General features: G+C 39.7%; 1 protein-coding gene and 2 long non-coding RNA genes across 4 annotated transcripts; 2 read left to right on the top strand and 1 right to left on the bottom strand.

Annotated features, from left to right (window-relative positions):
* The first annotated feature begins 132,038 nt into the window (after window positions 1-132,038).
* LOC138742319 (uncharacterized) lies at window positions 132,039-170,428 on the top strand. Its single transcript, XR_011344053.1, has 3 exons — window positions 132,039-132,240; window positions 160,540-160,789; window positions 170,379-170,428. It is a non-coding gene; the product is annotated as an uncharacterized lncRNA (long non-coding RNA).
* On the bottom strand, window positions 138,441-287,752 carry uggt1 (UDP-glucose glycoprotein glucosyltransferase 1). Of its 2 annotated transcripts, XM_069896581.1 has the most exons (41): window positions 287,708-287,752; window positions 273,702-273,840; window positions 272,777-272,859; window positions 270,080-270,210; window positions 269,877-269,989; window positions 260,374-260,548; window positions 259,478-259,574; window positions 248,230-248,308; window positions 241,118-241,218; window positions 236,211-236,310; window positions 233,157-233,217; window positions 229,665-229,756; window positions 229,414-229,564; window positions 228,861-228,980; window positions 228,192-228,277; window positions 226,660-226,795; window positions 225,758-225,889; window positions 224,375-224,539; window positions 219,351-219,471; window positions 218,386-218,484; window positions 212,412-212,435; window positions 205,826-205,920; window positions 202,944-203,150; window positions 198,503-198,634; window positions 194,278-194,405; window positions 187,368-187,463; window positions 187,103-187,205; window positions 184,554-184,633; window positions 181,902-182,091; window positions 180,118-180,276; window positions 179,102-179,187; window positions 178,479-178,563; window positions 176,797-176,882; window positions 175,990-176,094; window positions 174,513-174,597; window positions 172,456-172,638; window positions 170,860-171,020; window positions 164,777-164,891; window positions 143,882-143,998; window positions 142,789-142,936; window positions 138,441-141,850 (listed from the first exon to the last, which is right to left on the bottom strand). In XM_069896581.1, exons 1-41 carry the CDS (start codon window positions 287,733-287,735, stop codon window positions 141,825-141,827), a joined length of 4,620 nt encoding a protein of 1,539 aa, XP_069752682.1. In that variant the 5' UTR covers window positions 287,736-287,752; the 3' UTR covers window positions 138,441-141,824. The 2 variants fall into 2 exon arrangements, with proteins under 2 accessions (XP_069752682.1, XP_069752683.1); XM_069896582.1 differs by lacking the exon at window positions 212,412-212,435.
* LOC138742318 (uncharacterized) lies at window positions 187,600-209,317 on the top strand. The gene is made up of 4 exons (XR_011344052.1): window positions 187,600-187,684; window positions 191,422-191,617; window positions 193,456-193,690; window positions 209,135-209,317. It is a non-coding gene; the product is annotated as an uncharacterized lncRNA (long non-coding RNA).
* Window positions 287,753-288,358: the final 606 nt, after the last annotated feature.

Genomic DNA, 288,358 nt, shown 5'->3' with positions numbered 1-288,358 from the left:
TTTATTCAAATAGCTGCTACAAGAAAAGCAAAACCAAAGGCATCCCACTGGCTAAATATTTTCTCCCATCTCCACCAAAGGCTTATCTGTTACTTCAGAGAATATTTACCTTTATTATTTTAAATGTGTATTTTTACCTTTTTTTGCCAGATGCTTGAGGCCGCTGGTTGCTTGAATTCCATATACTAGGGGTTTTATTATACTTCAAACAGAACACTGCCTTGTTCAGTTAAAATGCCTTGGGGTGAGAATTATAACAGTTAACATACTTGTGGATCTAGCTGTGACCTTTTCTGTTGTTAATACCTGAGGACAATTCAGTTTTGCAACACAATATATGGAGAATGGATTTGAGAGCTAAATTAAGCAACTATGTTTCTGAAACAAAAACCTAATCTATTATTTGGTCATGTTCAGTGTTGTAAAATCCTCTGAAAATCCAGGATCTCGGATGTCCCTCTTGGTTATTTTAGGATTAGTCACATTCCTCTTCCCCAACTCTTCAGTGTTGGTTATATTTAAGCCACACAGAAAATGTTGAGTGTGGAATGGGCTGCCAGCTAAACCTAAACTAAAACAGAAAAAAAATTGCTGGGATGCCTTAAACCAACAAAAAGTCAACAGTAATGGGACATTGGTGAATTGCTTTGTATGTAATTAAGTTCAGGAAGAGATTATAAATATTTTGCAAGTAACATACAAAATAGTAAACCAGTGCATTATTCATTAAAATATTCCATAAAAGTGTGCCAAATTTTATTAAAGTTAACTTCAGTTTTTAAAAGTTTACATCTAATCTTCAAGGTTCAAGCCTGATAAGATTTGGGTCATTCATTGAGCAGAACTGGGAGGATCAGAGTCCTTCCATCTTAGTAAAATACATCTTCTAGCCATTAAAGTGGCAAAAGCCATCACATGGCAATCTGACACCGATAATCAGCTATCACCACACCAAATAAAGTTGTAATGGGATGAGGTTGAAAAATAACCAAGAAAACAGGACCAAAACATATGAAATAAGGAAGCAATCCCATTATAACATCTGTCACATGCAGGGTTGATAGTAGGAAAAATCTTAGCTAATTTATCTTTGGATAAATGTGCTCTGTGTACTATCTTGAATTGAATAAATGAATGGACTTGGTCCATACATCCCTAGAAAGAATAGTTTGAAAGTTGCTCTCCCAATGTTATTCATAGTAAAGATTTTAACATTTAAGAAAAATTTGGATAGGTACATGGATGGGAGAGATGTGGAGGGCTATGATCCAGGTTCAGGTCAATGGGACAAGGCAGAATAATAGTTTGGCACAGACTAAATGGGCTGAAGGATCTGTTTCTGTGCTGTTAATGTTCAGTGGCACTATGGTTCTGGAAAACAATTTTATTTTGAATGATAATCATCAATATTGTGAATGAAAATAAGGGACTAACCAAATTGGGAGCCAAATTCCTTCCACTAAAATGAAATTGGTGTTTTCATTTGTCTCAATATTTACTGCACCATGCAAGATTATAAAGTTGGACTGAATGATTGGTCAGCTTGTACTATGGATATATTTTTGTTTAGAATTGGGCTGTCTCTTGCAGATTAGAGATGTAACTTACTGTCCCTGAATTTTAACACCAGTTCCAAAAGGGTAAAGTTAATACTTAATGCTACTCATTGGCAATTAAACTTCATAATACCAGCAACAAATTAACTAACTTACACTTTTGAAAAAGAATTAATTCAGTGTAACGAAAACAGAAACAAGTCATTGGCAATCTATTTTAATTATACAACCAAAGCCAGTTGAAACCTTTCCACATAGATAGATTTATTTTAATTTATGTGAAACTCTAGTCTGCTGTGACTTCCTTGCTAATGAGAAAGAATAGAATGATACACACATGGACAGATTTTCAAGTATAAAGGTGCAACTTCAGTACATGTGGTAAATTAGAAAGAAAAAGGTGTGAAATCTTACTGTAATAATTTCATTTATGTGATAATGTGATAATGCTGATAGGGTTGAACATGGCAGTGTGAAACAGACAGTAAATTTGCTGCTGTTTCAAAGGTTTGGGTTTCTTTGGCACAACTCTTGCAAATAAGAGGGGGTATGCCCATTTTTCTGCATAAGGTCACACCAAGCACTTGGGTTTAAAAGCCTGAAAAATATTGGCATTGTGAAAGGATGAATAAGGAGGTCTATTTCACAGATTTTGATTTTTAGGAAAGAATAAATCAGAATAAGGGAATAAGCAAAGAATTGGGCCAGTGAAGGCACACATCTGAAAGGGCAGCTTTAGGCAACCCCTGCAGAATTTCTTCTGAATAGAAATGCTCATAACTTTTGGCTTTGATTATTATGGATTTCTTAATGGTCTTGTAGTTTTTTTTTATTTATGTAAATTTTCCATGTGAAATTCCTTCCCTGAGTTTCCAATAGGCATTTTTTTTTAATTCAGGAAATATAACATTAACAAGACTGGAAAAGAGATATCCTGATGGGAATAGTCTCTGAGAAGCCAGACATCCAACAATAAACTTTAACTATAATGTGGCCACATGTTCAGCAAGTAAAGACAATACTGAAGTTTGCAAGATTATACACACCAGAAGGTCCTGGGAACCATCATCATTTTGATTGAAAGGTTGATAAAAATAAAAATCAACCTTTTCTTTTTCAAATATTTTTATTGAGTTTAACATACAAACTTACATACACAATTTGAAAAACATAAACTAATCACCTCATGAATATACATACATATAAAAACAAATTGAATAAGCTACATTGAACAATTCCTAGGTCTACATCAGAAACAAATAATTAATCTATAATAATCTTGCTAAACCCATATGTGCAAAGTTAAACCAAATAAAAAATAGTTTAAAGAATAAAAGAAAAAAAAACAAAAAAAACCCCTAAAAACTAAATCATGTCTACTCCCGCTCTAATCAAGGTAACCTTTGTAAAAGAAAAGGGAAATTATGGATCGGATAGCGACCTCCAGACTCGGACAGAGAATCTCTGGAACATTCAAAATTCTCAATTCTTCCAATCATAATATATTATGAATGGGCCCCATATCTTTACAAATTAAAACTTTCTATCTTTAACATTGCCTCTAATTTTCTCCAAGCTTAAATGGGACATTACCTCATATAACCACTGTGTATGGGTAGGGGAAGGGTAATCTTCCCATTTCAATAAAATTGCTCATCCGAATATCAGCGTGGTAAAAGCTAAAACTGTCTGCTGAGTTCCAGACAGAAGTATATCTGGCTCGCGTGAAAAAAACAGACAAGGCAATTAATGGACAAAGTTCTATAATAATCTTAAAAATTGTTCAGAAAGTTTGGAAAATATCTTTCCAAAATCTCTCTAAATTTAGCACTCCCAAAACATTGAAGCTTCAAAAATCTTACACCTCTCACATAATGGATCAATATCTGCATAAAAACAAGATAATTTAACTTTGGAAATGTATTCTATGTAGCACCTTAAATTGTAATAAGCGATGCCTTGAACAAAATGAAGAATCATTAATCAAGCTGAGAGTACCAATCTTCATCTGAAAATGTTATGTTCACATCTCATTCCTAATCGTTCTTAATCCTAGCCATTGAGGTTGATCTTAAATCCCAAAAAATCATTATAAATGTATGATATAAATCCACAGTGAAAAAAAAAAGCAAGTTAAAAAATACATCAAGAATATTAGCATTTTGAAATATGAAGTTGTATACCTTTGGAAAAGATCACAATTTAAAGAACAAATATGATAAATTTCTTGAAAATTTCATTTTCATATATGCAAAAGATTAGTGTTATAATTTTATGTAATTATAATATGTCAATTAGTAGAATTTGGTGTGAACTTGTCACTTCCTGGCCTCATGAATATATTTCATTTCATGTTATTTTATTAGATGTTGTTTGTGGGTTTTTATATTTTTTTTAGATTAAGTGTTATGCATTGCACAGTAGTGTTTTATTTGACTATATACTTCATATTTATAAGATATAAATATAGTTGTAAATGTTAGAATGATTAGGTCACAATTTGTTCAGAAGGTATTGTTTTAAAATTAAACTATTCTTTCTTTCTTTGTTTTTTTTTCTTTTCTTTGCTTTCTTCTTGAGGGTTTTTTTCCCATGTGGAAGGAAATGGGTGGGAGGGGGGAGAAAATAACTAAAGAAAATGCATGTATTGATTTTGATATTTAGAATTTTCTAGTTCTGTATGCAATTTTGTTACATGTGCTAATAAAATAAAATATGAAAAAAATTCGTATTTGAGATTCGAGGAAAATCAGAAAGCTTGGACTAAACAGAATGTTTCACTTGTGAATATCTAAAAAATGTCCATTAAAAAGAATAAATTTGGCTGATAATTGTTCAAAAGAGACAAAGTTATCTCAAATAAAAATAACTTTACAACTTTGGATACCTAATCTACTCCATTCCTTAAAACCTACATCCAGTAGCAGAGGCTGAAAAATGATGATCTGTAATGGGACTAGCCAGAGAAAAAAAATTAAGCCCAAAGAATTTTCTAAATTGAACCCATATTCTCAAACTATTTCTCTTTAACTGAAAATCAACTTTTCAACAATATCCAGCATCGTTCATTGGAAAATGCAAGAAGCAGGATCAAAATTGATTGATGATGCCTGTGCTGAGATAATATGCTGATGCCAATGTTTTAAACTCACAATTAAACGGAAATTGCTTGAGACACTTGATGCCTCATAACTGTGGAACTGCAGCTCAAGCGCATGTGAGCACATTTAGAAACGGAGTGAAAACTGGAACAGAATAATGCTGAACAGTATTATTTTTTAAATAGCCACAAAATCTCAATTTAAAGCTGTCGATTACAAGGTTTTACAGATTGTAGCAAAACTAAGTACTGGTTCAAACTAAATTCTTGTATCCAGTTGAAAGGTTCAAAAATGAAAATATTTTTAGACAGCTTTCAATTATCTATATAACAATTACAGTACGGAAACAAGCCATATTGGCCCTTCTAGTCTGAACCAATTTAAGTGAAGAAAAATTGTACAAATTGAAAGCCTTTAGCTCAAAATTGTTTTTGTTCTAGGCATTGCACAAAGTATATAATTTCATAGATTGTTTTTCTCTATTTTGAAAAGCTTCATCATTTTGCTACAGATATTCCAAAGTATCTTAATTCAAGGGCTCCCTGAGCTTCAAATAGTCTGACTTACAGAAATCTAACTTTATATAAAATCTTTCAAACATTTTAAAATAATTTTCAACCAAGTAATAACAAAAATAAGTGAAACACAAAAGTCTGCAGTCACTGTGATTGTAGAAAAAACAAAAATGCTGGAGGAACTCAGGACTTCATGCAGCGTTCAGAGAAGGTAAAGATATATAAGGCCTGAACCTTTAATATATGAGCAAAAAGCAGGCAGGCACCTGACTCATGACATTTTCGTTAGCCACTCCCCAAACCCGGTCTCTCTTCTTCCCCTCCTATGTCTTCCTTTCTTCCAACTCCCTTTCCCTTGTCTTGCTCTCTCTCCTCTTTCCCTATCTCTGTCTCCTTACTTCCATCTCTGCATTCACAAAGCTACCTCTCTCACCTGGTCAATTTTCATCTTATCTTTCTTTCCCTCCTATGCAAGGATCCCTTTGTTAGGCAGCTAATACTTCCTTGCAATTACTCTTATCAGGGAGTCTCTGACCTCATGTCTGTTGACCTATGCTCCTCCCCCCCCCTCCCCAACCCCCTCCCCCCACTCCTTCTTTCCTCTTCCCCCTACTTTATTTATTCAGGCACCTGACTGCTATTTGCTCATACCTTGAAGAACAACTCAAGCCCAAAACATTGGTTATACATCTTTGCCTCCTTTGGAGGCTGTGGGACCTGCTGAATTTCTCCAGCAATTTTGTGTATTAACTACAATCATGGCACCTGCAGACTTTCTCGTTTCACTTGGCTATCAAGTGCCACGTCTGAGACTGAATGGCCAAGAGAAACAAGAATGATCTTCCTCATGGTAACCAGTCTAACTCTCATCCACTTTGCTATTTTGTGTCAGTAGCACAAATTCTAACCGAATGTACTCAAACCTCAATGCATCCTGAGAACTTTTCTCTGTGGTGCTAGCTTTTATTCATAGTTCCTGGATCAGCACAATACAGAAAGAAACATCAAGCTATTCACACTCCATTCACCTTGAATTTTCACCCCACTAACAAAATTACAAATTTGATGACTGCGAAATGTAAAGCCATCATTTATTTCCAATGCAGCAACCCGATAACTCAGAGTTGTGAGTACATGAAATTAATTGCCATAAGATGTGGTGGAGATGGAAAAATTATTACAGAACACATCAGGAAAAACATGTAGGATAGGAAAGATTTTGAAGGATATGAGCCAAATGTAATTAAATTAGACAAGCTTGGGAAGACATCCTGATCACCGAAGGACTTGTGTCTATTGCAATTTCCAATTAAATCAAACGACCCTTTCGCAGACCTAATTAACAGATTTTTTTGGGAATCTACTTATTTTGACATCTTGGAAACAAGGAAGTGAAAAGTAGAAAAAGCAGCAGAAAGCTTCTCGGAAATTCCTTTGTTAGGTAGCTCATACTTCCTTGCAATTACTCTCATAGTAAATTAAGTTGGCAGGGTTTTGAACAACAGACTGGCAATAATTGCTGCAAGGAACTGTCATTGAGCTGTCATTTCAATACCAATATGTTGTTTCCAATGATACTGTGCAATTAGTAACAGATAATAATGTAGAGCAACAAGAGAGTGAAACAATCTAAACCCATCAGACACCTGCTTTGGTATCAGTGGGGCATCATTTTCTGACATTTCCTGAATCCATATCAGGCTTTGAAACGCTTAATTCTGTCACTCCAATTATTCTTAATGACTAAATTGCATATTCATTTGCACTAATATATCACCTCTCCAGTCAAACAGCTGTGACTGACACATTTCTGGATGATGCATCCAATTTTTTTTTTTTATTTAATAAGTTGACCCAGCAAGTTTGTTGAAAGCAGTTTCTGATTATAGATAGTCCTTCATACATGCAATAAACTTGAAAGGGTGTCCACAGTCAAATATGTTCAACTGTACATACTAACTGTAAGTTAGTATTCAACTAAGATGAACAAACAAATGGTGTTTAGGACACAGGACTAGAAAGCAGAGAGTATACAACCGTACAGCACAGGAACAGACTTTTCAACTGTGCTGACCATTAGGGTTTTTAGTCGGCAGGCATGTAACGGCCCAATCTACAAAATTTGCTGTTACATGGGCAGTCTAAAAATGAAAGTGCAGGAATTTTGAGTCAATTCCTGCACCACGATTTATCCTGCAGGACCCCAACTACTTTTTTGGGGAAGCCTGCAGTCTAAATCGCACCATAAAACTCACCTCATGAATTCAACGTTCAGCTAATGACTCAGGCCACGTTGCTCTACGTAAAAGCTCCAAGACGAACAAGCACAGGAACTTGAGGGGTGCAGTGTTAATAACTACAAGGCGAGTAATTATGTTAATTTATGTTAAATTTTCCAACATTGGTGTCTAAAAAAAAAACTCATGATGCCAAATTAAAGTAATCCCATCTCTCTGTTTGGTTAAGGTACAAGGAGCACTAGGAACTGTTCCATATTTCACCCACAATTTCCTTCTGAAAAGATTCAATTGTTTTGTATTCACAAGAAGGCCTGAAAAGTGAAAACAGAATGCTGGAGAAACTCAGGTTAAAGGTAAAAATACGTAATCGACGTTTCAGGCTTGAGCCCTTTATCAAGATATTATCAAGGCCCAAAAGGTACTAACTATCAATTTGTGATTGACAGCTGCCCAAAAAACCGTCGGCAACAGCAAGACAGGGAAGTATTTGATGAATAGGATCATTTCAGATAATTATAATAATTGTATTAACAATGAATCATTACAAAAGCATCCATGCAATAATCAAATGAAAGACAATCCAAACAATACAACTCAATGAAAAATTGCTTGTTTTATTGACCCACGGACAGCTCAGAAGAGAGCAAGACTGATGAAGCAGTTAACTAGGACAACATTGGACAACAGGGTGCATACCAATCTGTAATGTTGTATTTTTAGCTCAGGAGCACATAACAAGTGAAATCCCAACAGATCAGACTGCACCTCAGTCAAAATAGAGCAGATCCACCCAGTGGGGAATTGCATATTCACACTTCTGGCTCAATAGAAACTCAAAGGGTCTGCACAGACATTAGTTTGATAACTCACCTAAACTTCACGATAAGGTGCATCAAAACCCAAAGGGATAGGAAAACCTTGTATCTTGCAATTGAAATAAGTAACCCCCAAACAAAACAAAGAGTTCTTATTCCATCATCTAGACAATGTCACCACTCTCAAAGGATTGTCAAATTTTACTGTCCATGGCCAATGTCAGACCTAACAGAACATTGACTGGCAATTTTCAAATAAATTCTCCCGACTTCTTTGCAAAAAATTTGATGACTGAAGATGAGCAAAATGCATGATTCTGTGAGAGCCTGATGGTTGACAGCGTTGCTGGAATTGTGGAGCAATCTGATCTGGAATACGGCCATATGGTTGGAATACTGGTGTGAACATTATTTTCTGTTGTAATATACACTGAGGTAGAAGCACAAAAGTATGACATCAAACAACTGTATTTAAATGAGTGCATTATTAAGATTTTAAAGACAAAAAATAGACCAACACCCATCACGAAACCCTATCAACCCTTCGACAGCTTCGACAACCAAACGTCTTGGAGGTATGACCTTGGTGTTGTTATCACTGTATTTGATGCTTAAATTAGAGCATTGCCCACATTGAACATTATGCACATCCCTCAGTTAAGAGCAGGGATCCTCAGACCTCTTAGACCATTGACCTTTTCATGGAATACTTGATCCCTCATTGACCTCCAGTCATGGAATTCCAGCACTGAACAGGGATCACTACCAAAGAACACACATCTTTCTTCTACATTCAGTCCTCCCATTCGCTTTCGCTCTCAACTTGTTCAAAGGCCAAAGCCAAATACAACGTGGCAGCCACCAAGGCCCGCTCTCACGAGAGGTTGACAACCACTGTCGTAGGTGCTATTTTCCATTGATATACCTTTGTTTTCCAGCGCCAAAGTTCAATCGACCGACCCCCCCCCCCCACAAGCATATCAACCCCTTTTTGACCTCCAGCATTTATGACCCCCAGGGGACAATATTGACCACCTTGGATACTCCTGGTTTAGAGGGCTAATTTTCAATCTCAGTAGCACCCACCTCCAGCAGTGTTTGGGAATGAGAGTCACTTTTCCAATGTTGTCTGCCTCTGCATTAATCATGAATTTGTTAATACATGCAAATTAATTGAGAAGAATCCATGTGATATTTATATACAACAGTTCCTGCTGTCTGGAACATCCAAATGTCTTACATGCATTGCAGACTAAGTGTTCTGCCTCTCCAGTATTAATTATGTGGTTTTCAGTTACCTACTTGTTAATTATATGTTCTGTAGGCAACATGTTTTGTATCCTTTTGGACTTCAAAATATAAATCAAGTCAGTTGGTCCTTTGTTTATTTTCAATTTATTCACAGGACCATAAAACACAGAAATAGGTCACGTTGGTCAAGCTGATCCATGCTGACCACAACACCCATCAATTCCAATCCCATTTGCCCGCACTGGGCACATTTCCCTCCATCTCTTTTCCAGCTAAATACTTGGCCAAATGCCCATTGAATGTTGTAATTGAGACTGCCCCTTCTGCCTCACTGGCTCTCCACCAAGCCCTGGAACACCTGGGCAGCAAAGCAGCATATTTCAGGATACAATTCAGAATTCAACACCTTAAAACTGATCAGCAAATTCCAAGACCTGGGTCTCAATACCCCATTGTGTAACTGGATCTTGGATTTTCTCACTTCAAGATCACTACCTTCTCCACAATCTCCATCAGTACAAAAGCACCATAGTTCTGCATTTTTAGCTCCCTGATCTACTCCCTTCACACCTATGACTGTGTGGCGTAGTACAACAATAACACCATCTACAACTTGCTGACGATACCATAGTAGTGGGTTACATAAAAGAGGGCAATGAGTCAGCATACAGGAAGGAGATGAAAACTTGGCTGAATGGTACACCAACAACAACCTCATACTCAATGTCACCAAAACTGAGGATATGATTGTTGACTCCAGGAAGGGAAAACTAGATGTACATGATCCAGTGACCATTAGAGGATCAGAGGTGGAGAGGGTGAGCAAATTTAAGTTCTTGTGAGTCACCATCTCGGAGAACCTTTCCTGAACCCAACACACCAATGGCATTGTGAAGAAAACACGTTATTGGTTCAACTTTCTCAGGAGTTTGCAGAGGTTTGGCATGACATTGTAAACCCTGGGAATTTTTATTTTTAAAATATATGTGTGGTGGAAAGTGTGCTAGCCAGCTGCATCAGGGTCTGGTATGGGGACACCAATACCTCTGTGCAGAAAGCCCTGCCAAAGGGAATGGACATACCCCAGTACATCACAGGAAAAACTCTCCCCACCTTTGAGAAAAGGTATGTAGATCACTGCCATTGGAGAACAGCAGCAAGGATCCACACCACCCAGAACATGTTCTGTTCTCACTTTTGCCATCAGGAAGGAGGTATAGATGTGATAAGACACATACCACCAGGTTCAGGAACAGTTGCTACCCCCTCCACCATCAGATATTAAACAACCAATTCAATCAGAAATTCATTTAAGGACTCTTATTTTGCACAGTATTTATTATTGAACTTTTATTGCAGTTTATCTGCACTTTCTTCTGGTTTACATTTCCCTCTTTAGTATATGCATCTTTTCTCAAGTAGTTTTTTTTATTGCACTAGTGATAATTAGAAATTCTGTTTGGCCTGCAGGGAAAATAATCTCAAGTTTGTATGTGATATCATGTATATATTCTGACAATTAATCTAAACTTTGAGCTTTGAACTTCCACTGGCAGCTTGTTCCAGATATTAACTAGCTGCTCTGTGAAAGGCTTACTCTTCAGATAACTTTTAAATTTCTCCCTTCTCATCTTAAACCTATATCCTTTAGTTTTAGGCTCTCCTACTATTGGCAAAAGATTGTGCAGATCATCTATAATCATTCATTTTTTTTTAAATTTAGAGATACAGCACATTTCGGCCCAAGAGTTTGTTCCGCTCAATTTTACACCCCATCAACCTCCAAGCCCTGGTACATTTCAAACGGTGGAAGGAAACTGAAGCCCCCGGAGAAAACCCACACAGACATGGGGAGAATGTACAAGCTCCTTACAGACAGCACGGGATTCGAACCCCGGTCCCTAATCGCTCGTGGTGTAATGGTGTTGTGCTGACCACTATGCCTACCGTGCTGGCCCAATTTCGTCATCCTCTATAAGTTTACCTTTCAGCCTCCTATGTTCCAGTGAGAATAAACCCAGCTAATCCCATCGTGAGGAAGGTTTAAAGAGTGTCAAAGCAGGCATCAATGGGCTTAAAATTAATTTCTTCCCCACATCCATCAGGTTCCAGAATAATCTCCACAACGGTGCCACAAAGCCTTCCTTGCCTGTTGCTAATTGAACCTTTTTAACTGTAATCCTACACTCTGTAAGTTGTGCCCTTTACATAGCCCGTACTAATGTCAGTCTGTTCACAAAAGAACCCTTCTACTGCACCAGGTCTTCTTCTTTGGCTTGGCTTCGCGGACGAAGATTTATGGAGGGGGTAAAAGTCCATGTCAGCTGCAGGCTCGTTTGTGGCTGACAAGTCCGATGCGGGACAGGCAGACACGGTTGCAGCGGCTGCAGGGGAAAATTGGTTGGTTGGGGTTGGGTGTTGGGTTTTTCCTCCTTTGCCTTTTGTCAGTGAGGTGGGCTCTGCGGTCTTCTTCAAAGGAGGTTGCTGCCAGCCAAACTGTGAGGCGCCAAGATGCACGGTTTGAGGTGATATCAGCCCACTGGCGGTGGTCAATGTGGCAGGCACCAAGAGATTTCTTTAGGCAGTCCTTGTACCTTTTCTTTGGTGCACCTCTGTCACGGTGGCCAGTGGAGAGCTCGCCATATAACATGATCTTGGGAAGGCGATGGTCCTCCATTCTGGAGATGTGACCCACCCAGTGCAGCTGGATCTTCAGCAGCGTGGACTCGATGCTGTCGACCTCTGCCATCTCGAGTACTTCGACGTTAGGGATGAAAGCGCTCCAATGGATGTTGAGGATGGAGCGGAGACAACGCTGGTGGAAGCGTTCTAGGAGCCGTAGGTGGTGCCGGTAGAGGACCCATGATTCGGAGCCGAACAGGAGTGTGGGCACCAGATATTTTGCAGCAAACAAGCAAACTGTGACCCAAAGTATACAAACAGAAGTTTAAAGGTCATGAAGTTCAGCTACATGTACAATGTTAGTTTACTTGTCACTAGGCAGCTGTAAAGCTAAGTCTTCAGCTGGAAAGAAACATTTAAAAACAGGAAACAACAGCCAGCTAACTGAGACTCGACAGTGTGAGATATATCGAATTAGTATTCTTCATACTACTCCACCACAGGTGAAGCACATCAAATTGACAGAGCTAATGGCACACAAGAATTGGTAGGAGATATCAGGGTATCGCTCTCACATTCACCATTTATCTTCACAATGTTTGCAGTCTTTGTTTGGAATGCCTGGTAAAAGATCATTGAAGAAAATATAGAAATAATGGGTTCCAAAGTGTTACAATAAATCACTTATTAGTGCTTTGCAGTGTGATAATGTGCACCATTCCTGAAAACAATCCTCCAGAAAGATGAAAGAAATGTTATTTTTAATTACAAATTAGGCATCAACAACAAGAATGATGAAGCTGAGGGCATTTTTTTTTTAAGTTTACAGAGCTCAAAAGAACAAAGTTTGTGAGATTCTCTTCAATATTTTTTTGTGTTCCTATCTAAATTTGCAATTCAGTTGCCTTCGACAACCAACAGTCTGAAAAGATGAGACACTAGCAATTGAAAATGGAGCAAACAGCTGCAGGAACTCAATAGGTCAGGTGGCATCTTCGGAGAGAAATCATCAACATTTCAAATCAAGACCCTACATCTCCACTGAAAGAACAAAGGGGAGGTGGCCAATGCAAAAGAGGTGAGAGGGAGGGATGAGGCAATAGCTGGCAAGTCAATGGTGGATCTTTGCGAGGAGGGATTGATTGACAAATGGAATCAGGTGGTTAAGGGAAGGATGGAGATAGCAACAGAGCCTGGGAGGTGACAAGTGAAGACTAGAGATGGCTCCAGATTACAAAGTTCAATGGGAAAGGAAGGTGAAGAGTGGGATGAAATAAAGGAGGGGTGGTGTGTAGATGGGAACAGGTGAAGATGATGATGGTGGATCCAGTAGGAGGACAATTAGCAATTTGAGAATCAGCAGGGATAAACTAGAACAACTTTCACAGAACAAAGCCCAAGGTGAAACTCTTGGAAAACTCAAGATTCAATAGTAATAAAACAGTGTCATATGACATGAACTAGCTTTTGCCTGCTGTAAGGCAGACAGATTTGCCATCAGCAGAAATTGCCTGAAGTGCCTCTTACAGTCAGAGAAAAAAGCAAAAGAAAGCCTCCCCCCAACTAAGTCACGGAGTATCTGTAGATTCACCTGTGCCTCCACAGCTAAACAGTCCAGCCCAAACCAATGACAACCCAAGCTCCAGATCAGAACCTCCGACACGGTCAGGAATCCTTCAGCATCCCCTTGCATCCCAGTTCTGATGCCTGATACCCCTTCAGCCAGGTTCGAGCCAGTCTCCAGCAGTCCTCAGCCTCTGTGGGTTCCTTGCCTCGAGTTGCCAGCAGCTCGCTGCGTGCATGGGTCTTTCAACCACAGAGCCCCCTCGCTGGACCGTTGTCGTGTTCACCGTCCTGTGGGCAATCTCTCTCTCCGATGGGGAAAGTGTTTCCATTTTCTGGTGCCCTGTGCCAGTCCTCCACTCCCCTGGAGACTGCAACCCCTCATGGCTACTGCCGATCAACGCACCGCCATCTTGGACAGACCCTACAGTCGTGGGATTTTAAATAAAACTACAGTTGGCTCCTTTACAGTTGGCTGTTCAAAGCCAGTGCAGCTCCTTTAATAGGCTGTTCAAAGCCAGTGCAGAGCTGATGGCAGTTGATTGGGTGGTTGAACCCTGCTGGAGTACTAGCTCCGCTCCTCCCAAATATTATCATTATGATGCAGTAGTGAAACAAGGGATGGCATTGCCCTGTTAGGTGCATATAATGATCCAATAGCTCTGTTTGAATCTGAGTAAGACCATTCCTTCTCACCCATAAATCCTTCAGCCAATATCGCTAACAATAAATGATCTCTTCATTATTCCATTGTCATTAGTGGGGATTGAAGTGCATCAAATAAAAGTTGTATTTACTGAATGTCTAAATTAGCTTCACCGAAAGGCTGCGAAAAGTATTTCGGGCCTGTCCGGACGCTTCAAAAGAAACACAAATCCAAGACTTGATTTAATTCCTTCAGCTAATACGAAATTATTTGTATACTACATCGTCAATGATAGGTTCCACATTTGACATTTGAAAGGAATTTGCACTCTTTTACTGTGGCAAACTTCAAAGAATTGGATTTGTAGGAAAATATGATCAATAGCAAAATTTTCCAGATTGGATTTTGGTTTTCCAGGCTGCAGGAATTCTTATAGTTTGAGAGCGAATCATCCAGACAGAAAAAAAACCTTATTCCAAATTATTGTTAGAAATGAGTGACAATTCCAAAGTCATCTGGTAAAGGGGTAACTACATTGTTTTGTGTTTAAAAAAAAGACACAGTTCAGCACAAAATACATGTGCATATTCAACCCAACTTTCAATGTGAGAAGAACCAGATGACAGCCTGTGATGCAGTTCAAATGATACATTCTCTTTTCTAGATAGAAAACTGAAAACACAAATTCTACAGTGGAGGAGATGGCTCGTCTGCTCTGGGATATTGATGACATTAACGACCAAAAAAAATGGGAATTTGCTTCATCCGCCACCACTTTGCTGCTTAATGCCAGATTTAATTTTGTTTACTTCCTAATGTATTGGTTGTAGAGCTCGTCGAAAGAACCAAAGACTTGTTGATCCAAACCAAGGCTTTTATTAGCAAAAGACAGGAGCTCTTCACAGGTGGCCGACCATTCCGGAATGATCCGACCTGGCTAGGGACACAACCCTTTAAGGCCCAGACAATAGGTGTGGCTTAGCTCTCAGCCAATCGCTGTAAGCACAGTCTAGATACAGTAACTATATACACTATGTACATTGGTGATAGATCTGTACTATCACATTGGTTGAATAACATCCATGAACCATTTAAGCGAAACATATTTGCTCCTCCTTCCTCAATCAATTTTAATGGGCGATGTGTCTTCCTGTTCACTTGTGGACTCGTTTAGATGCAATGGCCTATAATAATGGGCTGGGCCAAAAAGCACTTCCTCCTTTGCTTGTCTAGGCACAATCTGTTTAGTTATTTGACATCAAGGCCCTGGTAATACTGAAGTCATAGGAACTAAAGGGAAAATGCTTCACCAGCTGAAGTCGCAAAAAAACTGAATTGCTGAATGCCCAAAAGTATTGTTGCTGGCCTGCTCTGTGGTAGTCCCAAGCCCGGTCCCCAGGTCTTTTCTTTCCCTTTAAGATTAGATACATTAATGGTGACTAATAATTATGCTGTTGTCTACTCCACTTACATCTCCTGGAATACTTGCAATGCCTCCTATGCAACAAGACCTATACAATAGGTGTCGGCTAATGAATGGCAAGTGAAATTTGTACTTCACAAGAGCTAAGAAATGACCTTTTCTCACAGGAGATAATCCAATTGCATGACTGTCACCAATGTCCTAACAATCATCTCTCACTGCTTTGTTTGGCAGAATCATCTGTCTCAAACAAGCACAATGGTCGCAACTGCAAATCAGAGGCTGGATCTTGTGTTGAGTGACTCACCTCTTAATTCTTCCCTTTCCAAGGCACAAACTGGCAGGGTAATGCGATGCTCACCACTCATGCAGATGGCATGGTTGGCGTAGCAGTTAGCACACGCATTTACAGTGCCAGCGATCAGGACCTGACTGGGAGGGTTTGAATCCCACGCTATCTGTAAGGAGTTTATATGTGCTCCCCGTGGCTTTTCCCCGGGGGCTCTAGTTTCCTCCCACTGTTCAAAACGTACTGGGGTGCAGGCTCAGGGGGTCTAAATTGGGCAGCCCGGACTCATGGGCTGAAATGGCCTGTTACCATGCTGCATGTCCAAATTTTAAAAAAACATCTGACCTTTACTGCAATGAAAAACAAGAGCTGCTGGCTCAATCACTACCTCCAAGCTCAATCACATGCTATCAAAAACATACCTCCTAATAGCATACAATACTATCCTGACTTGGCGATATATTGCCATTTCTTCATTTCCACTGGCTCAAACTCCAAGAATTCCTGACCTGACAATGCCCTGAGAGTGTATTGGATGGATTGCGATGCTTCAAGTTTGCAGCTGGCCACCACCTTCTTGATGACCATTAGGAATGGGCAATAAATTCTGGACTGAACTGTTCTTGGCCTATGGTGAAAGTAGGAGGCTGAATCAAGAATCGATGAGAGAATTGTATGCAGTTCCGGTCAGCCAACATTTTGAACAATGCAGATGGTGCAAAAAGGACCCAGGTATCTAATACCAAGTGTTCATCATGAGAAACTTGGGATCCTCTGTTGGAAAGTTATGACTAAGAAATGAGCTATTGGAAATACGAAAAATTGCAGAGAAAGTAGAAAAGGGAAATTTAGTATTATTTTAGATTGTTTGAGAGAAGATAAAAATAGATTTACATCAAGTAACAACTTGCAGGATAAATATTTGGGTGGGGCGGGGTTAGAGGTTGACCCTTTGAAGTCATTGAAGAAGCATTTGAATGTTACAATAGTTGGAAAATCTTGGTATTTCTACCATGGGCTGAAGAGGCTGTTTCTTCTGTAATTGTTCAGCAATTTTGTGATCATGAATCCACCCAAAGTCATTATTTTCCCTTCAGTTTCTTCATAAAAAGTATGTTTCTTCCCAATATTGTTTTCTTATTCTAAAATATCAATCTATATCTTTGAAAATATATTTGGTCTGCCTCTATAATTAGCAATGATTCTTTAATATCTATAATATAATCCTTGGGATAGCAACATCGCTTCAGTTCACCAAATTTATGTTTAATGCTGTTTCATGTTTCCGCTTCTATGCAGCTAGAGTGCCATGATTATGCTATCCCTCATGACAAATAGTATAATATATTGGCTTTAGAATGACAACAGAATAGCGTTAGCTGGGCAAAACTCAATATTACTCAATTGCTGCATTAGCGCCTTAGCAGAGTTCAATTTAACACAGTGCAACAAAAAACATTCAATTTCCAGGATTATACCACATGCTTATCATGGTTAATTTTTGTATTATGTATTTCAGAGACTATTGGTAAACTTCCTGTGTTAATCCCCGACTCGGATGATGTTAACTTAAAGAAATAAGCCCTCTTTTTTCCTGGTGCTTTTTCTTTAGTACAACTCCAAAGCTGACTTGGCCCCTCAGCAGTAGTGGTTCCACTTCTGAAGACGTTTTAAATGAGTCATCTGTAATCCTCTTAGCTGCTCCATCGGCAGATCCTGCTCTACTTAAGCTTCAAACAGCTTTGCATATGCTTATAATGCAACACTGAATTTCTCATGTATCTCAACTGAGATACAGCATTCAGCTGTTGAATTACACTTCAAATGCTGCATATCTGATTTCCATGCTTACTTGCAGCAATGACAGAATGTTGCAGGGACCCTTGATGGCCACAAGGGGAAATTATGGAACAGCTGAATCATGCCATCAACTATGCGGTTCTGATCGTTCCTCAAACTTCATTCCTCTGTCATAATATTGGTTAAATAGTGAGAGGACATTATTATGGCTTTATCCCCATTGTAATCAACGTCAATCGTGATTCGTTTCATTTAAGGTGGTTTTCACACTGTTGCCACTTAGATTTAAAATGATGGTGATTTATTACTCTAGATCAGCATAAAAACAAAGAGCCAAAATCCAATTGAGCCATAAGGATTCATTCAAACTTTAGGAACTGCAACAATTGCCATTTTAGCTCAATTCTGTTCAAATATTCCTTGACAAATACACTACACCATGATAGTCAAGGGAATTTGGAAATTCTACACATCCATCAGCATTAAAGAAAGAATATTCTGAATGTTTGAATGGTTTCAAAAATTTCTTGAAGTGTTTTTATTTTCCCAATTTTGTCAATTCTCTTTAAAAAAAAATCATTGCATAATTTTATGTTTTGATGATTGAAGGATATGAAGTTAGCTGCATTCAGATTTATTGTCAGACTATATACATGATGTCATGTACAACCCTGAGATTCTTTTCCTGACAGTGAGGCAGAAATCCCACTTATTGGTCATGCAAAAAAAAGTACTCAATGTACACATGTAAACAAACAAATGTAAACAAACTGACTGTGCAATACAGAGAGTGAAATAAAATCAATGAAATGTAAAAGTAAGAGTCCTTAAATGAGTCCCTGATTGAGTTCATTGTTGAGGAGTCTAATGGTGGAGGGGGAGCAGCTTTTCCTGAACTTGATGGTGTGAGTCTTATGGCATCTATACCTCTTTCTTGATGGCAGCAGTGAGAACAGAGTGCGTGTTGGGTGGTGTGGATCCTTGATGATTGCTGCTGCTCTCTGATGACAGCATTCCCTGTAGATGTTCTCGATAGTGGAAGCATTTATTTTTGATTCCTCATTCAATTAGTAGAATTAACCAGTTAATTTAACACCACCCATTTTAAATTGTTATTGTAGTTAAGAATTATTTCTACTAAATTGTGCTTACCTAGTTAACAATCTTAAGATGCAACATGATACCATATGTAAAGTCAACAGGAATTGATCCCAGGTAATCCAAATAATTTCAAACCATGTAACAAGCAGCTATTAGGCGATCCATTTGGCCAAAAGGCGGCTGAACAAACCACACAGGCGGTGGGTGCTGGTGACGCATGGAGGCTGAGAGAGACTGCCTTCAAGGGACACACACCAGGCAGCAGACTGCTGTAGAGTGGCTCAAAACTGGCACCAGGTATCAGAACCGGGATGTGAGAGGATGCCAAGGGCTCTGAAGGGTTACTAATTGAATCAGAGGTTCAGATCAGAACCTCAAGTTGCCGATGGTTTGGACTGGACTGACTATGGAGGCTGTGGGATCACATGGGCAAATCCATGGACACTCTGACTCTGGGGAGAAATCTTTTCCTTTTCTTTCTGACTGTAAGAAACATTTCAGGCAATTCCTGCCAATGACGAATCTGTCTGCCTTACATCAGATTAAAAGCAATTTTGTTAATATGACTCTGTTTTCATTATATGACAATCAATTGAATCTTGAATTTTTTTAAAAATCCAAGTGACTTTGATGAGTCAGATGCTGAAGATTTCTTTTTAAAATTTTGATATACAACACAGTAACAGGCCATTTCAGCTGGCAAGTCCACGTTGCCCAATTTAGACCAAATTAACCTACACCCTGGTACATTTTGAACAGTGGGAGGAAACCGGAGTCCCCAGGAAAACCAACGTAGACATGGAGAGAACATACAAACTCCTTACAGACGGTGCAGGATTGAAACCCCAGTCCCGATCACTGGTGCTGTAAAGGCATCGCGCCAACCACTGCAACAATTGTGCCTGTTGATTTGATTAGCGATCTGCAACAGTTCTTTGACCGAATAAAATAGTGAAAACCCAGTGGGTATAACAATAAATACAAAATCTGCAAATTGCTACAAGTTCTGTTAATGTTTAAGGTAATAAAAGAAACTTTGTAACCAGTTCACTTCATTAAATGCAAAGGAATAAAGAAGAAATCTTACTGTTCTCACTTATATACAAACGCCAATTCTTATATTGCAGAGGGAAGGCTTGTTCAAAGTTTCTGCTGGTTAGATGGAAATTCTTTATCAATGCAACAAAGAAAACACATTCGTTTGCATTAAGATCCATAGTTTTTGTTGGTGATTCTTCATCATGTCCAATGTTAAAGATGCTAAAGTAAAATAACGAGCTATATTGATGAAGCCATCATGGCTGGATAAATCGACCCAAAAGTGTTATACAGAATCTGTTACCAGTTTCACAAATACAAGAAAACCTAGGTCATTAAACTCTGCGAATAATCAAATTTTCAACCTTTTTCAATCTTCCTCATGCTTCCCGTCCTGTTGAAACTACTGAATATACTAAGGCAATAACTATCCAAAGATATCAGCTGTCATTTTTTTGCTGGTTTATCCTTAAAATTAGAATTCCAATTAAAATTGCTCATTCAAATGAAAACTTAATTAAAACCTAACAAACCATGTTAATCTTCAAGACTTCTCTACAATTCTGTTTGCTTGAAACACTTAAAACCAAAAACAGTTACAATGATCCACCATTGAGGAATCTGTAATTATTAATTAACACCGCATACAATATCCGTGGCATGATTAAGCATTCGGCTGCTCCTGCTTCATATCTGTGTGCAATTAACAATAAATAATACATCCAATATTGGTGGCATTTCCATATGCTCCTTCCAATCAATTTTTCTTCTACTCCCCAAAACAAACTTGCAATCAATTTGCTTTGGTACCAAACAAATCATGAAGGTGTTAAGCTTGAGAAATGCAAAAGTGATTCTTTAATTCTTCTATCCATATAATTAGCATTTAATACCCTTCACAAGAACTGGGAGAGAAAACAAGTTACTTTCTAAACAATGTCAAACCATTCCAGTTAGTAAGAAATGGTCCCCAACCTAAAATGTTAACTCTACTTCCCTTTCCACAGATGCTGTCTGCCTTGCTTGAGTGTTTCCAACATATTCTGTTGTCATAACAATCCAGATGGAGTTCAATCTGCACAATGGCACTTGTAAAATTTATCTTCATTCTGTAGTCTGAAATTTAAAAGATAAAAGGTTAGTCTTAGCAATAGAGAAGACAAAACTCCTGAATTGCATTAAAAGTTCATCCGGATTATTTATAATGTTCAAGAGATGGACAGGATTTTCTAGATTGGAAATGGTTAAAAGGAGATAGGATTAAGATATATGATTACCAGGGGTGTAGATAGGGTCGACTGCAGGAAATGTTTTGCCACATCAGAAGTGGATAAAACCTGAGGAAGTAGATTTGGGGAAACAGATTTAGAGGGCATCCAAGGAGAATCTTTTGCCATACAGAGTGGTGAACACTTGAACATGTGGCAGAAGCAGAATAGCTGACAGCATTTGCCTAGAAAAGCCCTAAATTGACTTGACAAAGGCAGCTATGGACCAAGGGGTGAAAGATGGAACGAATAAACATGGTGGACTGAATGGCCTATTTCCAAGCAGTTTGACTTGATCATTGTCTATAATCCAAATACACCTTAACCAAGGAAGTTGAATATCTTGAATTATATTCTGGAGTCTGAGGGCAATTTGATTAACGTCCTGGTTTCTGTAAGTGTGCACAGGCTCAGTGTACAATGGAAACCATCCTATTTGGTCTTTACGGTGATTCTGAAAGGAATACCAATTGGAATTGATGGTTGTGCTCCATGTTATGATTAAGAATCTACTTTTAAACTTTTTACACAAGGTAATATTAAATGATAACAAATCTAAATCAAATACATATCACATCAATTGAAAATTGGAAGCATAACAATAAATATTGCATTAACTTATTTAGTTCAGGACACCAAATTCTATAATTATAATAATTAAATAATTAAACGGTAACTCATATTATGTCCATAACCAATACTGAAATCCAAAATCATACCAAATACACAAAATTCCCTTACACAAGATACTTTAAACTTCTGATTTGATCATGTTGTTATATGATCATTATTCTCCAGTTAACTCCCCCCATTATTCTTAATAATGCAAAGGAAAAATTATCCCTACTAATCTACCCCCTCCCTCTAAACAAGGTTATCTCTATATATTGTAAATATGAGTTGAATAACGGCCCCCCCCCACCCCCGATACTAGACAGGGAATCCACACCACTTAAATCCTCAGATTATGATAATAATCCATGAATGGGCCCTACATCTTATAATATTAATGATGCAAAGTCTGAATTTGATATCTATTTTTTTTCCAAACTTAAATAAGACATGATATCATGTAACCATTGAATGCGAGTGGGTAAAACAAGGTCTTTCCACTTCATCAAAACTGCTGGTCTAGCTATCAATGAAGCAAAAGCTAAGATTCCCTTCTGGATTGGAGGACAGAGGTTAATCTTCTTCTAGAGAAAAAAAACAAATAAAGCAATTAAAGGGCATGGATCTAATTTAGTGTTAAGGAATCTTTCTATCAGAAACATTTAACATTCAGCACCCAAGGAAACTCCAAACAAATAACTATATGAATATTATTTATGAAAAGTTTTAAACTGTGCATTCATCTTTATGAGCATCTGCATTGTCTTAAGTTTCACTCACACAATTGATAAGTATCCTAATTATTTAAACCAGAAACATCTACCTTATTAATCTTAAATTCATGATAACACATGTTAGGAAGTTAGGAAGCAATCAGTTTATTTTCGTTCCCTGTAGGTATAATCTTTTCTCACTGTCATTCTGTATGGGGTTTGCTTTAACTCACAGGAAGCCAGTGTGTTGTGAGTACAGTATAGTAAATGCCATTACATGTGTGAAAATGTGTGCCAGGAAAACAGCAATGCTGATTATTTGCTCATAATCAACTTCTACGATGACATATCACGGTCTTCCCTTTCAATCCCATGTACTTTCTAAGCTAGGCACAAAGTTTCTGTCTCTTCTTTCTCAACTTCCATTGTTTAAATGCAGGCAAATACAGAGGATAAGTTTTCCATCATTAAGCATCACTGAAAATCTGTAGCTCTGTGGAGTAATTTTAGCTTTGGTGAGATTTTGACATTTGCTCACTTTATTCGTGCTAAATTTATCTTCCATTTATAAAATCTAGTGGGTTGGTCTAGCATAATCATAAAAAAAAAATGAGTGTTTGAAAATTTGTCTGAATGTAAAGATAAACACTTGAATCCTTTTGCAGGGCGGCCATTTATTGTATCCAAACCCTCAGCCAGCTTAAAGTTATGAATAAAATAAAGGAAAGCAAACAATTTCAGAACTCCTCAAAACCTGAAAGAAAAAATAATAATGCAGATAATGTTCACTGGCTCAAAGCAATACTATAATTTTTGGAAACGCACAAGTCTGAAATTTGGAGTAATTTGTGGCTGTTTCGAGCAATTTTTTTTGCAAATGAAATTTTTGAGTGACCATGAGGTGGCCTTAGATGGTTTATCAAATATCAGTTCAGTTTGGCACAGTGAATTACCAGAAGAGGGAACATTTAATGACTAACATACTATTTCTAAAGCATAAGCAAAATATTCCCCACAAAACAGTATTTGACCCTTACTTAAAAAAAAGACATATCAGAAGATTGTTTTGATCCATCTCTTTTCAAGTGGCTGATGTAGCTTAGAGATCCACTCTTATGACCTTCATTTCAGATACCAAGCTGGATATCAATAAGATTAAAAGAGGGTAGAGGAGATTCACAAGGAGGTTGCCAGGACTTGAATTTCAGGGAAAAGTTGAACCGATTGGGACTTTATTACCTGGAGTGCAGAAGAATGAGGGGAGAATTGATAGAGGTATACAAAATCATAATGAGTATTGATAGAGTAAATGCAAACAGGCTTCCCACCCACCCCGCTGAGGTTAGGTGAGATAAAAACGAGAGGATGTGGATCAAGGGTGAAAGGGGAACATTTTAAAGGGAACATTAGGGAGGAATTCTTCACACAGAGACTGGTGGGTGTGTGGAATGAGCTGCCAGCTGAATTGGTAAATGCTGGCTCGATTCTGACATTTAATAAAAATGTGGACAGGTACATGAATGGGACGGGTATTGAGAGTTTTGGTCCAAGTGCAGGTCAGTAGGATTAGGAAGAAAAAATAGCTTGGCACAGACTAGAGGGGCCTAAAGGCCTGTTTCTGTACAGTAGTATTCTATCTTTCTATGATAATTGTACCTGAGCAGGATATATGGCCTCGATGCCTGCTTCGAGTTTGCAGATGAGTTATTAGGAGTTAAATTTCTCTTCCTGATGGTCACACTGCACACTGGTAAGTATTTATTTTCCATTTACATTTCACAACTCAACATCCACCAAGGTCCCAGAGGTTATTCTTCTGAGATGCCTATAATTGAGGTAGAAGATCAATGATGCTCTGCATTAGAATTTCAACAAAATGCAGATTGTCAACATGTGTATTTCTTTCAGCTTTCAATATTTTCTTGCTGGAAGCTGAGTACTTAAATCCAGTGGAGCTGATGTGAATTCAAAGGATGGTAAGAGACCTTGCAGATATTCTAGGGCACAGGAAGATATTTATACTCCTCAATTTTCTGTATTTTGAAGAGAGTGACAGCATAGTTATGGATGAATAGAGGGCCAACTCAAGCAACAGAGATGTTGGAGTGAGCATTGGTGGGGGGGGGGATTCCAGCAACACATGGGCTACATTGTCAAATTAGGCATCAACCAATCATGTGCAACTGCATTGTAGTTAGCTACTGAGTCAATTCTGGTCATTATTGGTGGCTGTTGAATGCCAACTTTGGCATCCAGTCACCTCTTACTCTTGTCCTGCTGGTGACCTGCATAGACAGGTTGGAGTGTTGCTAATGTCCACTTTGCTCTCAGCTTCAGCTGGCTCGTCTCTGACTTTTTCACTTCCTTTTTGATCTCTCCATTGCCATCTCAAGAGGGACTAGTCACCAGCATCCATAGCAGGCCCAGAGACTCACACAGTTACTTATACACTTGTTCCTACGCTTCTTCCTGTAAGGACTCCATTCCATCCCCTCAATTCATTCATCTCTGTTGTATTTACCCTGATGAGACATTCTGAACAGGTGACTCTGAAGTGTCTCCCTTCCTTCTGGACATTCCAGCACTGGACACATATTCCATTCCCCTTTTATCACTGAAAAAATTTTCCCCTTTGCAACTTTTTAAATCCATTTTTCTATCAGCCCCCCCCCCCCCCCCCCACCCGTACCACTCCTTGTCTTTGGCAAATGTGCACACAAGCTTTGCTATACTCACTCCACACCCATGATTTGCAAATACTATTCAAACACCACAATCATAGGCTAGCACACCATAGTGATGCCTTATGGAACTACGCTCCTGCTCATGGATGAAGGCTTCTTACTGAACCAGGTATAGCATGACAAATAAATGTAAACTTAAGCACAGGTGCTGTAACACCCATCCTCACCTCTTTCATTCCCATCATGGAGGAACCCAGTCATTCCAGGTGAAACAGTAGGTACTTTCAAATAGCAGCACCCAGGTAGCCCTCCTGGGACCTAGGTGAGATTACTGGGTCATGTGTGTCTCCTGCACCTTTCAAATAGCAGCCTAACCTACCTGTTAAATTGCCAACCCAGCAATTTACAAAGGATCCCGCCCCTGTGGTGAGTGACGCATCATTCAGCCACAGGGAATCCCCTGTTCCCTGTGTTCTTTCTGTTCCTTTTCTGTTTAAAGTTCACCTTTCAAAAAGGCAGAGGAGGACACCCGGGTAAGTTTTACTGGGTTCCCTGACCACCTCGGAGGTAGGTCTGGGACCCAGGTTGATTTTGACCAGGCTTACCCAGTTTGGCCCTTTCAAATAGCCCTGTACCTGGGTCTTCAACCTAGTAAATTGCCCAGTTAACCCCATTTTACAAGGCAATTTGAAAGGGACTACAGATTCACTTGCACTTCTCCCTATCTCTGGCACAGCATCTGGGGTTCAGAGCTTGGTCTGTTTCACTCAAGAAACCAAACACAAACTGGGTGATGGCTTTGCTGAGCACCTGCAATCAGTCCGCAGGAGTGACTGAAACTTCTGTTGCCTTCCATTCCCAATCTGACCACTGTCAGAGGCCTCCTGCACTGCTGCCACAAGGATCAACAGACCATTTTTCATCTCAGCATGTTGCAGCCTTTCAGGATCAATATCCAATTCTTCAACTTCACATAATTTACACTGGACATTTCCATCAATCATTGTTTTGACTTGATTTTTCTTAACTTCCCTTTAGTTTGTATTGTCTTCCTGTCTGCACATGTCCCACAGCCTTTCCATTTACAATGTATTACACAAAGAAGCTCACTCTGATTATAACTACCCCTCAACTTCCACGAGGTCATCCTGTCTGACTAACAGAGATTTTCCACACCTCCTACTGCACCTCTTCTGCATCCTAAAACTTTCCTTTATCAATATTTGAAAATTCACGTCCAAAAATACAGAGTACACATGGATAAATGTTAAAATTCAAAAGGACACATTACCCTTAAATCATATCCATTACTCACTAAGGAACCCCACATTTTAATCAGATTATATTGTATTGATATTATATTATTTTATTATTAAAAAAGGGAAAAATCTAAACCCACTATAAAAAGAGCTGTTTGACCAAAAGAAAAGACAATGATAAATTACCTCATTAGGCAACATTTCTATCTTCATAATAAATCGAAGATTATAAAAGTAATCCAAAAAGGGTCCCCATAGTGTTTGAAAATTTACATTCAAATTGGAAATTCAGCATCTAATCTTCTCCAAGTTTAAGCATGACGTCAAGTAGCCATTGAGCATAATTAGGCAGGTAATATCCCTCCGTCTGAGCAACACCACCCGCCTGGCCTTAAGAGAAATAAAAGCTAATACATGTAGCTCAGATGACATTAACATTATGTCGCTCTCTCCAACAATACCAAATAAAGCAGTTAAGGGAACCGAATCCCTCAACTGCATCCTAAAACTGACTTTTTCTATTTCTCGTGGATCTGATGAAGAATCCTGAGGTGAAATGTTCATTGCTAGATGGTGCCAGATGGGCTGACCGTTTCAGTTGCTTTTATTTCGATTTCTCATGTCTGCAGCTTCATTTTGATTGTCATTAAAAAAATAGTAAATGTTGGAAATGCTCAACTTGTCAATATCTGTGGCAAGAGAAAATGGGTGAACTCCTTAGTCAAACCAAGAGTTAGTCTTTCATTATTTTGATTGATGCTGGCTGATTTAACAAGCATTTCCAACATTTTAGGCTATTGTTTCAGATTTTCAACCATTTCTTTAATTTCCATTTTCAGTGTGCATTGATTTTTCTTTAAAAATGTCAGCATGGTTTAACTGAGAGCAATGAATAGATACCCCTGGTATTCAAGACCCTTTCAATCCTAAAGACACATTTTATTATATATTTTAGGAAAATAATCTCTTGGATATTGACAATATTGAATATATCATGTTATAGAACATGTAACATTTAGGGAGCTCCAAAACTGTCCTTTGCAAATGTATTCTACATTTGTGGGGAAATGTTCCTGCAGATAAAGAGTTAAAAAATTTACAGCCTCAGGCTGAATCATTTTAGCAGAAGCTTGGCATCTGCTTAGTTGGAGCTCTGATTAAACCATCACATCACAGGTTGCATTCAGGAAAATCTACGTCTTGCAGTCTGAAATGTTATTGCAATAAATCAGTCTGTAAATGAGGAACAAAACTAATCTTTTAGTCCAAATTAGTCCACACTGGCAGTGCCAGTCTTACACAGAGGAACACTGGATGCATACTGATAAGTCTGCATTGGAACAATATCAGACTATTCCAGGAGCCCACAAGATAGATTTTAATGTACTGTCACTCATCATTAACACTGCAATTGTTAACACCTTCACTTGACACCATGTTACAAGCAAGGAAGAGATTTTCTTTATAAAATGGAACTTGGCAAGAGATTTCTATCCAGCAAATTTTGATGATCTGGGGTCAGTTGATTGATTACTTTGCATTGCAGTCACATCTTTCCATAAAATCTCAACATGGATAATCATAACAAAAACTCTGACATTATGTCAAAATGTTAAAGTCATTGAGCAAAACATTCCAGAAATATGGGCTTTGGCCCAACTCCTCCAGGTTGAGCATCCAAACCAATCCCCTTTGCTTGTGTTTGGCCCACATCCCTCCAAACATTTCCTATCCAAGTACACATCTAAATAGCTTTTAAATGTCACCCTCTAACTGTTCATCAAACAGCTCCTTCAATTTGCCCATCATTCCCTCAGGTCCTCTCCAAATATTTCCCCCCTCACTTGAAACTAACACCCCTTAGTCCTGGAGTCACCAACCTGGAAAAAAGGCTGTCACCTTTCCCCTTTTCCATGCCTTTCAATTTTATTTCCTTGAATTAGGTGATTCCACCTACCGCCCCCCCCCCCCCCCCTCCGCTGCTGTCTTCTCTGCCCCAGGGAATAAAATCCCTGCTTATCCAGCCTCTCCTAGTAGGAAATTCAAACCCTCTAGTCTAAGTAACATCATTGAAAATCTTTTCAGATTAATGATATCCTTCCTATATTAGAAAATAGAACTGCCTGTAATACTCTAGATGTGGCCTCACCAATGTTTTCTACTACTGTAACATGATGTCCCAGCTCTAATACTCAGTGTCCTGACCATGAAGGTAAGCATCCCAAACACCTTCTTTACCTGTGTCCCCACTTTCAGGGAACACTATAACAGTTCCCCAAAGTCTCTATTCAACAAAATTCTCCAGGACCCTGCCATTTACAAAGCAAGTCCTGCCCAGTTTCACTTACCAATATGCTATACTGCACACTTCTCCAATTTAAATAGCATCTCCCAGTCCTGCCCCCACATCCACAGATGATCTAGATCTTGTTATAATGCTAGATAGCCTTTTTCACTGTCTACTATACAAGCAGTTTTGGTGTCATCCACAAACTTGCATTGCCATCTAAATCGTTAATGCAGATGACAAAAAGCACCAATCCCTGCAGCACACCACTGCTCAAAGATTTACCATCTGAAAAACAGCTTTCCACTACCACCCTCCAATTATGAATCCAGTTGGCTAGCTCACCCTGGACCCCATGTGATCTAACCTTCTAAACCAGCTTAGCCTGTGGGACTTGGTCATGGTGGGTCAAAGGGCTTGTTTCTGTGCTGTGTGAATCTATCATAAGGCTCTTTTACACTGCCCTTGAAAAACAGTAATTAACTGCCTCACTTACTTTTGTGAATGAGATGAACATGATATGGAGGGGGGGGGGTCATTTTCATCTTAGTACTTACCGCCAAGGTAGGTAGCATCACCGGCTCAAGTGTAAAAGGTTTATCCATTTTCCCATGATGCCAATGGTGTAAAGCTGCAGGTCCTGCTTCTTTTTGCATTGGAATGCTGGATCCCTACGTAAAAGGCCGCACTGAAATGGCTTTTCTTGGTTGAGTGTGAACACTCTGGTCTGACCTGGCTTTAAACGAGTCGTTGACAAGCCAATTTATTGGGATCTGAGTAAAAATAGTCTAAATCTGAGAGGAACCAGTAAATAGTTTTGCTACTGTGAAGTTGCGATGCTTGTCCTTGATAATGGAGATTACAAGTTTGGGAGGAACTGCTGAAGAAGCCCAATAAGTGCGCCAGTTCATTTTGCACGAGGCATACACAAAAGACTTGGGTGGGCAGAGGTGGAGAGAATAAGTGATGAGGAAGGTTGATAGAGTGTTAAGCAACCTAATGTACAACCTTCTCACCCCTCCCCATCTTTCGTGTAAACTAGTAATTTGCATCAATTCAGCTGGTTTTTTTTCTGGTTCAGACATAGGGATAGATTTGATATCCAGGAGTGATCCCAAAGTTACAGTCTTCACTAAAAGCTCCATAGGAATTAGTAAAGAGTGGAGTTCCTGTGGTTTGTAACAACCACCTGACAATAAGTTACAGATCTGACCTAAACTCAAATTTTAAGATATTCCACCAGGGATTTTTTTTGCCTTGTTTGTAAATCAGTGCAAGCCTTAGCGAAACTTCTGTTAAATGGGCATGAAGTGATTTGTCCAAAGGACTTAATCATTATTACTTGCTTACAACAGGCACTAACAAGGTAAACTGCTGTTAAATCAGAACCGTACTTAATGTGCAGTATGTTTCATGAATAAACCAAAGACCAATCATAATGATAAAATTCATAAATAAAAAGATAGAGTTAAATATTGCAAAGTGCATAAAAAACACAGGAGTAATCTGCACCGAGTTAAGTTTAGAACTAAACTGGACTCCTGCTCACTAATTAATTTTGTTCTGTTCAGAGACTCCCAGTGGTCTGCTTGTCCTAGTTTTAAAAGAGTTCCCTCATAGCGCCCGACATCTATTTTGGTGATCGAGAAATCTGGAAATGTATAATGGACCCTGTTTTTGACGGAGTTGGATCTATGGTCAATTTTGAATGTGCAAAAGTGGTTTGAAACAATACAAAGCTTTTGACAAAGATGAAAAGACAGAGACATTGTAAAAGGAAAAATTTAATCAGAGTTTTAATAACACAAAAACAGGTTCTTTGGTTCAACTTAACCTTTCAAACCAATTTGTCTTCCTGAGTTAGTCCCATATCCATCTAAAACTGTTTCCACCCACGTGCCTGCTTAAATTGTTTCAAATGTTGCTGTTGTACCTCATTCTACACTTGCTCAAACAGCTGGTTTCAAATATCTCTCACCCGCTGCAGAATATGGTGTCACTCATATCCTTTTTAAATCTTTCCTCTCAACTCCCCTTCCTTGGGAGAGAACACGACAACCATTAACTTTATCCATGCCCATCATGATTTTATAAACTTCTGTAAGCTCACTCCTCAGTGTCCTATGGACAAAAGGGAAGAGAAATATGCCAGTCTATCCAGCCACTCATTTATAACTCAAACCTGCCAATCTCAATGGAACCTATTCTCTTGGGCACTTTGAAGGGGGCTGTTATATTATGAAAATGTGCAGTTTCCTTCCACTGTTTGAAATGTACCAGTGGTTGTGTAATGCAAAGACTTGTTGATCCAAACCAAGGCTTTTATTAACTAAAAGACTGGAGCATATCACAAGTAGGTCGACCAGTCGAGAATGACCTGGTCTGGATAGGAGCAATCCTTTAAGACCTGCCAGTAGGTGTGGCTACACTCTCAGCCAGTCACAGTCACCCTACTACCATCTCTACATATGTACATATACACATTGGTGATAGAATCTGTACTATCACAGGTTGTAGGTTAATTGGGTGGCACAGACTGGTGGGCTGAAATGACCTGGTACCATGCTGTATGTCTAAATTTAAAAAAAACAATTGGAATGCTCATCCAGTTACTTAAAGTTTCCTGGCTCCACCATCTCTCAAGTTGCATGTTCAAAATTCCAAAATGAGTGTGTGATCATGAAACATTTATTATTTTTTTTAAAAGCAGCCATATTTTCTGACATTTACCTCCTCATATTCATTTGCAAGTATTGCATTTTAGGGGGCGTGGCAAGATGGCATAGAGTCTGGACGTGTAATCTCGACCTCTCTGGCCAGACTTTTAAGAACCCGTTTTTAACTGTTTGTTTTCAGGTTTAAATTTTTTTAAACTTAGTTTAAAGTATCAAGGAATTGTTATGGCTATTAATGGTAAAAAGATTAAACCTCAAGTACAGAAGAAACTACATTTTTGGAGTGTTGAAGATTTAGAGCCTAAACAGTCTGCTACAACTTCAGATTTGCTTTCTTTCAAGCCTAAACCACAGAGATTGCCTGTGGGAGCTGAAAAAAATGACCATTACTTACCAGGAGAAGGACATCGGTGGAATTACCCATTCTCAGGAGGAAGGTGCGTGTGCCCCCGATGTGGATCCTGATTCTGGCAGCCTGCCGACTTTAACGGAAGGGGCACGCAAGAAGACGCCTCCATTGCTTGAAATGTCTCAGGAAGTACTCCAATCTGAATATCTTGATCTCTTCCGTGAGTTTTTGCAACAACAGGTTGCGGGGGGAGACCAGCATCGACCCCCTGAGGAAGTCGGGGTGCCGTCGCTGGGAGTCCAGACCCGCAGTAAAACTGTTAAACTGCCTGTTGTTGAGATGCAGCAGGGCTGAGCTTTTCTGAATTATAATGTAAACAGCTAAGCCTTATCATTCAACCTATGCTGAATGAAATGTCTCAAAGGCTCAGTTTGGAACTGGATACAGTTAAAATACATGTGGAAGCATCTTGTGACGATTTTAAACAATTTCAGGCTGCTTTTTCGAAATGTCAACAAAAAGTGGCTTCTAATACAGAAAAAGTGTTGGAAGTGGAAGAATCCGTTAATGAATTGCGAGAACGTGAGAGGGAGTTAGAGAGGAAAGTAGAATATTTGGAGAATCAAAGTAGAAGGAATAATGTGAAGATTGTTGGTTTGCCAGAAGGTATGGAAGAACAAGATCCTCTTCGTTTTTTTACCGAATGGATTCCACAAATATTGGGGAAAGAATTTTTCTCTGGAGGTCTGGTATTGGAAAGAGCTCATAGTGCTTTAAGAAGAAGACCTCTGCCTGGTCAACCACTGAGACCCGTGATAATTCGATGTTCGAATTATTTGGACAGAGAAACGATACTTCATTTAGCAGTGCAAAACGCGAGACAAAGACAAGCTCCGTTAATGATTCAGAATAGTAGAGTTTTTTTCTATCCTGATTTGAGTCAAGAGGTTATTCAGCATTGGCGTCGAGTTAATTGAGTTTTGCTGACTCGTTGCCAGATGCAAGAGGACAAAGACATAGCCCACCATTGTCTCCTAAAGAAAAATCTGGTTGTTCTGGAAATGGAAGAAACGGCAGAAATGGGAGAAATGGGAATGGAAAGAGTCCGTTTCCTTGAAATGGGATTGCCGAATCTGGAATTTCTTGGATGAATAGAAGAACTTCTTTTATTTTTATTTTCTTTTTATGTCATTATCATATCTTGTTGTTATTCTTTGTTTGGCTGGGGATGGAGAAATTTGCTCTATGTTCTACTAGTCATCAGCCACTGGTGGGTGATCCACACCCAACTTTTGTTTAAGGATTACTACCTTTTGGTAGTTTTTTGGGTTTTTTTTTCTTTTTATTTTTTTATTATTTTCATTTTATTTAGACTTTAATTTGTGGTTTCTTTTTCTCCTATTGGAGGGCTTATTTACGTTGATCTGAGTCTTTATATATTGATATTATTAGTTTTTAGTAATATTAGTGGATATGTCAAAGTTGAAGTTTGCTACTTTTAATGTTCGGGGTTTGAACAGTCCGATGAAGCGTAAGCATATTTTTATCAAGTTCAATCTTTGGTAAAACATGTGTTCGGTAGAGATATGATTTTACCTGAAATGATTAAATTTGAGACTTTTGGCATAATGAGATGAAATATTGTTTAATAATGGAAAAAATTACATATGTTTCACGGATAATTATAGTTTTTTTTATTAATAGATGATTGTTATATTCAGAATATTTACATTTTGATTTATATTGACTAGATTTTAATATGTATGCTTTACTTTTCTTTATTTTTTTTCTTTTTTCTTTATGGCTCTCCTTAGGAGAGTTGGCTGAAAGAGGGGGGGTGGTTTTCTTTCCGTTTTTTTTAATAATATATAAAATATAACATTCATGCTTTGTTTATTGTTAAATATGTTACTTATTATCTGTATTTTGAACGAATAAATAAAGTTTTTTCAAAAAAAAGTATTGCATTTTACTCTTTTGAGTTCTGGTAAATAAAGATGTAAGATTATATATATTGGACAGGATTAGATATCTTTGAACTCCTGGGGAGCTCCTGTCCATTCTATGACAAGGCCCAAATGGACACTCAACTTAAAGATCAAATACTTGTCCAGCCCCCTTAATTTGTCCCTATAGTTTGTTTTGACCATTTTCAGTCATGGTTATAAAACCAGAGAATCATCCATTCATCGACCACAGAAACAATCCTTCAGCCCACCACCTCCACAACAACATGTTTTTTAATCCCAGCATTTGGTCCAAAGCCTTCCATAGCTTGAAATTTCAAGATATTGAAGAGCAACACAGTTAGCGAAGTGTTAAGTGCAATGCCTTTACAGTGCCAGGAATCAGGACACATGTTTGAATCCCATGCTGTCTGCAAGGAGTTTGTACGTTCTACCCATGTCTGTGTGGCTTTTCCCTGGGGTCTCGTTTCCTCCCACTATTCAAAATGTACCAGGAGTTAATTGGGTGGCACAGACTGGTGGGCCGAAATGGCCTGTTACCATGCTGTTATGTCTAAATTTAAAATTAAAGAAAAAATTCAAATGCTCACCCAGTTACTTAAATATCGTGAGAGTTTCCTGGCTCCACCATCTCTCAAGTCACATGTTCAAAATTCCAATCATACTTTGGGCAAAAGTATCATTCTTCAGAACCCCTTTAAACCAACACCCAACACATCTAACAACCGTGAGTTTTTTGACATCACTGTGTGGGTGCAAAGGTTTCCCAGGATCAATCCTTACTGTACCCCTCAATGTTACAAACCTTAATTAAAATCTTCCCCCCTCCCCCCTCAGCTCTCCACTTCAAGGAAAATAATACCAGCCTGTATATTTAAAACTGAAATGCTCCATCTAAGGTCACATCTTTGTAAAGTCCCGCTCTGCATCCTATCCAATTAAAAGGATATTAGTTCTGGAATGTCATGGCCCAACTGCACACACTACTCTAGCGGATGCCTCATCAACATCTTACAAAGCTGAGTTCCAACAAACATGTTCTAAGATTCTAATTAAAGTGAGGTTTCCACACACTTCACCACATTTGAAGTTTTCTAGATTTGCATAAATGACGATCTCCCACAACATTTAAATCTTCAAAACCATTCAGGACACAGCAGCCTACATAATTGGTGACCTACATAATCTCCACGCAATTCAACATGAACAGGTGGATCTTAAACGGCATACCGTCGACAAAGCACACCACAGTAATTGAAGAGAGAGCTAGTACTTCCTGGTTTTGAAAAGTAACAGGTACATGGGAATACCATGCCAACAAGTCTCCCTCCAAGTCACACACCATCCCAACATAGAAGGAATGTTGATTCATTTCTTTGCATGGACTAGTCCTGGAACCAAAGGGACTGTTGCAATTCATGAAGAATCTTCATCACTTCCATTGAGGGCAAGGAATAGTAAATGCTTGGTTTTACCTGCCACATTCATAACTCAGAATAATAAAAGCTTATCATCCAAAGTCCCTTAACCCACCCACTCCTCCCATTGGTTCCCTCGTCTCTCCCTACTATTCCCATCTACCCACTATCCCTTCTTAATCTGGTTCCATTCATCCCCCTCTTTTGTCATCAGATTCTGTAATCTTGAGCCCTTTTTTTGTCTCTGCTCATCACCTCCCTCACAATCTCCACTCTTCAATTCCTCACCAGTCTCCATCCCCACCATCAATTCTTCCTCACCTGGATCCACCTATCACATTAGCTTCTACCACACCCCTCTACTGACTCTCAGTCCTGATACAAGTTTCACACAGATACACTTTCCCTCCAAAGGCGCTGCCTCACCCATTGAGTTCCTTTGGCAATTTGGGGTTTTCTTTTGCACTAGATTCTGACAGATACTGCTGTCAGAATAACTCGGCTCTGAAAGATCTGATGAGGGCCACCTGCATGCTGATTATCATCTTGAATTAAACAGGTTATTTTATTGATTAAATACGCACGTTCAATAAAATTAAATAATTATTTCACATAAGGCGTCTGAAAATATATTGAACCATCAGAACATTTTAATTTTTTTCCACATGTAAATTTCAATATGAATGAAGAAATTAAGCAAGATTAAAATTGGAGGAATATATCTTTCAGTGCTAAAGATTAACAATTTTTTTTAAAAGCCTTACCATTTGAATTAATTCAGAATCTTTCAGGTTTAGAAAATCTGCTTTAAAAAAAATGAATTAAGTGTATTTAAATCTTACACTTCAGCAAAGAATGAAGACAGCCTTATCATAATTCTACCAACCACATGCACTCAACAGGCCTCGAATGCTGAGCAAGACAACATAGAAGCACATTGAGCATAGGTGGTGGCTAACAGAGAGAGGCGCAGCTGCGGCATGGGGCGAAATTGGCAAATTGAATGTGGAGCAGATCGGGTGGAGCATAAAGAGACCTGAAAGGGATAAGATGGAGGTCAAGAGGAGTTGGTAGGGTGAACGAGAAGTAGCAGTGGGCTGAGCGAAGGGCAACAGACCAAGGATCTATTATTAAAAAATGCACAAAAGTAACCAGTGGCACAGTGAAGCAGGGAGAGCTGGATGATTAAATGAATACCACAGCATGTGAAGGGACACAGGGTGATGCAGCTGAGATCTGGAGAAATGAGTGCGGATCAGGAAGGATGGTGGCCTATCTGTGGAGGGAGAATCAGGAAGAGCAATGAACCAAACGAACACGCAACTAACAAAAAAAATAACAACATTAATAGGTTGTGGGGTGCCTGAGAGCGAACACAACAGGGTGGAAACATGGTTAAATTGGATGATTGTAGATAGTTACAAGGGACACAAATTAAAGTCCTACATTGGAGAAAAGCTCATTTTGATTATCTTAGTATTGTGTGTAGAGGAAATGTAGCCTCCCTGCCTGTTAGGAATGTGTATATTGGGGGTGATTACATGTCCTTCCCATCTGAAACTTATTCAGAAGTTGCATCACCTGTCAATCAAGGTCGGACTCTGTACACTAATTAGAGAGTTGGCTAATCTAAATACCTTTGTACTTGGCCTTGGGCCATTGGCCTTTGAAATTGACTTAACTTTGCTGGCACCAAGCCATTGGAACACTGTAAATTAGCTGGGCTGGACCCCCCCCAGCCCTCAGTACTATAAATGGTGCCACTTGTGCTCGGTCCTCCCTCTTTGCCATCTTTGAGGGACTACCCTGATTCATTCCAGGCCAAGTACCGTGGAATGACATTGGAAAAATTGTTGGTGAGATGTGCACTGTTAAAGGGTTGGGAGCATTTTAGTTAGTGTCCCTAGTACCATAGAGACATGCCTGCTCTGAGCAAATGGGTGCTGAGCATCGTAATGTTTTTTCTTGATTCCGCGTACCCAGTTCATTGTGTATGTGTATTTTATCCCCGCGGTGATTTTCCCATGCTCGTCTAAATTTTGTGCGTGAATGTGTTTTATTCCCATGACCATTTTCCCCTCACACTCATCTATAAATTGTGCGTGAATGTGTTATTCCCATTACCCCACACTCATCTTTTGTTAATAAAATCATTTACTACTGGACTGTGTTCAGAGTCCTTGCTTTTCAGACCTATTGAATGTTGTCTCACTTACAAAACTTAGGCAAGATTTTGAGAAAATTAATTGGAAGAGTTCAGGGTAGAGCTGGGCAAGGTTGGAAGAACCAGTAAATTCTGGTAGAGGTGGGATACTGAGGCTCTGATCAGGAATAACATGGCACCTGTTTGGAAGAGAGATCTGGCATCAAGTCGATTCTTTGAGGAATTGAAGGGACTAGAGCAGAAATGGAAAATGAGAAATCCCTGTTAGACAAGCTAAAGAATAATCCTAAAAAAAGTCAAAAAATTAAGAGCAAAAGAGTCAAGAGGGAAAGACGAGGCACCTATTGAAGTATCAACATAATGATTTCTGTGTAGATGCCCAGGAAAGGAATACTTCTCATCTGTGCTCACCATGGAGATGGACATGAAAGCAGGTGGTCCAGGGAAGGTAACCGTGATGAACGGGAGCACATTAACATGAAAAAGGAGGAGAGGTTGGAAACCTTGAAATGCCTAAAGGTGGATAACTCCCTGGGCCTGACCAGGTGATTTCTAGAATATTACAGGAAATGAGGGGAGATTGCTGTGGCCCTGGTGGAATATGTTACATATTTGTTAGTCACAGATGAAGTACCAGAAGATTGGAGAGTGGCTGATGTGCATTTATTGAAGAATGTTAGCAAGGATAAGCCAGGGGACTACTGGCCCATAAACTTTACATCAGTTGTGGGAAAGTTATTTGAAACAATTCTGAGAGAGAGTACTTACCTGCATTTGAGAAGACAAGGATTGATCACAACTTTGAGAGTTGTTTTTTTGAAGTGACGAAGAGGATTGGCAAACAGAGGGCAGTGGACATTGATTACATGAGTTTTACAAGGTTTTTGACAAGATCCCACCTGGTAGCCTGATCTGGAAATTTAGAACCCATAGATCTCAGGTGAGCCAGCTAATTGGACCCAAAATTGGTCAGAGGCAGAGGGTGGTGGTGGAGGGGTTTTCCTCTATGACCATCACCACATGGATTATTCTAGGTCCCGTTTTGTTTGTCACCTATATTCACAACTTAGATGAAAATGAAGTTAGCAAGATAGTCCCAAAATTGGTGGTATAGCAGAGAGTTTTCTAAGGTTACAGCAGAATTTCATTTAAGAGGGAAAGGAATTGAAGATGGAATTTAACTCTGACAAGTGCATGGCAATGCATTTGGGAAGTTAAATTAGGGCAGGGCATAAGCAAAGAATGATAGGGCCTTGGGAGTGTCTTTGAACAGTGACCCCTTGGCAATTAAAGCACATTGTTCCTGGACATAGGTGATCCAGGCAGACAAAGTTGTGACAGTATGCTTGCCTCATCAGCAAAGACATTGAGTGTTGGAGTAGAGGTGCCAGTGTACAAATCATTGGTGTCTGAGGAGGGATATTATGGAAGTCTTTAAATTATGAGGCCATCAATAAGAAAATAGCTATAAAACCATAGAACATTTACAGCAGAAAAAATAACCAGTCCCATTCAGCCCTTCTAGTCTGTGCTGAATCATTGTTTTGCCTAGTCCCACTAACCTGCACACAGTCCATAGCCCTCCATTCCTCTCCCATTCATGTACCTGTCCAATTTCTTTTCATTCATCACCAGCTAGCAGCTCATTCCACACTGTCACCACTCTCTCTGCAAAGATGTTCCCCCTCATATTCCCCCTAAACTTTTCCCCTTTCACTCTTAACCCATGTCCTGTGGTTTCTATCTCACAGACCATCACTGGAAAAAAAAATCTATCAGCATTTACTCTGTCTATCCCCCTCAGTTTTAAATACTTCTATCAAATCTCCCCTCTTCTATGCTCCAGGGAATAAAGTCCTAACCTTTCCCTGTAACTCAGTTTATCAAGTCCAAGCAACATCCTAATAAATTTTCTCTGCACTCTTTCGATCTTATTGATATCTTTCCTGTAGTTAGGTGACCATATCTCCACATTATACTCCAAATATGGACTCACCAATTTCTTATACAACTTTACCATAAGATTCCAGGTCCTATACTCAATACTTTGATTTATGAAGGCCAACACTAACTACCTGTTTGGGGAATTATGTATCTGTAATTCCCAGATCCCTCTGTTCTACCACACTCCACAATGCCCTCCATTTATCATGTATGTCCTTTCTTGGTTTATCCTTCAAAAATGCAACACCTCACCCTTGTCTGCATTAAATTCCATCTGCCATTTTTTAGCCCATTTTTCTAGCTGGTCCAGATCCCTCCGCAAGCTTTGAAAACCTTCTTTGCTGTCCACAACACCTTCAATCTTTGTGTCATCTGTAAACTAGCTGATCCAATTAACCACATTATCATCCATCTATCTCATTGATATCGATAACAAACAACAATGGTCCCAGCACCAATCCTAAGGCACACCATGAGTCACAGGCCTCCAGTCTGAGAGCAGTCATCCACCACTACCCTCTGGCTTCTCCCTCCAGCCATTGTCAAATCCACTTCACTAATTAGCCATGAATACCTAGCATCTGAACCTTCTGAACTAACTTCCCATGTGGAACTTTGACAAAGACCTTACTAAAGCCCATGAAGACAACATTCACAGTCTTCCCTTCGTCAACTTGCAGGTAACTTCCTGGGAAAACTCTACGAGATTGGTTAAATACATGTTGACCTTCCCTAATCAGTCCCTGGCTATCCAAATAATTCTACATCCGATCTCTCAGAACACCTTCCAATAATTTAACTACTACTGGCATCAAGCTCACTGGCCAATAATTCCCAGGGTTACTTTTGGAGCTTTTTTTAAAAAAATGAAGGAACAACATGAGCTACCCTCCCCTCCTCCAGCACCAAATGGATAAGGACATTTTAAATATTTTTGCCAGAGCCCATAAAATTTCTACACTAACCTCCCACAAGATCCAAGGAATATCTTGTCCGGCCCTGGAGATTTATTTACCCTTATTTGCTTTAAGACTGCAAGCACCTCTTCCTCTTTAATCTGCAAAGGTTCCATGACCTCACTGCATGTGTTCCTTACTTCTCATGACTCTGTGTCCATTTCCTGAGTGAATACTGATGACAAAAATTAAAATCTCCCCCATTTCTTTTTGCTCCATACAAAGGTGACCTTTCTGATCATCAAGGGGACCAATTTTGTCCCTGACTATGCTTTTGCTCTTAACATACCTCAAGAAACCCTCATAATTTTCCTTTACATTGTCTACCAAAGCAACCTCATGTCTTTTTTTAGCCTTCCTGATTTCTTTGAATCTTTTCTTACATTTTTTATGCTCAAGTAACCTCATTTGCTCCATGTTGCCTATACCTGCTATACACCTCTCTCGTCTTTCAACCCAGATCCCCAATATCCCCAATCCTTCGAAAATCAAAGTTCCCTATGCTTGCAAACCTTGCCTTTAATCCTGACAGGAACATACAAAGTTTGTACCCTCAAAATTTCACCTTTGAATGTCCTCCACTTACTTCACACATCCTTGCCTGAAAACAACATCCCATTCCATACATTCTAGATCCTTCCTCATTTCCTCAAAAATTGGCTTTTCACCTATTTAGAATCTCAACACAAGTCCCAGCCCTATCCTTCTCCATAATTAACTTGAAACTAATGGCATTATGATCACTGAACCCAAAATGTTCCCCTACACATACTTCTGTCACCTGTCCTGTTTCTTCCGTAATCGGTAATCCAATATTGCACTCTCTCTAGTTGGTACCTCGATTTATTGATTTAGGAAATGTTCCTGAACACATTTGACAAACTCCAAGCTACCCAGACCTTTTAAAGTAGGGGAGTCCCAGTCAATATGTGAAAAATTGATATCTCCTACTATAATAACCTTCTGTTTCCTGCAGCTGTCTGCTATCACTCTACAGATTTGCTCCTCAAGTTCTCGTTGACTATTGGGTGATCTATAATACAACTTCAAGAGTGATGTCATACCTTTCCTGTTCCTCAGCTTCATCCATATAGCCTCACTAGGCGAGCCTTCTGGTCAATCCTGCCTGAGCACAGCTATGTATTCTCCCTAACTAGCAATGCTGCCACCACAACATCCACACCCCACCTCCCACATTCTATTGCATCTAGCAAATTTTCCCTCAATGTAATTTGTCCCCATCAGGTTCTGATCCAAATTATCCCTTCAAAACAGGTCCCTCCTTTCCTGGAAGAGATGATCCAGAAACCTAAATCCCATCTTTCTGCACCATGCCTGCCATGCGTTACGTTGCATTATCCTCCCATTTCTAACCTCACTAGCATGTGGGGTGGGTAGCAATCCTGAAATCACAACCTTGGCAGTCCTTTCCTTCAATCTAGTGCCTAACTTCCTGAGCTCTCCTTAAAGGACCTCCTCACCCTTCCAACCCACGTCCTTGGATCATGACATTTGGCAGTTCATCAACCCTCCTGAGATTGCTGTGAACTCAATCTGAGATATCTAGCGCCCTTGCACCAGGGAGGCAACATACCATCTGGGATACTCAAATCTCTTCCACAGAACCTCTTATCCATCTCCATGACTATTGAATCCCCAACAATCTGCCCTGAGAAAAGCATGGCCCATTTTCAAAGAGGACTACCCCAGTCCAACATACATCCCACAATCAATAACATTTAAAGTGATTATCTTGTTATTGCAAAGCAGTACTGACAGTGGACAAAGTCATAAGTAAAAGGTAAGTTACAGCATTTCCTGAAGATACATGGGAAGTTGCCAGCAGAACACAAGGTTTTGATGGCACTGATTTGTGTCATGGAACAATGGTCTCTTTTGAATTGGATTGGAATGAATAGGTTAGAACATCAACTGAACTAAATCTATGCAGATTGTCAACATTGACAACATTGTCAACATCTCCTCACTCACTGCCAACACAGGACGCCCCAAAGTTGTGTTCTTATTCTCCTGGTCTATTGTCTTTACCATCATGACACATAGTCCAGTTCAGCTCAAACACAATCTAAATTCACTGACAACACTACCATTGTTAGCTGAATAAAAGAAAATGAGGAGATTGAGAATCTGGTTCTTTGACGTCAGAACAATTTTGCTCTCAATGTCAGTAAAGCCAAGGAACTTATTGTGGACTGGGAATGGAAAGCAAAAGTAGCATGCAATGTTGACAGGATGGCAGTGGAGGTGGTTAGTATCTTCAAGATCCCATTTATGGGAAGACCTCTCCTGAAGCCAGCATATTGAGGGAATCATGAAGAAGGCACACCAACACCTCTAATTTCTAAGAAGTTTGCAACAAAAAGTGGCAAACCAAGCCAAGTCCATCATGGATATCTATCTTTCATCCATTGAAAGCATCTAGAAGGCAGCCAACATCATCAAAGACCTCAATCACCCCGGTCATAACCTCTTCTTGTTGCTCCTTTCAGGCACAAGTTACAGACACTGTAGACCAGCACCTCCAGGTTCAAGAACAGTTTTTAATCCAACAGCTATCAGACCCTTGAACCTCCCAGTACTCCTCTAGCTCCAGCCATGAACTACCCAGCAACCACCTCGTAAAAGTCACTTTTTCTTGCACTCACTGCAACCGTGAATATTGATTTAATGTATACTTTAATATTCATTCCCTCTTTGTCATTTGTGGTCATTTACATTTTTATGATTGTATTTGGTGCATCTGTGTGGCTGCAGCAAGGATGAATTTTGGTGCATCTCCACATTGTACAGTAAAGCCCCCATTATCCAGCAGCTATGGGATGGGTAGATGCTGGATTAGTGAATTTGCCAGTTGCTTGAGATTGCAAGTTGCATGGATTGGCCAACTGACCCCTCAAGATTGCCAAATTTAAACTTTTGTATTTTTTACCCATTTACTTCCTACAATCTTTTTTTGCCCTTTGCTCAAGCTGCCTATTGCTTGAATTGCAGATAACATGGATTTTACTGTACTAGTTTGACAATGACATCACATTGAGCATTGTACTACTTTCCTTAAAAGCAAAGGGCTTTGGATTTTGTTATACAAGGCTCCTCTTTCCACTTCAATTTAAAAAAACCAAATGAAGAATTTTATATTTGATCCCAGCTAGATGCTATTGCCAGAAGGCTGGTGGCGTTACTTGAAAAAGATAGAAATTTGCAGAACATCCCAGGTACAGCTGGGCAAACAGTAATGAGTTTCTCTTTGAATTCCCAGAGCCGTGTCATCGCTGTGCCTGCTCAGATGTTTTATTTGCATCAATATGAATATCTGCATAAAAAGCAATTGCATATAAATGAAGTCAAAAATATTTCCATTTCCTCCAGTTACTTTCCAATCTTGAGGATATGCAAAAAAAAAGCTGTTTAGATTCACGATTTCACATCAGGAGAGAATTTGACTGACTAAGCTTGTGTCAATTCGATACCCCTACATTGCTCAGAACTGTACACCATTTATAAATCATTGAGGGAGTGTACCACTCCTCCACAGGCGAGTAGGAACCTTGCATGTGGATTGTTCAAAGGCAGTTGTAGTAAAAGATAAAACACTGCTTTTTGAGAAATAAAACATGTCTTTTCTTCCCCTTACATGTCAATCTGTTTTAGGAAGTGTTTTCAAGATAATGAGCCAAGTTTTGTCATTAAGCAGATTTTACAACATGCCCACTTTGGTTAGTTTTCTTCTCCGGCCTTAATGAAATGCAGCTTTTTTCAACCCTATGGGTTGGTGTGCTCTGCTGTGTGGTCCTTGAGGCATCAGTACCCTGTGTCCTCCAGACAATCATCTGTAAAGGTATCACAGATCATCTGATCCTTGTGAAAAGCCCATAGACTTCTACTTTGCACTCAATTTTAATTCCAGCCTTCTCATTTCCCATCAGCGCCACTGCTGGGCCTTGCAAACCAGGCGAGAGTGGCAGTTGCTGAACAGCGGAAAGTTGCTTACTCACCGCTCGTCATATTCTGCGTATTGATTACAAGTTCCCACAACTTGCGGGAATTCTTTGAATGTGAAAACAAGACTCCATTAATGTTTCCAGGTCCAATCTGTGATTCTATCCATGATTTTTTTTAATATATAAAGATAGTGTGCGTGGGCATGAGTGGGAGCACGCTTGTCTGTGCATTAGCAAAGATCAAATATAAGTGCAGACCACTGAAATTTTGGGCTGGAAGTTACCAATGACACAAGAGTTACAGCTTGTGGAGCAAGAAGAAAGGCAGCTGTCTAAAATTTCTCTCCTGTTCCCTGGGGCTCCAAGATGAACCTCGGCCTTGCCTGGTTGAGATCCAAGATTCTTTTTTTCTGATGTAGACTAAGTGCCAGTGAATGGGATGAGTATAGATTAATGGTTGCTAGTCCAACATGGACATGGTGGCAGAAGGGCCTGCTTTTGTGCTGTACAACTATGATGCTGGAAGAAAATGAAAACTGGCCACCAGTCAATCCACTTGCTGGAACTTAAAACTAATATCCGTGTGCACTAAATTGTTTTAAAACCTGAGAACTGAGGAATAGAAATGTGTCAATACCATGGAGAATGCTTCTTGATACCACAATACAGCTATATCTTTATAGGATGGTTATTTGCTGGTTGAAAACTCCATTACTGCAGTCTAATTACTTGCCAACATGTCAAATATCCCCATTGGCAAGAGATGGTCCAGAGAATAGAAAAAGAAACACTTCACACAAATGAAATTGCTTTTAAATTGCTCAGATCATACCCAAGCCGCTTGTTTCCCCCAACAGTCTGTTAAAATGGTGGGAAATTTCTGAAATTATTCTAGTTCTATTTTGAACACAACCCCCCACCCCCAGAAAAGTTTCAGATTGATGCACTTTGCTCAGAACTGGAGAAGACTGAATTCAAATTAAACCAACGAAAGCACGGGTGTTCAATGAGAATAAGTCAAATGCTGAATTGATTTGAGGCGCAAAGTGAGGAGAGTGGAAAGAGAAAGGCAATTAATCAAAGAGAACTGAACATAAATCCTATTCAAACAAAAAGGTGTTCAGCCTGAATTATTACTTCTTCCCACAGATGTTGACTGACCACTTGAGTGTTTCCAGCATTTACCTTGATATCCAGCATACACAGTTTCTTTATTTAGGATCATCGTCATGGAGTTGTACAACATGGAAACAAACCTCTCAGCCTGACATTCCCATGCTGACCAAGCTCATCACATTTACCTGCATTCAGCCCACATCCCTGAAACCTTTTCTATATATGTACCTGTCTAATTGCCTTCAAACAATATAATTTCCCCATCTCCTTTGGCACCTCGTTCCATGCACCCACCAAAAAGTTGCCTCTCACATCCCTTTTAAGTACTTCCCCTCTCAGATTAAATTTATGCCCTCTAGTTTAAGGCTCCCTTGTACCAGATAAGGGACTGCGACTATTTACTTTATCTTTGTTCCTCATGATTTTACCAAGGATAGAAAGATGGCAGTGCTGCTACTGTAGGGGTGACGCGGTTGCTGCTGTGGTAAGGGGCAGTCATGTACGGGTTTAAACTGTCTTTGGAACAGGGCCGGCAGCTTTTCTCTTTTTTAAAATTGGAGAAAGTAGAGGTTCATGCCCACTATAGTAGTGACAACATTTGGCAGTATAAACGACAAGGATTGCAGGATCCAGGAGAGCAGAGGATCAACACGGGACACCAGAGCAGGAGAACACTCCTCCCAACTCTTCGCTCCACCACCCACTGAGAAGGAGAAGCTGGGGAGAGGACCCTACAGGGTGAAGGTCAACAACTGTGGACCAGCACAGGGCTCAGTAGCCAAAGGACTCACTGCAGGCTGCAGGGTACTGGAGACTGGCTCGTGGGATCAGGACCAGGAATCACGAAGGGTGCTGTTGGTAAGAAGGGCTCCTGAAGGCCCTAAGAGGTTCCAAATAACACAGGAGTTCAGAACAAGGATGGTGGATGCCCGAAGATCTGGTTCACTGCTGACATTTACGCAGATGGAAATAGAGACTCAATGTCTCTGCACAGACTGTCTTTTGCTTCTCTTTCTCTTCTTAAAAGGGTCTGTGGGCTGGTGATGGATCTTTGTGGGACTTCATGAGGAAGCAGAAGTTAAAGGCAAAAATTTAAGTCAAACAAACTCCAGTCAGGAAAAAAGAGAGATGCAGAAGTACCAGTCCCACCAGGCTGAGAAACAACTTCTTCCCACAGGCAGTGAGACAGCTGAATGACTGCAAAAACAACTCTCCGTGACTAGAATATTTATTAATAATATTTATTTTAATATGTACAGAGTATATGTCGCTTTTCTGTATGCATGTTGTCTGTACAATTGTTTTGCACTGTTCTACACCATGGACAGAGAATGCTGTTTTGTCATGTTGTACTGGTACAAACAGATGCCAAATAAACTTGAACTTAAATGTTGTGTATTGATACATGTGAAAATAAAGGAGCCTTGAAAGCTCTCCCTCCCAGCCTCCTTTGCTCAAGCGAGAAAATTCTCATTCTATCCAGCCACCCCTTATACTTAAGCCTGCTCGTCACCATAACATTCTTGTGAATCCTTTCTGCATCCTTTCCATAACAAGGGCATCGTTCCTACATCTGGGTGACCAGAACTGTGCACAATACACCAAGTCTCACCAACGCATTATCAACGTGCTACCAAATTGCATTGCATTCATACCTGCAATATTTTCTCCTCTAGATAAAGTAAATGAAAGCCTTTGACTGGAAATTAAGTGTTTTAATCCCAGTATCAATAGCACCAAATTCCTGTTTACCAGCAGTCCCAAGGAGGAATTGCTTTCAAGGTCACCAAGTCTTATCACCAAGGTTAGAAAGAAGACAAGGATGATTAGAAGAATGCAATTGGCCTCCGTTTAGATAGGTCTTTAGGCAGATTTGGCAGAACAATAGGTAAATGGGAGGGAGAAATCAAAGAGAACAAAAGAAAGACAACAAGTAGCTTGCAAAACAAATATGAGATAAATGGAGGGAAAAGCTGGAGAAAGTTGGCATTCCATTAGCACCAATAGTAGAAACAAAGTGAAAGATATTTCACACACAGATTGATAAAGTGAATTTAAAAAATGGAACTTAATGCACATGTATCTCTCCTCAATCCTATTAGCAAACAAATTCTAGAGTATTCCTCTGTTTCAAGCTGAATGGGAATGCAACAAAGCTTGCGTGAATAGGATCTCAAAATGAATTAATATTACTTTCTCATCAAGCCTTTTGCCCCACCAGCCTCCCCTCGAGTGCAGATTAAAATGGTGAACTTGGCCACTTTAATTGCCAGTGCCACGCAGAATGCTTTCTGAAGCAAATTAATTTTGAACCATTGGGACTGCACAGAGATTTGGGAAAGTGGTTTCTGATGAATAGCATACTGCTAATGAAGACGCTGTTTACATCCGGTACCGCACGGATGGCAGTCTCTTCAATCTGAGGCGCCTGCAAGCTCACACCAAGACACAAGAGCAACTTGTCCGTGAACTACACTTTGCAGACGATGCCGCTTTAGTTGCCCATTCAGAGCCAGCTCTTCAGCGCTTGACAACCTGCTTTGCGGAAACTGCCAAAATGTTTGGCCTGGAAGTCAGCCTGAAGAAAACTGAGGTCCTCCATCAGCCAGCTCCCCACCATGACTACCAGCCCCCCCACATCTCCATCGGGCACACAAAACTCAAAACGGTCAACCAGTTTACCTATCTCGGCTGCACCATTTCATCAGATGCAAGGATCGACAATGAGATAGACAACAGACTCGCCAAGGCAAATAGCGCCTTTGGAAGACTACACAAAAGAGTCTGGAAAAACAACCAACTGAAAAACCTCACAAAGATAAGCGTATACAGAGCCGTTGTCATACCCACACTCCTGTTCGGCTCCAAATCATGGGTCCTCTACTGGCATCACCTACGTCTCCTAGAACGCTTCCACCAGTGTTGTCTCCGCTCCATCCTCAACATCCATTGGAGCGCTTTCATCCCCAACGTCGAAGTACTCGAGATGGCAGAGGTCGACAGCATCGAGTCCACGCTGCTGAAGATCCAGCTGCGCTGGATGGGTCACGTCTCCAGAATGGAGGACCATCGCCTTCCCAAGATCGTGTTATATGGCGAGCTCTCCACTGGCCACCGTGACAGAGGTGCACCAAAGAAAAGGTACAAGGACTGCCTAAAGAAATCTCTTGGTGCCTGCCACATTGACCACCGCCAGTGGGCTGATATCGCCTCAAACCGTGCATCTTGGCGCCTCACAGTTTGGCGGGCAGCAACCTCCTTTGAAGAAGACCGCAGAGCCCACCTCACTGACAAAAGGCAAAGGAGGAAAAACCCAACACCCAACCCCAACCCACCAATTTTCCCCTGCAGCCGCTGCAACCGTGTCTGCCTGTCCCGCATCGGACTTGTCAGCCACAAACAAGCCTGCAGCTGACGTGGACTTTTACCCCCTCCATAAATCTTCGTCTGCGAAGCCAAGCCAAAGAAGAAGGCGATCAGACAGAGACATCTGCACCACAGAAAAGACCTGTACCTTAAATTTACATGCAGCCCCTCTTGCTCAGTATATCACTGGAATATGGTTCATTTCTTTCCTACCTTCCAGTCTCGTTCAGCAGAATCTAAGGTTTCTATTTATTCTTCTCCCTTGCAAGCCACAGACTCAGTCTGATCATTTGGTTTGTTTCTAATTAAATATCTTGAAATAAGTTGTACATTTTTCTGCTCTGGTGCACTGTTATACTTTGCCTTTGAAGTTTTTGCCTTCCCCAAAAAAAGGTTTTACTCTCGTGTTGCAAATGGTAAGTTGTGCTCAGATACTACACAACCATACCAGTTTTTTCGATAGTAAATTATAATATTTTTCCAATTTCCCCAAAAGTATCATATAAAACACACTTAATGGGTTCCAACCATTTTAGAATAACTATCTTGACCAACATTTTTAAAAAAGCGGTGATCAAGTGAGTCAGAAGAGGGACAGACCATCTGCTCATCGCACAACCTCCATCAAGTTAATATCTTCAGATGAAAAGGAGAGGATGAATACTGGAAACAAGTCCCTGCTCAAATCTCATCACCTTCCCGTCTAACATTGCAGGGACCAGTTAATAGCCTGTTGGTGTGAAAGATGTACGATTCCACAGGTATCTCAGGCCTCGAGTTTCCCATCTCAGTTTAAGAGAAAAAACTTGGTCTAAAGCTTACTCGCCAATGGACACATGTTCAAGACATTGGCCAAACAATTCATGGTGTAATGAGGAAGCTTTTGTTTTTATGGTTGCTGCGATCAACAATGCACAGCCTGATGGGATGGTGGAAGCAGATTGATTGGAAATATAACAAAATTGCCTTAGATAGTGAACCTGAAGTCAATCTATTTATAGTGCTTGATGGAAAGGACAGGGAGAATGCACTGATTGGATACAGGTGGGCTGAATGACCTGTGTACTGTAATGTCCAAAGATTTTTTTAAGTGGCTGACTCCATAATTAACATGCAGCAAGGTGGCAAGTGCTTCAGAAATAATTCCCCCTCGCTGCACTGCTGCCTTGCAACACAAAATACCATCAGCCGGTTGGAAATCAGATGTCAGGGCATCAAACTTGGGGGCTGAACCACAGGGCTCACCACAGAGCCCAGGGGATGAATGCAAACAGCCCGAGCTGAGGGAACAGATGAATCTTGCATCAGGTCTCTCAGCTTTACACCAAGCAAGACTCAGGTCAGTTATCCAGTCCCAAACTTGACTGACAGGCTGGCAGTTTGCTTCTTCCCTTCCCACCATTCATCCCTTTTTCATTTCTGGAACCTGACAGTGCTTTTTTTCCATAAATTTAATGTTTGATTTTTTTTTAAACCTTTAAATACTTTTGAACAATTTCCAAAAGCCTTCAATCAACAGTAGCATTTGAAAACAGTTCAAAGGTTTTTGAGTTAAACGAAGTCTGCAGATGCTGGGGTGAAGTGCAATACAAAATGTGCTGAAGAAACTGAGCAGGTCACATGGCAGCCATAGGACGCGAAGGGCAAGCAATGCTTCAGGCCTGAGCCCTTCATCAGGTAATAATAGGTTTTGACAACAAAAGGCCATCGGTACATTCTGGCGGCAGGACCTCACGAGGCGGAGTTACCCTTCACGGACTCTGATCACGAAGCATCCAGTGTAACAGAACCCAGAGGGCAGCGCAGGGTAAACAAGAACAGGACAGCAGCATGTTGTGTCAGGTGAGTGAGAAGAATTAGTCATTTTAGCAGCAGTCAGATTTTGCTCTGTTTTGGTATGTTGCTCTTTGGCTTTGGTCGCAGAATGAGAAGCTTTGAGGGGATCTTTACAATGAACTCTTCTTTGAACCTGCAGGCCCATGTGTACAACATCTGCTTTTGGGCGTGTGATAGCAGGGATTGTACGTACTCATTGGCCAGTAAAGGCTCGGGCTGGCCACCCCCCAGTGACACTCTGCCCTGGGACCCAGGCCATAAAGGCAGGCCACCTCTCCCTTCCCTAGCTTGGATTCAGGCCAGCTCAAGTCTTATGTACAATAAAGCCTATCGTTCCCCCCTCAATCTTTGTCCCTGTGATTACTGGGGCAACTGGTAGTGCCCAACAGCATGATCAAATAACAGTACAGATATACCCCACTTTACGAAGGTGGAGCATTCCTATGAATCCTTTCATAAGCTGAAATGGCGTAAACCAAAGTCCCATTCGCTACTATTGAAGGATATTTTTGTAAAAATGAAAGCCCATTCAAATTGCTTTTGAATAGTGAACACAGGTTTCTTAGTAAAAGCAAATTTGCGCAAAACAGTATTCATAAAGCAAGGTATACTTGTACTGGAAAAATTCTGAAAGGGGACAAATATTTAAATTCAAAATGTTTACAACAAAATATTGCAAACCTGGAACTAAAACAGTTGAGTTGTTTTGTGTCAATGAGACATCTTGAGAGAGCTGCGGGAATGAGAAGATCAGGTAATCCAGGGCAGAGGGGTGGAATGCATCCAGGGAGGTTTCTGCTGGTCTGGCCACTTGGACTATGAAGTGCAAATCTCTAATTGCAGCTGCTCTGGCAGGCTCCAGCTCAGGCCCAGAACTAAGTGACAGACTGATTGGGACAAGTTTCCAGGAGCCAGGAATTAGGTCATGACTCCATGAAGGTGCAATGGTGAGCAAACATCCAAAAGGCACTGACAACCTGCCAACTTGTCAAGAGCTTCAAACTCCTGGGTGTCAACATCTCCGAGGATCAGTCCTGGAGCCTTTATGTTGATGCAATCACAAAGAAGGCTCACCAGCAGCTATACTTTGTGAGGTGTCTGAGGAGATTTGGTACATCACCGAAGACTCTCGTAAAACTTCTACAGATGTACCATGGAGAGCATTCTGGCTGGCTCCATCATTGCCTGGTATGGAGGCACCAACTCTCAGGACAAGAATAAACTTCAGAGGGTTGTTAACTCAGCCTGCAACATCACAGGCACCAGACTTCACTCCATCAAGGATACCTACACAAGGCAGCATCTTAAAATAAAAAACAGCCTCCATCTTCAAAGACTCCCACCATCCAGGCCATGCCCGCTTCACTCTGCTACCATCAGTAAAAGGTACAGGAGCCTAAAGGTGAGCACTCAACGACACAAGGATAGCTTCTTCCCCACTGCCATCAGATTCCTGATTAATCAATGAACCAAAGACACTGACTTACTTTTCATGCACTATTTTTATTTATTTTTTTATAATAATATTGCATGATGGTTATAATATGAATGCAAAACACTGAATTTCATGACTTGTTCATGACAATAAATTGATTCTGATCTCTTTGGGGATCTGGAACCAGGGCTGAGGTGGTGTGATCTGGATATGGAGTCTTGATCGCCACTAAGCAACAGGCCATGCAGTTACAGAGGTTATAGGAGTGTCAGAGGCAGCTCCATCTGAATAGTTAGCAAGATCCACAGCCACTTGATGTCTCTGACAGGACTTTTCTGGGCCTTGTATCTTGTGTACAAGACAATAAATCGAATCTTGATCATTTTGGGACCATGACATTATCTCTTGAGAACAGAGGATGTCACAAATCCCTTATCCTTTGCCCAAAGTCCCTCACCCCATTTCAATGGTGAAAGAGATCGAGAGCCATCAACATGCCAAGTACACCTTTTCCTTCTGTGGAAAGACCAAGACGAAGAGGAAAGCAGTTGGCCTTTGGTATTGTAGATGTTGGATGAAGACTGTGGCTGAAGGAGCTCTGACCTACAACACCACCTTGGCGGTGACTGAAGTCTGCCATTTGCCAATCTGGGAGCTAAAAGATCAGGAAACTGGACATCCAATTATTTTTATGCCAGCAAAGTTATTAAAGGAAGTGTAGAATGAAAAGAAAAAAACAATACCTACATCATCATTCCTCCAAAAATCTGCAGCACTTTTATTTTCAAGAAACTTCTTCATGCACTAAAACAAATTTATGACTTTCTCTCTGCCAATGTTATTACTCTGGAGGGATATTAATAAACTAGCTGTGATTTTTATTCAAAAAGTTACACGAACAAACAGCTCTGTTAAAATAAAATTGCAAAAGGATAAAACCAAGCTGATCTCAAGCATGATGTCAGCATTTTAATTTAATGATTTCATTTATTAAAACTGGTGACAAATAAAATCTATTTTTCTAAAATGCTCAACTTATTCTTGCTTATAAATTTTGCAAGTCGCTAAAATATTGTTGGTTTAGCCAGCACAGCTGCATAATTAAATCTTTTCAGAAATAATTGCTTTCGAGCTGTATAAACAAAAAGTGAATCGCAACTGCCGTTAGCATTTCTATGCGTGTCTGTGTTTGTATTTGCACGTAACTGGAATAGTATTTTGCAAAGTAATAACTTGAAGATCAGGTTTCCATTTGTTTATTCCATTTATAACAGTACAATCTAGATTGAATAAATCAAACCCACAAAGAGAGTTTGAGCTCTGCCAAAAAAATAATTTCTATCCTGTTTTTGATGATCTTTTTCAGTAAAAGGCCCCAAACCATACTATTGGCCATGCCACAGATCAAAATTAGCAAGGCTTGGGATGGTTTTTCAAATTGTAAATTACAAGTGCACAAGAATATTTCAATATTTCTTCCATTTCACAAGGCAATTTAATGTGTAATTGGCATAAATAAAACTAATAAATACAATTGTTTTTAATAAATTTCAAATTTTTTTTTTAATTTTGTTGATTAATGTTGACAAACAGAACCAGGTTATTGCTCTTAAAAACCTCTCTTGGATCTTGTTAAGTGTTGCAAAAAAAATCATAGCATTTCTAAGCTCTCTACTGATGGTGCTGCTTGACAGAGCATTGTGTGTCCATTATTAAGCAATCAAAAATGGAGGCAGAAAAATTTCCTTTTGTTCCAAGCTTTGTGGCCACACACGACCGACAGATTATCCTCAATGGGCTTCTGGGCTCTGAAAGGATTATTTGGTACAACTGGCTTCACTGAAGAAAGCCTACTTTCTCCCTAAAGGCCAAATCAGCAAAATTTCAACCCCAGCTGGGAACAATATCCCAATTGCACATCAAGCATAAAATCTACTTATGTCAATAATTGTTTGAATTTTAAAAAAACTTTGAGACCAAACCCAAGGTCAGCGCAAATATCCCCCTTTTTCTAGCTTCTATTATTGCAGAATGTATACTGGATAAGTTCAATAAACCTTGTACATATACTAGAGAAGATCAATAACCTTGTACTGCATTGAGCATGGTGATCATGGACTTCTTACTTTAGAAACTGGACCATTTTGTGTGTTATGGGGAAACTGCAGGCAGGTGGAGCTGAGTCATTGGCCAGATCAGCCACGATTAAAGGGCAGACGAGATTCGACAGGCTGAATGGCCGACTTCTGCTCCCGTTTCATGTTCTTATGTCCAGCAGTGTTTAAAGCCATCCCTTCTCCCTTTAAGGGAAGCAGCACTGAAGATGAAGAAGATGCTGCCAAGAATTCTGACTTGGGGAATATTTAAATATCAGAGGGACCAATTGCCACAGTTTTTGACATTGCATCAGTGGACTCTTCTCCAGAAGGAGAGAAGATGTGATAGGTTGTTTTTACTGAGCACCAGGGGAACTTCCTGATAAACACTGCAGAAGCTATTGCTGGAAATAGTGCCCTGAGTGCCCAGGTGAGGTGATGGAAGAAATTCCATGATCTCAGACAAGTTGTTAGATAGAAGCATCTGGGAAATCCCATATCCTACAAATTGACCTCCAGCCAACTCATGGCTCAATGCACCACACTTCAGTCACTGAAAAACAACTACAACTTCAGTCACTGAAAAACAACTACAATTTCTATTAATTAAGACATCATTACCCATAGGTTCAGCTCAACTTCACATAATCAGCACTGCTGCAAATCTCCTTTCTTGGCTGGTGAACAAGATTCAAGAATTCAAGATTCAATTTATTGTCATTGCAATAAAACCCATGTCATATTACATGAAATTGCTTTTGTCTGCTCCAAGGCAGACAGATTCACCACCAGCAGAAATTGTTTGAAGCACCTCCTACAGTCCGAGAAAGAAGTCCGCTCAGAGGCACCGAGTGTCCATAGATTTGCCTCCAGCGCTTCCGCAGCCACGCAGAATCCGGTGCAAACCATTTGCAACCTGAGCTCCAGATCTGAACCTCCAACACAGTCAGGAACCCTTCAGCGACTTTGGCACCTCCTCACATCCTGGTTCCAATACCTGGTATCGGTTCAGTCAGTTTCAAGCCAGTCTCCTGCAATCCGCAGCTCAGCGCAAGTCCCCAACAGCCCATAGCCTCCATGGGTTCCTCGTCTCGAGTCGCCAGCAGACTACCATATGCATGGGTCAGCCACAGATCGCCTACTGGTCGGCTGCCATGGTTACCATACCGTGGGTCATCTCCTCCCCTTCTCCTTCTCTGATGGGGATGGTCTCCCTGTTTTCTGGAGCCCTGCGCCAGTCCTTCACTCGTCTTGAGTCTGCAACTCCTTGTATCTGCTATTGATCATAGACGCTGCCATCTTGGATGCAGAATCTGCAGTCATGAGATTTTAAATGAACCTACTGTCAGCTCCTTTAATGGGCTGCTCAAAGCCTGTGCAGAGCTGATGGCATTTGACTGGACAGTTGGACCCCATGGGAGCACTGTATCTCTGCTCCTCGCAAGTCTGTACCAGTGGCAGCCCCAGCAGCACCACCATTCTCAGAACAGTATTCCATGATGGCATTCACTTTACCCAAACACCCAACGTAATGCTTATTAGCAGACCTCCCTCTCCTGCTGGGTTGGATAACATGTAATGAGCAACAACAGCAGCAAATGAGAGAGGGAGAAGGCAAGAGTTACAAGGTTAGGAAAAGGAATCCTCTTCCAAAACCCCAAACTTCAGTCTTTGTGCAATTAGACATTTTAGTTTTTACACCAATCATTAAAAATTAACATCACAGAGCTCATCAATTCTGCAACATTGCAGGCCTGCTCCAACCATAGCAGCACTGAGAAAGGGCAAGCTCATTTGCAAAAATGAACCTTATATTTTCATTCCACGGAATCAACTGGAGTTTGAAATGATGAACCAAAGTGAAGGAAATCCATTAACTGTCTTTGCAAGGCCAACCATCCCACCAAAATGTATTTATCAATGATCAGCTTCCCATATAATAAAAATAATTAGAAATGGCATCTAAAATCAATAACAAGCCAGGCTGCAGACAGTTAGACTGCAGATTTTGGTCTGATACTCAAATTGCTGCCCAATAATGAAATTCAATGAGTCAGTCCACAGCCTTGCAAAGTAAACGAAACTGAAATCTCATTTACAGTGGTGAAGCAAGGTTGGAATGGTAAACAGAAATTTACTTCCAATTCCAGAACAATTGTATAGGTATGTTTATAGCTGATTGTTCATACAATTAGAAATACAATCAATTTTAAATGTTCATTACTGCAACTTCAAACCTCTCTCCTTGGAGATGTTTTGATACAACCTCATCTCTATTATAATTCAACAATAAATTACATGTACAGGTGGCATGGTTGGCATAGCATATTAGCGCAATGCCTTTACAGCACCAGTGATGGGGACCATGGTTCGAATCCCGCGCGGTCTGTAACAAGTTTGCATGTTCTCCCCATGTCTGCGTTGGTTTACCCCAGGGGCTCTGGTTTCCTCCCTCCGTTCGAAACATACTTGGGATGCAGGTTAATTGGATGTATACTGGACAGTGTATCAGCGGGCTGATATGGCCTGTTACTGTTTAAATTTTAAAATATTTTAAAATACCTCAATTAGAAAAGTTAGTGAAGTTCTCTTCATGTTTGTAACCATTACTGATCCAGAATAAATGACCTTGTATTACACATCCTGGCATTTGTGCATCGCATATATTTATAATCTCAGTCATGCCAAAGGAGTTTGCAAACATTTGTTGTTTAGTTATTGTTGTTATATAGGGAATGCAACTAGTTTTCACACAGCAAGAACCTTCAAATTTTAATGACATAAACTAACACATGGTAGACAGGTCAAGAGTATCCTTGCTTATCTGCAAAGATGTAATTTTATTTACATCTATCTGAGAGAAATAAAATTGGATAGTTCATTGTTTCATCCGAAATACAGCAACAAAATATGAGCTTTGATTATGGTTCAAAGGTTTATTTTATTGTCACAAAATATAATTACAGTACAGAAACAGGCCATCTCAACCCCTCTAGTCCACTCCGATTTAAGTGATCTCCTCTAGTCCCACCTACCCGCTCCCTGTCCATAACCCTCCAATCCCCTGACATCCATGCACTTATCCAACCTTCTCTTAAATGACAAAATTGATCCTGCTGCAACTGCCTCTTCCAGAAGGTCATTCCACTCAGCCACCACTTTCTGAGTGAAGAATCTCCCTCTCATGTTACTTCTAAACTTTTGCCCCCAACCCTTAACTTATGACCCCTCATTCCAATCTTACCTACCCTCAAGGGGAAGAGCCTATTCACATCTACTCTATCTATCCCCCTCATAATTTTAAATACCTCTATCAAATCCCCCCTCAACCTTCTACACTCCAATGAATAAAGACCCAGTCTACTCAATCTTTCTTTGTATTCGAGATACTGCAATCCAGGAAACATTTTAGTAAATCTTCTCTGCACCCTCTCTACCTTATTGATATCCTTCTTATAATTTGGGGACCAGAACTGCACACAGTATTCCAAATTTGGCCTGAATAGTCTCAACAACACCTCCCTGCTCCTATATTCTATGCTTTGATTTATAAAGGCCACCCTATTTACCACCCTATCTGTAGGAGAATCCACTTTCAAGGAATGATGAACCATTATCCCAAGATCCTCTGCATTCCTCAATGCCCGCCCCTTCACTGCACGTGTCGTGTTTTGATTATTCTTCCCAAAATGAAGCACTTCACACTTATTGATATTAAACTCCATCTGCCTCCTTTCAGCCCACTCCCCTAAGCAGTCCAAATCCTTCTGCAGTCCATGAAAACCATCTTCACTTTCCACAACTCCCCCTATTTTTGTATAAGGAACCCAACATCGATCCCTGAGGCACACTGCTTGTCACTGGTCTCCATCCTGACAGTTATCCACCATGACTCTCTGGCATCTACCTTCTAGCCACAGTTGAACCCATTTGACTATCTCAACATTTAATACTTAGTGCCTGAACCTTCCTTACCAACTTTCCATGTGGAATATTATTGAAGCCCTTACTGAAATCCATATAGACTACATCTACTGCTCTACCCTCATCAACCTTCCTCGTCATCTCCTCAAAAAATTCAACAAGATTTGTCAAACATGACCTTCCCCGCACAAACCCGTGTTGGGTGTCCCTGATTAGTCCCTGCCCCTCCAGATACTTGTACATATTATCTCTAAGAATACATTCCATTAGTTTACCAACCATCAATGTCAAACTTACTGGCCAATAAATGCTGGGCCTACACCTGGAGCCCTTTTTAAACAGAGGAACCATGTTTGTGACACTCCAATCCATGCCCCCTCATGGTCAGAGCATCCGCTATTTCCTCCCTGACTTCCCTCAAGGTCCTGGGGAAAATCCCATTGGGACCCAGAGACTTATCCACCTTTATATGCCTCAGAAGTTCCAACACCCCCCTCTTTCCTAATCCCTACATTTTCCATAATCACTCCTTTTGCTTCTCTTATCCTACACGATTCCGTACCCTTTTCCCTAGTGAATACTGAAGAGAAGAACTCATTCAATATCTCCCCCATCTCATTCAGCTCTGCCCACATTTGTTCACTCTGATTCTCCAAGGGACCAATTTTATCCTTCACTCTCCTTTTGCTATTCACATATTTGTAAAAACCCTTCGGATTTACTTTCACCCTGTTTGCTATAGCCACCTTCAGTGGCAACAGCAAATCGCTTGTAACAGTGTTCAAGCCACAAGGGAAGGCTTTTAAAACATGAAATAACGTTTAATTCTCACCAAAAAAAACAACCTGAACAAAACAAAATAAATCCTTCTTTTCACTATCCTAATTTATTTCATAAGCTTCTTTTTACAATCCTGTATTTTCCAAACATCTCATTCATATCTTGCTTCTTATATTTAACGTAATCCTCCCTTTTATTTCAAACCAACTTTCGAATCCCTTGAAAACCACAGCTCTCTCGGACTTTTGGCCCTGCCTTTTATCCTAAGAGGAACATAAAGATATATAAAAATGTAATAAACTCCAACTTCTTTCTGTGGTCAGGCAAAGTCACCATGAGCATTGCCCAGTGCCCTAACAATAGGAAATAGAGTATTCGCCTCTAGTGCTCCTGCAGCCACACAGACTTCAGCTCAAATCATTGGCAACACGAGCTCCAGATTCAAACCTCCAATACAATCAGAAAGCTTCCAGTGTCCAAGGCCCTTCAAGAGCCCTTCTTGCCCCCAACACCCTTGTTTGTTATCATGTATCCATTGTGAATTTAAAATGTGGTGATCTGACTCAAGAATACTTTCACTGAGACTGCTCTGAAAATATATAGGATTCTTATTTTGAATCAATGTTTGTTCTTCCAAATTCCATCAAATTATCATGTACTTGCAAGTGTATTGCAATAAACAAGGTAACACTGCCACCTCCAGAGACACAAGTAAATAAAAAGAAGCTTCAGCAAGCAAATCTTGTTAATGTTAGTTGGATTTCTAATCTCTTAGAAGATTGATCTAATGGGCAAATCAAATACCATACAGCAGCAATTAAGTTACATCCTTGAAATTTCAGCTTTCATGTATTGTTTTAAGTTACATGCTCCATGAACAAGCCAGGAATCACAATTAGGATTTAATATTTTGTTTTTGACAAGTAACTTGATTTCATGTTTTAAGTACCCAAAATGATAGCAAGAAATTCAGTTGGACGACCAATGATCAGCAGGTTTAATAACTTCTTCTAGCAACAATATTTACACAATTTATTTTTTTACATACAAATTATTGGGCACACGTTTCTGAATGGAGCACATCAAGACATTCTGGAGATGTGAACATTTCTCAGAGTTGGGCATGAGCTAGTGAACATAATAGTCAAATTAAAGGATAATAATGAACTCAAGAGTGTTTACAATTAAAGAACCTCATGATTACTTTTGATCACTTTTTCCAGATTTTCTTGTAAAGAAAATTCTAAAAATGTAATGGCAAATTTTAAATTATAGTCCTCAGGGTTGTCAACTCAGTAACATAGTTACCAGATTATTACACATAGTCTTTCTTTTCTTTGGCTTGGCTTTGCACCAGTGAAATTTTTCTGTTATTTCTGAATATCAAGGTTAACGAAGCAAAAATTAAACAAATACAATATACAGTACAACTCTGATTATCTGAAATGTTCGGGACCGTGGCTATCTGGATTAACAATATTTTTTTTTTAAACTAAAGCCCAGTAGCAACAGCAAATCACTTGTAACAGTATTCAAGCCACAAGGGAAGGCTTTTAAAACATGAAATAACATTTAATTCTCACCAAAATAAAATAACCTGAAGAAGATAAATCCAACACCAAAAACTCAAAATTCTACTCAGAGGTTTTTCCAATTTTTTTTTCTAACCTGCAATGTCAGTTCGGCTCCAAAAAAAAATTTGATAACTGAGGATTTCTGATCGTTTGGGAAATCCTCATTTATCCAAATTGTTCAGAGGCAAAATGACATCATTTTGGCTTTAAATATTTTTGGATAAATGAGGTTTTGGTTAATCAGAGTTGTACTGCAGTTATTGCCTTCAATAGTTTATACTGAGGATAGGTTTGCCATATTTACTAGATGTTGGAAAAGACCAAAAGATTTTATGGTAGTGTTAGCAAAAAATGCAGACAGATTAGCAAGAGCAGAATATTGCACAGAACAAATGGCCTTCAAATAGTATTTTGAGAAACATAAAGTAACTTAAAGAGTTTCACTGAAGGGTAAAAATGTATCTTGTGAACACAAAATGGTGAAAACTATTAGTAAATCACACAAAGATTTAAAATTTAGCTAATCTTGAGCCATTGATTGAGTCAGTGAAATAATTTAGGGAAACATTTAGGGTGGCATACTACTTTAAGTAATCACTTACTGTGATACTCTATCAAGCAAAAAAAGCAGACACAAAACATAAAGACTGTTTAACAGGCTTTATTCCACACAAACTTCCACAGAGCTGGCTGTGACTGTGAGACTGACCTCGAAGGGCCGGATGTAGCTCATATCCTGGAGGGTGATTGACAGCCGATCAGGTGGGGCTTGGTCCATTCGGGTTGGCTGATTGACAGCCGGCCAGGTGTTGCCTTGTCCTCCAGTGCTCTTCCTGCAGGTACACTGGTTGCCCCCTGGAGTAGGCTAGTGGTGTATCACCATTCTTACTAACCACAGGTGTGGTTAGTAAGGGATTACTCAGGTTGAGAACCTCTGGCTTAATTGCATGACTGCTGTGCAATTTGAAGTGTAAAATGGAACAGTTCAGGGAATCATGTTCACAGAAGCTAATAGTGTGTTCTTTTTTTTTTAAATTGTGCACATGTATAAATCAATGCATAACAATTATTATATTTTGAAGTTTGTTGAATTTTTGTTATTTAGCAGTTTGCCCAATGCAGAAGCAGTTAAAGACGCATGGTGCGGAAGCTTTTTTTTCTTCTTCTGTACATTTGATACCTTTTGTGGGGTTGAAAAGCTTCTGAAAGAGAATTTGACTATGAAGATTCAGATTTATTGTCAAAGAACATACATGACATAGTATGCAACACTGAAATTCTTTTTCCTGCAGGCAAGGCAGAATTGGTAGCGCAATACAAAAAAAAATCAATAAAGTTCAAAAGTAAGAGTTCTTAAATGAATCCCTGATTGAGTTCATTGTTAAGGAGTCTGATTGTGGAGGGGTAGCAAATGTTCCCAAACCTCTTGGTACAAGTCTTTTGGCACCTATAGCTCTTTCCTGATGGTAACAGCAAGAATAGAGCACATGCTGGGTGATGTGGATGCTTGAGGATTACTGCTGCTCTCTGATAGCCCTGGAACTGAAACATAACCATTTAAGGGAATGTAGCAGCCATTTGCTGGATAGTACCAACAGACAGCTTGTCTGGGACATCTGGCTATTTTGTTGCACATGAATAATGCAAAGTAATGAGTGTTAAATTGTCACTTAAAAGGCCAGCTTGGAATACAAGGTTAGCAATGTGGCCTTGGGTTGGGAAGAGTATTGAAATAACAATGTTAGATCTTCACTGTTTAACTCTGTCTATCCTTCCCTCGCTATCTTCCAACATTAAAACTGATTGAGTGTATATTAATTACCTCTTTTGAAATGGGTTTTCTCCATTACATCAGCTTAGCACAGATAATGTTACAAGCAACTCCATTCATAGCTGCTGAGAGGAGAATGATCATTAGCCTATTTCAGATTGATATGAACATGCTCAGAAGTGCACTCACGGTAAGAAATTTAGCACAAGGTGTGTCCCATCTACAAAAGAAATTTAAGAATAAAATAACACAACCCAGAACACTGTCACCTTTTCCAATAACCTTCCTGGAATGTTAATTTAATGAATATCTGATTGTGGCCATGGTGATTTTAAAAAATGCATGTACAACATGCTGAACTCAGGCAGCAATACAGCCAATGAACAGTGGCTCCATTTTTTAATCCAGTGGTCTGAACTGATGCTGTACAATTTGTACCCCTACCCAACAGCAGAAAACCCATTTGGCTGTTTAACCAGATCTGTTAATTAATGGTTTGTGTGAACATCAGCAACTTGTGTCAGTAGTGATGCATTTCAGAGAAGCAAGGGGAAATTAGATTAGCAATCCCACATCAAGGCATTTGACATGATTGATGTTACCCTGCATTATGCTAACACTAATTTCTGAAGTACTTTTGAAAGCCCCTCTATCAAATTCCTGAGTTTATTCAAACAATGAGAGACCTTGGCATTATGATGCTTTTGCATTCACTCAACTGTGAATTCTGATAACTATTAACATTTAGTTTTCTTTAAGAAATAGCTGAAATAGGATTAACATACCTTGTAAAAGACAGGGCTGAAAATCAATCTCAAAGCATTTCACAACCTCGATCCCTTTTATATGGGTTCATTCAACAGCAATAAATTGCCCAATGAATAATCACAAGTCACCTGATATGCATTGACATAATGAAATGTCAACAACTGACCACATGGCTGTTTAAGGGGCTTTAAAAGCTGTTTCCTTGACAATATACGAATCCCTTCTATTAGTGTACTTGAAATACAAACTGGCAGAGGGAACCATTTCAAATCAAATTGTTGCAAAAGGAATGCACCAATATTAAAGGGATCTAAAGGAATATAATAATGGTTGGGGATGGCACAGTTGGCATAGTGTTTAGTGCAACACCTTTACAACGCTAGCAATTGGAGCCAGAGTTCAAATCCCTTGCTGTCTGAAAGGAGTTTGAACGTTCTCCCCGTGTCTGTATGAGTTCCCTCCCACCATTTGAAACATACCAGGGGTGGAGGTTAATGGGGGGTAAATTGGATGCCATGGACTCGTGAGCCAAAATGGCTTGGTATGGTGTTGCATGTCTAAATTCTTATAAAAATTAAAAATAAATATATCAACTATTTGCATCTTCAATGTAGAATATTATTCCCTGAAGCTTTGTAGAGGTGATGTCAATAGGTTTGGAAGCCATGCGCTAGTGAACAAAAACTTGGCTAAAGAACATGATGGAAGCTGGTAAAATAGGAAACAGGGGCACAGGGATAAAAGTCAGTGAGCAAGTTTTGAAGTTGAAGGTCCTTGAAGCTCAATGTATGCTTGTCAACGACCCAACAAGGAAAATCAGGATGGGGATCAAGTACATTTGCATACTTCTTCCTTGTTGACAATTAGGCTGGAGGAAATGGTTTCTATGAGCAATTTCATATGGAAATTTAATAGTTGTTGAAAGGCTTGGAAAATGTTGCTGAAGTATTAAAGAAGTGAATATCACCACTGACCACCAAGGTTCAGTAAAGCCCGAGACTGACATTTCCAAAATGTTTATAGCCACATGGAATGCTGTACTAGGCATGATGTGTGACCAATTCTTATATTTGGCCCCAAGCTACAATTTTAGGAATTCCCATTCTCCCCCCTCCCCCCACCCCCTCCATTTGCACATCTAACAAGCAACATGTAAAGAAAGTTTCTGAGGAAAATAAATGCCCTCCCAATGTTCAAGATGCAAGGTGTATTTTCTATTTGAACCCATCAGAGGGCTGAAAACATGAATCAATTCGGTACAACCAATGTTCCACCATCTGGTTCAACCATGACACGAGGGATGAAAACAAAGTCAAGGAACAAAGAGAATTTATTTTCTTTCATAGAACAAGTAATGGTCATCAAAGGGCATGATGTCATGATGTTGTCTCCCAACGCAAAGGGCAGCCCAGTTAGTGTAGCGCAATACCTTTACCGCGCCAGTGATCAAGACCAAACCTTGGTTCGAATCCTGCACTGTCTGTAAGGAGTTTCTACATTCTCCTCATGACTGCATAGGTTTTCTCCGGTTTCTTCCCACCTTTCAAAAATAATGGGATATAACTTGGGCAGAACAGACATGTCGGGCCAAATTGGCCCCTGTTATAGTGCTTAATGTCTAATTTTTAAAAAAGCTTCAGCAACCCAGTTTCTTCCAATTCATTTTCTCTTTAGCTGTGTGGATTTCCTCCAATTGCTCCAGTTCCTTCCCACAAGTCAAAGACATCCAGGTTGTCCGGTTAATTAGCCAATGTACATTGCCCCAAGCGTCTGGTAGCGCTGTAGAAAATGGGAGGGAAGAATAGATCAATGAGGAAGATTAATTTGGGGGGATGGGTTCACTCTGTGAGTTGAGAAATAAACCAAGTGATCTCTCCAATATTGGAAACAAATTTGAAAACAAAAGGCATGCTCCTAAAGAAGCAAAGAAAGTCATTAGAAAAGAAAAGATGAATTATGAAAGGAAGCTGGCAAATAACATACAAAAGGATACTGAGTTTTTAAAAAATATATAAAAAGATAAAGAGAGACACAGGACCAATTGTAAATGATGTTGGAGGAATTATAATGGTGTTGCGTCTGGCTAACAGCAGCGCTACTAAAATGAGAGACGTCCACACAGCAGAAGGTGAACCAGTAATTGAACTTTATTTTGAATCCCTCGCGCTGCTTGAGGAGACCGCCCACTTCCTGTGAGGGCCACGCAGGCCTCAGGAAGTGATGTCAGTGCATTGTGGCATCACTCCCCGTCCAGAGGAATGCAACCTGGAAGTGGCGCTGTCCCCCAGGTAACGCGTGTCGTCAGCCACGGGCTTCTCCTTGGAAAGGAGGGGGTGCCCGTGCAATCTTGTGTCAGTCGACTGTGGCCGCGATTCAGCCTGTCTAACCTCATGGTCGCTCAGCCCACTACAATGGGTAACAAAGAGATGGCAGAGGAACTAAATGAGTATTTAGCATCAGTCTTCACTGTGGAAGACATGAACAATATACTTAATAGAAATCTCAGGAAATAGAATTACTAGAGAGATAGTGCTTAGTAAGCTGAATGGAATAAAGACAGATAAGTCTCCTGGACTGGATGAAATGCATCCATGGATTCAGAAGGAGGTGGCTTTAGAGATTGTGGAGGCATTCGAATTTATTTTCCAGATATCAATAGACTCTGGCATGGTTCTGGAGGATTAGAAGATCACAAATGTAGTTCCACTGTTTAAGAAAGGAAGGAAGCAGACAAAAGGAAATTATAGGCATATTAGTCTGATATCGGTTGTTGGAAAGTCATTGGAGCCAATTCTAAAAGACAATGTTATGAAAAACTTCGGGGTGCATGGCATGATAGGTTTATGGTTTCATGAATGGAAGACCCTGTCTGACCAACTTAATGGAATTTTTGGAGGCAATCTCAAGTAGGATTGACAAGGGAGAGACAGTGGATGTTGTGTATTTGGATTTTCAAAAGGCCTTCGATAAGGTTCCGCATAAGAGGCTGCTTAATAAGATGGGAGCCCATGGAATTACAGGAAAGATATTAGAATGGGTGGAGAATTGGCTGACAGGCAGAAGGCAAATAGTGGGAATAAAGGGATCCCGTTCTGGTTGGTTGCCGCAGGGGCTGGTGTTGGGGCCACTTCTTTTTACAATGTACATTGATGATTTATATTATGGACTGAATGGTTTTGTGGCAAAGTTTGCAGATGACACCAAGATAGGTGGTGGAGTAGGAAGTGTTGAAGGAACCAAAAGGTTGCAGAGAGACTTGGACAGTTTAGGAGAGGGGGCAAAGAAATGGCAGATGAGATACAATGTTGAGAAATGTACAGTTGTTCATTCTGGAAGAGGAAATAAAAAGGCAGATTATTATTTGGATGAGGAGAAACTTCAAAATTTAGAAGTGCAAAGGAATTTGGGGTGAAGGATATCCAAAAGGATTGGCAGTATGGATTGGCAGTAAAGAAATCAAATGCTATGTTTGCATTCATTTCAAGGGGAATAGTGTATAAGAGTAAAGAAGTGTTGATGCGGATCTATGTGGCACTGGTGAGACCTCATTTGGAGAACTGTGTGCAGTTTTGGGCCCCTTATCTTGGAAGGGATGTAATAATTTTGGAGAGAGTACAAGGAAGATTTACTAGGATAATTCCTGGACTGCAAAGGATAGCATAAGAAGAATATTTAGCAGCACTGTAAATATAGGTATGTTTATAGCTGATTGTTCATACAATTAGAAATGTATTCATTGGAGTACAGAAGAATGAGAGGGGATCTCATAGAAATATTTTGAATGCTGAAAGGATTGGACAGATTAGATAACATGTTTCCCTTAGTGGGTGAACCCAGGACAAAAGGGCACAGTCTGAGAATTAGAAAGTACCCATTTAAAACAGAGATGAGGAAATATTTCTTTAGCCAGAAGGTCATGGATTTGTGAAATTCATTACCAGATACAGCTGTGAAGGCCCGATCATTGGGGGAGTTTAAGGAGGAGATTGATAGGTATCTAATTAGTCAGGGTATCAAGGGATATGGAGAAAAGCCCAGAACTTGGAACTAGATGTGAGAATAGTTTAGCTCAGGGTAGATTTGCAGAGCAGACTCAATGTTCTACTTCTGTTCCTTTATCTAGTGATTTCAATATCATCAGAGAGAATTGTCTACAAGTAGCCTACGGAGATGAGCAGTTCCAGCATGTTAATTGAGGTTGTTAAGAATTGTCAGAAGTTTGGAATTAGAACAGATAACAGTGGAAATAGTCACCAGATCAGGAACCATTTTTCTAAAGAAAGGTCAGCTATCAAAGCATTCCCTTCTCAACAATTCTAAATGACTTGCTAAATATTTCCAGCATTTTGTTTTTCTAATACAACCTCGAGCAAGAAGACTGCTGTCCACATATTGTTTTTGTCTGAAGTACCTGCATGTCCTTTTTTATTCAAACATCAGAGCCTATAATGGCTGAAGAAGAAAGTGTTACACATAAAAAATCTTGATCTTTCTGTAGGATTCACATTTTGGACCAACTTGCACTTTGAAATGAAGTGCGCAAAGCATCAAAGAAGCAAATCCTTGTAATGAGCAAGTGGCCAGGAGGAACAAATTGATATGCTGATGCTCATTAACTTTGCAATATGCCAATTTATAAAATAAGATCTGATTCTCCTCCAGGAAGTAAACGAAGCAACACTGCAAAAACCCTAAATGTGGAGTTTGCATTGTTTCCTCCCACAATGGTGTACAAGTTGGTTGGTTAATTAGCCATACTATCACCCTGCATCAGTGAATGTTGGAATGCTTGATAGAAATGTAGTGAGGTTAGATTACAAGGAATAAGAATGAGCGAATGGGATTGGTCTGTGAGCTGTTATGGATTCCATGGAACAATTTTTTAAAATCAGCATTCAGTTGAAGACCTGCTGAAATTGCACATGGGAATATGAGAGAACACAATAATTTTTTTTCACCAATTCCTTATCTCCTTAGACTGCACTGAACATTTTGATGACCTTTTATATTGCTGAGATATTAAATTGTCATTGGTATGTTCACACGGTTAAATCTTGGGATGTACATGGTCAATGGTACGGCACTGAGGAGTGCAGTAGAACAGAAGGACCTGGGAATACAGATCCATAATTCCTTGAAAGTAGTGTCACGGGTAGATAGGGTTGTAGAGAGAGCTTTTGCCATACTGTCCTTCATAAATCAAAGTATTGAGTACAGGAATTGGGATATTATGATAAAGTTGTATAAAACATTGGTAAGGCCAAATTTGGAGTATTATGTGCAATTCTGGTCACCTAACTACAGGAAAGACCTCAATAAGATAGAAAGAGTGCTGAGAAGGTTTACTAGGATGTTGCATGGACTTTGGAATTTGAGTTACAGGGAAAGGTTAAACAGGTTGAGGTTTTATTCCCTGAAGTGTAGAAGAATGAGGTAAGATTTGATAGAAGTATTTAACAGTATGAGGGAGATAAACAGACTAAATGTAGAAAAGCTTTTTCCTCTGAGGGTCAGTGAGATACAAACCAGAGGACATTGATTAAGATTGAAAAGGGAAATGTTTAGGGGAACTTCTTCAAACAGAGAGTGGTGGGGGTATGGAATGAGCAGACAGCTGAGGTGGTGAACGTGGGCTCATTTTTAATATTTATGAAGAATTTGGACAGATACATGGATGGGAGAGGTGTGGAGGGCTATGTAGGTCAGTGGGACTAGGCAAAAAAAAATGGTTCGGCACAGACTAGAAGGACCGAAGGGACCTGTTTCTGTGCGGCAGTGTTCTAAAATTCTATGGTTCTCATATTTAAGAATTCAAACAAAGAAGGCAGTGAAATTTAAAGAAGTAAAACAGAAAAATCTGTGGACATTGTGGATGAAGAAAAAACACAATGCAGGAGAAACTCAGTAGGTCAAGCAGTGTCCTTTAAGGAAAAGGTAAAGGTTCCATTATTGTCACATAATACTACATTTAGAATCTAACATACATGAAATTATTTAACTTTGTTTACTGTAAGAAAGACCAAATGTTGCCACTTTGTCCAGTGCCCCTCACAGAAATGTGGCCCCAGTGAGGAACAAACTCACGATCCCTGGTTTTTAAGACCAGTGTTCTAACCACTGAGCCTCATAATTACAAAGGTAAAAATATATAACTGGTGTTTGGGGCTTGAGCTCTTCATCAAGGTACGGAAAAATCTCAGCAAGCGTCCGAACAAAAGAGTGGGGAGGGAGAGGTGTGAAATTTAAAGAGATGTACATTTTGAATTAATATTGTACCTTTGAGTATGGCAATTTAATTCAGTACTTTAGAAATCAAGTCATAACGCAAAGATATTCAAAGATCTAAATCAGTGGAATTTTGCAGTGGGTATTGTTGAGGCTGAGTGGAAATATGTTCATTCAGGATGCAGACCTTCCATCCAAGTCACACTCCATGACAGGGAGTCAAGACTGCTTTCACTTCAACCTTTTTCTTTCCACTCACATACCACTTTAAGTACTCCCTATGCTCTGTGATTAGTAAGGGATTGCTTCAGGTGATATGTGGGTGGGAAGAAAAAGTTTGAAAACCACTGTTTTAATCGCACCTCATTGACTTGTTATGTCCACAGTTTCATAACTCCAAGGGAAATGGACCAATGACAATTTTTCTCAAGCAAAATATTTCAGAAACAATTGGGTCTCAACTTTCCCTTTCCACCCACCTACCACCTTAAGCAATCCCTTGCTAATCACAGAGCACCGATGGCATAGAGATTACTTAAATTGGTACGTGAGTGGAAAGAAAAGTGTCGAGAACTACTGATCTAAATTATCTTGTTTATGTAAAATAGATTGCATAGGTCTATTTTCTCAGCTGCTAGAAGTTGCAATGTCAAGTACATAAATTGTATCTCTTCACAACACGGGAATTATTTTAAGAATAATCATAAAACAAAGAATGGAGCCAGAGGAAGACAATGAGGGATTGAATAGCTGTGGAGCGCTGACACCTAGAGACAGGCTCCATGGTTGCACTAGCATTTGACCTTATTATTTAAAAAGACATGCACTCTGGAATAAAAAGGTACCAAATTTATTTTCTGAGCAAACTCACTTTCGAGTGAATGAACAGGTTTTGGAGTCTATTTAGCAAGTGAGCATTTATGCTTGTACTCAAAGTGATAGCCTACCTTATATGAAATATTGTTGTATGATGTGCCAATATTTTGCCCTGTTTCAAGATTCCATTCTCTTGCTCCACGTGGTATAAAATTTCTAAAATTAACAACTTGTTCAAAAAATTCAACCATTTACCATATATAGAGCTTGTGCCTGATGAATTGGTGTCGATGAACTAAATTAATGAAAATATACCTCTGAGATTTTTGTTTTGGTTGAAAATGAACACGTCATTTACAGGCTCCAAAGTTCCTACTGCTGAACAGAGAAGTTTGAATCACAAAGTTGACACTTTCACCCTCCAATAATAACTAAATAAAATTCAAAAGTTTAACATGCAACTATTAATTGCCCAGGGGCATACCTCTGCAAATTCTCTTCAACAAGTTATTCGAGAAACATTGGTATTGTTGAGGCTGAGTGGAAATATGTTCATTCAGGATGCAGACCTTCCATCCAAGGCGCACCCCATGACAGGGAGTCAAGACTGCTTTCATTCCAACCAAGTTCAAGTACAAGTTCATTTATCATCCAATTGTGCCAGTACAATCTGATGAAACAGTGTTCTCCAATCCTCAGTGCAAAACACAAGTACGGACATAACACATAGGCAATGATACATTTACACAGTACATGTATACTGTACTCATATTAAAATAAATATTCTTAATAAATAGAAAAGTAATGGAGAGTTATTGTAGCCATCATTCAGCAGTCTTACTGCCCATGGGAAGCTGATCCCTGATTTAGCAAGCCATCTTTAAACTATTAAGTCAGTAAATCACATTGACTGGGGGTGAGGAGAGGGTGGCTCCATTGATCCTCTACCACTTTTACGAGACTGTGTATTGGCATCTGATCCAATGCTCTTTAGCAACTGGACCAGATTGCGATACATCTGGCCAGGACACTCTCAATAGAGCTTCTGTAGAAACTTGACAGAATGGTGGATGGTAGTCTTGCTGCCACAGCCTTCTAAGGAGGTGCTGTCGCTGTTGTGCCTTCCTGACAAATGAGGAGATGTTATGCTTCAAGGATAGGTCAGTTCTTAAGTGAAATCCAAGGAATGGTGCTTTCCACTCTCTCCAAGCCATTAATGAGTAATGGAAAATGGTGTCCCTGATCCTCCTGAAGTCTACAATCACCTCCTTTGTCTTGTCCATATTGAAACTCGGTTGTTATTCTTGCATAATCTCATGAGATTTTCCATCTTTTCTCTGTAGTGCGACTCATCGTTGTTGTGGATATACCAACTACTGACATGTCATCTGCAAACTTCATGACTCTGCTGGATCAGGATTTCATGTGGCAGTTGTGGATCATTAGTGTGAATAGGAATGGACTAAGAACACAGCCCCGAGGTGAGCCTGTGCTCAGCATGATGGTGCTCTACGAAGTACTGACAACCTTGGCAGACTGCGATCTTTCCGTTAAGAAGTCCAGAATGCAGTTACAGAGAAGGGTGTTGAGTCTCAGTAAGGACAGCTTCTCCACCATCTTCTGAGGTATGATTTGTATTCAATGCCAAGCTGAAGTCAATGAACAGCAGCCTGCCGTGAGACGTTATTCTTCGTATGGGTCAGGATGGAGTGAAGGAATAAGGCTATGGCATTGTCAATGGAACAATTGCATCTGTAGGAGAATTGAAATGGATCAAGTATCTCTGGAAAATGCATTTTGATACATTCCATCACCAGCATTTCCTAATGGTGGAGATCAGTGCCACTGGGTGGTAGTCATTGAGGTCTGTTACTGTTGCTATCTTTGACACTGGGATGATGGTGTCTTCCTTGAAACCCGTGGGGACGATGGACTGATGCAATGATGTATTGAAGATCTCCCTCAAGACCTCGGTCAGTTGGTCACCATAGTCCTTCAGTACCCGGACGGTAACCACCATACTCTTGTCTGTTCTTGCTGCCATGTATAGGTCCACCCTGGATACTGGAGGCTTAAATACCAACAAAATTATTTTCTCATTTACAGAATAAATTGTTTTTTTTTTTGTTTTCACAACACTTGTGCAGAATAAATTGCATGCAAACGTCTGTCTACTTTTAAAAAAAGTTTCCTGCTGTTAACCACTCCTTGAATTGTTTGGGTATTGTTTGGGTGGTGTGAGCTTGGACCTTATAAGGAAAATCCCATATTTATCTTCAATCATTGGTACCAAGATGTACACCCACAATTGCCTTGATCAGCCCAGGTCATCAGACCTTCCCTATTCCAAATGTCAGGTTGATATAAGCCCTGATCTTAAATCCCCTGATGTTTGAAGGTTTCCAGATTCTCCCCCTCTAATCCTGACTATAAATCCACCCTCTTGACCCCAATTAATCCTCTAACCACAAAGTCCTCAGAGCCACTCAGTTCCATGCAGCATATTTTCCTTCAATGCCCATCTCATACATTTCAGTTTTCCCATAACCGAACCATTGACATGCCATTCTGCGATTACACAACACATCTGTAGCATCCACATGCTTGATCAAAGTTCACTTTATTAACAGAGCACATACGTGACATCACATACAATCATAATGTTCTTTTTCTGCAGGCCTGGCAGAATTTATAATTGCTGCTAATAAAGAAAGAAATGAAAACAAACTGCAAATATGGGTGTATAAATATTCAGTAATAAGTGTCATTATTTACAATGTACAAGTCCCTAAATGGGCCTTTGAATGAGGCTATTGTTCAGAAGTCTTATAGTTTAGGGGTAGCAACTATTTCTGAACTGGAAGGTACAAGTGCTGTGGCACCTGTATCTCCTTCCTAATACCAGCAGTGAGAATAGGGCATGTCCTGGGTGGTGTGGATCCTTAAGAATAGCCACTGTGTTGCATGTTGATGTTCTCAGTGGTGGGCACTCAGGTGCCCCCATACCAGGCTGAGATACAGCCAGTCGGCACACTTTCCCCTTCACATCTATAGACATTTGCCAAGTTTTTTTCCAATGATATACCAAGGCTCCACAAACTCATGAGGGAAGTAGAGGTACTGCTGTGCTTTCTTCACAATGGCATTAATATGATGGGTCCATGACACATTCTCTGCGATAGTGATGCCATGAATTTAAATTTGCCCCAATGATTACTGGATCATACGCCTCTGGTGTTCCTTTTGAAAAGTCTTCAATCAGCTTTATTGGTCTTGGTGACTTGAATGAGAGGTTGTTGTTCATACACCATTCCGCCAAGTTTCAATCATCTTTCTGTATGCTGACTCTTTGCCCTCTTTTTTTACACAGCCCACTACAGTGGTATTGTCAGCTTACTTATATATGGTGTTGTCATAGCGAACCATACAGTCATAGGGCTAAAGCAAGAAGACCAGGGTGCTAAGTACATTTCAATTGATAATCGTATCAATCCAAAGGACTTTATACAGAGGATGTCAAAGAAAGGCTTGATAGACCTCCTTAACATCAGCCTCTCTTGGCACAAAGTATCTTGAATGGATGACTGAGAAATAAAGTTCACATTGCCTTTATAGTTTTCTATTGAATGGACAAAATAATCCCCATGACAGTAAAAAATTTTTAATGTATTCATTTGCGTATTCACTGTTTACATTTTTGAAGCGGTTAAAGATCAGGTCAGTGCCAGTTCAACTCTACATTGGCATCCACTGCAGATGAAGAGGAGATGAGTGTGGATAACAGTGTTGGTAAACAATATAAAGTGAAAAGCATAACCTGAGCATGTTTACTTGGGTCTGTGGAACATACCAATGCAACATATGGGATGGAGACTCACCTCACAACAGAAATATGGAATAAGATATTTATTTAAACAAAAATAAGGCCTGTTCTCTGAAATGGAGACTCATCAAGACAGTAGATACTGTAACTGAGAGCAAAAAGTAAAATTTTGTTGGGACTCAGCTTCCAGGGAGTGAAATGAAGGTCGATAGTATTCTGCTTCAGGAATCCTGAAGTAGGGTTTTGGGCCCAAATCAGTGACTGTTCATTTCCCTCCGTGGATGCTGCCCAACCTGCTGAGTTCTGCCAGCTGTTTACTTATCACTCACAGTTTCTGTCAATCAGTGGCCCAGAAAGAAATGAAACAAATGAAAAATGTCCAGGGGCTCAAGGAACACTGAATCATGAAAGCAAACCTCTTCTGATTCATTGCTATATCTTTCAGTGCAATGAGAGATAACTGTTCTGATTGATTTCATACATGCACACAAGAAAATGAATTTATTAGTCTATACTTGATCATCCAATTCCTTCATGTCCTCTCAAGTGCAACGGAGCTCAGATAGTCTTTTTAAAATCAACCACATTAAACTTGGTTCAGCAGCTAACGCAGTATTCTGTAGCAATCGGGCTTAGAGTAAGGATCCAGGGGGAGCTTTTCCATTACAGGCAAGAATGTGTCTTAAACCTACAGCCACATCACTGTCTCCAGATCTGACATCAGAATTTATATTTGTACATAATACATTCTTGGAAGATGTTTGCGAAATGAATATGCCTTTAAATGTTTGGTTCATACATTAGTGATCTGCAACTTCTTCTTCACTCCTTTTGTACATTTTTTAAAAGGTAACTCTGTTCCAGTTCTAGACTCTATGTACACCAAACTGATCTCAGTAGATCCAAGTAGAACACAGACATTAAGCCTGCTGCCAACGATAGTAAATCTCACTATATTTCAGATGAGAAGAAAAATCTCAATTTTAACAAATTTTCATATCCTAGAATTTGTTGAAAAGTACAACTTTGGAACAACTTAAAAATTCTCCTTCGCTCCACCTGCTTCAAACAAGTTGTGTGTATATTTATTTTTAAATTATTTCATATAAGAAACATTCCACTTGAAATATGATTACAAGAATAACGATTAGAAAAAAAAACTAACGCAATTTCTTGCTGGTGTAGCCTCTGGCCCAGGCTAATACTATAAATCACAAGGGATTTTCATTACTGATCTAATAAGGTTATATTATACTATATCCAAATACAGCCCAAAACTCTAAATCAACTTTTATCAACACTGCTTTCATACATTCAGGGCCAACATTGTACGTAGCATTTTGTTGCTTCTAATCTACTGGAGAAATTTTTTCGTGGACTAATATGTCAGAGAATATTGCACAACATGCCTTTTGCATTTTGTCAGTGTGAAAAAAATTTGATTACATTTCAAATATCATATATCCAAGGTTAACATCTTCTCAAAATAACCTAGTATGCATTGTTGGAACATTTGATACAACTTAATTATTTCTGTACGCCAACCATTTCCTAAGAAGAAAACTTTGATTGCCACTCTAAAATCAATGCTCTGAACCTTAAGAGATACAAGCCTCTTCTTCAGATCATCACTCCATAACATGAGCAAGAGATTCACTTTAACTCCTACTTACATAGGTCAGGCTTTGCTTTCTATTTCCGATTTTCCATCCAGATCTACCATTATATCTCGCTTTTCTGGGTGAATTAAGGAGAAGAACAGTTAGATCTGCTAACTTTATTCCATGTGACTTTTATATTGAGGAACAAATAACTTAAAATGTTTGTTGACTGTTCCTTCCTATGTCCAAAATTTATAAAGAGCTTATTTCCTCAAATGTTCCCAATTTGTTTAAACATCTCAAAACATATTTATGTTTCATTTTGGGCGGTATGGTTAGCGAAGCAGTTAGCACACAATGTTAGAGCACCAGCAGTCGCAAGTTCAAAATTCACTATTGTAGGTTTATGAAATTATAGACTGGCACAATAAAGTGATCATTGGTTCACGCAAGTGGAAATAAAGACCAGTATTGTGGAGAATACTGCTGGTGTGAAATCCACTATTTAAATACAGTTCTTTCCTTCATTCTTTCTTCTTTTTTCCTTTTGAACAAGCACTCAAAATATAAATGTTTAATCACCTTTGCATTTTCCTCGTGTTCCAAACATGATAAGAATTAAATGACTAGTAGTACCATCGGTTCACCTCTCCACATTGACTGTGTAATGTTCTAATGTTTAATTTTATCCCATAAGATCATAGCAAGCTTGCTCCAGTTGGACTTTTTTTTTAACGGGTTCGCATTAATTATCTTGCCAGAGAGGAATCAACTCCCTCACCAAAAGAGTACACCAGAAGTCCACTGATTCGTAAATTAAGGTGTGCTATTGTATTAGGGTGTTAATGGGGTATATTATAGAAACCATAGAACACTACAGCACAGAAACATGCCCTTCAGCCCTTCAAGTGCCAATCTATAATTCAGCCTAGTCCCACTGACTTGCACCTGGACTATTGCTCTCCATACCCTTCCAATCCATGTACCTGTCCAATTTTTTCTTAAATGTCAAAATTGAACCTACATTTAATAATTCAGCTGTTCTACACCCCCACCAATTTTCCCCCTAATTTTCCCCTTGCACCCTTAACCCATGTCCTCTAACCTCACCTAACCACAGAAAAAAAAGACATGATTTCTTTGTAAATGTAATAATAACACTGAACAACAATTTTTTTCAATGGATTTACTTTCTGTAAAAAGAATGGGGATTATGATAGATAACGTCAAGCTGAACACAAAGATAATTTCAGATATGCTCTATCACATAGGAAGCTGGAGAAACATTAAATTAACTTTTATTGAATTTAGCAGGTTTAATCACAGCATGACGCTGACACATTGCATTAGTTCAACTGACCTAAAAATATTCTGTCGCAATTTTTGTTTCTCCTCAGCATTTGATGCCTCTCGCGTCAGTGTCTGGCAATAGTTAGCCAGCATTGATGGATTCCAGTTGTCCTGATACTTTTCCATTAGTTGCAATGCCCTGGTGAAACCTTTCACCATGTTCACCACTGACTGCCCCAAGATCAGCCAGGAAGAAGTCCAAGTGCAAATGCAGAAAATGAGTTTTCAATGACATGTTGCACCTCCTGGTTTTGCATGCTTGAAGCATGTTGTCAATCAGCTGTACGTAACTTGGTGCCTGCAGTTGCCAAGAAAATTCTCAACAACATCTTTAAATCCCAAGCTTAAGACAATATTTGCATAGCACCTGCTCAGAGTCCATTGTCCATTCAGACATGCTTCGACTGTCTAAAACAGCTTGCTTTGTGGACAATATACTAGTATACTTAAAATATGTCAAGGAAATCACAAAGAAATAGGTGATAGCTAAAAAACAGTACATGATAGGAAGATTTTAAGGTGACTTACGTGACCAGCAGCCCAAAATTCATAGAATCCACCCAAAAGTGTTCAGGAAGCTTTTTCTCCAGTATAATTGACAAGCAAAATTGCTGGGTTCTTTCAAAGAGTAATTCCACATTATTTAAAATATTATGTTGAACAACCATTACTGCCATTGAAATTTTAAACAAACAAATTTAACTCTGCAATGAGTCAAGTTTTGTAAACACTAGGCAATAAATCCATTAAAAGTGTCAGTGAGGCCAGGAATGCGAGTCATTATTTATCCTGTTTGATTTTTAAATTTCTTCTCCAGAAATACAGTCAGTTTGCCTTCAGTAACACTCTAAAGTAATGGGTGTAGCTGGATATTCAATTTCATGAACAAGGTTCAAAACTCACCCCAGAAGAAAAATAATGCTGGTTCTTAACATCAGAATTAAAATCAGGGAACACTGATTTAACAGAATTTAACGTGATGAAACATGTCTCAAAATTCATTGTTTTTCAGCATAATCACAGTGCAATTATTGGTATAAATCACATTTCGAAAATAAATAAGTAAATAAATTAATAAATAAATAGTGCAAAAAAATAAGATGAAAGTGAGCCAGTGCCCGTGGTTCATTGTCCATTCAGAAATCTCATGGCGGCGGGGAAGAAGCTGTCCTTTTGCCACTGATTCCTCATCTTCTGGCTCCTGTATCTTTTTCCTGACGGTAACAGTGTGAAGAGGGCATGGCCTGGGTGGTGGGGGTCCTTGAGTGTAGAGGCTGGTTTCTTAAAACACTGTCCATTGTAGTTGTCCTTGATGGAGTGAAGACTGATGCCTGTGATGTCGCTGGCCATGTTAACAACTCTCTTGAGATTTTTCCTGTCCTATAAATTGGCTCCTCCATTCCAGACAGTGATGCAGCCAGACAGAATACTCTCCATGGTGCACCTATCGAAATTTCCTTTGAATCAGAAACAAAATGGGGCAGGCAGAATCTGTGGAAAGAAAATCAAATTACATTTTCAATAAAAACTTAATTTCTCAAAATAACCATGTAACCTCTCCTGTCAGTTGTTAATTACATTTGAAAATAAATCATCTCAGATATTTGTTTTAAACTTTATTTATGTTATTGAGCTCTCATAAGAATGAAATAGAGAAAAACCATCAGGCCAAAACTTTCCCTCTGTTCCATTCTCCACAGACATGCCTGATGTGCTGAGTACATCAACATTTTCAATAGAGAATCGATAGTTCAGCTCAGTCCTTATTCCAACACAACAGATAACCCCAGATTTAGCTTGAGAGACAATGCAAGGATATTATCCAAACAGAAACTCTGATTTTGATCTTGCTTCAGCCCTTTAATGACAGCATTACCTCAGATCAGTTTTATATTGGTAAATCTCATGGAATAAAAAAGTTCAAAGCATTTTTTTTTAATTCAAAAGGTTACCAGTGAAGAAATCAAACAATGTGTCGAATCTTAAATATTGTTGAAAAACCTAAGGCAACAAAAATATATCCACTACAACTGTGGGTATTCATTTCTTCGGGGTTTAATTGTTGTTTGAGATTTCTGAAATGCAAAATTAAAAGAATGTTTCTTTCTAATCACTGCTTCTCTCTTAACTAATGGACTATCTTATTTCCTTTTTTAATTTTTTTTCCCTGTACCTGGTCTAATATTAACCTCACCTAGCATAATTTCCAGTCCTGCTAGTGGTAACATCGCACTTCAATCTGATTAATTATAGAAACTATTTCCCTGTTCACTCAGTTCTCAGATGCTCTGTTTCCCTCACTGCACAGATGTCGGCACACGCTTTCAATTGTGTATCATGCAAAATCTTTAGAGATGAAAAAACAGCAAGATTCGTTGACAACAAACACTTTCCAATGTCTTCTCCATCAGATTAGACTCCAGGGTAAATTCATTGCCCATGATACTTTCAGACTACAACACTCTACACTTTAGAAACACATGATCGGCTTTGTGCAGAGTCAATTTGAAATGCACTTTTTAATCAACAATTTTATCTGAAATGTCTCATCACTTTTCCCCAACTTTCAGTGGAGTTTGATAGTCTATCCAACAGCATATTCCTTGCTACACTGTCCTTGTATTCAGTCTTCCCATCCAAACCCACTCCCTAAAAGTCAGTTGTTGAAGGTAAGCTCTGATCTTCGCATTCCCATAAATCATATTGACACAGTATCTTTAAAGAGCTATAAAAAAACATTTACCATACTTTAATTTGAAGTATTTAATTAGAGATAGTTATCATAAAAGATCAGAAAGGAACTAAAACAATATTTACTGACATAACAATGTCAATATACTGAAGTCTTTCCTACTGTGGTCTCCTCTACATCAGAGCGACTGGATGCAGACTGGGAGATTGCTTTGCCAAGCACTATTGTCCATTACAATAGCGTAGATCTCCCAGTGACCACCTATTTCAATTCTCCATCCCATTCCCTTGCTGACACGTCTATTTACGGTCTCATGCACTGCTAGACTGAGACTACCCGTAAATTGCTGGAACAACATCTTATCTTCTAACTGGGCACCGTCCAACCAGATGACATTAATATCGACTTCTCTGGCTTTCGTTAACCCCCACCAACCACCTCCCCACCATTTTCTTCCCCCATCTCCTCTCCTTTCACACAAACATGATCAATTCTCACCTAGTCCCTTATCACAGCCAATTAACACCTTTTGTTGGTCTGGATTCCTCCCCCATTGTTTAAATTTATATCCTGCTTCTGCCTTTTCTGATTTTCTTGAAGGAAAAATCAGGCCCAAAAGGTCAGCAGTATATCTTTATCTCCAATAAATGCTGAAAAGACCAGCTGAGTTCATCCAGCATTTTGGTGTGTTTACCACAATCACAATCTTCATCCTATTGTGTTTCATGATGCACTTTATGTAGCAAAGATAAAGATACATGACCCAATGCTTCAGGCTTGAGCCCTTCATTAAGGTCCCTTTCTTTCTGAATCTTGCCCATTAACTCTCTTATGTGATCTGCCAGGTGTGTGATTTTCCCTGACTCCTCAGGAATTTAGGTGCAATAGCCCTTACTAAACACAGCATAGGTACCACCCTTGACTGTGAGCAGGTAGTTCAGGGCCATCTGATTCTGTGAGGATATCATCCAGATAGCCATGAGCTTTCCTGCCAGTCTAATCAGAGCATCTTCTGCATGTTGAAGTGCCACAGCCGTTTTGTTAGCCAATGTCTCCAGCACACTAGTCATGTGTTACTTACCAAGGCAGCCGGGCAAGTACTTGCCAAGATACACTGGGGGGAAATCGATCATCCAAAACCTTTCTGTCTCTGTGATTGCTTCTCTTGCGGTGTGTCCAGGTCTCTGTAGTGATAAAGTTGACGGAGAGCTCCAGGTGCGCTAACACAGAGCATATCTGTGTGTTCCAGTCAACAACTGCATTGTGGGTGACTTTCTCTGTGCCCCAGATGTGTGGGCATTCACATGGTGGACGGTGATTTCCTGCTATTGTGCTTCCCCCCAGATGAGTTCCCACTTGGACTGACCCCAGAGTGGGCGGGCATGGATTTCCCATCCCATCTCATGTCACTGGGCCATCCAGGGGGCTATTCCATTAGCAACATTGCCCATCAGTGTAGATCCGAACGGGCCCAGTGGTTTCCTTGAGTGTTAAGGCTATGCCACCAATTCTGCAAGCTGACTGATCCCAAACCCCCTTCCCTGGGAGGGTCCTGACTGTGGCAGGGTGGAGGGCTGCGGCTTTCCCATTGCTGTTCGGGTCCTCACTGGAAGATGGCCTTCTTCCGAGAGTTTCGATACAGGGTGCATAGCAGCATCATCAGGTGTGGTTTATGCTGGCACCAATAGCCCAGTAACCTGATGAACCATTATGTCTTCCCGTTTGTGGTGGGGACTGCTGCAACAGGGACTTCATATTTGGCTGCAGCTGGGATGTCCCTCTAACCCAATGCCACTGAATACCCAGGAAGGGCACCGTTTGGCTGAGACCATGAGATGATAGCCCAACCCCGAAAATGGGCAGGTGTCTGGGGCTTGTGCAACTGCATCCTCAGATGGTCCCTGGAGGAGCACATCGTTGATTTAGTGTACTGGGGTTGAGCTTGAAGCATTCAAGATCCTTAGCATTCTGGCCATACCACAATGTAGGACTATGAATGTAGCCTTGGAGAAGATAGCAAATGGTGTCCCACACCCTTCCCAGGTGAACTCAAACTGGTCCTGTGATTGGGGGATTAGGGGGAAAAATAAAAAGCGTTTGCCAGCTCAACGATGGTATACCAGCATTTCCCCCTCCTGCCCCCCCATGCCTTAAACTAGAGTGACTATGTCGGAGACTGCTGCTGTGAGGGGGAGGATGGGGTGCATGCTTGCTGAGCTGTTGGTAATCTATCGTCATGAGCCATGTGCCTTTCTTTTTCCACGGGCCATTCTGGACTCTTGTACAGTGATACTGTGGGCCATATGACCCGCTCTTTAAGCAAATGATCCCCCTAATCTCCTTGGCACTACCGGGTTTCTGATATTGGTGGGTGGTGACCACCTTTGAGGGGAGCAGGACCATAATGGGTTCCCATTTGGCAGACCCAACCAGCGTGGTGCCGCTGGCTATCCTGAAGATGAACCTCCCCTTGCTGGTACACAGGAATGGCCATTGAGCACATTCAACCCCAGGATGCCTTCCGGGGATGTTGCATCCAGGAGTGCCAATGACTACCCAGAGGGTGACTTCCCTGACTAGGATGGTGCATGTTTTCCCCCCACTCCCAATCCCAACTTGTGGGACTTGCCACAAGGCTGGATTACTGGAGATGATGTATGTTTGGCCGCAGTGTCTATTTGTGCCATCTACCGTTGAATGTTTCTTTTTCCCCCACATGGTCATAGCCCTCCAGCATTCTGCCATGCAGGCATCCCATGAACTCTCAGCAGAGCCTGGGTTGACATCAGCCTGTTCACTACCAAAGGTTGGAAGTTAGCTGCAGAAGTGGTTCAAGACCTTTGCTGGGAAGACCTCCTTCAAAAAGCTATTGGCTCAACAAGCTGTGGCTCAACAAGCTATTGGCTCAACAAGTCAGTGAGTCCAGCCCTTAGTCACACAGCCATGTATTATTGGAGTTAAGAGAATTAAAGCAAAACGTTTTTAAATTTAAAATTAAATGTTTGCTAATTCTGTACTCAGCTGCTGCTTCAGAGTAAAGTAAAACAATTCACAGAAAGTTGTGATTTGTAGAATATTGTAGCTATAATATGGCAGTGACAGACAATTTTTGAGAAACATAGATTCCCTCGTTGGGGTGGAAATCTATGAGAGGTGAAAATGCTGCTATTTCACAAGTGTAAATCAGATCTGCCATGGGTTGGTTATAGCATTAATCCACTATTAGTCACAGACAGGCACATTCATTCCAATTGTCAGTCCCTCACATCACCTGCTGATCATGGCAATGGATATACATTTCACCACAGATTTCATGATCTTAATGAATTACTTCTGCAAATCAATTTAGCAAATCTGATTTTTATCATTGCAATACACAAGCTAGAATGTTCGAGTTTTAAAATACTACTCAAATTTAATTTTGACCAGATATTCCCTAATTTATTCCCACATTTAAAAAATCAATGCTGTTTAAATTAAAAATGCGATATTGTTGCCTAACATTCAATCGCCTTATTCAATTTCCAGCAAATAAAACAGTGCTCTTTCAATCCTGCACAAGGCGGCAGTGTTGACTCAGTTTTGAACTGCAATATTTTGTACCTGTTCATCATGCAAGATTATTCCAAGCAAAGTGTGCATTGAAAACTGACATTATGACCAATGGCAAACTCCTATCAAGTCTTCTTGAAATGACACTTTGTTTAAACCAAAAATATATTTTATTCACAGTAAATAATTTACAAAAGGAAAACCGTTCTAAGTCTGTTCCCACCCTTAGTGTCACGTCCTTGCATTCCCATCACTGCACATTGTTATATTATATTCTATTTACACCATTACCGCCACTGTGGTATCTTGTTTCTCCACCCTCTGTTATTTGTGTGGCTTCCCTCAGTCTCAATCTGTCAAACCTGGTAATGGGAGGGCTCTTGTACAGTGATACTGTGGGCCATATGACCCGCTCTTTAAGCAAATGATCTCCCTAAACTCCTTGGCACTACCGGGTACCTGATATTGGTGGGTGGTGACCACCTTTGAGGGGAGCAGGACCATAATGGACCATATGACCCTTCACCACAGCACCCTCTCATTTGTCGCACCATTCCTCAGTACATCCTTCAGCACGTACTCCTGCAGCCTGGAGTGCGTCAGTCTTCAGCATTCTCACACCAACATCTCCATATGCTGAAAGACCAACAGGTTTTGGACAGATCAAAGTGCATCTTTTACTAAGTTGGTGGTCTTCCAGCAGTTCTGGATGTCTGTCTCTGTGTGGATCATTGGGATCAGCCTGGGGAGAATTCACTCACTCACTGGTGCTGGGAATGAACTGTGACAAGGACCCTTACATCCTTCTTCAACTCTCTTAGTGAATCTACGTTCAGCAAAGAAGTGGGCATCTGTCTCCTCTTCACTGCTGTTATCTCGGGGACATGCGTTGTAGGTGATGTTTCAGTCATACTGTAAGGATCTCACTAGGAGGTCTCCAACCAGGCAAAATTCTGATGCTTGTTTGTAAGCTCTGGTGATGAAGCATCTGCCAGATGACCATGACAGTCTGCACAAGGAACCATCCCATTGGGTCCTTGTCTTTCAGTTTCTACAGGACATTCCATGCTGACCACTGGAATTGGTTTGGTAAAACTTTTCCATGAAGGATAGGCAGAGTGGCAAAGTCCAACTGACTGGGACATTGTATGGCAAAGGGACCAGGCCCATCCTTTGCAATACCTGGGACAAATAGAACCTAAGCACAAAGGCACTTGGTGCCCTTGTACTTTGGTTCTATGCAAAGCCTGATGCAGCCACACATGAAGGTGGTCATCAGGATGAGCTCCACATTCGGTACATTCTTGCCCCCATTGCCTGGCAATTTGTATATTGCAATGCTTCAAACCTTTTCCATCTTGTATCCCCTTATGAACTAGAAAACAGCTCTGGTGGGTGGAGGTGCAGGAGATGGGCCACATCTGCGCCATGAACAGCAGTGCCAAAAGCACCTTGCACCTGATAACCAGGTTCTTCCCTATTATTGATGGAGAGCACCATGCCCACATATCTAATTTCTGGTGGACTTTTTCTATCCACACTGACCAATTCTTGTTGTATGCCTTGCACCCCCTCCTTCCCCCAAACCAGATCCCCAACACTTTCAGGTGGTCAGATCTGACTGTGAAGGAGATGGTGGACCAATCAGACCAGTTACCGAAGATCATTGTCTCACTCTTCTTTCGGTTTACCCTGGTGCCCAATCTGGACTCAAATTGGCTGGAGATGCTGATCAATCTGCAGATCGATCATGTGTTCGAACAGAAGATGGTGACATCATCCACGAATAGGGAGGCCTTAAACTGAGTGCCTTCACTGCCTGGCAACATCATTCCTATTATGTTCTCATCCTTCCTGATGGATTCAGTAAAGGGGTCTATGCAACACACAAATAAGAGAGGAGAGAGAGAGAGGGCAACCTTGCCTTACTCCAGACTTGATGGGAAGCTATCTGCTTCCTACCCATTGATTTGGGTCTGTGCTACAGATCTCCATGTAAAGCAGTTTAATGCAATTCCAGATTCCACCCCCCCCCCCCCCCCACCCCTGAAAGCTCATTTTGGAGAGCACATCCATCATGTACGTTTGCGATATCCGATTAACAGCATTCTCCTGGTCTAAGCTGATGAGACAAATGTCCACCGACATGTCTTGCACATAAGTGATGGTGTCTCAGAGCAGCATGAGGCTATCAGAGATATTCCTGCCCAGACTGTGCAGGTTGGGTCTGAATAGATTACCTGCCCCCAGACTTGACTCGATTAGCAATGGCCTTGGACAGGGTTTTGTCATCAACATTTTACAATAATATGGGTCTTCATTTCCTTCACCCCGTTCTTTTTGAATATGATGGTGATGATGGGTAATATTGGGAAGATTAAGCAAAAGTTTATTAATATTATGAATGCATTAAAATATAAAATACAGTTACATATCACACACAGTTACAAAAAATAATATAATAAAGATACTTTCTCGTAAATTATGGGTTTTTTTCAATACATTTAAGTATCTTAATTATCCATCTACACACTTGTATAACTGCTATAAATTTGGAAGCAGTTGAATGCACAGTATTCTGGGAAAGCAAGCAAACATGATGGGAATACAAAAGGTCAGATGTCAGTGAAAGCTGATGAAGTTTGTGAACAGCCAGAATGAGAATAAACAAGATCATTTCCCAATTCCACACCCACTTTGATCTATAGGTCTGTGGCCTCCTACACTGTCACAGCGAGCTGCAATGCAAGCTTAAGGAAGAGCATCTCACCTTCCTGCTGGGTACATTTGCAGTCTTCTAGACTCAATATTGAATTCGACAACCTTAGATGATTCTTATCTCTGTATCATTCAACCATCTGTGATATTAGATCAGCCTGTTTTTTCACTCCCTTTTTTTCTCTCTGGGAGTGGACTTACCCAACTTGCCTTGCCACCCTCTTGCCCTGCATTTCTCCATTCTCACATCCTTTTCTCTAACTACTTTGATTGACTTGATCACCAGTTTACACCTAATGCTCCTGGCCACCTGTTTTACTCTGTGACAACCCCCTCCCTCATCCTCCCTGCAGTTTAGCAAATTTCTTTTGTCTCCTTTCTAGTTCTGACAAAGATTCTTTAACCTGGAATATTGGCACTGGTTCCTCTTCCATTGCAGAGTATTTCCAGCACTCCCAGTTTTTGTTTAAATGGACAATAAAGACTACCGCTAATAAAAAGGCAACAAAATTAAATAACAAAAATGAGCATTGCTGCCCTAATATTTAGCAAAATCTGAACCTTACTATGGATATAGGAGTTCAGGGAGGTGTGGCAAGGTGGCGTAGTGAGAAGGCGTGCAATTACACCTCTGCCTAACTGAACTAATTAATGCCTGAATTGACAAGGTTGGAAAAAACTTTTACGTTTTTTAAAGTTGTTTAATTCAAGTGGAGACGAAGAAGAAAGGACGACCAGCAAAGAAATTACATTTCAAACAAGGCTATAGGAATTCAATTTAATTAATCCATCGATTTACAAAGTTTTACAAAGTAAAATTTCAATAATCAATATGGCTAGGCAAAATGTCTCATGAAAATTTCAGATTAACATATTCACACACAAAGGTTGATGAATCATTTGTTACAGCAAAAAAAATGTTCTAAATATTGAAATAGTCATCGCATAAAAATATTAACTGCACAATATAAGAGCAATAAAGACATTGTAATTAGGAGTTAAAATAATGGGTGGAGATGACGAATAGCAAGAGGAAGAAGATATGGATGGTAGTAGTCTTCCAGTGATTGGATAAAGGCCAAATATTAATGTGGAAATATCTAAGCTGCAGCAAGAACATTGATGCTCATGTTCAATTGCACAATGTATTTGACACTAAACCAACCCTGACGCACTCCACAACTTTTTTCTTCCACAGCACCTACCCCTGCCAGGTTGATCCAGCCCAATAATGTGCAGATTAAAATCACTCACAATAATTACAGTTCACTTCTAACTTTTGGAGCAGTATTAGAAAAGCTATCCGTGAACAGGCTATTTTAAATCTGTTCATAAGGAGATTGGATTCATGAAAGATTGTGTTGGTGAGAACTCCCAAAGGAATAGTGAACAGAAGGTAACAAACATAACTAGGTCTACCAGAGGCTTCAACTGCCCATTCATCAAATGCATCTATATGAGACTCTACCTCAAGACAGCAGCAAACATCACGAAGGACTCCCATCACTTTGGTCACAACCTCTTCTCACTGCTACAGGTGGGCAGAAGATACAAGAGCCTGAAGGCCAGCACCTCTAGATTCAAGAATAATTCCTGTCTCAGGCCTATCAGGCTCTTGACCTTCCCCTTGTAACTGCGCCCTGCCACAAAAGGGCAGTCTGCACCATTGCTGTCATATTTTTGGCACTAGAATAACAATGAATAATTATTACTTTTTTATATTTATTGTCTCTTTCTAATTCAATAAGTATACATTGGAGTTCTTTATTTATAGTTACTTTTTTGCAAAGTACCTGTACAAACTCAGCAAAAGGTTTGGTGCGTATGTACATTATGCAGTGAACTGGAATTCACTGTCTGTGTATTGTTCAGATGGCTGGCTCCACCCTCATCTACCCCAGTATAATCCCTGGTTTTCCCACCTTATCTCAGATTCACCTGAAGACTATTGTGTCTACCGGCCATTAATTGTAAGCTATTAAAAATGGATTTGTACTCCTCACTTGTCTTTGAGTGCATTCAGTCACGTTACATATTGTACAATGTATATGTCAACAACAAGATCATTATTGTAACTTGATAATTCTGGATAGAGAATGAAGCCAAATAAAAAGGACAGAAAGAATGTCCTCAATTTAAATAAAAGGAATCCTTAAAATATGAAGGTAGAGTTGTCTGGAGTGGACTGATTAAATAGGCTGCAGGATAAGTCAGTAGATTAACAGAAGCAGGTATGTAAAAAGTTTCTTCATTACACATAGCAAAATTTGATATCAAATAGAAAAATCCCAGGAGCCATCCATGGTTAAAAATGGAGATCAAGCAAATATTAAATCAAACACGAAGTGGCAAGGTTTTTTTTCCCAAAACTCACGAGTTCTGCAAAGGCAGCAATGGATTTGAAAACTGCAGACTGTGACATGAGTGTTCATGAAGGGAGCAAGACAAAAATTGGGTAGCTGTAGACCTGTTCACTTAACTTCTGATGTTGCAAGATGCTGGTCTATAATCAAAGAAGATATAGCTGGTCATTTGGAGAAGCTTCATTCAATCAAACAAAATCAATATGGTTTTATGAACAGCAAATCATTCATGACAAACTTGCTGAAGTTCAACAAAGATATAACAGAGTCAATACAGGGGGATCAGAGAATATCTCAGAAGTCCCTTGACAAGGTTCCATGTGAAAAGCTGGACCATAATATAAAAGCAAATAATAAAGGGGAAGTGCATAAAGGTGGATTGAAAATTGACCATCACATCGCAGGCAGAGAGTTGAAATAAATGTCTTTTTTAGGTTGGAAGGGTGAAACCAGTGGAATGCACTGATGTTAGTTCACTTATCCTTGTGGTGAATTGGAGGACTATGGATAATCCAGGTCTCGTTTTATGCCAAATCAAAAGTATTGATCATTAAAAACCTTCAATCAACCGCCATCTCGCTCTTGTCTCATAATAACATGCAAGACATAATATGAACCGATGTGTCTACAACAGAACCATTGCCAGTGAACATCGGTCATCAAACTCAACTCCATTCTTGCCCCAACACTTTTCACCATCACTGCTGCAATATTGGATCTCACCTCCAGTGGGAGTGCAACTAATCTTCAAAACTAATGACAAGTTCGTAGTGTAACCTGTTCAACCTCTGGCAAGTCTAGTCCAAAGCACAAATCTCCATGGTTGCATTGCTACATGCTGATGATGATTGCACTTCCACGTGGTCAGAGGCCAAGCACCAAGCCAACAATTTGTGTTCACTGGTGCGTGCAAGGGAATGGGCCAAACACTCAACGTGTGCAAGGCAAGGTTTCTCTACCAATCTCCACCTGATGCCTCACACTGCCTCTGATAGTAAAGGCTGGTGCCATGATGCTAGGAAACACAAAACACCTCACTTATCTTGGGAACTACTTTTTGGCAATAGTAGACATCAGTGATGAGCCATATCACGACCACACTTCAACAAGTCTGATCACCTGGCTGTACTTCTATTCCTGGCATTCAAGCAGAGACTGAAGACCACAGCACCAGTGATGAAGATGGCGAAGGTGTGATCAAGGAGCATCTGCAGGATTGATTTGAATCGGTGGACTGGAACATATTCAAAAACTCATCCCTAGATTTGCATGAATAGGCAACAGATGTCTCTGACTTCATCAAGACCTGTGTGTTCCCATAATCAAATACCGGGTGTTCCCCAACCAGAAGCCCTGGATGAATCAGAGAATCTGCAACCTGCTGAGGGTGAGAACAAGGCCGTTTAAGGCGAGGGAACAAGATCTTTACAAGAAGTCCAGATACAATGCAGAAGACCATCTCCAAAGCAAAATGGCAATTCTAGAGGAAGCTAGAGACAGATACATGCCAGGTATGGCAGGGAGTACAACCTACAAAGCAAGGGGGAACACTATAGGTGACTACGATTCTTCACTACCCAATGATCTGAACACCTATGCCCACTTTGAGAAGAAGATCCAAACAATGCCTACTAGAATCCCTAAAGAGGCAGAGAATCCTGTGTTATCTGTATCTGAGGGTGACATCAGAACATAATTCAGGAGGGTGTCAGGCCCTGATGGTGTACCAGGCAGGGTGCTGAAAATCTGCACCAACCAACTAGCCGGAATGTCACAGACATTTTCAATTTCTTGTTACTGCAGTCAGAGGTCCCCACCAGCATCAATCATCCCAGTACCCAAGAACAGTAGCATGGGCTGCCTCAGCGACCACCGCTCAGTAATACTAAGGTCTACTATGATGAAATGCTTCAAGAGGCTGGTCATGGACCCATTGTAATTCGCCCATCATCACAATTGGTCTACAGAAGATGCAATATCGCTGGCTTTTCACTCAGCTCTGGATCACCTCAACAATTCATACATACAGCTGCTCTTCATAGCTCAGCCTTCAATACCATTATTCCCTCAGTGCTGGTCAAGAAGTTACAAACTCTAGGCCTCTGTACCCCCCTCTGCAATGGGATCCTTGACTTTCTCATTGGAAGACCACAGTCAGTACGAATTGGAAATAATGTCTCTTCTTCACTGATTATCAACACAGGCGTACCCCAAGGATATGTGTTTAGTCCACTGCTCTACTCGGTATAACCCATGACTGTGTAGCCAGGCCAATGGCATCTACACATTTACTGATGACACCACAATTGTCGGCAGAATCACAAACAGCTATGAGGAAGCGTACAGGAGGGAGATAGATAAACTTGTTGAATGGTGTAATGACAACAACCCTGCACTCAGTGTTACTAAAATGAAGAAGGTGATTGTGGACTTCAGGAGGAAGTTAGGGAAACACAACCAGTCCTCATCAAGGGCTCAGTAGTGGAGAGGGTCCAGAACTTCAAATTCCTGGGTATCAACATCTCTGAGGATCTGTCCTGGACCCTCCATGTTGATGCAATCACAAAGAAAGCTCACCAGTGGTTATACTTTGTGAGATGTCTGAGGTGGTTTGGTATGTCACCGAAGACTCTTGTAAACTTTTACAGGTGTACCATGGAGAGCATTCTGGCTGGTTGCATCACCACCTGGTTTGGAGGTTCCAACTCTTAAGACAAGAATAAAGTGCAGAGGGTTATTACCTCGGCCTGAGGCATCACAGGCACCAGACTTCATCGAGGACATCTACATGAGGCAGTGTCTTAAAAAAGCAGCCTCTATCCTCAAAGACCCCTACCATCCAGGCCACGGCCTCTTAACTCTGCTACCATTGGGAAAAAGGTACAGGAGCCTAACGACAAGCACTCAGCGGCACAAGGACAGCTTCTTCCCCGCTGCCATCAGATTTCTGAATTATCAATGAACCAAAGACACTGCCTTATTTTTCGAGCACAATTATTGTTATTATCATTTTATTTTTTATAGTAATGGCAAAAGATGGTTATAATATGAATGTTTGCACTTACGATGCTGCCATAAAACACCGAATTTTATGACTTGTTCATGACAATAAATCCTGATTCTGATTCCATTGTTACACAATCAAGCCAAGGTTATGGGTCGTTCTGAATGATAGCAGAGATTTTGAAACAACCAATCGTTTTTTTTTTAATTGAATTTAAATTTTTGGCAATTAGAGTCAATTCAAAATTGAAAAGATACAAATAGAAAAAAGTAAATCCATTATACACTTCATTATAGTTAAATCCCCCACTTCCCCAACCCCCTCCCACCCTCGAAACCACAAAATTTCTTATATAATTCTTTTATTGATAGTTCTGGTTCTGTTAAGTATACTATAACATTATCCGCAAATAAACTGATTTTATATTCCTTGTCTTTTATTTTTATCCCTTTTATATTATTTTCTGTTCTTATCAATTCTGTTAGTGGTTCTATAGCTAACGCAAACAATAAAGGTGATAGTGGGCATCCCTGCCGTGTTGACCTGCTTAAGTTAAATTGCTTTGATACATGTCCATTTACTGTCACTTTCGCTAATGGTCCCTTATATAATGCTTTAATCCAATTAATATACTTCTCCGGTAAACTGAATTTTTGCAATACTTTGAACAAATAATTCCATTCTACTCTGTCAAAGGCCTTCTCTGCGTCTAAAGCAACTGCTACTGTTGGTGCTTTATTCCCTTCTACTGCTTGAATTAAGTTAATAAATTTACAAATATTGTCTGTTGTGCGTCTTTTTTGATAAATCCAGTTTGGTCTAGATTTACCATTTTCGGTACATACTCTGCTAATCTGTTTGCTAATAGTTTAGCTATTATCTTATAATCTGTGTTAAGTAAAGATATTGGTCTATATGACGCTGGTGTGAGTGGATCTTTCCCTTGCTTTAGTATTACTGTAATTATTGCTGTTTTACATGAATCTGGTAAGCTTTGTGTTTTATCAATCTGGTTGATTACTTCCAGGAGGGTCGGAATTAATAAGTCTTTAAATGTTTTATAGAATTCTATTGGGAATCCATCCTCTCCTGGTGTCTTATTATTTGGTAATTTTTTTATTATCTCTTGTATTTCTACTATTCCAAATGGCTCTGTTAATTTATTTTGTTCCTCTATTTGTAGTTTTGGTAGTTCAATTTTAGTTAGAAATTCATCTATTTTCCCTTCTTTCCCTTCGTTTTCAATTCGGTATAATTGTTCATAGAATTCTCTAAAGTTTTCCTTAATTTCTTTTGGATTATATGTAATTTGTTTGTCTTTTTTCCTTGATGCCAATACCATTTTCTTAGCTTGTTCTGTCTTAAGCTGCCATGCTAGGATTTTGTGTGTTTTTTCACCTAGTTCATAATATTTCTGTTTTGTCTTCATTATATTCTTCTCCACCTTATATGTTTGTAGTGTTTCATACTTTATTTTTTTATCCGCCAATTCTCTTCTTTTAGTTGTATCTTCCTTCATTGCTAATTCTTTTTCTATATTTACTATTTCCCTTTCCAACTGCTCTGTTTCCTGATTATAGTCCTTTTTCATCCTGGTTACATAACTTATTATTTGCCCTCTAATGAATGCTTTCATTGCATCCCATAGTATAAACTTATCTTTCACTGATTTCGTATTTATTTCAAAATACATTTTAATTTGTCTTTCAATAAATTCTCTAAAATCCTGCCTTTTAAGTAACATGGGGTTTAATCTCCATCTATACATTCTTGGAGGGATGTCCTCTAACTTTACTGTCAATATTAAGGGTGAATGGTCCGATAGTATTCTAGTTTTATATTCTGTTTTTCTTACACTATCTTGCATACGAGCTGATAACAAAAATAGGTCTATTCTTGAGTATGTTTTATGTCTAGCCGAGTAATATGAATATTCATTTTCCTTTGGGTGTTGTTTCCTCCATATATCCAAAAGTTGCATTTCTTCCATCGATTTAATTATAAATTTGGTTACTTTGTTCTTTCTGTTAATTTTTTTCCCAGTTTTGTCTATATTTGAATCCAAATTCAGGTTGAAATCCCCTCCTATTAATATGTTCCCTTGCGTATCTGCTATCTTCAAAAAGATATCTTGCATAAACTTTTGATCTTCTTCGTTAGGTGAATATACATTGAGTAGATTCCAAAACTCCGAATATATCTGACATTTTATCATTACATATCTCCCTGCTGGATCTATTATTTCCTCTTCTATTTTAAATGGCACATTTTTACTAATTAATATAGCTACTCCTCTTGCTTTTGAATTATACGATGCTGCTGTTACGTGTCCTACCCAATCTCTCTTTAATTTCTTGTGCTCCAATTCAGTTAAATGTGTTTCTTGCACAAGTGCTATATCAATTTTTTCTTTTTTCAGTAAATTTAGCAGTTTCTTCCTTTTAATTTGGTTATGTATTCCATTAATATTTAAAGTCATATAGTTCAACGTAGCCATTTTATACTTTGTTCATCTTCCCTTTCCGTTTCTCCATCATTACCTTTCCTTCTTATCCATTTCTGTTTTCTTGTTTTGAACCCTTTATAAGGCAACATTCCTAAAACATCAAACATTTTCCTTATTCTTCTATTTAAAACTTCTTTAGCCCCAATCTCCCCTTCCCCTCCTGAGTTGTCCTTTATCCCTTGTCGGACAACCACATCTCCCCTCTCCATTTGGATTTGCGAATTCACTCGCAAGCATCAGCTGACTTTGCAGTGACCGTAACTCCTCCCCACCCAGCACCCCTCCCAGAAAAGATTTCACTTTTCATATGTAACAAAGGTCACTCTTTTAATTCCCTCCTTATTCCCTCTATTCCATTTCCTTCCCTTATTAATTCTTGTCTATACTCTCTATATTTTCCTCTAAATACGGATACATTCATGTATGCACACTATACATATACACACATATACCTCTTTACCCACATACATATAAATCGTGGTCATTTTTACTCTTATTACATGTCTTCATCTCTCTGTTTGTTTTGTAGTTGTTCTGCAAATTTCCTTGCTTCCTCTGGATCCGAGAATAGTTTTTTTCCATAAGATCGTTTTCGCTGTATTGAACTCCTTTCTCTTCTTCAGGAGTTCAAAACTTATGTGTCTTTTTAGTTCGCAGTCTTTTGTACTCTCGTTACACGTCTTCATCTCTCAGTCTATTTTGTAATTGTTCTGCAAATTTTGGTGCTTCCTCTGGATCTGAGAATAGTCTGTTTTGCTGTCCTGGAATAAATATTTTCAATACCGCTGGGTGCTTTAGTATAAATTTATACCCTTTCTTCCATAAAATCGCCTTTGCTGTATTGAATTCCTTTCTCTTCTTCAGGAGTTCAAAACTTATATCTGGATAAATGAAGATTTTTCGCCCTTTGTACTCCAGTGGCTTGTTGTCCTCTCTTACTTTTTCCATTGTTTTCTCCAGTACTTTTTCTCTTGTAGTATATCTTAGGAATTTTACTAAAATAGATCTTGGCTTTTGTTGTGGTTGTGGTTTAAAGGCCAATGCTCTATGTGCCCTTTCTATTTCCATTTCTTGCTGTAGTTCTGGACATCCTAGGATCCTAGGGATCCAATCTTTTATAAACTCTCTCATATTCTTGCCTTCTTCATCTTCCTTAAGGCCCACTATCTTTATGTTATTTCTTCTGTTATAATTTTCCATTATATCTATTTTCTGAGCTAACAGCTCTTGTGTCTCTTTAACTTTTTTATTAGATTCCTCTAATTTCTTTTTTAAGTCTTCTACCTCCATTTCTACTGCTGCTTCTCGTTCTTCCACCTTGTCCATTCTTTTTCCCATTTCTGATAAGGTCATATCTATTTTATTCACTTTCTCTTCTGTATTGTTTATTCTTCTTCTTAAATCATTAAATTCTTGTGCTTGCCATTCTTTAAATGACTCCATGTATTCTTTAATAAGAGAAAGTATATCCTTTGTCTTGCCTTTCCCTTCTTCTTCTATTTCACTGTACTCTTCCTCTTCCTCTTCTTCTTCCTCTGGGTTGGCCATCTGTTGTTTCTTTGGTGCCCTTTCCTCCTCTTCTTTCTTGTTTCTATTGTCTTCTGTGGTCTCTTCTTGCTGCAGGTGTTCTGCAGCTGTCGTTGCCGGCTGTGGAGATCGACTCCCCAGCTGGTCCCCCCTCCCGTCGGTGTGTTTTTTTTGCATGCGCGGTTGCGCACTTTTACTCGGCTCAGCGAGTCATTTTTGTAGTCCACTTTCTACCGACCTGAGGGAGCGGGTTTCTCTCTCCACCACGGGCCTCTTCGAACAGGTAAGGCCTTCTCCTTCTTCTTCCGTTGTCTTCTCTTCCTCTCTTCTTACCGTTGGTTTCGATTTTTCTTTTTTCGTCGCCATCTTCTTTCCACCTTTATACTCACTTTACTTTAATTTTTATTTTTGTGCCTTTGTGTTTTCCTTTGTTTTTCCGACTTTTCTGGAGAGGGCTGGAGTTCACCGTCCGGCCACTACTCCATCACGTGACTCCTCCCTCGAAACCACAAAAGAAGAAAAAAAAAGAACAGAAAAGAGAAAAGAAAGGAAGAAAGGAAGAAAAAAACAAGGAAAGCAGAAAGGGTTGCCAAGAAAGGGCCATTCACCACACGGATCTCCAGTATATATTTAATTTAATTATTTGGAGAAGGTTAAGTCCCTAGGATTAGAAAAACGTCTACAAATTTATACCTGAAATTTGTAAATATAGGTGCCAAATTTGCAAAAAGTATATCATATTTCTTTCTTAAATTAATCTTCTCAAGGGGTACACAACTATGCATCTCGGCATTCCATCATGCCCTCCCTAAATGTGAATCAGATTTCCAAGTAACTGCTATACTTTAGAAATAGCCAATCCTGAAATGGTTAGGAATCATATCTGTGACTGTAAGAAGCCCCATACTTGTCACACGATGACCTACTTGTTTGATGCAAACTTCAACTTGAATGTTCACGTCCAAATTAAACTGCTTCACTTTGGTATAAATCATGAAGTTCCAGAGTATAAAAAAGGTTACTTTGAATTATGTCCTTGTTATTATTCATGACAATTCAGCAAGTTGTGAGAGTAAAGGAATGATGACACTTCAAATTTATAACTGAACAATAGTATCTCAGCAACATGGAAGTGAGGATGCAAGTGAATCATCAACTCCAAGCAGTTCTGAAGGTTACCTGCATTAAGTCTCACACCAAACTCCCATCACAGGAGAATATTGAAAAAATCTCCATGTGTGAGGAAATGTGGAGAGGAAACAAGATGTCAAACTTAACATCCAAAGCTCTCTAAAGCTTACAAGCAGCAAATTTCCACTGACTGTCTCAAATGTTGAAATTTCTCAGACAGAACCATTCCAATCAATACTGTGAAAGTTGCTTAGCCATTACCAAAAGTGTCAGCTGTCCCTACAAGGTTACAAAAAGTAAATAGTAAAAAAGCCCCTGGTAGGGATTGGTAGATACTGGATAAGTGAATTTTCCGGTTGCTTGAGATTGTGTGATTGGTGAACTGAAAACTTCCGTATTTTTTACCTATTTATTTTTCACATTTTTTTTGCTGGTTGCTTGAGGCTGCAGATTACTTTAATTCCAGGTAACAGGGGGCTTACAGTACAGGTTTGATTTTAAAATTGTCCATCTTAAGATAATATCAATTGTTGCACAAACATTGAGGTCATGTCGATCTCCAATTCTACTGATCAAGAACAAATATCAATTAAATGCATAGCTTTCTATCTCCCTCGAGAGTTCTCATCAGTAATTCTCATCAGAGTTTATATTCCTTCCAATGCCAATTATAGACAGGCATTTGTGGAGTTGCATGATGTGGTTTGCAACAAGAAATGGGCCATCCTGACATCATCGCCAGTGATTTTAATCAGGCCTGTCTTAACAAAAGCCTGTCCAATTATGACCAGCACCAGAAGACCCAAAGAATGCCATGCAATGAGGAAGGCCTATCGTTCTTTCCCGAGACTACATTTGGCAAGCCGGATCACTTGCCATTTCCCCTGCTACTCTCATTCACACAGAACCTGAGAAGGGAGGCTCCAGAAATCAAGATACCAAGAAGTGGTCATAGGAGCTGAGGACGGTTATAGGATCGCCTCGAGCTGTTTTCAAGAACTCAGTTGATGATGTGAATGATTACACCAGGGCCATTGTGAACTTTATTAAAACAGATTAGTGTGTCCCTAAAGAAATAGTTCAGGGTTTTCCACAACCAGAAGCTCTGGATGAACAATGAAATCTGGAACCGGTTGAGAGTCGGATCACAGGCATTTAAGTCCAGAGATCAAGAACACTACAGAAGATACAGGGATGACCTATGGAAATCCATCTCCCAGGCAAAGTGAAGATTCTGGATGAGAATTGAAGCAACAAGGGATGCCCGATAGCTGTGGCAGGGTTTAATTGATATTATCTGCTCCAGAGCTAAATCCTGTGCAACAGGAGACAGCAAAGCTTCACTCACAGATGAGGTCAATGCTTCTATTCCCGATTTGACCACCAGAAGGAGGAACCCTTGTGCATCCATATATTTCCTGATGATCCTCTACTGTAAGTATCCAAAGATGTCAGGCTGCCTTCCGGAGATGAATCCAAGGAAAGCATATGGTCCAGATGGTGTACATGGCCGAGTATTGAGAACTTATGCTGACCAAATGGCTAATGGATTTACAGATATCTTCAACCTCTCTCTGTGCCAAATAGGCTTCAATTGTACCGATGCCCAAGAAGAGGGTGGTAACCTGGTAAATGACTATTGACCAGTGGCTCTCACATCCACAGTGATGAAGTGTTTTGAGAGGCTAGTGTTGAAGAACACTACAACAACTCCTGTCTGAATGGTGACATGGATCTGTTCCAATTTGTCTTCCACACAATAGGTCTCACTGGCTCTTCACAAAACCCTGGAGCACCTAGACCATTCATCAGGTTACACTTTATTGATCACAATTTGGCTTTTATCAGAGCTAATCAGCAATCTCCGCCCTGGGCCTCAATACCCCACTGCACAATTTGAATCTTGGATTCACTCACCTCTAGACCCCAATTAGTGTTGATTGGCAAAAACATCTCCTCCACAATCTATATCAGCAGAGGAGCACCTCAGTGCTGCATTCTTAGCCCCCTGCTCTACACCCATGATTGTGTGGCTAATAACAACAGATACAAGTTTGGTGCTGATACTGTTGTAGTGCGCTGTATAATGGGAGGGGGGCATTGGAGGGGATTGAAATCTTGGCTGAAAGGTGTACTAACAATAACCTCTCAATCATTATCACTGACCAAGGAGCTAATTGTAGACTTAAGGAGGGAAAAACCAGAGGTGTACGTTCCAGTAATCTTTGTCAGATTTCACAACTTTAAATTCCTGGGAGTTACTATCTCAGAGGGCTTGCCCTGGGCTCATCATTTTAATGCCATTGTGAAGAAAGCACGTCAGCACTTTTACTTCCTCAGAAGTTTGCTGTTTCAGTTCATATCACAAATCTAAGCAAGCTTCTAGTGGAAAGTATGCTGACCGGCTGCATCACGGCATGGTATGGGGCACCAATACCTTGGAGTGAAAAAAAAATCCTGCAAAAGGTACTGGATAACAGGCAAAACTCTCCCCACCATCAAGAGTATCTACATGGAATAATTTCTGTGGAGAGCAGCATTAATTATCAAGGATCCACTTCACCCAGGACATGCTCTCGCTGCTACCATCAGGAAGGATGTATAGGTGCCACCAGGTTCAGGAATAATTGCTACTCCTCAACTATCAGACTGATAGACTCATTCAGAGACTCACCTAAGGACTCAGATTTTGCTTATTATTTATTACTGAATATTTAAACATCTGCATTTGCACAGTCAGTTTGCTTAAAGTTCTTTCTGATCTTGAATGCAGGTCGTTAGAAATTCTGCCTGCAGAAAAAAGTCTCGAGTTGTAGGTGATGTCATGTGTGAACTCTGACAAGAAATTTGAACTTTGTGTGTTATTATATGTGTAAATAAGAAATACATTTCCCAGCATGTAATGCGTGCGATTGTGAGATATGACTTGAGTTCCGGGCATTGTTGCTGGAAGTCATTTGAACCAACTCAAGGAAAATAAAGTCAGTTAATTGTTAAACCCTTGTAAAGTCATTCTTCTTGAAAGAACAAGCATTACACTTTTCAATTCTTGTTAATTAAAAATAGAAAATAATTACTGATAAATTGCTAAGGAATAAGCAATTATTTATCATTCTCACTCTCTGTAACTATCCTAAACCCAAAGAACTATAATCACTCCTCCCCAAAGGCTTAGCCACAAACATTTCATCCACTTCCCCTCCCAATTTCCCAAGACTAGATCAATCATTGCCCTCTCCCTTGCGGGACTCTCTGCATATTACTAGAGGAAACTTTACTGGGCACATTTGACAAATTTCACCTGTCTGAACCTTTCAAACCATGACTTTTCCAGTCAATATTTGGGAGGTAAAAATCCCCCAGTATGAAAATCTTATTTGTCCCACAGCTGACTGCAATCTCCTGGACCCACTTCAAATCCACCTATGGAAGAAACCATTCCACTGATGACTCTATAGCCTTGCCCCTCCACTCCATCCTGACCCAGCTGGAGTATGACACCTCATACGTCAGGCTGCTGTTCATTGACTTCAACTCAGCATTTAATACGATCATGCCCCAGAGGCTGATGGAGAAGCTGCCCTTGCTGGGACTCAAGACCACTCTCTGCAATTGGATTCTGGACTTCCTAATGGAAAGACCACCATCTGATGGATCGGTAGCAGAACATCGAGCACCATCACGCTGAGCTCAGATGCACCACAGAGCTGCATGGTCAACCCCCTCCTGTCCACATTATCGACCCATGACTGAATCTCCAAGAGAGTCATTGTTTGCAAATAAAACACCTGCATTTGGCCTGATCAGCAACGATGATGAGTCACACTACAGAGAAGAGGTGGAAAATCTCATGATGTGGTGCGAGAATAACCACCTGAGTCTCAACGTGGACAAGATGAAGGAGATGATTATGGGCTTCAGGAGGAGCAGAAAATGAAAATCCTTCACAACACATCAATAACTCAGTAGTGGAAACAATAGAGTGCACCAAGTTCCTTGGAGTCCACTTGACAAGCGACATATCGAGGACACCCAACATCTCCTCACTTGCCAGGAAGGCGCAGCAGTTACCGCACTTCCTGAGAAGTCTGAAGTGGGCAAGGCGACCACTCACCACCACGTCAACCTTCTACAGAGGCTCAATTGAAAGCATCCTGGCCGGCTGCATCACAATGCGGTCAAGAATTGAATCGGAGGTCAGTCCACAGGACCCAAGAGTGGCAGAGAGGATCACTGGGTCTCTCTTCCCCCGCTCCCCCCATTGACATAATATACCAGGATTGTTGTCTGAAGAGGGCAAGTAAAATCACTGAGGGCCCTTACTACCTCACACTCAATATCTTTCAACTATTCCCTGTCAGGAAAGAGATACAGGAGTATCAGAGCCAGCACCACTAGGCTGAGGAACACCTTCTTCCCACAGGCAGTGAGAACGCTGAATGACCAAAGGAGCTGCTCACTAACTATCCGAGTCAATAATCTTTAGTGAAAAATATTTATTATTTTTACGTTTGTATATTTGTCCTGCATCAGTATTGTTCATCTGCATGTGAGTTATGTCTGGTTATGTGCCTGCATGTTTTGTACCAAGGACCGGAGAACGCTGTTTTGTCAGGTTGTACTTGTGCAATCAGGTGATAATAAACTTGAAAATCCCAAAATAGTACTTGGGACCGATACCCATTTCTCAAATGATTTTTCACCAAATGGTAATTACTACATTTCAAATGCAATATGCAAACGTGCAGGAGAAACTCAGCAGGTCACACAGCATGCATAGGAAGTGAAGACTGAAAACTTCATCTTTGTGCATGGCACACCACTCCAACATCTCCAGAATTTCTTGTTTAATGCGGCCTTTCAAAGTTTTACTCTGATACTCTTGTATTGGATTGAAAAATGTTTTATTAGTTGGCCAAGCATACAACAATCTGAAACTACAGAAGTATCACTGAATGCAATAGCTTGGTGGAAGTGGAGAAAAAAGGAAGGTTAAGATCTTGCATTAATACAGCGTTATTTAAATCATTCCAAAGTAGATTAAGCACTATTGAAATCAGTTTTTAAACTTGAGAAATTATTCAATGTTTTCAAGCAATCAGGGCACGAGAGTCGTTGCTCTTTTTTCCTTCCCAAATAAAGTCAACAGTCTAAAATCACATATCCTGAAGACCTTCAAGGTCAGCAAAGTCAACCATTCATGATTAAGGTACAGTGGTGTTCCATTACGTAGAATACCAATCAACAGCCTTCTGGTGAGCCTGGCTCCCAAGCACCTATTATTTGCCAGGGTAGATGTAATTAGCATTCAGAATACTAACTGTTCCCCCAATCAATTTACACTGCCTGCTCCATAGTCAATTTATCCCTGCACTTGATTTTGAAAGCAAGTTAAGGCATCTTCTTTTTGTGTACTAATTTAGCCTTGAATTTAATAGCTACAGCAAAATAAAATCCTCCCGAGTTCCCTTCAAAGATTGCACGAACGACATTTCCACTTGTCCTATAAAATTGTGACAAATACATAGCTGGAACACACAAGACTGAAATCTCCTTTATAAGACATACTAATGTTATCTATGATTATTCACTTAACGGAACATCTGAGTAAATCCAAGTCTTTTTTTTTTAAAAGAAACTTAAAATCACTTGTATCAGAAAGACCCTGGAGTTACTGCACTCTCTCCATTGCATACCTTCAGCAATTGAAAAAATCTCCTTCTCTATATAAGAATATTCAAAGCTCTGCTTTAAAACTTTTAGAAAAAAGTACTGCCATCACTAACACATTCTTCAACATGGATGAATTGTTCATTTACTATGGATTATGGGGTCAAAGATTTATTGACATTAATTGAGAAGCACTTTGGAATACCCTGAGAATGTGAAGTTTCTTTGTTTTGAACCATTTCTTGAAACCAGAGAAAATAGTGCAATTGGGTTTTAGAGGTCTTGGCATAGGGGAAAAAAGCTCTACAATTCTCCAAAGCCTTTTCAGATAAATTATTATTCAAGTTTTGTTAAAACAGTTGGTGAGCTGGTGGAATAGAATTTAAATAAGAATAGAAAAATCTGGAAATTCTTAACAGGTCAAAGTAGAGAAAAAAAGTGCATGTTACACAAATTCTGAAGAAGGGTCTTCGACCTGAAAGGACACCCCCATTTCGCTTCCCACAAGATGTCACCTGATCTGCTGAGTATTTCTGAGCATATCTGTTTTATTTCAGATTTCCAGCATCTGTGGTTTTGTTTCATTTTCAAAGAAAATATAAAGTTTTATCAGCAACTGTTCTGAGAGAGAAAACAAAAATCGGAAGGTTTCAAGCCAAGGAATGATTGCGTTAAAATAGTAGATTTTTTTAGAGCTGAAACTGAATTGCAAGTTGAGACAATGACTTTCGTACAAGTTGCAATAAAGAGCAAGAAATTCGATGATGAGCTTAAAAGAAAATAGCTGTGGTATTTCTTAATTTCGAGGCAGCGCACCAGGTGCAGTGTTTTCCAACTGGACCTTAAAGGGACAGATCACTTTACAACCAATACTCCTCCAGCAGTGGGGAGTGTACCTCCAGTATGAATGAATACTGCAATAATGGGTAACGTACAGGAGAGTACTCCAGGAAATTTGAAGGAACTAGACTTACAATATCAATATTCAGAATGTGTGAAAGGCCGCAGAGAGTCTGCAAGGGTACAGCCAGGCACTCCTTATTAGAAATTACCAGAAAGGTCTCAGTGAAGGACAAGAGTGTACTCTCTGACTGCCAGCAGTTTATGTAAGTAATGATGACAGATCTCTGTACCCAATCCACATGCTCCTATGGGCTAAAGGAAAAGAAACCCATTGTTACCACTGCTTGGAAATGGGTGACCTCCCTGATGCAGCATCAAGCAGCAAAGTGTGAGGTGTGGCATGAGTCAAGAACAATTCCAAGCCTGGAATCAGTGATTATGGTCCAGGCCTTATCAGGAAAAAAGCCATCAAGGGTCATTAGAGGTGATGTATAGCCTGTGTAACCAATTATATTCCATCATGCGTAACCTCATGTTTATTGTATTTCTCATAGTTCCGGAGCATAGCTTTTCCCATGTTTCATTCTTTATCTTTATGTTTAGATCTTGTTCCTATTTCTGTTTAGGTTTACAGTTTGTTTCCTCGTTCTCCTTTTCTTGCAGTTTGATGTACGTGTTTGTTATAAATTTTTTAATTATCATTGTGTCTGTAATCACATATTCAAAATTGCTTCCTTCTGGTAACCTCAGACTGTTTCCCAATTTGTCCTTCAAGTAGGTTTTCAGTTGGTGGTATGCAAACATTGTATTGTGAGTTATATTATATTTGTCCTTCATTTGTTCAAAAGATAATAATTTATTTCCCGAAAAACAATTTTCTATTCTTTTGATCCCTTTTCTCTCCCATTCTCTGAAGGAAAAATTATCTATTGTGAAAGAGATTAGTTGATTTTGTGTCAATATTAATTTTGGTAGTTGATAATTTATTTTATTCCTTTCTACGTAAATCTTCTACCAAATGTTGAGCAGATGGTGCAATACTGGTGAATTCCCATGTTGCACCAGCTATTCATCCCACTTATATCGTATATGTTCAGGTACCTTCTCCCCTATTTTATCTAGCTCTAATTTGGTCCAATCTGGTTTTTCCTTTGTTTGATAAAAATCTGATAGCTATCTTAATTATGCTGCTCTGTAATAATTCTTAAAGTTTGGTAGTTATAAGCCTCCTTGTTTGTACCATTCTGTTAATTTATCTAGTGCTATCCTCAAAAGTTAAATAAATGGGACCCAACAGTATCAGACAGATGTTTTTGCTGTAAAAACAAAACGGGAACAACAATACATGCAATTTGTGCATGTGAGAAAGTGAAAAAATTTTGGGAAGATCTAAACCAGGTATTAAATAAAATCACAAAAAGCAATATACCAAACAACCCAGAGAGCTTCCCTCTAAGTAATATAAGAAATAAAGAATTTTGGACTCGATTTGGATGGAGTACAAAAAAAGATTTATTATGATAGCCTTAGCTGTAGCAAAAAAATGTATTATGTCAACCTGGAAATTAGAAGACAACTTGAGAATACAACAATGGTACATAGAAATAAATAAATGTATTCCATTAGAAAAAATAACATATAATTTAAGAAATAACATCACAATATTCAAACAAATATGGGAACCAAACATGAAACACAACAGAGAAATCCTACCACGGACCTCCACCACCTAATATGACAGAAGGAGAAGACAATGTAATGAATTGACTCAGTATGTTAAAGTAAAAGACAAAAATTTCTTGCTTATTTTTATTAAGTGACGACATTGTTTAACGGGTTTAATGTATCATATAACCATATAACCATATAACCATTTACGGAGCGGAAACAGGCCATGTTGGCCTTTCGAGTCCGCACTGGTTCACTGATTTTGTGCACCCTCTTCAGGCATTGGTGATTTTAAGTGTAGTGTATCTTTGAGAATTTTAACATCTATCCATAGGTTCTCTGTACTTTGGATGTGAAATCTCATATTAAAATATTCAAAAACATTGGCTGTGTGGGAGAAGCCAGTGAGTGGCCGTGGACAATAGCTTCTCAGACTGGAGGCCTGTGACTAGTGGTGTGCTGCAGGGATCGGTGCTGGGACCAGTGTAGCTTGTCATCTAGATCCACAATCTGGACAGCAAGTTTGCAGACAATAACTCCTACTCTGTTCTGTTTTATTATCCAGTACTTATGGATAGATTTGCTGGATAGCACGCAAAGCAAACTGTATCTCATTGAAACTTATTCCAATGGAGTATTTTGAGCCCAAATCCTGAAATGACTCCAGGTAACGTAATAGAAGCCAGTTAATTAATGGCCAGCTTTTTTTTTAATTGCAGACTCTTCAGATGATGCTAAACAAAAAAAAAGAATTGTTTGGGAATTTTTACTAATGCATTTCACAGTGCAACAAAATTCCCAAAAGCTTTATTGAGAAAGTAAGCAAAGAATAAAGAGCGTGATATTGATGTGGCAAAATTACAGGTATTGACAGTTTCAGCCAAAAAAAAAAGCAATTTTGATATGGTGCCCAAGCAGATTTTAGCAGGTGCCTGCAAAGCACCAAGGCACTACTAAAATATCGTGCCAAAATCCTGAATTAGAATGAACCTTGAAATACTGGTAATTCAAGTTCTACATTTCAGCTGTCTCAGTCACCAACTTAAATTATACCCCTCTTAAAAACCAATTAGGAAAACAATCTGAAGATCAGTATTTAATATCAACTGATTAAAGGGCATATATATTGATTGAACTTTGAATAAATGGGAAGGGGCGGTGAGGGAGAGAGGAGGGGAAAGGGGAGAAAATGACACTGTATATATTCAAGAGAAAAATGTCTGTATGTATTTTGGTCAGTCTGGTTCATAGTGTGAAAAATAAAAAAAATAAATTTTAAAAAAAGGGTCATTAGAGGTTATTTTTCAGATGGAGGGAAGTCCAAGATTTCAGTAACTGTTGGCCCTTTAACATGCCCAGCTTGATTAAAATCTAATTGTTCTGCCAACAATTATTCCAAGATTTAGACCTGCAGGTGATATAACAAGAGTGTTACATGTTTCAATTTTGATAGAACTTTCCCTCCAGGGTGTGGCAGCCTTCCAATTCGCTGGAAGCTGGTGGGTGCATTGATGGTAGCTCCATGTTGCTGTGGCTCCAGAGCCCCATTGGCATGGGTATACGGACAGAGGATAAGAGAGTCTACAGCACAGAAAATAGCCCATCATATCCATGCTGACATTTTTGCCCTTCTACGTTAATCCTATTTGCTCACATCAGAATTGTGTCTTTCTAGGCCTTGCCTGTTTGTGCCCATTTAAATGCCTCAAACAGTGTACATCAGATTCCACCACCACTTCTGGCACTGTGTTCCAGATATCAACCATTCTCCATTTAAAAGAGTCTCTCAATTCCCCTTTAAAACTCCTTCAACTCACTGCCCTCTTGTTTTTGCTAGCCTAACACCTGCTGCAGATCAAGGCCAAGAGGTCACAACATTTAATGGCCTGTGTTTTCTCTGGGCCCTTTTCTGCTTCTCCGTATTCTCTGCTTCTCAAAAGGTGAACCTTCAGAGTTTTTGCTCTTCTTGTGTCCATAATTCCATCTTCCTCTCTAGCTTTCAGTCATCTCTGCAGATATTGGACATCATCAACAAGATGGAGGCACTGCATTAGCTGCTACAATGCCACTGGTGCAGACCCAGAAGAAGCAGAGAGCAAGGTCACAGCCTTTCTGTGGTCCTCCTCAGGGTCCTACTGCTCAGCCATCCCACTGGTCAGTGGGGGTGCAGTGCTAATTTTTTAGGAGCTGGTGCTCACCGAAAATGACGACAAGGACATGCCAGAGCTCTCCCCCCCACTGCCCCCCCCGTCCCCCCACTGCCCCCCCCCGTCCCCCCACTGCCCCCCCCCGTCCCCCCACCCCCTACTGAGGTGCTGCAGCTGTGCTCTGGTGAGGCCCAGCAACTCTGCACCCCTGCCTGTCAGCCTCATACAGATTTAAAGTACACATAGAACAGGGTCAGCTGCACTTTTCTCACCGATGTCCTCAGACGGCCACATCCAAGATAGTGTTAGCAATGATCAGTAGCCCAAACTTTGAGAATCCCGAGCCCTAAGTAAGCAGTGGTTCAGTGCAGGAGGACACACCCTGTTAATGCGTAATTTGTGCACGTGACAATAAATGGAACCTTAAGTTAGACCAATGAATGTAGCCCCATCATATCAAACACACATTATTGGCTCAGTAATGAATGTGTCCTGATGGAATTTTATGACAGCCCAGTTGTCTTTTTGATCCCTTTATGTGTCCCTCGACCCTGCCTGTGTCAGAGGAAAACTGGGTGCTCTGACAGTTTCAGCTGGTGATCATTGACACAATATCTGGCATCCATTGGACTTTACTCTGAGCAGCTTTGGATGCATTCAGTCATTTTGTTCGAATCTCTCTTGCAGATAAGGAGCAGGTCAGTGGGCTTCAGTGAATGGTTCCTTGACAGAAATAGAGAAATACACAAGTTCCAGATACTGGAATCTTGAGCAGACAAATAATTGGTGAAGGAAGAGATCAGGTCAACAGCCTGGGTATTGGTAGAAATGGAGAAACATTAACTTGTCATATCTACCCATGGATGGTGCCTGGCCTGCTGAGACCCTCTAGGAATTCTTTGTCAGCTCCATCACAGCAATGTTGGCCTTGAACAAATTAGTATGTACAGAATATTGAAGGTGGTGTTTCAAACCACATTCGACTTCACTTCTGTGGGTGTTGAGGATTTTCTGAGAGCATTAGTTGAGAGATATCAAACAATTCTTGGTTAGCCTCTGGGTAGAGCTGTTGTGGGTACGTGGATGGCCCTTGTGCCTTGAATGCCGGAAGTTCAAGACTTGCTGCTTGACCTTCATACACAACAGGGGCTAAACTGTGTCAGAGTCAGGGATGAAGTAGCCACATGGACTGAGGAAACTGCATCCAAAAATGATTAGATCCAGCTGATGTCACTGTTCTTACTCTGGATGTCTCCAGGCTGCCTTGTGCTATGGCCTGTTCTGTAAATATTAGTTACAGACCTCATTGGAGCAGAATAGGACAAAGAGTCTTTGTCCATTTTTATTCACAGTTTTAATGCCGTAATGTTCAAGGCAAGTGGGGCACACCTCTTGGTCTGCTCTTACTTTTGTATCAAGTCACCTGTATGTGAAGGTATTCTATATCCAGGATTTTCTTGTTGGCAATATGGAGGCTTTGTCAATGTTCAGCCTTACAAATAATGGAGTTGCAAAGTACCCAAGTATCATAAAACATCATGACCCAAAACATTGACTGTATTTCTCCCAGTAGATGTTGGCTGAGCTGCTGAGACCCTTCAACTTCTCATTGTTTACTCAAGATTCCAGCATCTTCATTTCTTGTATTCTCCAGGTTGCAGGAGTTACTGGACCAATGGCCTGGATAGGCAATAGTTTGTAACAGGACCCTACAAAAGTCTGACAGGGTTTCTTCATTAGTTCTGCCTCTCTCCCATGATGAAGCAAAGCATTGAGGTCATTTACCCAGAGATGGAGGTTTAATTCAAAAACAGTAACAAAGTGACCATATGCCAGTGGAACACATGCTGCATAATGAGGGTTGAATTTCTGCCAAGTTTCCTTGAAGCTTTAGCTTGAAACCAGGAAGGTCCTGGTTTTTGTGTATCAACACATGGACACACAACAGAGGTCGGCAATGGAGAAGCTATGAACTCCTTGGAAATTCTTTCACTCCTTTTAACCGCAGGACTGGGTAATGCTGCACTAAAACAGAAAAGCACTCTAGTACTATGGCACATTAAGCACAAGGGCCATGGTAAATCTCCTCACTCACCAATTACAGCAGCCTGCAATGCATTTTCTTCCAATCAAACACAGAGGTCTGTTTCTATATGAACTGTACAATCTGAGGATGATCTAGTGTAATATGTAAGCCAGCCTTGAGGACTTTGGTGAACTGTAGGCCCACTGATTCTTCCCTGTGTTTAATTTAATTTAGTCATACTGGACAGTAACAGGCCCTTTTGGATCATGAGTCCATACTGCCCAATTTACACCTAATTGACCTACAACCCCTAGTACATTTCGAATAGTGGGAGGTAACCGGAGTACCCAGGGAAAACCTATGCAGACACAGGGAAACGTACAAAAACGTAACAGATCCCTGGTCACGATCGCTCGCGCTGTAACAGCATTGCGCTAACTGCTACGCTAATCAACATCTTCATATGGAGACAAGTTAATTCAGTGAATGATTTAAAATAATTTTAAATAAGTGGATTTTATAATAGCTTTGAAACTTTCAACTTTTGTCCAAGAAAAATCATAGGAAAATAGTTTTTATTTTAGTGTCTTTGCAAATCTTGCAAAAATAAACAGATTATTCCCAGAAGAAAGTTGCATCCAATCCCTTCCTCAAATTGTGCCCATTCCAGATGGCTAATAAAATTCCATGTGGGTATGTGTAAAATAATTAGCACAGCAACAAAAATCTGTGGCACAATGCAGCGAGCCTATCAGGTGAATATTATTTTTCATGAATGAATGGGTGACACTACAGCATGTTATTTAGTATCAGTAAAATTGCCAGCTGGCTTTGGTTGTTGAATGTACGTGGGACAAAGGACAAATATGAAATTCTTGCATAAAGCATGGATTTATAATATATACTCGTGTAATAGTTGTTTTTTAGACTAATTTTTTAAATCAAATTTGGGGAGGGTGGGTGGTGTAGGGTCGACTTTCACATGGAATAGACGAGTACATACGGTAATAAACACTGACAGAAATTCTGCTTTGCCAAGAAAGAACCTCTTTACCTTCAAGGCAAAATGGTGCCAAGTAATAGGAAAATCACCAGCAAGCTATTCTTAATGAATGAAGAGACATGTAACATACTGAAGTAACAGTATGAATCTATTTGCAGTCCTGTTTATCCAATTAGGAGTTAACTTTTAGTTTGAAACTTTACACAGCCAATCAGTAAAACGATACTTGACTAGCCTTTTGGACAGAAGGAAAATGAATTTTTAAAATAATTATCTTTATTACTTCCTGTTGATTTAATTGAGATGTTAAAGATTATGCAGGAATTTAATAAGACTTATTCAAACCAATCACTTAACAGGCAAAATGATTGTTAGGAGGGTCATATTGTGAAGAGAAGTCAGTTGGGACCTTTATATACAAACTGTAATAATGTACCTGTCCAATAAACACCATCAAAGAAAGACAAGAAATGAAGGACAAATGGATACATTTCTGGAGAGATTTAGAAAATAGATGTTCAATAGCAACTGAGGTTAATCAAGATAAAAAAAATAAAATTAATTTAAGATTAATTGGCTTCCTAGCCAAAAAATAAATGGCCAGGCACTTATTTATAAAAAGAAATTCAAATTAGAAAATGTATTAATTGCCCAAACCTTCATTTTAACTTGATTTACAATGTGCAGAGACACATACCACTGGATGTAACGGTAATACAGCCCTTATGTGGTAACGATGAGTTACAAGCCAAAAGATTTTGTGGCACGTGAATACAAACTGGGTTCACTGCAGTTTGGAATTCATCTGACTCTCAACCCCATGACGAAAAATCAATTGGATTTAGGTCGAATGATAATGAGTATTGAATTTATTCATTAAAGCTTCGTCATTGCTTCAATAAAGCATGCTTCGGAGGTCAGGAAGAAAACCGTCACAGAACCTCAGATAATAGTATTCAGACCCAGATCAATTCGGATTTAATAAGATATTGACCCACATAGACATTACAAAATCGCTATTATTCTTCAATGGAATTTGTCTGAACCGTTTTGGTGAGATTTATTCAGAAAGATCAACACCATCAGCTTAGCCTTCCATCCATCATCTCAGCAATCATTTAAAGAAAAATAAGAAATCAAAGTGTGAATGATTAAAGAACAACAATTATTTTATAAAAAAAGATTGGAAATTTATTTAAAAATAGGAAGCAGGAAGAAGAAAGTAATACAAATTCAAAAACTAGATTTCCATTCAAATGCCCTTCTTGTCAGTCAGCCCCTCATCATCACCTTACCTCCCCATGACTGCAGCAAATGCAACATTTGAACCCACACCTCCTCTTTCACCATAATTCGAGGTTCCAAACAAGTCCATCCGAGTGAAGCAATACTTGTGAATCTCCACGGGTCATCTACTGCATCGGGAGCACCCATTGTGGTTTCCTCTCATCGGAGAGATTACACGCAGGCTGGGAGATTACTTCATTGAGCTCCTGCGCTCTGTCAGCTGTAATAACAGGGATCTCACAGAGGCAATCTATTTCAATTCCCTGCCCCATTCCCATACCATCAGCAAATTGGAGGAACCTCGTATTTCTTCTGGGTACCATCCAACTAGACGGCATTAACAATTACTTCTTTGTTAGGCCCCTCCTCCCCCCACCCCTCTCTCCCTTGTTCCCCTATCCCTCTGTCTCCTTTACTCGAGCTCCCCTCCTCTTGTCTCTCTCTTGTTCCCTATCCTATGTCTCCTTTACTTAAGCTCCCCTCCCTTTGTCTCTCTCTTGTTCCTTATCCCTATGTCTCCTTTACTCTATCCCTATGTCTCCTTTACTCAAACTCCCTTCCCCTTGTCTCTCGCTTGTCCCTTATCCCTATGTCTCCTTTACTTGAGCTCCCCTCCCCTTGTCTCTCTCTTGTCCTCTATCCCTATGTCTCCTTTACTCAAGCTCCCCTCCCCTTGTCTCTCTCTTGTCCCTTATCCCTATGTCTCCTTTACTCGAGCTCCCCTCCCCTGTCTCTCTCTTGTCCTCTATCCCTATGTCTCCTTTACTCAAGCTCCCCTCCCCTTGTCTCTCTCTTGTCTCCTATCCCTATGTCTCCTTTCCTCCAGCTCTGCAAATCCCCCTCCCCTGATCAACTCTCAGACTTTCCTCCAGCCCCTCCTATCTATGTCTACAGCTTTTTAGCTGTTGGCCTGTGCCCCTCCTCCTGCCCCTTCTCCTTCCTCCCCAAACCTTTTTGTTTGGGTACCTGCCTGCTTTTTGATCATACTTCGATAAAGGTCACAGGCCCAAAATGTTGGCTATATGTCCTTGCTTCCAATGGACGCTGCAGGACCTGCTGAGTTTCTCCAGCATTTGTGTATTCATTCAGTTCATTGTCCATCAGAAGCATGGTTTCTTTCCATTAATGATTGGATTTCAGATTTATTTTCAGAATATATATATGACATCACATGCAATCCTGAGATTCTTCTTCCTATGGGTGAGGAAGAATTGCCACTGTGCAAAAAAAAACTGCACTCAACATTCACCTGTAAACAAATAAAGAAAAGTAAACATGCTGACTGTGCAATACAGAGAGAAAAAAAAACAAAGTGCAAAAGTAAGAGTCCTTAAATGAGAGTCCCCGATCGAGTGCTGTTGTTGAGGAGTCTGATGATGGAGGGGGCAGGAGCTGTTCTTGAACCTGGTGCTGCGAGTCTTGTGGTGCCCATATCCCTTTCCCGATGGTAGCTGCAAGAACAGAGTGATGTGAATCCTTGATGATTACTGCCACTCTCTGACGGTAGCGAAGCACGTAGATGTTCTTGGTGGTGGGGAAGGTTTTGCCTGTGATGTCCTGGGCTGTGCCCACAAGCTTTTGCAGGGCTTTATGCTCAGGGGCTATTGGTGTTCCCATACCAGGCCACGATGCAGCCGATTAGCACACTTTCCACTGCACATCTGTCGATATTGGCTGGGGTTCCGATGTCATCCAAACCTCTGCAAACTTCTGAGGAAGAAGAGGGGCTGGCATGCTTTCTTCAAGATTGCATTAGTGTGTTGGGTCCTGTTGGAATCTAGGGGTTAAAACATTATGAAATAAATGATTAATTAATAAGTGTATATTTACTGCATGGTTCAGGGGAAAAGAGGAATGTGATTAAGTGGCAATCACAGCATGGAGCAAAGTTGGCTGAGCAAAATTGTCTGCTCCAAAATACAGGGAGAGGAAATGCATAAAACGATTTAGGAGGAACGCTCAAACTAAAGGAGGTGGTGAGTAGCACAGGAGACACAGGCCAGATCAGAACAAAGAATGGCCTGCAAGAAACAAAGGGAATGGAAAACCAGTCTAGGAGGAAGATTAAGGCAGGAGGAGGTGTTAAAGAGAACAGCAGAAATTGGCCAGACAAGAACAGAATGGTGATTAGAAATATCTGGGGATGAATTAATTTCTGATCAACACAACAGGATAGTCTGGCCTGGAGGATTAAGATGGGAGTGCTACACCCCAGATATCTGCAAAACAGGAGATGACTTGTGATAACCCTTATGCAAAAAGATCTAGCAAAGGAAGACAACTTTTGTTCTGTATGATAATGAAATCTAGCAAAGGAAGCCAACTTTTGTTCCGTATGATAAGGTTGATCTATATAAACTGAGCCAACTGGGCAATAGGGGTCAGTCTCAGGGAGTAGCTCACTGTGCAGGTGACCTATGAACTAATGATTGACCCAGAGCTCTGTTAAGTTTTATTCTTGTGCTGTGTAATAAATTGACTGTTGAACCGAATACCTTCTCCTATCACTTCATTCAAAGAACACGCTGGACTCAGACTACACATAGACTAATTTAAGAGTAAGGTAAAGCCAGAGTCCGACAGTCCAGGATAGGTCCTCCGAGGTAAGATTCCCAAGAATTTAAACTTGTTCACCCTCTCCACCTTTGATCCTCCAAAGATCGCTGGATCATACACCTCTGGTTTTCCCTTCCTGAAGTCAACAATCAGCTCCTTAGTTTTGATGACATTGAGTGCAAAGTTGTTGTTGGTGCACCATTCAGCCAAGTTTTCATCACTTCTTTTGCAAGGTTCAGGTAAGAATCCGGGAAGATCTTTCATCAGATAGGACATCAATAAATGGGAGAAGCAAAATAAATATTCTGTGACTGCAGGAGATGCTCCACTTGTGCCCACGCCTCCTCCATTCAGGGCCCCAACAGTCCTTTCAAGTAAGGCAATATTTCACTTATAAAACTCCCAGGGATGTCTACTGCACCTGGTGTTCCCTCGGAGGTCTCTTCTACATTGGAGAGACTGGAAGCAGACTGGGAGATTATTTTGTTGAACACCTCACCTCTATCCACTGCAATAGTGTGGATCTCCCAGTGGTCACCCATTTCAATTCTCCATCCCATTCCCTTGCTGACATGTCTGACCATAGTCTCATTTACTGTCAGACTGAGATGTCCCATAAATTGGAGGAACAACACTTCATCGTCTGACTGGGCACTCTCCAACCAGATGGCATTAATCTAGCCTTCTCTGGCTTTCATTAAACCCACCCCCACTCTCTGCTCCCCACCCCCTCCCCCACCCCATTGTCTTTCCATTCCTTGTCTTCTTTCACATAAACTTGATAAATTCTACCTAATCCTTTATCCCATTCATTTAACACCTTTCGTTGGTCTGGATTCCTCCCCCATTGTTTGAATTCTGAGACTTTCTGATATATCCTGCTGCCTTTGTTTTTCCCTTGAAGAGGGGCTCAGACCCAAAACGTTGGCAATATATCTTTGTCTCCTATAGACGATGAAAGGGCCAGCTGAGTCCTCCAGCATTTCGGTGTTTTTACTATTTTTGTCTTTACTTTCATTTCAGCTGGTTTTATCTCCTAAATTAGACTATCTTGATTGTTTGCTGTTCCAGATCACCTTGTTAATTGAAGCAGGAACTTTGTTTAGCAGGTTCTTTGACTCACAGATGAATGGCTCAGTTCACAAAAACTGATTAAAGTCCAACTTTTATGTATTAACAAGCAGTTAGCGTGAAGTACAACTTTTGAAGATTTAATAATAAGCCTGGATTTCGCACTTAACATTCATTCCACTTAAACACAAAACAGATCAAACATACAAATTCATTGATTTCCAACATTGAAAAATCAACATGAGTTTCTAGTGATGTTTGATCCTTTTGTGAAGAGGCATGGGCAGAAGGGAGAGTTTAGGATGTGGAAGGTAGCAAAATATTCAATACTCATGAGGTTAACTTGAGATCTAGTCTGGGGTGGAGGTCAGGATGCATGTTAGGGGGAAATATAGTCAATAAATTCAAATTGTGCAGCTGTCAAACATCAACCTGTCAATTTTCTCCAGGAGCTCTATCCAGAGCATCCTGGCCAGCTGCATCACATTGTGGTATAGTCATTATAGAGCATTGGACCATAAAAGCAGCAGAGAGGATCACTGGGGTCTCCGTCTGTCCATCAACGTGATCGACCGGGATTGTTGTTTGTAGATGGCTCACAAAATCATTGAGGACCCCTACCACATCACATACACCATTTTTCAGCTATTCCCAACAGTAAAGAGATACAGGAGTGTCAGAGCCAGAAACACAAGGCTGAGTGATAGCTTCTTCCTATAGGCAGTGAGAATGCTGTGTGAATGAAATTAACTGCTCATACAAACCCTCTGAGACTCTACCATTTATTAATATTTATTTTATTTTATAAATGTATATAAGTGCATGTCTGGATGTATGTTTGAATGTTTTTGTACCGATGACTGGGGAATGGTGTTTGGTCGGGTTGAACTTGTACAATCAGATGATAATAAACTTTATCTTGAACTTGAACTTACGATTTTTTTTTCCTACAATACATAATTGACATGAAGGACAAAATATTTTCTAACGAGCAATCAACACTTGCATAGCAAGCAAGATCAAACTAAATTTCCAGTCCCTTTGCAGTTGACATCCTATACCCATGGTTCTCAACTTTTTTCTTTGCATTCACATACCACTTTAAGCAATCCCTATGCCATAAGTGCTCTGTGATTAGCAAGGGATTGCTTAAGTTGGTAAGTGAGTGGGAAGGGAAGGTTGAGAACCACTGTCCTACACATTGTTTCTGGCACATCATTCAGATTACAGATTTACTCCTCCATTGAGAAACTGGAGTCATAGGATTTCTCACTCCATACATTGTAAAAAGCAATGTGTCAGCTATGCGTCAGTGTGGATGTGCAGGAAAGGGATTGATGAAAGAATAGGAGTGTTGGAGCAACCTGCAATCAGTTGTGTTTTGAACAGTTGTGTCTCATCGGACAAAGCAAGTCCAGAAGACGTTCAAGGTTGAAGTTATCAAGTCAAGCTTTGGACCTACAGGTTGGAGAAAAGACATTGGTAGTGGTCTCTTAACCTTGTTCTCCATGATCAGCTTGAATCTGTCTGGGTAAAGCTCAATGAGACTCAAAAAGCAATACAACACAGATTTAACTAAACATTACTATAATTTAATGCATTGTAAATAATATAACATATCACAAGAATACAACAATATACAATACAATATACAATACAACAATATACAATGCACTGTAAAAGCCTCTGTCTCTCAGCTCTCTAGCATAAAAAGCTTTAGCTTTGAACTTTAACCATGACATGTATATGTTTCTTGCAAATTGCTCTTCCTGACATCTCTAAAATTCACAAGTCACAACCATAACAAAAGATGGGGACAAACCTTCTGTTTCTACTTGTACCATCTGTGACCAACTGAAAATCTCTTACATTCACCATCTTAGCTTTCTGGGCTTCCCTTTAGTGCATTTCAGATGTGATTCAGGAGATCTTTTATTATTTCTATTAGCTACCTACTTTTCAATGAATAAATGACAAGCCATTCAGCATTTCACTCCTCAAAGTTAGGTTCACTTCTGAAAGGAAAAAATGGTCAGACATTGACTTGCACACAGGGAAATAGAGCAAATGGGTGAAAGAGAGCAAGCGCTAAGTATGACAAAGAATTTTGGATTATATTATAAAAGCACATGTGATCCAAATAGATCAAAAGTCATGGAATTATCATCTATAATTCAGAAAGAGAAGGCATAAAATCTTAATGAGGAAAAAGGGAGATATTAACACAACATTACAATCAAATATAAATTTGGAAAGCCAGTGTGTCAACCAGAAAGAATAAACAGAATGCATCGTTTCTTCCAACTCAACTAAATCACAAGGTTTGACTCAGCAACAAGTAATCAGACAAAGTAAAGAAAATGAAGAATGTGCTATTGTTGAACTGGTTAATAACAACCACAACCTGATTACTTTGAACTTGACATGGGATCTAAGCATGCAGAGGACAAAGAGCCAGACATGTTAAAAGTCAATATTGAATTAGGATACCTGATGTCACTATCCAAGAAAGCTCTTACGTACTGTTTTTTAGATATAATCTATTTTTTGTGATTTTCTGTCATATTTTAAGTCTACAAAACCATGAAATACAACACATCATTGAAAATTCATTTTATGCATTCCCACTTGGACTTCTTCCCTTCTGATCTGGTCGGAATATTTAATTATGACCATGGAAATGCAGTATCAAGGCAGCAGGAATCCATCGATACTGGCTAACTATTGTTAGACACTGACACGATAGGCATCAGATGCTGAGTACAAATGAATATCAGCAGAAAAAAACATTTTTAGATCAGTTGAACTAATGCAATGAGCCAGCATCATTTTGCAATTAAACCTGTTAAATTCACTAAAATTAATTTAAGGTTTCTCCAACTTCCTATGTGATACCGCAAATTTGAAATTATCTTTTGAGTTCAGCTTGAAGTTGTCTATCATAATACCCAATTTTTTTTCAGGAAACAAACCTTTTGGAAAAATGTTGCTGTCCAGTGAAATGGTAGGTGCCTGGAAAATGGATTAGCAGGATTAGTGCTGGGAGCAGAGACATTTAATAGGCTTCTAGACAGACACATAAATGTGCAGGGAATGGAAGGAAATGGATCAGATGCAGGCAGAAAGAGATTTTAATTTGCCATTAGGTTGAGCACAAAACATCTTAGGCTAAAAGGCTTGTTCTTATGTTTCATTTTTTTCTATATTTGCAGTTCTTTGACCAGAAGTGAATGAAACATGGCTGAATAAAAATATCTTAACTGAGACAGTAGTCCTAATAGCAATGAAAACCTTAAATATGCGATGGGGATTGGGGGGGGGGTGGGGGGGTGGCCCAGAATGTGTGGAGTGTATTCAGTCATTTCCTTGAAGCAATGACGGAACAAGATTGGGCATGTGTGAGTGGAAATAGCGGTGTGGAATGGAAATCTTCCAGAGAGACTTTTCTGATGCAAGTAGCATCTGGAGACTGATGTCGCTAATTCTCAACTGTTGAGAGTGACTGAGACAAAATGAATTTAATGGTTATGTTTATTATGAGAGAGTGTCTTGGGATAATGTCGCATGTGAGAAGAAAAAGGTATCATAAGACTGGCAATAGGTACGCTGTACCTCATAATAATCTTCAAGAAAATGAATCTTTGCCCCACATATCCACACAGAAATAAAAGGAATCAATTATCTTAAAGAAAGCACATGGTCTGCAAATGGGAAGAGCAGGTGGTGTGGATTTGGAGAAGAATGGTCTCACTCAACAAACCTCTTCGATATATTTTTTTAAGGAAAAAACTCAGCTGCAGCTGCGTGGTGGCGGAAAATGGGGTATTAATTTCTGAAATATCTTACTGATAGCCGCTGTGGAAATAAAGGAGGCAAGAATTCCAGCTGAGGCTTCACCTGGAGCAAGAACTGTGTGAAAAACATCAGGAAGGTGACGGAGCTCACACTGGCAGAAGAGAAGGGGAGAAGCTCAGAGAGGTCCCAGGGACCGACTCTCCACCTTACATGTTCTACTCCTGGCCTCGTGATCCCCAAGACTGCATGAATATTGGAACCCAGAGCAGCTGCAAATTTAAATTGAGTGGATTAAATAAACCTGCTGTACAATTGTACAGCACTCTTCCTCTTCCAGAACTACATGACCTACAATGTGGAAAACTGAAAATAGATTGTGTCTGCGAGATTTTCGGAGTGAAACGATTACCAGTCATATCAAAAACAGTGTACTTCCGGTTGGGATCCATCTTTGCCTGTCCTAAATGCGGTCAATTCCACTTGCAGACCAATCAATTCTACACTGGCAACCCAACATAAATTGGAGTTCCAGGTCCTGAAAACAAAGAACAAGTAGCTCAAACTGAAGATGTCAAGCATTTACATGCTGTTTGAAAGGCAACTCATTTCACAATGGAGCACAGTACAACTCTGCAACTCACTGCATTCTGTGCAGGCAGACTTGTGATTGAGGCAGAAAACAGCTTTAGAAGACTGGGTACGTCCTTTCTTACTAAAGACTTGTAGCAGACGTCAACAGGAATTTTATCTGAAAGCAGAACCGGGCAGTTGGAATCAGGTGACTCAAGTAGTTGGATTTGAAAAGATCAAGTCAGCAGGAAGTTGATTGGGGATCCACGGTGGTATTAATTCACTTCAGCTCAGTAGTCTAGGGAAATGATATGATTGACTGGAGTTTCACACAGTATATACAGCAGTGAGTAGGAAATCATTGCTGTATCTGACCCGACCTTGTTGGTTTTCGTGCAGTTGGATAACCATGTTGAGGAACTTTGGGGGACATCCGAGGCACTCTAGTATTTGCCAAAGCCCTTTCCTACTCACGGTGTCGAAGGCTTTGATGAGGTCAACAAAGGTGATGTAGGGTCCTTTGTTATGTTCTCTGCACGTTTCTTGGAGCTGTCTGAGGGCAAAGACCATGTCAGTAGTTCCTCTGTTTGCACGAAAGCCGCACTGTGATTCTGGGAGAACATTTTTGGCGACACTAGGTATTATTCTATTTAGGAGAATCCTAGCGAAGATTTTGCTTGCATTGGAGAGCAGCGTGATTCTCCTGTAGTTTGAGCAGTTTGATTTCTCGCCTTTGTTTTTGTACAGGGTGATGATGATGGCATCACGAAGATCCTGAGGCAGCTTTCCTTGGTCCCAGCAGAGCTTGAAAAACTCATGCAGTTTGGTATGCAGAGTTTTGCCGCCAGCCTTCCAGACCTCTGGGGGGGATTCCATCCATACCTGCTGCTTTGCCACTTTTCAGTTGTTCAATTGCCTTATACGTCTCTTCCCGGGTGAGGACCTCATCCAGCTCTAGCCTTAAGGGCTGTTGAGGGAGCTGGAGCAGGGCAGATTCTTGGACTGAGCAGTTGGAACTGAAAAGAGATTGGAAGTATTCTGACCATCGGTTGAGGATGGAGATCTTGTCGCTGAGGAGGACTTTGTCGTCTGAGCTGCGCAGCGGGCTTTGGACTTCATCTCCAACATCAAAGTACTCGAGATGACAGAGGCCGACACCATCGAATCCATGCTGCTGAAGATCAAACTGCGCTGGGTAGGTCACGTCTCCAGAATGGAGGACCATCGCCTTCCCAAGATCGTGTTATATGGCAAGCTCTCCACTGGCCACCGAGACAGAGGTGCACCAAAGAAGAGGTAGAAGGACTGCCTAAAGAAAGCTCTTGGTGCATGCCACATTGACCATCGCCAGTGGGCTGATATCGTCTCAAACCGTGCATCTTGGTGCCTCACAGTTCGGCGGGCAGCAACCTCCTTTGAAGAAAACCGCAGAGCCCACCTCACTGTCAAAAGTCAAAGGAGGAAAAACCCAACCCCAACCAACCAATTTTCCCTTGCAACCGCTGCAACCGTGTCTGCCTGTCCCGCATCAGACTTGTCAGCCACAAACGAGCCTGCAACTGACGTGGACATTACCCCTCCATAAATCTTCGTCCGTGAAGCCAAGCCAAAAAGAGTAGGAAATTTACATCCAATTGTTATTTTTCTCTACAGGCTTGTTTTGTCTGCGTCTTTACCTGAAAAAAAGGTGTATGGTGGCCTATAACATGTGAGTCTCAATTGAACTCTCTCTTGTCCATGGCAATTATAATGCTGACACAGGGAGAGTGCCTTTAAGATTTGGTGCTTTTTGTTTGGTTACTGTACTGCAAAGGGGTTGAAGAATAAAAAAATTATAAATAAATTAAAGTCAAACTTAAAAAAAAACAGATGCCATAAATCTAAAAGAAAAACTTTAAAAGCTGGAGTAACTCACTGGGTCAGGCAGCATCCAGTTTTGGACAATGTGTCACCTTGACTTTCCTTCCACAGATGCTGGCTGACCTGTTAAGTGTTTTGTACATTTTCTGTTACATTTCATAATTGAATCTTTCTTTCTGATTAGAAATAAATGCTAATGTTGCTCTGTACTTGCTTTCAGCCAATTATTTTCACTGATCTGATTTGTTGCGAGCACAATGTTTTTGTCCTACTCCTAGACACCTGTTATAGTCATGGTAACCATAAGACTATTGGGTTACCATAAATTTGTTTAACTAACATTTTATTTGCCTGTGAGATTGTAAGTCCTTGGCCACACTGTTGGGGAAATTGAGAAAAGAGAGAGAGCTGTTCCAGCTGATTGGAGGGACTGGCTTAGATACAGTTAATCACAAGGTGTGTGCTCACCTGTGGTTGAACAAGGCCTTGAGTGCCAGGTGAGGTGACTTCTGACTAGACTCCTGCTGAAAGGGTCACATGATCCACCTTGTTGAGCCTGTGCGATTCCAAACCCTTGGCCACGTTGTTGGTTCCTAATTGCCGTTTGAAGTGCCTTAAAACCCCCCTTCAATGAAGTTCATGAATGGACAGTAAATGCTTCATCCTTGCTGGTGATGTTCATTACCTGTGAATGAATAAAAATAAAATCTACATTAATATCTAATCTAATATGGTTGTCCATGAAAGCTGTGGGTAGTGTAGAGTCGGCAGAGGCATGGCCAGTGACACACAAAATACTGATTGGAGCAGCTTTGGTGGCAGAGGCCAGTATAACCAGGGACAGTAAGACGACAGGGAAGAGGGGACAGGATAGTTATGGCAGCGATGGAGTATGCCCGTATGTAACAAGAAGGATCATATGAACCCTTCAGTGGGAGCCTTGTCAGAAGTCACCTCACCTTCCAATCAAGGCCTAGATCAACCATAGGTGAGCACACACTTTGGGATTGGTTCTCTTAATCACCTTGCCTGTTTTGGACATACCCATGTCGGCCCCTTCAGCGGCTGCAGTATAAAGCCCATCACATGGAGCAGCTCTTCCTATTTTCACCTGAGAATGAACCTTGGCTCTTCTGCAGGCGGGGAGTTGTGGATAATGCTGGAGGTGCATGCTATTAAAGGGTTGATGATGGGGGTTTATAGTAGTACATGCCGAAGAAGGACTATTGTGACTTGTTCACTATAATTGTAATATTTCTGCCACCAATTGGGGTGCTGTATCTGCTGATTAGTGAGAGGTCGTGAGTACTGTTTATCACCAATGGGAATCACAGGTATTAATTGTTTCGCTGCATCCGATGTGTGCGAATGCCATCCCTGTTTGGAGTGACTGTTGTGTTGGGTTTCCCATCAGGAAGCTGCTGTCATTTCTTAAATGTTAAATGGGATTTGCCTGCATTGTCCTGATCATCTAGTTACCTGTTCTGGTTTTCGGTCAACCTTTGTAAAATAGATGAGGTGCTCTGCAGGTGAGAGATGGCTGAGAAGCACCGTCTTAGAAGACATCACAATATTACAACAGATGATAACATTTTCCTTGCTACTCTGTTAGGCGGAATTGTCTGTAATTCCATGTCATCATTTTGAAATAATATGCATAAATTTGTCACCCTCCAATCTAAAGAAACCTTTCTGTAATTCATAGAATTTTGGAAGATGATAACATTATTTTTTTGGTTCTTTTGTAATATTTTGGGTTGGAGATTACACCGAACAATGAATATTTTGCTTCCTGAACACTTTTGGGTGAATTTTGCGGATTTGGGCTGCTGATCATAAAAATAGCCTTAAAAATTTTCTATCATGCAACATCTTTAACTATGTTATTTTTGTGATTTCCTGTCATTATTAAGTATATTAGTATATTGCCTGCATGCCAAACTGCATGAGTTTTTCAAGCTCTGCTGGGACCAAGGAAAGCTGCCTCAGGACCTTCGTGATGCCATCATCATCACCCTGTACAAAAACAAAGGCAAGAAATCAGACTGCTCAAACTACAGGGGAATCACGCTGCTCTCCATTGCAAGCAAAATCTTCGCTAGGATTCTCCTAAATAGAATAATACCTAGTGTCGCCAAAAATGTTCTCCCAGAATCACAGTGCGGCTTTCGTGCAAACAGAGGAACTACTGACATGGTCTTTGCCCTCAGACAGCTCCAAGAAACGTGCAGAGAACAAAAAAAAGGACTCTACATCACCTTTGTTGACCTCATCAAAGCCTTCGACACCGTAAGTAGGAAAGGGCTTTGGCAAATACTAGAGCGCCTCGGATGCCCCCCAAAGTTCCTCAACATGGTTATCCAACTGCACGAAAACCAACAAGGTCGGTCAGATACAGCAATGAGCTCTCTGAACCCTTCTCCATTAACAATGGCGTGAAGCAAGGCTGCGTTCTCGCACCAACCCTCTTTTCAATCTTCTTCAGCATGATGCTAAAACAAGCCATGAAAGACCTCAACAATGAAGATGCTGTTTACATCCGGTGCCGCACGGATGGCAGTCTCTTCAATCTGAGGCGTCTGCAAGCTCACACCAAGACACAAGAGCAACTTGTCCGTGAACTACTCTTCGCAGACAATGCCGCTTTAGTTGCCCATTCAGAGCCAGCTCTTCAGCGCTTGACGTCCTGTTTTGCGGAAACTGCCGAGATGTTTGGCCTGGAAGTCAGCCTGAAGAAAACTGAGGTCCTCCATCAGCCAGCTCCCCACCATGACTACCAGCCCCCCCACATCTCCATCGGGCACACAAAACTCAAAATGGTCAACCAGTTTACCTATCTCGGCTGCACCATTTCATCGGATGCAAGGATCGACAAAGAGATAGACAACAGACTCGCCAAGGCAAATATCGCCTTTGGAAGACTATACAAAAGAGTCTGGAAAAACAACCAACTGAAAAACCTCACAAAGATTAGCGTATACAGAGCTGTTGTAATACCCACACTCCTGCTCGGCTCCGAATCATGGATCCTCTACCGGCATCACCTACGGCTCCTAGAACGCTTCCACCAGCGTTGTCTCCGCTCCATCCTCAACATTCATTGGAGCGACTTCATCTCCAACATCGAAGTACTCGAGATGGCAGAGGCCGACAGCATCGAATCCACGCTGCTGAAGATCAAACTGCGCTGGGTAGGTCACATCTCCAAAATGGAGGACCATCGCCTTCCCAAGATCGTGTTATATGGTGAGCTCTCCACTGGCCACCGAGACAGAGGTGCACCAAAGAAGAGGTAGAAGGACTGCCTAAAGAAAGCTCTTGGTGCCTGTCACATTGACCATCGCCAGTGGGCTGATATCGCCTCAAACCGTGCATCTTGGCACCTCATAGTTCGGCAGGCAGCAACCTCCTTTGAAGAAGTCCCCAGAGCCCACCTCACTGTCAAAAGTCAAAGGAGGAAAAACCCAACCCCAACCAACCAATTTTCCCTTGCAACCGCTGCAACCGTGTCTGCCTCCCCACATCGGACTTGTCAGCCACAAATGAGCCTGCAGCTGACGTGAACATTACCCCTCCATAAATCTTCGTCCGCGAAGCCAAGCCAAAGAAAGATGAAAAGAAAGTATATTGCCCACAAAGCGAACTGTTTTGATCAGTCCAAGCATGACTGGGCATGGACTCAATGCAGATGCTATGCAAATGATGTCTTAGACCTGGGCATGCTTAGTCAGGATAGATACAGACAAGCTATAAGAGCAGCTCACATATACAGATGCTGCGCATTATGTTAATATAGACTGAATGCATGCCAATTCAAAAGTTTTTCAGGTAATATACTGGAACTGGAACATCAGTGGTGATCCAAAAGTATTGGCACTGCTACTAGGAATGCAGCTTGGATAAACCAAGTACTGTTTCATTTGTGAATGGGATACCCATGCAAAAGAGTCACATTACATTTTTTAAAAAAATTGCCTGCTCTGTAAGCATTTGGTTCTTGATCAGAAAAATGTGGCACATAAACCACTTGTTGACCCAACAAAGATATTTCTGCCTCCTCTTCATGTAAAACTTGGATTGATTAGAAAAATTATGAAATTAATGAACAAGGAAGGTTATGAATTTTGCTATTTGAGACAGAAGTTTCCAAGAATAACTGATCCCAAGATTAATTAAGCCATTTTTGTAGGTCTACAAATCAGACATGTTATCAATGACAATAGATTCAAACACCTGTTAGTGAGGCTGGAGAAAATAGCAAGGAAGGCGTTTAAAGATGTTGTGTAGCAACTACTCCAGTTGAGCTACTAAATGAATTCACCAGACATTGTGTTAGTCAGCAAAAGCTCTTCATTTAAATTTGCTTCCTCTTTTAAATCCCTTCTGGCCTGAACACCCGGAATTGGAAGTGGCATCACCCCGTGCCTACAACTCACCGCGGGGCGCGTGTCTTAAAGTAAAGATGACAGGAGCCCTGTGTCTGTGTGTGTGTGTCTGCACTGTGGACCAGAGAACATTGTACTACTACAACCCAATGAAACAACCAGGTGATAAAAAAAAACTTGAACTTGTACGCTATTGAAATGCACTATCTGCAATTGAGAATATTTAATTATTGGTCCTTGTATTTTGTTATTTATTTTTCTATCTTGGCATATTGTGGTAATTTAATTTATCCTATGGTAATTGGTATGTCTTGTGTATTTGAGTGGGAGCAAGAATTTAATTGCATCTGTACATTGTACTCATGTATATGACAATAAATTCTCATCTCATTGAAATCAGTGCAAATCCAGGTTATGGGTGCAAAACAGAAGGTGCATATTTGGATGAGAAATTTGTAAATTTCTGTGCAGTTTAAAAATGAAATAAAATTTCAGTAAAAGCATTTCAATGCCATAAAAAGACATTCCTTCAAAGCAGCATGCTGAAGATTATCCTTGCATCATAAAATCTCCAGCGGGCCAATTCGTAATGTACAGCACAGCAAGAGGCCAGACAATCCATGGTGTCTGTACTGGCTCATTGAAAGGATGATCTAATTAGTCACAAGATATAGGAGCATAAGTAGGCCAAATAGACTGTTCCACCATACTATCCTTCCACTCAACCACATTCCCCAGCCTTCTCCCCTAAACCCTTGATGCCCTGACTAATCAAATATCTGTCAATCCCTTAAATACATCCAACAACCTCACTTCCACAGTCACCTGTGCAATGAGTTTCACACCCATGACACTCTACTAAAGAAATTTCTCCACAATTCTGTTTTAAATTGATGCCCTTTTATCCTGAAGTTATGCCCTCTTGTTTTAGACTCCTCTACCATGGGAAACATCCTTGCCACATCTACTCTATCCAGGCCTTTCAGCATTCAAAATGTCTCTGAGGTCCCCCTCATCCTTCTGTACTCCCACAAGTACAGTCCAAGAGCGAACACTTTCCTCGCATGTTAACCCTGTCTTACAAATTAATCTTGCAGCTTCACATTTCAAATAATAGTTATAGACTATCTCAAATATATAATAGATGGTATCTTAAACATTATTTATAGCATGATTTAAAAAATGATTATATTGTACAACTAAGGTTTGCTCAAGTATTATCACAGCTGCAAAAGAAATTCCACTTATTCCATGATGCTCTGTACAGAACAAACGATCGGTGACACCCAGTGGCAGTTTTGGAGTCTTACCATCTCGGAATAAAATGCCCTTTAAGTTTTTACAGATGACAACTTATCCTTTACCAACAAAAGATGATGACTCCATGGTCACTTCAAAGGTGCTGAAGTTTTACAGTGGGAATAGTGCACAACAGTTTATTGATGTAATGAGTCCCAGAATCATTTATTTTACTCTCCTTCGTGCAACACTTCTTTTTCCACTTGAAAAGTTATTTTTGGAAATGTATCAAAAAAGCTTGCATTGAAAGCAGTCTTCAATTATGTTAAATTCAAACAATATCAAACTTTTTTTTGCTATTTCACAAATGTTTTTGTAACATTTGTAATGTTAAAATGAGAGGATCTACCATGTTTTGAATTTAATTTGATGTCCAGGATGATGTGTGAGACCTGAAATATAAATAATAGTTTAAAAAGAAACTTTGACCACAAACCCAATCTGAACAGTGACTGAGATGATTTTGAATGTCAACGCCAATATTTAGAGAACATTGAAATGGAAATTAAATTACATAATGTCCCCCCACCCCCACCCCACCCCCCCCCGCCCCCGGATTACTCAAATAAAAAGTCTTCTTGGAATAAAATAGGACTATTTCCAGGTGAATTTGGATAACAAAAAATAAAGTGAGATTTTGTATTGTTAATAACCCTTCTGGTTCAAACACAGTTTCTATGTCAGAAACACAACATCATTCCCTTCTTTTGGATCACTGCAGGGAAACTTGGACCACATTGATTTTTTAAATATTTTATTTATATTTTCACACAAGCTTGTACAGCCACATACATTGCTTGTGCCATCCTGGCAGCTTGTACTCAAATTGACATACACTCCATTTTCACTAGTGACTCGGTACACCAGCTCGCGTCTTTTACAGTCTCTTTCCCCCACTCCCCACTACATCTAACACGTTCGGACATCGACCAACAACAGAAAACTTTACGCCAGGATAATAAATAATAATTAGGGAACAGGGGTTGTCGCTGGGCGATCCAGTGCTAATCTTGGGTACTTCACTCTAGTCTTAAACCAAGAAGCCAACAAGGTAAAAGTTCTTGCTTTAGCTCTCTCGACCCACACTGCACATCCAACCTCTGTCCACACCTTGCACTCCAGGACATGCTAACACTTTGCAACTTCCCAGTTCCCAGGATTTCCCTCCTGATTCTGGAACTATATCCCAACGGATACTTCCCAGCCTATGCATTCCTCCTCCAAGATTCATGCCGCTCCTTCTGTCACCAGCATGACTGGGCTTGTGTTTACAAAACACCCAAGTGCATTCTTGGGATGAGAAGGCCTGCTATAGCAGTGCCTGCTGTCATGGGCACAGTCTAAGCAGTCATATTAGATTTTTTTTTTTTACACAGACTTTGAGAAGACGCTAATATCCTGCCATGGTCATTCCTAACTGCAAATCTCTATTTCTATTTCTGTCCAAGAGTTTTAGACAGCATACTGGCATTCCACAAACAAATGGGGTGGGATGTGTAACTCAACAACATTGGCATCTACATCTAATGTCACATATAACATACCGCATTTGATGGCATGTTAGACCCACTTGTTTTTGCCAAAAAATGGCTCAAAAATATTCTCCTGGTTTTGTATGCCAGGTTGAAATTAGGGTGATTAATGGTGAGTAAAGCTGACTGTAACACTGTTGGTCCCTGCATTGGTCATTGTTGTGTTGAGAAAGTATCAAGTCCACATAGTGGGTGACCTTGTATTTACTCTTTAGGGTAGGATTTAGGGTGTAGGATTTTGAATAGGGTTAGGGCTATGGTTGGGGTTCTGGTTAGGATTTGGGTTAGCGGCCCAAAGCAATAGAAAGCAGGCAGTGAACTGCCTGGTCAGTGGGCTGCGGGAGAGCGCAGACAGTACGAAAACAATTGCAAGTATACTAAGAAAATTATGGTACACAATACACTTTGGCCTGAGTTTGGTCCCAGAATGCCTGCAGTGCAGTTTAAATTGCAGTTGTCTCGGGAAAATGACAAGGGGTCCAGGAGGATAAAAGTCGGAATTGGAATGACACCCCCATTCAGGTTCCCTGCTTTTTGCATGACATATATTTTGGGAAAATGGGGATAACTTCCAGAAATGCAACAGCTGTGTTTTTTTTTAAGTATAATTGTCACCATTTAAACACAGCCTAACAAGTACAGTAGACAAATGTCAAGGCATTTGAGAATAAATTGTTTTCTCTTCAATTTTGCACAAATCTTTCTCCTCGAAGCATCGTTTAAGTGCTATGTAGAAGAAGATTCCATTTAAAAATCAATAGATGTAATGGTTTGAACTAGAACAATCTTTTCTGATTCTTTCGTCTCCCAAAAGAAAACAACTTTGCCAATAAAACAAGTTTCACTGTTGACTAAATGAAATATCCAGTTCACATCCCTTGACAGAAACAAAGCCACTGCAGAGGAATTACAAGTGATACTCTGCACTGAATATTCATGTTGAAAGTAGGAATTCCAAATGAGGTGTTTCAATAGAGGCAGTTCAAAAAGCATTTAGAACAGATATGGTGTGAAGCATGTGGACCAAGTGCAGGCAAATGGCCAAGAATGCCAACTCGGTCAGCATATTCCACACTGTATGGTTTTATATCTATGGGCTACAGGGCACAATCAGCATATTCTCACTGGGGCAAAATGGGGAGGAGAAGAGGCATGGATGAACTGCAATACAGGAAGCCAGGGTGTAGAAGGGGATCTGTGGGCGCAAGATTTTAGGCCAGTTGGAGCCTGTATTGTTCAATGGGGGAAACCAACCAGGAAGATGCAGTGGATGCTTAGTCTGAAGGAATCAGAAGTGGTAAGAGTTTGTGGTGTTTAGAGATCACAGCTGGAAGCCAACAGTGCTGCAAAGATGTTTTGTGATAAATGAACATTAGGGCTGTGCACTTGTTCAGCTTAAATTAATAAGTAATTATGGGCGGCATGGTTAGTGTAACGGTTTGCACAATGCTGTTACAGTGCCAGTGAATTGGGTTTGAATCCGGCACTGTCTGTAAGGAGTTTGTACATTCTCCCCGTGTTTGCGTGAGTTTCCCCTGGGTGCTCCAGTTTCCTCCCACCCTTCAAAAACTTGGGATTGAAGGACAATTGAGTGACAGAGGCTGATGGTACAAAAGGAACCATTAACGTGCTGAGTGTCTAATTTAAAAAAAAATTGACGTACAACACGGTAACAACGCAGTAATCACTAGGTCCTTTCAAACTGCCGTTTAAAATGGGGTTAATGGGGCAATTTGCACGGTTAGCGCCCCAGTTACACGACAGTAAGAAAGGGTCCAATCCGGTCAACCCCGTCAGAATCCAACCAGGTTCCTGACCTATCACAGCCAGTTTGAACAGGAAAATTATTCCGGTGACATAAGTAGTTGCATGCGTGTGTCACCGGGCAGCCAGCTTCTGAACATCCAGCAGTACTTCCGGTGAGTGCATGACAGGTCATTGCAGGGGCAGGATCCCCCTGAAATCACCAGGTTGGCATTTTAATTAGTCGATTTCCCCCTGCAATTCCAGCACCTTTGTCCCAATAATCGCACCAGGGACCCAGGAGGGCTACCCAGGTGCTGCAATTTAAATAGGGCTAGTATTTATGTTGTGATTTGATTTGATTCACCCAAGACCAAATGATTAAACAGACAGGCATTTGGATTATAAATTCAAGTGCAGAAGATGAAGCAAAGTGGATACAAGAACATTTTTTCATGTCGGGTCCTATGAAACTGCATTGACTCTTCGAGCAATCCAATCTCCCCACTCATTTCCCTAGAATTGATTCTCTCATATCCACTTATTAGCTCTCATTTATACCATCACTCACTCACACTTGGGGCAATTTGAAGCAACCAATGAAACTGTCCTCCCACATGCCAAAGGAGAAACCCATGTAGTTACAGGGAGAATTGGCAAACTTCAGACAAGGATTGAACCTGATCTGGTTGTTGGGGCAGTTGCACGACCCGTTGCACCAATGTGTCTCTCTGAATGAAACTAAAAGTTCAATGAATAAACATGATCTGATCGCTAAAGGTATTGCTATGTCTTCTGAGAGAGGATCCCCGATCATTTATAACTAAATTCAGGATCTTTCTAAGCAGGTTGCCATTTGCTTTATTCAATTCAATTTTTTTTTCTCACCTGTATTTTGAAAGAAAAATGGGCTTTGGTGGCAAGTACCTGATAATTTTTTTTTACCATTCCAGTCAGGGAACTCTCTGCAGATGGCTCTTGTGAGTGTGGGTCTGTGGTCATATATACCAGGTGCTGGACTTGCTACACCTCAAACCAGCAACAATTTATTAATGACTATTGACAATATAACATCTTAACCTAATTAACCCCACTAAAACTAACTATCCAATTATTATATTTTCATAAACAGTCTGTATGTTTAAAAATAAAATAGCCCGGGCTAAGTTTGTGCTCAATATTCAAAGAGAAAAATCTCCCCCCAAAAGACCCAAGGTCAGTCTGTTAAATGAGTCAGTCCAAAAACACAGTCCACAGAATTTAATCCCAAAGTTCAATGTCCAAATTCAGTTCCCCCGACTGAATAACAAAAGGACGTCGTATTGAACTTTGGAGAGAGAAATGACTGATGTCGCGTTGCGTAAACTTATGAATCCTTTTTCAAGGCCTCCTTAGATGACTTCCCTCGGTTCTCAAACTGTGGTTTTTAACCCTTCATTATCTTATGAAGCATGTGCCTTTCACACAACTCTCCTGGTTGGTCTCTCCCACTCAAACTGCTACTGTTCTACATGTTCCATTCTGAACGATCCATTCTCTCTCTGTCTGCACAGCTCAACCCAGCTGCACCACAAGTCACACAGAGTTCCCAGCAGAATTCCATCCTTTATGATGAGTCCACAGTCCAAAAAGTCAGTCCATGGTCCATAACACACTCCCTAGCATAATCTCTCCCATCATCATCATTCAGAATGAGTTTAATTTAGGCATACAGCACAATAACAGGCCCTTCCATTCTGCCCAAATACACAAATTAACCTACATCACCAGTATGTTTTTAAATGGTGGAAGAAAATCTGAGCACTCAGGAAAAACCCACGCAGACATGAAGAGAACGTACAAACTCCTTACATGTGTGCCGCAGGTTTCCAATGACCTTGGTCTAAGTTGTCATTGGACCAAGACCATTGCAAGTGCATGTGGTTGGTGGCGTGCAACATTAAGCCCTCATTAGAACAAATCCTCTTCTCAAAATGCAAGATTAGAATCTTGTTATCCTTGACCCTGAAAAACAGTGCAAGAAGGAGGAGGATTTTTAATAACAGAACAATGTTGACGTGGACAGAATGTGCTACAAGTTTAAAATTAACTGTGTGAATTGGGACTGCTTTTTTTGGTGTGCAGACATAGAAAAATAGTTGGTGGGGGAAGGCATGTGGTGAGCAATACAAGAAAATTACAGATGGCCAAATTGGTGGCACAGATGATGGAAGTAACAAGGTCATCCAAGATCATAAAATCAAAGGGGCATATTTACATGGTGAGGTTGAGAAAGTAGAGGCTGAAATTTGAAACAGTCATTGTTTTTGTGTACTAAAATAGGCAAAAGAATTGCCTTGAATGATGACATACTTTTTCCTTCAATTTGTACCAGTCACAGTGGTGCAGACAATAGGGCCACTGCCTCAGTGTCAGCTATAGGTTCAATCCTTTGAAGAGAGGAAGAGAACTTCTTCAGAGTAGGTGTCCCTCAAAGAGATTTTTCAGTGAAGCAACTGAATGGAAAGAAATACAAATCTCAGCAGACATTGAGATTGGAGTAAAGACACAGAAATGAAGGTGGAACTCAGCCGATCTTGCACATCTATATGAGGTAAGGATATATTACCTAAGTTTTGGGCCTTAGCCCTTCCTCATGATATGTTTTTTTTTAAAAGGTAGCTGTATTAAAAGGCTCAGGAATAGAGGAAAAATGGGAGGGTCAAGACAAACAGATAAAGGTATTAATTGGATATGATAGAAAGACAGGAGATTCCTGCCTTGAGAAAGGACCAGGCATGAAACAGCAATGATATCTTTACCTCTTATTCAATGAATGTTGCGAGACAGGCTGAGTTCTTCCAGCATTTCTGTGGGTTTTTTTTTGTATACTGATGGAGTCTGTTGTTCAGGAGTCTGATAGTGAACGGGTGGCAACTGTCCCAAAACATGGTGGTTTGAGTCTTGTGGAATCTTTCCTGATAACAGCAGAGTGAACAGAGAGAGTGAGGAGGTGGTGTGGATCCTTTCCATCAGCAGTGGCCCATGTTGTTTTTTCTTGATGCTGGGATGTTTTGCCTGTGAGGCACTAGGCTGTGTCCACTACCATTTGCAGGGCGTTCTGCTCAGAGATATTGGTGCCACCCCCCATACCAGGCTGTGCTGCAGCCCGCCGGCATCCTTTCCCCAACACGTCTGTAGAAGTTTGCCAAGGTTTCCTGAGATGGTGACTCCCAGGAATTTAAATTTGTTTCTCCAGCTCTGGTCCTCCAATGACCTTTGGATAGTCCACCTCTGGTTTTCTCCTCCTAACGATCAGCCTATTGGTTCTGGTAACATTGAATGAGAGGTTGATGTCAGTGTACCATTCAGCCAAATTTTCCATCTCACTCCTGTATGCTGAGTCATTGGCCCCTTTTGTACAACTCACTACTGTTGTATTGTCAGTGAATTTGTAAATAAGTCATGTTGTTGTATTGAGCCACACAGACATGGGTGTAAAGTGAGTAGGGGCTAAGTATATAGCCCTGTGGTGCTCCAGATTGGAGCCTGGAGATGAGGAACTCCATGATCCAATTACACAGTGGAGTATTCAGACCCAGGTCTTGGAGTATGCAGATTAGTGTTGAGGTGTTGAATAAAGAGCATCCTGATGTATGGATCTTTTCTATCAGGGTTTTGTATGGAGTCAATGAGATGGTGTCATAGACCTGTTGCTGCAGTAAGCAAACTGGAATGAATCCATGTCACTGCTCAGGCAGGAGCTGATGTGCTTCAACACCAGCCTCTCAAAACACTTCATCACTGTGGATGTGAGTGCCACTGGTTGGTAGTCATTTACCACCCTCTTCTTCAGGAATCAGTACAATTGAGGCCTGTTCAAAACAGATGAGTACTATGCCCTGTCAGAATGAGATTTTGAAGATGTCCCTGATTCACAAGTTGGTAAGCACAGGCTTTCAGTACTCAGCTGGTACTCCGTTGGTCCAGATGCTTTCCTTGGATTTACTCTCCTAAAGGTAGCCGACACACCACCATCAGATACCGACAGATGAGGATCATCAAGGGACATAGGAGTACACAGTGGTTCTTCTTTGTTCTGGTAATCAAATCAGGCATAGAAGGTATTGAGCTCATCTGGGAGTGAACCTTTGCTGTCCACTGTTTCATAACAGGTATTGTCGTTTAGGCCCTACCATAGCTGTCAGGTATCCTTGTTGTTCCCATTCTGGTCCAGAATCCCAACTTCTTTTGGGAGATGGCTTTACATAGATTGTACCTGCACCTTCTTTAGTGTTCTTGATCTCCAGACTTGAATGCCCTTGATCTGGCTCTCAGAAGGTTCTGGATTTAATGCTTCATCTAGGGCTTCTGTTGGAGAAAACTTGTCCACAGATGTTTTAATAAAGTTTGTAACAGCCCTGGTGCAATCATTTTATTTTTATACGTACAGCGCGGTAACAGGCCATTTTGGCCCACAAGTTCATGCTTCCCAATTTACACCCAATTAACCTACACTCCTAGTATGTATTGTATGGTGGGAGGAAACTGGAGCCCCCAGGAAAAACACACAGGGAGAGCATACAAACTCCTTACAGACAGCATGAGATACAAATCCCAGTCCCAATCTCTGGCACTGTAAAGGCGTTGCACAGGTTCTCAGTTGAGTTCTTGAATACAGCCCAATTCACTTACTCAAGGCAATCCTGCAACTATTCTTCAGCTTCCTGTGACCATTTTCTCTAGAGCCTCTCTTATTAGGCTTTGTCTGTATGCAGGCAGAAGGAGCACCTCCAGGTGATTCGACTTGCCAAAATGCAGTTTCAGGAAAGAATATCAGTCTTTATTTATCTTAGTGCAGCAGTGATTGTATTCTGGGACCTCTGGTACAGCAGGTTACGTGCTGGTGAAAATTGTGCAGGGTCTTAGAACTATAGAATTCTACAGCACAGAAAACAGGCCATTCGGCCTCATTAGTCTGTGCTGACCATTGTTCAGCTAGTCCCAATAACCTGCTCCCATTCCATAATCCTCCAGACCTCTCCCATCCACGTATCTCTCCAATTTATTCTTAAAACTCAAGATCGAGTCCGCAGCCACCACATCAGATGGCATCTCGTTCCACCCTCCAGTCACGTCCTCTCACATTTTGTCTCTCCTAATCTGTGCAAAGAGCATACTTACTGTCTATACCCCTCATAATTTTGTAAACCTATCAAATCTTCCCTTATTCTTCTTCATTCCAAGGAATAAATTCCTAATCTGTTTAATCTTTCCCTGTAACACTTTCCTTGTGGCTGGAGGGGGAAAAAAAACAAAGCTGGGGAATCTCAGTCAAAAAGTGCAGTTTGTATCATAAAGATACATAACCAACATTTTGGGCTTGAACCCATCAAAGAAAGTTCAGAGACAAGGTTTATTTATACTGAGTAGTGGGTGCCTGGAATACTTAGCAAGGGGTGGAGGTTGGTTCAACATAGATATTTAAAACATTGATAGCCATATGAATATATGAAAATTAGTGGGTTGTAAAGTTGAGAAGGGTTAGATTGATGCTGGACTTGGCTTATATCGGTCAGCCAAAAGGCCTGTACTATTCTATCCCTGGCACTTCAAATTTGCTTCAACATCTTGACCAATACTTGCCCCTCAAATCAATCAGAATAAAACACTTTATTACATCATTTCCGATTTTGTTTGTAGAACCTTATTAATGAGCAAATTATACCATCAATTACGACGTCAATGAAGCCTTTACTTCTGCAAAGTATCTTTTATTACAAACAGGAACTCCTAAACATGGAGTTCAAGTCCAGACTGAGGTGGGAGTTGGATATGAATATTATAATTGATGAGAAAAGATGGCCAGATTTTTTTAATTTTATTTATTAATCATGATAAACCATACAGTAAAAAATATAGCTTAAGAAAAAACAGAATACATACATTAAAAAACAAAAGAAATTAATACTGCAAGCAGTATTACCCCCCTCAATTATACACGAGTGACAAATGCCACAAAGTGGCCGATGACTTCAAAAGGATCAGTAGCCGAACCACCTCCCCTGAACAGAACAAAAAGTATTATATAAAAAAAAATTTCAAGTATGAAATGCTTTCTCCAAATCTCTATTAACCTGATCATCATCAATACCAATATTAATCACCTGTTGAGATTCCATCTCTCACTTTCCATTCTTCCTCTTCGAAACCAAAACAGGTGGTTGAGGAAACCTTTCTTGACTTTGCACCTGCTTATTATCGGGTAAAGAATTAGCAAATGTAAGAGCTTCAGCATCATCAGTAAAAAACTGAGATTGATAATCTCCATAAAAAGACTTTAGCAGGATACCAAAGAGCAAATTTGTATCCTTTCTTCCACAAGACAGCCTTAGCCGAATTAAATTCTTTATGACGTTTATTACAGCTTGACTCAAATCAGCATTAAAAAATACTCTTATTATTTTTAACTACTAAAGGGCCCTGATAACTTCTCGCATTTTGAACAGCGAGCCTTAAAATAAACTCTCTATCTTGATAACGCAGACATCTCGTGAAAATAGAATGTGGAGCTTGACCAGGAAGAGGCTTCCTTCTTATTGCTCGATGAGCTCTGTCCAGTTCCAGACCATTCGGAAAATATTCTGTTTCCAAAACCTCAGGAATCCACTTCTGAATAAACTAAACCAGGTCCAAACCTTCAAAATCTTCCTGAAGACCAACAATTTTAACATTATTTCTCCGACTTTGATTCTCCAAAGCATCAATCTTCTTCAACAGATCACTTTTCTGAATTTCCCAGCCAGTAAATGAATCCCCCCATCTTTTCTTTACATTGTTCCACATCATCTTTACAGTCAATAAATTCTTCTTCAATCTTCTTAAATTTATCCTGGACCTTATTTACCACTTTCAAACATTTTGCCATATCCAATTTAATAGAAGATATTACCTCCTTCATTTGTTCCTTCAGATGAAAACCCTTGACTCGTCTGAATTGCCAAATTCTCCATCTGCTTGGTTAAGATGTAAAGTTGGATCTGTCAGACTTCAACTTTAAAGCCTGCTGAACCCTGGGCCTACCCTTGTATATGATAGTTTCCTCCTCCATCTCCATACCTTGGTCTTCCTCTTCTTCCAGTCCACCTGTGTCTGCTTCCTCCTCCTCCGTTGATATTGAAACCACTTCCTCTCGACTACAGTACGGACACACTCTCCTGTCAGTCCAGGATCTCTGGATGAGAGAGGTTGGGTCCCCCGGCAGCCTGGGCCACAACACGCATGTGTGATTGTTCCTCTCAGTCTGGAGGGGGATGACATTGGATACTGGTGCTATCTTCCACAGCACTGCGTGAAGAGGAATAGTCCAGAGGCTCCACTTGTAAGGTAGGCCCAAATTCTTCAGCACTTGTTAACTGAGCTTTTGTTTTCTTCATAGCTGCTTCTAAAATACTCCAACAGTATATCTAAGACTTTGTAAAAATAATTTTAAAACTTTAAAGAGGGTTTTGAATAGTTCTACCGGGAGAGGTACCTTCCCACATCTTCTCCCTATGCCATCACACCACGCACTCCCCCCCCCCCACCCCAATGTTCAAATCTCTGTCATGACTGTATTACAAATACTATTAATGTAAGATATAGATTAATTCAATATAATTTTTTTACATCGGTTATACCTTGCACCATTAAAATTGAACAGAACAAAATCAGATTTATCAGATCAACGTTTTAGGTGTGGTGTGGAGATGGGAACTTTCTTGCATTCAACTTGATCATGTCCCAAGGTAAGACCTTTCTGGATGGACTTAGGGAATTTTTTTTAGACCCGGTTCCAGGCATTGTATGTCCACAAAATCCACATTTATTTTTATTGGGGAATATAGAAGGAACAAAACCTATCAGTATTCCAATTGGAATTTGTTAAAATAGCACTAGTGGTGGAAAGGAAGTGTATTGCAGTTACTTGGAGATCAGATTCACACTTGGGTGTGTGATGATGGAATGCGGAGATTCAAAATTGTATTCCCTTGGGGAAAATTACATAATTTAAGAAATAAATTTGGTATATTTTTACAAATCTGGCATCTATTTTTGCATATTTTAGGTATAAATATGTAGTGGTGTGCTTCTTGAAACCCTGTGTTAATCTTCTCTGACTTATATAGAAACTTTGGTGGAATCTTGTGTTGGATAGCAATCCTCCAAGTAATCTATGAAGCTTGTACTTTTTTAAAAAAAAATTACTATACATTATATTTTTCTTTGTATATGAACTTCTTTTGGGATGGAGGTTTAGGGGGAAGGATGCAGAGGGATATAACCATCATGTACGATTCCAATATAAATTTAAATTTCTATTGTTACAGTAATTGTTTATTAATCACATGTATAGAAAAAAGTTTTAAATAAAATATTTTAAAATGCCAATGAAGCCAATTGGACATCCTGCTTTGGTTATACAAATGTAGTTTTTACCTCCCCTTTCCAGACAGAAGACATTGAAATCAAAATTGAACAATATAGTATAGGAAGCATGATCTTCTGCAGATTTGAGAAACATTATAATTAGTAGTTTTCCTTTATGCAACTGTGATGGCTGCTCCATAGGACAGTAAGAAATTCTTCAAACTACAGGACTGAATTTGAAATCCAGGCCGTTGGTCCCGGGGATCAGCTGGAATCTGAGCAGAATGTGCACATACACAATGTGATACACAGGAGTCGTTCTATTTTTTTGTTATACATTTTGTGAGAAGAGCAAGTTAGGGAGTGGGAAATAGAAATAAGGAAGCACAAGGAAAAAAACAAATGGAAGGTAAGAAAATCCCTTTATAGCAAACACAAAAGAAAAACATTACAGTTACAATAGATCCACATGAATCAATAAATGCTAGGACTGCCCAGAAGGACACTATAACACTTGATAAGCTTTCGCATCTGACACTGATTTTGTTATTTTTAAAGTTCCTCAAAAATTTATTGAAAGTGTGGAACTTATTCCAACTTCAAGTTCTTATTGAAATCTTGACTAGTAATATGTCAAGTACAAGACAATTTACACCTTGTATGTTACACACACCAAGCCTCAGATTCAGCCACCTTTAGATCTCTCCCAAACATTTGATTTCAAGCACTTATCCCCAGACACACCAAGCAAATTATTTAAAACTAATGTCACTTAAATTTCTGTTATTTTGTCGAAGATACCAGAGTTATAATTTGGGTGCATCTCAAATAAAATATGCTGCATTACATATTACCTAATTTTCTTGCCCATGTTGTTCCTGGATTGTGGAGTTTATCTTCTTTCATCCTCCTTAGTTTAGGATGCTCTTTGAATCTTTTCTGATACACATTACTAAAAAGGGTGTAGTGATGAATGAAGAATAATATTTTATTTCTTTTTTTTTGTTTCAAGTCCTCAGAGTTTTGTGCAATTCAAGAGGCAAGCTCAAAGGACTCTCAGCCAATAATTAAAAGTAAATAAAAATGCACGCTGACCTTTCATACCCTATGTGTCTGGAGATTCTATGTTTTTTTTAGTAAGATATGGTGTAATATAAGTGAAACATCAGAAAAATGTCACTCTGTTGAGGCATCGGATAATCAATGTGGATCACCATAAGTCATCTTCAGACGATAGTTGAACTATTTTGGACGATGGAAAAGTTAAGAAAATATATTTATAGGTCAGCACTTTTGGCCTGTTGGAAAGGTATGGTTACCGTCTGCCATATATATTTGGAAAGGAAGTATTTTGGCTGTTTCAAAATAAGAGTGGAAGTTTGCACTCAACTGAGATGTGCCTCCACATCCCACTGCTCAAATTAAGGAACAAAGCCAATATGATGATGTTGTACAAGAGAGGGTTTGATTTGTATTTTACACACATCAGATAACGCTCCTGTAATCATATTCCCCAACCAACCAATTTTCCCTTGCAACCGCTGCAACCGTGCCTGCCTGTCCCGTATCGGACTTGTCAGTCACCAACGAGCCTGCAGCAAACGTGGACATACCCCTCCATAAATCTTCGTCCGCGAAGCCAAGCCAAAGAAGAAGAAGAATCATATACAATATTGAAAAGGCTTTTCCAAAATAAAAATTCAGATTCATAAATATGCCAAAAGTTCACATTTCAGCTGCAGAATCCTGAAAGGGCAACAGCAAAAAAAAACTTGCAGCAATTGAAACATTGTTGTTTATTAATGGAGCATCTTAACCGTAGAAAATAGTATGTGATAGCACCGACTGCCACCAGACAGATCCTTCCATTACAACAAAGGCTTGTGCTATATTCTGCCTCACAGCTGTACAGATTTCTCAGATATTTCCTTCGAGCAACACCGAACTTCAGCTTTGAACAAGAACCACAATTTTCTCCCAGCAGTGAAAGAATATATCATCCCAATGGTCATGTCAGTCGACCCCAGGTTTTGGTTTTGTCTATAGTTTAAAGCAGGTCAGCACATCATCCAGAAACTAAAAAAAAAACATAGTTGTCTATTAATGTGCTAAGTTCTTAAAGTTTTAGGCTTTTGTATTCAACCTCCTAGATCCTTATCCTCAATCCTGTTGAGTGTAGGAAAACGATCCCAACAGGCAAAGTAGAAAACAAACTATATCAGACTAAAAGAATGATTCATATGTCACAATCAACACCACATTATCTAATCAAGGAATGCTTCAGTTAATGATTTCCATCAGGGCAGGTACTGAAATTTTTACAGTTCAACTTCTGTATGCCTTTGCATTAAAAATATCTATGCTTTATGAAGCACACTATTATGAAAATGCATCTGAAACAATGTCAAACCTGGAGGCTATGGTGAATAGTTCATATTCTATTAATGAAACAGTATTCAATAAAAACAAATTTCAGGCTTTAGCCAAAGCAATGGAAAACGTGTAAGCTCGTTCACATTTGTTCTCTTGCTTCAGGTGATTTTCTCTACAGAGGTACAAGAATTGCCTTCCATTAATTGTGCTGCCAACGCTATTGATATCCTTAGACATATCAATTAATGGCTTTTTCTTTGTAATTCTCTTGAAGCATAAACAAAAAATTCTCTCTCCCAGTAATATTGCAATTAAGAGGGGTTAACAGATGAAATTCCAGGAAGCATTGAATGCAACAAGGATGCAATGAAATGTACTTTGAGCCATTGATGGAGACTATAATCTGACCATTTATACTAGCTGATTATACTGGGGAAAAAAGTTAACGAGTACATATTGAGAGCTGGCACTGTGAAAGTTAGGTTGGAATTTCACATGATTATACTGGGGAAAAAAGTAAACGTGTACATATTGAGAGCTGACACTGTGAAAGTTAGGTTGGAATTTCACAGGTTGAAGGCTTCCAATATGAGCTGGGCAACAGAAGAGAGCTTTGCATCTGTAAGGAGATGATCAACAAACACTTCATTACTAACAAGCTCTGTTATGCAGATAATTAAAATTTATACACCATATCAGCTGCATTTCACACCTTCCAAAGCAGAACTGTTTTTAAAATTAAAAAAAAGGCTAAGAAGTATAAAAGAATGATTCCTCAGCCAAACATCCATTTGCAATTTTGCTTTACACTGTCAGGAATACGAATAGACTGAAGTAAACAAAACTCCATCTGGGGTATCTGAATACCATGCTGAAAACATAAGCTGGCAAACAAATATTGACCTTAAATAGAGAGTGGCAGACTGCCACACAGGACAGGTAAGTGAAACAAAATGTAAGGTGTGTGTGTCAGAGAGAGTGAGTGTAAGAACATGGGAGTAAGAGAGCAAATGTGAGAAAGAGCAAGTGAATGTGTGAGAGAGAGCGTGAGTTATAGGCCATATTAAAGAATATGAAAATCAATATATATTTTTATTAGAAATTTTGAATCTCCCTATGATTGGTAGCTTTCCTGTACCCTATTGACAAACTTATAGAAACAGTCACATTTTGCATGATTTTCTTTGTCCTGAGGTGAACTCCTATACATTTTACAATGATACTTCTGTACCCATTGCTTTTCCCATCCACAGAACTGAACCCCCAATTATAAATACACCTTATACTTCAAACAAACAAAGCTAACAGTACAGTCTCATTCCAGTCTTGGATCATCGCTGCATTTGAGAAGATTTCATGAAGGAAAAAAAGAGAACAACTCCTTGAACAGAGTTAAACTGGTCTCAGGTTCACAGCTTAAAGCTCAGTGTGTGGGACATGACCTGTAAAATGAAAGAGATGACATAAATTAGAGATCACCAACACGAGACAAAAATACCTACATCTGTGACTAAATGAATCGTATGTCATCATATGGTCCATTTCCACCATGACCATCAATGCTGAAATCCCAATCCAGCCTCTCCTCATGACTGACTTCCTGGGAACTCTCCTCTCAACACTGTATTTCCTTCATTTTTATACATTTACAAAGATAAACATGTACAAACACATCCATATAGCTCTAACAGGGCAGCTAACTTGCATTATTTTGCTGCAAGCAATCTTAAGTAAATGCATTATATTTCTATACATGTTACAAATGATCAAACAAGAAATTGAACCATTATATTCAAAGGTCATTTTTCACATTTTAAAACATTGCAATATCAAAACTTCAGTAAATAACACACATGCTTTGATTTGAATTCCTGATTAAAAAATAACCCACAATCCTGATAACCCACAACATTGTCACATTCTTTTCGATCACTTTACAGGTTGCACAGAGTACAATTTTCATCAGTCCATTTGCATTCTCCTGCTTTAAACATTTAGACTGCAACTGTCTTCTTTCTGAATCAAACAAGATGAGATTTGCAAAAGACAAAAGTGTAACCAAATGTCAGAGAATCTAGCCAAGGGCTATTACTCCATGTCAAGTCTGGAACATAATTTGATGTATTGGTATCTTAACCATGTAATTTGACTACAAACCAATATGATTCATTGATATGCCATCGAATTGTTTAATGCTCATTTCAGGAACAACCATCTAAAACATGATTTGAAACCCACTTAGTCAAGAACACTTGAGCATCAAAGTCACAAACTATTCATGCAGTTACTTTAATCTTCTTTCTAGAATACATATAATTGGTCTGAATTGCGATTCATGAATTTCAAATCTTTTTTCAATCAACAATGTTATGAGCCTCACCATCTGTACTGCTGTGAGTCACTCCATTCAATTTCTCCTCTTGCAACAACTTTTGGAACTGTTTAAGCTCTTGATCATAGTCCTGCCATTCAGGAACAATTCGCATAGCTGCTTCCAGTTTAGGCTCTTTAGTCATTGGGTTATTGCACTAGAAAGTCAAAATAAATGATGGACATTAGAATTTTAGTCTGTGATGACTGGCAAACACTGTTTCTTTTCAAATATCTAGTTAATGAGACTCATTTAGACATTTAGAGAAGTAGCAAGAAGATAGGCCCTTCAGCCCAGAAAGACCATCAAAGACCCATTTCTCATCATAGTTATTTAACTTACCTGCCCTGTGGGGGCCCTTAACTATTTTATTCGCCCATACTCCCATCAACTCCATCTGCACACTGGGAGCAATTTATAGCAGTCAATTAATCACTACATTTTACGAATCTGTGGGAAAATTGGAGCACCCTGAGGAAATCCGAAGTGACAGGGAGAACATGCAAACGCTAATGGATAGAAATAGAGGTCAGGATTGAACCCAGGCCACTGGAGCTGGGGCAGCACTCTTCTAATTGCATGGTCTGAAATTGCTTGTCGAGTCTAATTACACAACTATCAAATACTTCCATTATTTGAAAACTTCAGTTACATCTCCCTCATGTTTTGAATCTTTTAAAATAATCCTTGTTTTTTTTTTCTCTGGTAACTGGGAATTCTCAAGGTCTATCAGCCTTCTCTTCAATGTCCAAATGCCTTAATACTTTATTACACTACAAGAAAATACAACATTCAATCATCAATGTGTGACTTAATCAAGGGCTCATACAGAGAATAGAGCATTTTGCTTTGCATTTAGTTACTCAGACAATATACCCGAGACTCTATTCAATTTTATAATTGTCTGTGAGCTTTAAGGATTTATTTTCTATAATTTTTCCACTGAAAAGATGATAGCACATATGTTCATCCATGTTGCACTAGTCTCAATTGAAAGACACTTGCCAAAAATAAATCAACTTTCAATTGTTTTTCTTGGATCTGTTATAAAAATAATTATTCTAACACTTCCGCGAGAGCAGATATTCTCTTCCGTACTTACCAAATCAATAGTTTTAGCTTTCTTCTTCGATGCTTCATCACACCATGTCTCACACCACAGCCAGTGTTGAGGAAGGGATTTAATAGGCACTTGATGGATCATGTTGTTAGGCAGATCCTGTAAAACACATTTCACAGAAAAACTAAAGTAATTCTAAGCAATTTTTTTAATTATTATGGATTTCTACACCTTTTAAATTAACAAGTCCCATTAATTACTATTACTTCGAATGAACTTTAGTTACGTTATGAAGAAAATCAATTGTCCATACAAATATTGTACAGTTTGACGGTTAGCACATTAGTCATCTCAGCAAACAATGCTGTCTTCAATTAACCTTTGCAATTTCCAGTTGAGCAATATAACATTTATAAAGCATAATTGATAATAGCTTCCAGCCCTTTAAAATAGTTTTAAAATGCAGTCACTTTTTTTCAAATTTCCAGGAAATTAGCAGCAACTTGTACACAGCATGTTCCACAACCCACAGCAGGATCACGAGCAGATAAATTGACTCAAAGATGAATTTTCCTTATGACACAAGGGAAAACTCAAAATCAAAACAAAATGCAACAAAAACTCACAAGGTTTGGCCACAACTGTAGAAAATGAAACCGCTAACAATTCAGATCTGAGACCTTTCATCAGAACTGAGAAAAAGAGAAACAAGTTAATCTGAGTCACAGAGAAGGTGGTGGAAGCCAATGGGTGGAACAATGTGAATTTCTCTAATGTGGCCATAAGGGAGCTGTTTAGTCCCCTTTTATCTGTATTTGCAGGTAGTCTGCAGGGCTGACTTTAAGTTTCTGAGTGACTGCCTCCTTAATTAAGCAATCACTCCCATTCTGATCTCTCTGGCTTCATGCACTGTTACAAAGAGCTCTAATGCCAATACAAGGGCAACACCTTACCTGAGCATACCTCAGCCTGCAGGACTCAACAGTGAAGTCTCCAACTTCAGCATTGCATGCTTTATCTGTTTGTATCAGGGGTGCCCATTTTGACCACATCTCTCTTCCTTTTTTTAGTAGCCTACGCTACTTAAACTGTTTCTCTTTCTATAGATGTTGCCTGTGCAGCTAAGTTTCTCCAATTTCTGCAGTTTTTCTTTAATTAGGTAAGATCTTTGCATTATTAACAAGAGTAGGTAGTTGGGTGACTGCCAGGAGAGGAAAGGGGGAAGAAGCAGTTAGTGCAGAGCACCCCTGTGGCTGATCCCCTCAACAATAAGTATACTTTTTTTTTGGGGGGGGGGAAAGAATTGATCTGCCAGGGATGCCATAGTGGTCAGATCACTGGCACAGAGTCTGGCCCTCCAAAATGGAAGGGGAAGAAGTGGAGAGCTATAGTAATTTGGAATTTGATAGTTTGGGGAATACATAGGTTCTATGAAGAAGATCGAGACTTCTTGATGATTTGCTGCCTCCCAGATGCCAGGGACAGGGATGTTTCTGAATGAGTCCACAGCATTCTCAAACAGGAGGGTGAACAGCCAGATGTCGTGATCCACGTTGGTACCAATGACATAGATAGGACTAGGGATAAGGTCCTGAAGAAGGACCCTCAAGGGTCGTAATCTCGGGATTGCTGCCTGCGCCTCGTGCCAGAGAGGGTAGGTATAGGTTGTGGCTGAAGAGTTGGTGCAAGAGGCAAGGGTTCAGATTTATGGATCAGTGGAATCTCTTCTGGGCAAAGTCTGACCTGTACAAAAAGGACAAGCTACATCTGAACTGGAGAGGGACCAATATCCTGGTGGTCAGATTTGCTAGAACTGTTGGGGAGAGTTTAAACTAGTTTGGCAGGGGTGTGGGAACCAAAGTGTGATCGCAGAGAATAGGGCAGGAGGCAGAAAGGATGATGCAATGTGTCGTGGGTTTGTGGAGAAGGACAGGAAGGGGAGGAAACATAAATGTAGTCAGTTGGAGGGTTTGAAATGTGTCCATTTCAATGAAAGTTGTATTCGGAATAAAGCAGATGGACTTTGATCAGGATGCAGAATTGTGTTGTTATGGCTGTACTTAGACTTGGCAGATGGAAGGACAGGATTGGTTGATGCAGGTACCTGGGTTTAGGGTTTTTAAAAGGGATAGGATGGAAGGTAAAAATTTGGGAGCCAGGAGAGTACCATGACTGGTCAGGGATAGTATCACAGCTGTAGAAAGGAAGAATGCTGTAGAGGGTGTTGTCTACTGAGTTAGTGTGGGTGGAAGTCAGAAATAGGAAGGGAGCAATCACTGCACTGGGCATAGTTGAAAGGCCCCCAAATCGCCCTCAAGATAATGAGAAACAGATAAGTAGAAAGATTTTGGAATGGTGCAGAAATTTCAGGGTGGTTATTACGAGAGATTTCAACTTCCCAGATATTGACTGGCATCTCCAGACTGCAAGAGAGATAGGTGGGGCAGATTTTTGCAGGTGTGTCCAAGAAGGATTCCTGACACAGTATGTGGACCAGACAACTAGAGGAGAGGCCATTCTGGATCTAGTACTGAGTAATGAATCTGGTCAAGTGATGGGACTCTTGATGGGGGTGCATTTCAGTGACAGTGACCACAATTCTCAGAGTTTTAGCAGAGTTATAGACAAAGATAACACCAGGCAGAATGGGAAAGTGTTTAATTTGGGAAGGACTAATTATGATGGGATGAGGCAGGAACTAGAGAGTGTAAATTAGCAACAGGTGTTCAAGGGGAAAGCACAGAATGAATGTGGAGGATATTTTGGGACAACTTGCACAGGGTTCAGGATAGGTTTGTTCCACTGAGACCAGGAAAAGAGGGTAGGAAAAGGGAAACAAGGTTGACAAAACAGGTGAGGCAGTTAGTCAAAAGGAAGAAGGTTGAATAGATTAGATTTAGGAAGCAAAAAAACAGAAAGACCTTAATAAGAATTATATCATCGCCAGGAATGACCTCAAAAAAGGATTTAGTAGAGATAGAAGGGGGCATGATAAAGCTTTGGCAAGTAGGATGGAGAATGCCAAGGCATTGTGAGAAAAGGATGATGAGAGTGAGGTAGGACTGTTTAAGGATAAAGGAGGCAACTTGTGCCTGGAGGCAAAGGAGGTTGGAGAGATCTTAAATGAATACCTTGCTTCAGTATTCACCAGAGAAAAGGACCTTGGTCAAGGCAAGGTCAGAATAGAACAAGCTTGTGTGCTGGAGCATGCTGAGATTAGGAAAGAGGGAGTGATGGATCTTCCTAAAAATATTAAGACTGATGTTCCTGGGGTTGGGCGAAGTTGGTGTGCGAAGTGAGGAAAGAGATAGCTGGGGCAATTGCAATGATCTTTGAATCCTCCTTGACCAGAGGTTTGGAGAATGGAAAATATGGTCCCTTTATTTAAAAAAAGGTAATAGGGAGAATCCTTGGAATTAGAGATCAATGAGTCTTGCATCAGTGGTGGGCAAGCTATTGCAGAGGATTCTTAAGGACAGGATTTATGGGCGTTTAGAGAAAGTACACTCTTCTCGGGGATAGTCTCCACAGGGCTCTGTGAAGGGAAGGTCGTGTCTCACAAGCTGTGTAGATTCAGAATTTGCTTGCCTGTAGGAAGCAGAGCCCAGTAGCAGATGGAAATTTCAAGCTGGTGAGCCTGACGTCAATACAGGTAGTCCCCGACTTAGGACCTATGCGACTTATGACCATTCAGAATATCATAGCTCACATAGATGACACTTTCCTTATTCTAATATATCCTAATTTCAAAGTATAATCTTCCAAAAGCATGAGCTATGATATTCCAAATTTCTATCTCTTTAATCCAATATATCAAACTCTGTGACTGCTGTTTTATGTAGCTTTAATTCGTTGATAAAACAGATGAACATTTTGCACAGCTCCACATTAAGACTTTCATAATGATGAATAATAAAGCATTTACTGTATGACAGAGATATAAAATGTATATAAAGAAGCTCAAACTTTAAAGAGATACATAATGATATTTAGAGACAAAAAATTCAAAGAAAAATTTCTCGTGCTCACGCTTCCTCTACATGATGAAGAGTAATGAGCAAGTCATTAGTGTGCATGGATATTACGACATATTACATCAGTCACTATGGTAACACTACAAATGATCATCTCTTAAAGAGACCTGCACAAAATCAACTAAGAGTTTAAAAAAAACACATGGTTTTAATCCTCACAGGTGTTGCATTTGGAAGGACAAACCAAGGTCGGACATACACAGCAAATGGAAGGGCACTGAGGAGTGCAGAGGAACAAAAGAATTTGGGAATACAGATACCTAATTCCCTGAAAGTGACATCACAGGTAGACAGGGTTGTAAAGAAAACTTTTGGCAGCTTGGCCTTCATAAATCAAAGTATTGAGAACAGAAGTTGGGATATTATGGTGAGGTTATGTAAGATATTGGTGAGTCCAAATTTGGAGTATTGAGGGCAGTTATGGTTGCCAAACTACAGGCAGGATATTAGTAAGATTGAAAGAGTGCACAGAAGATTTACTAGGATGTTGCTGGGTCTTCAGGAGTTGAGTTACAGGGTAAGATTAAACAGGTTAGGCCTTAATTCCTTAGAGTGTAGAAGAATGAGGGGAGATTTCACAGAGATTTACAAAATTATGAGTGGTATGGTCAGAATAAATGCGAGTAGGCTCTTTACACTTAGATTAGGAGAGAGAAATACAAGAGGACATGCCTTTAGGGTGAAAGGGGAAAAGTTTAGGGGGAACATTAGGGGTTACTTCTTCACTCAAGAGAGTGGTGGGAGTTTCAGCATACTAGAAGGGCTGAATGGCTTTCGTGTTCTATTAAAAGTTTTTTGTCTGGAGGTCTGTGACTAGTGGAGTTCCTCAGGAATCTGTTCCTGGACCCCTGCTCTTTGTGATTTTTATAATCTACCTAGATGAAGAAGTGGAAGGATGGGTCAGTAAATTTGCAGATGGTATGGAGGTTGCAGGAGTTATGAATAGTGTTGAAGGTTGTCAAAAAGATACAGAAGGATGCAGAGTTGGGCAGAAAAATGGCGGATAGAATTTAATCCAGATAAGTATGAGGTGACACATTCTGGAAGGTCAAACCTGAAGGCTGAGTACAGGGTTAATGAACAGATACATAACAGTGTAGAAGAACAGAGGGACCCTGAGGTCCAAATCCAGACATCTCTCAAAGTTGTTATGCAAGTTGATAGGATAGTTAAGAAGGCCTATGGGATCCTGGGCTTCATTAGTCGAGGGACTATTGAAGTTCAAGAGTCGAGAGGTCATGTTACAACTCTACAAATCTCTGGTGAGACCACACTTAGAATATTGTGTTCAGTTCTGGTCACCTCATTAAAGGAAGGATGTGGAAATGATGGAGAGGGTGCAGAGATTAAAAAAGATTTGTTAAGATAGCCCTAGCTGTAGCAAAAAAATGTATTATGTCAACCTGGAAATTGGAAGATAATTTGAAAATACAACAATGGTATATAGAAATGAATAAATGTATTCCATTAGAAAAAATAACATATAGTTTAAGAAATAATATTGAAATATTCGAACAAATATGGGAGCCTTACATTAAATACAATAGCGAAAACCTACCGGGGACAAACATTACCTAAGTTGAGGGAAGGAGAAGGAAAGAAAAGAATGGACTCAGTAGAATTTCTGGTGTATTTTTGTTGAATGACAACATTGTCTGACTGGTTTAATGCAACCTAGATTGTATACCTAAAATGGATGAGGGGGGGGGGTGGGGGGGTGGCCTGGGAGGAGGAAGGGGGGGGGGGGGAGAAAAAGTCACTGTATATGTGTGAAAAAGAAAAAGTGTATATCATGGCTAATGTGATTTATGGTGTGAAAAATAAAAAATTTAAAAAAAAAATATTAAAAAAAAAAGAGAGGGTGCAGAGATTGCCTGGAATGGAAAATAAGTCTTATGAGGCAAGATTAGCAGAGCTGGGACTTTTCACTTGGGAGGGAAGAAGCATAAGATGTGACTTGATTGAGGTTTACAAGATTCTGGGAAGCATAGATGAGGTAGACAGCCAGTGGCTTTTTTTCTCAGGGCAGGAGAATAAAACACCAGAGGACACCTGTACAAAGTGAAGGAAGAAAAGTTTATGGGAGACATCAGGATTAATTTTTTGGTTAAAAAAAAATCACAGTTATAGGTGCCTGGAATGCCGTGCCAAGGGAGGCTGAAACATAAGGGGTATTTAAGACTCTTTGACAGGCACTAGGAAGAAAGAAAAATAGAGGGTTACGAGGTAGGAAGTGTTTTTTTTGGTAGGAATATTAGAGGTTGGCACAACATCGAGGGCCAAAGGACCTGTACGGTGCTGTAGTGTTCTATGTTCTAATGCTCCAACATGCTTATTAGAATTCAAATGCAGTAAGCTTTAAACTTGCGGGAAACAGTTGTATTTTATTTTAAAATACAAATAGATTTCAAGAGACAGGAAACCAGGCAGCAAAATATGTGAAATGCCTCTACTCATGGACTAGTCCCACTGAATTTTCTCTTCTAAATTCTTTTATTAATTTAAATACCTCAAATTATATTATTCTTTAATCTTCTGATCTCAAATGAGTACAAATCAAGTTTTTGGCAGCTCATAGAATCATTTAAAAGTTAGAACATAGTAACAGTCCATATGCTCAGTCTATGCCTGACAAAAATGTTACCCAGCCTCATTCCATCTTCCAGAATACGGAGTGAGACCTGCAGATCACACCTCTTTATTTGCACATTGTGTTTATTACCTCTCCACTACTAAAAAAAATCTTTACTTACATCCTCTCAAATTTCCCTGACAATTATGTTACAACTATACCTCCTGGTTTTCACTCATCTGCTAAACTGCTAAATGAGGTTCTGCCCATTTTCTTTATCTTGGACCCTTTTAGTTTTATACATTTCAATTCAATTTTCACTCAATTTCCCCTGCTCCAAAGATAGCATGTCTAGTGTTTTGCAGACTTTCCACACAGCTAAATTTGTCCATTTGGTGATATACTCATAAATCACATTCTTCAGTCCAATCACATTTTTGCACACAATGTGGCAACTGGAAGTGTACACAATATTCAAGCTGCGTCTAACAAGTTTTGCATACAGTCCAGTCGCACCATAACCTGGTACCAATTCTATCTCGCTGTCCATAAAAAGAAATATATAATTTAATTATAGGTCCTTTCAGGTGGCCTGAACATCCCAGTGTAAAGCTGCATAATCTCCCGCCTTGCAGCTAAAGACATACCTGGATGCAGCAGAAGCACCTCTGAGGTGCCCACGCACCCAACTCCCTGCTGGCTGACAGCCCCTCCCCTGCTCCACTCTCTGAGAGACTCCCCCTGCTCCACTGGAGAAGGGATGCTAGCGGGGGCTATTGGTGGCTGGTGGGGCAGGGGCGGCCAGCAGAGGATGTCGAGGGGGGGGGGGGGGGGGCGGTGCGGAATGTCACACCCCAAACTGGCCGCTCGTGCACCAGGGTTGTTCTCTGCAGATCAAAATATGGTACAGCAATGGTGGTCTTCCCTATCCATAATCCCCTCACGCAGCTGGAACTGTTATGGGAATCACTGAGCGGTTCCATCTGCGTGGGGGATTATGGGTAGGGAAGACGGCCATTGCTATGCCGCATATTTATGATGGGTGGCACTGTGGCACCAGTCGCCCCGCCTCCATCAGATCCAGAGGTGCTAGGAGGCACCTCTGGATATGAATAGGCCCTTTCAGGTGGGCCAGGCAATGCTGCAGCAGCCTTTTAGCGCTGCCACCTGAAAGATGTGTCCGCAGTTTTAAATCCACTCCTGTCGCTGGCCTCAAGGCGAAGGGTCGACTCGAAAGGGCCTTGTCCTATTTGTCCATCCTACTACCTTTTATGGATTTGTGAAAAATACTCCACAATTTATTTTCCTTGTTCCACTTCCCCAAAAATAACACTGGACATCATTTTGTTTCCAAAAGGTTTGCTTCCTAAAAAAAAGGGGGATTATGATAGTCAATTTTAAACTGAACACAAAGATAATTTCAGATTTGCTGTATCACATAGGAACTTGGAGAAACATTAGATAAACTTTTATTGAATTTACCATGTAATGTACCTCTGAGCCAAGCCCTCAGGTTGACTGCACACGTTGCCCAGGGTTTGTCTTGGTCACCAATTTAACAATCTAATTAGAGCTCAGAAGTCTCTAATCGGGCTCTCAGATGGCTCTAATGCAGCATTCACCACAAATGCAGCAGAATGCGTCGCAGATGTTGCAACATGATGTGGGTACAGAGCCTAGGGCAGGAGAATGCTCCTCTTGTAGGATGTGGATTGTGAGGGAAGTCAGTTCCACATGCTGGAGAGGTTAGAAATAGGAGGATAAGGCAGTTTAACACGTGGCTGGAGGCATGGTGTAGGAAGGAGAGCTTCAGGTTTCTATGTCACTGGGCTCTGTTCCAGGGAAGGTGGGATGTGTACCGACGGGACAGATTGCATCTGAACTGGAAAAGGATTAATAACCTTGTGGGTAGGTTTGTTAGTCTTGTCCCGATGGGTTTGAACTAGATTTCTAGGGGGAAGGGAACCGGTAAGTAAGAGCAGTTAGTGAGAAGGAGGAGGATAAAGGTCATGCGAAGACTACATTTGTAGACAGAAATCAAAAGTTTGGACATGATAGAAATTTCCTCAGGTATATTTATTTTAATGCAAGGAGGATTGATAGAAAGGCTGATAAGTTTAGGGCATGGATTGACAAGTGAGATTATGACATTATTGCCATTAGTGAGACTTGGTTGCAGGAGGGGCAGGACTGGCAGCTTAATGTTCTGGGGCTCCGTTGCTTCAGACATGATAGAGGGGGAGGGATGAAAAGGGGAGGAGTGGCACTGCTAATCAGGGAAAATATCTTAATTATGCAAAGTCAGGACAGCCAGGACGGTTTGTTTACAAAGGCCATATGGGTGGAGTTGAGGAATGGGAAAGGTGTGACCACATGGTTGTAGGTGTCCCTACATGGTTGTATTAAAGACTGCTCAATAGTCAGAGAGAATTGGAGAAGCAAATCTGCAGAGATCGCAGTCCAAAGTAAGAAGCAGAACATTGTGATAGTATGAGATTTTACCTTTCCAAATATTGACTGGAACTCCAATACTGTAAAAGGACTGGATTTTGTGAAAGTGTTCAGGAAAGTTTTCTAAATCAATATATAGAAGTACCAAAGGGAGAGAATGCAGTACTTGATCTCCTATTAGGGAACCAAGCAGGTCAGGTGAAAGAAGTATGTGTAGGTGAATATTTTGGGTCCAATGACCATAATGTCATTAGCTTCAAGTTAATTCTGTTAAGGATAAGTCTGGTCCTCATTTTGGGATTCTAAATTAGAGAAAGGCAAATTTTGTGGAAATGAGAAAGGATCTAGGAAGAGTGGATTGGGATATTTTGTTTTCTGGCATGGGTGTGTTTAGTAAGTGGATGGCCTTCAAAAGCAAAATTTTGAGAGGGCAGAGTTTGCATGTTCCTGTTAGGATTAAAGGCAAAGTTAACAGGCATAGGGAACCCTGGTTTTCAAGGGATATTGGTGACCTAGTTAAGAAGAGGGAGGTGTATGTCAAGTATAGGTAATAAGGAGCTAATGGGATGCTTGAAGATTACAGAAAATGCAAGAAAATACTCGAGAAGGAAATTAGGAAGGCAAAAAAAATTGATATGAGGTTGCTCTGGCAGATAATGTGAAGGTAAACCCTAAGAGTTTCTACATTAAGAGTAAATGGATAGTAATGGACAAAATTGGTCCCCTAGATCAGAGTTGCCAATTATCTGTGGAGCCTCACATAATGGAGGTGATCTTATACAATTTTTGTTTGCATCAGCATTTACTCAGGACAATGGCATAGTGTATAAAGAAAGAAGGGAAACTAACAGAAGGGTTATAGAACATATGGAGATTAATGAGGGTGAAGTGACTTGCTGCCTTACAGTGAATAAAGGTAGATAAATCACCTGGTCCAGATATTATATTCCCTCAGATCTTGAGGGAGACTAGTGTAGAAATTATAAGGGCCCTGGCTGATACATTCAAAATATTCTTAGCCACAGGTGAGGTGCCAGAGGATTAGATGGTAGCTCATATTATTCCATTGTTTAAAAAAAGACTCCAAAAATAAACCAGGTAATTATAGCCAGTGAGCCTGATGTGATGACTGTCCAAATATCTATGCAGGATATATAGGTATTTGGACAGTCATGGCCTGATTAAGGACAGTCAGCATGGCTTTGTGCATGGTAGGTCAAGTTTAACGAATCTTGTAGGGTTGTTCGAGGAGGTTATCAAGAAGGTAGATGAAGGAAAGGCTGTGGATGCTGTCTACATGGACTTTAGTACAGCCTTTGCAAGGTCTCACATGGGAGGTTAATTCAGAAGGTTATGACACTAGGTATCCATGGAGAAGTTGTTAACTGGATTTGTAATTGGCTATGTGTGAGAAAACAGCAAGTGATAGTGGATGGTTGCTTCTCAGACTGGAGGCCCGTGACTAGTGGTGTATCTCAGAGATCTGTGTTGGGACCATTGTTGTTTTTTGTATATATCAATGATTTGGATGATAATGTGGTAAGTTTGCTGATGACACTAAGATGGGAGGCATTGTGGATAGCGAGAAAGATTTTCAAAGTTTGCAGAGGGAGCTGGACCAAGTGTGAGAATGAGGCAAAAAAAAATGGCAGATGGAGTTTAATGCAGACAAGTGTCAAATGATGCATTTTGGAAGAGCAAACCAAGCTAGGACATACACAGTAAATGGTAGGGCACTGAGGAGTGCAGAGGAGAAGAGAGATCTGGGTATACAGATACACTGTTCACTGAAGGTGTCATCACAGGTAGACAGAGTTGTAAAGAAAGCTTTTGGCAACTTAGCCTTTATAAATCAAAGTTTTGAGTCTAGGAGTTGGGATATTATGCTGAAGTTATATAAGACGCTGTATAAGGCCAAATTTGGAATATTGTGTGCAGTTCTGAGCACCTAACTACAGGAAGGATGTCAATAAGATTGAAGAGTGCAGATTTACTAGGATGTTCCCGGGTCTTCAGGAGTTGAGTTACAGGAAAAGATTAAACAGGAGGGCTTTATTCGTTGGAATGAAGAAGAATAAGGGGAGATTTAATAGAGGTTTACAAGATTATGAGAGGTATAGGTAGATAGAGTAGGCTTTTTTCCACTTAGATTGGGGAAGATAAATACGAGAGGTCATCGTTTTAATCTAAAAGGGGGAAGGTTTAGGGGGAACGTTAGAGGAATGTTCTTCACTTAGAGAGTGGTGGGAGTGTGGAATGAGCTGCCATTTGGTGAGTAAATGCAGGCTCGATCTTGTTTTTTAAGAAAAAAATTGGATATATACATGGATGGCAGAGGTCTGGAGGGTTATGGAATGGGATTAGATCAATGGGACTAGTGAAATAATGATTGGCACAGACAAGAAGGGCCAAATGGCCTGCTTTCTGTGCTGTCGCATTCTATGGTGCTATAAGACTTTTCGGCTGTATTCAATCTTCATGAAGACAATAAATGCTAATGTCACTCTGCTATTGCCTGAAGAACATGCATTCAATCAATATCAATGTGATGCATTGCATTTGTAGATGTGAGCTGCTTTTACAGTTTGTCTGCATCTATCTTGCCCAGGCCTAAGACATTTGCATTGCATCCGCACTGAGTCCATGCCCAGGCATGCTTCGACTGACCAAAACAGCTTGCTTAGTGGGCAATATACTAGTTGACTTAAATATGACAGGAAATCACAACAAACGGGTTTCTCTAAAAAGTGGTGCGTGATAAGAAACCTTTAAGAAAATTTCAGTGATCTGCAGCCCAAAATCCATAAAGTATACCCAGAAGTGTTCAAGAAGCAAAATCTTAATTGTCCAGTGTAATCAATATTTTCTTTTAACAGAGATGACCTCATATTATATTTCATCTGTCATGTCTTTGTCCAGTCACTTAACCATCTATCTCCATGAAATTTTTCTGCAAGTCATTGACTAGCTTGTGCAATCATTATAGTTTGTATCATCATCAAATTTTGATATATGTTATACTTGATCCCCTCACCTCACACACTGAAAAAGATCATGAACTTCATCGACCCATGCAACACCTCACAAACCTGCTTATTCCAGTTTTCTGCCTATTAACCAATTTTGACAATATTATTCAACAAGAAAGAAGGTTATGAGGTAGTCTCTCATGTGGAACCTTATCAAAGGCCCTCTGACAATCTACACATCATCCCCTATTTTGTGCTGACCATCACAAAGTATTAAGAAACTTACTCACATACTCTTCCTCTTCACAAGTTACCATTTTGATATCCTGTTTTACCCACTCAAAAGATTTGGATTTTATTTCCTGATGATTTTCATGTCCCTGCTTTCTTAATTTCACTCTTCCATGTTAAGATTGCAGGTCTCACCTATTCCCTACAGCATCTAATAGCCTGAATGCGCCTGAGATTGTCTGATCTCGGAAGCTAAGCAGGCTCAGGACTGGTCAGTACTTGGAGGGGAGACCGCCTTGGAACACCAGGACCTGTCAGTTTCTGTGCGGGGCGCTGGACAAAAGTGGCGACTCTCTGCCTGCCTTACAATAGGTAAAAGTTATAGTTTCATTTATGTTGCATTCCAAATGTTGTATCATGTGACAATAATTGAACCTTTATCTTTTTACCTTAGTTTTATATTCCCTGTCATTTTCAGATTTATTGTCAGAGTACATACGTGGCATCACATGCAACTCTTGAGATTACTTTGGCAGTCCCACCTTTTCCCTTTGTGGGAACATGTCAACTCTGAATCGCTTAAATCTCTTTACTGAATATATCCATTGTTACATCTGAATTACTTTAACTCTTCCAATTCATTTCTGCCAAATCAATTATTAATCAATTAAAAATGGCCTTGTGTCTCTTTAGAAGCTTTATCCTATTTTATCTTTATGCATCTCACAATAATGTCTGGTCTAATTGAATTACGATAACAATAATTCACTGTGAGCAATACTCCTGCAAAATATCTCACTTTGTTCCATAAAAATAAGACCCTGTCTTCTAAAATCTGCTATATATTGGCCAAAATTAGTTTTCCCCAAACATGATTTTGTATTTTTTTTCTCCTCTGTATCTTGTATTGTAAACCAGTTTTTGGGAGGATTATTGAAATTTACTCTTACTACCCTAATATTTTTGTTCTATGGAAATTTATGTATAAATCCCATCTACCTTGGACTGTTCACAGTACATGACCGCAGCATAGGTTTCCCCTTTTTGTTTCCATAGTGCCATCTGTATGGCCTCATTTGACAATCCTTCCAACATGTACATCACAAAATTGTTCCTCTAACCAATACAGGTAGACACCGCTGTTTGAAAGTAGAGCATTCCTATGAAACTTTTCAAAATGCTGTAAAGCAAAGACCTAGTCACTACTATTGAAGACAATTTTTGTAAAAGCAAAAATCCATTCAAATTTATTTCAGATAACAAAGACAGGTTTCCTCGTAAAAGCAAATTTACGTAAAGCGAGTATCCATAAAGCATCTTTGTCCTCTATCTTTTAGAACCAAGAACATGGAGGGAGCTATCAGTGCTGCTCCTCCTTGCAACTGTTTAGCATGGATAAAATATAAAATTCCATGTTTGTTCTTTGTCTTTTTTTCACCTGCTTTAGTTTCAAATTCCAGGCCTTTACTCTAAAGCATGATCAAATTTCTTTTTTGATCTATTTCCCATTTTGCTTCTTTCCTCTTTCAGAATCTATGCTCAGCCCTCACCCAGTCCTAAGACAGTTTAAACTCTCTCTGACGGCACTAGCAGGCCTGCATGAAAAGATACTGGACCTCACCCTGTTGATGTGCAATCTATTTGGCCTGTACATACCCTTCTTTGTAACTTAAAAAAACTTGATCCAAAGTGATCACAAGATAACTTGAACATTTTTACCTTGACGACACAACTAGTACAGAAAGCTCATCAAAAATCATTCTGGTGTTCCACAGAAATGAAGGAGTTGCCAAATCAGACAATGGTAATTATTAAAAAAACACAATGCTGGATAAACTCAGGTCAAACAAGGTATTTTATGTGGCAAAAATACATAACCAAAGTTTTGGGCTCGAGCCCTTCACCAAGGTATGAAAAAAATGCAGGCAGGTGCCTGAACATAATGGTGAGGGGGAGGGGCACAGTCACCCAGGCAGGAGGCATTAATAAGGGAAGGAACCAGCAACAAGCAGAGGGAGGGGGGACATGGTTCTGTGAATGGAGAGAGGTGGATGGAGAGTTGGGGGAAAGGGAAGGGAGGGAGAAAGGGAGGCTAGCAAAAACTGAAGAAGTCAATGTTAATGCCATCCAGTTGGAGAGTGCCCAGATGGAAAATTAAGTGTTACTTCTCTAATTTACAATTGAAGTAATTGGCCACTGGGAAATCCCTGTCACAGGATGCAGACAGAGCAAAGGTGCGAAGCAAAGCGATCTCCCTGTCTGCTTCTGGTCTCTCTGATGTAGAGAAGGTTAGCACAGGTGCACCGGATACAGTATACAACTCCCACTGATACCTAAGTGAGGTGTTTCTTCACTTGAAAGGACTGTTTGGGGCCCGGAATGGTGGTGAGGGAGGAGGTATGGGAAGGGATGAGGGAATGACAGAGGGAGCCCGAAACATTGGTTATACAGTATCTTTATCTTTGCTCCATTGAGTACTCTGTTTGGCCAACTGAGGTTCTCTAGGTTCTACCACGGTGTCCGCAGACTTTCGTACTTTACCACTGGTAATAATAAATTTGTGAATCATCAAATAACAGTGCATTAATTACAAGTCGCACAGGAAGTATCAAGTCCGCAGCATTCATGATAATGTGTGGTTTGAAGTTGTCAGCAATTTTCTCATCTTCTGATTTAATTTTCATGGCAACCTTAAAAAAAGTGACCGTAAGCACCATTTTGAATAAATGCTTCATTGGTGAAACATGTCTTAGAAGCATTTGAACTGCAAACTGCCTACATCTTTCATATTAATTAGTGCGTATTTGTTAGCAACGATTTCTGTAATAATTAGCAACTGCAAAGCAGTCTTAGCTATTCTCCATTCAAAGCCCTTTGCCACAAAAGCAAACTTCCAAATACAAATAATAAAATCTTTATCATATTTGTATTTAAAATTTACTATATTGTGAATTTACAATATACTGCATCAAATGAAGCATTAGCTTCATTTAGTCATACTTCTAAAACATTTTTGAATTTGAAACAAAGAAAGCCCGAACCTTATATTTGCAGTTGTAATGCAGGAATATTAGCGTTCACCATCGTAATTGAGAAAAACACGATACAGTGGCTAGAATCTGCAAATGGATGGTTAAAGCAGGGAAAGCCTGAACTGTTGTCTTTGATTCCTTCCTCCTTCCTCCACAGAATACACTTTCCAATCAACACTAAAATCAGTCACTGAAAATTATACACCCGGTTTTATGAAGTGCAATTGAAATTCTAAATGAGATACTTAGCCATAACTATTGACAAACAAGCTCTCTGGCCCTGAGAAACTAATTTTACATGTCTAACTTAATTTCCAATGAATAATTACAGTTTCAAAATTATGGAGCCACAGAAATAGGTCATTCAGCTCACTGTGTACATGCCAGCATTTTTGCCCATTTACATGAATCCCTTTGTCTGCCTTCAGACCTTGTCCTTTTGTGCCTTGCCCATTTGAGTTTGACTGTATGCTTTCAAATGTAGCAACAATATACAATTTCACCATCTTCTCCAGTATTCAACAAATCATACACTCTCTTCCCTTCCCTGGTATCCCATGTAAAACTCTTTCCTCTCAACTTAAATCTATGGGTTTTTTTTTTCCTTTTTGACAACTCAATCGTAAGAAAAAAGTATCAATGCTCATCATCTTTAGTTTCATCAAGCCATTCCTCAGCCTCATTTGATCCAGGGAAAAGAAGCCCAGACTATCCAATCTCTTTACATTTCTAAAGTCTTCCAATTGGACAACATCCTGGTGAATCTCCTTTGAACTCTTTCCAATGAAATCACATCCTTCCAAAAGTGTGGTGACCAAAAACTGCACATAAAATTCCTAGTACAACCGAACTAATGTTTTAAGTTCCCACATAATGTCCTAACTTCTAAATTCTATGCCCCAATCAAAGATGCCATATGCGTTTTTTTTTCATCAGCTTACTGAAAAAATTTCATGGATTTTGAAAAACACAATTTTAACGCCTATCATAAATTTTATAATCATCCACCTCTACCTTAATTTTTCTTAAAATAATTAAGTTCTACACCAAACAAAACACACAAATGTACCATTCAATTAAGAAACATGCAAATGTTTTTGACATACAAGCTTCACATTTTTATCCAAATTATTTTATATTGATTATATGCAGTGAACATGGATGGGATCGAGTAATTATATATGGCTTTGGATTACATAGTCCCGTTTTTAAACTCTCACCTTCGTATTGCGGAATGCAGAAATACATTAAATTAAAAAGGATATGCATTGCTCCAATTCTTTCACATTTTAAACAGAAAAATATGTCTACGTTAAATAATTCCTCATCCCACTATAGTGGCCTTCTGTAACTTGGGAATATAGCAGGCAGTGCCCATGCCACTTCTAAAATATCACTTGTGTTTTTACAGCTCACTCCGATTATTTTCTCAAAACAGTGACCTAAATACATCAATGGAAAATTGAAGAGTACAATTTTCAAACTATGGTATTCATCACCAGTATCCGGAAAACAGCAAATTATGGGTCGCTGTTCCTCACTACCACTGATATCGTGCAATGAAATTGCTTCAGCAATATACAAGCAACTCATTACTGTCTTCCAGCTCATCAGAATAAGTGGATTATAGATGCAAATGATCTTTCCTAGATATTCACACTGTGAGTATATATCCCCAATATTTTGTACCTTTACAATGAAGAATTGGTTCGATTATAACTGGTAAAATATAATTTGACATTTTCATTGTCTTTGAGGTCAGCTGAACACAACAGAGTAACAATGCAAAATACTGCTGTGATAATTAATTGGTCAACACACTAAATCCATTTTTGACACAGATTGAAAGTTTCACATCACAGATGTGATTCTGCATGTGGAACAACATTTTGGCTGTGAACATGGGCAGAAAGAGTTTGAGGGAAAAGCTCAAGTTGCAAAATTAGCCAAAATACAACTCTCATTATTTATGGAAATGAGATGCTGAACCATATCTTTCAAGTGGTGTGCACATCCATTCAAAAGCCCAATGAAATCTATGCAATTTTCAACACTAGTAGTTTTCTCAAAAGGAATGCAGGAAAGATTTTAATTAAAAAAATGTTCTGAACCTAACATGCTGTAGCTTTTATAAGCCAGAAATATGCATTGGGCAATTATTTATTTACTATTATTTTGGGGGTTTTTTTTACAGACACTTGTGGATTAATGTAAAAATATTAAACAGAGCCTATCGCATTAAAGATTGTATTATATTACCATGTTACAGTGGGTGAACTGGCATTACTCATTGTAAATTTATAATTAAAAATAGTACAATTTGATACCTTTAGGAGAAAAATCCATTTCTCATGACATTTAATTAAAAGTAGAATTATTTTCTCTCGTCTCTTCTGAGATTGATTGTCTTGGCAGGGGCATCATTTACAAGTGGTTCATTACATCTGGGGGAGAAACAAAAATCAGGCTTTCCTCTCTGAATGAATTGCCATTCCCAAGTGCAGATTCAAGGGAGCAAGGGAGGGTATTGGGCAAGAACTGGATCAGAGGAGCCTGCAAATGAGCAACTTGGGTCAAATAAGAAGAAAAGAGTTTGACCAAAATACTAAAATGCGTTTGGGAATAAAAGCAGATTACAGCAAGAGCTGGAGACCAAACCCTCGGTCTTTATAACCTTGTGACATCATTCTGGGTTTAAATACTCTGAACATAGATTTTCAATTATTCATTATGGACTCTTCAGATTTTGCTGATGCCTTCCCAGCACCTCTGCTAACAATAATGTAATTTTAGAAATGCCAGACTGTTACCTTGAAAAACTAATGCAAACATTCTTCTTGAGGACTGTATGAAAAAGATGTTCACAATGGAGAAAAATGAAGGCTAAAAGATTCAAGATTCCTTTATTGTATAGAAACATGTAATATGACACAAAATTGCTTTGTGTCTCCCATAAGACAGACAAAGAGTCACTCTGCGCCACTTAAAAATAAGAGAAAGAATAAAAGAGAGTTCCTTCAAAATCACTGAGTGTCCGTAGATTCACCTCTAGCATTCCTCCAGCCTCTGTAGCTACACAGACTCCTGCTCACTCCATCCACAACCCGAACTCCAGATTCAAACCTCCAATTCGATCAGGAAACTTTCAGCGGCAAAGGCACTCTGGGAGCCCTTCTTGCCCTCACCACCCTCTCAAATCTTAATTCTGATACCTAGTTCCTATGAGCCACTGTCCACCAGCCTGCAACCTTTGAGTGATCCCAGACTGCAAATCGCAAGCAGCCTGTGTAGGTCCCTCAGCCGCTGATCCACTGCTGTGGTCGCTTGTCCTGTAGGGTCATTTCTCCTTCTCCCTCTCAATGGGGGAGGGAAAGAGTGTTCTCTGGTGCCCTGCACTGGTCCACTGCTCCCCCGGAGTCGCCAAACCCTTATGGGCGCTGCCAAGCACAGGCGTCGCCATCTTGGGCACAGACCCCCATGGTGGCAGGATTTTAAAATAAAACATCGTTGGCTCCTTTCACAAGCCATTTAAAACCTGTATAGAACCATTACCATTAGGAAAACTATCAATTGAATCAAAGGTCAATAAAGCTTCATAGGAGGACAGAATAATTGAGGCTAGCATTCACCTTGTGAGGGATAGAATATAAAAGCAGGTATGTGATGTTGAGGCTTTTAAGGCTTTGGTCAAACCTCACTTGCAATATTGTGAGCAGTTTTGGTCTCCATATCTAAGAAAGCAAATATTAGCATTGATGAAGGTCCAGAGGAGATTTACAAGGATGATCCCCAGAGTGAAAGGGTTTTCACATGAGGAATATTTGAAGGCTCTGGGATTGTACTTTTTGGAGTTTAGAAGAATGAGGGGAATCTCTTTGAAACCTATCATTTACTCGAAGACCTGGATAGAGTGGATATGGAGAGGATGTTTCCTGTTGTGGGGGAGTCTGGGACCAGGGGACACAACCTCAGAATACAAAATGGTCCCTTTGGAACAGAGAGGAGGAACATGTAGAATTCATTGCTACAGACAGGTGTGGAGGCCAAGTAATTGGAGACATTTAAGGATGAAGCAGATACATTCTTGGTCGGGAAGGGAATCAAGCATTACAGAGAGAAGGCAGGAGAATGGGGTTGAAAAGGATAGTAAATCGGCCATGATGGATGGCAAGGCAGATTCGATGGGGTGATTGGCCAAATTGCACCCCCTTGTCTTATGGTCTAAAATATGTGCTTAGTAGAAGAGTCAATTAATGTTGATCAAGCAAAAGGCAAGGCAATTACACTTTTTTTTGCACTGCAGCTCTCAAAAGATATCGTACAAGGAAGAAAGCTGGAAAAGTTGACTTGATAAACAACAAGGGCTAGGTTTTACTGAGAATTTGAAAGTTATTTGTCAATAATTGGCCAGATTGGCAGCTGCAAACTCACTTCCATAAATCATAACAAGATTTGTTCTTTTGTATGGGCTGCACCCACACAGCTCATTTTCCCTTGCATTTATTTTCAAAATATCTTATATTTGTAAGGGACAATGAAGGAATATGAATAAACATTCTGGAAATGCATCAACTGTTTTTTGATTTTCGTTCTGTCTCTTTCATTCCTATACTGTCAAATGTCTATTAAGCAGATTCTAAATGAGCAGAGTGAAGTATAGTAACTGTAAATGCAAGATCTGTTCACAGTTTGGGGCTTGACATGAACTGGCTAGGCAAGGCAGCAAGTGTTAATCATTCCTTTCAATTATACTACACCAAACAATTTCAAAAAATGCACTCTTGAGGAGAAAAAAAGAAAGATACGTTATTACAATTATCTCAGACCCAAGGTACCAAGCATAATTTTGGTTTCCTGAACTAAAGGAGGATATAGATGGAGTGCAGCAAAGATCCACCACATTGGTTCCTGGAAAAAACTTAAGAGGGCTCAACGTGCCTGAATTCGCCAAGTTGAGTGATTTCAACAGAGAGAAGGTTAATGAGATCAAACTTTTTTTTTGAGACACTGAAGAATATCAGATGTCACAGGTTTGACAAGATGCTTTCCACAATAATGAAAGATAAATCTTTTTATTGTTTATTTATTTCTGACCTTTTACCTTTGTGGATTGTTGGAAAGTACATTACAACAATAAATGCGACTCAGAAATAGCCTGCCAATGTTTGAAACACAGCAGTCAATTTCAGTGACAAGCCTTCAACCAATATCGTAATGTTGAATCAAGAATCAATGCAGCAAGTAAAATTTTGTACAGGAGGAATAATTTTCAGCTTTTCGGGATTGCAATTTGGTGAATCTAAAGGACGAGGTTTTTTATAAAACTAGAAAGCGGCCAATAAGATATTTGTGCAAAGGGAAAGGCTTGACACAAAGCTTCCATGACAAACTCGATTGTTTCCTAAACAATGATCCCAGACCAAGGCCTGGATTTTCAGTTTGATAAAATCTAATGCTGGATATTCTAGATTTCTCTAAAATATTTGCTATATTTAGAGTCCTGACTCCAAGAACACACACATCCATAAACCATAACTGACCGTGCATAAGCAAAGCAGCTTAGTGGATTAACCTTGGAGTACACCACAACTGATCACGATATTACTGCTTTGCTCCCAGAGTACAGCAATAAAAAGATGCATACAAACCTGGTCAAGATTGGACAGGCTGTTGGGGTCTTGACTGAGACCCTGATACTGTCCTCTCAGTCGATCACCAGCAGCAATTTTTCTGAATTTCTTCAAATCCACTACATACAAGGCACTAAATAGAAAATACAGTGTGAGTGGTTATAATTCCGAACTAATGGGATTGTCGACATGATGGCAGCATGCCAAGTTAGTGGGTCATTTTACTGCAGCACAATCCATATTTAGACAAACCAGTGGGCAGATTAACTGACATTAAATTTTGTGGCCCGCAACTAGTTGTGGATCAGTTTACTAATAGAATGAGATTTTCAATGTTTTTTTTTTCTGTTGCATTGTGCTGAAGAGACAAGCAGATAATACAATAGCAAAGTAGAATTAAACAAGAAAATGTACAATGCTGCGATCGAGTGCCACGTGGCAATGTGTTGGAGAATATGGCAGGTTGTGCGGCATCCATGGGAAGTAAACGTTAGAGTGCCAGCATCTGCAGATTTTCTTGTTTAAGGCTTGGCCCCAAAATGTTGACTACTTCTCAATTCCTGCGGCTGCTGCGTGACCAACTGAGTTTCTCTAGCACATTTGTGTATTGGCATCAAAGTCAAATACACCAGCGACCAGAACAGTGAAAGACAGGGAGCTTCTTTAACCCAGACAAACCGAAGGAGGATGAATGAGTGCAAAGATGGAGAAGTAACTGTGGAGCCTTGGACAGTATAGACAAATCGGAGAGAAGAAAATACAATTTGTTTGAGGGAGGGAAATGTAAATAGAGCAAAAATAAAATTTACATCTCAAACTGTGGCACTGAGAGTCCATGTGCAGAAACTAATTTTTGGTCCCATTTAAGATAACTGGCATGTCATTAACAGGGTACAGACAGACACCATTTCACACAGTTGGCTTACCTATTGTACAAATGCAGAAAGCTCACATCTTTAGTGCAGTGGTTTTCAAACTCCCATACTACTTTAAGTAATCCCTATGCCATAGCTGTGATTAGTAAGGGATTATTTAAGATGGTATGTGAGTGGGGAAAAAAAGGTTGAGAATCACTGCTCTCGATTGTTACTGAAATACTTTGCTTGAGAAAAATCGTCATTGGCCCATTTCTTTTGGAGTTATGAAATTGTGCACATAATGAGTCAATTAGGTACGATTAAAACAGTGGGTTTCAAACTTTTTCTTTCCAATCACATTACACCTTAAGCAATCCCTTACTAATCACAGACAGGCATCGGACTTGTCAGCCACAAACGAGCCTGCAGCTGACGTGGACTTTTTACCCCCTCCATAAATCTTCGTCCGCGAAGCCAAGCCAAAGAAAGAAGAATCACAGAGCACCTATGGTATTGGGAATACTTAAAGTGGGATGGGAGTGGAAAGAAAAAAGTTTGAAAACCACTGCTTTAATGTATTTCAGTGACAAGGCAAACAGCTAAACCAGCACAACTCCGACAGTAACTTATGGATTGCTACATTTAACCTTCAATCTACCCTTCACTGAAGTTGCTGCAACACTGGCAAATGAGTAACAGTGAACATCACCTGAATTGACAGCAAATTATCAAAATCATTGTTTTAAAGGCAGTCTTTGTCGGAAACAGTGATTGTGTTTGAGAACTGCATTTTTCGTTAGGATTTATTTCTATTACCACTTGTTGCTGATTCAAGGGTCTTATTTGCTCACATTTTATTTTACTCTTCTTCAGCTCGTGCTGCTGGATGAGTAAATTTATTTGCTCGTTTGAAATTGAGCACAACAAACACGTTCCAATCCAAAAGCAGAGGGACTGCATTCTCTTTTAAAAAAATAATAGGACATTAAATCAGCAATAAACTTCCAATGTGTCAAATGATTGCCGTTTTGAGGAGGAGCAAGGACACTCTTCCTGGTCTTCTGGCCAATATTTATCCCTCAGTGAAGACCACTGGAATAGATTATCTGGTAATCACCTCAATGGTGCTAGTGCATAAATTGATGGCTGCTTTTCCAACAATGTGACAGAAGTTTTATTTAATTTAAGCAAAGTGAGTTAAAAACATTCAAAAATTCAAGTTTTTTTGTTTACTTGTTTAAAACACCATTTATATGTTTTTCCTTCTTTGAAAAGTTATCCATACAATAAAAAAAGCAGTAAATAATTGGTTTCAGTGGGACTTTGACCAGGAAAATGCATGAATGAATGATTGCAGTAAACTTGTGTTTTACACAAGTGGCACATGGTGGCACTGCAGCTCCTTGTAAAATATATTACATTTAATGTGATGCATTCCAAAACCAGTCCTTTGCATTTCATAAAAGCAATATTTCAGTGTAGTTTATAAGGAAGTGGTACGTCACTGGAGGCAATGTCTTTTAAACAATTTCCCAATCAAAGTTTAATCAGTTCAGATGGACCACTGGATCAAAACAAATTATAAAAACAATGATCTAATTTAATATTTGCAAGATCTTCGGTGTAAAAAAAGGTTATGAAATACAGCTATAGGAGAAAAGTGATGATTTTCACTGGTTGTAGAATGCTATGATATGACCTCAGAAATGAATAATAGCTTTTACCTCTCAAAGACACAAGGCTGTGGCTAGACATGGTTAAACGTATGAGAGGAAAAACACTTACTCTCCTAGCTTTAATCCTACAAGCTCAGCGTGTCCTACTGCTGACATGAATGGTTGAAGTTTACAAATCGCCTCCTTTAGTTGTGGCAAGTATTGAACAAGGATCCTGGTGCCTTTTCAGGATATTGTTGGTCATTCTGAGCTTTAAATTTCATGTGGAACAAGAAAACACTTTGATGAACCAGGGTGGTAATCTTGTGCAGGATGCCACCCAGCTCTACAGCCAGTGTAGACAGAGGCATGTTGGCCTATTCGCCCACCAATTCACATCTCCCCCTGCTGCTGAAGCTTGAGGCAATGTCATATGTTCCCTTGGCCGTGGAGATTGCTGGAAGCCTCTGAGGGGAAACTACACAAAAAAAAGCAAAGTAGGGCAACCATACATTCTGCATGCTCTTTGGTCTGGTGCAAGTGTAGGATATCAGGGAAGAGGTGAAGGGCCAGCATCAATCAGTAGGCTGCCCAGATAAAGTTTAATCTTTCAATTGAGAGAAAAAAACTTGGTAACAGGCCCTTCTACCCATGCTACCCAATTACACCCATGTGACCAATTAGACCACTAACTCTGTACACCCTTGGAAGGTGGGAGGAAACCAAAGCACACACACAGGAAATCCATGCGGATGCAGGGAGACCACATAGACAGCGGAGGATTTGAACCCTGATCATTGCCACGGCACTAACTGCTATTTTAACTGTGCTGCCATTTAATGTTGGCCCTTTATTATAACCAGACTGTTGAACTCTAGTACAGTGGATATAGGCAAATGGCAGTGCAGCCCATAGTAACCAGGTACAAGCCAAAGCTGTTGTTTCAGAGCTTTTCATATTTCCCATGTTTTTGCCTTCCCAAGTCCCCCCCCACCTTTTATGGATTAAACACTCATATCTCACTGAAGACTCTCTAAAAACTCTAAAGGTATACCATAGAGAGCCTTCTAGCTGGTTTTGTCACTGTCTAGCATGGAAGCGCGAATGCTCAAGACAAGAAAAACAAACTCCAGAGGGTTGTTAACTCGGCCTGCGACATCATGGGCACCAGTCTTCACTCCAAGGACATTTACAAGAGGCAGTTTCTTAAGAAAGCAGCCTCTATCCTCAAGAAGCCCCACCAGCCAGGCCATGCCCTCTTCATTCTCCAGAAGAAAGGTCTAGGAGTCTGAAGATGAGCGCTCAAAGGCTTCTTCCCTGCTGAATGAACAATGAGCCATAGACATGACCTTACTTTGTCTTTTTCTTGCACTATTTTTTTTTAATTTTGCAAGGTGGTTTATATAAAGGTTTGCACTGTGATGGTGCTACAAAATACATTTTGTGATATGTTCATGACAATGAATTCTGATTCTTATCATTACTGATCAAATTCACAAGCATTTCCAAAAAGAGCATCAAAATGTTGAAGGAAATAGGGAAATGTAATCTAAATAAGGAGAAGGAGCAACCACATAAAATAAATTGATACTATACAAGTTGTCAGATCTGGAAAGCAGTGGTTGGCTTTCCCCTATAAAGTTGCAGACTTCTTATTTTTCACTAAGCAATGTGGTTTTAGGTTTCAGAACTTTCTGATAGCTATCCATGTGGTACTGAAAATATAAAGTGACATGCTCTCACTGAACATAACTGTAGCATAATTTTTCAGGTAGCACCTTTAATGGGGCCATAGATTTGTTCTTCAAACTGCTGACGGTGCAAATTAACATCAGAGAGGAAAACTGTCTGGGTCTCAATGCATGAGTCAAAAGATAGCTTTTCTCTTAAACCAAATAAAATTGAGGGATTGTGGAATGATTTCTTTCAAGTGATTAATAATCACTGCATCATTAAAAGAACCAAAACTGCAGTGAAACATTTTAAACTTTCCACTTCAAGTTCAGTGGCAACTTCCGTATAAATAAGGCAACCTCATATTGCTGTAAACATTTCAGCAAGATGAAAGCAAGTTGTTTTTTTGCAAGGTATAGGACACAACACAAACAATAACATGAATTTTTGAGCAATAATGATCAAAGTTTGCTCACGATATCTGATGCAAGTCTTAGGAAAATCTGGAGCAAGATTTCTTAACAGATTGTAAAAACCATTCAAAAATTGTTCATCAAGACATCACACATACTAAAGAAAAAAAGTTATTACAATGGGGCAAGTAGAATTGTTTATTTTTATCTGTATAATTGATGAAATTTTACAATACCAGAGGTTTGAAGGACAAACTTCTAGCTAATTTATATTGAAGCAGCTCAGTGGTATACTGACTTCAAGCAGGCAACCCATTTCCTACATATCAGCTTAATGTAAGAGACTTCTGAAAACTTCTAAAGCTTTATTAGTGTCTAGTTTCTAGTTCAGATGAATAATTGAAGTGGGAAAAATTGCTACTGTATCGACAGGGGAATTAATTTGAATTTTTTCCCCCGAGTAATGTCTTATCTCACAAAACTAAACTATTCACTGAGGTCTTGCAAGATTTTTGACAATAATGGTGTGTAAATTTAATAAAGTTATTTGTCTCTGCTGTAATTAAAGAAGTGTTCACTGCAGTGGAGTAATTGGTTTGAAATATTCAAGTATGAAATAGACTGACAATTCAGTGTACTTTATGAAAGAAGTACATTGAAGTCAGAGGTCAGAGTGGAGGCATAATCATGCATTCAGCAAAATCGATGTTAAGATACCTTGAATTACAAATGGATACTCTGAAGGCACACCCCAATAATCTCGACTTCAATGTTTATCGGCCCAAAGCATCAGAGTGCTACACTGGCATAGATCCCACAGGTTGATATCAACATCTGCTTTTTCAAAGACTGCCTTTCAAACTTCACCCAATGCAGTAAAGACATGTACGAAGCTCATGTCTACAGTACAACTCTGATTCTCTTAAATCCTCAATTACCTGAATATTTAAAAAATTTTTTTGGATAAATGAGGATATCCCAAACAAAGCAGAATTCCTCATTTATCCAATTTTTTTTTCAGAGCTAAACTGATCTGGGACCTCAGGCTCCTGGGCAGCAGTGGGAACTTCAGGTAGGAACTGGGTTTCGGTGGGGAGGTGTCAGTAAGGGGTGGTGGCCAGCATTTTTTTTTTGGTGAGAATTAAACATTATTTTAATGCTTTAAAGGCATTCCCTTGTTGTTGTATAAACACTGTTAGAAGTGATTTGCTGTTGCTACTGGGCTGTTTATCCGAAATAGTCCTAGTCCCGACCATTTCTGATAATTGGAGTTGTACTGTACTTTTCTTCCAAGGACCAGTCAGAAAGTAAACAGGTGGAGAAATCTCCCATCTAATTTTTGTCTATCAAATGCTGAGAAATGGTCCCAAAAAAACACTTTGTAACCAATGAATTAAAGTATCATATATAATGAGAGACCACTATCAAAATATCAACGGGGCAGATAAAAGTCTAATTTCTCATGCCTAATGACATCAATTGTTGAAATGCAAACATTATACCTTATGTGGTACTTTCTTCCCTGCAGATGGTTCGCCCAATAACCTGATCTCCAGAAGCGATATCCATCCATTTCCTTACGACTATCACAAAAAGGAGTATACCCATAGGGAGCTCCTTCAAGGTCCAACTCACGCAGCTCCTTTAAATCAGTGCGCACTATCTGTGAGAAAAAGTTAATTAATTAAACAAAGAAATTAGATCAATTGTGCATCAAGTATCAAAGATCTGGTTTCAACCAGTCTTTGACCCTTTAATAAAAAGTCAGTTAAAAGCAACAATGGCACTGTAGGAAATACAGTAATCTCATCAATTTCAACTTCCACTTTACCTAGAAGCCTCCTTCTAACCACATAGATGTATAAATGTCTCAGGTATCATGTTATGGCTCCATCTACATCTAAATTAAAAGCTCACTGTAAACTCTCATTACCTGAAAGCAAACTGCAGACACTCTTAATGGGACTTTAGTGTGGAGCAAGTTTAGAAATTGCATTAAAATGGATTCAAATTGAAAGCAATTTATTTAAATTATTAAAATAATCCCATTCTGCAAACTCTCTAATTGAACCATACTTCTTTAATTGATCCATACTCTTCCACATTTCCAAGAACAGGACACAAAGGGGTAGAATTCAGTTTGGCAACATGCCATGTTTGCAGAATTTATCTATTTTGTCAGGTAGTAATAGAGGCTTAATACCTCTGTAGTTGACATCAATTAAAACATTGAAGAACTGAGTTTGCTGACGGTAAAAAAAAAACCAGCAATTAAGTACACAGCAGAGAAAGTGAACCAATTTCAATTGTGGCAGCACAAGGAATACCAAATGACTTCCATACCTCCAGGTTAAAAACAAGATCTATTAACGCAGACCCTCAATTCTGATTGCCTTACAGTAATTTGTCCTGGAGACCTGCTCAGTATGTCACTGGGGTTGCCTCTTATACCCTCTATCTAGTCGTATCTGGACTTACAAATGAAGAAAGGGAATTTGGTGACTCCAGTAGAGGTTTAATGGTATCTGGCGAGTTAGGAGGATGATGAAAAGTTTGATAGATAAAGCAGGAGGGAACTCTGTAGAACATGGGAATCATATCTGAGAAAAGTTCACAATTTGCAATGAGCATTCAGCCCGGTACTAAGCTCTCATTAAAATAAAAACTCAAACATGAGACATTCCTCAAAGTGCAGAAACATTTTGAAAGTTTCCATATCTTAACAGTCAGTTACATAAAAGCATCTTTACAATACATTATCATAATAATGGCATAGTCTTCTCTTTTTTGTGGTTTCTTTCTTTCTAAATCAAACAAAATTTATTTAAGAGCAGAAATTTTAACTGCTGCAGAAAATCTAATGGCATTTACAAATTTACTTAAGAATCGTAGGCAACAATGTTATATTAATAAGCACCGCCACTGCTGTAAAATACACAAAATGTATCTGACAAGGTCTCCCTTGCTTTAAACAGTGATATTTCTACTTGCCTTCAGTGAATCATATTTACTGTTCTATGAACTTCAAATTGCTTCAGTGGGTCTTAAACATAATTATTTAACTAAGAATTTAAAAATTTGCATCTTAAAAAATTTACTTGATCAGCATCCACGAATAAGATCTTGTCAACAGCCAGTGGAAAAAGCACGTCCAGGAAGAGGATCTTATAACCCCAGATGATTCTTTGTTTCTCAGTCTGTTGGTGAAGCCACCTGGGCCACTTGTATTGCACAAGTTCATACTGAAAGCCATACTTCTTTGCCATGTGTGGGATAAATTCCTACCAAAACAAGTACATAGTTATACAGCATCACACAGAAAATGCACATTGGTAATTAACCAGGATAATATTAGTTAGTGTGATTTACTTCCGTGAAACAACTTTTTAAGCTCCACGAAAACAATATTGAAGCACATTGCATCCTTCATGACTTGATGAATTCTTCAACTTCAGATAATTTGCTCTTTTTTTATTGCATCAGGGCTAACCATTTAGCTTGCCATTCCTCTCTTCCTTTTATCAAATGGAGACAATGCCCTGTTAGCTATACTTTACAGCATCACCCAGGCTTCACAGCATTTATAAGAGATTGGACAATTGGGCCTAGCTGACAATGCCTCTCCACTCCCACCTTTTCTATGTTGACTAATTTGCTCTTTTCCTGAGTTCTAATGAAGGGTCTTTGACCTGAACAGCTGACAGTTTCTCTTTCCACAGATGCTGCCTGACAATGTTTTTACAGAATTTTATACTTATATTTCAGATTTCCAACATCTGAAGATTTTGTTTATTTTTAAGCTATAACAAACAGTTTACATTGAAGCTTGCATTCTGGGTTTAAAATAATAACCAATAAGGTTACCCTTATCATGGAATACCCGCTTAGCTCAATTTTGGAAAGGGAACTAGACTAAAAAAATATCACTGAAGCATCAAATGTAGCAAGAGCATATTTCTCAAGCATGCGTTGGTCAAACATGCACAAGGAGAAAGATATACAGTTGGAAAAGAAAAACTTGATTTCATACATCCATACCTTGAAATTCAATTGTTTTTACTTAACAGCAATATGAATTTGAAAAACTCATCTTCTCTGGAGTGATTGCAGAAATGACCATTTCCAGAAATTTTACTGAAGTACCATTGTATCCCTGACAGTGTCATTTCTTGAGTAATACTTCTTCGGGAGATGAGTACATCAGGCCCCAATTGTTGTAATTACCATAAATTCCAAAATAAACAGGGGTTTCCACCCACCTCCCCATCTTTTCAGCTGACAGGCTATGATGCTCTGCTTCAAACACTCCAAACCCATGGTTTGAGCAGGCCTTCACCTGCCTGAACTTATCATCTGAACCTCCTCTCCAATGGGCGGACTGACTGACAACACAAAATATGCAACATCAAGCTAGATGCCAGAGACCTTCAGCATTGGCCGGTGACTGAAAAACAGCTGGTACCTTGCTGCTATGCCCTTCTCTGTGAAGTCACTGAAGTCTTTGCCACAGCATTACCGGGATACGTAAACTTGATGGGTCAACTGCAGTACCCGATGGCTGCCAAGAAAGGAATATTCTTTTGTTGGAACATCCAACAAAAGCACTGAAGCAGACCTTTTGTGCAGCACCTCTACTAGGAACACAGAGGTGACCTGAATTTCCAGTTGCTTGTCACTTTATTTATCCATTTGATCCCCCAGCTGTCAGTAGCCAGAATTAATAACAGCATGTATTAACAGCAACCCTGTAAGATATTCCATTTGTCCTATTTCCCTCTCAGATCTTCTATGCATCTTAAAATCAATGCATTTTCTCCCTTTTTGCTTTCTAATGAAGGGTCTTCATCCGAAAAGTTCATTGATTTTCTTTTCTCAGTTGCTGGATGACTTGAAAAGTGTTTATATTATTTTCTGATTTTATATAGCGGAGGAAACAAAAGTGGGTACAAACCATTTGGAAAGAGACACTAGTTAGCTTTTACTGTTTGAAGTTTCGAATCGGTTTGAAACGTGGTGTCTGCATTAATTCATCAGAAGTGGCAGAAAAGTTTGAGAAAATGTTTTAACATTGCAATTCCGACACAAGCTTTGAAATGGACTGAAACCTTTTCCATCTTGTTAATCATGATAGATTTAATTTGTTCATTATACAGACCTTGAATGTGGGCGACAGGTAATTCTTAAGGAACCAGAACTTCACTGGTGTTTCAGTGTGTTTCAAAGCAGACAGCATCATTATTCTACAGGGCAATGGGAACAGAGAGGTAATTATACACAGCTTGGGAAGATTCCTCTGACAAAGACTCACTACAACTCGATGTTCAAGATTGGGACCAGTCCAAACTACATAATTAGACTATAAATACAATTATTTATAGGACATCAAATATGCAAACCCTGAACAATTTCAACACGAGTCTGGTAAAATTTATAAATGTTATCCCCACCCCCCCTTCCCCTTCTGAAAAGAGATATTTGCATTCATGAGTCTTCCGAATGTCCTTATGTTTCGGCACCTGTGCAAATCCTAATGGAATAGTTTGACAAATAATGGAATTACACCTTAGAATCTTCAAAACCAATAAATAGGAAATAATTTCCCTCCCAGTTTACCACAGTGTGCTCCAAGTACATCTCTGCTTCAAAGGTTTTGTTTTGAATTCCAGCCTAGTAGTCCAATCAAGGAAACTACTTGAGTTTCAAGAATGTTTAAAAATTGCTTTTTTATTATCAGCTTTCAGATAAGGAATTGGAATCTACTGGGAAAAAAAAATCACAAAATATGATCTCTAACATGCTGGATACCTTTAAGGTCATAAATATATTTCAGCTCCATCACTAACTTTGTTTATGCTGATTGAAAAGTGTATTCTGGTCCAGAATTGCTGCAAAATTTATTTATGAGTGATTTTCTTATTCATTGGGACTGAGAATTCTGAAGGAGTGATTTCATAACACTGGACAATGAAGATTTTTCTTCCTGGACACTTTTGGGTGCATTTATGGATTTTAGGCCGTTGATCACAAAAATCGCCTCAAATTTTTCCTGTCACGTACCATTTTTTAGATATAACCCAATTTTGTGATTTTCTGTCATATTTTAAGTCTACTTCAAGCAGACAAAACCATGAGATGCAACATGTCATTGAAAATTCACTATCTGTATTGGCACTTGGACGTCTTCCCTGCAGATCCCTGCGGTGCAGTGACGAACATGGTGAAAGGTTTGGATACTGACATGAGAGGCATAAATAAAATCCAGCGGCAAAAACATTTTTAGGTCAGTTGAACTAACACATTGGTGTCAGCATCATTATGCGATTAAACATGGTAAATTCAATAAAAGTTATTTTAAAGTTTCTCCAATTTCCGACGTGATACGGTAAATCTGAAATTATCTTTAAATTGTCTATCCTATTCCTCAATTTCTTCAGTAAGCAAACCTTTTGGAAAAAATTGGTGTAATTTGTCAAAATATTATACTAAGACTTGCACAAAATTGAAGATCAAAAAAAAATGTCTACACTTGCACACATCCTGAATAGAGTTCCAAATCAAAGGACAAAAAAAATTCTAAGAGCCAAAAATTAATTGGTAAGAGCCAGTTTATAAAGAAAATATATTTTACCGACCGTAGAAATCTCTCATACAGATGACCGGATGCAACTGAAAATATATTAATGACATTTTCTTTTTCCAACTTTAATTCTTCAGGTTTTGGACCTCCTGTGAATCCTCTGTGAAAATAGAACATTGATTCTATTCAATTTTTAAATGAAATAATAAGATTGGGGCTAGGGTGTGATATGGAAAAATAGTTTAGAGAGACAGACTTTTCAACTCCCTCCAGCAGTGTTGAGATTTAGAAAATAAAAATTCTTTTACAACTATACAATGCTTTATTTAAAAAGTTATGGGCCTGTGGCAACATTACCAATCTAAGTTCTAAACTCAAGAGGACACAAAGCATGTCATGTATTAAATGGGGAAAAGAGTTTTTTTTTTAAGCAGGGAGATCTCTGAGATGAAGGTACATTCTGAAGTATAGAGTAAATTGTATCCAACTCAGCACCTGGAACATTGAAAAGTCAATATTGGTCAATGATTTAGCAATTGAATCTGATGTGTTAAATATTTACAGGTACAAACTTAACTGAGACAGAAACAAAGTTAAAGGATCCATATTTTCTATTTAATGGTCTTAAATTCTGTGCTTTAACAGCTCTTTAACTTGCAGTATCTACAATCTCATTCATTACCATTGCTACAAAGCACTGGCTGTAGTAGATAAAAAGAAATGGAAACAACTTGTGTGCAAATGAGGGAGAAAATGCTGACAGAAGTTTTTGGATTTAGACTTTTCTAGTTAACAACTGTTGTGCCTGAAATTATGTATAATAATAAAACTGTATTTCACATAATTGGAAATGTGTTCCTGCCTTTTAATGGATTCCCAGAAGCCTTCATTTTCAACATCACCATCACTGAGGAGTTCTTCATTCATTTTTTCTGGTTTCTTTTGAACCTACAGAAGCAGATAAAATCAATGAATTTTATTGTCCATATTTCAACACATTTTGTAGACAGGCATATTTCTATGTTTTAAACTCCTAATGACCTTGATGAAATAAATTAATTGTTGGCTGTGAAACAGCAAACAGTGGAATTTATAATTGCAAAGAAAAACATGAGCTCTGTTTCGGATTATCATCATGGCATAATTCTAAACTTTTCAGGTTCCAATCATTTGAACCACGTCGATAAAGCCATCCAAAACCAAATTGAATAGCAGTTACACTTGGTGATATGATACTCTTTTTAAGACTAAGATTGCCTACAATGGATCAATCCAAGTGAACAAAGAGGGAGAAAAGCTGATGAATAATCAGGCACCCCTTGACATGAATGAGAAATTGGCAGGAGATCCATCAAACACTCTATTTTAGCATTTTTTTTTCTGCCATCAGCCATATGCAAATATAAAATGGGATCTGGGGAAAATAATACAAATGCCATTGATATCTTTCTTTCTTCTTTGGCTTGGCTTCGCGGATGAAGATTTATGGAGGGGTATGTCCACGTCTGCTGCAGGCTCGTTGGTGACTGACAAGTCCAATGCGGGACAGGCAGGCACGGTTGCAGCGGTTGCAAGGGAAAATTGGTTGGTTGGGGTTGGGTGTTGGGTTTTTCCTCCTTTGTCTTTTGTCAGTGAGGTGGGCTCTGCGGTCTTCTTCAAAGGAGGTTGCTGCCCGCCAAACTGTGAGGCGCCAAGATGCACGGTTGGAGGCGATATCAGCCCACTGGCGGTGGTCAATGTGGCAGGCACCAAGAGATTTCTTTAAACAGTCCTTGTACCTCTTTGATATACAGTGAGTTTTAACCAGTCTTCAATTCATAAACTAAATCTTTACTGACGCAGTGGCTGTAGATTCGAGTCCTGTTAAGTTCCTCTTCTTGAAGAAATGTCAACTCACATTTCTAAATCAATATAATCTTTAAATGATCCTTGATAAAGAGTATTCTTCCATTAAGAAATAAGCTTATCAACTTCACTGTACACAATATGGGATCAGGGATTCCCTAGTGGCATATCAACACTACTGCCCATCAATAGAGGTCTCCTCAATAAATCAATTTACTTCCATTAAACACGCTAGTTTCTTTCCATCTCCAGTGATTTATGTGTTTCTCAAGTTCATGTATTGTTAGCAGCTATGTGGCTTTCACCAATGCAGATTGATATATGTAATCCATGCAAGAAATTAACTTTCATCTGTTACAAATAGCTTATCAATCAACATAATTTTGAACAGACTTATTGACCTTTAAATGTACCCCTTTATTCAATTCCATGAAAGAACCACCTCAATGAATTATATTGAATTGAAAGTTAAGCCTCAATGTTAACTTGTCCTTTACAGACATGAACAGACCAAATATGTTGTTCATATATTCCAATATGGACTTTTGTGATCAAACTACACAATGCACAAGATACAAACTTGTAAAACAACACTATTAACTGAGTATCACTGAATGTAAATCAGCATTTTGTGGACAAGTGTTTAGTTTTCAATTTTTTACATTTTAACTTATATTTAACTTCTTCCAAGAAACATACCTTCACTTTAATAATTTTGCTTTTGAAGCTGTCAAGAACAACAGTTACTTCGTCAGTACCAGGAGGAGAGTCTGCTCCATCATGGCTAAATAATACAAAAAATACAGACTTTAGAGGAAGAAAAAAAGTCACAAATGATTACAATTGGTAATGAAAACAACACAAAATGTTGACCTTTAGGGATCATTACTTGAAGAAATGATTATGGATTTTCTTTATTTGAGAAATATTAAAACTTTAGAACAGGGAACAGTACAACATAGAAACGGGCCCTTCAGCTCTTGTTGTCTGTACTGAACCCTGATGCCAAATTAAACCAATACCATCCCTTCATTTTCCGCGTGTTATGTGCCTGGCAAAATGTCCCTTAGATGTCGTTGTGGTATCTGCCTCTAGCACCCCCATTAAGGCATTGCAGGCACTGACAACTATCTGCATAAAAAAAACCATTTTCCTGGAAGCTGCTGCATGGTAGGGTTAGCAGGTGATGCCACAGACCCACTTATTAAAAAAGAAATACTGTGGGAAGAGAGGGGAGGAGGAAAAGAGATATGATTATGTGTAGTGCACATGGGTCTCTCATTGGAGAGTTTCACTTGACTACAGAGCCAGTCGTATTATACCTGTAAATTTTATAAATATCTTCTGATCTTCCCTTTCTTAGTCTGAGCACCCATGCACCAGGGTTAGCTTTTAATTGGAAGTAGCCCTGTTTGGAAAAGAAGCAAGATTATTGAGTTTAATTTACTACTAGGATCCCAATGTTCTTCAAAGGAAAAATCAATTCCTAATAATCTATTTCCAATAATGCACTTTTAAAATTCTAAACAGCTTTGCACTTCCCATTGCAAAGAATTATGCTACAAGAGACCAAATTTTGTTTAAAAAAAGGAAATCTGGAGTTGAGGAATTAAGAAAATGTTACAGTATGAGTTAAGAGTTTTTGAGTGGCATAGGGATTCATCATGAGAATGGTTGTGGTGAGTCTTTGTGTGCAGAATAAGTTGACAAATTCTGTGTATTTATATACAATAAAAGGAATCAAACCCATTTTTATTTATTTTATGGTAAATGTATCTCAGTATGAGATTGAGGAGTAATCAGACCCTTGCTGAAAATAGTAGCTTAACATAGAAGTACATATTGGTTAAACCTGCTGGGGAGAGATAGGAAGTATACATGTTGGAGTGAATGTTTCAGAGAGAAATTGAAACAAAACTGAAGAACAAGTTCCGAAGAAGAGGATTATAGATAAACTTTAGAATTCCTGAAAGTCCAAACATGAATTCAGTTGTAATGGCTTATCAGATCAAATGATCAAGCCAACTGAATTTAACATCTTCATTTAAACCAACAGAATTGACAGCTTCTCAATGTGCTTGTACCTTATTTGTGTGTTTATAGCCCCCAATTCCAACCCCTTCCCAGCACCCTTTGAAACTACAAGAGTAGCCAATTGTAATCTTTGGGAAGGTGTGGGGTTTATACAACAAGAATAATGAAAGAACTTGGTAGGAAAATAAAAAAAAGTCATTCAATGCAAAATGAATGAAATAATGAATATTCACAGCAAATGATTGACATAGACAAAGCATTGAAAATTTTGATTAAGATTTTGTAAAGAGTCTTGACTACCTACCAAGTTTGCCATTACAATTGTATCTACAACAACAGGGTTTGCACTTGTCCCTAGAGTGAACTGGAGACCTCTGGGTGGTTGTCCTGTTGAAACATCATAACAATGTCCTTCCAACAAAAGGTACTCCAATTCAAATTCTGCTGCTATTCCACTATCAATCTGAAAATAGAGGATAAAAATGAGAGAGATACATGTTTTGGTACTTTTTTTTATAAATATTATATGCTTGGAAAATAAATTGCATAATGCTGTTTATTATTATTCTGGGCTTATACACACAAAAAATAATTTCTTAAATTAAACATGATAACATTATTTTCTAAGCTCTTGCTTCATTTGTAACATTCAGTCTGCACATGCCCTGCCACTCACTTACAATTACTACACTACGGATGTATTGGAAGGATATACTGCCCTTGGAGGCAGTGCAGAGGTTCACCAGGTTGATCATGGAGATGAGGGAGTTGACCCATGAGGAGAATCTAAATCATCTGGGATTATACTCACTCAAATTCAGAAGAATGAGAGGAGATCTTAAAGAAACCTATAAAATTATGAAAGGGATAGATAAGATAGAGCCAGATAAATTGTTTTCACTGCTAGGTGAAACCAGAACTAGGGGACACAGCCTCGAGATTCAGGGGAGTAGATTTAAGACGGAGATGAGGAAGAACAGTTTTTCCCAGAGAGTAGTGAAGCTGTAGAATTCTCTGCCCAGGGAAGCAGTTGAGGCTACTTCATTAAACCTATTTAAGGTTCAGTTAGATATAGTTTTACATAAAAAAGGAATTAAGGGATATGGGGAAAAGGCAGATAGGTGGAATTGAGTCAATGATCAGATCTTATTGAATGGCAGAGCAGGCTCGACGGTCCGGATGGCCTACTCCTGCGCCTATTTCTTATGTTATTACCAATAAACCACTCCTTTGGAGCAATGCCATGGAACTTTATTGTTGGGCAGTCCCAGGACAACATAACCTAATAAACCCAGCTCTGAACTGGGAGGCTGCAAGTTACTTACCCACTTACTAACTAAAACACAGCCCTGACAACCCTGGTTATATCAGCAGTGCCCCACCACTAACAACCTCCACCTGAGATTCAAGGTGCCTTTCTTTTTGCTCCCAATTTTCCCTGCTTAATCAGATGCCTACAACACCTTGGAACTTCCATATTTTACATTTTCCTTCTGTGTATATACTCACGTCCCCTTTGAAAGTTACTGTTGAATTTGTTTCTACGATTGACTCATGTCGTGCATCTAAATAACAGCTACTTGACATGTTCAATTAATTCTTACTTCCACCTTTGTTATCCTGATGATTATCTTATTCTTGCCCTTGTGTTACAAATTTGCCCATCCCTCTTTCTCAATTAAAACCCCTCCAATGTCAGCATCTCTGTTAATTCATCCCTTCATTTTCTCTGCCCTATGGAAGAATTATGTTCAATTCTCTAATATTACAACGTGACTGAAGTCCATCATCTTGAGTATAATTTGGATACATCTATTCTTCATCACCTCTAAAATTTGACATCATGTGGGAAATAGGGTGTCTAAATATGGGCATCGCGCTAATCAGTGATTTGAAACAGTTACGTATGATTTCATGGGATCACCAAATAAGAATTTCATTTTTAAAATCTACAATCATAACTATCTCCATTTTTTTCCAGTATACATCAGCACCGAATGTCAACAGAGTTCTTCATTTTCCTATGACTTCGCACGCATCCATACATATTCACTGTTGTAGATGGAAAAAATAGTCATCTGGACACACCTCTTCCAAATAAATATTGTCAAGATCATACGAGGTGTGTACAGACTCTACCATCCAGCTTTCCGGGGTGTTGATGATAAGTGTGAAGAGAGGAGATTGAGGCATGTCCAAGAATTTGGCAACTGGACCAGGAGCAAAACTGCCGTCTGCTTTGAATGTGGTCTCGGGTTCCAGAACATACCGGTAAATGCTGCAAAATGGAGGGGAGACATTTATTTAAAGGCACTGAATTTTGCTTTCACTTATTTCTTGAAAACTTAAACTCTGATTACCTAGAACTTCACTTCCTTGCAGTAAACATGTGTAGCGGCATGATATTCTTTGGTACAATGACTTTAACAGAAGTGAATTTCAGGGCAGAGTACAAGCAGCACATGAGGGATGAACTTCTGAACAAAAATACCTTAAATCAAAGGATTTTAGTTATTAAATCAAAGACAAGGGCACCACTAATCTAATACAATAGAAAATGACAAAATATTAGCATTTAGTTTGCATGATGTCACATTTTCAATTTCAACAAAAAAAAATGCAATATGATATGCTGGAAATTACATAGTCAGCACTTTTTCTTCTGGGTCTTCCCATGTGTCTGATAATTAATGCACACAGGACCTTAAACACATCCAACAATAGTCAATGCAAAACTGAAAACCACTTTGGAAGTGTCATGTATGAATGCACAACTTACAGGTCCTCCAGACCAAATGTACAGAAGCAGACCTTACTGCACTGGTGACACATTCTTCAGTGTTACTCAAAGTGGATCTGATTGTGTCTAGAGTTGTGTTCTGGGAAACTAATTTAGATGATATAATGTGCTGATCTAGCTCTCCTCCAACACCAATCACCCCCATTTTGTAGCCTTGTCTAAAACCTGGCAACTTCTAAATCCAGATACTCCCCAAACCACTGATCAGTTTACTTGGCCAACACACTCCCTCATACCCATTCCCATTAGCCAAGTCCTACCCTGAACCATGCCCTCTGATCAGTTCAGCACAGGAATAGACCCTAAGGCCAGAGATGCTGAACCCTACCCTTCTTATTCTGGATTGAACTTTATCCTTCCCACTCTGGACACATTCTCACCCTGCCAGCATCTGATCCACAATGTCCCCATGCAACCCATAGCCACAGAAAGCTAACAAAACTTTCATTGCACCTTCAGTATGGTAGATCATATTAGAATGTGTAGCAACTAAGTTCCTGAACTGACATCAATTTAATTTTGAGGAAGTTTTCATTCTTGGAACTGCATCATAGATGTTAAACAATAAGTGATTCTAAATAAATTCCTGCAATCAAAGAGGTTTACATTATAGACTAAAATGGCAGAAGTCGGAGTCCATGATAAACAAACACCTAGTTTTGCTACTTGGAACTTTTTTTAAATATTCAAGATATTGTAATAAAATATCTTAATCTGAAAACTTGATTATGCTCAAATTAGAATACCATACCAAGTCCAACCCACACTGTAATGTCCAATGACACAGGAGGTCAGCAGGTTAGTACACTATTCTTACTGTATGTGAACTTTAATTTGTCTTCTAAATAATACAAGTTTTTTTTAAAAATTACCTTTTAATGGCAGTTTTTAAAAAAAATTAAGCATTGCTAAACTGTATACCAAGTGTCTGGAAGAACACTTTTATAGCACATATAATAGAAAGGAGTATGAAACAGAGATAAAGCTCTCTATTTGTCTGTACAATGGGCTCCAATATTTTATTGTGGCAAATGCTTTGATTGGATATTCAGCTTTCACACAAATGAGGGAAAGTATCCTGAACATTAATCTGATAGACCTGTTATGACCAACAAATTAATCATAATGTCTGATTGTAGTCAGATCAGCTTCAGTCATGTTAGAGAGCCAGCTGTTGGGCTGACTGGCTTCTTCTTCCTACGTCGCATATACATTTGCATGACAGATGAAAAGTAGGAGTCTGTTAAAATGTGATAAAGTTATTTTTCCCAAAAACTGTCAACAGATGGAGGAAATCCCAGCGTGAGCTGGTGGTTTATTCATCAATACCATGATCTTAGAATGAATCAGACACCAAGGTTATTAAGGATAATTAGCCCTTTCAGCACATTCTGTTTTCAGTATTTTGTACTGTAGTTTTAATATATATTTGCATAATTATTTGCTCAGAAACTCAGAATTAGCTTTAATCCAGAGTTAAACACCAGATGAGAGCAGGAGTAACCACCTCTCCATTAAAGCAGCACAGGAGGCTTGCTCATTTGCAAATAAAAAACAAAGAGAAAGCCTTGAGATTTACGGTAAATCATAATTGATGCAAAAGAAAAAAAAGTGCATCATGAAGAGCGTTCATCACAGATCAGAAAACGCACAAAAGTCCCGCTAAATAATCTCCTCAGCCCAATCATCTTGTTCTACAAGTGCAATTCTTTCATCATAATACCAGCATATATTTCAACCCTGGCTATATTCTACTCTGATGAACTTGGTTAAGCTCAGCCCTTTTATGACCAAAAGACAAATATTCACTTGGTACATTCTTCAGATTTGAAAGATCCAAATTTACAAAATTGTGCCTCTTGCACAAAGCGTTTCCGCTATTATTAGTTTATCTTTCTATCAGAGGTAAGTTTGCTGACACAGATTTTTTTTTAAATTACCTTTTTAGAGGCATTTCAGAGAGTTTTGCCTGACAGTTCATAAACACTCGAAGATTCATATTGATCAATCGATTTAAGACCTAGGAGAAATTTTAAAAAAAAGTTATGTCTTGAAGGACAAATGTCTGAAATGGAGGAAGATGCAGAGTTATGAAAAGTGTTGAACAATGAAACCATCTTTGAAATAGTACTAGTCAAGAAATTATTGGGAGTAGTGGGCTCAAAGGCAATGTTAAAGCATTCACATACAACCAGCTCACCTGATTTAATGCATCTTTAAAATAACTAGTCAAAAGAGTTTCCTATCCTAAACTAGTTGAACATTTTAGGACAGTAATGTCTATGCTGAACACAATGCCCAAATCAAACTAAAGCATTGCTGCTTGCACTTGATAGATATCCCTCTGTCCCCTTCACATGCATGTGTCTATTTGGAAGCCTCTTAAATGCATATATTGTACCTGCTTCACCACTATACCTGGCAGCTTATTCAAGCCACCCACCACTCTACCTTTAACATTTGCCCCACATTTCTCCGTTAAACTTCCTCTCCCTCAACTTTACTCTAGGGAAATGATTATGTCTGTTCATCCTATCAATGCTTCTGATTTTACAAACCCTTACCAGATCATCCCTCACCTCCTACTCAGCAAAAAAAAATCTATGTGGTCTAACCTCTCCTCATAACTCATACCCTCAGAGTGTAGCCAAAAACAAAGCTTTATATAGCTGTAACATGACTTTATTACTTGTATATTCAATGCCCTGCCCAATGAAGGCAAGTGCACCATACACAGTACCCTCTTTACTATCCGATCTACTACTTTGAATGAGCTATAGACTTGAATCACTAGATCTCTGCACATCAATGCTTTAAAGAGACCTGCCATTAACTGCAAGCATTCCCCTTCCAAAGTGTAATATCTTATACTTATCTGGATTAAAACTTCATTGGTAATTTCTCTGTCCATATCTGTAACTGATTGATATCCTGTTGCATTCTTAGATAACCCTCCACACTTCAACCCATCTAAGTGTCATCTACAAACGTAATGACCCACACACTTACTTTGTCAACCAAGCCATTTATGGATATCACAAACTCCTGTGGAGCACCACTGGTCAAGGACCTCTAACCAGAATTATGTCCTTCCACCACTATCCTCCCTCTTCCATGGGCCAACCAATTCTGTTTCCAAACTAGTAATTTACCTTGGATCCCATGCACCTCAACCTTCTGGATCAGCCTACCATATAGACAACATCCACTCCCTTACGCTCATTAAACATCTTTGTCACCTCCACAAAAAAATCCAAATTGGTAAGATCTGACCTGACTCTAAGAAAGCCATGTTGACTATCCTTCATCTGATCCTATAATTCCAATATGCATAGATCTTATCTCTAAGTACCCTTTCCAATACCACTATGGGGCTTACTGTCCTATAATTTCTTGGATTATCCTTTTTTCCTTCCTTGAACAAAGTTACATTAGCCTGTTTCCAGTGAGGATGCAAATGTCTTTGTCAAGGCCTCAGCAATCTCATTTATTTGCATCCTTCAATAACCAGGGATATGTCCCATCAGGCCAAGGGACCTATCCACCTCATGCTCCTCAAAAGACCAACACAACCTCTTTCTTTATCTCAAAATGTTCTAACACATGAGCATTCTTTACATTATGCTTTTTAATCATTATCCTCCATGTCCTTCTCCTTGGTCATCATGTCATAATTTTACCTAACCCCCATTTATAATTTTTTTTTAAACTTAGACAAATAGCATGCTAACTGGACCTTCCAGCCCTTGAGCTAGTGCCACCCAAATTCCACAATTTACCTACCACCCCTGTATGTTTTTGAAGGGTGAGCCTCTGGAGGAAACCCACACAGACAACGCTCTAGATTTATGTTTTTAGTTCCACTTACTAATTTGCTTGAATTGCCTCTCAATTATCATCTTTCAAGGCAGATGTGCCTGTTTGGAAGGTAGATGCATCTAAGCTGCAAGCAATTTACATATCTGGCACAAGATATCAAATCAAACAAGTGTTTTCTTCAAGACTCAGTGAGCAGAAACGATCATGACGAGATATATAACAACCAGAAGATAATTCAGGTTAAACACAGTAGTCTCAGCCTTGATCAGTTGCATACCTACAATTATGCTATTTTTTTTAAACCATGTTAAGTACTAAACAAGAGGTGATTCACTGAAGGTGAAACAACCGACTTTGCTGACGGACACAAAAAGATTTGACATTAAAGCACGTGCTCATTTTTCCTATTCCTTGCCCAAAGCCATACTCCCTTTGACTGTTGCAAAATTCCCAGCAACCTGGTTTAATAGATACTGATAAAGCCAATATGCTGCTGGGCTGAGTATTCTCAAATGACTTTTCTTTTAAATTAAGCATTAACCTACACGATGCAGAAATTTCTAATGACAGTAGTTTCTGAAAAGGAAGGAAAAGACAAGATGATAAATGCAGAAGGACTCAACAGAAAAGGTAGGGAAAACTTCAATGCAATGTTACCAATATCACTCACCAATAGGAATGGGGAAAGCCGCTGAGCATCTCTAGTCACAGGATCAGTTATGGCGATCACTTCAAAGTAAACCTGACCTTCTTTTGGACGTAATTTAATTGCACTAGGAAACAGAATAGTGATCAGCAATTTAATTCACACCTTGGAATTTTATTTAATTATATATATTTTTAAAATAGTTATAAAAATAAATCAAACTGACATCAAGCTGAGCAAAATATTGGGTACACCAGTATAAATTCTTGATTGTCCATTTGTTGCTCACCTTAGTCGATCTTCAAAAAACTGGAGGTCAACCCTTGCTTCTCCTTTGGACTTGGACGACAACAGAGAATCCACTTTCATTATTAGATCACTGGCACTGGTGGGAAAATAATGATTAGTAAGTCCAGTTGCCAAATGAAAGCAGAAAAATACTTAATTGCCAAGCCCAGTCTGAGATTTGATCCATTAATGAAGATTCTCTATCAATATTATATAATTTTATTTTCCCAGATCTTTACATAGCATTTTCACATTGCAAGCAAATAATTAAGAATCATCATCTCAATTTGAGAAAACGAAAGTACTCTATAAATGAAGGTAAGCACATAATTAATCATTTGGAATTCACATCACTTCAATATTATTCAGTAAAAAGTTCAAGTTGTCTTAAAACAGGCAAAAAACAAATTTGTATAAAAAAAGATAAACGTTAGACTTGGTGTAAAGTCATACGACATAGAAAAAGGCCCATCGCCCCAAAGATGGGCAAGTCCCATTTGCCTGCTTTTGGCTCACATCCCTCGAAATCCAACCCATTCATGGACCTGTCCAATTATCTTTTAAATATTGCATTTGATCCACCTCCACTACTTCCTCTGGTTCCTCGTTCCACTGCTCTCTGTCTGAAGTCTCCTTTATTTTGTTCCCCCTCTTATCTTAAAGCTCTGTCCAGTTTTGCCCTCTCTCACCCTGGGAAAAAAAAGATAGTGATCCTCTCCCTAATCCCTCTTTCAATCCAGGGAAATAGTCGCAGCCTATCCAAGGTCAACCTTTTAAACCAAGACCACCAATCCTGCCAAAATCCTTCTGAAACAGCTCCGATTATTAATCACTTCTTTTTCCCTTCATCTTGCCTTGATCATGTTTTTCATAAATGGAGAGAAAAGGGTATCACTTCATTTTTTAAATTTATTTGTAGACGGCTGTTTTATGACCTTTGAGCATTTGTCACATAAATTTAATCTCCCTAATTTCTATTTTTTTTTAGATATTTACAGGTTAGAGATTTTCTGAGAAACCAAGTTACTATTTTTCTGTTCTCCCCTGATAGTAACTGTATTGACATTTTTTCAAGTTAAATCCCTGTCAAAAGGGTTTAATAGGATTCAATTATGGATTAATTTCAAAAATAAAATGCATTTCTATGAATAAAATTAAGAGTGCTTGGGAGAGCAACTTACAAATTATTCTTTTTAAGGATATATGGACCAAGTGTTTAAAATTGGCCCATTGATTTGTGCACGTCATTCACTTTTTCAATTGAAGATTGTACATAGAGCACATTTATACAAAGATAAATTAGCTAAGATTTTTCCTACTATCAACCCTGTATGTTACAGATGTCGTAATGGGGTTGTTTCCTTATTTCATATGCTTTGGTCCTGTTCAGCATTATACCACTCTTGGAAGGAAACTTTTAATGCATTTTCCCATATTTTCTTGGCTACTATTCCCATTACAGCTTTATAGATCGAGAACGGGCGATTATCGGTGTTGGATTGTCATGTGATAGCTTTTGCCACTTTAATGGCTATAAGATATATTTTGCTAAGATGGAAGGACTCTAATCCTCCCAGTTATGCTCAATGAACGACCCAAACCTTATCAGGCTTGAACCTCAAAGATTAGATCCAATGTTTTGAAAACTGAAGTTTAATAAAATGCAGCACACTTTTATGGAATATTTTAATGTTTAATGAATAATACCATGGTTTATTGTTTTGTATGTAACATATGAAGTGTTTGTAGTCTCTTCCTGAACTTACTTATTTACATATAAGGCAATTCACCAACATTCCATTACTGTTACCCTTTTGTTGGTTTAAGGCGTCCCAGCAACTTTTAAATTTTTTTAGTTTAGGTGCTAAAGATTTAGGATAAATTAGTTACAGTCTTTTTTGGTTTTTTTTCTGCAGGAACAAGAAATATAATGTTAAATTCTGTCTGTTTGTTTATTATTAGTTGCGATGTTCATTTTATTCTAGGCTACATTGTAATTATTCTGTACCTGTACAGCATATTTTCTTGCCCTTACACTTTTTGATGTGTGTGTGTACGTATATGTGTATATATATTATAAAATATAATTTAAAAAAATAAGAAAAATAGATCCTTCTGATCTTTCCTGCACCTTCTTTGGCTTAATTATATTCTTCCTAACGTTTAACAAATACACTGGCATACAATATTCCAGATGTGGTCTCATCAGTGTCTTGTAGAGCCATAACATGACATCATCAGTGCCCCATCCCATGAAAGCAAGAGGGCTATAAACCTTCTTCACCACCTGTCTACCTGTGTCGCCATTTTCTGGGAACTACATACTTGTACTGCCTGGTTCTCTCTGTTCTGCAATCCTCCCAGGACTCTTTCATTCATTGTGTATGTCGTGCCTTGGTTTAAATGACCAAACTGCATCACTTTACACTTGTCAGAGCAAAATTTCATCTGCCATTCCTTTGCCATTTTCTAATTCATCAGGATACTTTTTTAATCTTTGCTACACAGCAACAGTTCTCGTATAAACTGCAAGCTTATCATGCCTCCCACATTCTCCTCCAAATTGTAATATTAATGACAAACAACAGTGGACCCAGCACCGATCCCTGTGGCACACCACTTATCACAGGCCTCAGATCTGAAAACCAACCCTCAACACCACTCCCTCTCTGACTCCTTCCACAAAACCAATTTTGTATCCAATTGACAAGCTCACCATGTACGTGATCTGAACTTTACCACTTTACCATACGGGATTCTGTCAAAGGCCTTTGTAGACAACCTCTACTTCCCTCATCTCATCAATCTTCTTGATCACCTTTTCAAAATAGCTCAAATTTGTGAGACGCTATATCCCACGTATAAAGTTCTGATGGCTATCCCTAATGTGTCTGCCTTTCAAAATGCAGACAAATCCGGTCTGTCAGAATTTCCTCTTGTAACTTTCCCACCACTAATGATCAGTTCACTAGCCTCGAGATTCCTAGCTTGTCCTAGAAGCCCTTCTTGAATAAAGGCACAACATTAGCCACTTCCAGTTCTTCGATTCTTCACTGCGATTAAGAAAGGTACATAAATCTGATCCAATCTATTTTTCCCATGCTTCTCACAAAGTTCTCAGATGCATTTGATCATATTCTGAGGATCCTTAGTGCCTTGAGACTGCTATCACCTTTTCTTTAGTAATGTTGATATTTCCAGGAATCATTGTTCTCTGGGGTAAATTTGGAGCTTTCATTATTTTTTCCACAATATATGCAGATGAGAAGTATCCAATGAAGACCTCACCCATCTCCCATGGCTTCACTCATTGGTGACCAAAATAATCCTTTGAGAGTCATATTCTCTCGCAAGTAACTCTTTTGGTCTCAACATACTTATTGAATCTCTTAAGATTCTCCTTCACCTTATCTGCTGAAGTGCACCTCATTTTGGCTTTTGGTCAACTAGCATCTAAAATACATGCATATATTAAAGCAAATATTTAAGTACCATAAATAAAGTATATGCAGAAATATTTTTTTTTTATGATAGCAAAACACAAATGTACTAAAATCAGGGATTAGCTAATTATATACAAGGTCCAAAAAATTCAGAAGATGACAAATTCTGGTTAAAGCAGAGATGTATCAAAAGGTCAAATAATTCTCTATGTCATGTCTGGATTGCATGGCCAAATTCAAAAATATGTCACTCACCTTAACTTCAAAGTTCACAATAACAGCCACAACTACTTGGAGAAAAAAAAATCTTATTTGAGCTCCGTGCCCTTTTCATTTGATCGAATGCCACTTCCAGATCAAAGGCATACCCTCTGGCTGATTTTGACTCACTATGGGATGGATAGTTCATCTGTACATTCACTTCTTTCTGCATTTCATCCTCCAATTTTCAGCAGATGAAAACTTGAGTTTTGCCCAATATCAAAAATTCACCATTCCTCCACTAGTGGCATTCCTATTCAATGATCTTTAATACCTTAACTTTAGTCTTAACAGCTCCCCACAGATAACACATGCTTGACTGCTGCAAATTTTTTTTTCTTTTCCGTTTAGGATGTTACAGAATAAGCAATGCAGGTGTTCCTCAACTTAAGTAAAGAGAAAAGAGCAAGTTGAAAAAGAATACCACACCTACCATTTTTTATAATTGAATTTTGAATACCTTTATTCCATGCTGGAAAAAAAAATAACGTACACAGCTGAAAGCACACTGGGCATGAAGAATGTTTGAAGCATTAATTGCTGGATGGTGAGTAGCATAACTGCATATTGCAAGCAGGGGAACAGATCGGAATTTAAAATTGAAAGTACAGATCCAAACCATCATAACTTTGAAAAATTGTACGTCGGACCTGTACATCTAAATAGTTGCTTGCAATAGAATAATACAATACATATCTCTACTAGTAAATGAACAGCAATGTTTGGGAAAGTGCAAATAATGCAGAAAATTTGTCATCATCTGAACCCCAAGATCATTAATCTCATATTCTAAGTACACGAGCGTGACACTGCTCATAATTTTGGAGGACAGAGGATAATACAAAGGCAAGAGTGCTCAAGTAAATTAAGCATTTCAATAGCCTCTGACCATTTCTGAAAATCAAGATTTAAAAAAAACCTGGCAGAGGCAGATACTGCCTCGTTTAAGGGTGGGGGGGGGGGTCTATGGAGAGCGGGAAGTGATTTATCTTGATAAAAGAACAGGGGAATACTGATAAAGGTAATGGAATAGATGTCATCTGGAAGCAGAAGGAAGACACATAGAATTACAATGTCATGAGGTGCATAAAAAAGGTAACTGAGTTGTCTGAATTTAGTACAAACTGGATCATGGCAGATAGATTTATCTGACATGAAACAGTGACATGCTGAATGCAGGTGCTCTGTGGGATCAAAGGCCAAAGTAGAGGCTTAGAACAGCAAGGTGTCCCACTGTGATGCAACCAACACAACTAAAAGAAATGAATGCAATTGAATTTAGATAACAATAACAAAATATCCAATTCAATTAAAGATCCAAGTGTAAGAATGGACAGGAGATATTACTAATCATTTAATGCCATTATGAAATATGACAGAACACATTCAACGATGCACAAAACAATTCTCCACAGTGGAGAGCAGCAAATACTATACATCAAAATATCCAAAACTTACACAATGAAAAAGAATGTGAGCATGATCTCAGATGGCAAATGAGCCACATTTGCCAGGCTGATAGGCACACAGTTCTCATGCAGCTACCATTTCCCATTGGAAGCTCCTAATTTTCTTGAAATGTTCAAGCAAAATATTTACTTTTGATACTTTTAAGAATCCTTCAACCATAGTTCAAGTAATGTGTTCTTTCGAAGACTGCCACCAAAGTATTCCAAGATCCTTCAGGCTGAATCTTATCATTTAAGAACCATCTGCCAATGTACAGATTCTTATAAATCAGATTTTTCCCCCTTTCTGCTCTTTTTTACCTTTCTTCCCCTGAACCTTCATGTCGTTCTCCAACATCTGATCTTCCATTTCTTTTTTTTTTGGCTTCATCAAATTATAACCATATAACCGTTTACAGCACGGAAACAGGCCATGTCGGCCCTTCAAGTCCGTACCGGTTCACTTGAACAACTCCACTAGCTCCTATATTAAATTTGCTACTCCTTTACTGGTCACTTCAGTTTGCTTAAATCTCACACTCAGCAGACAAGATGACATGTTCACAAACTTGTCTGTTTAAGGCTCTTATCACAACAAGCACCAATTCCTCATTCACATAAGACTTTTGTTGAGATTGCTGATGAGTGCAAACAAACCATGAACAATTAAAGCCAGGCTACTGAAGATGGTAAAAGGTCAGAGTTTTAATTGAGAGGAACTATAATCCAGTGGCAGGGAATGGCCTAGAAATAATACAAATCCACCATAATTTTCTGATCATTAACTTCATCCAAATTAAAAACATATTTTGTTTATTGTCAACTTGACAAAAGGTTTTATTTTCCTGCATATTTTTGTACTGTAGTTCACCAATTTCAACTATGCTGTGTAATATAGAAAATACAGTAACATCCCCATTATCTTGCATTCAATCAGCTGGAAGCAAACAACTGGCAAAATAACCAAGGAAATAAATCAATTTTAAAAGTTTAAAATTGTAAAAGTAAAGTTTCTCCAAAGCAACACACAAGCCCTTGGGAGCAAACATTCAGCTAGCGGAGTGCCCCAGCCACAGCAGCTGTTTGAATAAAGTTTCAATAAAGTTGGGTTTGAATAAAATATCAGCAGCCAGGATGAAGAGCCACCCGATAGTGCTCCATTTCCCTGCCTGGTAAGTCTTTGTCTTTATTATTATATTATTAAGTATATTAGTACAGCTTGGGGTAAAGGTGGGGGGGCGGGGGGGGGGGGGGGGGAGAGAGGAGCTCATTACGACAGCAGCATGGTTAGGTAGCAGTTAGTGCAACGCTGTTACAGTGCCAGTGACACAGGTTTGAATTTACATTTTGTAAGTTACACAAATTACCTGATTTAAGTGAACTTTACATCATTACATCATTAAACAATACTGATATTTTCCCCCCCAAAAATTTCACATTTTGCACTGTCTTTTAAATAGTGCATTCTTAATTAGCCTTTGGAGTCTCAGTCAACCAGAAAATGTGTATATCTCACATTCATGATTCCCATAGGTCCCAGATAATGGGGATTTTACTATAATCAGAAAGTAGCTATAAAATGTATAATTCAATGACATGTCTATTTTTATTCTTCAAAACATATCTCATTACAAAATTGAGAAAGGATATTAATATTTCAGAACAAACATTCAACACCGTGAATTTAGTTGTTCAATCCCCTGGGTATCTTGGTTGAAACTACGACAAAATTGCTCATATAATAATTAAAATAACTCACAGATCTTCCTCAATGGATAGCATTTGAACCTTCATTTTGATCTTCTCTGCTGCCTCAAAAGCAATACTCTCCAGGAGGTGAAAGTCATTCTGATTGAAAATTTCAGTTTCTTCCAGTGGGCCAACAATCTGTCAGAATTTTAAAGGTAGAATATTATGCTTTTGGACACTCACTGGATAATTGACATCTTTGAGATAAAAATTCCTGTCAATTAAGTAATGGCTGTGATTTAATCTCAGTGCCATAAAATGGCAATATTGTAGGTTTAAAACTTCAACTGAAGTTTCAAGCTGAGATGAAAAGACTCCATTTTTTATAAATTATCTGAAGGCAGGTGGAAAGTGAAAATAAATGAGGTAAATAGATTTTCTTTTTTTCTAGATTTATATATATTCTTCTATATAAAAATGACAGTATATAATAAACATTCAATTATTTGCTTATTTTTGTTTTACAAATCTTTGGTCATTTTTGAGTAGCACTTTTCCTAAACTTCCTTGCACCATGTTTTTCACTTTTATTAACTCTTATTACTTCATAATTTCTGGTTTCTACACATGAGCCTTCTCTCCATTAAACACTGATTAATGCTTCACTTTTCTGATAGGCCTTTGTGCTTGGTATTCCATTCAAGAAATTGAGCTCCATAAACTTATTGACTGTAGACAGCTGCATTAATTTCAAGAGTGCAGGAGTTTGGGAACTTTTGGTGTAAACTCTTTTACAACAGATGGCAGCACACAAAATAAATACAATAATAGAAAACCCATCAGATCTACATAGTTGAGGAGTCTGAAGGGCTTACTAGGTCAGAAAAAACTTTTTTTAAACCAACCACAATGGTCCAACATGTACATTTATGGATTGCTGGCAGATATTTAAGTTGTTGAAGAAGGAAAATGTGGATACAGCGATAAGGGGGAAATATGGAGAGTCGGGATATAAGGAAATAGAAAGGCAGAAAAATGAATTGAGATTTCTAGATGTCAGAAGTGTAATGTTCTACTGACTTCACTAATGGTAGCACAAGACCGTTAGGAACAGAAATAGGCTATTCAGCCCATCAAGATTGCCCTGCCATTTGATCATGAGCTGATCCACTTACGCATTCAGCCCCGCTACCCAGTCTTCTCCCTATAACCTTTGATGTCCTGACTAATCAAGAACCTTCCAAACATTGTCTTAAATACACCCATTCACCTGGCATCCACACCTTCTGTGGCAAAAAAAAAATCCACAGACTTACCATTCTGTGGCTGACAAAATCCCTTCACATCTCTGTTCTAAGTCGACACCTTTCAATCCTGAAGTTATGCCCCCTTGTCCCACACTCTCCCACCATGGGAAATAATCTACTCTGTCCATGCCTTTCAACATTCAAAATGTTTCAATGAGATCTCCCCTCATTCTCCCAAATCTCAACGAATACAGGCCAAGAGCTGTCAAACGCTCCTCTTATGATAACTCTCTCATTCCCGGAATCATCCTTATGAAGCTCCTTTGAAACCTACCCAATGTCAGCACCTCCTTTCTTAAATGAGGAGCCCACAACTGCTCACACTACTCTGAGGTCTCACCAGCCTTATAAAGCTTCAACCTCACATCCCAGCTCTTATATTCTCTTCTCCCTTGAAATGAATGTCAACATTGTATTTGCCTTCTTAACCACTGATTCAACATGCAAATTTACTTTCAGGCTATCCTGCAAGAGGACTCCCAGGTCCCTTTGCATCTGGGTATGCTCAATTTTCTCCCCATTTAAAAATGTCTGCCTATTTATTTTTCTATCAAAGTGCATTACCATACATTTTCCAACACTATTTTATTTGCCACCTCTCTGCCCATTCTCTTTCTGCAGCCTCCCTGTTTCCTCAACACTACCTGATCCTCTACCTATCTTCACATTATTTTCAAACTTAGCTGCAGAGCCATTCATTTCATAATTTTAATCATTAATATACAACAAGAAAAAAAAAAAGAGGTGACCCCAACATTGTCCTCTATGGATCACCACTAGCAACTGGAAGCCAACCAGAATATGAATCCTGTATTCTGACTCTAATTCTTGTCAATCATCCAATGTTCTACCCACGCTAATATGTTTTCTGTTGTACCATGGGTTCTTGTTAGGTGGGCTCATTAGCGCACTTTCTCAAAGGCCTTCTGAAAACCCAAAAACACAACATCCACTGAATCTCCTTTATCTAGCCTTCTTGTCACTTCTTCAAAGAATTCTAATAGGTTTGTCAAGCAAGACTTTCCCTCAAGGAAATCATGCTGGCTTTGGTCTATCTTGTCATGTGCCTCAAGTAATCAGTAACCTCACCCTTGACTATAGACTTCAACATCTTCCCAACTGCTAATGTCAGGTTGACCTTTCTGCTGCCTCCCTCCCTTCTTCATAATTGCAATTTTCCAGTCTTTTTGGACCTCATCAGAAACTATTGATTCCTGAAAGGTAATTACCAATGCCTCCACGATCTCTACCACTACTTCTTTCAGAACTAGAGGGTGTAATCCACCCTTAGACCATTCAGCTTCCTGACCATCTTCTCCTTCCCTGATACCCATCGAGATCTGACATACTGCAGAGTTGCAAAATACTCATTTAGTTCCTCGTCTCCGATTATTATTTCTCCAGTGTCATTTTCTAATGGTCCTATATTCACTCTCACCTCTCTTTTACATACTTGAAGAAGCTTTTTGTATCCCTTTTGATTTATTTACTAGCCTACTTTCATACTTCATCTTTTCCCTCCTTATGAATTTTTTTAGTTACATTCTGCAAGTTTTTAAAGGCATCTCAATCCTCTATCTTTCCACTAATTTTGGCTTCTTTGCATGCCCTGTTTTGCTTTTACATTGGCTTTGACTTCCCTTGTCAGCCACAGTTGGGACATTTTTTCCATTTGGACATTTACTCTTTATTGTATTTATCCTGCAGCTTCCTCATTCCTTGCAGAAACTCCATCCATTGCAGTCTTCCCAACTGGTGCCCCCTTTCGATCTTCTTTGATCAGTTCCTCTCTCATGCCACTGTAATTCCCTTTACTCCACTAAAATATTGACACCCCTGACTTTATTTTCTCCTTGTTAAATCTTAAATTACATTGTGATTAGTGCCCCCGAATAGTTCCTCTACTCAAAATTCTCTAATCGCCTCAGGTGCATTACACAACACCCGATTCAATACAGCGGATCCTCTCACGGGCTCAACAACAAGTTGCTCTAAAAGCCATCTTGTAGGCTTTCTACAAAAACTCTCTCTTGAGATCCAGTCCCAACCTGGTTTTCCCAATCTACTTGTATGTTAAAATCCCCCGTAACTACTATAACATTCCCCTCTGACACACCTTTTCTATTTACTGTTGTAATTTGTTGTTCACATCCTGATTACTGGAAGTCTATATATCTCTGCCAATTATGTCTCTTCACCCTTGGCATTTCTTAACTCAACCCACAATGATTCTACATCTTCTGATCCTATGTCACCTCTTTCTTGCAATTTAATGTTGTTCCCTACCAACAGAGCCACAGCATGGCACTCCCTCTGCTTACCTGCCTATCCTTTTGATACACGCGTTTTCCGTGATTCATGGCATGGCCGTTGACCCTATGAGAATGTTCATCTTGTTTTTCATTCTGCAGGGTGTCTAGCCACCCTCTGCACCAGGCAAGCTTGGTGGTGGAGCCGGTTTAGAAATTATGGAAAGGACCTCAGAGTACTTATGGATCTGTTGGAATAGAACTAAAAGGAGCGAGGGAATTACTGTAGGTGGAAAAAAGGGGACAACAGTGTTTTTAACTGATTGAATTTAGTTGGAAGAGGAGCTAGCATTGAACCTGTCAAGCAGAAGCGATGAGGTCATGAAAGAAAATTTTGATAAAGGACAGGGGTTGGAAAAGGAGGGATCAAGAGAATACTTGGTCCCTAGATTAAATGTGGGATAGTAGGTGCTTTATTGGTCTGAGAGAATCAGATTGTATGTTTCCAAATTTCTCTTGCACAGCAGCTTGTTGAGAGCAAAGTTGGAGATGCAGCCAGTGCAAAAGAGTGACACAGAACTTGAAAACATTCAAGCAAAAGTAAAAACCATTTTCTGATCCAGGTCTCTCTATCAAGAAGTCACTTCAACAATATCAATGTGTTGAACAGTGTGCTAAGTACCAAATAAGAATCTGAACACCTCAGGAAATTTATTTCCAATAAAAACAAACTACTTACTCGTCCATTACTGATGATGGCTCTCTGCCCTCTGTTTAGCTTCACTACATCCTTGCAAAAAGAACGATGTGACAAAATGAAATCCAAATCGACACTCTCAAACGTCTTTTTGAATTCTTCATTTTCCATTCCCTACAGAAGGCAAATGATAAAATGGGCAGGCCTTGCATTAGTCACAGACAAATTAACTCTCTGAGCTCTGCCCTGGTTTTCAGGGACTGAAAAGCAGATATACTCGGTATCCCTATATTTTGAGAGTAGTTTTCTACCCAACCACCAGCTGGTTCATACCGGAGTTCATACTGTAGGTTACCCTTGGACCCAGTCCTGAGAATATATTATGAAAGGTTAAAAATGGCTGGAGTCCAAAGGGTTAAAGAAAAAAGAAACACATGATGCTATGAAAAAGAATGCCCATGCTCTGTTAACTACACAACTTATTTTAGGTAGTCACTAATGCATACATTTAAAAAATGAATAACTTTCATTGTTGCACTTTTGAGTGCATTCTCCATAAACTCTAATGGCACTTCAGATACAACTATCACCTTGATATTCTATACTGGACTCATGAAAAGTTGCCTGCAGGGTTGGTAGATGGAGAAGCATGTAAAGAGATTTAAGGAACACTTGGAAGACTTGGTTGTGATTTTCTCCTTTTTTCTTAAATTTTTCAAACTCTTCTTCTCCAACCTTGTGCTGCATTTGCATCTTCCTGCAATATATTCACTCAGATAGTGAATCTTTTTATATTTATCCATCACACGTCCACAGATCCTATGTTTTCTTTATTATTTTGTTATTGTGTCCTTTTTTATTGGGGTGATCAGTAACAGCATCTATATCTTATGTCAGAAATAATATACACTTCAACAATCAGAGAGTTGCAATGAGTCAGCAGTAACATGGAACAACCAGAGCTTCCAATAGATGATAGAGCTTTGAAAGAGTCAGGGTGGATGGGCCTTTAGCACATCATATATATATTTTATTCAAACTAGGACTGAAGTTGTGCTCTGGAGTACAGAAATTGAAGATATGATTAAACTTTGTAGGTAATTACAGCAAAACGTTAACTTTGGAATCTGTATTTGATAGAACTGATGGAACTAAAGCTTAGAAGTAAAACACAAAAATCTCTAAGCACCTTGATTGAAGTAAAAACACAATGCTGGAGAAACTCAGCAGGTCAAATATATAGCAACGATAAAAATACATTACTGACATTTCAGGCTTGAGCCCTTTATCAAGGTATGAAAAAATGTCGGCAGGCATCTGAATAAAAAAGTAGGGAAGGAGATGTGGTCGTGAAGGTAGGAGGTAATGGATGAAGAAGGGAGGGAGGGGACAGCAGCAAGTAAGAGGAGAAGGGAAGTGGGGAAGGAGAGCTGGAAGGGGGAAGGGTAGTGGGGGGAGGGAAGGGAAGTGGGTTAGCAGAAACCGGAAAAGTCTATGTTCATGCCATCTGGCTGGAGAGTGCCCAGATGGAAGATCGGGTGTTATTTCTCCAATTTACGGGTGGTCTTGGTGGGATAGTACACAAGGCCATGGACAGACGTGTGAGTGTGGGAGTGTGACACAGAACTCAAATGGTTGTCTACTGGGAGATCTTGGTCACTGGTTAGGATGGAGCAAAGGTGCTCAGCAAGCGATCTCGCAGTCTTCATCCAGTCTCTCTGATGTAGAGAAGTCCTCAAAGGCAGCATCGGATGCAGTAAATCAATTCTGTAGATATACAGGTGAAGAGTTGCTTCACTTGAAAGGCCTGTTTGAGGCCCCAGACCGTGGCGAGGGAGGAGGTGTGTGCGCAAGTGTGGCATTTCCTGTGGCCATAGTAGTAGGTGCCAGATGGGGCAATTGGTGGGGAGGGATGAGTATACGAGGGAGTTGTCCCTACAGAAGGAAGAGAGGTGAGAGGGAAGATGTGTCTAGTGGTGGGGTCCTGTTTTATGTGCCGGAAATTCTGGAGGATAATGTGTTGGATTTGGAGGCTGGTGGGGTGGTAGGTGAGGACAAGGGGGATTCTGTGTTTATTGCATCTGGTGGCAGAGAGAGGGGGGCCAGGGCTGATGAGTGGGAAATAGAGGAAATGCGGGTGAGGGCAGAGTTGATGGGTGTGGAGGGGAAGTCATATTTGTGAAAGAAGTCAGCCACTTCAGAAGATCTGCACTGAAAGACCTCATCTTGGGAACAGATTCAGCAGAGATGGAGAAAGTGAGAGCACAGAATAGAATCCTTGCATAGGACAGGGTGTGAGGAAGTCAAGTCGAGGTAGTTGTGAGAGTTGGTGGTTTTGTAAGGTATGTCAGTGAAAGTTTGTCTCCCAAGATGGAGACAGAGAGATGCAGAAAGGGGAGAGTGTTGTTGGAGATTGTCCAGGCGAGTTTGAGATCAGGGTGGAAGTTGGCCACAAAGTAAATGAAGTTGGCAAGGTCAATGCGGATGCATGTGGTAGCCGAATGTAGTCATCACTATAACAGAGGAGGCGTTGAGGGGTCTTGCCTGTGTAGGCTTGCAGCATGGATTGCTCTACAAAGCCCACAAAGTGGCAGGCATTTGATTTGGCTATCCTTTGATTTGGAGGAAGTGAGTTGAGTTAAAGGAGAAGTTGTTTAGAATGAGGACAAGTTCTGCCAGACAGAGGAGGATGATATTAGAGGATGACTGGTTGGGTCTCTGGTCCAGAAAGAAGCAAAATGCTTTTAGACCTTCTGTATGGGGGAAATGAAGGTATAAAGGGATTGGACATCCATTGTGAAAATGAGGCAATCCAGTTCAGAGAATCTGAAGTCAGTGAAGAGATGGAGGGCATGTAAGGTATTGCGGATGTAGATGGGGAGGGATTGGACTAGGGGAGATAAGATGAAACTAGTTCGGTTGAGCAAGAGCAAGCAGAAACAATGGGTCTAACTGGATGGTTGAGTTTGTGTATCTCGGGTAAAAGGTAGAAACGAGCAGTGCAGGGATGGGAACAAATGAGACTGATGGCCTTTGGAGGGAGGTAACTAGAGGTGAAGAGGTTGGAGATGGTATTGGAGACAGTGGCTTGCTGAGCCGTGGTGGGGTCCTGTGGGAGGGGTAGATAGGAGGTGTCTGAGAACTCCCTTGTGGCCGCAGGAGGTGCCACACTTGCGCCCACACCTCTTCCCTCATCACAGTACGGGGCACATTTCAAGTGAAGCAATATTTCACTTGTATATCAGCAAGATTGATTTACTGCATCCGATGCTCCCTTTGTGGCCTTCTCTACATTGAAGAGATTGGGTGCAGACTAGAAGATCGCTTGCTGAGCACCATCGCTCTGTCCGCACCAGTGACAGAGATATCCGAGTAGCCATTCATTTGAGATCTGTCTCACACTCCCACACTCACATGTCTGTCCATGGCCTTACATACTATCCCACCAAGACCACCTGTAAATTGAAGGAATAACACCTAATTTTCAATCTGGGCACTCTCCAGCCAGATGGCATGAACATAGACTTTTCTGGTTTCCACTAAACTTGCTCTCCTCTTCCCCCACCCCCCCCCCACCCCGACTACTTCCCTTCCCCGACCATCCCTCCTCCCCCATCTTCCCGCTCTATTCACCGAACCATCCCTTCTCCCCTTGCTTGCTGCTGTCCCCTCCCTCCCTCCGCCACCTATTACCTCCTGCCTTTGCGATCACACCTACCGCCCACTCTTTTATTCAGATACTTGCTGATGTTTTTCCATACCTTGATAAAGGGAACTTAATATAAGGTACATTGTGAAAATTTACTTTTTAAAAAAATGTTCAAGAAAAAGTATGCTGAATAATTAGTTTTCTTTGTGTGCTATACACAGGGATGAACAAATGATACTAACTTCTGAATACTTGTATTAATTAAAATGGTTTCTCTTTTGTTAGATCCAATATTTTTGTCCATGTTTCTGTCACAGAATGGAATTCCAGTCCAAGGCAAGAGTGCCCATTTTTGGGTGTTCCTTTTGCACATTGATCAACATGCAATCTTTTAAAAATTCCTATCAGCTCGGACATTAATTTCTGACAGCACTGATCTGACTTCAGTTTATAATGCAAAGGAAATAAAACAATGCAATCATATGTTATAAAATGTTACTGTTTGTATCTCATGAATAAATGATACAAACCAATTCACTGCCATCAAGCAACAAAGGCCTATAGATGGCAGCATCACTGGAGGTCAGGGGGTGGCATTGCGCGAGTCAAAGTGTCCCTCTTTATGGAGAGCTATGCACATGTGTCACTGCTACCAAGTGGGCAATATAAATGAGTAATTTGATACACTAATCTCACTATGCAATTACTGCACATGAAATGCTTTTATTTTTAAATTACAATACCGATTGTCAAAGAAAATCAAGGAACCAATCAACCTAAGCAAATAAAAGGACAGTGCTAACCCGTTTCACATTACTGAGAAAAATCACTTACTCCAACAGCAAATTCCATTACATCTGCCCCTTCTGCCAATGCTCGTGCAGTCTCTTCTTTAGTTAATTTGGTGATGAAGTTCTTGGCATTGTTCACATTTTGTGTCTTTAGTGCAGCCCAAATAGCTCTGGCAATTACAGTGTTCTCTTTGGTGGGTTCATTGATCGGATTGTTTATCAAACCAATTCTCAAGTTATTGCTGGATTTCTGAGAAGTAACAAATCAACAGATCAAAAGTCACACCAAAAAAAATCTAAAAGAAAACTTGAAAACTTCGGCACCAGAAGTGGTGAATGATAAATGACGTGAAAACATCATTGACGTTGAAAGGAGGGGACGTGACACAACGATTGGCAAGTTGTCTGGCTTTTGTTTGAAAAGACTGAAGCTAATAGGAGAATAAATAGTCAAAGAAAAGTTGCATCAAATTTGCTGGTGTAAAATTCCAACCTATTATGTCGCCCCCACCCTTGTCAATCATTGGTCATGATCTTTCTCTTCTGGTCTAAGACTAAAGCAGAGGCCCAATCCTTCTTCCCACCACCACCACCCTTGTACAACCAACCATAGCACAGATTTTAAACAAGATTTCCAGTTATTTTCTACCTCAACCCCCATAATCATGTCTCTGAGCTAAATTCTGGGCAACACATTTGCATTAAAATTCAATAAAGACCTGGATGCTTCTGAAGTTTGGAAATGGGAAATAGTTGTTGACACCCTATAGCAACTCCCATCTGGAATATCTAAGACAGAGAAATAAAACCATTTCAATTAAGAAACTACTTCCTTCAACTCGTGCCAAATAAAAATATCAATTCTCAGCTCTATTAATGGTTTACTGTTGCCAACATAATGAAACAAATGTTGACCATCTTAAGATAGAATTTCCATTCAAAGCTCTGCCCACGGATCAAATTATTGTCAAACAAATGTTAACAACTACAAGAGCAAGCCAAAGGAACTTAGTAATTATCACAAATGTCTACTCAATTGAGTTTTCAGAATCAGCTGTGTGATAGAAGCACAGCCAAGATCGTGCATTTTCCAGTCACTTGGGAAATTATAGAGCAAACACCATCTGTACAAAGAGCTTTCATTACACAATGAACAGGAGGCCGTCAGGAATGGAGCACATCAATTTATACTTATCCATATAATTTTGGATTTCAATGGAAACCCACACATAAATTCCTTGATTATTTCCTTCAAAACTGCATAGTCACCACTCAGCTCCTCTTTTCTTCAGAGGCAATAATGCTAATTATTACCATCAGAAGTTGTCAGCAGACAGGTAAGGTCATTAGCAAAGAACAGTGTGTGCATAATTCCACAGGTACAGAAAACAAGCATGCAATATTTAATAATCACCTGCAGACATATGTCTGCAATTTAGATATACAGATGTTCCGATTGCATGCGTACCATTGACAGGATACTTTGCTTAGTCATGATCAAACCAATTGGGTTGTGTGGAGTGCACTGAAAAGACTAGAAGACACAAAATTAATGGTAGGGCCTCAGGGAACATCAAGGAACAGAGGGACCTGACTGCAAAAGTTCAAAGATCATTGGAGGTTGCTGCAGAGCAAATCGTGGTGGTGTAGGAGTATGGAATAGCTGTATTTACTGCAGCATGGAATACAAAAGCAGGGAGGTTATAATAAAACTTTATAAGCATTTGTTAGATTATGGCTGGAGCAGTTTTAGTGGTCACACTATAGGATTCCAAGATATATACAATTGCACTGGAGAGGGTGCAGTGGAGATTCACAAATTACCTGGGACAGAATTTCAGTAATGAGGAGAAACAGGATAAGCTTGTTTTTCTTGGCAAGTTTGAGGGAGGATCTCTTAGAGGGACACAAAATTTTGAGAGGTGCAGGGATGGAAGAAAATTAGAATCTATTTCCCATGGAAGAAGTTTCAAAGATAAGAGCAAATGTTTATTTTTTTATATATATAAGCGATGGAACATTTAAAGAGGATTTGAGGAAGTTTTTTCCACCTAGTAGTCTGGGTGGAAAAAAGCTGGGATACCCTGTATGATGAGATGGTAGGGCCATCATCCAGGGATTTCCACTTCTGAAAGAGACAACCCAAACCACCTTCCACCACGTCATCGACCACTGGCCTTCAAATATGTCCCCTTCCTACTCACAATCCCATATTCCAGGACTTGCCAGTCTTATTTCTAAAAATCAAGGAATTCTCTTGCACTCTATGGAGTCTCTTTCCTTTCAATGACAGCCACAGTTATGAGTGATTTGTCTCTGCCTGGCAAGGCCAATGTGGCTCTAATGACTGATGGCTTCCTACAAGTGCTAAGTAGGAAAGTGGTGAGAACATCCTTCAAAGAAACCTGGCCCCATGGGAACTGCTCAGATCATGTTTTGGTGCTTCTTCCGAATCATCTCAACCTAATTTCTTAAGTATTTTCAACCAATATGATTTTTTTTTTTTAAAGATGCACCCAGAGTGGCACAGTGGTAATCACAACAAAGTATTAGTGCCACAGAAATAGATGATTATCCCATCTTACAATTTCTTTTCTTTCTTCTCTTAATATATTAATTGGGAACAAGCAGTAATTATACTATTTAGCTTCTGGTATTAGTGAACATCTAAGATCATTTTTCACGAGTAAGCATTATTGCTGAAATGAATTGGGCTTCCACTAGGTTTCTACTAATATTTACTTCCAATGGTGCTGTTTGAAATAGTCATTCAGTTATCTTTTCAAAACACTTCATCATCAGAGCCAATTGCCTAATAACTGCAGAATGAATATCAAACTTCCTTGGTTTGTGTGGTCCAATTTCTTAAAGCTATCACCAGTTAGATATACAGGGAGGCTTGTGGCTTTTGATGTGATATCTTACCAGGTGTTTAAGGGATTCATACAGCAATTGCCGCCCTAAAGAGTCATCAAAATCACCAATGATCCAAAATGTAAGTGGACGAATATACTTGTCATCTATTAAACCAAATGAAAAAAAAAACAAGGTGAATAAATTGTGTTGTGCAATTTATCAAACTATTTATTTCACTTACCATTAGATTTGACCCAGTGTACAAATATTCTTCATGTGCAGGCAGATATCAAGAGTTGTTTCAACCTGTTGGAGGGATACAAAGGCCACACAAAAATTGTGTGGTTATTTCCTTTGTGATAAGACAGCTAAAATTTAGTGTCCATAGCACATGATATAGCTCATGTTCCATTGTCACATAAGCTGAAGACAAAAGATCATTTATTTTAATTGCAACTGCAAAGTTAAGGATTTGGAATAAAGAACGAGTAGTCTTGTACCCATGACATCCAAAGTGAGAATATTACTCATCTTCAACTACTAAGTGAGCAAAGTCCACCCAATAATTAAAAAGGTGTACCAAAAATCGAAAAGAGTACATATTCTGGTGACAGAAATGTACAACTCTGAATGAACTCATCTAGTCCATCGTGCATGTCCAGTCTCTTTGAAAGAGGTATCCTACTAGCCCCACATTTTAAAAAACCTTTCCTCTAAATGAAAATTTATCCAATTTCATTTAGGTGGATCCAAAGGAAATAATTAATAAGAATTCTGTTAAATAATCAATTTGATGGAATCACTGTCTAAGTCTCGGGGTTCAGTGCCTGTTGGGAAATGTTTGGTGTCAAAGCTCAATAATTTTCAAATACTACTTTTAGTTGGGTTAATGGAATACAAATTCCATTATGTTCAAATAATCTCCTCAAAATGTGTTTTATTACATCATTATCTTGAATAAAACAATGTAGGATTAAGACTGAGTCACACATGGTGAAATACAAGGGAAAAAAATTACAACATGTAGCAAAGCCCCAGATGTGAAGTACACTGGACCATTTTTGCATCGCAGCAGGCTGGAAGCATCGATTGTCTTTAATTTGATCAAGCACAGGTTCAGAGTGGGAATAAGCCACTGCCTCGTCACAATAAAGGGCAGAAGATCATAATCTGGCTACAATTATAAGAAGGACAAAAATAATCTTTAGACTAGCACTCTCATTTAAAATAAATCCTCACTTTTTTCTCGCTTAGACCACTAATTAATCTAAAATTTAACAATGCAGCTCAAAATTGTTTTGGTTGGAGATATTCAAATTATGTTTGGAAGAGGTAGATTTGGCTGTAATACAAGTTTTAACAAAAATATTTTGATATATATTAAAAGGACCTGTGAATGCACAAGTTTACAGATTGTACATTGTGGGTTTTGAAATTATTTTATGACCTTTTAATGGCATGAAGTACATGAATTAATGGCGAGATTCACAGAAAAGCATTGTTGTGCCTCTTGTGTAATGACACACTTATCAATTTTCATGATCCATTTTCTTGATCCATTGCAAATTCCCACAACTGTGGGGATTTAGCCTTTCAGGAATCATCTCCCCTTCAAAGGAGAATAACATCATCCACATAACATTCCTTCAGTTGGAGAATGGTGGGTACAACAATAATGGGAGCTGGTGTGGGGAGAGAGTGTGCCCTACGGGGGTTAGAGATATCTGGATTTGCCTGTGAAGAAAAGTGCCCACAGGAAAAATGTTCTCTGTGCAAATGTGATAGCCAGGCACTCCTACTAGAAAACTACAAAGTTTTAGTTCTGATGTAGGCCAGAAATGTTAACTTCTCTCCACTGATACTGCCTAACCTGCTGAATATTTCCAGCACTCTACGATTTTTATATCAAGTTGCCAGCAAATTGATTTTTTTTCCTGCTTTTCAATTCTGAGGTCAGGGCAATGAAAGCCTACAGTGCAGACAATGTCAGCAAATGCCCCTTTGCCAATCTGCTTGCTCCTGCTGGTAGAAGCAGAAGTAGATGGAAATTCTCCCTCCTTTAGTATGGAATTTGTGTGGCCTTCCCAATGAAAGCTGAAACAAAGCACAGATCTGCAGTCATAGCCTGGAATAGTACTGGGGCGAGGAAGCAGGGAACTACCTTGGCCTTGACTTCCACAGGCAAGACCTGAAACATTTCCTTTATTTCTTTTCCCATGGATGCTGCCCAACCTGCCATGTGTTTCCAACATGTTCAGTTTTATTTCGTATTTGATGCATCAAAGGTTTCTTCGTTTTCATGTACACATCAGGTTGATGGCTGCGGGAGATTACAGGATGAATATATAATGCAGTTTTTGAGTAATCTTCATCTTTTCAAAAACTAGGTTTGCAAACCCTAATTATCTCTGGGTAAATAAATATTTTTTTCCTGATATTTTTGAAAAATCTTACTGGGAGATTAATTTTGGCTATTGTGCCATTGTTGAGGTCATTTGGAGATGCAACTTCAAAATAAAATACGAATCTGTTACAACAAATAAAAACCTTGCATCTGAAAACAGAATTTCCTGATGGATGCTATGACATCCAGAAATGAAAGCAATAATGCTCTAATCCAGATTAAGTCAATTTTCAACAGTACCACATCCTTTCACAGGAAATCAATTAACTGTGGATCATTGATATCTGAAATAAAACACAAAGTGCTGGAAACATTCAGAGAATCGGGCAACATCTCTGAAAAGAGAAGCAGGGTTAATGTTTCAGACAGAAGATATTTTATCCGATTTTTGTGGAGCTATGGGAACAATTTCAAAGCAATTTTAGACAATTATTGTTGGTTGCAGTTAAGTACTCATTTTCAATTCTGAAAGAATCATTCCTGGCTTACAAGAAAGATACATAGAGTCCTTATCCCTGAATCTATAACACACGGGTCTGTTATACAACATGGAAACAATTTATGAGGAAACAATGCTGAGGTTCACCTGCACTTGTTAACACAAAAACTGGCAATAAACATTTGGCATCTAACACTACCTGAATAGGTGCCAGCCAATCATTTGTGTTCAATGATCACAAGCAGCAGGATTCATTCTGCCTGCATTCATTACACTGACAGCAAGGGGTATTACAATTCAACACAAATAAAATGTGAAGTAGCAGGATAACAACTGTGTGAAGCTTCGTAATGAATATCAATGATCATGCAGATGTGAAAAGTTTAAAAAATCCAAGATAGAGGCAGAAAATACTAGAAATGGCTGTTTAGGTCGCATTTATGGAAAATAGAACAGGAGGTTAATTAACGTTTTAGGTCAAAAACCTTCCCCAATTCTGACAAATGATCTTTAATTTAAATTTTTTTCTTTCCAGATGCCGGCTGATGTTGTCATGCAGATTGATCTATTCCTGTAAAGGAGTGTGACACGGTTGTTTACAGATAAATACTTTAAAAATAATGTACTTCGTTATTGTGTGTTAAAAGTTAAATTATACAGCCTTATTAAAAATCATGTGTGCCATGCAAACTTTAATGTTCAAGTCTCCCTATTTCTTCCAACAAATTCAAAGCAATTACTTCTGAAGCAACACCAGCAGGTTATTGCCAAAAAAAAATCAATCATGTTGATCTGGTGCAAGAATAATTAGCTCACAGTGAATTACTTTTCCACTCAATTGCATACCAAAGAATTCCATCTTAAAATTTCCTCTGAACGCTAAATGGTTGAAAAACTTCAATGTGCAACCTCATGAAATATTTTTTGACACTGTCACCTTGCCCCTTTATTTCTGCTATGATAATGGTTGTCACTTATATCACTATTTTTCATTTGACCCAAGGCAGTTGCAATCAACATGCTGCTTGGATGACATTATAACTGAACCCAAAGGAATTATCATTGAATACACAATGACAGACAATTTCTAAAAAGGGGCCATGAACAGTGCTCAAATTGAAGGATTTATCTCAGTTGCTCCTTTTCAGTTTCTTGAGGCACAGGGAAATGCACATCTAACTGCTTCACAGAGTAGTGAAACAAACTACTCTTTGCAGACGATGCCGCTTTAGTTGCCCATTCAGAGCCAGCTCTTCAGCGCTTGACGTCCTGTTTTGCGGAAACTGCCAAAATGTTTGGCCTGGAAGTCAGCCTGAAGAAAACGGAGGTCCTCCATCAGCCAGCTCCCCATCATGACTACCAGCCCCCCCACATCTCCATCGGGCACACAAAACTCAAAACGATCAACCACTTTACCTATCTCGAATGCACCATTTCATCAGATGCAAGGATCGACAATGAGATAGACAACAGACTCTCCAAGGCAAATAGCACCTTTGGAAGACTACACAAAAGAGTCTGGAAAAACAACCAACTGAAAAACCTCACAAAGATTAGCGTATACAGAGCCGTTGTCATACCCACACTCCTGTTCGGCTCCGAATCACGGGTCCTCTACCGGCATCACCTACGGCTCCTAGAACGCTTCCACCAGTGTTGTCTCTGCTCCATCTTCAACATTCATTGGAGCGACTTCATCCCTAACATCGAAGTACTCGAGATGGCAGAGGCCGACAGCATCAAGTCCACGCTGCTGAAGATCCAGCTGCGCTGGGTGGGTCACGTCTCCAGAATGGAGGACCATCGCCTTCCCAAGATCGTGTTATATGGCGAGCTCTCCACTGGCCACCGTGACAGAGGTGCACCAAAGAAGAGGTACAAGGACTGCCTAAAGAAATCTCTTGGTGCCTGCCACATCGACCACCGCCAGTGGGCTGATATCGCCTCAAACCGTGCATCTTGGCGCCTCACAGTTCGGCGGGCAGCAACCTCCTTTGAAGAAGACCGCAGAGCCCACCTCACTGACAAAAGACAAAGGAGGAAAAACCCAACACCCAACCCCAACCAACCAATTTTCCCCTGCAACCTCTGCAACCGTGTCTGCCTGTCCCGCATCGGACTTGTCAGCCACAATCGAGCCTGCAGCTGACGTGGACTTTTACCCCCTCCATAAATCTTCGTCCGCGAAGCCAAGCCAAAGAAAGAAGAAACAAACCCAATTCTCCCTGGTCTGTAAAGATTTAGAACTGCTGAGAACATTATGGACAATCACATAAGAAATCAGTGTAAGAATCGGCTATCGTGTCTGAACCTCCTCTACCATTCAATCCCACTTGCTCACTTGTTCCCCTCAATTCTACAAAAATCTTTGTCTTCAATACTAATAATGTTCAACGTGCATATGCACGAATATTCTTACTTCCTGCAGCAAAATTGGTAGTTTGTGGAAAAAAATCCAAAAGTATACATTAAATTATCATACAAAAAGAGATTTAAAAAAAATAAAAGACAATGAATATTTACAGGTATAATAATGCAAGAAAAAAATGTGATGTTTCAATCATGTAATGTTTTTGTGGCTCCAAAGTAGTTTATGATGAGGAAGTTCAAGAGACCATTAGCCATTGGAAGTAAACTGATCTCAAACTGCGAGGTGCCTGATATCAGCCTTCTTCTCAAAGGAAGCAATGAGAAGTTGTGACCAGGATTTTAGGGTTCTTTACGATGTCGCCTGCTTTCTTGATGCAGCGTCTCTCTTTGTCTTCAATGGATAAGTGGTCAGAGTTTTCAGTGGGTTTGGCTATGCTTGCCATTCTCTGCAGTTTTCTGCATTCCTGAGCACTCGAATTACCAAACCAGGTCATGATGCAACTGATCAGTGTACTGGTGGAAGTTTTGATAGAATATTTGATGACATGCCAAATCTTCTCAAAACTTCTTGGAAAGTAGAGGTATTGATGTGCTTTCTTCATGGATGTCTTGACGTGCTAGCTCCAGGAGAGGTCCTGAAGGTACTAAACCTCTTCACCTCCATTCCATGAATGATGGAGGCCGCTTGGCCTCCCCTTCCCAAAATCCAAAATAGCTTTTTGGCCTTGTTAATGTTGAGAGCAAGCCTGTTGTTCTGGCACCACCCAACCAGGTTGTCAATCTCCATCCTGTATTTAGACTCATAATTTTCTGTTATGGGGCCAGCTGTTAATGAGACCGCCTCTGCTGCTTTCTTGGGCTGAGAGTCGTGACAAATTCACTACTCTCTGGGAGAAGCAGTTCTTCCTTATCTCTGTTTAAACCTACTCTCCTGAACCTCAAGACCTAGCTGTTGTCTCACCTGCCATTGGAATCAATCTCCCTGCTTCTGTAATTTTGTACGTCTCTCTAAGATGCTCCTCATTCTTCTGAATGAGTATAATTCCAGGTTATTCAATTGCCCCCTCAGAAGAGAACCCCTCCAAATCCTGCACAGTGACTCAATATGTTCGATTAAAGTCTAATATTCTATCAATGTGCATCAAGCTTTCTTTTGATTTAATGTGATCAATTCCATTGTGGAAAAAAAAATTAGCTTGAAAGGCCAAACGTAATTTTGTTATCTCTTTTCCAATTTATATTTAAATTCTCACTGCAATAATTCAATTAAATGAAATACATAACTTTGAAATCTTCAGTTGTAAGAGTCAAAACTGCACGTGGAATTGAATGGTTGCACCAAAATCCAATAATAAAGCAATTGAGTGGAAAATATGATAAATGCATTGCTCTAAAGCAGATACTGGAATCAGAAAGGAAAAACAAATAGAGTAGAAAGTTACCGTAGATCTCTCGGGAAGATATTCCTGCATTTAAAAAAAAAGCATGAAAGAAAAACCATGAATACAGTCAAATTTATAGCAAATTCCAGCTACATTCAACTTCATAGCATACATGACATTTTTCCCTCTAACATTAGAGCCTTTGGCACTCAAACACAAAAGGCACCAATTGTAAACCAAATCACCTGAAGGAGAATTGTTTAAGAACAGAAATTGTAATGTGGAGGGACATGGCATTAATCAAATATGTCAGCTGCGATTTTTTAAAGCAGTTTTAAACATTCAGGTCAAATAAAATTTGCAACTTTGAGCTGTCCTTCAGAGGTAACTTAATTTAAAATGCAACCTCGATTAAAATCCTAATTAAAATGAATGTGCATTTTTTTAAATATAAAATTACATTTGCTTGCTGATTTGCATAATTTAAGCCTTCAAAAGTCAATTTCTTTCTCAATTTTGGACAGCATCAGTTAACCACAAAGTGCCCTGATGACCTGAATCCATCTAGCTTGGCGATTGTTGTTTTATCTGGCAGCAAGATTTTCCTCTTTGATTAACGGTGGAATAATACACTAAGATTCCAGGCCTGGAAGTAAACATGGTAATTATGGGCATGTTCCACTTGTTCAGTGTGCTGCACCACATATTCTGTTTCAAGTTGCTTTTTAATACTTTAATAATGTACAAATTAAAACCCCCATCAAACAAGAACATTTGCATTGGAATTTGCTTGGATCAAGTGCCATATGGAAAGGTGCTGGAGAATCTTAGCAGGTTCAAAGTTCCGATTTATTGTCAGAGTAAATACGTGACATCACATACAACCCTAAGATTCTTTTTTTTGTGTGTGTGGGCCAGGCAGAATTTCTAATTATCAGTAGTGCAAAAAAAATGCTCAACAAAAAAATATGAAAACAAAGAAAGAAATGTAAACAAACTGACTGTGCAATACAGAAAATAAATATTAAAAAATAAATAATGTGCAAAGTAAGAATCCTTAAATGAGTTTGACTGAGTTTGTTGTTTAGGAGCCTGATGGTCACACAGCATCCATTAGAAGAGAGAGGTAACCAATGTTTCGGTCTGACCACTTCATCAGGAATCAGGAAGTGCATGCAGATGCCAGAATAAAAAGGTGGAGGGAGGGGGAAGGAGAGGTGGAAGGGAAAGGATGGAGCGTAGGCAAACAGGTAAGAGTTTACAGACAGATACAGGTGGGAAGGTAGAAACCTGAGGTGATAGAAAGAGAAGGCAGAGGGATAAGAAGGCCAGCTGTCTGGAGAAGAAATGGAAAGGGGCAAGGAGCTGGAGGAAAGGGGAGCAAAGGGAAAGAGAGGAACTTGTGTGAGGATTTACGAAAATTGGAGGTCAATATTAATGCTGTCTGATTGGAGACAGAATACAAGATGCTGTTCCTCAAACTTGTGGGTGGCTTCAATGTGGCAGCACAATGTCATGTACAGACATGTTGGGTGACCACTACAAGATCTTTGCTGTTGCAACAGATATAGTGAAGGTCCTCAATGAAGAGAATACCCAGTCTACGTCCAATCTCCCAGAAGTAGAGAATGGCCAAATCAGGAGCATCGGATGGAGTAGATGACCCTATATCTATTCTCAGCTTCTACACGCCAATCTGCATCCACCTATTACCCCTTGCCTGTTAACCTGTGCTCCTCTCCCCTCTCTCTCTTCCCTCCCCTGTCATCTGATCTTCCTGATTCCTGATGAAGTGCACAGTCCCAAAACGCTGGTTACCTTTTACTCCTTATGGATGCTTCTTGACCATCTGAGTTTCTCTGACATTTTTGTGCATTATATACTAGAACACCCATTTCTTTTAATGCAGGAAAATACTAAATTAACAAAGTAGATTTGACATTTTTACACAGGAAATCAACATAGATATACGGCAATTGTTCCAACTCTGTATTTCAGTCATTCAGTTATAGCTGACCCTCTACCAATTTACTGCCAGATATCCACATTCTTTGAATCCCCAAAGCTTGCTCAAGTCAACTTCTACAGGCCTTTGGTATTCAAATTAAATCTGTCAACAATACGACTTTACCCATCAAGCAAACAATGTAAAAAAACCATTCCTGTGTTAGAGGAATCAGACGTAATTTGTCGGAGAAATATTAAATCCAAATTAGTCATTCAACAATAAATAAACATCAGACACAGAATCCAGTTATACCAGATCTAAACGGATCTCATGTATTTCTGTGAGTTGTGTGGGACATAACTCTAAATTGCAATACAAAGCCCAATTTCTGAATTATAAGAAGAAATGAATTAAATAATTACAATAAAAGATCAAACAGAAAATCAGTTACCAAAGTTAAATCATTTCCATCTTGAAAGAATTTATCTATTTGTGGCTTGTATTTACCAAAAAAATGAACTATAGATGTATAAATGAAGGCTTACATTCCATGCATTTATTATAATTTAAATAAGCTTTTTTTAAAAAAAATGGGCTTCTTGCAAACTGCATTGTTCTTCAAACAGGCACTGAGAAAGCAATTCTGTAAGGAAGTAATAAAGAAATATCACTTGGTCACAATGCACTTGTAATGATGCTTTTATCACCTCTCAAGCAACTAATGAACCAAACTGGCTATCTCCCAGATTTTATTAGTGCAGCCCCAGAATGCATAAGCAGGAGCACAGCTCAAGAGCAGGAAAACTGAGATGATGGACTGTGAATGGCACAATGGAGTGTCACAACAACATTTTCAAGATATTGAAAAGTCTCAAAGCTCCGTAAGGAAAGGGGAAAAATGGTATTCACCATTCACCTGGCCTAATGTCATAAGCAGATGCCAAGAATGGAGAGACCATTCATCACACTACAAATACCCACTAGAACTGAAACAATCAATTTTTTCCCCTTTTCGTCGCTGTTGCCCAACTTATTGAGTCAAAGTTGATTGCTTGTAAATATCACAATGAACATAAAAGTAACAAATTTATTAAAGAAAACCATAAACAGGAAAATAATGAATCAGAAACTGGTATATTTCCAATTAAAAGTGCAAGAATGTATGCAACAATTTCCATGGGTCAATATATCCTCTCTAGGTTGACTAAAATAGGCAGAATAAGAGACATGATAGAGATTCTGTCAAGAAATGTCAAAATGTGTAATGAGTGGATAACAGAAGAGCAAGAGGGAGGGCAAAACCACTAATAGATATTACAGCTTGACTTTCTCTTGATTACTCTTCTTTGGTAGCTCTCATCACATTCATATACTCAGCTATAAAGATTCCAGTTTATAATTGTACAAGTGGCTGGGGAGGTTAGGAGCAGTGACTGTATCTTACAATCCATTCCTCAGGACAGTACATTCTGCTGAAAATATCCAGCAAAACTCACTCCCTCAGGATGAAAGAGTCACAGGTGTCACCAGGAAACATGCCATTGATCAACACAAACTTCTTCTGTTCAACATCTAACCATGCCCTGAGTGAATGATAACTCCATCAACACAGGAGAAAGTGCAAGTTATTAATGGGAATACTGGGGCCACGTGAATAGCAGGTTCACTCAAGGGCAACCAGCAATGTTCAGCAACCAGTGCCCGAAGTGCAAATTTTTTCCTTCATTAATTTTTTTAAAAAGTCACATCCTTTCTTTATGTGGAGAGCCTGAATGACCTCTCTGATGCTGCATTGAACATTGACCTGCGAAACATGGAATTATACTGCTGCTGCTTGAGGAATGATTCAATGGCCAGCAAGTTGAGTACTACTGCCAACTTGACTTCCGTGGAAAGAACAATACAAGCAGGGCAGTGATGGTCAAATGCCATACATCGGTGATGAGTGCCTCAGAAATTCTGAGCCTGTGAATGCATCATGCAGTGATTCTAAAGACTATAGGCTCTTCGCAGATCAGTATTTTTTTATAATTTAGACATACAGCATGATAACAGGACGTTTGCGCCCACTAGCCCGTGCTTCGCAATTTACATCCAATTAACCTACATCCACGGTGCGTTTTCTGAGGTGGGAGGAAACCAGAGCCATTGGGGAAAACAAATACAGATATGGGGAGAACTCCTTACAGACAGCGTGAGATATGAACCAAAGGCTAGTGCTGTAAAGGTGCCGTGCTAACCTTCATGTGTTCTGGCCAGAGGGCGCTAGTTCTTCCTGTGGTGAACATTGCCTAACCCTACAACTTGCAGCGATGGAGCTCCATCACCACTGAGACATCCATTTAAAGGGTGGTGAACCAGTTCTTGGCCAGTTGAAAATGGTTGTCGAATGGGAGCAGCCCCTGCATGAAAGCCACAGTCGATGGAAATTCACTCTCACTGAATCACTCCCCAAAAATTTGAGATACAGAATAAAGTTCAATCTCACAGAATTCATATGAGAAAAGAGGAAATAAATAAACAAAGCTTGTTTTGCAACTCAAGTTTCTCATCATAAGAGCACGTGACGTGGCCTTGCAAAACAGAAAAATCGCAATCTGGACCATTATCTTGGAATGTAACTACTCTTTACACCCCACCCCCAATTTGTGAATCGCTTATACCAGGAATCTATTGAATTAGTTAACTTTAAAAGTGAACTGTTGTTTCTTCCTGTTAACAGGGAAATGGTAGCATTGACAGATGGACATTTTACTGCTGAATATTCCAAACAATTCTCATTGAATAGGATTAGCTCTAACAATAACCTTTAAATGCCATTTCAAATGGGTCATTACAGGTACAGCAGTTAAGATATTTATCACACATCCTTTCACTTACCACTATCACTAAATTAATACAATTACTTGCCAACTGGTAATCATGCAGGATTAAGCATTGTAAGTATGAATGTGGTTTTAAACATCTGCGTTCTTGAAAAAACAGAATTTGTGATATTTTACAGGTTTGACTGCAACACATGGAGAATTTGAAATGGCCTCCAGATCCAAAAATACTGGAAATGTATAAATGTCAAGTGTACATTGTTATAAGTGAAGGCAGCTGACTGTCAGACTCTGAGAGGTCACGAACTTGAAATGTTAAACTTTGTTTCTCTCTTCACAGATGCTACCCGAGCTGAGCACATCATTCATCTGGATGAAGTGGAACTGCACCCCTTTCAACCATGAAGGTTAATTACTAAAACAAAGCCTCGTGTCAATAACTTTAATAGTTTTTTTGATCAATGAACGACAAATCTGAAGGAAAATGAAACATACAGGCTTCACTTCATCTTGATTTTGATCATTTATGTTGCTCTATGTTAAGAAAGGTTGCTGATTGAAATGTCTATCATCGCTATTTTCTTTTGAATTTTGATGTTATACAACAGTGGGATTAACCAACCAAGGATCCCAACAAAAGGCCAGGTTGCCTGGAACTATTTCTTGGTCTTTGAACTCAGTAGGCACTTTCAGGTGGCCAATTGCCCCGCATATAAAGCCGCATGTTTAGGCAATATGCGGCTGTTTTGAGGCCACCTGAATGTGCAGGAGGTGCTCTTGAGGCGAGCTACGTAACCCTCCTCCGTGAGGGATGCTCAGCTCAGTGGCTCCCCCAGCCACCTGAATACAGCTGGATAAAAGCGGATGTTAAAGGGTCAGGCTGCTGATCACAGCTGACACTGGGCAGGAGCCGGAGAGTGCTCAGAGCCGCATCCTGGGCAGCTGTGTCCTTCAGGTGGCCAACGTTGCGCTTTAAACGCTGCCACCTGAACGGCAATTTAAAGGGCCGCTTCTGCTTCTTCAGTCGCATTCTTAGCGTAGAATGCACCTGAAAAAGCCTAGTGTTTATTTAACAGCACTTTTTCCTGTCATCTTAAAGGAAAACTTCAGCATATAAAAATTGCTGCTGTTCACATATTCATCTTTTTTCACAGATGGCATATCCTCTGGGTAAACGTGAGCCACACTTTGAAGTTTATAAATATAGGAAATAAATTTCACAACATAAAAACAAGAAATCACCACAAATTAAGTACTGTACCTCTTTTAGACAAATAGGATATACTGTTGGCCACAGCTGCAGACTTTTTCTCAGTTTTCAGAAATGCAAAATGGGCATAGTCATCCACACCATTGTTTGCTGTAATAAGATGTGGGTTCATTAAGAATTTGCAAGCACTACTAGCTAATTCAACTAAAACCAAAGCACATTTACTCTATTTTGAAAATTTATCAAACCAAAATATTTCTATTGCTATTTTTTTTAAAAATGGTAATAAATTTTCCCTTCAAGATGTGAGACCGCAATTTGACAAAAATATAATATTTCCCAACCTCGGTCAATGAACAGTTCAACCAAAGACTGTGAACTAAATGCACTGGATTAATTCACTTTGCTTCCTGCCACATTCGTAGATGACATGGCTTTGCATTGCAGAAAAAAAATCACCAAGTAGACCGTTATCTTGGAACATAAGCACATTTCCCTCACGGATCCCCCATTCTCCACCCCCCCCCCCACCCCGCCAACTCCATAATATTTGATTCCCTGTATCGATTCATTAACTTTACAAAATGACTGTTGATCCTTCCCTTCAACAAACAGGAAAATGGTATCATTCATGGAAGGACCCTTATTGCTAATTATTCCAAACAATTCCAGTTGAATGGAATCACCACTAATCACCTTTAAATTTCATTTAAAATAGGTCATTGTAGGTACAGCAGTTAAGAAAAATATTTAATCACACATCCTTTCACTTGTTACCACTACCACTATTCAGCCTCGTTCGTAACCTGTAACCTGGGGACTGTTTGAACTTAATAATTCAGCCATGATGGGCCGAATAATTTAAATCAGCTCCTATGTCTTTTGGTATTAAATTAGCCTTTTTGAGAACTTAATTTATTACTTAATTGGACATGCATATCAAATTAAAATCAAAAGATTGCCAATTCCTACAGTTTATTAAAACATCTTTTGTCCAAGACACTGATGACCCTCACCATTGGTAGACAAAGACAAGTAGTCTCTCTCAGAGCTCAGAATCCTGGGGTTGATCCTGGGAACAATGGTTGGCTGATTCATTATGTAATCAACAACATCTTGGTCATTGTTCAGTTCACCCTGAAAATTACAACACAATCTAAGGTTACTGAAAAGAAGAAAAAAATAAATTTCAGAAAGAATTTACAACACAGAATTAGGCCACTGTTTTGCAGCTTTTACATATGGTCTGCACAAGTCTCCCACTGCCAACCAATATGGAATGTAGATTTCCTAAATGAGTTAAGTTTGCCGTCAATTGTTTCAATGTTTCTGAAAAAAATCAGACAAATCAACAGAACAGATTTGGCTTGACTGCCAGTGGGGGAAAAAAACCCACTAAATCTTACTATCCCAAATGTAAACAAATTTCCATAGACCTTTTTGATACTTTGGAGGTTTCTGATATCTCAGGATCACACATAAATCGGAATCAGAATTTATTGTCACGAACAAGTCATGACATTTGGTGTTTTGTGGCAGTATCAATAGTGCAAACGTTCATATTATAACCATCTTACATTATTATAAAATAACAATAATAACAGTCCACAAAAAGGAAGGCTGTGTCTTTGGTTCTTTGATTATTCAGGAATCTGATGGCAGAGGGGAAGAAGCTGTCCTTGTGCCACTGAGTGCTTGTATTAAGGCTCCTGAGTGAAGAGGGCGTGGCCTGAGTGGTGGGAATCTTTGAGGATAGAGACTGTTTTTTTAACGACACTGCCTTATGTAGATGTCCTTGATGGAGTGAAGTCTGGTGCCCATGACATCGCAAGCCGAGATAACACCCCTCTGGAGTTTATTCTTGTGCTGGGAGTTGGCGCCTCCATACTAGGCAGTGATGCAACCAGCCAGAATGTTTTCCACAGTACACCTGTAGAGGTTTACGAGAGTCTTCGGTTACATACTTAATCTCCTCAGACACCTCACAAAATATAGCCGCTGGCGAGCCTTCTTTGTGATTGCTGGAGCTCCAGGACAGATCCTCGGAGATAGTGACACCCAGGAATTTGAAGTTCTTGACCCTCTCCACTGAGCCCTCGAAGAGGACTGGATCATGTTCCCCTGACTTCCTCCTGAAGTCTATAATCATCTTCTTGATTTTGCTGATGTTGAGTGCAAGGTTGTAGTCATTACACCATTCAACGAGCTGATCTACTTCCCTCCTGTACGCTTTCTCACTGCCGTTTATGATTCTGCCAACAAACTTATAGATGGCATTCAAATTGTGCCTGGCCACACAGTCATGGGTGTATAATGAGTAGAGTAGTGGGCTAAGCAGGCATCTTTGGTGTGCGCCTGTGTTGATGATCAGCGAGTAGGAGATACTGTTTCCAATATTTACTGACTGTGGTCTTCCAATGAGAAAGTTAAGGATCCAGTTTCAAAGTGGGGTACAGAGGCCTAGAGTTTGTAGCTTCTTGACCAGCACTGAGGGAATAATGGTATTGAAGGCCGAGCTGTAAGAGCTTATGAAGAGCAGCCATACGTATGAATTGCTGTTTTCGAGGTGAATCTCAACATGAACTATTGTCTTTAAATTATTTGGATTATTGAATTACAGGCAGTCCCCAGATTATGAACGTCCGGGTTGCGAACGGCTTGTACTGATGAAGGGGCTATTCTCCAATTCACGCATGCGCATAATTGTGCCCCAGTTAGCACATGCGCATAATGTTACCTCACAAACTGTAAATAAGAACCAAAAGTACCTGTTCCACCTTACGTACAAATTCGGCTTATGGACAGACACAGGTAATGGAATTCGTTCGTAACCTGGGGACTGTTTGAACTTAATAATTAGGTGAAAGGCAAAAATATTACATCTCTTCCCTTGTCCCACACATATTTGCATCTTTTTTATATTTATGTTTAAAATACTTCTTTACATTTTCTTTCAAACCAGCATCAAGAGAATTTGACCGCCTACACAAATTTTAATTTAGGGATACAGCACTGTAACAGGCCCTTATGGCCCATGAACCTGTGCTCCCCCAAATATACTCACGTGACCAATTAACCTAATAACCCCAGTAAGTCTTTGGAAGTGGGATGTCTTGGAAAGATGATTCTCCTGCCTTTGACCCATTTAATATCTCATCATAATCACAACGTTGTGTGAAATATGCCTGATGTGCTACCAACATTACAAAAGTGTCTAAACTGCAAGAGAACTTTATTGGTTCTAATTCTAAAGGACTTTGGGACATCCTGAAGAGAACATGAAAGACTCCATTTAAGTGTGCCTTGCACTTCTCATCAACTCCTTCCTAACCTTTCACTAAAATCCATGTCCTTTGATTAATGACATCCAAGGAAACTACTCACTTTGATTTAAAATTTGACATTCTCATCACTGTATTTAATTTGGAGACACAGCACAGTAGAAGGCTTTTCCGGCCCACAAGCCTGAGGCAACCAAACACCAATGTGACCTAATTACCTACCAACTCCATAACTCTTTGGAACATGGGAGGAAACTGGAGCACCTAGAGGAAACCCACATGATCATGGGGCGATTACTGACGCTGTAATAGTGTGGCGATCACCGCTACGCTAACTATGCATCCCAATGAAGAATACACGCTCCTTAATTCTTTTGAGTTATTAATGGTTATCTTTCTTGATAACATTTTATTTTGGAATATTCAATAATGTGGTAATATTTTTTGATAGCTATCTCAACAAAAGCCTCTAATGTTTCAAAATCTCTGATTTGTCATTTCTCAGTCTTCCTTTGGAGTACAAAATAAAACCAGTTCATATTACTATAACATTTCAATTCTTCTTTCAATCTCATAAAGTCTCTTCCTCAGAAGCATATAGAAAGCATGAGAAAACAGGCCCTCCTTTTTAAGCCAATTTTGATATTACCGCTAAAGACACCAAGATTTGAGCCATCAATAGCAGCATTTTGATATACTCTCTTTTAGAATGTGCACTTTATGTCACAATGCACCAGTATGAGATATAATTTCAAGCATGACTAATGTATGCTTAGATGCTCCTGGCGATCCTTTGTTTTCTTTCTGGCAGGCAAAGGATAAAGTATATCATGTATATTATTTTTTTTTAATATTTTTGTGTGACAATAAAAGGAACCTTAGTCAATCTAAGGAAATGCAAGACCCTCTGACGTAGCATAATCATAGAGTTTCGCAGAAAGGAAACAGATCCTTCAGCCCAGTCTTTCCTTGCCGGCCAAATTATCGACACAAACTCATTCCCCTTGCTGGGGAATGTCACGCTGGGTGACAATGAAGTTGGTATGATTAGTATGTTTGTGAAAACAGTTGTTACCAAAATTGGTAGTTTTTAAGACAGTGAAGAGGTTGCCAAAGATTACAACAAGATCTAGATGATCTGGGAAAGGGAACAAAGGAGTGGCAGAAGGAATTTAACTCCAGTGTTGCACTTTGATAGGTTAAACCACTGCAAGACTTGCACGGTAAGGCTGTGGAGAATGTTGAAAACAGAGATATTTAAACAGTACAGTGACTTAGTTCCATGAAAGTGGCAACAAAGATAAATAAGATGGTGAAGAAGTAGTTTGGCTTGCTTCATTGGTCAGGAAATTGTACAGGATCAGACTTCATGTAACAACTGCACAAGATGAAACCACACCAGGACTATTTTGTGCAGTTCTGGTCACCCAGCTATAGGAAAAATATCATTATGCTGGAAAGGATGCAGAAAAAAAAATACATGAGAATGATACTGGGACTGGGAGGCTTCAATTGAAAGGGGAAACTGAGCCGTTTCTCCCTGAAGCAAAGGAGGCCAAGGGAAACCTTCTAGAGGTTTATTAAACTCACAAGAGACAAGTCAATTAGTTATCGTCTTTTTCCTCAGAGTAGGGAAATTAAAAATAAAACTAGAGCATAGATTTAAGGTGAGAGGGGATTTATAGAAAAAGATCCTGAGGGACAACTTTTCACACAGAAAGTGGCGGGTAAATTAAATGTTCTGCCGGGGAAATGGTAGAGATTAGTAAAGTGTAACAGATGCATGAATAGGAAAGGTTTAAATGTCTACAGCCCAAATGCAGGCAAGGGGAATAAGTTTGTGTCGATAATTTGGCCGGCAAGGAAAGACTGGGCTGCAGGATCTGTTTCCTTGCTGCGAAACTCTATGATTATTCTACGTCCGAGGGTCTTGCATTTCCTTAGATTGACTAAGGTTCCTTTTATTGTCACACAAAAATATTTTTAAAAATTAATATACATGATATACTTTAACCTTTGCCTGCCAGAAAAAAAACAAAGGATCGCCAGGAGCATTGCCCAGTACCCCTAACAATAAGAGAGACAGAAGCAAATGAGTTTGTAGACTTGGCTCCAGTCCTCCCAAAGCCTCTGCAGCTGCACTGAGGCATCCAGAGGTCCAGGTCCAAATCTTTAATATGAGCAGAAAGTGCCCGAGGCCCTTCAGGAGCCCTTCTTGCCCCAAGCACCCTCTCAAATCCCATTTCTGCGACCTGATTCCCAAGAGCCAGTCTCCAGTAGCCTGAAGAATGTGTGGGTCCTTCAGCTACTGAGCCCCTCACTGGTCTACTGCAAAGTCATCTCCCAGGCTTCTCCTTTTCAGTGGGGGTGGGGGTGGCTCCCAGTTTCTGGTGCCCTGTGTTGGTCCATTGTTCTCCCCTTACTGACCAGTAGATGCGCTGCCATTTTTGGGCACAGTGCTACAGTGTAATGGGATGTCTAAAACAAAAATCACCATTAGTTTCCCCCAACACGCTGTTTAAAGCCTTTAGGCCCAGGCGTAAAAACCTGAAGAGTAGCGCTGCATCTCTGCTCCCCCAGGACCACCCCAGCAGCAGCTCAGCAGCACCATCATCTTTTTTAATATATTAATTTCTGTAACATGTTAACTTAAAATTCAAATAAAGTAGCTATTATTACATGGCGTTCTTATTTGACAACTCCCTTGCAATTTACAACAGAGTCCAATTAAAATAAGGCAACAGATTAACTTTACTTACTAAGTAAACAGCTTTCTGGAAGTAGGCTGTGTTATCCAAGATTTTGTGCATCATTACAGTTTCCAACTCATCGGGATCCAGTTGATCCCTTGTAAGAGGCATACCATTATAAAGGCCAATGGGCAGAGGGCCCAGGCCAGTTTGTTTAGAGTAATCTTTTCCTTCCTGACAAAGAAAAGACAGAGGTATAAGACAAAGTGCACCACAGAAAATAAACCTTGCTGCAATAATTATAAATAAACCTTAACCATTCATTATCTTGGAATAAGTTTCAGTTCTGATTTCAAGCTTGGGTTCAAAGGAATGCCAACTTGATTGGAAACAATTAGCAGAAAGCTTTATAAAATATCTTAAAAACTCAGCCCATTTTTTCCCGCTTTTGTATTGTAAAATTGACCCATTAACTTTTAATTTTTGTTATAAAGTACCTAATAATTTATAGGATTCAATGAATAAACAAAGCCCACACTTCAGGATAAGCTTGATGGGACCTAAAACAGAACAGAATATGAAACAGAAATAGCAATCAACTAAAGAAAGAAGCATAAAACAAAGTATAGATACATTTTTTTTGGCAGTGCATTTCTTCTCTTAAAAAGAAACCCAGAAATTAGTGATTGAAATAGTTTTGTGCATTAGCAACAAAACTCACAGAGCACAGGGGTTGGCAGACACTCGTCGGCCTTTTGGTTTTGTTGAATCCCTGTACCTTTGTTCTTTATTCTTTGAAATGTTTCCCAAATAATAACCTTGTGATCCCAATCTTGGAATTTACAATTTACACAGCATCCAAAGACTTTTGAGAAAAACTACTGTGTGGGGGGGAAAAAAAAATCTGTTTTACATATCTGAAGAGCTCGTCTCAAATTTTTTAAGTTCTGGACCCTCATTTTCCCCGCAGAATGATTTTCTCTAAAGTCAGTCCTTTTAAATAACAATTAAATCCAACTTCCAGCCTCAAATTTTAAAAGAATATAAATAAAGTAATCCTGAGATTTTAAATTAAATCCCACTGTGAATTATTTTCATGAAGATGGAACCATTATTATGACCAAAAAAGTGTTGTGGTTTCTTGACTTGATTGTGGTAAGGAATGATTTCTATGATTCGGTATTTTAATTACAGTTAACTACTTTTATGGAGTAAAATGGAATAAGACTTCAGGTCCATTATAACTTATTTTTATGAAGAAATATTTCCATTATAGACTACTTCACAAACACATTCCATCAATGCAACTTTTACAAGCAAATTCAGACAATTTACAGCTTCAGTTTAATTCCACTGTTAATTCACTGCCTTCATTCTTCAATCTCAACTCTTTAAATTCTTCCCAATGACCCTTAGAAACCAAACTATTTGCCAAGAATTAACAGATCTCACCTTTCTGTTTCTGTCATATGCTGAATCTGATCCCAAAATACTGGTCATTTCTACATTGGTAAAGTCCTTTTCCAAGGTACTAATGATATGTTCAATTGTCAATTTCTGACCAGGCATCACCTTATTGTATATCTGAAAATGGAAACACAATGCATCAATATACACAATGCAGAGAAATGTCATGACTTGTGCTGTCCCCCCACAATAACTCCAACAGCAACATATTCCAAGATCATTTGCCCTATTAAAAGCTTCAGCAAACCTATTTGATCACGCGGTACTTAAAAAGCTGTCTGCTATATACAGCTGAGAATAAAATATCTGAGATATCCCCATAATTTTCTGAAAGTAAAATTCCAGAATATCTGATCATAAAAACTGTGGTTGATGTTGACCAAGGTATTTCGTGATAAACAAAGAGGCTAGGGCTGTTTGATGGTAGCCTCGTAAAACTTTCAGTCTTGCTCGTATAATAATCTAGATAAATTATTTCCCAAGTAATGGAAGTTGTTTTGAACATGAATGATAACAGTGTTGCTACTGATTCAATTAGTAGGGCGGCATTTACAATTTTATGAAGATTTAATATTGTTGATAATGGAAATAACCATACGCTGATTAACTTGCATTACATTCTGAAAGAATGACAACGTGATTGACTGAAGTAGCGGGTACGTAAAGAAAAGAAACTGATGGAGCACAACACATTTCTGACAAATACAAAACATAGATGACTGTGACTTTATTTCATTGTGCTCCTAGCTTCAGATGACAATGTTCCAGTATCAAAAGTTACAAGGCAAGGATGTTGGGATTGTGTTGGAGATGAAGAACAAAACTAAATTTGGAGTGTGAACACTGTCATCTTGAAGCACGTAACTCATCGATCAAATTGACCATACCGATATGATTGTCTGAAAGGCGTTCATGTCATCCAATTCATCTGCTACATAGTTAAAAGCTCTGAGAAGGGCAACACCGGGATCTTTCAGGCCATTAGTCTCATCCGAATCATCAACCACAAAGACCAAGCCAATCCTGCGCAAAAATCAGACATTCAAGATAAACCACTTGCATTGAAATTATTCATGATAAAGAAAGATTTGATTGCTCATTATTGCCTTTTACTTGTGAAGCAGAAACAAAAGTAACATGATCCCAAAAGTTGCAATTGGTTTAAAAATGAAAGAATGATAAAAAAAAAAGGCTAATCAGCCAAATGTTATCGGTAAGAAGAACCATAGAAGGGGCAAAAACAAATTTGCATCTTACAAAGTCCATTTATTAAAATCAAAGTACATTTAGATGACATGTTTGAGTTATTTGGTGAAATAATAAAGGGATGCTGTTAATATTGTTAATTAACATTGCTAATATCACACAAAAGATATTCGCCAAATTTCAACTCAAAGGATTATAAAGAAAGCAAGCACGATAAAAAATATTGCCTTGTTTGGGCTCGAAAGAGAACCAACGGTAGTTCTCAGAATGCTGTGTGTCAAATGAGCATGGCAGAGAAGTGGCATGAATGTATCAAAAATAGCAGTGCTCCTAATCTTGGGCGTTTACAGATAAAATCCAAATTCTGAGTTCCTGACTGTATGCCCTTCCTATTTCCACACTCACCTATCCATCCTTGTCAAGGTGAAGCCCAACACAGACAAAAGGAATAACACCTCATATTAAGCCTAGGCATTCCACACCCAATAGTGTGAACATTTTATTTTCCAATTTCAGGCAACACTCAGCTCCTGTGCTTAACCACTCTCACCTCTGAAGCAAAATGCATCAGTGGCAAAAACTCATTTCAGTATCAGAGCTCTTCCCTGAGACTGTGCTCTCTGGTTAATATAGTGAATTTATCATTTTTGTTCTGAATTTGTTGACAACCCTCAAAAACTCTATAGTTACCTTATCCTTGCTCTCATGTTGTTTTCCATCATTGCAATAGTAAAATAGGTTTACTACTTGAATCATATTTACTTAGCTGTAGTATAATTTTATGATTTAAATTGTTGGTGAGCAATAAGCTGGTTGGTCTGTGGATGCTGACAAAGAATTTATTTGCTCTTAGCAAAAAATTCAATTATTTTGGAAAATATATATCATCTTCACTGATCTGCAACAAATTTTGCCTGGCTATGTGTTAATAATCATTCAACGCTTAATAAACATTTGACACTTGTTAAGTGAGCCAAATGTAATACAGAGGTAGGAAAGGGTGACAACATTTTTAGAGCCCAAAATAAAAAAAAATATGGACCCATGAACAATACTTTAAATATCAGAAAAAATATTAGCACCGAGGAATGCTAGAGCAAATTACTCCATCAATCCTTGAAAAGCTATCTTTTAAAATTCTGAATACACTGAAGTAACCAAAATTGCAAAGTCATCAATCAAAGCTGACTGAATTTCCATGTGCAAAACACACCTGAGAGGGATGTCATTAATATAAAACATTTCAGCTGTTGTCAGCAACTCTGAAGTACTCTCATCCATCGGGTCAATAATAAGTACCTAAAATTGAACAATGAGCACAAATAGCATCAGTTGGTCATCAGCAAAGGTAAAAGCTTCACTTTATAAAGGCATGTACGTAATTCAGAAATGAAAAACAAAATCTCAGCATCACGTGCTAAAGTTAAAGTTATTTGCATAAATGATTTTTAAAAAATCAGAGAATTAGAATACTGAAAGTTGACAATAAAATATTTTGAACAGAAGAAACTTCAAAAGGGATATATCACTAATCACTCCATTTAAGCAAATGCTTTCAAACAAGTTTTAAAATAACTTTAATGAAAATGTTTTGCTTGGGTGATAGCAGTGTCCAGCAGTAAAAGAGACGATGCTTTAAGAAATAGTATGCAGGTTACTTAAGTTACCAAATGTCCTAACAAAAAGTACTAAATTTTATAATAATTCCTGATTTTGAGACCTACAAAGCAGGGATCACAACCTCAATTTTTTACTTTTCATTTCCCAAAATCAATTTTAACAACTAAAATATATGTCTGATCTTATCGCAACTGTACCATTTAACTTGAAATTGAGATCTTTGACCATCATGTTAAGCAGAAAATTTAAGCTTTTTACTTACAAAGTTATGGAAGTTTTTCCTAATCTGTCGGATAACTCCAGGAAACGTTGGTCTCAAAAGCTCCTGAACATTGGAAGGCCATGTCCTGTATTTGCTATCCATTTCCAGATTGTTAATCCACTATTTTAAAAGAAAATCTGAATAATATCAACAAAACACATTCCATCTGCATGGGTCTTACTATCTAGTTATTAATGAGTATGATTAATTTTAAAATCCCATTAACTATTTTGATGACTCTGTTAATTTGAAGCCGAGAACCTTGTACCACAATGATTATATTAATTAATGCTAACTTTGGTCTGACAATGTAATGTTATTAAAGTTTGAATTTCTAGAGATCCAAAGAGAGGTTTAAATGGATTAAATTTCTGATTATAGGTCCTTCAAAGTAGCACCAATCCCAATAAGAAGATTCTTTAGCAAATGTACATCACTTGATGGTGCTCTGTACAGGCTTATAAAATTTACTTCACCAAGAATTTATGACCTCAGTTGAGAGCTTTATCTAGTGTCTGGACAATGTACAAAGGTGTAGAGAAATCAAACTTACATTAATGGCTGGATTTCGAATATCCACTCCATAATCGGAATCAGTTGGATGTACATTCAACTTCAGTAGTTCATGAAGCTCATCCCCCTGAATCCCCAGATCATGCAGGCCTTCCATGAGGCGAGCCTCATTCCGCAGCAGGTCCATAACACTGACAAATGAATGGAAAAAAGGATAGCAAATGTAATATCTCTGAACCTCATTTTACATGTAAGTCTTGAGATATATTGAGATGGACTAATTCTCCATACCTGAAGATATCTTGCACATCAAGATCAATATTAAGGCCATTGATGAAGAGTGCCGAGTCACCTGGATGCAGGCCCAGAGTTTCTTTGAAAAACTAAAAGAAAAACACCAGCTAACATCTTGGAAATGTAACGGCACTGATTTGTCACAGCTTACAAACAAATAAAGAAGACACACACTCATTTCCTTCAGCATACCATGAAGTCGACTTTCTTTCTTTATTCACTAGACGCAACATTGCAGTCTTCCACTCCCCAAACACCAACCAGCTAATCTCCTCTGACCTTCTCATTGGCTCACTGCCACACAGGTGATCCTGACCCTCACTCTCCTCCCAACAAAGTATGCAACCGAGATAGCACTCAACCGCCACCCCGGCCACCGAGCCATGGAAGGAGGCAACTGATTGGAACTGCCTTGTAATGGTCCGGAGGGCTGAAAGTTTGGCCTGACTTCAAACAATAATGCAAGGCAGACAATGCACAGTCTGACTGGCAAGGGTGCCACTGGTCCTCTGACTCGGACGCAGAACATGGACCGTTGATAATATGGTGGCTTCAACCTATTGACGGAAACCGAATATGGGTAGTGCCCAGAAGATCAGTGGGAGCTTGGAACAACACTGAATCGAAGTGAGACATTAATCTGTTGTAATTATGACTGGAAAACAGAAGGATGGAATCTAACGATCCACTAAAACCCTTGCGACCATCTCCGCAGAGATGTCAGAGATAGGAACGGCCATCTGCCACCTGGTAGTCCGGTCTTAACATGTGAGCAGATAAGTACATCCCTGAGATGGCTTAAGTGGGCCTACCAAGTCTAGGTTCATATGCTGGAAACAGGAATCTGGAACAACAAAATCCCCCAGCTTGGATTTTGTGTGTCGGAGACTTTAGAGCAGGGGTGTCAAACTCAAATTCACGGAGGGCCAAAATTAAAAACTTGGACTAAGTCGAGGGCCGAACTAAATATTTATTGGAAATTTTCAACAACATCTGCATGTTTTCTCTTCTTTCAACATATGTAATGTTAAACTTTAGGATATAACTTTAGGAGGATAATGTTACAGGTCAGGAGTAGGTAGCTCAAGTTCACCCTTTGCTTGACCTGAGGGAAACATATTTGGTCCCTGTGGAGATGTAGTCAGCATTCACAGGCTGTGTCCATTTTGGCCTGCATCAGGACTCAGCATTTCCTGCTCACTCCTCAGGCTCTAGGCCTCTATTCACCCTCGACCCACCATCCCTCTACCTGACCAGTCCTTTACCCAACCTCTACTCACCCCTCACTCCACTCACTCTGCCTCTACCCACCCCATCCTATACACGCCCCTCTACTGCCTCTCCCCTCAACCTGTTCCTCCCTCTACCCGTCTCTCACCCTCTAATCACCCCTCCCCTACTCGCCCTGCCCCTCCCCTTTTACCTCTTCCCTATCCACCCCTCCTTCTACTCATCCCTCCCTCTAACTGCCCCTCGCACCACCATAACTTCCCCTGCCCATTACTCCTCACCTACACCCTCTGCCCACCCCTGCTTACCCACCCACTCAGGCCCAGCGCGCTGCCGATCAACCTTTGCGGACAGCCACCATCTCTCCCTTCACGTGCAGGGCCGAACCAGCCGTCCCTGGGGTCCACGCGGGTGCAAGCACTGAAGGCCGTGGTGACCGGGAGAAGTGCGCTCGCACTGTGGAAGGGCCATCCGGTGCCAGTCGTGCGGGGCTCGCGCAGCCCGGGGGCCGTGCGCAGCCTGCCATGCCCGTCGCGCCGACAGGAAATCACAGGCGCTCGCCAATCCGCCGCACCGCTCGACAGGTGGGAGAAGTGACTGGTTGTGCGGGGAGCCTTCCAACCGGCTTGCCGGCTGATGACATCGACAGACTTCTCGTGTTACAATTTCTCGTGTTACAATGGGGAAGGATGTGCAATGAAGGGGGAGGATGGTGGGGGTCACATTACCAAAAAACAGCATTGGCGGGCCACCTCTAATACATTTTTGAAATGATCTTGCCGGCCAAATATAATTATATCCCACGGGCCAGAGTTTGACATGTGTGCTTTAGAGCATTGACAAGGAAAGCAGGTCCTTGCCCATAATCCGACATCTCGTTTAACATGAGGCCAAGTAAAACATTCCATAACTAGTTTGATTGATGCTCTTCTACAAGGATGCGATAGATTGTGAAGAGGCTCAAAAATCTCTCTCCTAATAGCCACCATTCAAAAGGCCAAGACCTTTCCGTGGAAAAATAGCAAACTAACTTTTCACTCGATTCATCCGTAGAACCAGAGAACAATTACAGCATAGATACAGGCCTCTTCAGCACCTCTATTCTGTGCCGAACCACTACTTCTGTCTATTCCCATGGACCTGCACTCATAGAAACTATTGAACAATTAACCAGGGTCACATCTTGAAGATGGAGACTAGAGTCGATCCAGCAATACTAGACAAGATCGGGATTGGTGTGCTGTGCATGAACCTTGGCGGTGAAATCTCCATCATTATCCAATTTAAATTAGAAGGTACTGTGAACTCACAGGGTCACCAGTTGTCACGGCACTAATTTGCCACAGCTCGCAAACAAATAAAGAACACACTTATTAATTTCTTCCAGCACACCATGAATTCGACTTTTGTTTTTTAATTCGCCAGACACGACATTGCATTCTCCAGTCCCCATACTCTTCTGACTCGCTGCCACACGGGTGATCCTGACCCTCTTTCCTCCCAACGAAGGTTAAGTGCACGACCGCGGCAGAGACACAAGAGGCTGCGGATGTAGTTATCTGGATCAAAAAGCAAACTGCTGCTCAAAACTTTTCTTTATATTTTCACTGCCCCTGTTGCAAACTCATGTTTGAACCAAGTTATCTCTCACTTGTTCATCCTGACAATAGTTGGGATGTATGGCACAGAGAGATGCACAATCCCTGCTGCCAACTGATCCAAATCATAAGCTGTTCAGCTGCTGACATGACTTCAAGAATCCTAGTTTGGGAAGGGAGAGGTAATGATAAAACAATCAAGAATGCTGATCTTGAGTCCATAAGCAATGTACATTAGACATGGAGAAGTTAGAAAAGACTCACTGCAAATGCCTTGACTCTCAATGCAATCACTCATTGAGTCGATAAATCACAAAAACTGAATTTTATTACACAGCACATTAAAGCATTGCACTGGATGGGAGTATTAAGATATTTGAAAAGCACAAGAAAGCAATTCAATATCAATCAGCTTTGACAGCCAGCAAAACTCAGGTGGCACTTGGTCAAGTTTCAGATCTTTCTGAGCCAATTCAAGGGTAATCCTTCCTCATTGTGCTTGCTGCTGTTTGGACCATAGCAATAGAGCTGTCAACCCTCCACCCAGAAAGTATAAATGTCAGGTGCCCATTCCACATGGCGCACACAAGCCAACAGGGTTTTTCAATCTCCACCGTCACTTGCCTTGAATTGGATCAATAGAATTTAAATGTACACTTACCCGTTGATTTTCTTCTATTTCTTTCCTCATATCAGCGTTCACAACAGTTCGAGTTATAGATCTGTATGTTAATAAAGTGAGTAAGCATGCGTTAGTTTCAAAACTTGTGGCTTTGCAGATGCAAACCATCTACTGGTTTTGTCATGAATAGTTCATCAATATTATTTTTATTTGCAATTAACCTCATTTATTCTTAATTCTGGCAAATCTTAAAAATCTACACAAAGTGAAAAGCATTCAAGAGTCTTTCAAAAGAAGAAGTGGTATGAATATTTTCTTAAGAAATAAATTCAATTTTGGTTCTATTGATCCATCTGCTTAAGCAACATGGATTTTGAATAAGAGTATTCGAGATCAAAATAAAAATAATGAAATTTATGCGCCAGATGTTGCCCTGAAAAGCGAACAATCAGAATCAATTGTTTTTGCACAAAGATTTTTTGAAAATATCTAGCATGACAAGATGGTGTCAGTTGGTCATCAAATTAGAACATGCCCTTTAATAGCAACGTGGAGCCTCAGTGACTTTGGCAGTAACTGCCAACCTCTCAAACCAAACAGACTTAAAAAAAAAGTACGAGTTAGAAAATTTAACATTATCAAGTCAGATGTGAAAAGAAACGAGAACACTCAGAAGGGAAAAAATAGGTTTAAAAAAAAAATGTGGCCAATATTTAAAATCTGAAGGAATGAAACAACAGGCTTGTAAAAGTACATTTATGGTGCCAGTGAATAATGTTTTTTTGAATACGTGAATGATCACATACATCACAATAGGAAAGTCTCAAATTCTGCAGTGCATTTCATCCAGATTTAAAACTTCACTCACGCTGTTTGACTGGATAGTTGGAGAGTGAAATATTAATTCTTCAATTCCTCCTGAGAAACAGGGCAGGCGTGTCAGTGAATTCTAGACATCTCCCTTCAATTCATCAAGTTGATTCAGTTTAAAATTAATACTGCAGAAATGATGGTGTGTGTAGCGGCAGCTGGGTAGAAGGGGGGGGGGGGGGGGGCTTCACGTTTGAATTGTTCCCTTTAATGCCAGCCGACCACGTGTCCCGGGGCCGACACTGAGATGGCACTGGACCCCCTCCACCTCGGGGATGAAGCCCGCATCGGGAATGTTATGATGTCACTTCTGGTTTCAGAATGGTCAAACTGGAAATGACTTAAAAAGTACCCTAAAACAATTCTTTGCTGATTACAATGTGAATCAGTGTTTTCCTTTGCACCTCTGCCTTAAAAGGTGCCACAGAGTGCAGCGTTAATCTCATTTTTGTTTGCCACAAACACCAAAAGACTGGAGGATAATTAATACAGTATTTTTATTTTTAAAAGGTAGCAGAGGTAATTATGGCCTGATGACCCTTAGGCAGTGGTAGGGAATTTATCAGAGAAAATTCCAAAGGATAGCATTTATACAAATTTTTAATGGCAGTGGCTGATCAAGGACAGTCCCACTAACTTGATTAAGGCTTTTGGGGATTAACTACAAAGAATGATAAAGGCATTGCTGTCCATATAGAATTTAGTATGGTATGCTGGCCCAAAAGGTTAAATCCCACATGCGATCCAAAATTGGCTTGGTGTTAGGAGACCGACGGTGATGGTGGAAGGATGCCTTTCTAACTAGTGCATTGCATGAATCAATACTGGAACCTTTGCTGTTCACGATATACATTACCAAATTTGATATGAACATAAGAGGTGGATTTAACAAGTTTGCAAATGGCAAGCAAGGTGGTGGTGTCATGGTTAGCAAGAAGTTAGATCAAGGGTACAGCAGGATATTTATTAGATAGAAAGTAAGGCAGAGTATTGGGAGATGGAATTTAACCCTGACAAAAGTGAGGTGATGCATTTTGGGAAGTCGAATAAGGTAAGGCTTAGAGTAAAGGCAGAGTGTGAAGGAACATTGATATGCAAAGTTTCAAGACCTGGAAAGTAACAACATGGGTAGATAAGAGTTCAAAAGAAAGAATATGCTTATTTACAAAACAATAGTTAGGCCAGACTTGGAGTAGTGAAACTTCAACATCGCTCATCTTCCCGCCGCCTCTGACACAATCTCGCACATGCCCAGAGCCTCAGCACTCCTCTCTGGGATCCATTCGCACAGCTCGACTGGCGTCAGCTCTGTACAGGCTTTAAAAGGCGCAGTACAGGAGCTGACAGTGGTTTATTTTAAAACGTGCATATAAAATTACAACTTTTACATGGTAATTTGTTTTTAAAATATTGTGATTTGCTTTTAACTACATTCACTGGATGAAATGCACTGCACTTACACTTACACAGCTCTAAGTGCCATATTTTGGGTTTGTCTTATACAAAGCATATTGCTCAAAAATCTACATTTTAGGTGGAAATCCTGGTGTCATCCTATACAATGACATATACGGTAGATAGATCAAGTTTGTTTTCCCTGAAGTAAAGGAGGCTGACGGTTACCCTAATAGAAGCATATAAAATTATAAGGCCTAGTCAGAATCTTTTTTCCAGTAGAAAGGGCTGTCAAAAATTTAAAAAAACATCACAGGGCATAGATTCAAGGTGAAAGGCAGGAGCCTTAAAGGTGATTTAAAAGGGTGGTGGGTGTATAGGATAAACTGCCAGAGAAAGACATATAAAAAGACACTTAGACAGATATTTGGATAAGAAAGGAAAGGGTTAAAGAATATATTGGCCAAACAGAGGCAAATATGCCTGGCTCAGATAGACAACCTGCTCAGCATGAATGAGTTATGCCAATGGGCCATTACCGTTCTGAAGATTCCATGACTCCACTGATATGTAGAATGCATTTACATTTAAAGGACAGGTGTTTGAATAGGTAAGGCATGGACTCATATGGATCTAATGTAGGCAAATAAAATTAATTCAGATAGGCATGGTGAGCATGAGATTGATAGGCCAATGCCCCAGTTTCTGGTCTGTACAACCCTACAACATTTTCCCTAAATGCTCAAATCCCAATTTTTTGAAAAAACAGAAATAAAATGTTTTATATCAATATCCCTTACAACAAAGAACAGAAGTAAAATGTGATACCTGGCCTTGGTTGGAAAATTCTGACTTAAATCTCGCATAACCATCAATGCATCATCTGTGGGTGCAGCCAAAATTCGAGCAGCAGTTTGAAAGCTTAAGTCTGTTCAGATAAATACATGGGTGAATATGAAAGCAATTCATCACAGTGAATAGAGAATACACATATCAAAAGCATCCTAGCCAGGTGCATCACAGTATTGTTTGGGAGCTGCTCCACCCAAGATCAGAAATAGCTACAGAAGGTAGTATAGTAGTTCAGAACATCACACACACCGCACTATCATCATTAACATTTCCCATTAAAAAAGCAGCCATCCACCCCCAGTCATGCTTTCTTCTCCCTCCTCTCATTGCGCAGAGCATTCAAGAGTACAAGATACCGCAACAAAAGATTTACAGACAGTTTCTTTCATGCAACTAGCAAGCTCTTGTATGAACCTCACAATAATGACCCTGTGCCGCCCTTGCTTTTCACTGTAATATGTCTGTGCTCTTCTACATTGTACTCCTGTGTATATGTTAGGAGTTCATCTGCTGGACTGGTTGCGAAGCAATCCATTCTCAGCTTGATGAAGGAGAGGGAGAGGTGTTATGATTAAGACTAGAAATGACACATTTGAAAAACTTCAAATTGAAAGGTCTGAGTCACAAAGTATCACCAATTTTAAGTCAATAAGCAAAGAATTTAGGATACATATTATACAATTCTTCTTCACATAAAGACCTTGAAAGGATTGTCAAATATAGTTGGAAATTTTAAAGAAAAATAATCTTTTGGGTAAAAGTCTGTAAATTTCAGCATTGACATTTTCTCCTTTTGCAACTCTAAAGCAAATAAGATCAGACATGCAAATTGTAACATTCAAATTCAAGAACACTACATTATATATCAGCAGTCCAAATAAGCTCGTCAGCAGGCTATCCACTTATCCTTTTTGGCAACATTGATCCAGAGTAATGAATTTTAAGAAAAATGCTACAATTGGCCTACACCTCCTCCCTCATCACCACTGGGGCTCCAAACAATCCTTCCAAAGAAAGCAACACTTCACATGAATCTGGAGGGGTCATCCACTGCATCCTGTGTGTGCCTAGTGTAGCCCGCTCTACATTGATGAGAATGGATGCAGACTTTTCTCTTTCCTCAATCCTCTGTCTCCTTTCCTCCAGCTCCCCACCCGCTTCCCTCTCCATTCAGTGAGCTACCCCCTCCCCCATCACTTCCCAGCATTTTTATTTTCTGCCTCCTGCTCATAACTACCTATGACCTCTTTCCTTTGGACCTGTGCTCCTCTACCTGCATTCTTCCAACCCCACCCCACCCCCCCACCACCAATCATTTATTCAGGTGCCTACCTGCTTTTAGCTCATACCTTGACAAAGGGCTTTGGCCTGAAAACATTGGTTACGTATCTTTGCCACGAAATAAACACTGTATATCCTGCTGTGTTTCTCTCGCACTTTTGTGGATTAAACTACAATCACAGTGTTTTATAGACTTTCTTGTTAACCGAGCCAATAGAGTTCTGCTTTCTTCACCGTTTGGATAACACTACCACTTCCAACTGCATTGTGGGAAATCTCTATTAATTTAATTAACCAACGCCAATAATTAGAACATCTCCTGTGCATTCATTCTGTTTTGAAACCCTGATATGGAAAACCAATCTGTTCTGACAATTATATCATTTGTTTTTTTTTAATCCCCACGCCAGCATAATACCATTTGAGAATGTTAAATTAAATTATTTAGGAGAAATCTTTTCTCAATTCATAATTAATTTGGTAAAACTTTGCTACAACCAAGGCAGAAAGCTGAGAAATTCTGAAACTTAATAATAATGTTGCTTTGCAGGAAAACATGGATTTAATCCACAGTGCAGCAAATATGCATATATTTCCCACCATATAGTCTGCCTGTCAAAAATTATATTCCTAATTTTCAACACAATTTCAATTGTCCTTGTACCTTTCTTCATTGTAAAACTCAACAACAAAGCAAGAGGAAAATTCAGCTCCAGTCAGACTTTCAATCTCACTGGTCTGAAAATAACTCTTATTTCTCACAGAAAACTAGGTTAGTTTATACATGGTTTATACTGCAAATGTGACATTTAAAGATTCAGCATTTAAGGAGATTCTTTTGCCTTCAAAGAGATCTGTGACCACAAACACAACCCAAGTGTACCCGAATTGCTTTGGCTGTGGAGGTTAGGGACATGATCATATCACTCTCAGTATCTATGCTTCAGGATCACTCCAGGCTGTTGCTAATCTCTTGTCAAAACTAATGCTTGCTGCAAAATGGTAAATTACCCAAACTCCACATTCAAAGAGAGATGACACATCATTTGTTATTCAATTAATGCACAAGAACTGGAAGAAGAGGGTCAAGTCTTCGCACATTAAGCAGGCTTCTCCAAATTGCAGTTGCGTCCATATCCTCCCACAGGATCCCCGTGGCCCCTTTACATTTAAAAAGAAACATGGCTCTATGGGCAACATTCTCTTTAAGTTTATCCACCCCCTTCCATCCTTCTCCCATCATTGCAGCATTTATTGAGACATACACTTACTTCCCTGTGGACGAAGCCTCTTTAGGCAAAGACTAAGAGACGGCAAACTCTAAATTCAAACCACCTGCCGCCTTGCAGTGTTTGCCTCTTCAGGCAAAGGCTAGGAGAAGGTAACTCTGACTTCAAATCCCCGGGCTCGGGCTCGCCCAGCTGTACCTGGAAAGAGTCCCAGCTATGGGCAAATAGCACATGTCAGTCTGGCAGCAGGAGCTGGCAGCTGTGACAGAGCACGGGAAACAGTTTTCCTAGTAGTCTGCAGCAGCAAACTCGGTGGGCGAAGGATCCGCAAGGACAACGGCCAGCGAGCTTGGTCTTGAAACAGACCACTGTGGGGAAATCCCGCGTCACTCTGGCTGCCATGCCTCACACTCCGCCAGGTCCAGTGGCGTGGGACCCAGAGGGAGGGGTTTGTCCTGGGCAAGCACTCACCTCCAAGTCCTTACCACGGCACACGGTGCTTAAAGCTCTACGTGTCCTCTACGGTGGGCTACCAGATGCTCCCCGCCCTGTTGGCCACCCACGTCTTCGCTACAAAGACGTAATCAAGTGAGATCCCCAGTCATTCCGTGTCAACCATGGGAGAGCCTCGCAAAAAATCCGTGATTCACAGCGGCACATCACAATGTGACAACAACTACAAAAAGTTCTGTGAGGGCAGAAGAGCTACAAGGCACCGTGTTGATCTTCGCTCGCGAAAGGTTGGACCATGATGATGATGACACTTCTCCGGAATTAAAAAAGAGCACTAATTAATTTGAGATTGGCCCATAAAAGAGCAGGTTGAAAAAGTCATCCTTGCATGGCTAAATATCGACAAATATGAGAATTTGCAACAAATTTGCAGACTGGCACACTAAAACGAACACCAAATTTCTGTGTGGGATTACATCAGGAAATCGACAATGTTATTTTATGAATCTTGCTATAACTTTTGCAAGCAACCATTGATTTTTGAGAAATATTTCTGCTGACCCAGAAAGGGTATTTCTTGTGACCTGGGTGAAAGAGGACATTCAGGGGCAGTTGGCAGTGGAAGAATAGGAGCAAGCAAGCACAATCCTAATTAAATGCATAATTATGTAAACCAATCTACAGCACAAGTTGATGGATGCCACAACACGTTCATCACAAACTATTAGGGACATCTGCACATGCTCTTTAAAACCTGTGCACATTTCTGGGTAGAAACTGAAGAAGTGTACATATTTTGAATGGAATTTTATCTAAATTCCTTTTTGGTGATTCTTATTTGAACCAATGTTCCTACATCCAAGATGTACACCCTTCACTTTGACTTGAGACAGCTTCAGTTTGATGCAGAAGCAAAAGCAAGAAATTCATCAAAGCAAGGAAAGGAGTGAATTGAACCAATTTACATTTATAAAAGCAGGATTTTCTTTTTAAATCGTTGACTTGAAACAAGTTATAAACCTACAGATACTCCAAGTTGTCACTAAAATAGCAAAGCATATAATCACAATATAGTCATGGAGCTTTGTGTTGAGCATATCCCCTGCTTAGCACTGGACAGAAACTCTTTCCAGACCAACAAGTACTTTGGATTTCTTGCATTGCCTCTTGAGAATGGATGCAGTATTTTTAAAAGTTCCACAAAATTCAGGAAATAAAAGGATCTTTATATCTATCTGGCAGTTCAACTCATGTCCCTTTTCTGCAACATATTTGTTGAGTTTCAAATGAAAAAATAAAAGATGCATAAGAATTAAGAAAGGATTAGTTTTTCTTGACATCAAAATGGCATCATTTTGTTTGTTGATATGTATTCCCCTGAACCTTCTGACAATCAGAATCAATTAAACAATAAGAGAATCAGTATAATTCTGTAAACATTGTGCACCATGAAAGTCAGCTTTCATTTCACACAATTTTCCAAGTTTGTTACAAATCTTTGCACTGCTGGAAAACACATCTTAGGACTTGTGAAAATCTAATGCCCATTGGCACCAGAACTCCTCACTTGTAATACCCCTTATGCTCTACCTGACAGCCAATCCATAAATAGAAGGTGAGGACATTAAGTAAATTATGAACCAATAAAAGTAAGATACCTCTGGAGTGGAAGAGTACATGAGAGTCTTGAACTACATTCTGAATGACAAGGAAGACAGTGATCAATTGTAAGAATAAAATCCACAATAGTGGGATCAATAAAAGTGAATAAATCATTTCATACTCCTGTTTACCTTTTTCAGTTATATTCACAAAGAGTTTATTTTCTTGTGCATAAATAAGCATTCTCTTTCTAAATAATGCAAGTATTGCCAACTAATTAACAGCTTGAAATTGTGCAATTACTCCTTTTCAGCCTACCTTGGAGCTGCCAGACTTTAAGAGGAGCCATCTCATTTGTACTTTCAATCAGGTGCTTCCTCAGTTCCTTAAGATGTTCCTTGATCTCAGGGTAGAGCTGTCTGTCAACAAGAAATATAACCACAATCAAAATGCTCATAACCTATTGGCATATTCTTCAAGATTATCCTATATCCTGGGTCGACAACAGCAAGCACCAAAAAATATTTGTTGAAGGTGAATGAATGGAGGAAAGTTTAGGGAAGATGTCAGAAGTAAGTTTTATTTCCACCCCAAAGAGAGTGGTGGATGCCTGAAATGCAAAGTAGGGAAGCATTCGACTATTGTAGATTAGTTCACATCAAGTGCCCTCCATAATGTTTGAGACAAAGACACTTTTTTTCCATTTATTTGCCCGGGCTCCACAATTTTAAATTTGTAATCAGACAATTCGCACGCAATTTCAGATTTTATTCAAGGTTATTAGAATACATTTTGGTTTGACCATGTAGAAATTACAGCACTTTTTAGATATAGTTCCCTCATTTCAGGGCACCATAATGTTTGGGACATTTGACTTCACAGGTGTTTGTGATTACTCAGGGATGTTTAATTTCTTTATTGATGCAGATATAAAAGAGCTAAGCTTGCTTCTAAGCTTTTGATCGCTTGCTTCTAAGCTTTTGATCACCTTTGTAGTTGCCATTTTTCGTCAAGGACCAGAGTTGTATAAATGAAAGTCAAAGAAGCCATTATAAGGCTGAAAAACAAGAATAAAACAATAAGAAACATCACCCAGACCTTAGTATTACCAAAATCAACAGTTTGGGACATCATTAAGATGAAAGAGCATACTGGTGTCCCCCTCAGGGGATCACCTGTGTGGTTGATGACAAAAATCGTATTTTTATTTGATGTGTAATAGAGAGGTGGTCATAATTATTGCTTCTCACAGTTTTGTTGCCACATGTTATGGTGGTTTTGGTTTTAGCTGTGTTTGCAATGTTGTACTTGAATAAAGTTTGTATGTTCTTTGGCTTGGCTTCGCGGATGAAGATTTATGGAGGGGGTAAAAGTCCATGTCAGCTGCAGGCTCGTTTGTGGCTGACAAGTCCGATGCGGGACAGGCAGACACGGTTGCAGCGGCTGCAGGGGAAAATTGGTTGGTTGGGGTTGGGTGTTGGGTTTTTCCTCCTTTGCCTTTTGTCAGTGAGGTGGGCTCTGTAGTCTTCTTCAAAGGAGGTTGCTGCCCGCCAAACTGTGAGGCGCCAAGATGCATGGTTTGAGGCGATATCAGCCCACTGGCGGTGGTCAAAGTGGCAGGCACCAAGAGATTTCTTTAGGCAGTCCTTGTACCTTTTCTTTGGTGCACCTCTGTCACGGTGGCCAGTGGAGAGCTCGCCATATAACACGATCTTGGGAAGGCGACGGTCCTCCATTCTGGAGACGTGACCCATCCAGCGCAGCTGGATCTTCAGCAGCGTGGACTCGATGCTGTCGACCTCTGCCATCTCGAGTACTTCGACGTTAGGGATGAAAGCGCTCCAATGGATGTTGAGGATGGAGCAGAGACAACGCTGGTGGAAGCGTTCTAGGAGCCGTAGGTGATGCCGGTAGAGGACCCATGATTCGGAGCCGAACAGGAGTGTGGGTATGACAACGGCTCTGTATACGCTTATCTTTGTGAGGTTTTTCAGTTGGTTGTTTTTCCAGACTCTTTTGTGTAGTCTTCCAAAGGCGCTATTTGCCTTGGCGAGTCTGTTGTCTATCTCATTGTCGATCCTTGCATCTGATGAAATGGTGCAGCCGAGATAGGTAAACTGGTTGACCGTTTTGAGTTTTGTGTGCCCGATGGAGATGTGGGGGGGCTGGTAGTCATGGTGGGGAGCTGGCTGATGGAGGACCTCAGTTTTCTTCAGGCTGACTTCCAGGCCAAACATTTTGGCAGTTTCCGCAAAGCAGGACGTCAAGCGCTGAAGAGCTGGCTCTGAATGGGCAACTAAAGCGGCATCGTCTGCAAAGAGTAGATCACGGACAAGTTTCTCTTGTGTCTTGGTGTGAGCTTGCAGGCGCCTCAGATTGAAGAGACTGCCATCCGTGCGGTACCAGATGTAAACAGCGTCTTCATTGTACAAACTTGAATAAAGTTTGTATGTATATTTAAAAAAACATACTAGTGAGCTCAGTAATCGCAAAGGGACTGGAATTCCAAGAAATCCATTGCTGATGACAGAAGAATTCTCATCATAATGAGAAAATTCCCCAAACAGGGTCACTCTTCAGGAGACAGGCAATGATATGTCAAAGACTACTGTCCACAGAAGACTTCATGAACAGATAGATGTACAGAAGCTACTCTGCAAGATACAAACCATGGCAAAGGTAGTACGCTTTGGATCTTGGGCCTCCACACTTTGCTCTTGCCTTCACTCTGATACAGGTTTATTTTGGTTTCACTTTTTTCCAGAATTTTGCAAGCTCTTTTAAATGCATCTTGGCAAACTATAATCTGGCCATCCTTTCTGTTGCTATCTAGTGTTTGCATCTTGCACTGAGCATGTCCAAAACACATCAGAAATCCTCTTTATCCAAATTTTGTTCTGAACCAAAATGACCAGGGACATTGGGCTGCCGGCAGCAGCGGGGACCTCGGACTCCCGGTGGCAGTAGGGATGTCGGGCTCCTGGCAGGAGCGGGGATCTCGGGCTCTCGGCGGCAGTGCGGACTTTGGACTCTCAGCTGCCCAGCGGCAGCACGGATCTTGGGTTCGCAGGTAGGAATGGGAACTTTGGGGACCCGACAGGATTAGGGACCTCGGGTTCCCAGCAGGAGCGTGGACCGTGTGCTCCTGGGCAGGAGTGGGAACCTTGGGTTCCCTGCAGAAGTGGGGCATCGGTGGAGAGGTGTCAGTGATGGCCAGCATTTTTTTGATGAGAATTAAACATTATTTTAATACATAAAAAGTCTTCCCTTGTTGTTTGTTGTTGCTTAAACACTGTTACAAGTGACTTGTTTTTGCTACTGGACTTTTTTTTTTTAAATTACCAGTTCTCTGAAAAAAAAAGCTCATCTGACATAGGCCCAGTCCCACTATTTCAGATAATCAGAGTTGTCCTGTATGATTGGGGATTTTTCTTCATTATGAATTCTTCTGTCGTTAGTAGTGTGGTTTCGCTTGGAGTACCAGTCCCTTTGCAATTACTGAACTCACCAGTACACTCTTTCTTCTTATTGATGTTCCAAACTGTTGATTTTGATAATCCTAAGGTTTGTGTGATGTCTCTTACTGCTTTATTCTTGTCAAAGAAGCCTCATAATGGCTTCTTTTGACTTTCTTTTTCAGGTCCTCGTGTTGAAAAATGGCAACTGCAGACTCCAAAGGTGACCAAAAGCTTAGAAGCACCCTAGCTTTCTCATTCCTGCACCAATGAAGTAATTAAACATCCCTGAGTAATCACAAACACTGTGAAGCCAAATGTCCCAAACATTATGGCGCCCTGAAATGGGAGGACTATGTATAAAAAGTGCTGTAATCTCGACATGGTCAAACCAAAATGTATACAAATAACCTCGAATAAATTCTGGAATGTGCACTTTAATTACTGTACATGTAAATTGATTACAAATTTAAAACTATGGGAAAAACAGGGGAAAAGAAATAAATAGTGTCTGTCCCAAATATTACGGAGGGCTCTGTAGGTTGGTACAACATTGTGGGCTGAAGGACCTGCACTGTAATATTCTATAATCTATTCCAAATAGCCTTCATTATCAAAGCTAATTGTGATCAAACTTTCATTTTTATCTGCTATCCATCAACATTATGGTTTCATTACTTAGCACAAGTGAATCCAAATAGAATACAATACTTTGCTATGATTTTACCATAAACATCTTAACTCCTACTCCTCAAGAGATAGGAAACAGAGTTAAATACAGAATATTTTTAAAAGACTGCATATACCCAATTTGTAAAATACAAGCAAAATAATTGGAAATACTATGCTGAGTTTAATTCAGACCCTAATCCACTCATCGATTCAAATATAATTTACATTAAAAACACACAATGCTGGAGAAACTCAACAGGTCAAAAAGTGTCATTTATATAGCAATGGTAAAAATACATAACCAACGTTTTGGGCTTGAGCCCTTCATCAAGGTATGGGAAAATGTCAGCAGGCGTCCAAGCAAAAGAGTAAGGTGGGGAGGTGTGGTCGCAAAGCCAGGAGGTAATAGGTGGAGAAAGAAGGGTGGGGACAGCAGCGATCAAGGGAAGGAGGGATGGCGAGGGGAAGTGAGGGGGAAGAGTGGGAGTAGAACTGGAAAGGGGGAGGGGAGGAGGGAGAGAGAAGAGGAGAGCAGGTTAGCAGAAACCGGGAAAGTCGATGTTAATGATATCTGGTTAGAGAGTGACTAGATGGAAAATCAGGTGTTGTTCCTTCAACTTGCAGGTGATCTTGGGGGGGGATACTGACAGAGACCTCCCAGTAGCCAACCATTTCAGTTCTGTATCACACTCCTATACACGCATTTTGTCCACGGCCTTATGTACTATCCCACCAAGATCCAGCCAGATGGCATTAGCATCAACTTTTCTGGTTACTGCTAACCTGCTCTCTTCTTCCTCCTCCCCATTTCCCTTCCCCCAGCCATCCCTCCTCCCCTTGATCGCTGCTGTCCCCTCCCATCCTTCTCCACCTATCACCTCCTCCCTTTGCAACCACACCTCCTCCCCCTTACTCTTTTGCTCGGACATCCGCCAACATTTTTCCATACCTTGATGAAGAGCTCAAGACCAAAACATCAGTTATGTATTTTTTTTACCTTTACATTGTTTGAACTGCTGAGTTGCTCCAGCATTTTACTTCAACCATGGTGTCCACAGATTTTTGTGTTTTACTTATAATTTACATTAATTTTGACTTCAGAAGGCAGTTCCACAAATTCTTGGAACATTCTTTGCAACTTATGAAAGTAAATAAATATAATTTTCATTCTTTATTTGAGAACTTGATTCACCATTCTATGAACAGTATTCCCAAGGTTTAAACAGTTTTAGATCAAAGGTATCATTGATCTCTGTTTTATACTTTCAGTCTGATCATAACCAGATATTGATCTAGTCACATTTATAAAGTTAATCAGGAGCATGCTGCTTTTAATGTATACCTTGTGGAAATATTTTGCAATCTTTGTTCTCATTGCATTTATCTGCTGTGATCGCATCTTAACCTTTAGAATGCAGATGATTCTTATTCCTTCAATATACCATCCTGAACTAAGATATATCACACCAAAGGGCATTAAAGTAAAAGTTCTAAAACTTAAATGTACACAAAATGTGATTTATGTCTATAAAAGTTAACTAAAACTTGTTCCAATAAACATTCATCTTTTTTTTTAAACACCAAGTCATGCAGCATTTTTTATGTAGCAAAGATAAAAATACATAAACAACGATTCGGGCCAAAGCCCTTCATCAAGCTATAAGTTACATGCAAGCAAACACCTGAATAAAATGATGAGGAATGCAGGCGGAGGGGCACAGGCAAGAGTTCATAGTTGGATATGGGAGGGAGGGCACAAGAGAAAAAAGCTGAGAAGAGATAGGGTGAGACGATAGCTCCATGAATGGAGAGGGAAGAGAGTGGAGAGGAGACAGAGGGATGGGGAAGAGGGAGACAGGGAAATGGCCTAATGGAAACTGGAGAAGTCGATGTTAATGTCAGCTGGTTGGAGAGTGCCAAGACAGAATATGAGGTGTTGCTCCTCCAATTTGTGCGTGGCCATCGTCAGATATGTCGGAGTGGAAGTGGGGTGCAAAACTGCAATGGTTGGCCACTGGAAGATCCCAGTCACGACTGTAGCCGGACAAAAGCTGTTCAGAGAAGCAATCTCCCATCTGTGTCCAGTCTCTCCAATGTAAAGAAGGCCACAATGGGAGCACCTGATTTAGTTGATGAGCCCCGCAGATTCGCAAGTGGTGTTGATTCACTTGGAAAAATTGCTGCGTGTCTCAAATGATGGTCAGAAAGGAGGTGTGGGCACAACTGTGGCACTTCCTGAAGTCACAGGGGTAGGTATCAAGGGATGAGTGGACGAGGGAGTTACTAAGGGAGTAGTCACTGCAGAAGGCAGAGAAGGGAAGATGTATCTAGTGGTGGGATCATGTTTTAGGCAATTAGGGAGGATATGTTCGATGAAGAGGCTAGTGGGGTGGTAGGTAAGGTCAAGAGGAATTCTGTTCTTGTTGAGTCTTGGGGCAGAGAGGGCCAGGGTAGATGTGCAAGAAGTGGAGGAGATGCAGGTAAGGGCTGAAGTGATGGTGGTAAAAGGAAAGCCGCATAATTTTCAAGAAGGTGGACATCTTGGATGATCTGCAATGAAAGACCTTATCCTGGGAGCAGATGAGACAGAAATGGAGAAATTGAGAAAAATAGAATCTTTACAGGGGACAGAGTGTAAAGAGTGTAGTCAAGGTAATTGAGGGAGTTGGTGGATTTGTAGAAAATTTATCTCCCGTAATGGAGAGAGAGAGAGAGAGCGAGAGAGAGAGAGAGAGAGAGAGAGAGAGAGAGAGAGAGAGAGCGAGAGAGAGAGAGAGAGAGAGAGAGAGAGAGAGGGGGGAGTGTTGTCAGAGATGGACCAAGTGAATCTGAGATCAGATAAAAGTTAGCAGCAAAAGAGATAAAGATGAAGAGCTCATCACGGGTGCATGAGGAAGCACCAATGTAGTCGTCAATGTAGTGGAGGAAGAGTTGGGGAGCTTTGGCTGTGTTGACTTGTAGTACGGAATGCTCCACAAATCCAGGCACAGCTGAGACTATGAAGGTAACCACCGCGACCCCTTTGACTTGGAGAAAGTGGGATGCCAAACAGTAAGTTATTAAAGGCAAGAACAAGTTCTCCAAGGCAAAGGAGGGTGGTGATGGAGGAGGACTGGTTGGATGTGTTGTTGAGAAAGAAACCAAGGCCTTTGAGATCTTTGGTATGGGGAATGGAGGTGAAAAGAAATTGGATGTCCAGAGTGAAAATGAGATGGTCAAGTTCAGGGAATTGGAAGTTATTGATGCTCATATATGTTTTAAGTCGCAATATCTCACAGCCAGCCTTCCTCTGCAAATTCTTACTTCAGCTTGCCAAAAAGGAATCCTTGAACTTCATCAACAGGATCATTTTCATTTATCACAGTGGTGTTCAGTTCAGAACCTGCAAGACCATTACAGAAATTCTGGATAAAATAAATATTTTACAGCAAGAGTGATTAAATAATAGGTTGTAGACAAAGATGAAGCATGAATTTACACAAGAAGCCAATATTACTGCCATGGGCTTCACATAATCGTATTTTCTAGTCAGGGAGTCTCGATTAAACTACCTTGCACCCTTGCCACCACCAGTTTACATGAACTATTGGCATGAAGCTTCTCTCTTTCTTAATGTGATCAATACAAGATCATATTACACAGAAAAATCTGATAATCTGCATTTGATTTATACTTATGGATCAGTCAAAAGGAGTTCATGGAAACAGTGCAATCCACAAAAGTGATGGAGAAATTTAGAAGGTCACCCAGCATCCAGAGGAACTAAACAGTAACTAACATTTTGGTTCTATTTCTTGTTTAACTCAAGGAAACAGTGCACCATGACTCACTAACTTGATAAAACTGGAGAAGAGAAAAATTATTTTTAAATTCCAATGCATACTCCATCATAATATACCTCGTTTATTTTCCCCTCTCAGACAAACTACAGTTAAACTCCCATACTCAAATATATCCACTAAAACAGAGTAAACTCTTCCATTGTTTCAAATCTCAAGTATCAATTACATCCAACTTTTTCTCCATACCATTAAACAAAAAAAATGTAACTTTTCTGGAATTTACATGAAACTCCACTTGACATACCATGTTTTCCCTTTCATCATCTTAAACTTTAAACCTAGTGAACTAAGAACCAACAAGAGTTCCATCTTCCTCAAAAACAAAGTCTTTTGAAAATCTAAATGATTCATACCAACTGATACCTTTTAACATACAGTAAAACTCCGATTATCCAAAATGGTTGGGACCGCGTCTATGTCGGATAAATGTTTTATTTTGATAACTGGTCATATTACAGCCCTGTAGCAACAGCAAATCAATTGTATCGATGTTTAAACAACATCAATCAACTAGGGAAGGATTTTTAAGCATTAAAATTATGTTTAGTTCTCATGAAAAAAATGCTGGCCGCTGATCACCGAGACCTCCCAACCACTACTGCCTATCCCAACATGTCCCCTCACGAGCAAATCGGCGGCTCCTGTCTCCCTGGTCATCAGAGTGCCTGACGCCCGAGTCCCAACTGTAAATCCTTCCCTAGATTTACTGCACGTGCACACCGGGGAGTCCGGAGTGCATGTGCAGTAGTAGGCCGAGGGGAAGGTTCGGAGTCAGCATCAGGAACTCCGGTGTGCTGAGGAGGGAGGGAGGGAAGGAGACAGGAGAGAAGGGGAGGGAACGCCAGTGAGCCCGAGGTCCTGCCCGGGAGGCCGTGCTCCTTTTTTTTTTTTTTTTTTTTTTAATTTTTTATTTTTCACACCATAAATCACAATAGCCATGATATACACTTTTTCTTTTCCACACATTTACAGTGACTTTTTCTCCCTCCCCCCTCCCTCCTCCCAAGCCTCCCCCCCATCCCTCCCCCCTCTCATCCATTTTAGTTATACAATCTAGGTTGCATTAATTCAGTTAGACAATGTTGTCATTCAACAAAAATACACCAGAAATTCTACTGAGTCCATTTTTTTCTTCTCTTCTTCTTCCATCAACTTAGGTAATGTTTGTTCCCGGTAGGTTTTCGCTATTGTATTTAATGTAAGGCTCCCATACTTGTTCGAATATTTCAATATTATTTCTTAAACTATATGTTATTTTTTCTAATGGAATACATTTATTCATTTCTATATACCATTGTTGTATTTTCAAATTATCTTCCAATTTCCAGGTTGACATAATACATTTTTTTGCTACAGCTAGGGCTATCTTAACAAATCTTTTTTGTGCATCCTCCAAGTCAATTCCAAATTCTTTATTTTTTATGTTACTTAGGAGAAAGATCTCTGGATTCTTTGGTATATTGTTTTCTGTTATTTTATTTAATATCTGATTGAGATCATCCCAAAATTTTTCTACTCTCTCACATGTCCAGATTGCATGAATTGTTGTTCCCCTTTCTTTTTTACATCGAAAACATCTATCAGATACTGTTGGGTCCCATTTATTTAACTTTTGCGGTGTAATGTATAGTCTGTGTAACCAATTATATTGTATCATACGCAGCCTCGTATTTATTGTATTTCTCATCGTTCCAGAGCATAACTTCTCCCATGTTTCCTTTTTTATCTTTATGTTTAAATCTTGTTCCCATTTTTGTTTAGTTTTACCATTTGTTTCCTCATTTTCCTTTTCTTGCAGTTTAATATACATATTTTTTATAAATCTTTTGATTAACATTGTATCTGTAATCACATATTCAAGGTTACTTCCCTCTGGTAAACTCAAGTTGCTTCCTAATTTATCTTTCAAGTAGGATCTCAGTTGGTAATATGCCAGCGCTGTATCTCCCGTTATATTGTACTTATCTCTCATTTGTTCAAAGGATAAGAATCTACTTCCTGAAAAACAATTTTCTATTCTTTTAATCCCTTTTTTTTCCCATTTTCTAAAGGCAAGGTTGTCTATTGTAAAAGGGAGTAGCTTATTTTGCGTCAATATTAGTTTTGGTATTTGGTAATTTATTTTATTTCTTTCTACATGTATCTTCTTCCATATATTGAGGAGATGGTGTAATACTGGAGAAGTTCTATGTTGTACCAATTTTTCGTCCCATTTATATAATATGTGTTCAGGTATCTTTTCCCCTATTTTATCTAATTCTAGTCTCGTCCAGTCTGGTTTTTCCCTTGTTTGATAAAAATCTGATAGGTACCTTAATTGTGCGGCTCTATAATAATTTTTGAAGTTTGGCAATTGTAAGCCTCCTTGTTTATACCATTCTGTTAATTTGTCTAGTGCTATCCTCGGTTTCCCCCCTCTCCATAAAAATCTCCTTATTATTTTCTTTAACTCTTTGAAGAATTTTTCTGTCAGTTGTATTGGCAATGCCTGAAATAAGTATAGTATCCTTGGAAAAATGTTCATTTTAATACAGTTTATCCTTCCTATCAGTGTTAGTGGTAGCTCTTTCCAATGCTCTAAATCGTCCAGTAATTTTTTCATTAGTGGATTGTAATTGAGTTTATATAATTGGCCTAGATTTTTATTTATTTGCACACCTAGGTATCTTATTGCCTGCGTTTGCCATCTGAATGGGGATTCCTCCTTAAATTTTGAGAAATCCGCGTTATTCATAGGCATTGCTTCACTTTTATTTACGTTTATCTTGTATCCCGACACTTCTCCATATTCCTTCAATTTCTTATATAGTTCTTTTATTGATAGTTCTGGTTCTGTTAAGTACACTATCACATCATCCGCAAACAGACTGATTTTATATTCCCTGTCTTTTATTTTTATTCCTTTTATATTATTATCTCTTCTTATCGATTCTGCTAGTGGTTCTATAGCTAGCGCAAACAATAATGGTGATAGTGGGCATCCCTGCCGCGTTGACCTGCTTAAGTTAAATTGCTTTGATACATGTCCATTTACTGTCACTTTCGCTAACGGTCCCTTATATAATGCTTTAATCCAATTAATATACTTCTCCGGTAAACTGAATTTTTGCAATACTTTGAACAAGTAATTCCATTCTACTCTGTCGAAGGCCTTCTCTGCGTCTAAAGCAACTGCTACTGCCGGTGCTTTATTTCCTTCTACTGCATGAATTAAGTTAATAAATTTACAAATATTGTCTGTTGTGCGTCTTTTTTTGATAAATCCAGTTTGGTCTAAATTTACCATTTTCGGTACCTGTTCTGCTAATCTGTTCGCTAATAGTTTAGCTATTATCTTATAATCTGTGTTTAGCAAAGATATTGGTCTATATGACGCTGGTGAGAGTGGATCTTTCCCTTGTTTTAGTATCACTGTAATTATTGCTGTTTTACATGAATCTGGTAAGTTTTGTGTTTCATCAATCTGGTTGATTACATCCAGGAGGGGCGGTATTATTAGGTCTTTAAATGTTTTGTAGAATTCTATTGGGAGTCCATCCTCTCCTGGTGTCTTATTATTTGGTAAATTTTTTATTATCTCTTGTATTTCTACTGTTCCAAATGGTTCTGTTAATTTATTTTGTTCCTCTATTTGTAGTTTTGGTAGTTCAATTTTAGTCAAAAATTCATCTATTTTCCCTTCTTTCCCTTCGTTTTCGGTTCGGTATAATTGTTCATAGAATTCTCTGAAGTTTTCCTTAATTTCTTTTGGATTATATGTAATTTGTTTGTCTTTTTTCCTTGTTGCCAATACCGTTTTCTTAGTTTGCTCTGTCTTAAGCTGCCATGCTAGGATTTTGTGTGTTTTTTCCCCTAGTTCATAATATTTCTGTTTTGTCTTCATTATATTCTTCTCCACCTTATATGTTTGTAATGTTTCATATTTTATTTTTTTATCCGCCAATTCTCTTCTTTTGGTTGTATCTTCCTTTATTGCTAATTTTTTTTCTATGTTTATTATTTCCCTTTCCAACTGCTCTGTTTCCTGATTATAGTCCTTCTTCATCTTGGTTGCATAACTTATTATTTGCCCTCTAATGAATGCTTTCATTGCGTCCCATAGTATAAACTTATCTTCCACTGATTCCGTATTTACTTCAAAGTACATTTTTAATTGTTTTTCAATAAATTCTCTAAAATCCTGTCTTTTAAGTAGCATGGGGTTTAATCTCCATCTATACATTCTTGGAGGGATGTCTTCTAGCTCTATTGCCAATAACAGGGGTGAGTGGTCCGATAATAGTCTAGCTTTATATTCCGTTTTCCTAACTCTCCCTTGTATGTGGGCTGATAACAGGAATAGGTCTATCCTTGAGTATGTTTTATGTCTAGTCGAGTAGTATGAGTATTCCTTTTCTTTTGGGTTTTGTTTCCTCCATATGTCCACAAGTTTCATTTCTTGCATTGATTTAATTATAAATTTGGTTACTTTGTTCTTCCTGTTAATTTTTTTCCCCGTTTTATCCATATTTGGATCCAAATTCAGATTGAAATCCCCTCCTATTAGTATGTTCCCTTGCGTATTAGCTACCTTCAAAAAGATATCTTGCATAAACTTTTGATCTTCTTCGTTAGGTGAATATATATTAAGTAGATTCCAAAGCTCTGAATATATCTGACATTTTATCATAACATATCTCCCTGCTGGATCTATTATTTCCTCTTCTATTTTAAATGGCACATTTTTGCTAATTAATATAGCCACTCCTCTTGCTTTTGAATTATACGATGCTGCTGTTACATGTCCTACCCAATCTCTCTTTAATTTCTTGTGCTCCAATTCAGTTAAATGTGTTTCTTGGACAAATGCTATATCTATTTTTTCCTTTTTCAGTAAATTTAGTAGTTTCTTCCTTTTAATTTGGTTATGTATTCCATTAATATTTAGAGTCATATAGTTCAGCGTAGCCATTTTATATTTTGTTTATCTTCTCTTTCCGTTTTTCCATCATTACCTTTCCTCCTTTTCCATTTCTGTTTTCTTATTTTCAACTCTTTACCAGACAACATTCCTACAACATCCAACATTTTCCTTATTCTCCTATTTCTATCTTCTTTATCCCCAATCTCCCCTTCCCCTCCTGAGTTGCCCTTTATCCCTTGTCGGACAACCACATCTCCCCTCTCCATTTGGATTTGCGAATCCACTCGCAAGCGTCAACTGATTTTGCAGTGACCGCTCTTTTCCCCCCACCCAGCCCCCCCCAGAAAAGATTTCGTTTTTTATATGTCACAAAGGTCACTCTTTTAGTTCCCTCCTTATTCTCTCTATTCCATTACCTTCCCTTATTAATTCTTGTCTATACTTTCTATGTTTTCCTCTAATTACAGATACTTTCACATATGCCCGTTGTCTCTATTCACTCTTATACCTCTTTACCCGCATACATATCAATCGTGGTCATTTTTACCCTCCTTACCCGTCTTCATCCCTCAGTCTATTTTTGTCTTTACCCACATACATATCAATCGTGATAATTTTTGCTCTCATTACCCGTCTTCATCCCTCAGTCTATTTTTGTAATTGTTCTGCAAATTTTCGTGCTTCTTCTGGATCCGAGAATAGTCTGTTTTGTTGTCCTGGAATAAATATTTTCAATACCGCAGGATGCTTCAGTGTAAATTTATATCCTTTCTTCCATAAAATCGCTTTTGCTGCATTGAACTCTTTTCTCTTCTTTAGGAGTTCAAAGCTTATATCTGGATAAATGAAGATTTTTTGCCCTTTATACTCCAGTGGTTTGTTGCCCTCTCTTACTTTTTCCATTGTCTTCTCCAGCACCTTTTCTCTTGTAGTATATCTTAGGAATTTTACTACAATAGATCTTGGTTTTTGTTGTGGTTGTGGTTTAGGGGCCAATGCTCTATGTGCCCTTTCTATTTCCATTTCTTGCTGTAGTTCTGGACATCCTAGGGCCTTAGGGATCCATTCTTTTATAAACTCCCTCATATTCTTGCCTTCTACATCTTCCTTAAGGCCCACTATCTTTATGTTATTTCTTCTGTTATAATTTTCCATTATATCTATTTTTTGGGCTAGTAATTCTTGTGTCTCTTTAGTTTTTTTATTAGATTCCTCCAATTTCTTTTTTAAGTCTTCTACCTCCATTTCTGCTGCTATTGCCCGTTCTTCCATCTTGTCCATTTTTTTCCCCATTTCTGTTAAGGTCATATCCATTTTATTTATTTTCTTTTCTGTGTTGTTTATTCTTCTTCTTAAATCATTGAATTCCTGTGTTTGCCATTCTTTAAATGACTCCATGTATCCTCTAACAAGAGCAAGTACCTCCTTTACCTTGCCTATCTTTTCTTCTTCTATTTCCCTGTACTCTTCCTCTTCCTCTTCTTCTTCCTCTAGGTTGACCATCTGTTGTTTCTTTGTTGCCCTTTCCTCCTCTTCTTTCTTGTTTCCATTGTCTTCTGTGGTGTCTTCTTGCTGCAGGTGTTCTGCAGCTGTCGTTGCCGGCTGTGGAGATCGACTCCCCAGCTGGTCCCCCCTCCCGTCGGTGTGTTTTTTTGTATGCGCATCGCGCATGCGCGAGGAGTCGCGCATGCGCGGTTGCGCACTTTTACTCGGCTCTGTGAGCCATTGTTGTAGTTCTTTTTCCACCGACCTGAGGTAGTGGGGTCTTCTCTCCACAGCGGGCCTCTTCGGACAGGTAAGGCCTTCACCTTTTTCCTCCGTTGTCTTCTCTTCCTCTCTTCTTTCCGTTGATTTTGATTTTTCTCCTTTTGTCTCCATCTTCTTTCCACCTTTATATTCACTTTTCTTTAACTTGTATTTCTGTGCCTTTGTATTTTCTCTTGTTTTTCCCGACTTTTCTGGAGAGGGCTGGAGTTCACCGTCCGGCCACTACTCCATCACGTGACTCCTCTTGGAGGCCGTGCTCCTTGATGATGCCAGGACAAGGGATTCTTCCGCCCACTTGCGGCTGGTAGATAGCGGCACGCAGTTTGAGAGGAAGAATTGGAGAGAAAAGTCAATAGGGGAAGGTAAAGAAGAAATGGAAAGAGAAAGGTAAGAGAGTTACCTGAAACGAGGACAATTGTCATTACAATTTAATGTCGAGTGAATTTTGTTTTCAACCTGTGAGGTCAATTCAACTCTGAAAAAATATCGGATAAATGAAGATTTCTGATTATTTTGGATATCCTCGTAGAGCCAAAATGTTTTGGAGGCAAACAACGTCACTTCTGGGTCCAAAATAAATTTGGATAAATGAGGATTTTGGAGAATCCGATTTCAGTTAATTGGAGTTGTACTGTGTTTTCTGGTGGCTTTTGATTTTTATCAATTTTTTTTCAGTGCAAACAATAATTACATAATTAAATAAAAAATGTCAAGCAGTTATGACCCTGAAAGTTTTAAAATAAAATAAACACAGTTTTAAATCAAGATCCCCTTGTGCCCCATATTAATGTGGATTTCACTACTTCTTGTGATGAACTTGTAATTGCTTTGCTCATAATCCTGTCAACAATTATTCTCAACCAAAACACTTGATGTTAATATTTATTTGAAGTTTGATTATTCATTGATCTAAAGAGGAATTCTTTTTTTTTAAACTTTATTTAAGATTTTATAACATGAATAAAATAGAAAGTTACAGTAAAAAGATTAAACATAAGATAATAAAAATTACAGTACTACATCGGCAGACTAAATAAACTAAACCCCCCCCCAATAATTAGTACACAACATTAATGACCTAGCTTAAAGTTAGTCTAACCCCCCCCGCCCCCCAAAAATAAAGAGTGAAAGAATGATAAAGAGGAATTCTTGAACTGTAATTCTATATACTAAGATCACGCACAAACTGAATCACAATGCCACACCGAACATCAGGCCTTTTTATAGAACAAAAAAAAAAGCGAATGTAAAGGCAGATATTCTCCACCTTTACATCGATTCAACTACCTTTAGAAAAATGCCAACAGCAAATGGTGGATGCAGACTCCGATCCTTCCGGGGGATAGTCCCAGAAGTGAAGCAACTTGCTCCACCTCGCTCCATAAAGGCAATGCAGCTGAAGGCGACTGCTTAGGGGCAGGCTGATGACGTCGCAATGACACCATCAGCCCGTGACCCAAGAGCCACCACCGGGCTCCCATGGTGATTGGAGGTGGGGTTGGGGCTCCTTCATGCCACCTGGAAATGTCCTCTTCCCGTTCCCCCTCCGCCTCTCGCTCCTGCACCAAGGTCACCAAGACAGAGGAGCAGGAGGGAAGCAAGGAGCCAGAGAGAGCAGGAATGGATGTGCAAGGTGAGGGGGAGTGGAGGGAGGCCAGCCCGAAGAGCGTGAAGGCCCAGCAGGGGCAAGGGGAATCAGAGCCCGCTGTGCTGCAAGGGACAAAGAGCAAAGGGACCCGGGTACTAAGCCCCATGGCCTGCGAGAAAGGAGGGCAGATGCTGAGGAATGGACACAGAGAAGCAAAGTGGGGGAATTCAATGGATGAAAAAGGGAAGTGAAAAGCCAGACTCGGTGTGCCAGAAGGGCTGCACTAGGGAGAAGAGCTGGAAGAAAGATCAATGGCCATCTTTGTTACCCATAATCCCCTACACAGTTGGAACCGCACTGCATTTCCCAGAGTGGTTCCAGCAGCGTGGGGGATTATGGGTAACGAAGAAAGCCATTGTTCAGCGCGTATGTTCAAACTCACGGCAACGAGCAGCACTACCACATCACTCACCCCACCTACCTCAGCTCTGGACAACGGCTCCCGATACCGCTTTCTATAAAAGCAATGCTGGAGCAGCCTTATAGGCCTTCTCCATAAAAAGGTAAGTCTGCTCCATAAAAACACCTATTGACTGTTGACAGTCAGTAAATGTTGGCTTCTAAGTATTAAGTTTTAAAATCAGATGGATTTCTTCTGCAATCTATTTCATCTCAGATAATACAAGTTACACAATACTAAAGGAGCCCAGTGTTAAAATAAAGACATGGCATACTACAACACTAAACCACATTACAATTGGCTTCAGATCCTTACTCTCACTGGTGTTTCCCAATGTTTCACCAGCATTCCTGGAACCATGGTCTGAGAAAAGAGAGGAAAACTATGGTATTCAGCTTAATCAGATATTTTTACCTTGCTAGTTAATTGCCTTCCACAAAGAATTGCCTAGGAAATATGACCCAATTTGTACTATCTTGTGTATATAATACAAGCAAAATATTTTGTGCCTAATTAGATATGATTGCACTTCCTGTTGGTCCTGCCCACTGGAAAATTGGTCTGGTCACTTCCAGTCACAATCCATCCCAACTTTAGCTTCAGTTGTGGTTTGGTCAGTACGCATCTCCATTTTATCAGTTTACATCAGAAAAAAGATCCAAAATTCAAGATTTAGGATCTCCATGAAGCAAAACAATAAAATCAGGTGCACTTTATACTGAAAGTAATGAATTGCAGGCAAATTGAAGTTCTCTCACAAGATTTTCCAAAGCAAAAAAAGCATTCTCTATATTTTATATTTAACAACTATATTCATTACAATTTAATGTCGAGTGAATTTTGTTTTCAACCTGTGAGGTCAGTTCAACTCCGAAAAAATATCAGATAAATGAAGATTTCTGATTGTTTTGGATATCCTCCAAAGAGCCAAAATTTTTTGGAGGCAAACAACGTCACTTCTGGATCCAAAATAATTTTGGATAAATGAGGATTTTGGAGAATCAGAATGGTACTGGCAGCCTTCAGTAAACAATCAATGGGTCAACTGCAGCTTTCAGACCCCTAAATCCATGGCCTTAGTGCTGCCACTGATCTACAGGGTTTCCATCCACACACACTCATTAGGCTCCAGTGGGGCTGAACTGTTCATTGGGGAGGTCTTCTCAGAAGAGCAATATACTGTACCATTACCACTTTGCATTCAGCCATTTCTTTCTTGTGCTTCTTTGACTTCCCTCCTCTCTTCATTCTCCCTCATATCCAAATTTTAAAAGTGCTAACTCTGTGATCTGGCAGCTGCCTGTTTCACAAGTGCCTGCCCTCTGAAATGTGCAGCACAAGTTTTAACATTCTTTATGGGGAGCAATCTACACATATCAACTCCAAATAGAAGGATGCTCTAATGTCTCCATTTTTTTGCACATTTCCATTTTGCGCCACATTCAGCACCAAGTAGTGTGCCAATTATGTCAAAATTCCAATAGGTATTGTTGAAAAAATTAATCTTTGGGTGAAAATCAACTTCAAAAACATCTCTACAGGGAACAGTGCCATCATAAAGGATCCACATCATCCGCTATTCTCACTACTCATCAAGAAAGAGGTGTAAGTGCCACAAGACTCTAACAGCTGCTATCCTTCCACCATCAGACTCCTAAACATTAAACTCAACCAGGGACTCATTTAAGGACTCTAATTTTTGCACTTTGTTGATTATCTTCCTCTCTGTACTGCACAGTTTGTTTATATTTCTTTATCTGTTTATGTGTACAGTTTTTTTTTGCACCACCAATAAGTGTCAATTCTGCCTCACCTGCAGGAAAAAGAATCTCAGGGTTGTACGTGATGTCATGTATGTACTCTGACAATAAATCTGAAATCTGAATCTGAAATCTGAAAACAGCAATATTAGAAATCTGAGTTCATCATTCATTTAATCACTCATCTCCCACGAATTTTGAAAAAGTATCAAATTATTTTTTTTAAATCACCTGTCACATGTGTGTCATCTTTGGCCTTGTATTCGGTGCTTTTAATGGCAAGCTCAACTCCATAACCAGAAAGAAATACCTTCTCCTTACTTGGATTCTGTAAAAAAGATCCAAAATTTTAAAATAATGAACATTTGATTCAATGTTTTAAAGTGCCTACTCAAAAATATTTAACAACAATGGAGTGAATGTTGAATGATTACGATTGGCCTCGTACATAAAATGTCCATATTTCATTTTTCTTCTCTTGAAAATCAGCCTGCCTACCTGAGGGTCCTTCTTCCAGGCAACAAACCTATTTGTAATGTTGCACATTGAGCAAATGTTGAATGTACTTTTTATATCTTTTAATCTTCAATCTTTCCCAGAATATTTGCCTATTGTGTTGAATTACTTATCAACTCCTTAATTTGAACCTTTAATTAAAATCTGAAAGTCATACCAAAAATTTTTAATAGTGGAAGTTAAAATCAATAATTTAGCAGTTGCCATAAGGAAATAATTTTGTCATTATCAGCAATAATTTCACTAAACTTTCAAAAGGCCGAAAGAGCCTCCTTCTGATCCCAAACATAAAATAACCAAAGCAATCTCAGAAACTGATGCCACTAGAGCTTGAATTGGGACCAACAATTGGGCTCAGTGTTAAAAGGTTGAATTTGAAATCAGTCTCTTGGGAAAGGTAAGAAGAAGCGACCCACTGATTCATTTTGTCAGAAAAATATGTTTAATTAGAAAGAAAATGTAAAACTCTCCCATCCAAACATACTAATATGCTACCAATACTTGGAATGAAGTACTCAGATTAAGTAATTATTTTAACTGAAAATTAATACAAATAAAAAAAAGAAGAATTAAGAGGCAAATCTGATCACAAAGCAGCTTGTTTTACTTACAGCAACGTAATGCCGGAGTATGTAGTTGACACTTCCAGCATCTGATTTGGAGCAGAGAAGCTTGTGAAACGTGGAAAACTCTTTGCTACCAATCTCGCCATACAGAATCACAAATGGAAGTTCGTTTCTTAAAGGTGCCTTAATATGATCACCTTTAAATAAGTAAGGACTGGGTCTAACAATTAAAAACAAAAATTAGAATTATAAATGTCCATTAGATTCAATGTAACATTGTCCACATTAATCCTCCTTGAAGGCAATTATTTGGTAAATTTAATTTCTAAATTTCATAATTCCTGTTACTGTTCTAAGAAGAAACATTATTTTCATGTTAAGAGAAACACGAAGACTGTGAATTCTGGAATCTTGAACAAAAGAAGTAAGTCAGCAAGTCAGAAAATATCCACGGGCAGAAATGGTAGGTCCATGTTTCAGAACTGGATCCATTATAGAGAAAAAAGAGAGAAGATAATATTATGTGTACATAGAAGGTGAAAAATTTGGAGGAGAGGCCCAGAATTGATAGGATATAGGACAGAAGGTGTGAAATCTGAGAGACATAGGGAGAGACCACTGAGAATTGGGGAGAGTCGGGGAGGTGGAAGATAAGCTACAGAGAGAAGAAAAATAAGTACAGGAGTAAGTAGAGAAAACATGGAAATGGTGGTACCAGATTAGGGTTCCTGAGTTACCTGAAGCTGGGAAAAAAAATCAATGTTAATGCCATTAGGTTTAAGGCCGGCCAGAAGGACCATGATGCATGTTCCTTAAGTTTACATTTGGCCTTAGCCTGACAATGGATGAGGCAGCGGACAAACATATCATTGTAGAAATTGTTGTGGGATTTGAAATGATTCCACATAGTATCAGCTCCTTTTCTCTTTAGTCTCGATAAAGGATCCACACCTGAAACAATGACTGTCTATTTCTGCCCCTTGATGCAGTGTGACTTGCTGAGTTCATCCAGAAGTTGTTTTTTTCCACATTCATTTGTTACCATGCAATGTTTCCTCAATGTTTAATTCCTACAGTTAAGTTTACACGTTAACAGAACCAGAATTATCAATATTACATAAGAAATTGAGGGAATATGGTGAAATATCGGGGTACAAGATCAACGCAAATAAAAGTGAAGCGATGCCAATGAATAATGCGGATTACACAAAGTTTAGAAAAGAATCACCATTTAAATGACAAACACAAGCAATCCGATACCTAGGTATTAGACTAGATAATAATCTAGGCCAACTATACAAATTAAATGATCAGCCAGCCACTAATGAAGAAATTACAAGATGACAGAACATTGGAAAGATTTACCACTAACATTGATAGGAAGGGTAAATTGCATTAAAATGAATATCTTCCCAAGAATACAATACCTATTTCAATCGTTACAAATTCACTTAACAGATATGGAATAACTCATGGTACAATGTTTGCATACCACCAACTGAAAACCTACTTAAAGGACAAATTGGGAAGCAGACTGAGATTACCAGAAGGAAGCAGCTTTGAATATGTGATTAGACACAATGATAATTAAAAGATTTATAACAAACATGTACATAAAGCTGCAAGAGAAAGAAAATGATGAAATAAACTATAAACCCAAACAAAAGTGGGGAAAAGATCTAAACATATAAAGATAAAAAATGAAATACGGGAAAAGTTATGCTCCGGAACTATGAGGAATATAATGAATACGAGGTTAAGCATGATACAATATAATTGGTTACACAGGCTATATATCACGCCCAAAAAGTTAAATAAATGGGATCCAACAGTATCAGATAGATGTTTTCGCTGTAAGAAGGAAATGGGAACAACAGTACACGCAATTTGGGCATGTGAGAAAGTGGAAAAGTTTTGGGAAGATCTAAATCAGGTATTAAATAAAATCACAAAAAGCAACACACCAAAAAATCCAGAGATCTTTCTTCTAAGTAATATAAGAAGTAAAGAATTAGGCCTTAAACTGGATGAAGCGCAAAAAAAATTTATTATGATAGCCTTAGCTGGAGCAAAAAAATCTATGTCAACTTGGAAATCAGAAGAGAGCCTAAGAGTACAGCAATGGTACATGGAAATGAATAAATGTATTCCATTGGAAAAAATAACATATAATTTAAAAAATAAAGTCACATTATTTCAACAAATTTGAGAACCATACATGGAACACAACAGAGAGGGCCTACCACAGACATCCATTCCCTAAAATGATAGAATGAGAAGAAGACGAAATAAACTGACCCAGTGTGTAAAAGTAGATAACACAATTTTCTTGTTTATTTTCATTGTGTGATGACATTGTTTAATGGGTTTATTGTATTGTATATGTTGAATGTTTAATGGGTTTTGAGGGGGGTGGGAGGGAGGGGGGGAAGGGGAGAAAATGACACTGTGTATATTCAAGAGGGAAATGTTTGTGTGTATTTTGATTAATATGGTTCATAGTGTGAAAAATGTTTTTTTTTAAAGTTAAGTTTACATGTTGTGGAAGTTGGCTAAGGAATCACATTCCACCTCAGAAGCCCATGTCTGCTCATACATAGACTGTAAAAGAATTTGGAGTGTAATGATTATATTTTGGGGGATTTGTAAGATTTAGAGTAGGTTACGTACATACATATGTACGTTTTAAAACAGATCTTATTTGAAAGACTGAAGAATTCATATTGCAGGATTTCTGTTATTTTACCAGGTTTGTAAAATACTTGACCATTGTCTTGCTGGAGTCAGGCTGTCTATAACCCTTTCTGCAAAGTGCTCACAGAAAGGTCACTCCTAGGATTTGTTTATACTTAAGATAACAACTTGAGCAGAAGGAAGAACTCCTGTTGTTTGCTGGAGAAGGTGGGGGTTTTGCAAGTCACATGAGTCATATGTTTTTTACTAGAGTCTCATTTGGAGAGAGAGAGAAAGAGAGAGGTCACAAGCTCTCTCAGTCAGTGTGTGTGGGACACTGAACAGTGCAATCCAGGAAGAACTGATGAAAAATTCCAAAGCAGTGGATGGCTGGAAGTGCTATCTGATTGATATTTCTCTTGAAATAAGAGGAACAGAGTGGAGCTCTGTGGTGGCCTAGAGGAAGAGGCTACCATCTGAAAAACCCTGATGGGGCAAGTTTCATCAGCGAGACATTGAGGTGACTAATGGTGGTACCTCAGTTATGGAAATCCTGGAACAACAAATCTCTCTCTGCAAACCCTACAAGAACCTTCCTGAGCAGTAAACATTTATCTTTCAAGCACCAAAAGCCTGGTGAATTTGATACATGTTAAATTCTGTGCACAGTGTAACAGTTGCCTGCATACAGAGAACTTGGAAGAAGAAGTGAGATTGAACTATGAACCAAATAACTTTTCTTAAATTTACACACACATTACATACACGTGCGCTTAGAATGAGAAGGGGTTAATTTGGATTAGTTAAGTATAGAGTTAAGTTAAAGTTTGATTCTACTTTCATGTTTAAAGTTGATTAAAAATAACTTTTGTTTTGAAAACTACTTGTCTTGGTGAATGTCTATTGCTGCTGGGTTTTGGGGTGCTTTGGGCTCGTAACAGGAGTTCTACATTTGACCACAGTTGGGGAAACATGATTGAGCAGCTTTCAAAAAGTGACTATCATGCTTGGAAGTGCACAAGAAGAAATCCCAAACATGGGGCTATTTATGTGCAGAAGTGCTGACAGTTCTACACAGAATCGAAGTGTGTGTGTGCATACGTGCGTGTTCGTTTGTTTCTGGACTCCAAATCTCTGAAAGTATCTGGCTTTCCCTGGAAGTGAGAGCTTAGACGCGAGAATACTTTTGAATTTGTGTAACATGCTTGAAGAAAAATTCAGGAAGGTCCAACAAAAAAAATGCCAGTATCATGGGCATGGATGAAGTAGGGATTATGTCCATGAGCAGAAAGTCAATGCCTGCTGCCATTTCTCAAATGAAGTAGGTAGATCGATGGGTGAAAGGAAATTTAGAAATCGAGGTACTGGGATGAGAACTAGTTGTCATTTGTTATAAAATCATGACTGAACTTAAATTAGCATGGGACAAACATGAAAAGGAGCCAACAACCAGAGATGTTTGTTGGAAATAAACATCCTATTTGTTGTGTATGCACTCATACAATTAAAACTCGGAGACGTGATGCTTTCTCATCCTTTACTTCTATTAGACTAACATGGCTACTGACACGCAGGTTTATATACATATATGGAAGAGTGATATCCTTACGTGGGGAGACAGAACATTTTGTACAAACATTCAAAAAAGCAATGAAAACCATGAAACCTTTAAATGTCTACTGGACACACAAAATCGCAGATTTTCTATTGCATTCTACCACAAAACGCACCTCAGCAGAACTAATGTTTGGCCACAACCTGCAGACCAGGCTGTCCACAGTTCACCCAGATCTGGGTCTTGGATTGCAAAAAACAGCATCACCACAAACCTCTCCTAGAACATTGGAAGTGGGGGAGAGATTTCTGGTACAAGATTATAGACAATATAAAGACCCATGGGTAGTAGGAATAATCTTACAAAAATTGAGCCCCTACTCATACTCTGTTCTAGTGGGGTATCGATTGTGGAAGTGTCAAATTGACAAATTACGAGCATTGGCTGACACTAAGGTCCATGAACTGCCTCATGAGCAGGAGCAGGTGGAACCAGACCTGCCGTGGCCTGCCCTGACCATCCCACCCCTCAGGCCGTGTTGGGGGGGGGGGGGGCGTCAGAGACGGTCGCGGATCTGAGGAGTCCAGTAACCAAGACATGCAGCCAGGAGGGCAGCTAAGATGGGCAGTTGTCGCTGAAGGTCAACAAAGGCAGGCAGTTGCTATCGATTTGACCACTGACCTGACTATCTATGGATCTCGAGCAAAGACCGGCACTGCAAACCAAACCGAGACAGTCCAAAAGAGAAAGAAGGTATTGCACCTACCAAACTTTAAAAATTATTTATAATTATTCATGACATGTATTTTAATTCTCCCTTGTAGTCCTGGGCCTGATGTAATCTTATTAGTTCGAAGGGGCCCAGTCAGCATTTATCATATGGGGGGGGTGGGGGGGGGGAAAGAGTGTTGGGTATAAGCCCGCCCTCTACTATCCATTTAATAATTTCTTCTCGTAGTTCTGTCTCTGGTAGCGGCATGCATGATAAGGCATCTGCATAGCTGTTGAGTGTTCCTGATTTGTTTTATATCATAGTTATACGCATGTTCCATCTTTGATTTCTGGCCACAGCTAAAACTGGTGTAATTGGGTGACCCCAGGATTAAACTAAGAGGCTTGTTGTCTGTGATCAGAGTGAATTTTCTTCCATAAAAATATTGGTGTAATTTTTTTAACACCAAAAATTATTGCCAATCCTTTTTCAAGTTGGGCGTAATTGCGTTCTCTTGTGGTTAATAATGGCGAAGCAAATGCTACTGGTTGCTAATCTTTTTCTGTGATTTGGGATTGCACCGTTCCTAGTCCCACTGGTGAAGATGGCTAGTGTAACTTCTTTATTAGGGTTGTAGTAGATCAGCACCTTTTTTGTTGACGTTAGTATTTCCTTTAGTTGATCTACTGTGTTCTTAGTTCCTGTGTTACAATACCATGTTTGATCTTTCTTGAGTAATTGGTTCAGTGGGCTGCATAGTGTAGACATATTAGGGATATGTTTTCAGTAGTGATTATCAAGTATTAAGGACTATAATTCCAATTTGTTGGTTGGGTATGGGCCCTTGCGACAGCTTCTGTTCCTGTTGGATTCATTCACTCCCCTCGTTGTCAATTGTAAACCCAAGATATGTTACTGAGGGGCGCATGAAGACACAGTTGTCCTTTCATAATCATAGATTAGCCTGCTTTTTCTGAAAAGTGAGATGGTCACGGAGCCAAGGAGCCCAGTAACTAATTCATGAGACAATCTGTAAGTGGCAAAGATAGCTCGTAGACAGTCGATCGTGGGATCTGCTTTGGTGTTTTTGTGACTGTAGCTATTAGGAAAGTCTCATCCATGAATTGTCCAGTGAAGTCTACTTGAATTGGATGCTAGGGTTTGGATGGCCAATTTTGGCTGCATTGACTGACATACTTTGCATTCTCTTACTGTTGCTTCAAAGTCTCTCCAGACATGTATCCGGGCCAGTGCCTTCATTCGTACCATTCCTGGATGGGTGTAGTGCAGTTCCGATAACATAGTAGTTTGCCATTTGGCTGGAATAATTGTACGGGTACCCCATAGTAAACATCCTTCTTTGACTGATAGTTCATGGTAGAGCATGTGGTAAAGTTTTAGATCTTCTGGAACGACTTCAGATTCGGGCCACCCATTAAGGGTGAAGTATAGGATCTTGCTTAATGTTGCCTCTTTTCCTAGAATCATTGCCTTTCTGCCATAACTGGTGGTCTGGGGCTTAAATGGTTCCTTAGAGCTGTGCACAATTCATTGAATGTCTTTGTCCCTGGATCCTCCGGGGCCAGCAAGGGCTGGCCCTTGCTGGACAACCCTAATGCTGTCCATTATACTGAGGAAGAGGGCACATTTGCAGTTTACTGGACCTTCCACAATATTGTGGGCTACGCAGTAGTGGTTAAACTGTTCTACGGAGTTATCCCAACTTTCTTATACTTCGTTGAATTCCCCGAACTTTCCCTCCGCCATCTTGGCACACTTTCACCTTGATCTTTTGGCGGTAATTTGTTGGTGTTGTTAGGTAGTCATTTTCTACCTTTCTTCTGTTGTTTTCCTTCTCACAGTTGGTGCATGAAGTATGCGTAGGGTTTGTTTCATTCCTCGTCACCACTGTTGTGTATGCACTCACACAATTAAGACTTGGAGACGTGATGCTTTCTCATCCTTTACTTCTATTAGACTAACCTGGCTACTGACACACAGGGTTATATATTTATGGAAGGGTGACATCATGATGTCAACTGAAGGCAGGCTTATACCCAACACTATTAGCCAATCAGATCCAAAGACAACACATTAGCCGTGATCCTTGACTCCAACCTGACCCAATGCCTCATGCAAGGCTGCTGTTCAATGACTTGAGCTTGATGATCTACATAATCATACCTCAGAGGCTGGTAGATAAAATGTCCTCACTGGAACTCAGTATCCATCTCTGCTACTGGATACTGGACTTCTTGATGGAAAGATCACAGTCTTTTTGGGTTGGCAACAAAACCTCATCACACTGAGCAACGGCACACCTCAGGGCTGAGTGCTCAGCAAGTAACCGTTCCCACTGCTAACTCACAAATGTACTGCCAGTTTCAGCTCCAATTACATCATCAAGTTTGCAGATGACATAACGGTAGTTGCTTTCATCAACAACAGCGAGGACTTCGGTTTACAGAGATGAGGTTGAAAGGCTTGTCCGGTTGTGCAAGAGCAACAACCTGAGCCTCAATATTGGCAAGACAAAGGTAATGACTGTGTACTTCAGGTCTATTTAAAGGACGACCCATCCTGGACCCACAACACCTCCTCACTAATCAGGAAGGGACAGCAGCACCTACATTTACTAAGAGGTTGAGGAGGGCAAGGCTACCAGCCACCATCTTTACAACAATCTCTAGGTGTACAATACAAAGTGTCCTTGCTGGCTGCATGTGTGGTAGGGTAGCTGCAATACATCTGATTGGAGGTCAGTACAGAGGGTGATTAAAACTGTTGAGATCTCCGAGGTATCCCTTCCCTCCATTGACAATGTCCACAGGGAGCGGTGCTTAAAGAGGGCTCAGAGAATTATAGAGGACCACATACCATCAAGCCCGCTATATCTTTGAGGCACTACTTTCAAGGAAGAGGTACGAGAGCAAAAAAATGAGGAAACAGCTTCTTCCCCCAGGTAGTGAGACTGTTGAACAATCCTACAAACCTGTAAATTTTATATTTTTTAAATATACATGTATAATAAAAATCTAAAATAAATAATATTGTTTGTGTGTGAGGTACACACACACATGCTGTTTTATTAGGTTGTATTTGTACAATAAGATGACAATAAACTTGAACTTGAACTGAAAAGTTTCAGAACTTTAATAAATCAGAGCAAAACATCTCATGGATTATGAAGTGTGAATTTGCTGGTGTCCAACTCACGCAGAATAAAAATGACTGTAATTTGGAATGGACAGAGAAATTCAAGATTTATTGCAGTTTAGCTGTCACAAGTCGTTATTCTACCAGTTTTCCAAATCAGTGTTTTGAGATGGGTATTGGTGGATATAAGCCAGTATGAACATAGCAGGTTCCAGGGAAGTTTCAAATAGTAAGTAAAATAATGTTCAGATGAGTGGATTAATTCACAAGAGAATGAGAAGGAAACTTACAGAGGCTGGAAATGAGCTGAACTGCACAAACAAATGAGTTAAATCTGGACATTATGCATCAATTGGACTCCAAGACTGACTATGTTGTAAAATATGAGCAAATTATCATATATATTCAACAAAAACATTAGATGTTCCTAGTAATGGTGTGCTAAGTTACACAGTCACACAACGGCCTTAAAATATTGAGGTCTGATTCAAACTTTTGGGAACCCATGCTCTTTCGATGTCCTCAATGTTACAAATGAAACAAAACTCTTTTAACATACATTCAAAAGCAATAAATTATCTCACAATTTTACCAATTTATCACATTCTGCTATGTAATCTGGCACTTCAGCAATTTAATATAAATTTTAAGACAACATTATTTTATTTATATATTTAGACATACTATTTATTTTATTTATATAATTATATTTTATTTAGACATGCAGAGCATGGCAACAGGCCCTTTAGGGCCAGGAGCCCATGCCACCCAATTACATCCAATTAACCAACAACCCCCAGTACGTTTTTGAACAGTGAGTGGAAACCGGAGCCCCCACGGAAAACCCTCTCAAAGAAGGGAAGAACGTATAAACTCCTTACAGGCAACACAAGATTTGAACCCTGGTCCCAATCGCTGGCGCTGTAACAATGTTACACTAACTGCTCTGTCAACCGTGTTGCTCAGTGATTCTATTGCAAATCATTCTAACCAAAACAAAAAATTAACAATCCAAGTCTTGGAGTTTATTAGCAGACAAAACTCAAATGATCATTACCCAATGTACAACATCCGTTGACAGCCACACTGGAGAGAGGGGGAAAAAAACCATAAAGGTGATAAGCATTCAACAGTTCTTGTGATTTGACAAATTCTTGTGATTTGACAAGATATTGATTAATGTGGTTCGAATCAAAATCTTGAATTAATAGCATTAATAATTATTGGAGCACCAGTAATATTTATCCATTTGAACTCAAGTTCTGCAGCCATTTGAAGAGTATTGCTGTATTCCAAACAAAAACTTTTTGAACTTTTCCTGTACAGTACCCATACCAAAGCCCACGTAACCTGATTGTGAATTTTCAAATTATTTTGAATTCTATCTACTTACTATTTCAAAAGCAATTCTCTATTTATATTTTTAATTCTCATGGTATGCTTTTTTTTTACCTTTCCAAAGCACTCTGAAGAACCACCTCAAACTTGTCAAGGCTGCAGGTTTTCTCCCCATGCACATTTACAAAAGCAGAACAGTCTTCAGGAGGGGGTTCCTCTGCTGCAATCTATTAGAAGAGTTTGTATCATTTACATCATCAAAAGAACAAAGAAAATGCTCATAAATTTCCATTGATGCCCAGAAGTATTCAACTCACCTGTTGAAACATTTGAACAGTAGCAGAATAAACTCGGAGGGCTAATGCAAACTTCAGAAAGTTAGTTTGTACAGGGGTCAAGATTTCACCAGCTTTCTTCAGTATATGGTTGTAGTAAAAAAAATCGGTTCCTGCCATGTGAACAAAAAAATTACAATGCGATACATCATTTCTTTTTCCTTTCCTCTCAAAACATACATATGTATCCACCTTCCTTCCCTTCTTGGTAAAAGTTCATTTTATTTGACCACCAAGGATAGAAAAGCCTTGCAACATTGCCAACCAGACTCAACACATGCATTTCCATTAAGAATTGCCATAAAGTACTCCAACAGGATCATGTAGGACATGTAGGACATGGGTAACAGGCACATTGGATATTTGCCACTTTCAGGATCCCACAATCTGGCCTTGGAAATATACCCGTTGGTTTATCGGCACTGTGTCTCAACCTTAGAATTCCCCATCCAATGCTATTGTGGGAGCACCTTTAACAAAGTTGGCAGCAGTTCAAGAATGCGCTTCATCACCATCCTCACAAAGAAAGCCAGAGACGGCAAAAAAAATACTGTACTTCACCACCACTCCAAGTTCAAAATAAAACAAATATCTGCAGGAAACTTCTCCTTACTTTTCCCATTTCTATCAAAGTTAATAATGAAAACTAATTTTTGCAGAGTTAAAGTGCCAGCAAATTCAGTACATGGCAAATCGAAGATTAAAGTCTAACTCCGTTAACAAAGTTAACCACGGTCAGCAACAGGTGCCAAACCTTTTATCCAGGAATCCAAAAAACTGTGACCTTCAAAGGCCAATACTTTTTTCAGTAGATGACACCTGCTCATCAAAGATGGAGTTTGGCACCAAACATGATCCAATGCGACCCTTGCTCAACTCCTATGCATCCTGTCGCATTCCGTGTCACTAATTAGTGGTATCATTACTTTATAAATACCCTACCCAACGAGCATGACCCTCACTCAACTCACATTGGAATAACCTGGGTCTTTCCGCTACTTTATAAGCACCTCCATATCACCGTATAATGACACCTGGTAACAGCACCATACAGGATCAATGGCCATTGACGCTACCCATAATCCCCCATGCAGTTGAAACTGCTGTACCAGCACCAGTTCAGGGGAACCAATAAGAAGGCCTTTCCCCTGGTATTGGTACGGCAGTGGGGGGGTGGGTGGAGAAAGAGAGAGAGAGAGAGACGGCAGTGTGACTCGGGTGGGCGAGGGGGAAGATGGCAGTGCGACTCGGGCGGATGGACCGGCAAGGGGGGGGAAAGACGGCAGCGTTACAGGCAGGCAGACAGACAATGGGAGAGAGTGATGGCAGCGCAACTCAGGTGGGCGGGTAAGTGGGTAGATATGGCAGCAACTCAGATGGACAGACAGCAGCACGACTCAGGTGGGCAAGCAAGGGGGACAGACAGCAGTGCGACTCAGGCAGGCGGGTGGAGAGGGCAAACAGGTGGCAGTATGACTCAGTGGGCGGGCAGGCGAGGGAGAAGATAGCAGTGCGACTCGAGCAGATGGGCGGGCAAGGGGGGAAAGACGGCAGCGCAACAGACAAGGGGGGGAAAAGACGGCAGCGTTACAGGCAGGCAGACAGACAATGGGAGAGAGTGATGGCGGCACAACTCGGGCGGGCAGACGAAGGATAAATGGCAGTGCAACTCGGGCGGCGGGTGAGGATGGACAGATGGCAGTGTGATTCAGGTGGTCGGAGAGACAGCAGCATGATACGGGTGGGCGGGCAAGCTGGGGTGGGGAGAGACAACAGCGTGACTCAGGCAGGCAGAATTAAAGGAACCACCATTTTAAAATTATTCCAAAAATCCAGAAGATTCCGAACAACAGCAGGTGCCCAGTCCCGACGATCCCGGACAAAAGGTTAGGCACCTGTATTAATTTTCCTTTAAATGATGAGCATTACTTTCACATATAAGCCTCCAGTCTTTTACTCAATATGTTTTTGGTTCAAGTATTCTGTACCCAAAAACTAATTGTTCATGTTTTTTTTTAAATGAACTTTGGGCAACTTACTGGAAACAGGAAACATGAGAAAAGTAAACATTGGAAGAAATAAATACCTCAAACCTTAAATGCCTTTTAGTTTCTATTATTTTCTCTTTACCAAATGGAAACTTTATTTGAGGGGTGATTTCACTCTAAAGTCTGTATCTCTGTGCAAATTATCTTTCTTTAAAAACATTTTCTTGAATTTGATAGTGTTGAAGCCATTCAAATATTTTGTCCAGATATATGAAAATCCATCCATATTATTAGTATTACTACACATGATTCCATTTCTGTTGTGTGGATTGTTCCATTCTCTGTGAGACCCTGATACAGTACCTTGACATTGGCCATTTTCAAGTTCACAAAATATTTTAATTACTTTACCAACAACAGTATAATCTGTACTAAAGAATGAGGTGAGATCATACAGCCACATAAATAACAAAGCATAATAATGACAACACAAATGCTTAAGCAGGCTAGTGTGTTTCTGCCTCTCTTCTCCCTCAAAGTTGCCTCCAGCATTCTAGATATAAATAGAGTTAATGAAAAGGAATTGGCCAATCATGTTGAACTAGTTCAGAATCTTCTCTCTTTGGCTTGGCTTCGCGGGCGAAGATTTATGGGGGGGTAAATGTTCAGAATACAATTAAGTTATTACTACCTCCATGATCATCTGGATGGATTTCTTGAGTGGCATCCACAAAATCCCAGAATTTAGTTTTGCTTTCTTCAGCTAAAAATTCACTGCAATTGAAACAAAAAAATCCTGGAATTTACTCAATTTATTCACTAATTTACAGTTAACAGCATGAAATAGAATATACAAGAAATGATCAAGCTAAGTGCCTTTCAATCAACATTAACAATGACAACAACTCGGTCGAGTAAGAGGAACCCACCGGTGGCTCTTCTATTTCTCACACAGGCTTTGGATGGTATTCAGACACTTCACCAATACGGCATATAATATTAATTTAATTTGAAGATAATGCACTGAACTAGGCTATTCAAAACACAATCAACAGAGCAAAATCATTCATTTAACACAGATATTTCTGATACAGAATACAAAGTTCAACTCTGAAATTCTAGGATGTCATGGTCTATTGAAAGGAAGCATTGGAATAAAATGGCAGAGGAATAAAACAGATTATTTCCCCCTTTTTTTATTAATAATAGCAACTTCTGGTGTTCAAAATCACTGTGCGACTCAGTTTCTGTCACACTAAAGAAACATCATTAATTGTTTGCCAGCTGAGAGAATACTGTGTTAATGTAAGACTTCTGCACACTTCTGCACATTCCTCGCCCAACTTCTCAAAAATTACAGTATGGCAAGTTATGAAATTGAATTGAAATAATTTGTTGGCAAACAATCATTAACTACCACCTTGTTATCCCCCTTAATTTTTTTGTGAAAATCTTTATGAAAACAAAATCTCCACTTTTAAGTATCAACTATTAACTGATTAACAGTATAAGATTCATTGTGACTAGTATGAACCCCTTTACTTGGATGAAATACAATTATTCATATGAATTACTAATCCCGTGCGCATTGTATTAAAGATAAACAACAGAATTACCTGGCTTCCAATAAAAATGGCGTCGACGTCCACTTGGTGGTCAGTGTTGTTGTTACAGCTTTTGAATCGGCATTCACAGACAAGAAGGAAACATAAACTAAAGCTACCGTTGCAAGAATCCCAGAGTTGTAGTTCTTAGCTGTATGAAGTACAATTGATTAGAAATTATTGGTATCAATTTTATATAACTAATTCTTATAACTTAATACAGTACAAGGTATTTTGTAACAAATAAACTTAAACTTACTCCAATCTTATAAAAATCATAGAAACATACAATACAGAGATTGGCCCTTATTATCCACCTTGTCCATTTCGACTATTATTTGTCAAAACTAATCACATTTGCCTTCATTAGGCCTGTATTCCTCTACACCTTTCCTATTCGGGTACCTATCCAAATGGCTTTTAAATGCTACAAACTTATCTGTCTCCACTACCTGCTGTGCCAACTCATTTTAGTTATTCACCATCCTGTGTGACAAATGTAACCCTCAAATTTCCTTTATATTTCTCCCCCTCACTTTAAACATGTACCCTCTAGTTCAAGATTCTACTCCCCTAAGAAAAAGATATTGATTACCCAACATAAATGTCCCTTATAGTCCTTCATTAAAAAAATTCACACTGCCTACGTAAAAGGTTCCATTATTGCCACATAATACTACATTTAGAATGTAACACACATTAAATTCTTTAACTTTTGTCTACCGTAAGGCAGACAGAGCGTTTCCACTTGTGTCCAGCACCCCTCACAGAAACCTACAGGACCTGGTGTCCTAGGGAGTCTCTCCTCCAAGTACTGACCAGTCCTGCGCCTGCTTAGCTTCCGAGATCGGACAATCCCAGGCGTATTCAGGCTCTTTAGGCACTGTTTCAGATCGGATAAAAAGACAGAAATGCTGGAGGAACTCAGCAGGTCTCACAATGTCAAAAGGAGGTAAAGATATACAACTAATCTTTCAGGCCAAAGCCCTTCTTCAAAGTATGAGTAAAAAGTAGGCAGGTGTCTGATTGAAAAGAAAGGGCAAGGGGAGGAGTACAGACCAACACACAAAAGGTGTTAAATTAGATATGGAGAGGAGGCCAGGAGAAAGGTTGTGGGGTGGGTGAGGAAGGAAGATTTGGCTCTGTGAATGCAGAGCTTAGGTTAAGGAGACAGAGCAAAAAGAAAGGGGATCTAGCTAGAGGAAAGAGCTAAAGATGGGGGGAGGATAACCATCCACAAAAATGGTTTCATGTGCCAGACTGAGACCACCCATAAAACACTGCATTCAGTTAGGGTAAACTAAATTATCTTTAGAACTGCAGCCTTCCATTCCAGATAAAATCCTGATAAATCTCTTCTACATTTTCTCTTTTTCTACATATGGACAGCATAGCAGTCAGATTAATGCTATTACAGTGCCAGTGACCTGGGTTCAAATCTGGTGCTGAATGTAAGGAGTTTGTACATTCTCACCATAAACACATGGATTTCCTCCAGGTGCTCCAGTTTCCTCTCACATTCCAAAGACATGCGAGCTAGTGGTTTAATCGGTCACTCAGGTGTTAATGGGCAGCATGGACTTGAGAGCTGGAAAGGCTTATACTGTGCTGTAACTCAAAATTTTAAAATAAAACATCTTTCTTGCGGTTTTGTGACCAGACTGTACTCAATATTAGGAGCTGTCCAAATAGTGTTTTGTACAACTTCATCCCAACTTTTGTATACAATGCCTCAGCCTATGAAGCCAAACAAAACTATGCTACCACTTTGGGAAACTATAGACTTGCACCCCAAGATCTCTCTGTAGATCAACACTCTCAATGTCACTGCCAAAAACAGTATATCAGCAGAATCAAAAGAAAAACTAATCTGAACTTAATATAATGTTGAGACAGAAGCTTGTACGCTCAGTTAGTAATCAGGGACTCAAAGCATAAACTTCTGGTGAATAATATTCATATTCCACCAAGCAGCCAGTCATACTATCAACCCGTCAAAACTGATCAGCAAACTCCAAGACCTGGGCCTCAATTCCCCACTGTGTCATTGGATCTTGGAATGCCTCACCTCCAGATTACAATCAGTGAGGATTGGTAAAAACATCTTCTCTGCAATCTCAATCAGTATCAGAGCACCACAGGGCTGCATTATTAGCCCTCTGCTCTCCGTCCCTTACACCCATGGCTGTGAGGCTGGCTAAGATAATAACACCCTCTACAAATCTGCAGCTGATACCACAATAGTGAGTTAATGTATAGAAAGGAGATTGAAATCTTGGCTGAATGGTGTACTGACAACTTCACACTCAGTGTCACCAAAGCCAAGGAGCTGATTGTGGACTTTAAGGGAAAACCAGAGGGCAGATTTAAATTCCTGGGAGTCATAATCTCAGAGGACATTTTCTGGACTCAACACATGAATGTCATCAAGAAGAGTGTGTCAGCTCCTCTACTTGATAGGAGTTTGTGGAGGTTTGGTATGATGTCAGAAACCCTGACAAATTTCTACAGATATGTAGTAGAAAGTGTGCTCAAGGCACCCTCCAACTAGATGGCATATCAACTTCTTTGGGTTTTGTTTAAACTCCTCCCCACCCCCCACCACCCCCTTCTTCCTAGTCATCTCTCCTTCCCTGTCTCCTTTCACACAGACATGATAAATTATACCTAGTCCCTTATCATATCAAATTAACACCTTTTGTTGGTCTGGATTCCTCCCTCATTGTTTGAATTCTGAAGGCTACATGTTTCCCTCTACGACTGTTGGAACTGGACCAGCACCTGAGTTGAGAAATGTAGATTGTGCACTTCAAGAGAATAATTAGCAGAGATAAAGAAAGCTGAGTAATCAACAGTAAAAATGATTAAGCCTAAAATTAATGAATAGAATCAAGAAACGTCAACATCAATGTGGATCTAATTAAATCAAATTCAACAATGCAATGGAACGTGACCATTCTTGAGATTCAGACATAACCTTAATTACTGAACCCATAAACCATTCACATTGTTGTAACAGTAAAATTCTGATAATATGGCACACTCAAGACTTTGGAAATACTGGTAAGTATTTTTTCCGGACTATTGGACATTGAACCAAAGACCCATAGAACAGTATAGCACAGAAACAGACCCTTTAGCTCTTTTAGTCTATGCTGACTCATTTTTCTGCCTAGTTCCACTGATCTGCACCCAGTCCATAGCCTCCATACCTCTCCCATCCATGTACTTTTCCAAATTTCTCTTAAATATTAAAATTGACCGCACATTCACCCCTTCAGTGGCAGCTTGTTTCACACTCCCACTGCTCTCTGTGTTAAGTTCCCTCTCATGTTCCCCCTAAACTTTTCCCCTTTCACCCTTAATCTATGACCTCTGGTTTGTATCTCACTGGCCTTCAGTGGAAAAGGCCTATCTACATTTACTCTTTCATACCCTACATAATTTTAAATACATCTATCGAAGCTCCCCTCATTCTTCTATGCTCCATGTTATAAAACTAACCTGTTTACCATTTCCCAATAACTCAGTTCCTGAAGTCCAAGCAACATCCTAGTAAATTTTCTCTGCACTCTTTCTATCTTATTGATATCTTTTCTGTAGTTAGGTGACCAAAACTATACACAATACTCCAAATTTGACCTCACCAATGTCCTATACCACTTTACCATAACATCCCAACTCCCATATTCAATACTTTGATTTATGAAGGACAATATGCCAAAAGATCTCTTAACAACACGATCGTCCTGTGACATCACTTTCAGGGAACTACATGCATGAATTTCCAGACCCCTCTGTTCTACTGCACTTCTCAGTGCCTCACCATTTATTGTGAATGTCCTTTCTTGGTTTGTCTTTCCAAAATGCAAAACCTCACACTTGTCTGCATTAAATTCCATCTGCCATTTTTCAAGCAGGTCCAGATCCTGCTGCTTTGAGAACCTTCCTCCATGTCCATAACGCCTCTAATCGCTGTATCATCATCAGCAAACCTGCTGATCCAGACATCGATGACAAACAACAATGGTCCCAGAACCTATCCCTGAGGCACACCACTCGTCATAGGCCTCCATTCTGAGAAGCAATCATCCAACACCACTCTCTGGCTTCTGCCGCATACTCATTGTTGAATCCATTTTACTACTTCACCATAAATACTGAGCTTCTGAACCTTCCTAACTATGGGAAAGGCCTTACTAAAGTCCATGTAGACAAAATCCACACCCATTCCTTCATCGACTCTCCTGGTAACTGCCTCGAAAAAACTCTACAAGATTGGTTAAAAACCTACCATGCAAAAAGCCATGTTGACTAGCCCTAATCTATCCCTGGCTATTTAAATACTTGTGCATCCGATCTCGCAGAGCATCTTCTAGTAATTTACTACAACTGATGTCAGGCTCACCGGCCAACAGTTTTCAGGGTAACTTTTGCAGCCTCCCACACCATATCTATTTGTGAGGACATTTTAAATATTTCTGCCAAAGCCCCTGCAATTTCTACACTAGCCTCCCTCAAGGTCTGAGGGAATATCCTGTCAGGCTTTGGGGATTCATCCACCCTTATTTGCTTTAAAATAGCAAGCACCTTCTTCTCTTTAATCTGTATTGGTTCTTTGACCTCACTGCCAGTTTCCTCAGTAAATACTGATGCCTGAAATCCATTTCAGATCTCCCCCATTTCTTTTGACTCCATACATAGTCGACCACTCTGATCTTCAAGATGACCAATTTTGTCCCTTACTATCCTTTTGCTCTTAATGAACCTGTAGAAACCCTTCACATTGTCTGCCAAAGCAACCTCGTGTCTTCTTTTAGCCTTCCTGATTTTGTTTTTTCTTGCATTTTTATACTCTTCAAGTACCTCATGTGCTCCATATTGCCTATACCTGCTATGAACCTCTCTCTTCTACCAAACCAGATACCCAATATCCCTTAAAAAACAATGTTCCAATATCCCTCAAAAACCAATGTTCCCTATGCCTGTTAACTTTGCCTTTAATCCTGACAGGAATATACTGTGACCGATTATGTTGTGTTTATATTGTACATAGATATGATTTTGGGAGATAAAGTGTGGCAGGCTTTTTTTAGTGCAGGTCACATACAAACACCAAAACAGATCTCATTTAAAATACTGGAGCTCTGCTCAAGCCATATAGGGCAGCACCTGGGGGCCTTTGCAAAAACTTTGGGGAGTGCCCAAGAGACTTCACTAATGGACTGTTGTTTTGAAAAGCAACAAATTAAAGAGATCAGAGGAGTAGTTCAGAGCCGCAGGCTGACTGGAGTGCAGCTTGCTGTTTAAAGAGGGTCATGTGGTTTTGCAAGCAGAGAGAGTAAAACAGGTTTTTTCTCTGAGAGAGAGAGAGAGAGAGAGATCAATTCTGCAGTGCTACAGTCAGTAGCAGCAGCTGGGACTGGAACAGGACAAGCTGGAAAATGGGTTGTGAGAGCTTAGTTCAGCCTCGTCAAAGCCATTGTGGTTCATGTAAGAGGAGAGGACTGGCAGCCTAATGTTTCACTTGAAATGAGAGAAACAAAAAGGAACTCTGTGGTGACCTGAAAGAAAGAGGTTATCATCTGGAAAACCCTGATGGGCCAAGTTTCTTCAACAAGACACTGACGTGGCTGATTAAAAGGGATCAATGTATGCCCAGGAACCACAAATCTCTCTCTAAAAACCGACAAGAACATAACTGAGTAGTAGCCATTTACCTCTCAAGCACCAAAGCCTGGTGAACTTCATAAATGTTAAATTCTGTGCACAGTATAAGAATTGCCTGCAATTAGTAAACTTGGAGGAATGAGAAGTGAGATTGGACAGTGAATCAAAGGACTTTTCTAAACTTACATGCACATTACATGCAATGCACGTTGCTTAGAATTAGAAGGGGGATAAGTTAGGTTAAGTAAGTTACACTTTCTCTAGCTATCTCTATACATTGATATAGAAAAATATCCTGAACACATTTTACAAAATCCAAGTCAGCTCTTTTATATTATGGGAGTCCCACTCAATATGTGGAAAGTTAATCTCCTACCATCACAACCGTATGTATCCTGCAGCTCTCTGCTATCTCTAAAGATTTGCTTCTCCAATTCTCAATCACTATTGGGCGATCTATAATACAATCTATAATATAATGTATGGACATACATTTCCCATTCCTCAGCTCCACCCATATAGCCTCAATAGATGAGCCCTCTGGTTTGTCCTGCCTGAGCACAGATGTGATATTTTCTCTGACGAGCAATGCCACTCCTCCCCTTTCATTACCCGCACCCCCCCCTCCCATCGTTCTATCGCATCTAAAAATGTGGAAGCCCAGAACACTGAGCTGCCAGTCCTGCTCCTTCATCAACCAAGCTTCACTAATGGCCACAATGTCATAATTCCATGTGAACGCTCTAATCATGTCTGCCTTTCCTACAATACTTCTTCCATTGAATTAAATGCACCCAATAACATTTTCACCACGTACTTTGACTTCTAACATTATATATTTTTGCATAATTTTTCTCTTTTTCACTCCGCTATCTGCTCTGGCACTCTGGTTCCTACCCCCCTGCAAATCTAGTTTAAATCCACATAGCAGCACTAGCAAACTTTCCCACAATGATATTAGGCCCCCTCCAGTTCAGATGCAAGCCAACCCATCAGAACAGGTCCCACATTCCCTGGAATAGAGCACAATGGTCCAGTAACCTGAAAGTCCTCTTTCCTGCACCATGCTTTTAGCCACATATTCAGCAGCATTATCTGCTATTTCTAACCTCACTAGCACGACTGCCGCTTTAGTTGCCCATTCAGAGCCAGCTCTTCAGCGCTTGACGTCCTGTTTTGCGGAAACTGCCAAGTCAGCCTGAAGAAAACTGAGGTCCTCCATCAGCCAGCCAGCTCCCCACCAAGACTACCAGCCCCCCCACATCTCCAACGTGCACACAGAATTCAAAACGGTCAACCAGTTTACCTATCTCGGCTGCACCATTTCATCGGATGCAAGGATCGACAACGAGATAGACAACAGACTCGCCAAGGCAAATAGCGCCTTTGGAAGACTACACAAAAGAGTCTGGAAAAACAACCAACTGAAAAACCTCACAAAGATTAGCGTATACAGAGCCGTTGTCATACCCACACACCTGTTCGGCTCCGAATCATGGGTCCTCTACCGGCATCACCTACGGCTCCTAGAACGCTTCCACCAGCGTTGTCTCCGCTCCATCCTCAACATTCATTGGAGCGACTTCATCCCTAACATCGAAGTACTCGAGATGGCAGAGGCCGACAGCATCGAATCCACACTGCTGAAGATCCAACTGCACTGGATGGGTCACGTCTCCAGAATGGAGGTCCATCGCCTTCCCAAGATCGTGTTATATGGCGAGCTCTCCACTGGCCACCGTGACAGAGGTGCACCAAAGAAGAGGTACAAGGACTGCCTAAAGAAATCTCTTAGTGCCTGCCACATTGACCACTGCCAGTGGGCTGATATCGCCTCAAACCGTGCATCTTGGCGCCTCACAGTTCGGCGGGCAGCAACTTCCTTTGAAGAAGACCGCAGAGCCCACCTCACTGACAAAAGACAAAGGAGGAAAAACCCAACACCCAACCCCAACCAACCAATTTTCCCCTGCAACTGCTGCAACCGTGTTTGCCTGTCCCACATCGGATTTGTCAGCCACATATGAGCCTGCAGCTGACGTGGACATTACCCCTCCATAAAATCTTCGTCCGCGAAGCCAAGCCAAAGAAAAAGAAAAGAAAAGCACGTGGCACGCATAGCAATCCTGAGATCACAACCCGAGAGGTCCTGTCCCTCAACTTAGCACCTAACTCCTAGAACTCTCTTTGCAGGACCTCATAACCCTTCCTACCGAGGTCGTTGGTCCCAATGTGGACCATGACATCTGGCTACTCACCTTCCCTCCTGAGAATGCTGTAAACTCAATCAAAATATCTCAGACCCTGGCACCATATTGTACATTTTAAATTTTCTTTTGTTAGGTGTTACGCAATAGTATAACAAAATTTCCAAGTGACCCAAGTATGTTTAAATGAAACACAAGAAACTGAATTCTAATTAGTTGACAGAGTCTACAGGAATGAGAGTGTGAGAATTGGGGGCCAGTTAAATTGAAAGGAAGCACAGGAACTAAGACCTAGCAAGTCAGAAGAGAGGCCAACAGCAACTGGGGTCCCAGAGGGAACTCAAGAGCATTTTTCAATAAGACAGATGCCAAATGAAGATTGTGCTTTGTGTACACTCTGGGTGCGTTTTATGGATGTTAAGCTGCTGATCACAAAATTCACCTTAAAGTTTTCCTATCATGTACTGATTTTTAGATATAACCTCGTTTGTGATTGTGTATCACATTTTAAGTCTACTAGTATATTGCCCACAAAGTAAACTGTTTTGGTCAGTCCAAGCATGCTGTGGACCTCATCCTCCATGACAAGGAGTGCCATTTTCTAGAAGGCAATACCACCCATGCTGTAGCCTCTAAGGTAAAAGTGCCAGAAGTACCAGATCAAAACAGCAGCACAAAGGTCAAAAGTTTCAACTGAATAAAGACATGTTCTGTTGTACAAATTGGTTTAGAATGAAGCATGCACAAAAGCACAGCTCGTAGTCCTATCGCCTCATAGCTCGTAGTCCTACTACCTCACAGCTCAAGCAACCCAAATTTGATCTAACCTCACAGAGTGGTCTCTGGGGAGTTTACACATTCTCCCTGTGAGTTTCTTCTGGATAGTCTAGTTTCTTCCCATCCCAAAGATGGTTGTAAGTTAATAACAGTGGAAGAGGTGATTAAAAAATAATCAGTGGTAAAATAATGAACATCCAAGATTACTGGGAAATAAGAGAAAAGAGCAATCCCCTCAATCCCTGAGAGCTGGCACAACCTATGATTGATGAAATAGCTTCATTTTAATTTTCCAAGGAAAATATGCTTTGATAATCTACAAAAGGGAGAGCAAAGCTATTGACTGCTGAGGAATGGGAATTGAGGTTCGACTTAGCCGGCTTTCCAGTTTGCCTCTTCCTCCTCAGCAGCTTATGACAAAGATGGTAACAAGGGTTTTGTCCTCACTTTATGAGATTGTCATGCAGATCATTACAGTTCCTGATATCTGCTCTGCTGTGAACCAAGCACTGTCTCAGAGTCAGCAATAATTTCCTTTCAACATCCTTTATATCTGTTCCATAATATTTCTCATAGCAACAAAGAAACATGTGTTTTTTTGGACCAGAGTCATTACCCACACCTCAAAGAATGGCTCTTATTACTCACTGTCAACCTTCCAAGTTTGCCCTGGTTTCACAGCTAAATGCTGAGAATGAAAGTGTCATGGCTACTGTCTGGACTTTATTCAATAACCTACATGGGGACTGTCTTATGTTCATAAACCAGCTGTATAAAAATGGAGAGCTACCCTTTCTGGTTGCAATACAGATTGATATGTGGCACCAACAAAAAAAAATACCTATGCAGTGGGCAGGGCACTGAAATACAGGACAGCTTGCAATCTTTGCAAAGTTACATGCCTGGTGTCATGCCATATGGGACAATGAAATGTAATCAGCATTCAGCCTTATGCAACAGTGCAGTAAATTATGAGACTTTCCAAATATCAGTAGCTCTATTCTGGAAGCAAATGTTTTCTGAATTGATTGAGTATTTTAGAGCTCCCTTTCTTTTTATTAAATATGTACCAGACTTGGTATCAAATTGTCTTTTAGTCACTTCCAATCTGATCCACAAATCAACATAACCGAATATTCAATGTAATTTAGAGAAGCTGCAGCCCAAACCTCTTTTTACAAAACTAACAGCAAAATGGCACTTACAGCAAGTTTTACTAATTTCTATTTGAACATAAAAGGCACTAAAGTATACACAGTAATGAAGAGGTTCCAGAATTACAGCCTTCCAGATTGTCGACAAAAATCACTTGATATAGTAAGCAAGCCTCCAAAATATCATCACGAATAGCATCAAAAGCACACAAGAAAGCAGAGAAAGGATTATTTGCCAAAAGTGAAGAGAGAAATAGTTCTGCCATTCACTGGAACAAATGTATGTACACCTGACTTTAGAATTTTATAATATTTTGGGAGAACACTTGTTAGCAGGGGTGTTCACAAGTCAGGCATGTGCTATTATGTGTGTAAATAAAAACTACATTTCCCAGAATGTAGTGCACACAGTTGCCGGAAACTGTAAGTGACACATGATGGGGGTTGTCGCTGGAATTCGGTTGAAAAAAAATTAAAGTTGGTAAATGTTAAACCCATGTAAAGTTTTTCTTCTTCAAAGAACAAGCATAACATGGTATCAGAAGTGTCCCAGTAAGTAAGAGAATAGATCATAACCATGGAAAAGTTAAGTCCTCCCACACCAATGCAGCTTACTGACCACCTAGCTGATAGACTCCAGGGGAGCAGGGCACCAGAAATAGGGAGAACACTCTTGTTGAGAAGAAACAGGGGGAGTGACCTTACCGGGAAGGTAACCAGAGCAGCGAACCAGTGAAGGGTTCAGTAGCTGAAGGACCCTACAGGTCAGCACAGGTTGCAGGCAACTTGCAGTCAGGGAACCCACATGGGCTGTGGGCTTACTGGACATTTGGCTCATGGGAACCAGGTATCAAAGCCGGGATTTGAGAGTGCTGATGGTAAGAAGGGATCCTGAAGAGTCTTGGGCTCAAAAGGCTTCCTGATCACATTGGAGGTTTGGATCTGGAGCTCGAGATGCCAACAAATCAAAAAGGAATCTGTGTCTCTGAAAGGACTCTTTCTTGCTTCTCTTTCTCACATATTGCAAGGAGTGGCAGGCAATGTTAATGGTTTGCTTTATGGCAGACAAAAGTACATCATGTATGTTATATTTTTAATGTATTATTATTTGACAATGAAAGGAACCTTAATGCCTTATGCAAAATATGGAAACCCTGATAATGCAGAAAACATTCACTAGTGCACGAGAGTGAAATTTTTATGTTCCTGACTTTTGAAAAGCAAAACAATTGTAAATGCTGAAAATCTTTGTTATAAATCTTTTTTATTGCAGTACACAGTAGGTCAGGCAGTATCTGTTCAGAATATGACCTCAGTGGACACACGAGCACAATGATTTGGCTGCCATTAAAGGATGCTATTGTGTTTTGGTTGACAATGTAGACAAGCCAGTCAGCACAGTGGCTTCACATTGTGGATGAAAATTCATCCATATGGCAACATACATTGAAAAAAAACATGAAAATTTGTAGACACTGTGATTGAAGTAAAATCACAAAGCTGGAGAAACTCAGCAGGTCAGTGTTCTTTATATAGCAGAGGTAAAAATACATAATGGACATTTCAGGCTTCATCAAAGTAATAAAATATGTCAGCAAGCATCTGAGCAAAAGAGTAAGGGGGAGGTGTGTCATAAAGGCAGGTGGTAATAGGCAGAAAAGGGAGGGAGGGGACAGCAGCGATCAACGGGAGGAGAGATGGCTAGGGGAAGGGAAGGGGGAGGAGGAAGAGGAGAGCAGGTTAGCAGAAACATGAAAAGTCGATGCTAATGTGGTTGGAGAGTGCCCAGATTAAAACAAATCAGGTCTTGATCCTCCAATTTGCAGGTGGGTCTTGGTGGGATAATACATAAGGCCATGGACAGACACACAAATGCTGGAGAATCTCAGCAGGTCAAACAGTGCCCTTCATATTGGTGATGTATAATTTCCTTTCAACATCCTTTATATCTGCTCCATAATATTTCTCATAGCAACAAAGAAACATGTGTTTTTTTGGACCAGAGTCATTACCCACACCTCAAAGAATGGCTCTTATTACTCACTTATTACTTACCTTTGCTACATGAAGGGCACTGTTTGACCTGCTGAGTTTCTCCAGCATTTGTGTGTTTTTTTTCACTTAACCACGGTGTCAACAGAATCATGTGTTTTACCACCAGGCAATGGACAGACATGCGAGTATGGGAGCGTGACACAGAAATGAAATGGTTGGCTACTGGGAGGTCTCGGTCACTGTTGGGGACAGAGTGAAAGTCCTCAGTGAAATGATCTCCCAAACTGTGCCTAGTCTCTCTGATGTAGAGAAGGCCACGTAGGGAGCACTAGGTGCAGTAAATCAGTCCTGCAGATACACAAGTGAAGTGTTCCTTCACTTAAAAGGCCAGTTTTGGGCCCTGGACTGTGATAAGGGGAGAGGTGTGTGGGTGTAAGTGTTGGACCTCCTGGAGGCACAGGGGAAAGTGCCAGGGTGGGACCTCCTGCAGCCACAGGGAAAAGTGCCAGGGTGGGGGAGATTGGTGGAGAGGGATGATGTGCTAGGAAGTCACAGAGGGAGTAGTCCTTGTGGAAAGCAGAGAGAGGAGAGAGGTAGTGGGATCCCATTGTAAGAGTCAAAAATTCTGGAAGATATTGTGTTGGATGCAGAGGCTGGTGCGGTGGTAGGTGAGGATAATGGAGAAATCTGTTTGTTGCGTATGAGGTTGGCGATGGGGGAATGTACCACGGTAGATGAGCAGGAAATGGAGGAAATGCAGGTGAGGGCTGAGTTGATGGTGATGGAGGGGAAGCCTCATTTGTGGAAGAAGGTAGACATTTCAGAAGATCTGAACTGGAAGACCTCATCTTGGGAACAGATGTGGCAGAGATGGTGAAATTGGGAGAAGGGGAAAGAATCCTTGCAGGGGACAGGGTGCGAGGCAGTGTAATCAAGGCAGTTGTGGGAGTTAGTGGGCTTGTAATATATGTCAGTGGAAAGCTTGTCTCCAGAGAGATCCAAGAAGGGGAGAATGTCAGAGGTGGACCAGGTGAGTATGAGATTGGAGTGGAAGTTGACCATGAAGTGGATGAAGTTGACAAGCTCATTGTGGGTGCAGGAGACAGCCCCAATGTAGTTATCGATATACCAGAGGAAGAGTTGAGGGGTCTTGTCAGTGTAGGCTTGCAGCATGGATTGCTCCACAAATCCCACAAACAGGCAGCCATAGCTGATACCCCTGGGTGCTACTTTGATTTGATGGAAGTGAGACAAGTTAAAGGAAAAGTTGCTTAAAGTGAGGACAAGTTTTGCCAGGAGGAGAAGGGTAGTCGTGGAGGGTAACTGGTCGGGGTCCAGAAAGAAACAAAGTTAAGACCTTCTGTATGGGTATAAAGGGATTGGTCATCCATCGTGAAGGTGGACACGTTGCAAAAACACATTAGCATTTAAGCTTAAAATATCTCAGCACCATAAATGTTGTGCAAGCACAGCTCTGAAACATGCTTGGATGGTGAAGAGGCAAACACGATACTGTGGTGAGAGCAAAGGCAGTTGAGCTAAGACTGTCTAATTACAAATACACTGACAGAATCGGTTCTGATAGGCTACTCCCCTTCCTGTTTCCAACGTATTACTTTGCACTGTGCTTCAACGATCCACACTGTTTGATTCGGGGACTAATACAAAGCTGTCATTACTGCTACGGCATGCAGTGACCTCCACCGACTCTACACATGACAACTGGTCAACACCACATGGCCATCAACTGCGGCCACAGGCGCCGGATTAAAATCGGGCGCTCCCTCGCACACCTGGAGTTCCACATTTCCTCCAATCGCCACGCGCTGCGTGTCGCCGCTCCCGCCGCGTTTCCGGACCTGGCTCGCCGGCTGCCCTTCTCCCGCGTGATTGGCCAAACCCCCCAACCATCAACCAGAGGTGTGTGTGGGGTGGGGGGGCTTCCCGATCCCCGCTGGATCCTCGGAAAAGTTTATTATCCCTTTTCCTCGCCGACACCCAACCACAGGGGACATCGCTCCGGGCACAAGCGGCGGCGGCCCGGTTCACGGTCAGCAGGCAACCCAGTGCCTGGGGCCACTCCGCTGCCCGGTCGCCTGTCTCCCACGGCGGAATGACACCGCCGTGCCCTTGACCTCAGGCTACCTCTGAACCAGCCGCCACCAAGGGCGAATCCGCTTCTTTCCTCCCCCTCCCCCCGCCTCCTTTCACTCACCAGAGCCGGCGAGCCACTGCGCCGCCATCTTGGGTGTCCACAGCCACTCGCTTAGGACCTCAAGGGCTGTCCTTCCTTGTCCCCGATTAAATGAAAACTATTACTTTTGACAAAACATCGTCAGCTGCAAAAAAATTTACACTATTTTTTTCTACTTTTAGTCGATGGTAATTGGCATAAACCGCATTAAAATTATTCTACTTTCCGGCTGCGGCAAAGGCAGCTATAATTGGAGGGCCTTGAGCACTGGCTCTGCTCATTGCCCTATATTCATTGCAATAAGGGAAATGCTGCAAGTGTGAAAAGCTAAAAAAAAAGTGCTCAAAACACACGTAGAGAATGATAGCAAGAAAGTTAATATTCAGGCCATAGGCCTGCTTCAGAATATCCACGGCAGGAGTTTTAGAAATGATGACCGTGAAAGCCAGTCTCGATGAAGGGTTCAGACTCAAAAGGTTGACCGTTCTTTGTTCTCCCACTGGTGGGCCTGCTGAGTTTTTCTGGCTGGTTGCTTTTTTTTTTCGCTCACCAGCATCTGCAGTCTTTTGTGTCTGACCACGTGGTCAGAAAATGAAATCTGCCCCAACTTCAGACAAATCATGTCCGTTATCATGTGCTTAATAGCGAATCAGGTCCCTGGGTGAGGTAAAC

This window comes from Narcine bancroftii, chromosome 9 (assembly GCF_036971445.1).
Source record: "Narcine bancroftii isolate sNarBan1 chromosome 9, sNarBan1.hap1, whole genome shotgun sequence".
Lineage (NCBI taxonomy): Eukaryota > Metazoa > Chordata > Chondrichthyes > Torpediniformes > Narcinidae > Narcine > Narcine bancroftii.
The sequence above is the reverse complement of the archived record's forward strand: the minus strand, read 5'-3'. Positions and strand labels throughout refer to the sequence as shown.

Bases quoted from the DNA above. Each gene is read 5' to 3' on its own strand.
- uggt1 (XM_069896581.1), bottom strand. From the start codon at position 287,735: ATGGCGGCGCAGTGGCTCGCCGGCTCTG. The intron at 270,211-272,776 runs GTAGTAATAACT...TTCACATGGCAG, and splicing joins CCATCCAGATGATCATGGAG to GAACCGATTTTTTTTACTAC. The intron at 269,990-270,079 runs GTGAGTTGAATA...CTCTTCTAATAG, and splicing joins CTGTTCAAATGTTTCAACAG to ATTGCAGCAGAGGAACCCCC.